Below are 288,358 nucleotides of genomic sequence, written 5' to 3'. Positions count from 1 at the left end.
AATTCACCTTATCATACGCTTTGGCAATATCTAATTACATGATCATTCCTGCCTGCATTTTGCTGGTTAGCATGTGAACCACCTCATGGGCTTGAATAATATTATTTAAAATTTGTCTACCCTCCTCATAACTTGATTGTTCCTCTGACACTAAAGAAGGAAGTATAGGTTTGAGTCTGTTAGCCACTAACTTAGATATTATCTTGTAAACCACATTACATAAAGCTATGGGTCTGTACTTATCTGCAGTTTGAGCTGAGTCCTGTTTGGGGATCAGGGAAATGAAGGAGGTGTTGAGGGCTTTCAGAATAGTTTTGTTTCTCCTGGAATCCTCCACAACATTCAAAATATCCTGTTTGACTATATTCCAACAAGCTTTAAAAAAATCCACATTGAAACCATCCAGGCCTGGTGCTTTGCCATTCTGCATATCTTTGAGAACCTCGCTGACCTCCTCTTCAGTTACTGGTCTATTTAGGTTAAAATTGTCCTCTCTAGACACCAGCTTAGGGATATGACTTGTAATTTCCTTGATGGATTGTTCCCTGTCTGAATTGTTTTCCCGAGTGATGCCTCAGAAATGCTGAACCAACACAGCTTCAATATCCTTATGAGTGATCTGAAGCTCCCCCTCCTCATCCTTTATCGTAGAGATTCTGTTGTATGCTCTATTAGCCATAGTGGATCTGTGGAAAAATCTTGTATTACGCTCTCCTTCTTTGAGCCATTGCACTCTAGACTTTTGCCTCCAAAATATTTCCTCTTGTTTGCATAAATTCTCCCATTCTTGATGGTGTTTATCAGCCTGATCACTTTTGACTTTGTCAAAGCCATCTTTGATCAGTGCCTGGTTGAGTTCCTGAATTTTGATTTCCACTGATTTTTTGTCCACGAAAATGTTGCCAAAATCCTTCTTGTTCCATTCTTTGAGCCTGAACTTAATGTGCTTTAGTCTTTTATGAAGGAGGAACATTTTTTATCCCTGGAATTGCACGTCTTCTGACCACCATTTTTCAATGTTACTGATGAAATCCGAGTGGGAGAGCCAGATATTCTCAAATCTGAAGGTTATATTCCTGGGAGAATCTATACCCTTGATTTCCAATTGAATCAGCCAGTGATCTGAGCCTCCAAAGGGAAGAACTCTTGTTGTTATTTCTTTATCTATAAGCATAAGCTCCTCTGATATCATAAAGCTATCTAACTTAGAGGTTACTTGTGCCTCACCTCCTCTTTTGTTGTTCCAAGTAAAAAGGCCATTGCTCATTTCTGAGTCAACCAGTTTCATATTATATGTGAATGATTGGAACGCTAAGGAGTCTTTGCTTAGCGCTCTGGTACCTCCTTTTTTTCTGAAAGAGATTTGATCATGTTAAAATCCCCTCCCATGATCCAAGGAATTCCATCCTATCTGTTCCTGAGATCCATAAGGGAGTCTAGCAATCTGAGTTTATCATCTATTCTTTGAGGGCCATAAACATTTGTGACCAGGAAGGTATCTGAAACCCCCACTGGTTGAATAACCATTGATAAATAATTTCTAGATGCCTCTACATCTATTATGCTGACTTTTTGGGGGTTCCATAGAGTGAGAATGCCCCCCGCTATGTTCTCTGCTTTAACTTCTAGAAACTCAAATCTATTGAGCCATTTTCTATGGATTTGTTTTAATTTCTTAATGGAGCATTTCGTTTCCTGGATGAAGATCATATCCGGCATTGCTTGTTTCATTCTATAACTAAGCATTCTCTGTTTTCTTTTACTACTTAGACCTCTGATATTCCAAGATGTGAACTTTATTATTAAAGGTTTGTAAAGGTGTAGCTGGTTAGGTCTTTCATCTTACCCGAATCTATCATTAGCTTTCCACACTCCATCAAGAGCTCATTCTGCGTTTTCCTGCCCCTCTTCTTTCCTGGATTTCTAGTAGCTAATCCTGGAGTTGATTTCATTGTTTTCACACCTCTGTACTCCTGCTTGTCAATGGTTTTTCCTTTATCAAACCCCCTTTCCTGAGTTTTCCATAAAAACAATTGTTGTATTCTATTGCATTCTTCTTGAGGTAATGAATCTATCCCTCCCATGGTTCCCTGCATCAAGAACCCTTCCAGATCTATGTGTTCCTTATCTAGAATTTCCTAAAGTTCATGGTCCTCCAGATCTATTTCACTCTGGGTCATTTCCTGATCCATCTCCAATTCTATTTCACTCGTCATAGTCTCTTTCTTATAACCAATATCTTGTGTTGGGTTGTAATCTTCTTCCTTCTCCTTTTTAATAGGTCCTTCCTCCATAGATTGGTCTTCTTTCGTAATTTCTTCATTCTCTTCTAGTGCTTGAAACTTATTCTGACTGACCTTTTGCCCCTCATTATGTTGTTGCTTTGGTCCTTTTTTACCTCCTTTTCCTCTACTTGCCACTTTCTGAAAGCTCTATGTGTCCTTCATTGTATTAGGTTTGCTCTTGTTGTCTGCTTTAGTAAGAGGTCAGTCTCTGAATAGGTGTCCCTATTCATGGCATCTACAGCATTTGAACGGGATATGCTCATAGTCCACTGTTTGTACCCATCCCTCATAAAAAAACTTCCAAGATAACTTCATCCGGAAGAGCTCTTGATAGATCCATTTCCACATAAATCCTTGCAAAGGAAGTATATTTTCCCCTTCTTGTGGCTTCCGAAGCTTTGACAAAATGACCTAGTTTATTGCCTATGGTAGCAAGTGATTCAGTTTGCCAGTAATCAAGAGGTAGAGAATAGAGCCTTACCCAGACTGGTACCAAAGTGAAAGTCTCCCGCTCTGGAACAAATTTCATCATCCAAGGCCACATGTAGAGGCCAGCTGCTGCATAAAAGTAGGGTCCTCCTTTGAATATTTTGTCTTTGTCTTCGATATTTGTGAACACCAAGGTGAAGAATCCCTTTGACCCAAGATGAAGATTGATGCTTCCTTTAGGTTTCCAGTGATACTTGATCCACATTTGTAAAGCCTTTTCAGTGGGCCATAATCCCATGAATTTATAGATAATAGCGTAAGTCCCCATGTGTTCCCTATGCACCTGTAGAGCAGGATCATTTAACACTACTCTAGGAGTGATCTCTGTTTTGGGTCTGCAAGGTCCCTTTTGTTTTTTTTCCCTTGTTCCCTGGCTTTTGTCTTCTTCCTCCTTGTCCTTTGTGCTACTGTTTTCCTTGGTTTTGGCCCCATCTGTCTCCTTTTCATTATTTCTTTTTCCTTCCTCCATAGTTCCTCTGACATTACCCAGTGGTGTCTTACCTTTGCTGGCAACGGCATCCTTGTAGGAGGGAGTGGAGCTCCCTCCTCTGCGGCCCTCCATTAGGATCAAGCTCTGTAACTCTCAGAAACCCTAGCTACGCGCTCCGTCATTCTTTATACTATGCGTCTTAATCTTGTATCCTACTACAGAAATAGATATTGCAATAGACAAAACGAAAGCAATAGAAACCAACAAAGTAATAAAATAAAATAGGTAGTTTTGGGCACGTTTAATTAACTGTGTATAATATTTCTTCTTCTTTTTTGTGTTTTTTGTTTTTGAATTTATTTCAATTCAATGCTCATGACTAGGCAAAAGTAAATTGAGTCTACATCATTGTTAATCGAAGATATCAATAAAAATATAACTCGAAGGATTTTTCATTGTGTTGTCTTGGTTACATATCAAAGATTTTTGGACAAAGCAAACAAGACAAAAGCAAAACTCTATGTAGACTTGACAGATAAGAAAGTGGAAATGACAATAACATTGCTTGTGCCATCACAGTGAATCAAACAATATGAGTCAAAACTTATTGCAAATGTTGGTGTTTCTATTATAGATTTCGAAATAGTTTTAGTAGTGTAGAAAACATTTGTCCTATTTGTGTAGAGTACCGATTCTTTCCAAATATGACGATTGCAAATGTGTTGCTTAATGAGGATGTGTTTCCAATTGGCACAATCACTTATATTGCAGATTTGCTGCTTAATGAGGACATGTTTCCAATTGGCACAATCACTTCTATTGCAATTTTGGTATCGCACACAACAATGCAAGATGTATTGGAAATCAAAGACGCCAATGCAGAACAAGACAAGGTAGCAGTAAGCTTTGATTTGTTTGAATGTTTTATTGTTACAAAGTTATGAACCATCTATTTTTTTCTCCAAAAAAACAAATTTCATTCAAATAAAAATGAAGTTACATATGCATCGGTATGTATACCCCAATGTTCATAAAAAGTTATTGTCCATCTGTTATATGATTTTCATGTATTATTTTACAAATGTTGCATATGTAACAGGTTCAAGTACATGATAAACTTGTTTCGGCATGTGTTTCAATTCAAAGAGAATTGCAACAAAACATTTTTTGTTGATCTTGCTAAAAAATATAGTTAGAAAACAAGAAATATTTTTCCGAACTTCACAATCGATGTTCATATGTCCATTGAAAATAGAAAAGAAAGCCAAAAATCTAAGAAAATTTCTTTCCTCGTCGAGTGGAATATGCACGGTAAACTATATTATATTGTTTATATAGACATAGATAAAGAACAAGAAATAAAAATACATTTGATTTCATGTTACTAAGACTTTGTTTTCTATATCAATTTTACAGTACTTCCAAGGATACCTGACAACGATTAGTGCATATACGAATCCATTCGAGATTGTATGTGTGAAATGCAATAGTCCAATTACAAGTGTTAGAACTATGAATAAAACTATGCTTTATTGCACCACTTGCAAGCAGGACTCTCACTTCCTTTATTTCCATTAGTTAAACTACATCATACATGCAAATGACAAGACTAAAATACAATGTATTCTGAGGGGCGTGGAATTGGAAAAAGTATTACCTACACTAAAAAAAATTCCTATGAGCAATATTGTGCAGACAAATCAAATGTTATTGAAATTTTGTCCAATTTCGAGACACATGGCACATTTACAATAAACCATCAAAACATAGTTATACGTATACAATGATGATTTTATTTGTTTACATTGTCAAGAAATATGGTAACGACATAGTTATCATTGCTTTCATTATCAAGCATCCTAACATTGCCTTAAAGTTTCTGGTTCAGGAATTGCATTTTTGTCGAACAACTCTTTCATTTTACTCAATGATTGGGATCTGATTTCACATTGTCAATCAATATACTATACTTATGAGAACAATATTAGCAATGCAATCATTAGAGAAAACAAGGTGATTGCTTCTACTAATGCAAATGCTAGTATGACATTGTACAAGAACGTATTTCAATGAACTATTTTGTTCAGGCTCTATGTTTTGTACTATGCTATGTCGTGTTTGCTTTCTTGTAGTCTTGTTTCTTACATTGTTTTATTGATTTATCAAATTTGCAAGTTCTATAACTAGTCAGAGAATATTGCAAGTTGGTTACGCGATAGTTTGCAGCTTGGTTAATCATTTTCTAGTGACATTGTTATTAATTAATGGAATTTACAATCACAATTTTCTTTGTTTACAGTGTCGACCAATCCAATATTATTTCTATTGAAAAAGTTATTTCATGCAAGATTTAAACAAATATCTAAATAAATCATTGTCATATAGAGTTTAAATGAATTTATAAATCGAATAAGCAAGATTACGATATAACTTATAAAATATGTTGCATCTATACATATATCTATAACCTAGAATAGTCTAACATGTTTTCTTTATTTACTTGTGTCGATAATATTACAATACATAGCCTTTAGCATATACTGAATTTCAAAATTGGTTAAGCAAATAGCAAAAATTGGTAACGATTTCTTTACTAATTAACCATTTTTTATGGACATTAGCACATTTAGTGATTATGATACCAGAATGGAGATCTGATTACTTTGTTCAAGTTTTGCAAGGACTCTTCTGACAATGTTCTTACAACTTGTAGTCCATCTTCGAGTCACTTGAGCACTTGTTGAAGCTCTAGTATTTTATCCACTAGCATTAAAATATCTCGACTAAGCATTAAGATATATTGCCTCTCTGCACATGCATCTTCCTATATGCTTCTTACATTGTTTCTTTGGGCCATTTCTTCATGTTTAGTAACAAATTCAAAAAACAATAGACAAATTATAAAGCAAAACCTAAAAACACTTAATAGTTTCAGAACAACAAAGCAAGTCAATTGCTTATAACTTATTAACGAGTCTAGAACAAAATGAACATTGGCGAATTGCTATGACAAGAAACAGGCGTACATATAACATGTCAAAGGCAATAAGTCATCTAAATCGTGAATTGACATCTAAGTTCGAAAACGACATTTAACTACTATTAATTTTAATGATATTCATTAACCAGTGATTGTCATCAATATGGATATTACTGATTTGATTGATCTTTAATGAGAATATATTGTTACGAAATATGTTACTTTAAATCATTTACATTTTACTTAAATTCCAACTTGACATAGTCCAATTGATATGATTATGTTTCATGATTGATATCGAGATACCATTTTATTAATATCCTAAACCGCATTCTATTTTGATTAACTAAAGATCTTCTGCCAATAAATAGAAGTATTTTCCATATTTATTTGTTGAACCAATGTATATTCAACATATTTACTATGTAAAATTACCTTGTTATCAACCAACTTTAACTTTGTGAAATATGAATGGTTTCAAATCTTAGATGTCAATTCGTGACTTAGATGCCTTCTTGCCTTTGTCGCATTATCCAAATATTAAATGGACTTTGTTCAATGAAGTGAATCAGGTAACAGTTTATAACTTTGTTTGGTTTTTGTCATTTTGTGTTTAGCTAAAAACTAGCATTCCAAAACTATTATAAGCTTTCCTACACGATAAATGCTTTGATTGTAAAATCTCCACTTTAACAACCTAACAAAACTTTTAGGATCATTACATTGCCAAAAACCATTATGCTTTAAACATCACCAGAAAGTTATGACTGAATAGCACCATCCATTTCCATGTTGCACTTTCATATAAGCACAACATAATAGAAATGAGTCTCAAACTATTTAGTCAAGAAATAACCTTCGAAATAGATTCAATCTACCATCGAAGAAACAAAATCAGGTCCATTCACATAACTATCACTTGGCCTCCAACCGAATTTCTAATATGTAAACCGTACTTCATCCACACATCCTATGTTTACAACTAAACTTTTTGACTTGTCACATGTAGATACAAACTACTGATCACTAGCGCCAAAACCAACAACATCTCTAACTAAAGTCGCTCTTTTAAAAGCACTATGTATTCTTCAATTCACAAAATAAATATCGAAGGAAGTATTTTATAATATCGATAGATACGATTTTATTGATATGTTTGAAATCAACAATCATTACATAATGCATCATAGTAGATGATATTAAACGCTTCATGGATACCGCAATTGCATATCAATTTGTTGAATAGATATTAATATGACCACTAAGAATTAATTAATTCTTCAATTCTAACTATGATTGCCATGTTTTCACATCTTTGTAAACATTACCATCTCGACATAACTTTTTCATAACACTTGTCCTTTCTCACATTCTTTAGTACTAAATGCTTCCAACAATTTGTACGTTGCCTGTTATCATTACAATAATTACGTAATAAAATATCTTAAAACACTAATGTTAAACTGCACATAAATAACGAGTACAATACATGATATTAAATTTGATAGATTGAAATTGGTATTGTATGTTGGCTATGAAGTGCAAAGAAGTTGATTGTGTGACGTTGTATGTTAGTTTTGAACTTTTTTGCACTCACTCTCCGCATTGAAACAAATCTTCGCACTCACGCACATGTTCTGAAAATAAATCTACAGTGCACTGTGTGGTAGCGCGGGAAAAACACTATTCTCTACACTTCCGCAGAAAGCCTTCATTATGTAGAGAATTTTGTGTAAAAAGAATTTATTGTATGGAGAGATTTCATTGTACGAAGTTTTTTTCCCACACCATAAACTTCATCATGTGCCACACTTGCTAATAAACTTCGTGACTTATCACTCTATGCTTACAAAGTCACTTCAGCAATCTAAATATACCATCGATCTAACTTTCCTTGATTTTAAGCCTCTATTTTCTCCATTGATGCAATCTCAATCCACAACTACCAAATAGTCAATAAAATCAAAGGCGATTGTGAAAACTGCGCACAATGTCAACACGACAAGTATGTTCCATTACAAGAAGCTTACTTACTATGGAATAGCATAACGAGAAATGATGATAGATTGATTAATGTGTAGGTTTAATTATTCTACTCCAATGACATACCAGTCAATGTTTATCCTAAAATAAGGGGTTAGTTCCAATCAAAGAAAATCGTTTCACACCAAGTGTGAATGGGAAAAGCCTAGTAACACAACAATCGTAGCTTTTTCATCTCGCCAAAAGGAACTCTATAACTTAAATTCGTAATTCGTACAACGTCAAAGCATAATTAGTACATCTCCCTAACTTCACAAAGATAACCATAAACAAATCTTACAATGTGTATGCAAAGATTTTTGTGGTCCATAAACTTACACCTTTGCAACACTTGCTGATAATGCCATTAATGTTGACTACCAAATAATTAAGATAATCGAAGACGATAGGTGTAACTTTGAATTACTACTATTATGTTTCCTTGTACAAAGCATTCCTTATGCAAAGCTTTTACAATGCGGAGGATGGGGATTATGCCGGACAACGGGGGTGCAAAGGAGAAATTAATTTTAAAACTATTTTCCATTAATAGTTTTAAAGATTTAGCTACATGTGTGATATGTGTGAGAAAACATAAGGTGCAAAAGGAGCATAACTTTAGTTCATAATCTAATGATATTTCACATTTTCCTATTACATAAAAGTACATCTTTCATTATGAGAGCACAACTTTTAATCAATTAATTAACAAACCCTTTAGTGTGAAGTGAGGAAGCCCGCACAATGAAAGCTTGAAAGCTTCTTCTACACAATGCACTTCCTCTGGACTCAAAACATATGCATAATTTCACAAAAATAACCATAAACAAAGCTTAGAATGCTTATGCGAAGAGTTTTGCGCGAAAAGATTTCATTGTGGAGAGCTTTCATTGTAGAGGAATTTATCTACACTCCACAAAACCTTTACTCAATTAACTAGTGATATTCAAAATATAGAGAGATGCATTATTTATAATTAAAATATTACCAATAATATCATATGAGTCCACCGCTTGCCTCGGTGTGCGTTATTGCGAACAACACATGGATTATTTAATACTAAAATATTAGCAATACAAGTCTTTAGTGCATAGTGTAGAGAATTGCACAATGAAAGCTTGAAATCTTATTTTGCACTTTTGCACATGTGCCTAATTTAAAAAAGATAACCATAAGCAAAACTTCTGCTCAATGGTGCGAGAATTCATGCAGTTGCAAGTTCTTTGCATAGGCCTAAGAGGAGGGGGTGCAAAGGGGCTAAACAAATCTCCAAATAATATTATTATGTTATTTTGTTGGGTCCCTATAATACTAGTGATTACCCCATTACTATTGTAGTTGTATCCCTTATTAATGTTGTTGTGCCCCTATTGTCCCCATATTGTTATTACTGTGCCCCATAGAATCCCTCTATTGTTATTTTTGTGGCTTTATATTATTATTGTGACTCCTTAAACTCCTATATATAGAAAGGAGGTTTTGTCATTTGAATCATCCAAGAATTGTTCATTTATGTAATGTAAAGGAGGTTGCCCCCTCGAAGAGGCTAAATTCTAAGGCGTTGATCTATCTTTTCTATCTTTTTTTGAGTTGGTTTCATAACATTTGGTATCAGAGCATTGGATTCTAGGTTTCGCTGCTCCAAATAGGGCATCATGGAATTTTCGCTATAACTTTTTTTCTGCGATGTTTCAGAAACTAAAAAAAAAACCCCATTTGAGAAGAAATCATGTTGAACCTAGGGTCCGAATTTCAGAACTTTTCGCGCTATATTTGCGGAGATATGATCCGAGGAAGTTGGTATTTTTGTAGACTCCCGAATTACATTCCAAATAGGGGACTTGGGAAAAATCGTCATAACTTTCTCTCTGAGCATCAGATTGAAATTTCGTAAGAAGGTACAGAAAGAGGACGGACTGTAGTTTCTTGTATATATTTTTCAGAGCCAAAGGTTGAAATAGTGACTCGTGGCACGTTGTACAAGTTCGCTCTACTGAACTAGTCTATAATCAGGTCACTGTGGGAGATTTCGCATAACTCTTCCTTGGAGAATCCAATTTGGATCAGACTGGTGGCATTGGAAAGAGGACATAGAGGGCTACTACAGGTCGTAATTTCAGAACTGGATGATCTGAAATTACAAAGATACATTAGAGGCAATATCGAGCTCCTACAAAGTGAAAAAAGGTGTGTAGATTTTTTCAAATTTTTGCGTTGAGAGGGATCAAATAACTTGGGGTGAAAAACTTCTTTTTGGAGTGTAGAATGAGGAAAGGTTTGCACCTCGAGTGCATGATAGATCTAGAGTGAGATGGATCTTTCAAAAATTAATATTGGATTTAATGATGTTTTTTACAACTTTGACGTGGAAATATTTGTCTTTGAATATTTTAATATATCCATAGGATATGGTTTTTCATTTTAAAGATTTATTTACAAATATTTAATTAAAATAAATATTAAAATATTTTGGAGCAAGATTTTACATTCTTTATGTTGAAATGTATTGTAGTCTTTTTATCTATATGGTTATTTTCAAATTTTTTTTTTGGGCCAACATTAATTCTTTTACTTTTTTTATTTTTTTATTGAAGACTTGACATACTTGCACATCACCCTCATACTGGGTTGTAGAACGCACCTCTCGGTGCAATGATAATGAAAAATAAATTGATGAATATTTATGAATACATTTGCACCAAATAAGGTGTTCAAGCACAAGTCTAGATGTTCCGTGGGGATTATGAAGGCAATCTGTCTAAGCCTCATGTTCCTACCAACATTTTAGGCTAGGAACAAAACCCATGAACCAGAATTATGGGATGGAAAGGCCATGATTTCAAATTGTAGATAATCGTGAATTATAGTTCATGGGTTCATTTCATGCATGATTTGAATGCAAGGTGTGAATGTAATTTTTTCCTGTGAAAGAGATTAAAATGTTTCAAGATAATCATTTCCTTAACCAATAAACTTAACCCAAAGGGTGCATGATGGAGAAAAAGGTTTGCCACAGGTAACCTCCAAAATGGTTGCATGAGCAAAACACTTGAGAGATTTTACCACCAAGTGATGGAGCTGTGACAACATGTAAAGCATGATCATGAGAAGAAGCCTTATGGAGAAAGAAGAAAGGTTAGGTTTAGGTGCAGTATTGCAACGATATACAATACTTTGGATTAGAACATGGAGCACAATTTCATAATGCAAGCCATCTCTCTATGATAAATTGTTCACAACACAAATAACTATTAGTTCACATCAATTAGAATGAAAGAAATGGAGGTGCCAAGGACTACATAGAGAAGAATAAAATATGCATTCATAGTCTATGTGTTGAGAACAAGGTGAAAAAGGGAGTTTGTGATGAAAAACTACAAAGGTCTTAAAACAACCGTCAATTTGGTCCCATATTTTAGTTTTGGTAGTGGACAAATAAACATTTATAATGACATGGTTATTGTCTAATTGGTACTTGTGAATAATGTTTTTTCTATTTTTTGGATTTTGCATGTAATTCACTTACCATTCATTATTTTACCTCTGACAAGCATATCATACATTTAGTGTAGAGGAAATTATGGTTTATAAGCTATCTTAGATTTTTTCATATGAACATAGAAAGAGACGGAGGTGAAAGAACAAATGTGTACAACATCTGATGTAGGGAACGAGAAGTTTATGAAGAATTTGTTATTGAATGGGCATATGTACAAAGAGTGGTTTTGGACATGTATATTCATAACCTGGAGAACAAGCCAGAAACCAGAAGTTTGTGATTACAAACTGCAAAAGTATTGAAATTGTTGTCAATCTAGTCCCACATTCTATTTTTGGCACTGGACAAATATAAACTTATATAGTGATTGATCTATTGTCTAATCGGTTTTTATGAGCAATGTTTTCTTGTTTTTTGCCTTTTGCATGTCATTCACTTATTATGGTATCGGGCACACAGACCAAATTTATTGCAAAGGTAACTATGGTTTATAAGTTGTATTAAGTATCTTATACAAACATGGAAGGAAAGATAGATGAAGGAACAAATGTGCACAACTTCTCATGTAGGAAACATGAAGAATCTATTGTTGAATGGGCATCTGTCCAAATAATGGTTTTGGACATGATTGTTGTTGTTTCTTAGATAATATAAGTCAATGGAAGGAAGTATGTACTTCTACATAAAAATTTGTAATATTTGGCTCTCTTCAAATGCAGTGAAGAAATATTTGTTTTGTAGGCAAACTTAGTGGCCAAGGCATCTAATTTATCAACCACTAACAATAGAAAGATCATGCATGTTATTGCACAATCACTAGCATGTTGGTGAACCCCATTTTAATTAGTTATTGAGTTGAAGGAAATCGAGGATCACCTGTTGAATGCCCTATGATTAAACTGAAGATGCCTCTTGCAACAAGTATCATAGGATATTGCTTTATTCTCCTCTTTCTCCAATATTTCTTACCCTAATACCATTCCATTCTCTTCTCTCTAGAATATGAAACAATAAGCCTAACAATGACAATGTTATATGCAATATTTTTCCTTTTCAAAGAGCTTGTAGGTTCTAAGAGAAAAGTGGGCTCTCAATTATTAAAACATAATACCGTTTCCTTGTGAGTGACTCTACTAATTATCATAATCTATATGGATGGATACTTTTCTCTTATGTTCACTAGTAGTGATATAATAAAACCAACCTAAATCTATCTTAACTTGAGATCTACTAAACACAAAGAGGGATCAAATATTTTTTACTGTAAAAAGAGTTTGCATCTCAAGAGATTTGATACCTCTCAATGCATGGTAGATCGGGATTTAAAATGGATCTAGGCTAGTTTAATTATTAGTTATAAATATAGATTATTAATTTTATGTCCTTTATTTTATTTTATTTTTTAATTTAATTTAATTTTAGTTTTGTTTTATTTTGACCAAGTCAAAATGTTAAACAGGAAATTACATTACATCTCTACCATACTCAACTAGAGAGAGTCTCCCAACACAAAGCAATTATCACTTTCTAAATAAAGGGTTTGTCCTCTTAGTATTTTATCCCACTTAAATAATTAATATGGTGTTGTGTTTCTAGGTAAGTCTTTAAGTAGTGTTTGAGAAAGTACGTCTTAAGTAACCTTTGAGTTCAAGAAGGATCTCTTTGATGTGTTGACTATAAAGAGAAATGGTAACTCCATAATAGACAATATATATATACATATATATATATATATATATATATATATATATATATATATATAGATATATATTAAGTAATGACTCATATCAGTGAGTTTGGTTACATTGGGTCCATTTGATGCATATGTACAAAGAGTGGTTTTGGACATGTATATTCATAACTTGGAGAACAAGCCAGAATTATGAGAATTATGAGATGGATAGGCCATGAATTCAAACTGTAGATAATCATGAATTATGGTTCATGGGTGAATTAAATATAAATATAATTATTAATTTTATGTCCTTTATTTTATTTTATTTTTTTAATTTAATTTAATTTTAGTTTTGTTTTATTTTGACCAAGTCAAAACATTAAACAGGACATTACATTACATCTCTACCATACTCGACTAGAGAGAGTCTCCCAACACAAAGAAAACATCACTTTCTAAATAAAATGTTTGTCCTCCTAGTATTTTATCCCACTTAAATAATTCATATGGTGTTGTGTTTCCATGCAAGTCTTTAAGTAGGATTTGACTAGTTAGCCTTGAGTAACCTTTGAGTTCAAGAAGGATCTCTTTGATGTTGACTATAAAGAGAAACAATAACTCCATAGTAGACAAAGTATCTCTTTTAAAAAAAAGTAAAGTAATGACTCATATCAATGAGTTTGGTTATAGTGGGTCCATTTGATGCTCTTTCACATGTACCAACAGTGCTTACAGAGACAATGATTTCTTTCACATGTACCACTAGTGCTTGCAGAGACAATGATTTATTTTTTGCATCACATAATATCAACAGTGTTCATGTCATCATGTTCCTCTTATTGCCATGTTGTTTACTGTCATTGTTGTCACACAGGTATCTTCTCAAACATTGTTTGGACATCAATAATGGTGACTCTCAATGAAAATGCAAGGAGATGACAGAAGTAAATGGACATAAATTCTAGTAGACTGGAGCAGATTGTCTTTTGAGACACTAGCAAAAGTGTGGATGCAAAAAGAGCATTGCAAGAAGACTAAAAGCAACACATTCTTACTCAAAGATAATAACAGAGGAAATTGAGGGAAGCAAAGAGAACCACAAGGAGATAGAGACCATTGGTGGGAAATAGACCCACTTCGTTCCATTCAAAGAACCATGAGCATCATAACCACAATTTAGTGATATGTTAGAGCACATTTTTTGTGTGGAACAATGTCATATACATTGCATCACAACAAAAACATGAAAATAAATGCACATTATGTATAATATGATCAACTAGATGTACAATATTTTTTGGTGTCTTTATGAAAATTACTAAATGTATGATCAATAACTAGATGTATGCACAATATTTTGGTGGGAAATAGACCCATTTCGTTCCATTCAAAGAAACATGAGAAGCATAAACACAGTTCAATGATATGTTAGAGCACATTTATGAGTAGAACAATGCCATGTACATTGCATCAAAACAAAAATGTGAAGAGAAACACATACAATATGATCAACTAGATATACAATATTTTTTCCCTCTCTATTTTTGGGTGTCTTTTTGAAAATTACTGTGTGAAAACTTTAGAATATGCTTGCTTCTTGATGTAAACATTGATTTCAAAGAAAGTTTCATGTGAGAAAGCATAGTGAGCAAAACATACACCTTATCGTGGGAAGCTAAACTCAAGGAACTACAAGTTACACAAGCATGGCAAGAGGAAATATTTTGGTCACAAAAATTAAGAATAACTAGGTGGCTTTAGATAAAAGATAGTAACACCATTTTCTCAAGTAATACAATGAACAAAGGTAGCTGGACAAAATTTGAATAAACAACAATACAATAATATTTGGAAATATATTGCTTAATAACATATAAAACCATTGTCACAATAAAAAATGTAACTCAAACAACTTTGGTTCCAAATATAGGCCAAACATAGGACTGCATTAAACTAATAGGTATTGGACTACCAATGGGACCCGCGTGCAAACAAATGAATGGCCTGTAGGAAAGATAGTGTCGGTTAGAAATAGATTATAAGTATCCACTACAACATTATATGGAATTTCCTCGCTAAGATGTAGGGACCAGAGAGTAGAACAAATCCCATTTCATTCTCATTTCTACATCCACTAGCAGGAGTATACTTAGTAGCAGACCCACACCAATAATAAGAAAAGCAGCAAGCAATACAGTCCTCCATTTTTCTCTTGTTTCTCATACCGTTTAGGACTATTAGGAACTAACAAAGTGCACATATACTAGGTTTTAACATATATTTGCATACTTGTTGAATTATCACACTACGCACAACTGAACAACATTCTCTGGGCATCAAAATATGCAAAACTGAATGAATTCTCCAGGTGCAATTTATATCATCGCAAATGCTCTATGAAATTATACATATATAACAAACTATAGGGTACTATAACAAATAGGTTAGGCATACCAAGTGTGCTAACTTCAATTCAGAAACATGTAGTGCCTCCACTATTTTCGTGGAAGCTCTAGGTACACAACCTTTTGAAAGAGCCTCCCTATTGGATCCTGGTAGATACATGTTTGAGCCAATGCCTAATCCATAGTGAAGGGTTCCATCAATCTCAATCACATATATACTACGTGTAAACCCATGAAGAATACACTCAAGTTCTGGCAGCTCATCCAATAAAGATTATGCAAGTGCTCTAGGACGGGTTTGTAACTTGAATTTTAGTTTTAATAATGTTTTTCAATCCAATAAAGTTGAATCCTGAGAATCAAATGCACCACCCAATCTAGAAAAGACTTTTTCTTGCACTTCTTCATTTGCAAGTAAACCAATCGAGAATCATTGTTATATAATCTAATCATAAACTTCCATTTTTGTCCTACATGTTGCACTTACTAGAATTAACTGTGGTGCAATGAAATAGAGTTGGAAGGAAACAAAAACTAGACATTTTAACATCTTGTAAACTTATTGTCTTGTATTTTTCATCTTTCATCATCATTTATCTATGTCAATAATAACCCTCGTCCTCTATTATACCATTTTGAGATCTATTATTGCATGTCAAAGGTTTAGGACTCAGTTTCAGAAGTTCTATCAATGACCTCATGTGTGATACCATAAGGACTTTACTAGACACAATATATTAGCACCAATATATCCTCATAATATACCTAGACAACAACTGAAACTGAAGCCAATCAAAATTTAAATCATGGCAAGCATGACTTGTCAAATAATTTAAACTTAAGTTACATTGGCAATAGAGAAGTCTATTTTTCCTAAAATCAAATCAATCCACCATTGTCACTGAGGCTTTTATTCCATGTGCATGTAATGAGTCCAAAACACTCAAATGATAGTCAAATTATTATTTTTTAAATTGCTTCAAAAAATATGCCTTAAGGAGTTGCCCAACAAAGAGTGGATTGCATTAAACTAATAGGTATTAGACTACTAATGGACCCGCGTGCAAGCAAATGAATGGCCTATAGGAAAGATAGTGTCAGTTAGAGATAGATTACACGTATCCATTAAAGAATTATATGGAATGTCCTTGCTAAGATGAAGGGACTAGAGAGAATACCAAAGCCTGTTTCATTTTCATTTCAAGATCCAGTAGTAAGAGTATACCTAGTAGTAGACCCTCGTCAATGACAGGACAAGCAACAAGCAATACAGTCTTCCATCTTTTTCTTCTTTCTCATAGCGTTTAAGAATGTTAGGAACTAACAAAGTGCAAATGTACTAGGTTTTAACATATATTTGTATACTTGTTGAATTATCACAATATGCACAACTGAACAACATTCTCTAGGTTTGAAAATATGAAAAACTAAATAAATTCTCCATGTACAATTTATATCATCCTACATGCTCTATGACATTATACATATATAACAAACTGCAGGGTACTGGAACAAATGGGCTAAGCATAACAAGAATGCTCCAATGTAACTTCAAGTTGGCAACATGTAGTACTTCCTCTATTTCGTGGGAGCTCTGGATACATAGCCTTTTGAAAGAGCCTCCTTATTGGATTTTGGTAGCGACATGTTTGCGCCAATGCATAATACATAATGAAGGGTTCCATCAATCTCAACCACATATATACTTTGTATAAACCCATGAAGACTACACTCAAGTTATGGTAGTTCATCCAATAAAGATTTTGCAAGTGCCCTAGGATGGGTCTATAATCTAAATTTTAGTTTTAATAATGCTTTGCAATCCAATAAAGTTGAATCCTTAGAATCAAATGCATCACCCGATCTAGAAAAGACATTTTCCTGCACTTCTTCATCTGCAAGTAAACTAGTGGAGAATCATTTTTAGATAATCTAATCATAAGCTTCCATTTTTGTCCCACATGTTGCACTTGTTATAATTAAATGTGGTGCACTGAAATAGAGTTGGAAAGGAAGCAAAAATTGAACATTTTAACCTCTTGTAAACTTATTATCTTGTATTTTTCATCTTTTCATCGTCATTTATCTATGTCAATACTAACCCTCGTCCTCTATTATACCATTTTGATATCTATTATTGCATGTTGAAGGTTTAGGACTCGATTTCAGAAGTTCTATCAATGACCTCATGTGTGATACCATCTGGAATTTACTAGAGACAATATGTTGGCACCAATATATCCTCATAATATACCTAGAAAATAGCAGAAATTGAAGCCAATCAAAATTTTAATCATGGAAAAAATGACTAGTCAAATAGGTTAAATTGCATAGGCAATAGAGAAGTCTATTTTCCCTAAAATCAAATCAATTTACCAATGTCGCATGAGGCTTATATTCCATGTAAATGTAATGACTCCAAAACACTAAAAGGATAATCAATTTTATTTATTTTAAACTGCTTCAAGAAACATGCCCCGAGGAGCTACCCAACAAAGAGTGGGTTGCAATACTCTAATAGGTATTAGACTACTAGTGGGACCCTTGTACAAACAAATGAATTGTCTGTAAGAAATATAGTGTCGGTTAGAGATAGATTCTACGTATTCACTACAACATTATATGGAATGTCCTTGCTAAGATGAAGGGACCAGAGAGTAGAACAAAGCTCATTTCATTTTCATTTCTAGATCCACTAGCAGGAGTATACCTAGTAGTAAACACACACCAATGATAAGACAAGAAACAAGCCATACAATCCTCCATTTTTTGCTTGTTGCTCATAGAGTTTAGGACTATTAGGAACTAACATAGCGCACATATGCTAGGTTTTAACATATATTTCCATACTTGTTGAATTATCACACTACACACAGTTGAACAACATTCTCTAGGCATCAAAATATGCAACCCTGAATAAATTCTCCATGTGCAATTTATATCATCTCACATGATCTATTACATTATACATATATAACAAACTGCAGGGTAATAGAACAAATAGGATAAGCATACAAAGCATGCTTCGGTGTAAGTTCAAGTTGGCAACATGTAGTGCCTCCTCTATTTTCATGGAAGCTCTGGATACAAAACCATTTGAAATAGCCTCCATATTGGATCCTAGTAGGAACATGTTTGAGCCAATGCCTAATCCATAGTGAAGGGTTCCATCAATCCCAACCACATATATACTATGTGTAAACCCATGAAGATTGCACTCAAGTTCTGGCAACTCATCCAATAAAGATTATGCATGTGCTCTAGGATGGGTTTGTAATCCGAATTATAGTTTTAATAATGCTTTTCAATCCAATAAAGTTGAATCCTAAGAATCAAATTCACCATCCGGTCTAGAAAATACTTTTTTCCTACACTTCGTCATCTGCAAGTAAACCAATTTAGAATCATTGTTAAACAATCTAATCATAAACTTCCATTTTTGTCCCACATGCTGCACTTACTAGAATTAACTGTGGTGCACTGAAATAGAGTTGGAAAGGAAAAAAAAACTGAACATTTTAACCTCTTGTAAACTTATCATCTTGTATTTTTCATCTTTGCATCATGATTTAACTATGTCAATACTAACCCTCCTTTCAGTCCTCTATTATACCATTTTGAGATATATTATTGCATTCCGAAGGTTTAGGACTTAGATTTAGAGGTTCTATCAATGACCTCATGTGTGATACCATCTGTACTTTACTAGAGACAATATATTGGCACCAGTATATCCTCATAATATACCTAGACAACAATAAAGTGAAACCAATCAAAATTTAAATAATGGAAAACATGACTTGTCAAATAATTTAATCAAAAAAGCACCATAGATTAAGTTGAATAGAGAAATCTATTTTTGCTAAAATCAAATCAATCCACCAGTGTTGCATGAGGCTTATATTCCATGTGCACGTAATGACTCCAAAGCACTGCTTCAAGAAACACGCCCTGAGGAGCTGCCCAACAAAGAGTGAGTTGCATTAAACTAATAGGTATTAGACTACTAATGGGACCTGCATGCAAATAAATGAATGGCCCATGGGAAATATAGTGCAAGTTAGAGATAGATTATATGTATCCAATATAGCATTATATGGAATGTCTTCGCTAAGATTAAGGGACCAAAAAGTAGAACAAAGCCCATTTCATTTTCATTTCTAGATCCACTAACAGGAGTATACCTAGTAGCAGACCCATGCTAATGACAATACAAGAAGCAAGCAATACAATCGTCCATTTTTTGCTTGTTTCTCATAGCGTTTAGGAATGTTAGGAACTAACAAAGTACACATATACTAGGTTTTAACATATATTTGCATACTTATTGAATTATCACACTACACATAGCTGAACAACATTCTCTGGGCATCAAAATATGCAGAACTGAATAAATTCTCCATGTGCAATTTATATCATCTCACATCTCTATGAAATTATACATATATAACAAACTACAAGGTACTAGAACAAATAGGTTAAGCATGCCAAGAATGCTTTGGTGTAACTTCAAGTCAGCGACGTTTAGTGCCTCATCTATTTTCGTGGAAGCTCTAGATATACAACCTTTTGAAAGAGCCTCCCTATTGGATCCTGGTAGATACATGTTCGAGCCAAAGCCTAATCCATAGTGAAGGGTTCCATCAATCTCAACCACATATATACTTTGTGTAAACCCATGAAGACTACACTCAAGTTCTAGTAGCTCATCCAATAAAGATTCTACAAGTGCTCTAGGATGGGTTTGTAATCTGAATTTTAGTTTTAATAATTCTTTACAATCCGAAAAAGTTGAATCCTCGGAATCAAATGCACCACCCAATCTAGAAACTTTTTTTCCTGCACTTCTTCATCTGCAAGTAAACCAGTGGAGAACCATTGTTAGACAATCTAATCATAAACTTCCTTTTTTGTCACCCTTGTTGCACTTACTATAATTAATTGTGGTGCAATGAAACAGAGTTAGAAAGGAAACAAAAATTGAACATGTTAACCTATTGTAAACTTAACATCTTGTATTTTTCATCTTTGTGTCATCATTTATCTATGTCAATACTAACCCTCCTTTGAGTCCTCTATTATAACATTTTGAGATCTATTATTGGATGGCGAATATTTAGGACTCAGATTTAGAAGTTTTATCAATGACCTCATGTGTGACACCATCCAGACTTACTAGAGACGATACATTGGCACCATTATATCATCATAATATACCTAGACAATAGTAGAAAGTGAAGCCAATCAAAATTTGAATCATAGCAAACATGACTTGTCTAATAATTTAAACAAAAAACCACCATAGGTTAAGTTGCATAGGCAATAGATAAGTCTATTATCCCTAAAATCAAATCAATCCACCAATGTTGCATGAGACTTATATTCCATGTGCATGTAATGACTCAAAAACACTAAAAGGATAGTCAAATTTATCTTTTTTAAACTGCTTCAAGAAACATGCCCCGAGGAGCTTCCCTGCAAAGAGTGGGTTGCATTGAACTGATAGGTATTGGACTACTAGTGGGACCCACGTGCAAACAAATGAATGGCCTGTAGGAAATATATTGTCGGTTATATATTGATTCTAAATATCCATTATAACTTTATATGGAATGTCCTCACTAAGATGAAGGGACCAAAGAGCAGAACAAATCCCATTTCATTTTCATTTCTAGATCCAATAGCAAGAGTATACCTAGTAGCATGACAAGCAACAAGCAATGCAATCGTCCATTTTTTTTATTATTGCTCATAGTATTTAGGACTATTAGGAACTAACATAGCACACATATACTAGGTTTTAACATATATTTGCATACTTGTTGAATTATCACACCAAGCACAGCTAAACAACATTCTCTTGGCATCAAAATATGCAGAACTAAATAAATTCTCCATGTGCAATTTATATAAGGTACTAGAACAGATAGGTTAAGCATATCAAGCATGCTTCGGTGTAACTTCAAGTCGACAACATGTAGTTCCTCCTCTATTTTCGTGGAAGCTTTAGATACACAACCCTTTGGAAGAGACTCCCTATTAGATCCTGGTAGATCCATGTTTGAGCCAATACGTAATCCATAGTGAAGGGTTCCATCAATCTCAACCACATATATATTGTGTGTATACCCGTGAACACTGCACTCGAGTTCCGGAAGCTCAACCAATAAAGATTCTGCAAGTGCTCTAGGGTGGGTCTGTAATATGAATTTTAGTTTTAATAGTGCTTTGCAATCCAATAAAGTTGAATCCTGAAAATCAAATGCACCATCCGATCTAGAAAATACTTTTTCTTGCACTTCTTCATTTGTAAGTAAACCATTGAAGAATCATTGTTAGACAATTTAATCATAAACTTCCATTTTTGTCCCACGTGTTGCACTTACCATAATTAATTGTGGTGCATTGAAATAAAGCTAGAAAGGAAACAAAATTTGAACATTTTAACCTCTTGTAAACTTATCATCTTGTATTTTTCATCTTTATGTCATCATTTATCTATGTTAATAATAACCCTCCTCTCAGTCCTCTATTATACCATTTTGAGATCTATTATTGCATGCCAAAGGTTTAGGACTCAGATTCAAAAGTTCTATCAATGACCTCATGTGTGATACCATTTGGACTTTACTAGAGACAATATATTGGCACCAGTATATCCTCATAATATACCTGGACAATAGCAAAAAGTGAAGCCAATCAAAATTTGAATCATGGAAAACATGACTTGTCAAATAATTTAAACAAAAAAGCACCATAGGTTAAGTTACATAGGCAATAGAGAAGTCTATTTCCCTGAAATCAAATCAATCTGCCAGTGTCGCATGAGGCTTGTATTCCATGTGCATGTAATGACTCCAAAACACTGAAAGGATAGTCAAATTTATTTATTTTTAAACTGCTTTTAGAAACATGCCCCGAGGAGCTTCCCTACAAAGAGTGAACTTTCCTCAGGTTAGATGCGAGGTCCATGTTGTCATTATTTAACCAAAATTGTAGGGAAGAAAATATTAGCCATCCTTTGAAACTCATACACTAGATGACGACCTAACACTCCATTGATCTCACCAATGAACTAATGCCCCATATGCTAGGATAACCATGGTTGAAATTTTATAAAACTAGATCAAAGATATGCTCGTGAGATTAAAAAACATGCATACTAACACATTGGAAGTTGTTCAAACTCTAAGGACTTATCCAGTGGCTGCCACTGAAAATGCCAACCATCAATATCAAAACCATGGAAGGAGAGCATGATTGTCTTTCACATAAAAATAAAGGTATGGAAAACATAGACATCAGTCACTTGAAACAAAATTTAACCTTACTTGAGGATATCGATAGAATATAAATGGAAAATGGGTCAATTTGCTTCTCCAATAGCAACAAGGTTTTTCAAGAACAACTTGCATTGAAAGAAGGAAATGTATAGATTAAGGACTTGTAAAGATTTCTTTTAGAAAAATATGAACAAATTGCTTTGTTGGAGAGATCAATTTTGGAGAAGAACTCAACAATGTCAGCTTTTCATAGGCAGAATGATGGATTGTTGCAGATAGTACATGTTGTCAGAGATTGTACAAAGAGGGGAGAAACTGAACATCAGGTAGTGCTTAATGATCTTGTGGGAAGATTAGATACAAGAAGTTCTCTGGATTTATCCTTGCCTCAGTACAAATGTTATGGGGAAAAGCTGATATCAGAAAATCAGATTTCTAGTTCTCATTAAGAGCTAGGACTATTGAAATTTGAGATGTTAGCAAAAACTTTGAGTAGGAATTCCAATGCCATTTGTTTGCCATATTTTCATGCAGAAGGGAATAAGAAGACATAATCAATGTTCAGAGAAACATTTGGGCAATGGAGGAAAATTCTACCATTAATGGGACAACAAAGATTGTTGAAGACCATGTTACTAAAGACCCATATCTATCAGACAATTTATCTGTAGAGATTGCAGATATTATTCTAGAGTCAACATTGAAAAGCGCGTCAAAAGAGAAACTAATGTCTCGTTATATAAGGGTGGTGACTACTTTGAGAAGAGATAAAGAGTTACTTTTGTCTGAAAAACATAAGAGATTTACAGGCTTAAGAGGCAATGCTTGAGAGAAAGATGCAATCGTAGAGAGATAGTTGCACTCAAAATAAAGCTTGGTTATACGACTAAAAAATTGGATGAATTTATTAAGGGGAATGGACAATTGGTTGTGTCAAGAAGATTTTCAGATTAGGAGTCTGCCATTACTTCTGAGTTGGATGATGAATTGCAAGATAACAATAAAAGTATGTTGGAGCTTATTGCATGGGAAGAAAAGGAATACAAAGAGTTATTTGATAGGATAGGATCATAATAGTCATCAAGAGAATGTTACTTATTGGTGCAGATAGAAGATTTGGAAAATGAGAAGGAAGATATCAAACCAACAAACAAGAATGAAATAGATATACTGATTATTTGTTTGAATGGACTATCAAGGACCAAACTATGTCCTTAAATTTGGCCATTAAAGAATCTGTAGAGCTGAGGGAGAAAAAGAATATGCTTGAAGATATTATTTGGGACAAAGACAGGACTTTGAGTTTAGCTCTAAAGGAAAAAGAAAATTATAAGCAACAAATTAGTTTGAGGGAGAAACTGCTAGAAGAGAAGGAAAATGAATTTAAAAAGCAACAAGTTTTGTTACACCAATCCCTAAAATAATGGCAAGAGTTGAAAGAACAAAACAGTATGCTTGAGACTCTAACATAGCAAAAAGAGAGAACCTTGAATTTATTGACAAAAGGAACAGGGGGAGATGAAGAAGTAAGTTGTTTTGTTGGAGGAAGTTGTGCAAGAAAGTAAAAATTGTACAAGGGCAACCTCAAATGATTTGGAAGGAGCAGGGAAGGAGAAAATTATGCTTGAGGAAACTATTAGAGAGAATAAAAGAACATTAGATCAAGTTATGAATGAGGAAGAAAAGAGAATGGAAATTGAGGAATTAATTGCAGAGCAAGATATTGCCTTGACATTCGCTCAAAAAGAAATTGAAAATCAAACAAATGAAAAAGTTCTACTCAAAGAATGTCTTGAACATAAGGAAGTATCACTTGAGTGGGAATTGATGCAGATAAAGGAAAAAGAGAAACAAAAAGATTTCTTTGATGCAAAGGTGCCAAAGCTTAAGGATTGCATCATAGACTTAGAAATGAATCAAAAGCGTAGTGAAATGAAATTAACAAGGTATATTAGGAATGTCATGGATGCATCTTTGAAGTTTGAAGAAATGACATTGGAAAAACTCCATCACAACTTCCTAAGGTAATGAAATTTGACTGTCAACATTTCTCAAATCATCAATTTTCCTATCGTCACTTGAAACATGACAACATTCATGGCAACTGAAGTTTGAGTCATCGCTTTACCAAAGTACATATTTATCGTCTATTTGTAGGACATGTTCACTTGCATTAAAAGAAAAGTCTATTTATAATTTTATAACATTTTACTAGCAAATAAGATTATAGTTTTTCTTTTTAGATCAAGATTCTTGAAGTAAATTGTCCATGTTGATCAATATTTTATGACCCAAAAATATTTACACAAGTTGGATTTTCTACATATGGCCAGTATTATGGGTTGCTAAAGTGGTTATTGGTGTTTAATCTGGTCTTTGTAGATTGCATGAATTTGTTTTTATGCAAATTAGTGGACACTACAACTAATTGTTGAATGTGATGGTTGTGTAAGATTAGAGTATGATTATTCTTCCCTTCATTGTCTTGAAGATAAATGTCAGATTGTTCTCTTATCAAGAGTTAAATTAGTTAAGGTTATTTGCATTAGCATTGGTTAATGTTCTTTCTCAAGTTGAAAGAAGTCGAGCAACAACTTGTCATGCTTAGTGGGCTAGTTAATTCATTTGCGGCAAGGGAGTCACATTATATAAAAATGTGTGACAGAAGATATTGCAATCTCCATAAAGCTAAGGAAGAGGTAATAAGAGTTCTATTATCTCTATCATCTTTTGAATATAATGATAATAATTACCTCAACTAGTTACTTTTTTTTTCTTCACTTTGAAATGTATTAACTAATGTAGCAACTTGGTAAGGTTTCTCTAATTTTGCGTGCCTTTTGTCCATCTTTCATTATTCTTTGGTTTCTCAAAACATTAATTTGAGTACAAAAACTACATATATATATTGATATGGCTTAGCAATTGATGGGTTTGCTATGCACGTGTACTTACAATTTACACTGAGACTTAACTTGTATTTAGTGTTCCATTGGGATGTGGCTCCCTTGCTTCCCATGCTTCAACTGAATAGATAGAACACACCTTGATTTCAATTTTCAACATCTTTAGAAATGCCTTTAATCCACCAAATCCATCCAATTACCCCCCAGTTCATTGCTTACCATTCATATTAACAGGAAGTGGTAAACTCTATTGCACACATTTCAAATACTAGAAACCAGTTCGCTAGCTACTCCAATTACAAGGGGTCTGCCTTGAGAAATGTCTACCCATGCACTCCATTTTGCCAAATGGGAGGAACATTTCCCCAATGTGTAGACTATGTTTCCCAAAAAAGGGGTTGTCTGAGCAACCCCCCAGGAAAGGGGGACACTTGGGTGCTCACTTCCTCTGTCCCCCACCAATTTTTTGCCCAACAACCCTTTAAGACAAAACAAGGATAGGGGATTGAGCTTTAAGGAGTTCGTGATCTTGGTACTTAATGGTAATATTAAATTCTTAAAGTAAAAGTTGACATTCTCCTTTATCTTACCTTTTCTATCATAGGTAAGATAAAGGAGAATGTCAAATTTTACTTAAATTTTTAACATTGCCATTAATTGTTTCCAGATGTTTGAGAGTGGTTCCAACGTGATTGGTCTTTAATGGAGAGTATAGTTTTACATTCAATTCAGAGTTAATCAAACTTAACATTTTTCAGGATTTTAGGACTGGAAGGATTATAGCATCTCCAGTGGATTCTAGCATACATGAAGGTATGGAATTGGCATTAGCCAAGACCACTAAGCTATGGGATTTTTCATCATGTAATCATGTACAAGAATTAATATAGAGTCTAGACATGGGTCTCCCTCTAAGTTATCATTTATGTATCATTCTTATTTTCTTGCAAGATAATGTGTTATTTAAAAGAAAACTATATATCTATTTTTTATATATTACATTTTTCCCATATACCCATTTTGAAGGGGTTCATGTTTTGAAAACTTGTACACATTTTCGCATTTCATGCAACTTGGTTGGAACCACTCTCAAAATGTTGGAACAAGTGATGGTTAAAAATTTAAGTAAAATATGGCACTCTACTTTGACTTTTTAGGATGACATTCTCCTTTATCTTGTCTCTCCTATCATTTTGCATTAGGAATTTATTATTAGCAATAATGACCAGTGTAACAAACTCCTTAGAGCTAAATGCTCTATTTTTGTTTTGTTTTTAAAGGATCCTTGGTGTGATAGGGTGATATTTTCCTATGGATCCCACGCCCCTTATGGGAACTTGGGTGGGCTCATAGAATTCCAAAAAATCACCTTGAACATCACTAGAAATTGTCAAAATGCCTTGGAAATGTGGTAGATTGTTTTATATGAAATTTCCAAATCTAGAAATGTTGTACAATATGGACAATAATGTTTCTAGGGTCTTTCCTACCATTTTAGTATTTCTAAGCATTTTGGGTGCTGGAATGTTGCTTGGGTAGGCATTTCCTGCAATATAGATTCGTATGTAACTTATGCCAGGAGTATGGGCACTTTATCAAAGACTGTTAGGAGAAAAACCATTGAATTAACCCATCCCCCATATTGAAGAAGGAAGTGGCTTCAAAATGGTGTCAAAGTAACAATAAATAAATAAGTACTCCAAAAGTCCATGAGAACAAGAACATTAGCCCCATAAAATCTCAAAACAAGTACAAGGTTGTGAATATTGATGAATAGACAAGCTAGGGTGATCCCTTTTAAGGCATGGTGAGGACAAATCCTCATATTGATCCAATCATATTGGAAACATAGGATAATGAAGAAGGGAAATCCTCGCTAGTCATTTAGACCCTTCATAGAATGAATATGTTCATCCCACGCATGGGGGGTGCTCTAAAAATACAATTGTCTCCAACTCTCCCTCAAAAGAATGGAACGTCCCTCGTTTGACTTCATCTGGTCCTATAAAATTTGTTTGGTAATGGTATCCTTTGTGACCAAATGAATATGAAGGCAACAAAAAACAAGATGGAAATGGGGAAATGATGAAAGGGAGTTGGAAGCAACAAAAGTGAAGCTGTCAAAAAACAAAAAAATAATAAAACAAGATTTTGATATTCGAAATATAGGGAATACATCTCATAAAATAGGACAGACATCTCATGGAATTGTAGGTAGTTGGCTAGCCTAGAAAAAAAGGAGAATTCTAAAAGCATTTATAAAATAGGAGAAGTCAGTGATAGTTCTTCTACAAAAAATCAAGTCACTTAAGTCTTAGTAGGAAAAATATAGAAACAATATGGAAATGACCCAAATGGATCATACAGGAAGCTAAAGGGTTTTTGGAAAGTCTTGCCATCCTTCGGGATCCTAGTATCATTACTATAGAAAATCATTAAATATCTGATTACAGACTCGGGTGGAACAACTCATATTGATCACCATTTTTAGATCATCAATGCTTGGGTGGTAAAAAATATCATGGAAAAAAGAATTTCCATCTCTCTCGAAGAATTCATATCAAGTTTTTTCCCAATTAACAAATTTATTACTAGAGAATTTAATTTGTTTTTGATAAAAAAGGAAAAGAAAGGAAGGAACATCAACAGGTTCCCTTGAGGGAAGATGGTGAAAGGTATAATGCATGGTTGGGGTTTGAAGATGTAAACTCTAAACATGGTGTAGAAATTTTGGATCTCTGAAATTTCCAGCTCATAAGAGGTTACAGATCTACATCACAGAGATTTCAACCCTATTGATGAATCTTATTTCTTTGGAACACCTGCAAGGAACTTCAAATTTTCCACAACACTTCACTTCCAAGCAATCTTAATGTGTAGACACCATAAATACATCAAACTTAGATCTATTCAACACCCCTAAGGGTTAGATCTAATTAACAACACAAAACTGGAATCTATAGTGACATGAAACAATAATAAAACAACCATATACCAAATCTAAAATTATAAAATGGCTTGCTAAATTAACAAAAAAAATAGCCTAGGTTGCCCATTAAATCAACCCAAAAACTAAGACATAAACAATAGAACTCATATTTCAAATTAGTTGTATAACATTAGTTTGTGACAATAATCAATTTACTTCTCATTTACAATAATGAAGATTATAGTACAACACCTTTGTGCATCACAAGCTGGTACACATATGTCCTTTCAACTTATCCCAAGAAACGACTCTTAAGGTTTGGGAATCATGCCCAATCACAACAAACCCTAACCAACAATATGTTAACCAAGCAAGGTGTCTCGCTAAGCTCTACAAGCTAACCCTCGTAGCTTGAAAATAAATCAAAATCACATTCACTGATTTACTCCAGCATAAGCAGACAACATATTGTGACTTTGATTGTTATTCAGGGACAGAAAACTGCACTAAACCTTGAAGAAAAGTGCACAAGATATGTTGTTCAAATTCTTGAGCCGATACTCTGCAATTTCGCAACAGAACCAAACATGGCCCATTTTATTCTGATTCCAAAGAGCCCAATTCCTCTGCACTATCACATAAGTCATTCTCCAGGGAAAAGCATGCAATAACTAAAAAAAATGACTTTAATTGAATGATTAATGTGAGATCAACTGTGTTTATTACTCAAAGAAACAAAAACAGACAATGATTGTCAATGGTATCCATAAGGTTCAAATTCCCCAAAAACATGTTTCACCTTTTGGGTTTTGTCTGTACCCACCAACTGTTTCTTGGATGAAGGGATCTTCCTAAAATGTTGTAAATTGGATGCATTGTAATATTGTCAAATTAGGGCAGGGCACTTGGAAAATCTGATAAAAAATATATACAAATAAAAAGGGCAAATGACAAACCAAATGATAACACAATTCAATCAATTATTACTACTAAACGCAATTCAAGAGAAAAACATGTACACAGGGTTCATAGCTAGAACTACTAAGTGTGAACTGGTTGCTAGTATTGAAGCCAAAAACAATATCATAATAATATGAAATGCATTTGCATGTGCATGTTGTATAGGTATTTTTTGTGCAAAGACGCGGATGGTGTTTTGAACACATGGTAGATAGAAGAAAATAAATGTGAAAACAAAAACAAAAGTTACTCACCACTTCACAACCATCACATTGAATCATGAAATGGTCTTGATTATAAGGTTGTTCGCATTTATAGAATCTGAAAGAGAAAGATGAAAATAAAAAATTTGGCCTCCAAGGGTTTTGAAACTAAAAGAAGAAGAAGAATGAAGTAGAGTGTTACACAGTAATTTATCACTGCCTTCCTGTCAGTCACCCTGCTGTGCCCAGAATTCACAATCACTAAGTGCTTGATCCCTGAACTGGCTTAAAAACCCATTTTTCCAAAGTTTGGTTCATCAGCGCGTCTGTTCCTAAAATAACCGCGATGACAGGCGCCTTCCAGTGTATTCTGTGCGCTGCCATCGCGGAAGAACATCACTTTTCCGCGATGGTCCACAGCGCGCCTTTCCCGTGTTCTTCCGCGCTGACGTGGCTTCTTCAGTTATTGATATGCGCTGCCAGCGCGACAGTTTCCCTATAATCCGCGCTGATCCAGTTTGGGCGAATTTGTTCAAACAACCTGCCTTCCAGATCTCTCCAGGCTTGGTTGTTAGCTTTGTGAATGTCGACTCCCTTCTATGGCATGTCTGTTCGACCCTTTCCAACAACTCCCCTTGAAGATAAGCTCATCCTTCCACCTTTTTAGGAGACTCCTTCTCCTATATAAGCTTCCACCATTACCATGAGCAGAGGGTTTTTGGATAGTTAGACTTAGCTTGGAATAGCTTGGATTGTACAGAGCTTGTAGTGCTCAGATTGCTGCTATAGGTTTGGTGTGTTAGGTGTGGAAGTGATTGATTGCTTAGGGAAGGTTGTTTGTGACATTTGTGTGAGAGAGAGAGAGTTGTTTGTCTTGGGAGAACCATCCTCAAAGGTGAATGCTTGAGATACATGCTGACTGATCCCTCCTGAGAAGATTACCGACGTCAGAACATTTGGTTGTACTCTTCTCTATTCTGATTAATAATAGATGACTGCTATTATTGTTCCATTCTCGTTTGTCTATGCAATGGGTAAATATGAATTATGTCTTTTCTGACTGACATATGGTTACTTTTACTAGATTTCACGCTTGCGTTTGCTTTCCCTTCGTGTGTGCAGGTATCTATTCGCGGAGATCGCGGACGATTGTGACCAGCTGAAGGGAAGGAGCGAAGGCAACATCTCTTCGTCAAACGACAGCGCAGGAATCCAAGTAGGTGCTCTTTACTTCTTGTTTAATTGTAACTAGGAACATGCGTGGCAGCATTGTGTGATTGTTGCTAGACCCTTGCTGGGCTAGTAGGGATCGCCTCTATCCGTAAAGGGGATTTACCTCTCCAACAATTTGGCGACTCCGCTGGGGAACAGCCTTTTTGTCTCTTGAGTCCGCTTTTGTGTTTGGCTTTGATTGATCTCTTTTCGAGTTTTTGGGATTGTCTTTTTTGCTTATGAACTTTCTGGGCGTTTCTGGGAAGCATCTTTATTGTTTAAAAGCTCTTGCATTTGGTTTGGGAATTTTTTAGTTTGGCCTTGCTTGTTTTTTGCGCTCAGCGCGTTTTAATTCCAAACAGTCGCGCTGACATCGCGTTCCTGTTCTTTGGTTTTCTTTCCATCGCGCCTGTACGTCTAACAGTCGCGCTGACCTCGTTCTCAGAGACAGCGCGCTTTATTCGTGTTCTTCCGCACTGACATCGCGCCCCCGCTTCTTTGTGGTTTCGGTCATCGCGTCTGTGTGCTTTATATCCGCGCTGACCTCGTTTTTCCGAGACAGGGCGCTTTATTCCTGTCCTTCCGCGCTGACGTCGCAAAGTTGCTGAAGGCCTCCCCCTGTCAGCGCCAAGTTGCTGAAGGCTACCCGCGCTGAGCCTGAAAAACTCATTTTTGACCAAATTGGCCTCCTGAACCTCTTGCTGTGACTTTCCTTTCTTCTCTCCACCTGTCTATCGAATTGTTTTTCACTGTCTGGACTTTGAACTGTTTGATTACGGAGCTTAGCTTCATAGGGTTTCGTTTTGCTCAGTTTTGAGTTTGCAAATACCTTCCCTTTTTGCTTTCGCTGCTTGGTTCGTGTTCCCACCATCACTTTTGCAATTGCTGGATTGTGTTGTGTCTCTAGTTGACTGGTTGTGACTTTCGTCCTTCGGGTGTTTGCCTTTTTCTATTGATTTCGCGCTCCAACTCTAGGGCATCTAGAGGTTGCGTGTGTGTCAAGCTTACCGTAGGGAGCTTGTTTGTTTGTTCGACCAGCCAAGTTCAGATCTGTTCATGCACTTGTTCAGTGATTGTTGGAGTGCTTTGGATTGTGTTTCCAAGTGGTTTCTTTTCGCTTCCTCCTTGCTTGCAATCCTTGCTTGTCTTACAGAGCTTAGATTACATAGCTCGTGCAGACCTTTGTTTTCCTTTGATTTGGAAGCTTTGGTTGAATGTTTAGGGAACTTTGTGTGCTTTCATTAAGTAGTTTACTTGGTGTTCCGGTTCCTCCAAATTATTTTAGATGCTTTGTGTCACTGAAAGAAAATCAAACTAGTAGCTTTGCCTTTGAAAATTGAAAAGGAAAAGAACATTTCATTGATTTGCATCTTCAAAAGAAAAGTTTCATTTCCTCGCTTTAGTTGCATTAAGTTGCTTGTTTGCTTGTACTTGTTTTGTTTGATAGAAAATTTCTTGCCCTCTCGTAGCTAGAATTCATCGAATAAAACGGAATTCTTTGGCATATAGATTGCATCTAGGTAATTGTGAGCGAACATACGATAGAGCTTGAAATCGAAACTTAATCTCAAGATCAACTATAAAATGAACCAAATGAATCTAAAAACGCATTGGAACTAAACGCAAATATTTAGCGGTCTAGGTTAGAGACGTGTTCCGGCGTCTTAAAACATAGTCACTGTTGTTTCACATTAGGTTGGGTGATTCCTCATTCTGTGACTCGATAGTGGTCTAATACGGACTGCGCTCCCACGTACCGTCGAGTATATAGGGAGACCCCACTAGGCTTTTATCCTTTATCCATAGGAAGCCGAGTCGGCCGCCCTACGATTCGCAATGCAGTGAACACAGCATTCACGAATATTGACCACCCGTACCCTAAAAAGTATTTTGTGGTTTTGCGAAAAGTTTGGCACACCCTCTACCTAGAATTCCAGAGCAGTCACTTTTGATCCTTTTCGGACTCCCTAAACGAAAAGGTGCCTGTGAGCGTCTTGTCACTTCGTGCTCATTAAACATTCGAAGGAGACTGGAGTCATCTTTTGTCCTTTTCTCGACTCCTGAAATATGAAAAGGTCAAGTTTGGTTCTTGCGTCTTAAAATTAATTTGGCCACGATAACATCACCCAGTTAAATCTTGTGCGCGTTAGCTTGAGTAGGTTTCGTTTTCGTTTGCTATGGCAACTTTTCCGGGATTCACTAACCCAGGTTCCCCCTCTGATGGGAATCCAGGACAATTCCCTCCTCTTGGGAATGTTGGTGCTCCGTATATGGCGACGTTGTCCCTACCAGGGTTAACTGTTGGGTTGCCTGTGTGGTTGTTTTCAACCTCTTTGGTCTCTACCGTATCGGCTGTTAGTCCATCAGTCCCTCCACCTGAACAACATCATGTTGATCCTAAGGTGGATCTCTCCCCTTCGACGCCTACTTCTACGTCGTCCTCTTGTACTTCGCCTGGTGAAATTCTCGATGTGAGTAACCAGGTGGCTAAGAAGAAGAAGAGGAAGACCAAGAAGAAGAAGTCCCCTCAGGGAGAGCCTACACACACAGTCCCCCTCTCAAGTCCAGCTATCCACTCCAGTACACCTGAAGTCGGGTCACCTTCTGCTCCTCCGCGGAAGGTTAAGTTCCCTTGTCGATTATGCAGGGAGGACCATCTGCTTCGTGATTGTCCTGGAATTCCCAGGGTATTAGAAGTTTGGTCCCATGATCCGGCCCACCCTTCATCGTCCACTAATGATCATGGCGATGCTACCTCATCAGTTGGGAATGGTAAGGAGAAAGGGAAGTTTCGAATCCCCTGTCGACTTTGTGAAGGCAAACATCCCCTTCACCTTTGTCCACTCATGGATAAAGCCTCTGCTGTGTTGGAAAGTCTTGCTGCTCCTCCGAATCCATTTCCCGCTGGTTATCAACGTCTTTCCACAGCTGTAGATCGCGCCCCTGTTGACAAAGAGATCGCTTCAGATTCCCCTTTTGTCCAGGCCCCTCTTTCCGAACCTGGCTGTTCCCAGCCTTTTCCAGACCCGCCGTTGGTCGGAAAGGGTGTTGATTCGAGTTCACCTCCTCTCAACCACTCTATTTCGGAAGAGCAAAATTCTCATGTTCTTCTCGTCTCCTCAGTTTCTCCTGAGCTTGATAAAGGTTCTCCTGAAACCTCTTCGGAGAATTTAGATTTGGTTCTTTCCAAGTAGGGGGGCAACCATATGGTTCCCCCACCAAGTAGTTCGGTCATTTCCTTTGATTGGAGTCGTCTGACTGCCCCTCCCCTTCCGTCCCATGTGCCTTTCTGGGTCACCGCCTATGCTTGCAATAAGGCACTGCCCGGCACTGTGTTAGACGAAGGAGCATCGGTTAGTCTCATGCCCGTTACTACTTGGCGAGCTTTGGGTTCCCCATCGCTTGTACCTGTCGCACCGCATCTCACCGCATTTGACGGAGGAACGAGTCAGCCATTAGGGATCCTCCCGAAGTTTCCTATTACTTTGGGGGGCAAGACTGTCTATATAGACGTCTCAGTTACCCAAGGTTCTTTAGACTTCAGTCTTCTCCTTGGTCGTGATTATGTGTATGCCATGGGAGCCCTTGTTTCTTCACTTTTCCGTGTGGTCTGCTTTCCACACGACGGAAGAATCGTGACATTCGATCAGTTATCGTTCGTTCGTCCACAAGCCCCTCCCGTGCATTCGTCTTTCCCTCCTGGTTTTCATCCACAAGTTGCATCTGCCTCGCCGCAAATCAACTACGTGGCCACCCACCCCGTGCCCGTACCCAGTGATGACACCATCGTGCATAGTGTCCTGGGGGCATTAGGTCCTGATTTCCAAGATGTTGGCCTCCCCCTCGGAGCCACTTTCTTGGGGGCCTCCACTTCCCGTTCATTATGATGAAGTCTGTTTGGAGCACAGTTCCTTGTCTTGTGTCAAGCTCGCTAAAAAATGAAACACGGCGTTCTGAGGATAGTTCTTTTACCTGTGTCAACCTCGTTAAAACAATGAAACATAAGCTCGTGCAATTCGAGCGCAATAAGCATTTTGTCAACCTTCAACCTATTTTCAATGGCTTGAAGCTTGGGGGGCATGTACCTCAAATTGAGACACGATGCTGGGGGCATGCCCGTTCCTTTCCCATCAAGCATAGTTTGCATGTATATACGTGCCTTTAAGCTTGCATCAAAAATAAAATCCATTGTTCAAAGCATAGTTTGCATACGTGATTATCATGTGTGTTTTCAAGCTTTCATAAAAATAAAATATGTGCATATTTCATGATGGGTCGTTTGTTATGCAAACAGATGCATCAGATCACATGTGTGTCGAACAGTCGCATAGCATAGAAAACACATCATCATATGTAAAAGATCCATCTAAGAATAAGCATACGTAAAACATTTCAAGCATAGTTTGCATGTGTGTGCTTTTAAGCTTGCATTAAAAATATAAAATCCGTGGGTCAAGTGTCATGCAAATTCATACATAAGATCACAAATTGTACTGAATAAACGCATAACATAAAGAACACATCATCACATGTAACAATGACCCATCCAAAAATCGGTATGTATATATATATATATATCGTATGGCGCACTAAGGCGCTCAAAAATAGAAGTGCATGTCCAAAAATCTCAATACATCTGAGTCATATGTCTCAAAATAGCAGTGGAAATAAAACCTAGACAACTAGTCAGCTGGATGGTGCTCTCTGTAGTACACAGCTGCTCGTGCCACCCGCCTCAGAAGGCGGTGCACCCTGGGTTCCACCCCCACTGTGTTAATCTGATGCTCTACGGGGACCTCCTCGACCCCCTGGTAGTCAGGCACCCCCTCCAGCAACCCCTCAAGGTTGCGAGCCACAGTCTCTGACGCGTTACCCCCTGGAGGGGCTAAGGCCAAAACCCCGGCTCCCTGGCCCTCTCTCCGTGCCGTGGCAGCCAGGCCAATCGGTCTAGTAGGCCCCACATCTACATGACAAGACATTTATTAGGACATGTACATAAAAAATTAAAAAACATTGCAAAACTCAAAGACAAAAGTGTCATACCTGCATCGTCCCACTGTTCACCTGGAGGCAGCACTAAATTAGGATCATTGCGGAAATCCATCCCCGCATATGGCCAATCCTGCACGAAGATCTCCTGCTGATCCAGCCAGTCTCTGAAAAATGCCCCCCAGCTATGTGGCCGGCCGCCACCCCCACGTGGCATGATACGAGCCCATCGTGAGGCCCTCGTCTCTCGAGGATCCCTGGGGGCATCCACAGCCATCGACTGCAGCCGCATGGCTGGCACTCGCTCCAGAATGAGCGGGACCAAGATCGATCCATAGCCGAACTGCTTCGTCTCCCCGCGACGGCAGTTGCTCAATTGCCTCTTCATGTTGTTGGACACTGCCGTGCACCAATCAAACACTGTAGGCTCGAGGCATTCGAGAGCTAGTAGGAGATGGGTCTTGGAAGCCTCATGGTTCGCCATGCTACCCGCTGCCCGGGTCACCATGAACAGGATGGTGCGTAACACTATGTCTCTCACTGAGGGGATCGAGCACTTCCCGCTCCGCGTTTTCACTGCCCCCGGGCAAACCTGAGCCATCAGATCATCCAGAGTACCACCGCTAGGTCGCTGCCCCTCCAAGATGGGCCTCGCACCTCGGCGCGACAACCCAGTCAAGAAAAAGATGTCCATGTGGTCGAACTCAATGTCGTGACCACGGATGGTGAATTTCTGGTCCACCGGGTTCCATGCTCTAATCAGCAGCTCCAGAAGATCATGCTGAGCTCTCAAGCGCGGCGTGAGGAAGAATTTCATGAAACCGCAAGCCCGCATGGCGTTGCAGCAATTCACATCTCCCCAAGCAGCTACATCTTCCACATCGTGAACTCTCTCTTGCCATTGGAAGGCCATGATGTCCTGCACAAACCATAAAAACAAGTTAGAAGTGCTGGCATGTAAAAATTCACGTTCATTTTCAAAAACAAAAATTTTTTCGCGCCAGCGCGGCTGTTTTAGAAACAGCCGCGCTGACAATGGCAGCCCTTTGTAAAAATTCAAGGTCAGCACGGAAGAACACGGCTTTTCCGCGCTGACCCGAAGTTGGCTATGTTTGTTCTTTTTCGGTCAGCGTGACCCCGTGGGCGATATCCGCGCTGACCGAGGGCGCATCCATGCAATAAAAAAATTCCCAATTGGGCCAATTCGACCGATAAAAACCTACTAAAATGAACCAGAATGCAGGGCAAGGGAACGAGAACCTACCTGGAAGAAGCGGATCGAAAAATGGTCTCCGTACGGGCTGGAAATCGCTCCGTCAACTTTTTGGCTCCTCCACGTCCTTCACGTTCCAGAATAGTAAAATGGTAAAAATGACTTATTACTCCCCCCTATTTATAGTAAAAACTCCTAAATTGCCATATTTTTGGGTTTTTACCATTTTTAACCATAACTCTAGCCCTGATTTTGTTTAAAGCATGTTTTAATATGTTTTTACGTATATCGAATGGATTTATGCGGGTAGTGCCCTTGTGCAGGTACAGGTATAGCAGCTTGGTCATGCCGGTCCACCATTCATGTGATCCCCAAAAAGTGTCGTCTCTAAGCTCTTTTCCGACGTTAAACAAGAGAAGATAGCCGAGCTTCCTTTCGGCTCGTTAAAAGGAATGAAAGGCGGTCGTTTTTAAGCTCTTTTTCCGGCCGTTGAACCAAAAAAGATTGCCGGGCGTTTGTCGTTTCGCGCTCGATATCGGCTCTAAAACGACGTGTTTTCGACCGCTTTTTTACTTTTTCAGGTCGGAGACACTATTCATGAAAAGTACTCCTCGGTTGTAACGACCGGGCGGTTCTTTCGAGCATAGTTTTATACTTTTTCGGGCTCGAGAGACACAACTGTACGAAAAAGGACCCCCCTGGAGTTTCCTTTTCCGCATTCTTTTCAGACTCTCGAAACAAGAAAAGAAGCCGAGTTTCCCCTTTGTCAGGCTCGTTAAACACTCAATGACATCGAATATTGTCAACATGACACACATCAAGCATATGTTACCCCCGTCAAGCTTGTCATCCAAAAATAATCGGTGCACCTGCCTGCAAAGGTGGGGAAAATGGAACTATGATTACAGTCGTCTCGGCAGTACGTCGCTCTTGAACATGGCACTCCGCTGTTTCGTGTCTGGGTGGGGTCATCTCATCTCGTTTTCACTAGCCTCCATGGGTTTGGGATATCCTTTTTGACCTCTCATCTGTTCATTGCCGTTACCATCATTATCCGCTGCTCATTTGATGTCAAGTACTGCCAAACCCGTTACAGTGCCGTTATATGTTCAAGAGAAGTTGTCCTCTGCCACAGTGCAACCTCGTTCGCTATCTCATCACAAACTATTATACCTCTGTCTCGTGTCGATGATGTGGGAATCATCATGGCCCACCTTCGATCAAGGTCCTTTCTCGTCGACCCCGGCTCATTATCCGAGAAAGTGACTTAGAGACTCCTTCCAGGTGCCTTGGAGCCTGCATGCCTCAATGGCAGGTTCTTCGTGTTCGACGCAAGGTTCACATCATTGACCTTCGATCGAATGATTCCGTGGGTGTTCGACACCAACTCATTGATTCACACGCCACGGATTGTACCTATAGTACCTTGAGGGCCATTGTCATTATTGGTGGTACCTCTCGCGTCTGTTAACAGTTTTCATCATTGACTGGTAATCAGACGATGTTCAGGCATGTTCGACTTCAACCCATGTATTCACATGCTTGGACTTGTACTCTATTCGGGTCGAGATGGAGCGCAAGACCCTGGATCCTTGCTCACTATGGTCCAGGTTGCGATTTTGTGGACGATCATTACATGACTCATTGATGGATGGCTGCGCCCATACCTGAGTCTTCATGGATGGCTGCGACCATACCTTATCATTATTATGGTCTCTTTAGCTGGGTGGCTGCGTCCATACCACAGACCATTCTCGCATGTCTTTTGGATGGCTGCGCCCATGCCTAGACTGCATGTATTTGATTGTCAGAGATTTTCGGTACTTCTTGGTGGTGTTCCAGTTCGGCGTGTGTTGTAAAGCATTTCACCCCTCCCACTCTCTCGGTCTTCATGCTTTAGGGGGCATCTGTTACACAGTAATTTATCACTGCCTTCCTGTCAGTCACCCTGCTGTGCCCAGAATTCACAATCACTAAGTGCTTGATCCCTGAACTGGCTTAAAAACCCATTTTTCCAAAGTTTTGTTCATCAGCGCGTCTGTTCCTAAAATAACCGCGATGACAGGCGCCTTCCAGTGTATTCTGTGCGCTGCCATCGCGGAAGAACATCACTTTTCCGCGATGGTCCACAGCGCGCCTTTCCCGTGTTCTTCCGCGCTGACGTGGCTTCTTCAGTTATTGATATGCGCTGCCAGCGCGACAGTTTCCCTATAATCCGCGCTGATCCAGTTTGGGCGAATTTGTTCAAACAACCTGCCTTCCAGATCTCTCCAGGCTTGGTTGTTAGCTTTGTGAATGTCGACTCCCTTCTATGGCATGTTTGTTCGACCCTTTCCAACAACTCCCCTTGAAGATAAGCTCATCCTTCCACCTTTTTAGGAGACTCCTTCTCCTATATAAGCTTCCACCATTACCATGAGCAGAGGGTTTTTGGATAGTTAGACTTAGCTTGGAATAGCTTGGATTGTACAGAGCTTGTAGTGCTCAGATTGCTGCTATAGGTTTGGTGTGTTAGGTGTGGAAGTGATTGATTGCTTAGGGAAGGTTGTTTGTGACATTTGTGTGAGAGAGAGAGAGTTGTTTGTCTTGGGAGAACCATCCTCAAAGGTGAATGCTTGAGATACATGCTGACTGATCCCTCCTGAGAAGATTACCGACGTCAGAACATTTGGTTGTACTCTTCTCTATTCTGATTAATAATAGATGACTGCTATTATTGTTCCATTCTCGTTTGTCTATGCAATGGGTAAATATGAATTATGTCTTTTCTGACTGACATATGGTTACTTTTACTAGATTTCACGCTTGCGTTTGCTTTCCCTTCGTGTGTGCAGGTATCTATTCGCGGAGATCGCGGACGATTGTGACCAGCTGAAGGGAAGGAGCGAAGGCAACATCTCTTCGTCAAACGACAGCGCAGGAATCCAAGTAGGTGCTCTTTACTTCTTGTTTAATTGTAACTAGGAACATGCGTGGCAGCATTGTGTGATTGTTGCTAGACCCTTGCTGGGCTAGTAGGGATCGCCTCTATCCGTAAAGGGGATTTACCTCTCCAACATAGAGCAAAAGGGAGGTAAAGGTCAAAACATAAATAAAGAAATAAAAGAAGCATTCACAACCTTAAATCCAAGTCCATGACAGATGAGGACTATGAACCACAACATATCCAAATCCACACAATTACCCTAACTAGGGTTCACATACTTATAAATGAATTATGTTTCTTATTATTTATGGTCTTTATACTCTTGAAGTTGTCAATTTTGAATCTGCTATGACTTCCTTGAGCCACCACAATTCTTTTCCTACTGCCAGATTACATTCATTCTATTGGAGGATCCAAGTTGCAGAACAATTTTGGATTTCAGTGAATGTTCTCACTAGCCTGTTTAGGGGTTCTCTTCCACAACTCAAATATAACCACGCTCGATGGTTTTCAGCCATAGTCAAGAACCAAATATAACTAGGCTCAATGGTTTTCAACCACAATCAAGAGCTAAACTTTGGCAACATTGAAACCCTCCTTGCTATGAATAAGTCTTGCTTCATAAAACTAGGGTTTGGCTATCCCAGAACTCGACATCACAAATGGTATTGTAACTTCGCTGCATGAGGTCTCCAATAGGTTTGGCTTCCTCAAGATGAAACCCTCATTGATTTTCTTAACCCATTTTCCTAATAACAAAGAGGAAAATGTTGCGCTTTCATACTCCATGATATTCCGCGTGTTTTTTTTTTCCGCCTACCCCGCTTTTTTTGGCTTCCGCTTGGCCAATATATTGAATAAATAAACCTTATAATACCTATATTATTATATAACATATAAAAGCCCTTTCTCCCTTATTATATAGTTAATATATTATTTTATGTTTTCTTCATTTTTTATGCCCCAATATGAATGCACGTGATATGGTATTGCTTTGCTAATGAAGTCCCCGTGATGGAGAGATGCATTATTTATAATTAAAATATTACCAATAATATAGTATGGATCCACCACTTGCCTCAGTTATTGCAAACAACAAATATGGATTATTTAATACTAAAATATTTGCAATAAAAGCCTTTAGTGTAGAGTGTGGCGATCCGCACATGAAAACTTGAAAGCTTCCTCCACATAATGGACTTCCACACTTCTGCACATGTGCCTAATTTCAGAAAGATAACCATAAACAAAGCTTCTGCTCAATGATGGGAGAATTGATGCAGTTACAGGTTCTTTGCATAGGCTCGGGCAAGGAGGGGGTGGGGGGGCTGAACAAACATGCAATTAATATTATTATGTTTCCTTCTGCAACTATGTGTGGGAGAACGATCCGGGACTTTCAGAAAATTCAGATTTTCATTGTAAAGAATTTTGTTTGCGCTTTGCACAACCTTTACTCAATTGACTAATGATATTCAGAAATACAAAGATATGCATTATTTATAATTAAATATTACCAATAAATCGTATGGGTTTATCGCCTGCCTCAGTGTTATTTCAAAAAAAAAATATGGATTATGTAATACTAAAATATTAGCAATAAAATCCTTTAAAGCGGAGTGTAGAGATTTGCACAATGAAAGCTTGAAAGCTTCCTCCTTTCTTCACACTTCTACACATGTGCCTAATTTCAGAAAGATAACCATAAACAAAGTTTCTGCTGAATGATGCGAGAATTGATGTGTTGCAGGTTATTTGCATAGGCCTGGAGGGGGTGGGGGGGGGGGTGCGGGCCTGAACAAATCTCCAATTAATTTTATTATGTTTCCTTGTGCCGCTATCAATGGGAGAATGATCTAGGACTTTCAGAACAATTCATATTTTCATTGTATATAATTTTGTCCAAACTTTGCACAATCTTTACTCAATTGACTAGTGATATTCAAAAATAAAGAGATATGCATTATTTATAATTAAAATATTACCAATAATATCGTATAGGTCGGTTCTCCCGCACATACGTTGTCCTCCACGCAATAAAAACTCCGCACATGGAAACATAATAATATTAATTCGAAATTCAAATCTAGAAGCATGATTTTCAAAGCATTAAAATATTAATACTAACTTAGACTTTCAAAATAGCACAAATGCATATGTGTGGGACTATGAAAGAAATCCATTATGCGGAAGAAGATCTCAAGCTTTCATTGTACGAATCTCTGCACTCTGCACAATCAAAGCTTCCTCTACACAATGGACTTCTTATGCACTTGCGCACATGTGCTTAATTTTACAAACCTAACCATAAACAAAGCTTTTGCTCAATGATGCGAGATATTCGCAAATACAGGGATATGCATTATTTATAATTAAAATATTACCAATAATATCATATGAGTCTATCGCTTGCCTCAGTGTTATTGTGAATAACAAATATACTAAAATATTTGCAATAAAAATATGTAGTGCGAAGTATGAATATCTACACAATGAAAACTTCCTCTGCATAATGGACTTCCTCCACACTTCCACAAATGTGCCTAATTTCACAAAGAGATATGTCTTTGTTTCTCTAGTTGGAAAAAGAGAAACACATTCTTATATTATAATTACTTTAGCATAAATGCAGATCAGGTGTGTATCAAAACTTCTATGAGCATGTAAACGTCTGCCATTGGGACTATCTAACGCTAGTCTTGCATATACAAAAATACAAAGATATGTATTATTTCTAATTAAAATATTACCAATAATATCATATGCATCCACTGCTTGCCTTGTTGTTATTGCGAACAACAAATATGGATTACTTAATACTAAAACATTAGCAATAAAAGCCTTTAGTGCAAAGTGTGGTATGGATTGTTCTTTGCATAGGCCTGGATAGGGGGCAAGAGGTTGGGGGAAGGGGTGGCTGAACAAATCTTCAATTAATATTATTATGTTTCCTTGTAGAACTATGTGTGGGAGAACAATCTCGGACTTTCAAAACTGTTTGGATTTGAGAAACGGGAAACCATACAGGGCAATCAACATTTTGCCTTTGTTTCTCCAGTTGGAAAAAGAGAATCACATTGTCGTATTATAATTACTTTAGTATAAAAGCAGTTCAGGTGTGTATCAAAACTTCTATGAGCATGTAAATGCCTACCCTTGGGATTATCTGACATCGGTCCTGCATATACAAATATGGTATTTTTAGCAATTCCCTGTCCCACACGCCATACTTCCGCTCATATTTGAAAGCGTTATGTTGTCATTTCCAAGCAAGACAACCTATCTCTGACCCCAACTGTAACAATGATTATTTAATAATGTTAAATCTAATGTCTGTTATATATAGGATGTTTTTTAATTAAAATATTAAATATACATTTATTATTATTATTATTTAAGAACGTGTTTCACAAGGAATGGTTCTTGCCCACGACATTTGGGACCCACATCAATTAGTAACAACTTCGAATGTTAATGACTGACCGAAAGGCATTATTGAGTACGAAAGTCATTGTGGAGAGGAAGCGTATGCGGAGGAAGTTGTGTTGAGGTGGTTGTGCACGTGCAGAGAAAAATGCATGTGCGGAGAGCTTTCAATGTATGGAAAGCTTTGTGTGGGGAGAGTCAATTAATTAGCGGTAGAAGCAATCAAAGCTTCCTTCGCACAATGGAATTTCTCCACACTTGCGCACATGTGCCTAATCTCACAAACCTAACCATAAAAAAAAGCTTTTGCTCAATGATGCGAGATATTCACAGATACAGAGATATGCATGATTTATAATTTAAATATTACCAATAATATCGTATGGGTCCACCGCTTGCCTCAGTGTTATTGCAAATAACAAAGATACTAAAATATAACAATAAAAACATGTAGTCCAAAGTGCGGAGATCTGCACAATGAAAAATTCCTCCGCACTTCCACACATGTTCCTAATTTCACAAAGATAACCATAAACAAATAAGAAATACAAAGATATGCCTCTGTTTCTCTAGTTGGAAAAAGAGAATCATGTCTCATATTATAATTACTTTAATATAAAAGCAAATGAGGCATGTATAGAAACTTATATGAACATGTAAACGCCTGCCCTTGGGACTATTTAACGTCGGTCTTGCAGATACAAAAAATGGAGATATACATTATTTATAATATAAATATTACCAATAATATTGTATGCATCCACTGCTTGCCTCGATGTTATTGTGAACAAGAAATATGGATTATTTAATACTAAAATATTAGCAATAAAAGCCTCTAGTGCGAAGTGTGGTATGAGTTTTCTTTGCATAGGCCCAGGCAAGGGGGGGGGGATGAATAAATCTTCAATTAATATTATTATGTTTCCTCATGCTTTATGTGCGGGAGAACAACCCGGGACTTTCAGAACAATTCAGATTTGTGAAACGAGAAACAATACCGGCCAACCGACATTTTGCCTCTGTTTCTCCAATTGGAAAAAGAGAATCAAGTTCTCGTATTATAATTAGTTTTGTATAAAAACATATCAGGCATGTATCAAAACTTCTATGAGCATGTAAACACCTGCCCTTGGGACTATCTGATGTCTATCCTACATATATAAATATGGTATTTTTAGCGATTCCTTGTTCAACAAACCATCCTTCTGCACATATTTGGAAGCGTTATGTTGTCATTTCCAAGCAAGACAACCCACCTTTGACCCAATTGTAACAATGATTATTTAATAATGTTAAATCTAATGACTATTATATATAGCATGTTTTTTTATTAAAATAATAAATATACATTTTTTTTTAAAATTATTATTAGGAACATATTTCGCAAGGAATGATTCTTGCCCACGACATCTGGGACCCACATCGATTAGTAACATCTTCGAATGTCAATGACTGACCTAAATACATTATTGAGTACAAAAGTAGTTGTGCGTGTGCGGAGGTGGTTGTTTGAAGGAAGCGTGTGCGGAGAACAAATACATGTGATGATAACTTTTAGTGTGCCGAAAGCTTTGTGTGGGGAGAATAAATTAATTAGCGGTAGAGGTAGGGTCTATGTTGTATCACAATTATTAATCTTGTTTTTTTTAGTTTATCAGTGAAATTTGATAAAGAGCTAGGATTTTTCTTTATTATTAATTATTTTTTTAAAATCATAATTTTTTGAATATTCAAAAAACAAAGATAATTTTTTTATACTTACTACTTTTTTCATTTTTAATATATTGGGAAAATCTATTATAACATAGTTGTGAAACCAACCATGGAGACAACCATTATTCACTACTATCTGCAAATACAAGTTGACTCATCACCATTATCCAAGAAAAACCACGCCACTTGGAACTACCTGTTGGTGGTCCATAAGGGGGGCAAAATTTCACTCTCGCTAAATGCCTCTAAGTCTTGGCCCATTAACTTTTTTTCTTATGTTCGAAGAAGCTGAGCTCTTACCACCCCTCTCATTTGTATAATATTTTTAATAATAATTTTTGATAAACATATATTAAACTATATATTATAATTTTTTTCATGAGAAATTTTTTATATCTCATATAAAAAATAAAAAATAAAAATGATTTCTTAATGATTGCGACTCGATTTGAGTGGAGTTTAGTCCCTACTATGTCTTATGTTCAAACTTAATGGAGAGAAATTAAGAATGAAAACTATTTTTGAGAAATTAAACTATCCCAAAATCAATCTAATTAAAAAAAAAATAAAATCCATTTACACTTACTACTTTTTAATATAATCTCATACACATATATATATATTCAACATTTCAAGCTCCACAGCTTTAAACATCAAATGTTTATTATCACCATCACTAAACCACATTCATTTTATCTTTTATTTTTAATAAATCAAAACACATCAAACTTCCACCGATTCCACACTCTTCGCCCTTATTAACACAAATGGAAAAAAATAAATACAATGGTCTTCGCCCTTCTTAACACCAAGGAAAATGAAAATAAAATAAAATACAAAACTCTTTAATATAAATTACCACACTCTTCACCCTTCTTGACACCAATGCAAAAAAATATGAAAAAACATTTGTGAAACACGTTATTATTATTATTCTTCAAATCCATTGCTTTGTGGTTAATATCTCAAGGTTTCAGATCTATATTAGCTTTTTTGGAAAGAACTATTTAGCACAGACTTCTTCCAGCGTTTGGAACGTTGTCTACTATAGTCTGAAACGTTTTGAGCCTCCTGAAGCATCTTTCAGAGGTTTTCTGAACGTGTTTTTAAGTTCATGAAATTTGTTGAGCTTCTGATCAATCTGATCTCTCAGGGGAGAGGCCTTGATTAATTTACTATTGTGAGCACTGCTTTCTCTGTGTTGGGGCGCTGGGGTTTATGGGTATTCACAAGATTATTCTATGTAGTTATCCCTTGTGATAAGTATTTTGTGCAGCCATGCTAGCTTCTGGCTCCTAATTTCAATTACCATTGCGAGTTTTGGAGTGATGGTGAACTTTTGACACCTGGTTTGGATCGGGCTTTTGCCAGTGGGGATCTATCTACCCAATGGCAAATCTGTCCCATTGCCTATGTGGGCAGTCCTGGGTGCCCCCTCCGCCTGCGATTCTGCATCGTTCAACCAAGGATTCCAGTGTTAAATTGCGGGCAAATTTTGTTGTAATTCAAAAACAGAGGTTGCTTCGAAGACCCTTTTGCACTGTTAGCTGGTGGCAGAAAGATGGTTCTCCTCCCAAAATAAGACAGGTAGACTGGCAGACCCTCTTCTTTTTAAAATTTAAATAAATTTTGTTTTGGCAACTTTACAAACATTGGCATATCTTCAAAAGAATTGCAATGGGGGCATTTGGTGTCAAAATAAGGTTGTTAAACCAGTAACTGGAAGGCTCAGGTCTTGTGAAGTGCAATGGGGCATTTGGTTTAATAATAAGTTTGTTCATTCAGTGACTGTAGGGCTCAGGTCTTGTTCTTGTAGCATGTTTTTCGAGGTGGGTAGCAAAATTGAGGTTGCTATTTTTTATTTTTATTTTTAGATTTAAATTTAATTTTAATAAGTTTTATCCATTCTTAGATCCCTCGCCAAGTGGCCTCACCGCAAAGAACAGACTTCCGTTGGCTCAGGTGCCAAGTTTGAGGAATAAATATTACAACAGGGAGTTGCACCCGACTTGATCCTTTAGAAACTCATGCCATATGGGTGAGGCTGAACCTTTGCTTGACACTTTTGTTGGTCTCACCTGTGAACGAATGCCCCATTCACTATATCAATTGCTGTTAGAATTTGGTGTCCGGAACCCTTTTTTTTTTTTTTTTTCTCTGATAATACATCATCTGTAACGATGTTCTTCTCTATGATGTTATGTACCAAGCACAGTAACAAAAAGCACATTTTGTTGGATTTTTTTTCCTTGCTGAATAATATAAGGTATCCTATCTCCACGAACTTAACATTCTTATTATGGCTTGGCAGAAATGGCGATTTTTCTGGTGCAATAAACGTGACCCAGCCACCTCCATTACTGATGCCAAGAGCCTTTCACAAGATTCGCACAAAAGCAGTACTGCTTCGTCACACTTAGATTTGGAATGGATTCGAAATCTACGAAAGGCAAGTTCCCAACTTTTGTTTTTCATAGAGTTCTCCCGATACTATGTTTTCTTCATTTTATATTCGAAAGGGAGAAAGGTAATACATACAATGTCATCAGCTGGCTGTCCAAAACGAAAGTTCTTCTACAGATTGTGCACAACATAAAACATGGCTAAGGACTGTTAGACTAACAGAAACAACTTTAAAATACTGGAAAACCAAAACCAGTCTCATGACTATAGTGCAATCAACAAAACAAAACTCACGTGTTCATCCAAAATGCTAGCTTACCACAACCCACTGGGTGTAGAGCAGATGGTGAGAGGGTGTTCTATTAAGGCACTTCATGCTGTAAAAGTCACCGGTTCGAAACTCCGTGGGCAAAAATCTAGCCATGCTAAGGGTGCGATCCCCGGGTGATTTTGACGGCTTAGATGCCCCTGGGTTGCGGCTACTCAAGCCACAGGTTAGTCGTGCCAGTCATCTCGGGACTCACATAAACTAACAAACAAAAAAAATGCTAACTTACCAGTGCAAGAAGGTTTGAAATGTAAACAGATTAGAAGGAACAGCCCACGTTAGCATTTTGATCAACGTTCTATTCTGCATTTGGTTCTCTAATGTTGCGTTCACATTCTTTCACTGGTTGTCATCTGGGACTGGTTTTTGCTTTAGCTGGGAGGGGGGAAGGCACCAAGTTGGTTCTTGCTAGTAGCGACTTTTCAGCTGTTGGGGACCATCCAGTATGCATTTGCTGGATTGGCCAGCCATCATCATGTCAAATGATTCTGATTTCGAGCTGGCCAAAACTCAGGTCTAAACATAACTTGGTGCGTGTTAGTCATTTAAGTCCCACGCTCTCACTGTGGGATGTCCATACCAATCCCTTCTGAAACTGTCAAATTGTTCAATGCCTCAAGAATCGAGATCGGTTTAAATGTACTTAATTTCACACTTCCAATGCCGGTTCAGATTCATTCCAGATATTCTTGTAAAGAAGAATCTCCGTGTCCCTGTCCTCAAGTTTATTTGCAAAGTCTTCTCTAAAGCTTTCAACGAGGTTCTGCAGTTCAGTATGTATTCTTGGCTTTTTCTCCTAACCTATGCCGAATGGCAATGTATTTCTATCGTTTTGGAACCAGTCCCTTGTCAATTGACAGATTTTTTTGTGAATTTGAGTACGTTTGGAGTTTCTTTCTCAATACCTATGCCTCTAGATGTTGATTATATGAAAGACGGTAGATCCCTTTGAACCTTGCATTTCAAAATATGTAGAAGTAATTTAATTATAATAGCTTTTCAACTGACTTGGAAACTTTTGGAGAGTTTGCCCAAGCTGCCACTAGAATGACTTCTGTCAAGCAGTGAAGCAGAATTCCCAGTTCTATGCACACGATACTCTGAGAGATCCTACATGAATTGGCAAACTTGAATGCCAGCCTCTCTTGTTTTGTCTAACTCTGACGAGTAACTAGCAATCTGCAGCAGACAAGAATTCTCAAAACTTCCCACAAGCAAGTAGCAATCTACCCCAAACTTCAAATAATGCGACTCATGTTTGTTTGCTCTGGATTTGTTGAATGGTAGTTAGTATCTACAGCACAGACTCGTGGGTGTTGTATCAGTTCTCCAACTTCTTCACTATGGTGAGATAAACTACTAATTTCGGAATTGACTTGAATCTGGTTTAAATTGGTCCAATGTAGACGTTTTTGTTGAATAACCTGAACCGTTCTGTGTAGCATGGTTACCAGAACCAGATGAACCAGACATGCATAGGCATTTTTAGAGTGATTTGTGGGTTTCTGGTTGGAGCAGGTCAACTAAACCAGTTTTGTTTGGGATCTGAACTGTTTGGTTTAGGACAAAACCAGCTGGTTTGACTGGTTATGTACCGATGCAGCCCCACCTCCAAAAAAAGTGAAAGATGAAAAAAAAACAAAAAACAAAAATGCCACAACTACCATAATACCCAATTTTCATCTATTCACTGATGCCCTCCTTTATCTTGGATGGACTTTTCCTGGATTATCTTGCAGTCACTTCCACTGCCACAAGATGGATGGACTTATCCTGGATTGTCTTGCAGCCTCTTCGCCACAGGGTACAAACATTGGTGTTGGACCAGGGGTCTTGAGTCAAGATTCTGAGCATGCCCATGTGGAGAATGTAGAGGATCTAGATTTGGATAATTATGTTGTGTGATTGGAATGAAGACTGTAGGATGATTATTGTAGTATCCCAAGGGGATTTTTCTGCCCTTAGGGTTTCAAACATGGAAAAATATTGCACTAATGTCACAAGAATCCTTACAACTTTCCACAATGATGATTAAAAAATGCAGTAGTGAGAAGTACCATCCACATAATGCATCAATTGTAACTAAACTATAGATAAACATAATTAAAAATTCAGTAACCTTTATTGGTTCCACAACCGTTTACTAGGGCTGTTACACCCTGACAGTATTGATCCTTTTAGTACTGATAATGTAGTCACAAGTTAATGCTACCCAATTCAGCAGTTGCTACTATTACCCTACAGCACCATAAATCATCAACTTCAATTAACAACTGATCCCACACAACTTTAATCAATTCACAGAATAATTGGCTAAGAATTCTGTTATACTGGTGTTGCCCTAACTGGGCTGGGTATCTTGCTGCCCTGACAGACTTCCTTTCGAGACCCACTTGCTTGTTGTTCACTGCTCTGATCAGACTCCTCTGCTCTGACTGGCCTGCTATTCCAAATCCGAAGCTGAGGTATGATGATGAGCCTGTTTATGATTCACTGCCAGAATCGGGACCTGCAGCCCTGCCTGTGGCCCTTGGGCCCTAGATGAGGGTTTCTCAGGAGTAGGCCTCTGCTGATCCTTGAAGACTGAGTCTATTGACTAATGAATTAACCAAAGTACTCCTTCCCTGCTAACCTGAACATAAGCCGAGCTGCTACAAGAGAAATAAGTTGTAACATGACAGAAAAGGAGTCTAGCTAGGGTGGGATCACCTTGACCGAAACTAGACAGGAGATTAGCTAGGGTGGGATCACCTCCACTGAAACTAATCAAGAAGGGGTTTTAAAATCCTCAGAGCCTCAGTCTCAAGAAAAACAGAGACAATTCAATTCCAAATCGATGATCCAAAATGATTCCAACTCTCTTTTATTTATAGATTTTCTCATGGGGTTTCCTCCTCCTTAACCTAATGTGTGGGGTTCATGTGCAACCCTCAATTTGGGCTTTTTTCCCCCAACTACCCCAAAATTTACCCAATGTTGCCCCAAAACAATGGATAATGGGTTTCTCCCTTTATCAACTATATCGTATGGGGTTGGATAGGCTAATTTGTCCTCCCTTGGGCATTTATTCCATAGGGAACATTACAGTCCCCCCCTTCCCAACATTGCTTGTCCTCAAGCAATTGCATGTTCGGGTGCTGCATAATTTTCCCTTTCATCAAACTTATCACCCATACATATCCTACATGGCTTTCATCACTTTCAGTTCTACCAGTGCAATGTCTGTCAGCTTCATTGCCCTCATTTCCTAGTTTGCCCTCGGATGTTCATGCTCATCTTCTATGTCTTCTAGATTGGCTGTAGGCTCAGATTTGAGCTCACAGGAGACAGAACTATCAATAATGCTTTCATTCTTCAAATCTTCAAGCTTCACGGATACTTCAGGAGGTGAGATTACTATATGATTTCCCTTCTGATTTTTGCTGGAGTACCAAATTCTAAGCCGTTCTTCTACACCTGCCCCTAGAAGACAACTTTTCCAGATCTTGTGCATCTCCATAAAGTTATTCACCATATTATTGTGATAATTCTTCAATGAATAGTAATGCAACTTCCTTTGCAAGTACAGCGATCTTTCCATGTAACGAGATACTTTAGGGGGGCACAACCCACTTTTAAGTCTATCAAAGAACTTTTCCAGAGGACTGATAAAATTCCTTTTTTCTTCTCCAAGCAGTTGCTTAAGAGTTAGGTGGAATGTTTGCTGGTCCATGTTAGGAAGGTATGTTGTAATATTGTACCTATCCTCCTCCGTCTAACAAATATTCCATGTTTCCAAAGACAAAATTTGCTTCAAGTCTGGTAAGTCAAGGAGTTCATAAGGAACTGAACATGTCTGATCTCCACCCGTACATAACTCAACTCCAATTTCTGTAATGTCTGAATCATCTGTAGTGTCGGATTTTGGCCCAGAAGTCTCTTGATATGGAGGGATTTGATGTTCAACATTGGTGGGTGAACTTGAATGAGTTTGGGAGTGGCCGCCATTTCTGGATACCTTCAGATAACCTTCTAAACTAGCCATTTGAATTTGAAGTTCTTGATCAACCACTTGGCCTGGAGTCTGAAGAATACTTGTGCCTTCAATTCCAACTTCCTCATGCTTCTTGTCTACACCACTCGCACCACTAGATATAGTTTCACCTTTAGGACTTTCCTGCTCTTGAGATGTTGCAGCTCTTCTGTTCAACTCTCCCAATTTTGCAAGAGCCCTTCTGTTCAACTATTTCAATTTTGCAAAAGTTTTTGCCTTCTGCTTTTCCGTTTTCTCTTCTTATTCTTTCTGTAGCTGTTTTGCATGTTGTGCCACAATTTCCTTTATCCTCACACGCAGGGCCTCATAATCCATATCTCTTGTAGTATCCAGCTGATTATTACTGTGCTTAAGTAGATGAATGTTATCCCTCAACTTAAGGGTTTTTTGTTGGGCATTAATTGACCCTGCTTGTTGATCAAGTGCTTTGGGTGATGTCATCTTGGCATTTGCCTTTGGAGTCAACAGAAGTGTTGCCCTGACTTGCATAGGTTTTTCATCAACGGCCAGACTAGATATTCCATATTGAACAAAAGGAGAAGGCTGCCCTATTTGACCAATAGTCATCTAAGGCATTGCCTGAAGAGTGCCAAATGGCTTGGTTCCATGTTGTGATGTAGTGACCAGAAGCTGATTTATCAATTGTTGGTTCTGCTGCATTTAAGCAGCTATAGTTTGCCTGGTTTTTTCCCATGTTTGCTTTTGCCAATCCTCCATTGAAACCTTCCCTGAAGATCTTGGTTAGTGGCATTAACCCAATTTCTCACAGGTTAGCAGGGTGAGCCAGCTCTGATGCTACTGTAGTATCCCGGGGATTTTTCCGCCCTTAGGGTTTCAAGCATGGAAAAATATTGCACTAATGTCACAAGAGTCCTTACAACTTTCCACAATGATGATTAAAAAATGCAGTAGTGAGAAGTACCATCCACATACTGCATCAATTGTAACTAAGCTATAGATAAACATAATTAAAAATTCAGTAACCTTTATTGGTTCCACAACCGTTTACTAGTGTTGTTACACCCTGACAGTATTGATCCTTTTAGTACTGATAATGTAGTCACAAGTTAATCCTAGCCAATTCAGCAGTTGCTACTATTACCCTACAACAACATAAATCATCAACTTCAGTTAACAACTGATCCCATACAACTTTAATCAACTCACAAAATAATTGGCTAAGAATTCTGTTACACTGGTGTTGCTCTAACTGGGCTAGGTATATGGCTGCCCTGACAGACTTCCTTTCCATACCCGCTTGCTTATTGTTCACTGCTATGATCTGACTCCTTTGCCCGGACTGGTCCGCTGTTCCAAATCCGAAGCTGAGGTTTGATGGTGACCCTGTTTATGATTCGTTGCCAAAATCAGGACCTTAGGCCCTCTGCCCCGCGGCCCTGTGGCCAATAGTCTGCAGCCCTCGGACCGTAGATGTGTCTTGCTGCCTCAGAACTTGCTGTCAGCTTTAAGGGAGATTCGAGAGGGTTTCTCAGGAATAGGCCTCCGCTGATCCTTGAAGACTGAGTCTGTTGACTAATGAATTAACCACATAACTCCTTACCTACTAACCAGAACATAAACTGAGCTTCTACAAGAGAAATAAGTTGTAATAGGACAGAAAAATAGTTTAGCCAGGGTGGGATCACCTCCACCGGAACTAGACAGGGGATTAGCTAGGGTGGGATCACCTCCACCAAAACTAATCAAGAAGGGCTCTTAAAACCCTCAGAGCCTCAAGCTCAAGAAAAATAGAGGCAATTCAATTCCAAATCGATGATCCAAACTCATTCCAACTATCCTTTATTTATAGATTTCTCATGGGGTTTTCTCCTCCTTGATCTAATGTGAGGGCTTCATGTGCAATCCCCAATTTGGGCTTTTTTCCATAGCTACTTCAAAATTTTTTAACCAATGTTGCCTCAAAACATTAGATAATGGGTTTCCCCCTTTATCAGTGACTATATCCTATAGGGTTGGATAGGCTAATTTGTCCTCCGTTGGGCAATTAATCCATAGGGAACATTGCAATTATGTTTGGACTCTAGCAGCCATTCAGAGCCTCAATGCTTTATGTATTTTGGTTCAGATATGTATTGCACTTGGTGCCATTTTGCTATGTTCACCCATAGGTGCTATATACATGAGAACCTTTGCATATTTGGTGTCTAATGGTTTGGATTTACATTTGTGTACATGAATATATTTTTTTATCAAAATCATAATTTATGTATTTTTTAGTTGACCAGCTTTTTCACCCTTTTTCTTTGTAAAAAATCAGACGATGGTAAACAGATTCTGCACCCAGGAATTTAACGTAAAACCTTAGATAGCTAGAACTGAACACCAATCAAAATTAAAGCTACAAAATACACTAACCTACAAACACATACTGCTGATATTATGAACAACAAACATGAAAAAAGATGAACTCTTAAAACAACTTCAATGGTTTTATATTAAATCTGGAAACATTAAACTAAATGCAATAGCTCAAAAACAAAATCTCTTGAACCACCGTAATGGTGTGCCCTACTTCTTAATAGACTAAGAAGAAGAAAAGGTACAATGAATATCGAAACATGCTCAATGATGCCGTAACTAAAATGTTCAAACCCTAACCCTAACCCTAACCCTAATGTGCCTTTCTTGCATGGGTAGATGGGCCAAGTGAAGTATGCTTTTACCAGAGATGAATTGAGGCATGCAAGCATTCCTCCTATCAAGAAATATAGCTTGAGCAAAAGCTTCTTGCATAGGTTAGGTGTGAACGTGCGAGAAGTAGTTCAAGACAACTTATAGTAACCGCTTAGTAAAAGTGGGAAATAATATCATTTTATAATTTCACTTAAATACATACAAGTGAAAGTGTTGGGCATGGAATCCCCCCACAACATGTTTTTGGGGCTCAAAGCCCAAGTTTTGGTTAAAGGTTTTGTAAGACTTCGCGAATTGCGGGCACGGAGCGCGAAAAATATGATTGAGTCATAGGGTAGTCTGCCCTAAGTTATGTAAAATAGTATGATGTAATGTCAGCCTACCCATGGTCTGTGGACCATGGGATTGTATAAATAGAGCGAGGCTCTAAATTGTAAGAGCAAAAGATAGAGAGAGTAGAATAGGAATGGTTCATGGATAGAAGAAGAGTCTAAGCATACTGGGTCGTAGTAGTAGAAAGAGGCTTTGCAGCTGAGTGCGCAAAGGCCTAGTAGAGTCTGCCGCTGAGTGCGCAGACCCCTGCAGCTGAGTGCAGAGGGAAGGAAGACTTAATAAAGATAAGGTTGATTCTAAATACTGTGTATCTGGGTTTCCTCTTACTTTTATGCATTTATACTGTTTGATGATTGCACGCACTTATATGAATGTTGAATGATAAATAAGAATCTAAGTTGCACGAAACGGGGAAACGGGGAAGCGAAACGAAACGCGGAAGCGAAACGAAACGCGACCTCCCCAAATTTTGGAAACGGGGAAACGCGAATATATATATATATATATATATATATATATATATATATCTATATATATATATATATATATATATATATATATATATATATATATATAACTATAACTTTAGAAATGGTTGGACAGATATGAGGCGCAGACTTTTACTATGGTACTGGGGTTAGCACTGCTTCTTTTATAACTTTAGAAATGGTTTCTAGAACAGCTTAGGAACCCTAAAAAAATTTAAAAACTAATTAGAAAAAAAAATAAAATTTAAAAACAAGTCATTTTTTTGGGGAAACGGGGCCCGTAGGGCCTGGAAACGCGTTTCCGGCCGTACGGTACGCGGAAACGCGTTTCCGTTTCGTTTCCGGCCGGAAACGGACCCTGTACCTGCGTTTCCTGCAACTTAGATAAGAATACTGGGCTCACACAGATAAGTTAAGTACTATAATAATACTGCAGTAAGTATAAGGAATCAGGGCAATGCTCTCTTCACGCTACAAACAGGGCTGCGCGGAGGCAGCTTCATGGTTGCAAGGGATAGATAGCTGCGCGAAGCAGCACGTGCGAAGGGTCGAACCGAAAATCATCAAGACATCCCTAGGGTGCGGAAACCTGGTTCTAGCACCCTCCCATACGACTTCGGGTGAGATCTCAGTCCGTGCTCCGCGGACTGTTGTCGAAAGGGCCAATAATACCGAGATTTGTTTGGCTAAATCACCTCCGAACCTGAGTCAGGCCCCAACAAGCCAACAAAAAGTTAAATTTCCTATATTCTCATAGTCTTAGTGTTGAAAATGTAACTAGTATTGGTATTCATAATTGTTGTATGGCTCATGACATGATGAAATTTATATGTATTTGTAAAAGAAGAAAAAGAAAAATTATTGTAAAGATAAAATGAAAATTATTTTTTGATGTCCTATTTATTATGTTTCTAGGTCTAAGCACCCATTGAGTGCTTCTAGGGTTGTGTCATGTGTCAGTCCTTGTCATCATGTAATAGACCTGTTAAAATTGGCAACTAGGGCCAAATTCCACTTTGGACAGCTCATTTGATGGAGATAATTATTGCATTAAATTCCTCTTTTCGAGAAGACCAAAATCGACCTAAAGATCATCAAATTTGGTCAAGGAGAAATGTGTTTTCGAATTAAAACCCTCACATGTGCAAATTGACAAGGTCAGCTTGGGATAAAATAATCTAGTGGAACCCTTCTCCATCTTCTATAAAAGGAAGAGTCCTCCAACCTTATTTCACACACCTAAAAAGTATTTTTTCTTCTCTTGGGTAATACTTCTGAGGCAGCCACAGATTGGAGAAGCTTGGAGGATGAATTGTTTGGGTCAGTTCTTTGGTGAATTTGTCTTCCACAGGTCCGAGTTAGGAGCAGGCTGCTAGCCGCAGGCTTAAGGACTATGCTGGGTGGTGGTTTGGTATGATCCTTGGGTGAGGAACTCTCCAACAGCCGTCCGCATTCTTTGTGTGGAGACACAGGTGGGCCGCAGGTCTGGTTGACTTGGAATAAGAGGGCTGAGAGGCAATTCTGGGCTACAGAATAGGCCGTAGGCCTGTTTCTCCTGCTCAGGTAGGTGGATGACATGCTGGAGGGCTAATTACTAGCCTATGTTGGCAGCGAAGAGGAACAGAAATAATTGAAGGCAAAACCACAGTGATTAAAGAGGGCTACAGCAGGCTGATAGCAAACCCTAACCAGTGATCAGAATAGCAGATTGGTTGGGTCATTGTCTTCTCTAAGGTCCATGTTATTAAATTGTCAATTGGCAAGTCATTCTTATTGTACTCTCTCTCTCTGCTGAACATTTGATATTAATAATAAGAAGAATTGATAAAGGGTTTTCCCCATGTTGGGGTTTTTCCCTGGCTTGAGCCATATTCTGGTGTTCTCTTGTCTTGGCTTGTCTTTTGCTTCGATTGTTTATGTTCTTTCTTAAGTCACTATCAATGTGATAATGATTCATGTGATTGCTAATAGAAATGAAAAGGACTAACAAATGGGCTAATATGGAATTTGAAGTACCTGTCTTAAGCGAAGAATATGTTAACCTAAAATTAACATGGTGTCAGAGCTAAGGTGAGGACAAGCCCAAGCAAGAGAAAATGCAATCACTAAGATGGATTCATCACATCAAAAGATAGAAGCATACCCAGGACTGAGCTCCTCGTGACATTAAGCCAAATTCTAGGCATGATCACTATGATCACTATGTCCAAGCCAAAAACCTAATCAGACAGTTCATTACAGTAGTTCTGTGCTCATTTTGGAGGACAAATTCACACCTTTTTCTTCTCTATGAAATCTTTCGGACCTGTGGAAACAACGCTTAATCTTCATGGAGGTTGGAAATAGTTATGGGCATATCTTCATGGGTTATGGTTTTGGTAGGGTTTCATTGGTTTTTCTCAAGCTCATGTTGCATGCAGCTCTGAGGGAATTTGTATGATTTCAACTGTGAATTTCGGTCCCCTCTTTGAAGCTGATCTTAAGGTTGACCATGTGGCTTGAGGAGAACTTCTGTTTATTTTTAAAGCACTTTTGTTTGGTTTCGCTGGAAATTAAGGTGACAGTCTTTAAGGTGGATATGAAGGGTGTTTTGAAGACTATCCTCTAGTTTCATTTCTATTTTTGAACATCTGCGTTGGATCTTTGATGAGGGCTGTCATATTCTATTCAAGACCTATACCTTTGTATAGTTCGTTGATATTTCTGAGTATAAGGATTGATCTATGTGACCTTGATTACCCTCCGAGGCATAAGTTATCCTTTGCGGCATACATTCTGAGCAATCTTTCAGATCAAAGAAGCAATTCTGGGTGAAATCTAAAGTCTGTACAGTAACCAAATTACACTAACTCCCACGGCAGTCTTTAGGGGATATATATACACTCATACATCTGTCACAGTTTAGAGCCAACCTTTGTACAAAAGTCTGTGAAGGGACTAGGGAGAAAGGAAGATGTTTTGATTGCTTGATATTTGGCTTTTACGCAATAATACCTTTCTGCTTGATGCTATCTCTGAGGTCTTGTGTGGCCTTTCTCTGCAGCAAACTAAGCTTGATTTGAGGAACTCAAACTCTAACGTTGATATAATCCTGGCAGTGTTTGATTTGATGACTCTTTTATGATTAAAGCTTTAAGCAATTTCAGGCCTATTGGTGTTCTTCAAGCCCTAACCTGTGATGATATCTCGGCACATTGTTTGGATCTCAAAGTTCTCTTCAAAACAGTTGTCTACCTTATAATTTTCTGTTTGATATGAAAGAGTCTTGGGCTATGCTTAAGGTCTGATCTGTTAGGGTTTTAAGGCAGCCCAAATTCTGTAATAAGGGTTCAATACATTTATTTGAAGTTTAAGTTTGAGCACATGGAACAATAGCTTTTGTAAGGGTTTTTATTTTTAATTAACTAGAGTTTTGCAGCATCTCATCTCTTGTACGATGCCTTACCGTAACCCTTACTTCAACAGTGACAGAGTTTATCATATTATGGTGTATGGCTCTTGGTTGACAGACCTATTTGGCCTCCTCTCTTTCCTGGAATCTGGAATAATTCAAAGCTCAGGTTGAAATGAAACATCTCTTGGAGTGAATTCGAAAGGCAAGGATATCAACTTGTTAAACAGAGAGTCCATTTGCAGCATATCAGTGACAACAGATTCAGGGAAGTTTTCTGAAGTTAATCAGTGACTAAAATTCAGGTTGAAAATTGGCTGCTTGAAGAGTTGTCATGGCAATATGATCACTTGTGTTGATAAGTAGTAAAGGTTCCCTTCTTGTCGTTGTTTGTATCACTGATACACGTCATCAGCAGAATGTCACAGTGAACTTGACAGAGGCCGTAACATTCAGATTAGGGTCAGATCTTGCTTCACAGTTTGAACATGAACAGGGAAATGTAGCTAGGGGTTTGTTATTACAGGACTTATATTAATATAATTATTTCAAGAACAGTGCTGAGAAGCCTTGTTAACAGAACAATGCTTGTATGGACCATGATGATTACCTATTGATAAGTAATTGACAGTGTTGATATTTTGGGGTAATGCTAGGGTCTTCCTGAAAGCATGAAGACCTGTAGTTATCAAGGATAGAACCCTGTGCAGTAAAGACACTTGGTTATACGCAATATCAGTCCTACTATGTGTGGCACTACCCTATGTATGACATCTCAGCACATGCAGCTCACCATCATTTATGTTCCAGCATTATGCATATTATCGTTACATGTAGTAGTAGTCATATGTTGCAGACCCAATAAATCGATGACTGTGTTATAGTCTTGTTCATAAACAAAGTTGTGAACAAGGCAGATGTAAACCTCGATAGTCTATCTTTTGAAAAATCAACTACTATGAAGAAGCTACAAAATAAATTGCAACACCTTTTGACTTTGACAAGGGATACAACACACTTGAAGCTTTTGAAGTTCAGCTAAGAAAATAAGTGCATGACACTGTTGAAATAATCATGAGAGGATTTCTTCTCTTGATTAAAGAATAACCATGATGATTCTGCAGTCTTCTTTGACCTGAAGCTTCCTAGAAATTTGCTCTTGCAGTTGCCTCGTGGAAAGTCTCATCTCTTGCATGAGAAGCTAATGATTGAAAGCTAGATGATCACGTGAAACAAGGCTTCAGAGGGAGCTATAGAATCTTTGGCACTATGACCCGATGACTCTTGCCCAATGTTTAATGATAAAGGCAATGACTCTGATATATCCTTGTTACTTGAAAGTCTGCATGGAAGCTGGATGATTATGTTTGATGACTTTGGCACATGGGCCTAAGGAGCTCTTTTAGCAAGGTCACTTTCCCTATATTCAGAGGAAGTTATGGTCAAGCCGTGTTAATTGAAGATGCAGCTATTGATGATATCTGATTGATGACCCTCTTGTTTATCAATGTAAGAGGGAGTTGAGCTAGCCTTGATGAACTAGTCCATGCACTTAAAGATCTGATGAAGAAACTTCTGGTCTACATATGCATATCTTGTGGGATCTCCGGTGTTCTAGATAAATACCCTATCTGTCATATGCCTCGTTATGAAGACCTTGAGTTGATCTATGGATGAGCCTCACATATTGGATAACTGCTTATTGAGATATCTCTATGATTCTATGATCTATAATTTGAGGTACACTGTTGAAATGTAAGATTCCATGAATATTCTGATGCTGGCTCGGTTGGCAGTATGATGGATGGAAAGAGCACATCTAGTGCTATATCTCTTGATTCGGTTGCTCTGAAAGCACTATTGAAGCTGAATCTTTATAGCAACAAGTATGGCTTATTATGAAGAAAGTTGGTTGAGGAAGCTCTGCAGTAAGCTATTTAAGCATGTACTGATAACCATCGTTGTATATTGCAATATTCTTGAGTGGGATTCATTTTTCAGAGAATCAATGTTCCACGAGAACTCCAAGTATTGGGTACCACTTTACTTTGATATGGTACATTAGAGAGCTACCAAGCTCCATCATTGTTGGCCGAATGACCAGATTATTGTCATGACCTCTTGGTAAAGTCAAGATTATCTTGAAAGAGAGGTTGGGAGTCGTGGAAGAGTCGTGGAAATCACGCTCGAGTTGGACATTGAGCTCTGAGCATTCCTAGGGGCTTGAAGTACCTCTTGGAGATATGAGCAACCATAGGGTGAGTGGTTCACCTTCCCCTATAGGTGCGTTATGTACAGGGTGAGTGGTTCACCTTCCCCTATAATTGATGGCACTTGTATGTAGGGTGAGTGGTTCACCTTTTCCTACTATTGATGACATATGCATAGGATGAGTGGTTCACCTTCTCCTATGGCATATGAGTAGGATGCGTGGTTCACCTTCTCCTGCGGATACCCTAGTGAGATATGCATATAGGCATTTGTTGGTTGTCACATGTGAACATGTCGGTGGGACGTGGTTCATCTTTTCCCCACATGTAGGATGCACCTTTCCCTACGTTCGGTGGTTGACATGTCGATGGGATGTCGTTCATCCTTTCCCCATGTGTAGGATCTTTCCTGTTGGAATTTCTAAGTCTAACAGTTAGAAACCCTCCATGCACTTTGCTGATTTATTCCTACCTACTTGTCTTGTAAATTAACAAGTTATTTACCATGTAAATACTGAAAATAAATACTTGTGCATGCTCAACACATTACAGATCATCAACTGAAGGAAACTAAAACAAGCACACAAATGACATTGTTATTTTTGGACTAATGTCCTTGGAGAAACCCAATGCGGGAAAACCGGTGCAACTATCTGAGGGTTTGATTTATTAAGCAGCTCTAGAATACAATCTAGATGCCAACCCCGACTCACTAAACAGAGAAAAATCTCGGCAGTAGCACCTCTCAATCTGAGACAGATGTTCCAGCTGAAACCCCAAATAAACACTCCGACAGCTCCTCAACTTCGATTTGCCCCACGAAAAACCACAGCATCAGCCTCTAGGGACTGCGTTAGCCTCTTCTGCCCTCTGCGTCAGCTTTCTCGACAGTTCCGACTTCTGCCCTCTGCGTCAGCTTTCCCGACAGTTTCGACAGTTCTGGCGTTTGCCCTCTGCGTCAGCTTTCCCGGTAGTTTTGGTAGTTTCGGCTGTTCCGGCTCTTGCCCTCTGCGTCAACTTTCCCGGCTGTTTCGGTAGTTCTGGCTTTTGCCCTCTGCGTCAACTTTCCAGTTGTGCAGTTCTGGCTTCTGCCCTCTGTGTCAGCTTTCCTGGTTGCTGCACTGATCCTCCTGACACTATCTCTGCCACTCTGCTTTTGTATTCACTGCCCCTCAGCTGCAACTCTGATCACTCTCTCAACTTTCTTAGCAAACTCAGCCCCAGAAAGTCGAAATCTTGATCTCTTGGTGTCTTCTCCAAGTGACCCCTCAAGCCTCCTCTTATACTTCTCTCGTTGACAAATCAACGGCTGAGATTAAGTCCCTACTCAACGGCTAAGATTAGATCTGGCTTGATCCATGACTTTTGGACCATTCTAACATAGTTTTATATTAATTCACATTAATATTCTAATTTCCCTAAGTTTAGACTTAGGGACTCCATTAAAAATATTAATTATTTTAATATCTCCCAAACTGTTTAGAATCTTCCCAAACCCTTTCTGGGTATTGGAAATCTCATGTGCCCTTAGCCTCTCCACCAAATTTCGTGGCTATAGCACATCCGATGCTACCCCAAATCAACACTCCCTCTTAGCGAGGACTGTGCTCTAGCAATACTCCTTATTGAGTATTACTCTGATCATCCGACATCGGTCCCTGATGCTAGGCTTGTTGCCCATCATCTGTATTGCTGCATCTCATACTACCACCCATAGCTCTGCCATTGCCACTGCTGCATCTGTATGACAGCTTCCTCTGCATCCGTGCTGCTGCCCATGGCCCTGCCATTGCCACTACTGCGTCTGCATTGCATCCCCTCTCATCATGCTGCATCGTGCTGCCCATAGCACCGCCACTGCTAAATACTGCACTGCAACTCAATTACTGAGAAGTAAGTAACTGATCTCCCAACTCTGACATCTTTGTCAGGCTAGAGACACTCTCGATGCTGAAGCTCCCTTTGTCGCTGACAAGTGCTCCCTCTTTGACCTCTGTGCTACTGCAACAACTCCTTGCATCTATCACCGTTGCACACCTCTCTGTGCCATCCTGCACTGGTGCAACACTCCTGTGCCTTTCGCACTGTTGCAGCATGCTAGCCTCGCGCTGTCCTGGGAATCTTGCACTGTATCTCTCTCTGCCGCTTCATCCTCATTCGTCTCTACTGACATCCGCCAGTCCTGCTACTCCTCTTCGGGGCTCCCGTAGCCAGGTATAATCCAAGAGGTTGGGTACCTTGAGAATCCTGCCCCTCATCGCCTGTAGTCTGTCTGACTACAGCTCGATGTCTCCCCACTTTCGCTCAAGTGGCGTGTGAGCACTCATGGCACAGTCATCATCTGTCTCCTCTGTCGACTCCTTCGAGTCTCTATACTTCCCACCTGGAAGTTCTCGGTTCGACTCTTGCTGAGTCTCTCCACTTCCCATCTGGAAGTTCTCGGTTCGAATCTTGCTGAGTCTCTCTACTTCCAGTTTGGAAGTTCTCGGTTCGACTCCTGCTGAGTCTCTCTACTTCCTGTTTGGAAGTTCTCTTCTGGACTCCCTCTGAGTCTCGATTTTCCTCCTGGAAATCCTTCTGCCCATGTCAAGATGCCCCCCACTTTGATCGTATGTGCAGCCGCACCACTGATCTGGATTTCTCGGCTAGAAACCCTTGGTAGCAACTCCCTCCTCCTTGGCCTTGCCCTGTTAGGTACTGTTCTGACAACAATATCCCACCAGCTCCACTCTGCAACTTACCCACAGCCTCCTAAACCCCAGCAGCCTGAAGGTGAGAGCTCCTAGGCTCTACGCAGTCCTGACATGGACAAACTAGCTTCCTCAACCAACTGCGTCAGCCCTTCTGGCCTCTGCGTGAGCCTATCTTTGCCTCCCTCAACCAGTGCGCAACCTCTTGTTGGCTTGAACTTGATGATGCAGGCATTGCGTCACCCCTCCCTTGCTGCTTTGCTGCTAGAAACAACGTCTGTCACTCAGGACAGCTGTTTTCTGCTGCTACTGTTCTGCTCTGCTGATGTCCTCAGTTCTCCTATGATCTGCAACCACGCTCTGATCATCAACTTGTTGGACACCTAATCCTAAAGGGTTAGTGTGGAAGCCGAAAAGACTAAGCAGTCCAAGAGACCTTGGGATCTGAAACCCAAGAGTCACAACATTGTATTATAAATGTATATCTGATGTTAATAAAAAAATGAACTCACTGTTTTATCTTTCACATTGTCTTGCTATCCATGTGTGTTTAACATGGTATCAGAGCCGCTTGTTTTTCTGTGGCCTTTTTATGTGCATGTCAGTGCTGCACCTCTGCCCATAATCTTGTAATAGTAAAACTGGCCTGGTAGATCTGCAAACTCAAATATATTATCAGTGCTGCCATTCTTCTGATGTGAGCAGTCCTGGCCCTCTGCCATATTCTTTTCCAGCGCTGTACGTTAAAATCCCTTTGTCCAAGCCGTTCTGAGACGTCTGTCTTCCATATTCTATTTATGAGACCTGCGAGCTCTGCCAATTTGTTGACATTAATTATTGCCACCGCTCTGCTCCATTGAACCGTTTGCAGCTTGTCCCAACGAATTTGCAACCGACCTCTCCAATTACTTTGAAAAGCGTTGAAGATTGGATTGTCTTACTGGACTGTTGCGTTCCCATACGCCGCGTTTTGCTATCCCTCACCTGGTAGCAACGCTCCATACACTGTACTTTCTCTCTGGAGGGGCAACCACTTTGATCTTAACAGCTGAGTTGGACGTAGAGCGGTGAGTTCCTTGGCAAGACGGTCGGCAAAGCCAGGGAACATGGTTGTGCCTCCGCTCAGGACTACGTTTCCATACAAATCCCTTCTGATGTCAACGTCACAATTTCTAATAGAGCTGTAAATGGATTCATGAATGCCGGGAGCTTCCATCCCAATGATGCTTGGGTTGAATAGCACCTCGGGACACCTGAATCTTTCTTCTCCAATTGTGATTACTTGCCCATCTGGGAGCTCGTAGGATCTCTCCAAAATGGAACACTCGCTTGCAGTGAGCATTTCCTCTTCCAAGTCCATGGCAACATATGCCAGCTTCTCTTTGATGTCTCTCACAATTTCTTGCTCTGCAGAGGTTGTGAATGAGTAGCCTCTCTCCATCAACAGCTTGGTCATTGCATCTGTCAGATCCCTGCCTGCCAAGTCCAGCCTGTAAATGGCGTGTGGAAGAGCGTAGCCTTCATAGATTGGGACAATATGTGTCACTCCGTCTCCAGAATCCAACACAATTCCGTCACTGTGCCCGATCCATTGTCGCAAACAATTGCCGGAACATCTTCTAATTCTGCCATTTTCGAAAGAATCCGCAGCACAGTTCTTCGTACCTTCTTTGCTTTCTAATATACTGTAGTCAAGACTAATCATGCTGTGTTTGTCATTATACTTGCATCTCGGATTGTAATATTTTATCGTTTTCTTAGCCTCTGGCTACCTTCTCACTGCGGAATTGGATATGCGTTCAAATTTCTTAATGAATTGAGCCACCACATTCGTAACAACTGCATGAACGGGCATTGTCCCTAAGTTCATTCTCTGAGGCATTCCACTTGTATTCTTAACACGCATAAAAGTGGCAGCTCCATCATTTGGAATAGTAATTGAATGTCTATGATCAAGTCTTGGACTGGTATCCAGATCTGCATACCTCTACTGCAAGCTGCAAGGACACAAGAAGAGTGAAGATATATAAGGCTGCTTACGGGCCCTGTTCTCCGAAGCCTCTACGTATTACACAAGAAGAGTGAAGATATATAAGGCTGCTTACGGGCCCTGTTCTCCGAAGCCTCTACGTAGTTCACAGGAAGCATTTCTCTTTGGTCCTATGCGAAAGGTAATTTATGCACTGCAAGTTCTGTGACTGCATCAGATACAGGTTTGGAAGAGTCAAAGGAGAGTGGTGTGATAATTAATGATAGGCAGATTACGGTTGAATCTCGTGAAGATGGAAAGATCCATGTTTTATGATTTTTGGGTGTAGGTAAGAGTAGATGTGACAGGTAAAGATACACAGAAGACATTTGATCATATTCTTAAGACATTAGCTAGTGAGGCAGGACCTGTTCCTGGTTTTCGAAGACAAAAAGGAGGTTCCACCATTCGTTCTATTAAAGACTCTTGGGAAATCCAGAGTTAGGAAATTTGTAATTCAAGAAATAATTAGTTCAACTGTAGCTGACTATGTTAAGAAGGAAAATTTGAAAGTGAAAAGCGATTTAACCACGAAGGAATCTGCAGAAGAATTAGATGCGACATTCGAACCAGGAAAGGAATTAAAATTTCATATAACATTAGAGCTTGAAGAAGAGCAATCTCAAAAGGAGCTTCAAGAAGAGGAGTCTCAAAAGGAGCTTGAGAAAGAGTCACAAAGTCAACCTGAAAGCTAGTTGAAAGTTACACCAGAAGCATCCTATGAACAAAATGTTTTTTCTTGATGTTAGTCTTCTTCTACGAAGCTTTTATTTGGCCAAAAATTTTTGCTAGTTGTGTGGCTGTATATTCCTCTCATTAGCTCATACTGAAGTGTTGATATACGTTGAAGAGTGAAGGAGTATTTGAAGGATCCAAGCAAGTTTGCAGTTGCTGCTGCCCTAATTGTGGCATTGTACTTAAAACTCATTATAGTGCATTGTTTCCTTGATTCAACTGCTTCATAAAGATTTTGGTGAGCTGATTGTAATCTTTTATGCTGCACACTGATCATTTGCTGACATTTATAAAGGATATTGCTGTGTATTGTGAGTAGATATATTTTTCTGCATTAAGATAGATGGCCAGAATCAGTGAAGTATTAGAGTTCATGAAAACTCTTATACAATCTACTGTTGATGACACATTAAAAATCAGCAAAGGATCTCTCTCAGAAATTCAGACATGCTTATATAATGCCCAGGAAAAGATTGATTTTTTGCAGCTTGAATCACAGCTACGGCAAGAAGAGCTACATAGACATCATTCTGAACCTGTTTTTGTTCAGAACGTTGAGACAACCACCCATCAGCAGCATGTTAATAATGGTACAGTTCATTCAAATAAAGCAGCAGCTGTACATGCAGATGCAGAAACTCAGTCTGCACTTCCCAAGCCCATCATCAGACCTTGGGAATGGCTTGTCCACAACAAGCACATAACTGGACTTGGATATGACAAGGACTTGTCCTTTCATATTCCAGACTATGCCAAGCCCATTCAGTTTCAGAGTGCTGGATTCATTCATGACAGTTCACCTGCTCCTCATGACAGTTCAGCTTCAGCTGTTCCAGACTCTGCCCCTCTTCCACAGCAACAACAACAACAACAATAACAGATCGTTAAATGCCAACACTGTGATCGAGTTGGCCATCTGAAAGATCACTGTTTTGATCTTCATCCATGTAAGCACTGTCATAAAACCAACCATTCTTCACACAGATGCTTCAAAAACAAACGTCCTGCAAGAACAAAGATTCATCTTGGATGGATCGCTTCTTGGCAATGGGCATCAACAGCCAAGAAGATATTCCAAACGCATGTCAGAACTTGTTCTAGAGTATTGAACAGTCTTGCAGTTGAGTTTTCTCCATCTTCTCACCTTGTACCTGACAGGGGGGGAAATGATGGTCATCTACAAGCTTCAAAGTCACATCAAGCGAGCCTGAGCCACAACCTGCCACACCAGTTTGAGAGTTGTAGCCAGAGACAAAGATGCCTGAACATGCCTTCAGTTGGCAATCTCGGACACTTCCTCTAGCAGAAGACTCCAGCTTCTTGCCAGTTTTGGAAGAGTTCCAGGAATCGCAGAGTTGTTGGTCATCCTTAAACCATCACAGATTAAGAACACTTCCTCTAGCAGAAGACACCAGCTTCTTGCCAGTTTTGGAAGAGTTCCGGGAACTGCACTAAGCGTTCCAGTGTTGGTGGTCATCCTTAAACCACCGCCCTTTATACCAACATTTCATAGAGCACATTCAGCCTAGTGCTGCCATGCATTTTTGCACATTTTGTATTACAGCTCTCTTCTTGCACTCATACATAACCCTTCAAATTAAGGGGGGGAATGTTGGACACCTAATCCTAAAGGGTTAGTGTGGAAGCCGAAAAGACTAAGCAATCCAAGAGACCTTGGGATTTGAAACCCAAGAGTCACAACATTGTATTATAAATGTATATCTGATGTTAATAAAAAAATGAACTCACTGTTTTATCTTTCACATTGTCTTGCTATCCATGTGTGTTTAACACAACTGAAGGAAACAGAAACAAGCACACAAATGACACCGTTATTTTTGGACTAATGTCCCCGGAAAAACCCAATTCGGGAAAACCGGTGCAACTATCTGAGGGTTTGATTTATTAAGTAGTTTCATAATACAATCTGGGTGCCAAATCCGGCTCACCCAACAGAGAAAAATCTCGGTAGTAGCACCTCTCAATCTGAGACAAATGTTTCGGCTGAAACCCCAGATAAACACTCTGGCAGCTCCTCAGCTCCAATCTACCCCACGAAAAACCCCAACATCAACCTCTAGGGACTGCGTCAGCCTCTTCTGCCCTCTGCGTCAGCTTTCCCGGCAGTTCCCGCTTCTACCCTCTACGTTAGCTTTCCCGGCTGTTCCGGCAGTTCCTGGTAGTTTTGGGCTCTGCCCTCTGCGACAGCTTTCCCGGCTGCTGTGTTGATCCTCCTGGCACTATCTCTGCCTCTCTGCTTCTGTATTCACTGCCCCTCAACTGCAACTCTGATCACACTCTCAACTTTCTCAGCAAACCCAGCCCCAGAAAGTCAAAATCTTGATCTCTTGGTGTCTTCTCCAAGTGACCCTCAAGCCTCTTCTTATACTTTTCTCGTTGACAAATCAACGGCCAAGATTAAGTCCTTAATCAACGACTAAGATTAGATCTGGCTTGATCCATGACTTTTGGACCATTCTGACATAGTTTTATATTAATTCACATTAATATTTTACTCCATTAAAAATATCAATTATTTTAATATCTCCCAAACTATTTAGAATCCTGCCCAAACCCTTTCTAGGTATTGGAGATCTCATGTGCCTTAGCCTCTCCACCAAATTTCGTTGCTAGAGCACATTTGATGCTACCCCAAATCAACATTTCCTACAATTGTCGATTGGCATGCATGTAGGACGTGGTTCATCCTTTCCCTTCTCTCGGTGGTTTGCATGCATGTAGGATGTGGTTTATCCTTTTCCTATGATGGTTGTGACATGTGATTGTAGGATGTGGTTTATCCTTTCCTTACGTGTGGTTGTGAGTAGGATGTGATTTATTCTTTCCTTGCTGTAACCCTAGCATCATCCTACTCATGTAGTCCAAGACACATGGGAAGTACCTCTCATTTGGCCAATGAGTTGGAACAAGTGGATAGGGACCAAAGCACTACTGATGGATGCATCATGTACTACCGTACTCCCTATGTCTAGGATGCTGATGTTCAACCAACTTGATCACTTGGGATCAAGTTCGATTGGGGTTCGACCCTGGTTATGTGGACTGACTTTTGTTAGTGGAGTGTGGCAAGGTCTTGTGACTCACTCTCAGTCAATTCTTCTTCATTATCTATATTAGTGTTCAACAGAGTTGAGACGATATGCAGAGATGGTTCATGGCGTCAAGATGGCATGATGATCGATGGAATGGTTGAAGGTTTGGCAGGTGGAATTTTCCCTAGTTGAGAGGGAGTGTTAAAATTGGAAATTAGGGCCAAATTCCACTTTGGACAACTGGTTATGTGGATTGAATTTTGTCAGTGGAGAGTGGCAACGTCTTGTGATTCACTCTCGGTCGATTCTTCTTCATTATCTTTATCAATGTTCAACAGAGTTGAGACGAGATGTAGAGATGGTTCATGGTGTCAGGATGGCATGATGATCGATGGCAATGGCTGAAGGTTTGGCAGGTGGAATTTTCCCTAGTTGAGAGGGAGTGTTAAAATTGGCAACTAGGGCCAAATTCCACTTTGGACAACTCATTTGATGGAGATAAGTATTGCATTAAATTCCTCTTTTCGAGAAGACCAAAATCGACCTAAAGAACCAGGGTTGCGGGGCAGCGCCCCCCCCGCGCCCCACCTCCGAATTCGTGCTCTGGTCAGGAGCGCGCTTCCGAAATTTCTCCTGAAGAGGGAGCGATTTCGGGAACGTTTAGTCTTTTTTGCAGTACCATTCCAAATGCAATTTTTTTTCAAAGAAACAAATATTTTTGAGTGGGGCAACCTAATGATCAAGCCTATGGCCCTAGTATTGATATGCGATTCATGGCAATGTTAAATTCTTAAAGTAATGTTAATTTTCATTTTCATCCTTTTACCTAAATTTTTAACATTACCATGAAATGACTCGGGATGTTTGAGAGTGGTTCCGACCCCATTGGATTTCATATGGAGAAAGTAGAATTTTAGATCTCATTCAAAATCCAACAGACTTATCAGTTTTCAGGATTGGGGCGATTGCAATGTTTCCATTGGATTTTGTCATGTATTAGGGTATGGAACTCGTATTTAATCAAGAGCACCAATCCCTCTATGTACCTTGATGTTAGTGACATTGGTTGTCGAACTCCTCTATCATGACCCTCCTAAAAATGTAAGCATCACTCAAACAAAATCTTGACTTGACGTGCTATGCTTTTTCTATCTTATGTTAATGCTTAGAGGGCGATATTAATGATAAAGATCCTTATTTTGTAACAACACTAAAAAATTAGACATTTCTCGTGGCGGCAAGAGGCCCAAGCATTAGCAATAGATAATAGATTTACTTGTCTTTTCTAGTTTCTAGTAGTATTTATAACTATTGACTTTTTCATATTTGTTATGATATTTTTTGTAAACAATATATGACAATTTAAGTTTGAAGTTTGAAGTTGGCAATTATAACTCATTAGTAATGAATTATGAATATGATGCTTCGTGAAAGTTGAAAGTTGTTTCATTTCATTTCATTTCATGTTAGATATTATTTGTTGTAATGGTTACACTTAGCTTACAAGTACAACTTTTGTGAATATTGATGATAAATGTTATATATTGAATTCTGAAAGCTTGAAACTTTAAGATTGATGAATCATGAGACTCAATATGTTGTATGTTACTATGTTACTAACTCGTGGACGTGGTTGATGAAGATTATAACTTCTAGATGATTGTTGTTATATGGTTCAATCTATGTTTTTTTTTAATGTTTTTTATAACTAATTCATCATTCTACATGATTTTGTTGAATGCATCAATATATATATATATATATAATCGCTCCCTGAATCGCTCCCAAACCGGGAGCTTTTGAAAATGTTGCTCCGGCTCTCGCTTTTGCACCCCGTTTTCGCTCCCCCTCCCAAGTAACCTTGTAAAGAACAACAAATTTGGTCAAGGAGAAATGTGTTTTCGAATTAAAACCCTCACATGTGCAATTGACAAGGTCGGCTTGGGATACAATAATCTAGTGGAAACCTTCTCCATATTCTATAAAAGGAAGAGTCCTCCAACCTTATTTCACACATCCAAAAAATATTTTTTCTTCTCTTGGGTAATACTTATGAGGCAACCGCAAATTGGAGAAGCTTGGAGGAAGAATTGTTTGGGTTAGTTCTTTAGTGAATTTATCTTCCATAAGTCCGAGTTAGGAGTAGGTTGCTAGCCACAGGCTTAAGTACTATTTTGGGTGATGGTTTGGTATGATCTTTGGGTGAGGAACTCTCCAACAACTAGCCACATTCTTTATGTGGAACCACAGGTGGGCCGCAGGTTTGATTGACTTGGAATAAGAGGGTTGAGAGGCAATTTTGGGTTACAGAATAGGCCGCAAGCTTGTTTCCCATGCTCAGGTAGGTGGATGACATGTTGGAGGGCTAACTAATAGCCTATGTTGGCAACAAAGAGTAATATAAATGATTGAAGGCAAAACCGTAGTGATTAAGGAGGTCTGGAAGTGGAGAAAAGAGGGTTGCGACAGGTTGATAGAAAACCCTAACCAATGATCATAATCGCAGATTGGTTGGGTCATCGTCTTGTTTAAAGGCCATGTTATTATATCATCAATTGGCAAGTCATTCTTATTGTACTCTCTCTCTCTGCTGAACATTTGATATTAATAATAAGAAGAATTGATAAAGGGCTTTCCCCATGTTGGGGTTTTTCCCTGGCTTGAGCCCTATCCTTGTGTTCTCTTGTCTTGGCTTGTCTTTTGCTTTGATTGTTTATGTTCTTTCTTAAATTACTATCAATGTGTCAATGATTCATGTGATTGTTAATGGAAACGAAAAGGATTAACAAATGGGCTAATATGGAATTTGAAGTAACTGTCCTAAGCAAATAACATGTTAACCTAAAATTAACAAGACCCTTATTGGGCATTTTGTATCAAAGAAGAAAAATTATTTTATGTAATTTGGTCATGTAAAGGTCCACCACCAAGTTGGCCTCATTGAAGAGATTCGACCACACCAAAAGACTATATATAAGTAGTGCATTCGACCTATTGTGCATCCATCCAAGTGAAGTTCGATCTGCAATTGCAAGGAAGTGCGAAGGCAAGAAAGAAAGGTGAAAAAGGCTCGAAGAAGGAAGAAAAACCCTAACGAAGAATGGAGGAACCCTAACCAAGGAGGGAAGCTCATTTCTCTCTTGTTTTCCCTCACACGTGCGAGACTCTTGAGTTGCAAGAGGGTCGAAGGTTGCAAATCTATAGTAGAGGCCGAAATTATGATGTAGGAAGCTGAAATATGAAGTTTGACTTAAACATGAAGGAAGTTGACTTGTGTTGATTTTTGGAGATCTTAACTAGAGTTTGACTAGTCATCTTGGGAGGCTAACTTGGTGGATTGGAAGAGGTCTTATTGTTGGTTAAAAGGTCTTGGCTGTCTCATTTGATTTGGTTCTTGAAGAAAAGAAGAGAATTTTTGTGTTTTCCCCTAGAAGAGGGGTTTTGCCTTCGCTGAGAGCCTAGATACTATGTCTCTTGTTGTCTTGATCATCATGCTTTTGGTTTTTGATAGTTGCTTGATGATAAGAATGTTAGAAAATCTGAAAGGCAGAAAGATTTTCTTATGTTGATAATTACTTGTGATATTCTTGTAGTTTTATTATCTTCTCTTTATGTTCTTCTTTTATCTTAGTTTCATCAAGCAATCATCGAAACAAAATATGAAGATCAACGACACCAGATGTAGGCACTCTGCCTGGGCTAAAACCCCTCTCTAGGGGAAAACCCAATCAAACTCTTCCACTAATCAAGTTGAGATAAACCAAGACCTTAGACCTGACCAAAAGACCTTCCCCCTCCACCAAGTTAGCCTTCCAGTATGATTCAACAAACTTCAGTAGTCTCTTCTTGTCTAGCAGCTACAGCCCAACAACAACCCATAATTTCGACCCCCAACTACTCTAGAATTTTGGCCCAACAACAATCCTGAATTTTGACCGTGTGAGACAAGGAGAGAGAATATTTGACTTCCTTTTGCTTGACAAAACCTTCCTTCTTCTTCGCTAGGGTTTTCTTCCTCTTCCTTGAACTTCACACCTTTTTCTACCTCCAACAATTGCAGATCGAACTTCTTGAGTTGATGCTCCAAATGAGGTCAAATTGCTTCCTTTATATAGTGTTTGTGTGATGTCGAATTCCCTTGATGAGGCCGACTTGGTGGAGGAGGTCTAAATGACCTATTTTGCATAAAAATAAATTTCTTTCTTGATTGATAGAGCCCAAGAAGGGTCTTTTACATTATGACTTGGATAAGGACACTTGACATAAACGCTAGAAGCTTACAATGGAGGCTTTTGCCTATTAACCATTGACCCAAACATGAAAACCATACTTTAATAAGTCAATTTCTTTATTTTGACAAATACATTACATCATGCCTCAAATATAATTATGAAGACCGACACTAGTTACATTCTTCAACACTTCTTAACTAGGGATGTATTCATAATTACATATATACAAAGTTACATGGAAGATCTCAAAGTGATATACTCTATGAAGAGTCACAACACTCGCAGTGCTACAGATTAGATACCTGACTAGGGTACTCTAATTGGGTGGGACTAAGGTGTGTTCCAAGCTTCAACCTCAATGAGTACCATTAGGCTTCCACTCTAACACCAACCCAGGGATAGGTGCGTATCCAAGGTCAGAGCCATATGATCAACACCACCCTCCCTACTTCGAGATCTAGACATCAACACATAGGCTGACTAGATCTCCTCCCAAGCATCTTGTTGCCGCAAGATGCTTCATCTCTCCTTATCAACTAAATTAGTCATATACCCACCACTCTAACCATGCTTCAAACATTCAATCTTTTTACAGAGAGATCTTGCACAATCACAACCCCAATTAGTAATAAACTTTTCAAGTATATATACAAGTAAACGCAAACCGTCAAGATCCTCAATCATTCTGATGCTACTCATATCATCATCAAGTTATCTAAATACAACTTGTCAGAAGCTTTCTTCTTCTTTCACTTTTTCAGTAGCACCAAATACAACTTCAATTTTTCTCAAGTCCTTTTCATGAACATGTATCTGTAGTTCTTTTATTCATTCTTCAGTTTCATTCTTTCTTCAAGGTACTCATTATGACTGTCATAATATGCCCTCCCTCTCAACTAGGGAGATGTACCTTTTCTAAGCTCCCTCTCAACTTAGGGAGAACAACAACATCATACATACTTCATTCTTTCTCATGTCATCAAGGTCATCTTGATCATCATCATTCTTATAGCTTCCTTCATCTTTCTTATCATTATTATCGTCTTCAATTACGTACATTTTCAACATCTTGAAGATTATGTACTTGCAATACTTTAATAACAAGTACAACCAAGTACAATAATATAGAAGCATGACATTAACTATATCAAAATTGTATCATTACAATGGAAGCATCAAATACCTAAACCTAGTTAGGTTCATATTCAACAAGGGTTACATTTTACATACTATACTTCAATATCTTGCTAGGGTTTTGTCATAAACCCTAGACTCCATCTTGGAGACATAAAGCCTTAGATATCAGTAACTCAATCAAAATATCAAACCAGACATTGTACTATATATTTAAGGTTTCAACAATATGCTTTTAGAATTGCATGATAGACTCTACTGGGGTTTTTTGAAAACCCTAGGTTTTATCATCAAAGCTAAATCATATCATTAATAATATCATCATGTCCTAGAATATCAATCTCTACTAGGGTTTTGTTATAAACCTTAGATTTCACAAACTGAAACATGAGTATCAACAATCAAGTTAGCATACTTGCATATACATATCTAGGATGCATTTCATACATAGTTTTAAAAACCGTAACTGGTGACCAGACTGGTCCACCTAATAAACCAGGTTTCAAACCGGAACCGGTCAAACGAGACTAGTCAGATCTCAATGAACTGGTCTTTAAAAAAATACATGAAATAATTAGTTTTTAATAAAAAACTATTTTTAAGATTTAAAACCATGATTCCAAACCAATAGAGACAAAATATGCAAGGTTTGCTCATCTATATACCATGTAAAGGTGAATATATCAAAATGGCGTTGATTGCAATACATATCAACAACAAAATACATAATCAATGAGGTTCTAAATGGCCTCTAGAGTCTGAAAACAATGCTCTAAGCTATGGGGCCATTGACCTACTACAAGTCTATATATCAATGATCAACAACATGATCACTCTTCATCATGATCAAACTCATCACCACTACTAGACAAGGGATCATCAACATGAGCTACATAAATAATATGGCTCATAGCTTGAAGACTCCTAAAACTCCTCTACAATTTTAGTAGTAGTAGTAGTAGTAACAAACATAGACATCAAACCTACAAATCACTGATCAACATGGTCACTCATGAAACTCATCATTGATTCAATGCTACTAGAAATGGGATCATCAACAAGAGATACATAAACATCATCTAGCTCAAAGTCTTCAAACTTGGATTGCTCAACCTTATAACATGATAGAAATTGAAAAAGTTTAACATGCCTAACCAATGATTTTGGTTTGAGTGAAGGGTTCATCTCCTCAACCTTATAATGTGGTAGAAAAAGATTAGCATGCCTAACCAATTGTTTTCCTTTGAGTGAAGGGTACATTTTTGTTAAGGCCATGGTAAAGGAGTTCAACAATCAATACCACCAATATCAACAAATTTCAACAATCAATGCCACCAACATCAAGGTTCTTAAAGGACTTCATGCTCTTGATCAAATGTCAATCTCATACCCTCACGCATGATAGAATCAAATGAAAACATTGCAAACCCCGAAACCTGAAATTCCTAAAAACCATTAAGTTTGCTGAATTTTGAGTGAAATCTAAAATTCTTGTTTCTCCATATGAAATCCAGTGAGGTTGAAACCACTCTCAAACATCTTGAGTCATTTCATGGTAATGATAAAATTTAAGTAAAAGGATGCAAATGAAAAATAAAGGAAATGTCTGATTTTTGTGATTTTTGGGCAAAGTCAGCCCTTAAACTGGATTTTTTGCTTGGTTTGACCCGGTTGTCTAATGAACCGATCGGTTTGACCGGTTTCCGATTCATGTCGACGTATTTTTAAAACTATGATTTCACATCAATATCTACTTAGTAAATCCAAGACACAAACATCAATACATCAACGTTAGATATACAACAATTTTGATCAGACCAAGGTTTCAATCATGCAAAAGAATATACACCTAGGATTTCTTTCCAAGGATTTTACTATAATTAGTGCAAGGGTTTTGTTCATAAACCTTAATTCACCAAATCCTAAAAATATAGGGTTTCATTATATAACTTGGACATTAACAATAAACCCAAAAGGACTAGGGTTTTTATCATGACATTATCAAAACCCTAAACTTCAAAAGAATAGGATTTCATCATATGTTCTAGACTTTATTAACAAACCCTAAGAAGACTAGGGTTTCATAATCAACATTGACATACTCTTAGCATCAAGAGGCCAGGGCTTTACAGTGAATCCCCAACAAGGATGATCAAGTATAACGAGGGTAGATTTAATCTAATGATTAATCACCCTAACACGAATCTATATGATTCAAAACCCTAGACATAAAGATGTTAGTAATGTAAAGCAAATTTCAAAAGAGAATGATCATACCTTTTGTATGGAGAGAACCTTGTAACAAAACTTGTAGTCTAAGATATACCTTGAGTTGTTCTTTAACAAACCTTGTAGGGCACCAATTCTTGAATGGCTTCCTTCGCAACAGAATTTCTTCCATGCTTCGAGTCTATCCTTTGAAGTTTCCTCCATAAATTTTATGTATTCAACAAGCTTTTCCTACCAAGGAAAATATAAAGAAAGGTTATTAGTATATAATACAAATAAATCTCGAAGTGAGGAGGAAACTAAACATGAAAGATGAAACAGAGAACAATATACTTATATTTTTGGTAGAGTTGTGAAGGCTCCCTCCAAATCTAGTCTTTTTGAGGGATACCTACAACTTAAACAATCCAAAAGTTCTAACAAGATATATTAGATCTATGAATCCTAAAAATAAAAAACGTAAAACATTACAAAACTTAGAATAGTAGATTTAGAAGGATATGTGAGAGAAGACTCAATAGGATGTCTTTGAGTTTGGATTCTTCAGTCTTGTTCCTTTTGGGTGGAGCTTCATCGACAACATTTGCATGTTCTTTCTCTCTCTCTCCCTCTCTTATTCCTTGGATTTTCAGGACAATGACTTTTGTAATGGCCCGTCCTATGACAATTGAAGCATTCAATCTTGGATAGGTCAACTTTCTTCTTAGGTTCTTTAAGCTTCTTGAATACACCCTTCTTCGTGTGTTGAGCAGTGTAGGCATTTGCAATGTTGTCTTCTTCATCCTCCTTCTTGTTATTTTCTAATGAGATGTGTGCTTCTTCTTCACTGCATGCATTCCACATTTGTTCAAGGGTAGGTGTGTCTTTCCCACTGCGAATTCCTAATGCAAAAGAGCTCCAAGATTTCGGTAGACTTAGAAGTGCAACAATCACAAGTTATTTCTCAAGTACAATTTCATCAATTGCTTGGAGTTCATCTCTTATTCTAGAGATCTTTACAAAATATGATGACACAATATTGTCTTTTGTCATCTTTATTGTCCTTAGTTCATTCTTGAGGCTAGCTATTTGACCAATATTCTTGATGGTGAACAACTTGGAGAGGGCTTCATACATTTCTTGAGCGGAATCTATATTGGATATGTATGGGATTATATTGTCCTTTACTCCATCTACTATCAGATTCATGGCCAAGATGTCGGTTTCCCTAAACTTTTCCTTTTTTGCATCATCTGTAAGTTTCTTAACTTTTCCTTGAAGGAGATCCAAAACTTTATGCTTAGCGAGAATAAGATCTATCCTCTTCTTCCATGCCTTGTAGTTGGAGGCTCCTTCTAGCTTGTTTTTTGTCTTCATTGAGGTTGTCATAGTCTTTATAGATAGAAGGCTTCTCTTCTTATATGATCCCTTTCTTTAATGACTTTCTTTTGTTCCTTCCTCCTGTTGAAGCTGCTACAACACCACCCAAAATTTCTTTGGCATATCCAAAATTTTGGGTACCCCAATGCTCGCCCCAGGCTACTAGGGTTTCGATAAAGCTTTAAACCAAGTACTCTCCCCTTGATCCTTTCGATCAAACCTTGTTGATGCACCCACTCACGCTTCATACCTTGCATCCGCACATCATGTTTTATCTCAGATATAGACCTTAAGATTGCATTAGGGTTTTGAAGGTCAATAGCTTCATTGATGTGTTAAGAGTCTCCCATGATTTTGAAACACATCTCTGCATGATATTCAATTTGGCTTTCCTTACAACTGACAATATTAGGGTTTGGGAGAAACCCTAGATTATCAAAAGAATGATCCCCTCCTAGTTGTTACCTAATTCACATGCCTCTAGGGGCACATATTCATTGGCATTGCAGGGCATCATGGTGAGAGTCACTGCAGATCATTTTCCTCAGATTCTTGGCGGATCCTTCACCTTAGCATGTGCATTAGGGTTTGCGAGAATTATGTATTCCCCTTGCATCTTGGTAACCCTAAAGGCATGTGATTGCGGGCCCAAACCTGCTTTGAATGAATCCTCACTCTCCAAAATGTGTCTTCACTTCGAGGCACTCACATTATAATTGCCTCATCACCTCGGGAAACACATGATGTCGAAGTTCCTTACAAGAAGTAGGCCCATACCTCTGATGATTGTCAATCCCCGATGAGCCTCTCTATCACTTGTCTCAGTTAAAGTTTGATGGTGAGGATGGAATGTCCTTGACCAAGCACATTTTTGATTTCCTTAAGTTTTGCGAATCTTACGAGATCGACGATGAAGAGTTTGCTTGTGTGCTCTTCTTCCTCACCCTTGAAGGTCACGTCAAGCGATGGTGCCGCACATTGCCAACAACTTCAATCCATTCGTTCGATCAACTCATCGGTAAGCTCCGACAAGCGTTTCACAGGTATGATTTTCAAGATATGTTTAGAAAGGTAAATGAATTTAGGATGAGACCTGAAGAATCTTTAGAGGATTTTGCTTTTAGATTTGTACATCTTTTTTTTTGAATTTCCTGAAAGAGATGTCGAGTGGGTGTATTTGAGTGAAAATTTTCAACGGTTTCGTTTCTTTGCGACATCTTCAATTTGAAACCAATCCCGATTCTCACGAGTATCATGATAATTTGTGTCCAGGTTTTACCCCTAATCTTGTGTTGCCTGTCTCTCTGAATCTGGAACAACCTCAAGCCTCCGAGGAGGAGATTACTGCTTGTGGGATTTCTCATCCTCCTCCTGATTTGTTACATAATAAGATTTTGGCTGTAAATGGTTCAGATGATGAAAAGTGCTTTCTGGGAAATGAATCGAATGGTCTTGATTCCAAAGCTCTCGTACATCCTTTTGATCTTGAATCTGAAAATTATGTTGATATAACATCTCTTCCTGCTGATGGAACCAAGATCGAGTCCATTGAACATATGTCTCACTATATTCCTGGATCTCATTCACCTGTCAGCAATGGCTTGGGTCTTATCTCACATCAAGTTGGTTGTCCTATCAAATCCAAAGACCATGACATGCATGCAAATCCATTTCTCCCTCTAGCTGACACTAATGTGCAAGATGTGAGTCCTGGCCTGATTGGTGCCCCTTCATCTTACCCTTTTCATCCAGGGTACCCTGATTTATTTCAACAGTTTCTACAAATCATTCACATATTTATCCTACTCGTGTTGATTGCAATCATGTACATGGGGGTGATGTTTCACAGTCACAGTATGAGGATCTTGAATCTCTTGTTCCTGATCTCTTCCACCCGCAGTATTTAACAGGTGAAGAAGAAGGCTTTACATCTTGACCAAGTCAAGATGGTTCTCTCACTGCTTCCTCTTCACTTTCAATCCAAGAAGAGCCCTATGTGCCAGATACCAAACCTAATCGAACCAGTGGCTTCAATGGTTGTCATTCTATCAAAGACATATTCACCCATACCTCTGATGATTGTCATTCGTATCCACCTATTGATCTTACGAAGCCACCAGAATTTGATGATGCACCTTGTGAAGGTTTAGGGACTCATCAGGAAGTTGAGGCACTTCAGCTTCCGCTGATGGTTATGTCAGGTTCTCACGTTCCTGATGAGACCCTTGAACCAAGTCAAATTAGGGTTTTTTTACATCACTCTCCTCTTAGTGTCATCTTGCTGGATGCAAGCTCATCTCAGAAATCCTTTGATTCGAGTAAGGTTTCTCCGAACACATCTTTCCACCCCCTATCAGCCAACATGCATCAACCTCTATACCCTAATTTGTTTGCTGAAGGGAGTACTCTGGCCATTGTCTCAAATCTTTTTGACTGTTGCCCAACCAGTACAGTTTGTCAACGTATACAATCAGATGATGTCTTACAATCTCCTATATGGGAAGGTGCTAATCGCCTAACCTCTCCTCTGCTTGAGACTCTTCCAGTTGATTCAATTCATTCTTGGGAATCTAAAGAATCTGATATGTTGAACTGCCAATCTATCAATATTCAGACATCTGATCCAATCAACAATATTTTCACTGATAGTTGTCTTGTCACAACTAATGATAACCATATGCATTCACCTACCAATCTTGCGAAACTACCGATATTTGATGGCTTGTCGTTTGAAGGTTCAGAGATTTGTCAGGACGATGAGGCACTTCAGCTTCCACTGATGGTTATGTCAAGTCCTCACGCCCTTGACGAAATCTATGGACAACTTCAAACTAGGGTTTTTGAAATTAGGGTTTCTGCGCTTGAATCCTCAGGTATCTCAGTTACACCTGGCAGAAACCCCTCTTTTCAGAGTCATCAAGTTGATCATCCTATGTATCATGATAGGGTTGCTGATTGGATTGAAGGATCTTATTTGGCGGATTCCTCTGCTAGCATGCAGCATCTTGCCTCACTTACATTGGATTTAGGGTTAAGCATGAATGGATGTATGTCATGGCTGGATGACTATAAATTCCATGCTTGTGATTCTGTTTACCAGGATAGGGTTGTAGTTTGCCTTGAATGGTCTTTTTTGGCACATTTTCCTGTAAGTAGACATGTCTTTCTTGTTGTTGTGCATGTTTCATAGGTGAGCATTTTGGATTTTGATCGATTCGTTTTACATATTCTAATCGCTGTCATCTTTGTTTTTGTATGTCGGGAATTGCTGCGGTGGTTGCATTGGAAGTTTGATTTCACATAACCCGACCTCCTCTCAGATTAAATTAGGGTTTTAGGGTTTAGACTAGTTAGGGTTTAGGTTTTGCTTATTATTTTGCTAATAAGGGTTTGTTTATCAAAGTTTGCTTATTAGGGTTTCTCTGTCAAAGTTTGCTTACTATCGTTTGCTTCTATATGCTTTGTTGTGTTAGCTTTATCATAGGAACTTAGTTGTTGTATAACATTTGGAATTTAAGCATGCACTTATCATTTGCATTGAAATATCTACACATGCATTGCACTGTAATTCGCTGATTTCTTCCACACATTTGCATAACACAACATTGAATTGCACCATAAGCCTTACTCGCTGCATTACATCATGCATTTATCTTCTCGCTTGGCATTCACTCGCCTTAACCTAGCCTGGCTTTTCCCTCTATGTTGCACGCCACCGCATGAGCCTTCACGAACTTGAAGCCTTCGAACCTTTGGCACTGTGACTAGCTTTCTCGTACCTGTTTGCACATGCTCAAACCCTAAAGGAAGGTTGCTTGGGCTCCTCGCACATATTGAAACCCTAAAGAGTTCCCCTGGTCACCTTGCCCTAGCATTGAAACCCTAGCCCTAATGATTGTGCGTAGTTGTGGTGGTTACTCCAGTAGGTAGCTTCTGTTGCAAGCAATCATCAAAGTTACATCCTGGATATCTCTCCTACGAGTCTCACTTATTAACAAGGAAGATAAGAACAAATTGTTCGTGGGGAACCCTAACCAGTTTGAATGACTTGTACCCTAACCTGAACCTTGTGCTCAACATGGTCTTGAGTATTTCAATGACTTGTTTTCGTTGTTCACTTGTTAACTGGAGATGAGATGTGGTAGCTTGGCATGAGGGCAAACATATATCAGGATATCTCTTAGTTTCTGTCAAACAAGAAACAACCTATCTTGCTCGTAAAATAAGTCGGGATCCCTCATCCGCCCTGGCGCAATGAATGCCCAATAATAAGTGCAAATGCACACATGAAAGAAAATGAAATTAAATAAAGGGAAAAGGATCGAGAAAGGCTTTCTGCGCAGAGAGGTAATACGACAACTTTGCTGGGGTACTGACCAGGCTCGTTGCCGGCGGAGCAACATCTGTGATTTCTTGAAGTGACTTCGCCGGGGTACTGTCCAGGCCTGCTGGCAGTGGAGCAACACAAAAAACTTATTTAAAAAAATTCTGAATACAATAAGTCCTCTGCCTCGTTCTTTGCATCATCATCAACCACTGGCATGTGGAAACTTCTAATTGGGTGTTTACTAACTAGCAAGACCTAGCTGAGACACAAAGGGAAGGCATATCTGCAAAGGTCGAGGCAACACAAGAGGTACCCATAACAATTGTTCAATATTCCCTTGCATCATTATCCAGACTCAAACTATTACAGGGATGTTGATAGAGATACTGGATTCTACCAGTGCTTCGCCAATTGTTGTAGTCGCTACAACACCACCCACAATTTCTTGGGCATATCCAAAATTTTGGGTACCCCACTGCTCACACTAGGCTACTAGGGTTTTGATAAGGCCTTCAACCGATTACTCTCCCCGTGACCCTTCCTATCAAACCTTGTTGATGCACCCACTCACGCTTCATACATTGCATCCGCACATCATGTTTTATCTCAGATATAGACCTTAGGATCGCATTAGGGTTTTGAAGGTCAATAGCTTCATTGATGTGTTAAGAGTCTCCCATGATTTTGAAACTCATCTTTGCATGATATGCATCGCGATCAGTAGATGCCCTATATTTGGACAAGCATGCATTCAATTTGGCTTTCCTTACAATTGACAATATTAGGGTTTGGGAGAAACCCTAGATTGTCAAAAGAGTGATCCCCTCCTTGTTGTTACCTAATTCACATGCCTCTAGGGGCGCATTTTCATCGGCATCGCAGGGCATCATGGTGAGATTTTCCCCAGATTCTTGGCGAATCCTTCACCTTAACATGTGCATTAGGGTTTGCGAGAATTATGTATTCCCCTTGCATCTTGGTAACCCTAAAGGCATGTGATTACGGGCCCAACCCTGCTTTGAATTAATCCTCACTCTCCATAATGTGTCTTCACTTTGAGGCACTCACATTATAATTGCCTCATCACCTCGGGAAACACATGATGTCAAAGTTCCTTACAACAAGTAGGCCCATTAGAGTGCCCAAATGTTGAGTTGGTTTCAAATTCAATCATCTCTTATTCTACACATAGAATTGATTTATAATTGTATTATCACCTCAAACCGTCTTAAATGGGTTGCTTTTAGTGTTTTAATTATTTATTCCATTTTTCTTTGCAGGAATTTAAATGGAGTTGCTTTGGACACACATCGAATGAAGAAGGATAAAATTGAACAATATGCTGAAAGACACCACTTATGGAGGAAAGACTACCTAATAATATAAAATATCCACTTCATGAGGCCTTGTGAAGAACAACATGCCACAGTCCAATGCATATTCTTGGTACATGACATGGTGGGTATTTACTTTAAAGGAACATGATTCATGTTTTTGTGTTCTAAAGGGAACCATCGCCAGGAATAAGTCAAGGCCACGTGGCCACCATAAAACCAACACGTGCTCCATAGTGAAGCATGAAATGTAAATTGTAAAGGGCGTTGGTGGGTTATGGTTGTGACAAGAGAACGAGTAGTGCTTGTCTTTGGGTTTATTTAAAGGCGAAAGACACTTTCAAAATTCATCTTTGAACAAGCTCTTCAAAGGGAACTCAAAGCCTTGACGAACATTCGTTATAATGGTGGTATATATATTTATAACCCAAAAGGATACCAAAGAGCGCTACCTCATTCTTTCTTTGGTAGTCACATTATGGAGAGCTGCTTTTCACGACAATCACGTTTTCCTTGACATCAGGAACGTGTAAGATCGACCCATAGAATACTCATGCTCCAAGTCCATTTTGCAATGCATACACAAACACTGTGAGCTGGCACACACATCACAGGTTAGGAAAACATAGGTGACATTGTGAAAACCCATACAATAGCTACGCAGAAATCATGTTGATGATTGTTTTGGCAGAGGCATTACCTTGGGCAGACGTGTATCTAAATGTCAGTGACCGCTTACCATGCATGCAAAGGAAGTGGTATTCTTGTTCTGCGGGCATATGTTCACGATAATAATGATAATTTGGGCATGTGATATGAATGGTTCGCCGTTATTAATCGCAGGGGGTCACAATGGTATAGTTTGGGTATGTGATAGCGCAATTGGAAAGGCCCATACACGTTTCATTTGGCCAATCCACACGCCTCTGGAACTTACAAACTTGAATGTGCACACTGATATTTGCTGGAGCTGGGGGACATCGCTATGAAGTTCTTAGTGTAGATCTTTATTGCAAATCCAGGATGCATTCATCACTGCTATATAGCAATACGACCGAGCCTCCCTTATCCCTCTCCCAGGAAGTCGCATCATCGCCCAGGTCGCAAATGTCGCGATTGTGAACCTCAAGTTAGCCTCCAGGGAATGCGACCTTTCCAATCTGCGACTATGCGACCTCCAGTGAGTCACATCTTAACCTAGGTCGCTGGGTCGCTCCTCAAGTCAGCCTCCAAGGATTGCAACCTCTCTGATCTGCGACTGTGCGACCTCCAGGAAGTCGCACTTCCACCTAGGTCGCTGGGTTGCACGTCAAACAAGCCTCCAGAGTTGCGACTTTTACGAAGTGTGACCATGCGACTTTCGCCAGTCAAAGTTCCTCTCCGTGGCACCCCAAGTTGCAGCATCCCTCTCAAGTCGCAGGATCGCATACACTGGTTAAAGAAGGCGTAGGCAAGAGGAATGTGGTTCTTGACAATTGCCCTAGAGACAATCATACAATGTGGTCATGCATACACCCTATGGTACTAGCCTAGATAAGGCACTGTGCCAAACATGTTGAAAAATGTGGCGGTCTTCTAGTATTGTCACATACTGTAACACTAGTTGTGAACTCATCTCTGAATTATGGCTCAACATCATCTGATATGGACTATGTGCCGAAACAACATTGTGTCACAAAAGAGACTATGCAAGGGTCCAAATTGGTGTTTCATTCTTAGTCATTATTTTAATCTTGCTGGTATTTTTCTTTGACTGCCAATATGTATGTGGATAATATAATTTGTTTGCTTGCAGATCACGGGAGAAAGCAAGAATGTGACCTAGAAGAAGGGAGCTAGGGTTTCCGCAAAAGCCACACAATTAGGGTTTCAATGAAGAACACAACAACAAGAGGTGATTGGATGTAAGCAAGGCACAATGACAGGCCATCCAACAATGCAAGCTTTTGCACTGTCACAACAATGTCGACAGCAATGGACCAACCCCAGGGTTTCTTGAAACTCCTCTTTTCTCCTCACATTCTCTCTTCTATCAATGTACAAATGTTCTCATCATAATATTAGTGTTATTGAGATCAATTCAGCATACACCAAGCAATAGGCATGAGAGAGCAATACGTAAGCTCAAGAGTCATGAGGGTAGCTGAAAGGTCATGAGGGGAGGCCAAGGGTCACGACAGGTGAATAGTCACCTCATCTCCATAAATGTGCCCTCATGCCTCATTAGAAGGGGGACTTTAGCACTTGAGTTGAGGCTAGGATTAGATAGCTAGTTTATGCTTGAGAGCTAGAGCCACTTAGCTCTTGGCAGTTAGTAGAGTGGAGTTGCAGTAAGGCTAGGGTTTTGTATTGGGCAATGGTATGAGCAGCCCATGTTCCACTATTGGGTTTTGACCAATTACAAGATATGTACTTGAAGTTGCAGCAACATTAATAATATGTTCTTCATCTTTGGCATTGATTCCCATGCTTACTCATGGTGGTTGTATTGGCTCTCTGATACTTCACTATATTTGTATGTGTGCTTTCATATGTGCAATATGTTATGAATTGATTCATAGTTGTGGCATGTATGTTTTGCTTTCGAATCCGTGTTTACTTAGTTCTTGCCATGTCAGTGATCTATTGTGAATTGTTTTGCAATTAACTTCTGACATGTTTCCATTTATTGTATGTCTGATTGGGTTTTAGCTCACTGATCCCTCTCATGGCATACCTCTTCTTATTGCTGCTAAGACTTGTTTGTACCTATTTCTGCAATATGTCAATCTTGGGTTGATTTTGTTTCACTGTCTGGGCATTTCGCCCTTGTCCCCATTCTAACACCTTCTCATTTGATAATCAAGAGCAGAAACATTCATGGTGGCAACTGGGCAAAGGTTTAATTGTGACTTCACACCAGGGAGACCCCCTCGTTGTTGGCGTTAAATTTCAGCTCATCAACACATTCTTAACTCTTCATTCAATTGATGACCTTCAAGCTGCCTTTTCCTTCCTTCTTCAGCTTAGCTCTGATACCATGTTAGAAAATCAGAAAGGCAGAAGTATTTTCTTATGTTGATAATTACTTGTGATATTCTTGTAGTTTAATTATCTTCACTTTATGTTCTTCTTTTATCTTAGTTTCATCAAGCAATCATCAAAACAAAACATGAAGATCAACGACACTAGATGTAGGCACTGAGCCAGGGCTAAAACCCCTCTCTAGGGAAAACCCAGTCAAACTCTTCCACTAATCAAATTGAGATAGACCAAGACCTAGACTTGCCAAAAGACCTTCCTCCTGCACCAAGTCAGCCTTCCAATTTGATTCAACAAACTTCAGTAGTATCTTGTCCAGTAGCTACAACCCAACAACAACCTAGAATTTCGACCCCCAGCTACTCCAGAATTTCAGCCCAACAACAATCCAAAATTTTGACCGTGTGAGACAAGGAGAGAGAAAATTCGACTTCCTTTTGCTTGACAAAACCTTCCTTCTTCTTCGCTAGGGTTTTCTTCCTCTTCCTTTAACTTCGCACCTTTTTCCGCCTCCAACAACTGCAGATTGAACTTCTTGAGTTGATGCTCCAAATGAGGTCGAATTGCTTCCTTTATATAGTGTTTGTGTGAGGTCGAATTCCCTTGATGAGGCCGACTTGTCCTTCTTTGAGGCTGACTTGGTGGAGGAGGCCTAAATGACCTATTTTACATAAAAATAAATTTCTTTTTTGATCGATAGAGCCTAAGAAGGGTCTTTTACATTATGACATGGCCAATGACACTTGACATAAGCCCTAAAAGCCTACAATGAAGACCTTGACCTATTAACCATTGACCCAAGCATGAAACCCATGCTTTAATAAGTCAATTTCTTTTATAATAAAATCTCTTTTTCTTTCTTTTGACAAATACATTACATCACGACTCAAATACAATTATGAAGACCGACACTAGTTACATTCTTCAACAAAGAAGATAAAGGAAGACATAAAAGAAGCTATTAAGAAATCAAATACATCACAAGTAATTATCAAGATAATAATTTTTTTTTGCCTTTCTGATTTTCTAACATGTTATCAGGGCTAAGGTGAAGAAGAAGGAAAAAGGCAGCTTGAATATCAATATCTCTCATCATTTTAAGGAAGGATTCAAAGGAGAAGTGAAATCTTATCTATTGAACCTTTTTGAAGATCCATTAAAGGACTCCATTTGCTGGAAGGAAGGAAGTATTGAAAGATCTTATAGAAGTCTCGAAAGATAATAAGCTAAATTTACAAGGATATCTAGACTCCTTCATAAGAGTAACATTGACAAGTTTACCTATGGCCTCATTAATGAAATCCGAAAATAAGCTTCAACGAGCTTCTAACTTTAGAGCATGGAAGACAAGGATGGACCTCATCCTTGCAAGACTTAGTACAAGGAAAGTCAAAGAACCAACTGATGATACTATAAAGGAGAAGTCAAAGTACCAACATTATAGCTATGAGCCTAATTGTGGATGGAGTTAAAGACAACTTGATTCCCTACATATCCATACTAGATACTTCAAAGAAAATGTATGATGCTCTCTCCAAGTTATTTACAATCAAGAATATTGGACAAGTGGCAAGTCTAAAGAATGAACTACAAACTATCAAAATGACCAAGGATGATACAGTGTCCTCCTACTTTGTAAGAATTGCCTGTATAAGAGATGAACTACAAGTAATTGATGAAATAATCCCTGATAAGGAACTTGTGATTGCTGCCCTTCTAGGACTACCAAAGTCTTGGAATGCCTTTGTAGTTGGAAAAATTCTCCCTCCTTTGAAGAAATGTGGTTTGCCTGTACTCAAGAAGAAGCTCGTCTTTCCTTGATAGGAGGTAAGCAAGAAGATGAAGAAAATACCTCAAATGCCTATTCTGCCCATTTCAAGAAGAAAGGAGGAAATAAGAAATTTAAAGGGTCAAAGAAAAATCATGGGAAGATTGACCTTTCTAAAATAGAATGCTATCATTGTCACAAGATGGGACATTATAAGAATCAATGCCCTGATAATCCTAAGAACAAGAAGAGAGAAAGAGATCAAGCTACAATTGCCACTGATGAAGCTCCACCAAAGAAGAACAAAACTGAGAACTTTGAGGTCAAAGACTTATTCTATTAAGTCTTTAGGGATGTTATCCCTTGTATATCCTTTGATTATAATATAGGTTATTATTTTAGGTCTTGTAGAGTTTCTATTATGTTTGACTCTAGGATTAATCTTTCTTTTGATTCCTAGAGTTTATAGATCTAATATGCTTTGTTAGAAAATTCTTGAGTTGTTGAAGAAATCCCTCACAATGACTAGATTGATGCAAGATCAAGAGGGAGCTTCCACCTTTTCACAAAAAGATAAGTATCTTGTTCTTCATTTCCTTTACATTATTGTTGATCTCCTCTACATATCTAGCTTTATTTTTGTTGCTTGATTATAATCCTTTCCCTTGTATTTTCCTTGGAAGAAAGATTTGCAGGTATATTCTAAAAGAAAGGATTGTAGCTGGATTTAGAGGGAGCCTTCAAAGGGAGACTTGTAAGAAGCCTTGTTGCAGAGGGAGTCCTTCAAAAGAAAGCCCTACAAGTTTTGTAATAGTAGCAACTCAAGGTATGTATAAGGTTACAAAAATTTGTAGCATATCTCCATCATAAAAGAAGGTATAATCATTTTTAAGAATTTTCTTTATATTACTGATTCTCTCTTTTCTAGGGCTTTGTTATAGAATCATAAAGATGATTAAATAGTTAGGGTGACTAATGGTATCTAGGGCATATTATAAGACCCTAGTTTTTTAGGGTTTGATAAAAATATTTAGGGTTTATGGCAAAACCCTTTTAGAATTTGATATAAGATTCTAGGGCATGAAAGTGTAACCCTAGGTGCAAATGCTTCCAATAGGGTTGAAACCTCAACATGATTTAGTTATTGGATATCTAAGGTTTAATATTAAAGTTTTGATTATATTATCTAAGGTTTGTGACAAAACCCTAGCAAAGGTTGTTGTAAGAATTTAGGGCATTGCTTCCGCTATGATTGTGACCCTAACTAGGTTTAGGTTTTTGAATATCTAAAGTTTAAATTCAAAGTTTTGATAGCCTTAGATGATAACGCTAGATCGATAAAGTTAACTTCATTCTCTTCTATATTTGTGCATGGTTGTAATTGTTTTTGAGATTTGCAGGCACATAGTTTGCAAGAGGTTGTAAAGAGGTATGCCTACCTCATACTTGATGATGACTTTATGATGATGTTGAGCATGATGGAAAAATGGAGTTGCAAGAACCTTGATGACATTGTTGATTGGGAGATGACCTCGCTGCCATATGAAGACAAAAGTTTTGGAAGGTCGAAGTTCTCCGATCATATAATGATGCAAGAGAAAGAGCCTATGTAGCTGAAAAGAATGAAGTTATTGATGATGGAATTATCCCCTAGTTAAGAAGGAGCTTGGATAAAGAAAAATATATCCGCCATAGTTGAGAAGGAGGACATGATGTATAGTAAAGACTATGAAGAAAAGAATAAGGTTAGAGAATGGCTAAAGCATTATTGTTGGTTGTTCTTGTTTGATGAGTGTTGAACAAAGTCTCTGTTGTTTTAAGAAGTGCTGAGGTTGAATCTGGTGCTGCTTGAGAAGGTTAGAAAAGGAAGCTTTCGTCGAGACTTGTTTAGATATTGTGATGACCTAAGCAACATCAAAATGGTTGTAGACCCTAGATTTTATGCTAGGATATTGATAGTAAGTACCAATATATTGGAAGTTTGATACTAGTTGGGGTCGTGGAGCTATTGTATATTTTGGTGAATGAACGAATCGTTGATGTGTTGATCTCTCCCTGAGAAGTTTGAATATTTGATAAACATGCTTGGATTGGTGAATATCTCTGATTTGGTTGAAAGGGAGAGATGAGTACCTTAGGCTGCGTGCCCATATGATGGTACTTGGGAGGACATCTTGGCCTAGTTGGTATTGAGATCTCAGTTATAATTTGGCCTTGATGATGTCTAGATCCTTGTGTGGGAGGGTATCTTGGTCTTGATGATTTGGAGCTTCGTTTTAGTGATGATATCTTGACCTTGATGATACCTAGATCCTTGTGAGGGTTGGTGCCTTGGCATGGAGGCCGATATGGTATCTATATCCTTTTGAATTGATACTAGGGTTGTAGCTTGATGGCACCTATAGTGGCAAGTTGCCTTGATGACACCTTAGTCCTTGTTAAGTTGGTATCTTGGCATGTAGCCTTGATGACACCTGGATTGATGCCTTGGTAGTGTTCGGCCTTGATGGTATCTAACATTGTATATGCTGTTGCACTCTTCTTGGAACACTTCAAATTGGGGTCATCCTTGTACCGGTTGAAAAATTATGAATACATTCCTTAGTTAAGAGGGAGTGTTGAAAATGTAACTAGTATCGGTCTTCATAATTGTTGTCTAGCTCATGACATGATGAAATTTATATGTACTTGTAAAAAGAAGAAAAAGAAAAATCATTGTAAAGATAAAAGAAAATTATTTTTTTATAAGCATGGGTTTCATGCTCTATTTATTATGTTTCTAGCTCTAAGCATCCATTGAGTGCTTCTAGGGTTGTGTGATGTGTCATAGTCCTTGTCATCATGTAATAGACCCTTATTGGGCATTTTGTATCAAAGAAGAAAAAACATTTTATGTAATTTGGTCATGTAAACCACCACCACCAAGTCAGCCTCATTGAAGGGATTCGACCACACCAAAAGAATATATATAAGCAGTGCATTTGACCTATTGTGCATCCATCCAAGTGAAGTTCGATCTGCAATTACAAGGAAGTGCGAAGGCAGGGAAAGGAGGTGAAAAAGGCTTGAAGAAGGAAGAAAAACCCTAGCGAAGAAAGGAGGAACCCTAGTGAAGGAGAGAAGCTCATTTTTCTCTTGTTTTCCCTCACACGTGCGAGACTTCTAAGTTGCAGGAGGGCCTAAGGTTGTAGGTCTGCAGTAGAGGCCAAAATTCTGATGCAGGAAGGCGAAGTATGAAGTTTGACTAAATTTGAAGGAAGTTGACTTGGGTTGAATTTTGGAGATCTTAACTAGAGTTTGACAAGTCATATGGGGAGGTTGACTTGGTGGATTGGAGGAGGTCTTATTGTTGGTCAAAAGGTCTTGGTTGTCTCATTTGATTTGGTTTTTGAAGAAGAGAAGATAAGTTTTGGGTTTTTCCATAGAAGAGGGGTTTTGCCCTGGCTGAGAGCCTACATACTGTGTCACTTGTTGTCTTGATCTTCACGCTTTTGGTTTTTGATAGTTGCTTGATGATAAGAAGATAAAAGACGACATAAAAGAAGCTAATAAGAAATCAAATACATCACAAGTAATTATCAAGATAAGAAAATATTTCTGCCTTTTTGTTTTTCTAACACTTAGAAATTTAAATGAAATACTCTAGAGATTCTAGAATATTATTGAATTTGATTTGTTCTAATCTTAGCCATACATCTCATTGTTGAGATAAGGTGGTTGCTAAGATTAAGGTGATTAGCTGTTAATATTTCAAAGATTAGTTGCTAAGACTTGGGAAATTAGTTGCTAGGATTGAGGAGATTAGTTATCTCTCCCAAAGAATAAATAGGATAAGATGAAGGAAGTTGAAACACACATTTTTGTACACCAAGAGGACTCAAGAGATCAAGAGATATTATTTGAGCAAATTTAGAGCACAAGAGAGGGGCTAAGGTTGAGAAGCAACCAAAAGCAAGCAGATTCTCAACTGTCCAACAGGCATATTCATCTTAGTAAGTGCAGATTTGATTTTTGTGTATATTGTACAACTGTTAGTTTGATAGCTTGCGGAAGTTTCCTTGTAAGCTTGGAATATTTAAATGAAAAGTTGATTTGAGGCTGTAATTATTGGTGTATTGTGTTTATGTTTTTGTTGTTCATTTTTAGCTATAGGTGTGATTGTTTCATTTCCATAAATATTTATTTTTGTTATTAAATAAATTGAGATCTGATTTATTTAATTAAGAGAAACGTAGGACAACAATCATCTAGGGCTTAAAAATCTACATGGTACCAGAGTGAGGTTTTTGATTAAGATCCTCAAGGGTTTACAATAGTGGTTCAATTGTCATAATCAAGGACCAACGATTAAAGTGTTTCATCTTTGTTGCTTGTTGCACTCTTGTAGGGAATAATTTTCTGGTTTTATTTTCAAATCTAGGAAGTTTGTGCATATGATCTCAGAGATGGCAACAACTAACTTTAGATTTGAGGACATATTGGATAGTGCCTCCAAATTTTTGCCTTTGAAAGTAAGGATGATAATGCTATTGGAACAGAGTGATCTCTGGGATATTGTCAAGGATGTTGTGCCTCCACCTATAGATCTGTAGCAGATGGTAGCACATAAGAAAAGGAAGTGAAGGCCAAGTTGATGTTATTGGATGCCATGAAAGATCAGCTAATTCCTCACATATTTGAGAAGACAACAATGAAGGAGATGTTTGATACCCTTGTTAGCCTCTACTAGAGAAAGAACATTAATAGACAGATGATATTGCGGAGTAATCTTAGATCCATAGAGATGACTAGATTAGACACCGTTACCAGTTACCTGATGAAGACCATGCAGAGCCGTGATCAACTTGCAACAGTTGGAGAGAAGGTTACAGGTGCAAAGTTGGTGAACATGGCACTGAATGGATTCCCAAATTTATGGGAACCATTTGTCAAAGGTATCGGGGCTCGAGAGAACCTTCCTAACTTCAAGATGCTGTGGGATGACTATATATAAGAGGAAACTTGGATGGAGTCAAAGGCCAACCCTAATTGGTCAAACCAAGAAGGGCAGAGGTAAAGGATACAACAAGGGTTAGGGAAAGAGTGAGGAGTTAGCATCACAACTAGGGAAGGAATTGAGTAAAACCAATTGATTCATTTGTCATAAATTTGGACATTGTGCAACATAGTGTTTAGAGAAGAAGAAAGGCAAACAATAATAGAAGTAGGTAATAACCTCAACAAAAACTCAGATGAGCTAGTTTGCTACCAAGTATGAGAAAGATTTGGTTGTCATAGAATGTGGATTGAGATTGACCACCAAATTGATTGATCTGAAAGGATTTGTTGGTTGTGTCATCTCCGAGAGATTGAGACCAAGGACTGTTTCATCTTCCATTGCCTTATTTATTATGAGATTTGTGGGAGATTTTATTGCTTGTTTAGAGGGATCTAGACTCTATCTAGTTTCATTCGAAACCTAAACTATAGATGTCTTACCCTCTACATACAGGAGGCCCTTAGACTTTGTACCCACATTCTTTAGCCCGCTCCTAGACCTTATCGTGTTCAGTGGATTACTTCCTTGTTTGTGGTGCTCTTGTCAGTAAGGGTCACTAAGAGACATATTGATCTTAGCATTGCCTCTGACAAGAGATCAATGTAGGCTCGAGGGACCATTCCCCTTCCCTAGAGACCTCAACGACATTACCGGGCCAAATCCCTTACCAACATGAAAATGAGATCACCTAGACATTAGCAAGGCTTACTTCTTCTAGGTAATCTTCCCCTAGCTTTTCCTCAAGGCACCATTCTATTTTGAGTTTCTTCCAGTCAACCTCAGATGTTAGGGGAGAGAGATCTAGTGGTCCATGACCTTGTCCATGGTGCTCTCCATTTGTATATCTCCCTTTCAACATGGTCCCCTCATATGGAGTCAAGGGTTCTCTAGGTTTTAGCATATAGAGCTCATGTCTTACATTCCTTCGTGTTCTTTATATAGGAGACATTTTGTTTCTCTTGCTCTGTATCAACATCATTGTACTCAACAATCCCATTGACTATCTTTGTGGTCATTTGTTGGACGTTAATATAATTATTTGATCTTATCTTGTCAACGAGTATGGTTTCAAGGAATGCATGGTATGTGGACAATGGAGCATCTAGGCACATGCCATCAACTCAAAAGTTATTTTCAAACCTAATAGAGTAGTACTTGAGAGTCGAGATTGAACTTTTTGATAATGCCAAGTACCCAGTAGTAGGACTTGGTACCATCCCTTTCCATCTCTAATCAGGTTAACTCTTTAGACTTTGATAATGTCTTGTTTGTTCTAGGTCTCAAGAAAAATTTGCTTTCAATTTCATTTATGGAGGTTAAGGGTTATGTAGGAGAGTTCAAGAATTGACAGGTCCTTATCAGGTCAAAGGAGTCTAACCCAAAAATAGTATAGGTGATAGGGAAGGCAACTTGTACAAGTTACGGGATACACATGTTTGAACCCTAGTTCATAACATAGGCAACTTGTACGAGTTATGGCACAAGAGGATGTGGCACCTGCATTATAGAGCATTGCCTATTCTGAGTTTGATAGTTAGAGGTTTTCCAGAATTTAGCATTGAGCAATAGGAAGTATGTAGAGGGTGCATGCTTGACAAACCTTCTTAAGTAATGAGCACAGGTCTAAGGAGATTCTAGACTTAATTCATTCGGATGTTTGTGGACCGATGTCAGTAGCATCAATTATAAGGAGCATGTACTATGTTTCATTTATAGATGATTTCTCTCACAAAATGTTGATTTATTTCTTAAAGACCAAGGATGAGGTCTTTAGTAGGTTTCAAGAGTTCAAAGCTCTTGTTGAGAACAAAACATGAAAGAAGATCAAGGCTTTAAGATCGACTAGTGGGGGCGAATACATCTCCAAAAAGTTTGATGATTTCTACAATAAAGTAGGAATCAAGAGGGCACTGTCAATTTCGTTCAACCCACAACAAAATGGGGTTGTTAAGCGAAAGAATTGATCCATCATAGGGGCTTCTATGGCCATGATCCATGACTAGGACTTGTCCATTTTTCTTTGGGTAGAAGCATGCAACACAACAATCTACATCTAGAACAAGTGTCCTCATAGGGTCTTGGGGGTCAAGACACTAGAGGAGGTATTCATTGGTGTGAAGCTAGACGTGAATCATATATGCATCTTTGGTTGTCTAGTTTATATCCATGTATCGGTATAAAAGAGGACCTAGTTGGAGCCCTCCAGTAGGAGGGTTTATTTGTGGGACAGTATGACACTTCAAAATCCTATAAGGTCTTTATTCTAGACAAGAGGAAGACAATAGTGAGTAGAGATGTAAAGTTTGAGGAGGATTTTGCATCTAGGAAGTCGCATGAGCCCATTCTAGTGATAGAGGATGAGTAGGAAGCTCAGAACGTTGATCTAGGGTCAGTAAAGATACTAACAACTTCCAATTTAGGACAACAACCTTTAGGTGAGGAGGAGGAGACATTAGCCCCTTCTATTTTTGTTAGGAGACCTCGATGGTTCACATAGACATTGAGGGATGCTCAGGAGTATGTTGGGGCTCCTAAGAGCACATTTAGGGAGAACATGCCTCCAAAGAAGTTTCCTACTTACGTGGCATTGATGAGCAACATCATTGATTTTGAACCTTCCAGTTTTCAAGAGGCAATAGACCAACATGTATGGAAGGATGTGATAGTGGAGTACACCTTTGTTATGAAGAATGATGTTTGGGAGATAGTGTCAAGACTAAAGGGGACATATTGTTAAGGCTAGAGGGGAGGCTAGTAGTAACTTCTAATTGACTCTAAAAATTCAAGCATGTTGTAGATGGAACCATCGTGAAGTTCAAGGCAAGGTCTATGGCCATAAGGTTCTCTAAGAAAGAGGGAGTGGACTATGGGGAGACTTTTTCTCCAGTCGCTAGGTACAATTACATTAGAGTTGTTATGCCTATTGTCTCAGTAATGAGACGGAGGATACATCATATGGATGCCAAGATAACTTTTCTTTCTGGGATCATTGAGGAAGAAGTATACATAGAGCAACCTCAAGCCTTTGAGGTAATGGGAAGGAGTCTCATGTTTGCAGGTCTAAGAAACCCTTGTACAGACTCAAGCATGCTTTGAGATCGGGGTATTCTAGGGTTGATGGATATTTGCTGAGTATAGGCTTCACCAAAAGTGAAGCAAATTCTAACTTATATTATATATTTGTTGGGATTGATCTTATTATTTTGGTGTTATATGTAGATGAATTGCTTCTTACAAGTGTAGAGAAGCTCATTTTAGGGTGCAAAGTAGATATGGTAGTTGACTTTGAGATGAAATGCATTGACATAATGGATTACTTCTTGGGTATGAAGGTTTGGTAGAAACTATGGGAGATGTTCCTTAGGCAGGGTAAGTATGCAATTGAGATTTTGAGGAGATTTAGGATGGAGGATTTCAAACCTATGGTCACACCCATTATCACTAATTTGAAGGTGCCAACTTCAGATTTAGAATTGGTGGATCTCTTGTTGTACATGCAGTTGATAGGTTCATTGATGTATTTAGTCAACATCAAAACATATATATGTTTTGTAGTGGAGTCAATTCATGGTGGACTTGACGCAGGAGCATTGGGTAGGAACAAAACATGTGCTCATATATTTTAGGGGCATAATGGAGTATGGTTTGAAATATCTTGGAGATGGTGAAGTGAAGTTGTAGGGGTATATATACTTATATTGGGTAGGTAGTGCAGTAGACAGGAAGTGCACTTTAGGGTGTTGCTTTAGTTTTGGATCAACAATGATATCCTTGTTCATCAAGAAGTAGACTTCTGTGGCACTTAAGCTCAATAGAGGCGGATTATATGGTAGGTAGTATAGTGAGTTGTGAGATTGTCTAGTCCCTCCAGTTACTTGCAAATTTATTTGAGTGGGAGTTGGATCCCACAATGATTTACGCTTATAATCAAACTTGTATCAAACTCTTTGAGAATCCAATGTTTGAAGACAAGTCAGCACATTGAGATCATGTATCACTTTATTCACAATAGAATTTAGAAAGGAGCAATGAAGCTCTAGTATATTCCCACTGATCAATGAATTGTTGATATTCTAACTAAGCTCTTTGCAAAAGGTGTTAATTCTTCACAACGTTCTATGTTGTTATAATAACTTAAAACAATTTCATCCAATTTTATTCACCCCAGTAACAATCAAGAAATTATAAATAGAAGTAAACAGTGAATGCACAATAGAAGATAGCAAACACAATGAGACACAAAGATTTAAGTTAGAGACTAGGGCAAAACCCCACAAGGGGGGAACCCATAATCAATTCTCCTTCTTCGTAGATATTCATCAAATATTCAGCTGAGATACAATCCAATAGTACATCCATAAACTAATCAAAGTCAAACTTTAGCTTTCCCAAGTCCACCAAGACAAATCCAATCAAATGAGAGACAAAGAGTCAAATATGGTCAACACATATTCTTGTGGAAAATAGTCAAATTTTAGTTAACGAACCCTGCAATTTTCAGTCAACTGTCATAGTCAAACCCTGCAGTCAACGCAGGTCAACGAGCCAAAATTAGGGCAAAACTTCGGTCAAAGATATCACATAATCTTCAGTCTCTTTCTCAGTCAAAGGTTCAATCAACCTGATCCAAAACGATCCTACAATCTTCGGTCAAATGAGAGAGATTTGACTGTAGTGAAAGTCTAGTCAAACAGTGTGGTTAACCTCAGTGAATGGCCCAGAAAAATAGAGATAAAGCTACGGTCAACAGAGTCAAAGATTCTGGAATATTCAAAATCCCAAATCAGACAAAAACTTGGTCAAAGCTCCTCAGCCAATAGTCCTGTAATTCGGTCAAAATCATAGGGTTGACATGTGGTCAACGTGCCCAAAAATAGATTGAAATCTCAGTCAAATAAAGTCAAATAATCCCTGCAATTTTCGGTCTCCAAACATAGTCAAACTCTCGGTCAATAGAAGTCAAATCAGCCCAAGTCTGTAATGACCCATTTCGATCTATAAGCAAAAGAGTATTAGCATGCATACGATGTATGCATATGATAGCTACATATGCACACATCACATGCCTTGCACTAGTATACTTATTAAATAATTAGGAAAAATGTTTAAATGAATGAAAAGGGACTAAATACCTAAATTATTGAGAAGAGAGATATTACCTAAAATCCGACACTCAAAATATACATATTAAATACTTATAAGGTGGTTAAATAAAATTTACAATTCCAATCCTTCTAAAATAAATATTGATCATTCTAGATTTTAAAGTTATAAGTTAATTATTGTTAATATATATAGGTACATAAATATATATTTATAAGTTAAAGTTTCTAAATTAAAATAATAAACATTTGATATATAAATATATATAACTATTGATTATTTTATTATAATTAAATTTTATAAAAAGTTAAAAATTATTAAAGTTTAAAACATGTCAACATATCAAGATACGTATCCTCACCTCCCTTTACACGTAAATCTTATATCTACCAAATAAAATCTGATGAGGGCGGTGGAAGAAGGCGGTGATCGCCTAGGAAAGGTACTTATCCCAAGCACGCAAAGGCAAGAAGGGAGGGGTTTTTTGGGAAAGAAAGACTGGAAGGAGAATGGGAGATCTGAATTAGAGCCGAAGATTCGATTATTCTTGAAGATTTTAGGCACGAGGGACCAAAATACTCCAATTGAGAAGTATTTTGGAGCTGAGTACCAAGGCTGTGCTCAACTTGGCTGGGAGGATTTGGTCATTTGGTATCAGGAGCAATTTAGGCTACATCAACAGGGAATCAACGTCAAACTCGGAAACTAGGTATGTATATGTGAATTAAATTGATAATTTATGCCAGGGTTGTAATTAGTAAATCCTATAGAAATTAGTGGTTTAAATTGTGTTTGATCTTTAAAAAGTCAACACAGGTCAAAAGAGAAAAGAAATGCTGGTCAACGCAGATAAGAAAAGGGTCCTTGCTCCTTCGCACGTGTGAGAAGACTTCCAATTTCAGATCGTACTCGTGTGATGTGATGCTCCAAATGACCTCCAACGATAGGTTATTTATATGCATCTTAGGAGGGGTCTTTTTCCACTTAAGGTTGACTTGTCCTTCACTGGGCCGACTTGGTCAAAGTGAAATATGATTTTTCTTAATGATTTGTCAATGGAAATTTGGACCATAGCTGCCCAATTCTCAACACTCCCTCTCAGCTAGGGAGGAATTTCTGGCTGCACCATAAGTCTCATCGCGGATTACATGTCTCAACATAAGAGGAGCTCATCTCTTCTCATCTCATCTCATCTCATAGAAGAAGAATGATCGACAATCAATGATAGGGGAGATCGATTTACCACAACCAAGTCCATGACAGTCACATTTGACCTTGGTAAAGATCACACACCCTACTGGTCTCCCGGTCAACCTCTGTGACTTGAAGGAGTATATTTCATCTTACCTGAACAATGATGTCTCGATCCATACAAGAAGAAAAGTGATCCACATTGACAATAGGGGAGATCGATTTACCACAACCAAGTCCATGGCAATCATAATTGACCTTGGTAAAGATCACACACACCCTATGTCCACTGGCTGACACTCACCCAACTTGATCCTCAGTGATCAAATGAAAACACCTGCATCCAATACTTAGGGAGATCAATTTACCCTAACCAAGTCCATGGCAGTCGCATTTGACTTTGATAAAGATCACACACACCTAAGTCTCCTCAGCCACTAGCTAGATGGGTGGCAATCCCGATAAGCTTAACCATCTCAATATGGCCCTTGGTCAATTAAGACATGAAGTTGACTTGCGGGTAGGATGCATACTGGGATGTGTAGTCAACTAAGTCCATTGCTTCAATTAGTACCCTATCACCCAGGAGCCTCGCTGCTCATTCCCCCTCACCAAGTCCATGGCTAGTCAAAAGACTGGGGGAAGAGCATATGCTCAGTGTTCTCAATCAACAATGTTCCCTCTTAGGGAGGAATACATTCTCTTGCACTCCAAGATGCTCTCTGAAGAATAAGAACTTTGCTTTCAACAAGGGCTTGGTGAGAATGTCTGCAACCTCCTCATCAGTCGAGATGTGTTGGAGCCTCACTGCTCCTCTCTGTACCATATCTATGATTTAGTGATGCTTGATCTCGATGTGCTTCAACCTGTCATGGAATATTAGATTGTTTTAAAGTCTGATCCCACTTTGATTGTCATAGTATATCATGGTCGTATCCGACGCATGATCAAATAGCTCTACAAATAGCTTCCACAACCACATTGCCTCACAACTAGCCATACTAGCTGCAATATACTCTACCTTGGCTATACTGAGAGCGACAAATTTTCGCTTCCTGCTCATCCAGGAAATCATGGCAGATCCTAAGCTAAAACAACACCCTGATGTGCTTTTCTTATCAGTAATGCTCCCAACCCAATCTGTATCTATATATCCATGTAGTCTCAACTCATCATCGGAGGCATATCTCAGTCCATAATTGATCGTCCCATGTAGATATCTTAACACATGTTTTGCGGCCACCTAGTGAGCATGTAAAGATTCCACCATGAACTGACTCAAGGTGTTAATATCAAAACATATATCTGGTCTTGTGTTGACCAAAAACATTAGAGCCCCAATCAGCTGCCGTTACAAGGATCCGCTAGATCTGGTCCTGCAGCTTCACCACATAACTTCTTGAAGTTTGCCTCCATCAGTGTGGCCATAGATTTGCAATCCACCATCCCAAATCTCTCCAAGAGTTTGACAACATATTTTCCTTGGCTAAGGAAAATCTCTCCAGGTCTCTGCCACACCTCTAAGCCCAAGAAATAGTGCATCAACCCAAGATCTTTCATCTCAAATTTGGAGGCAAGCTCCCTCTTACACTGGATGATCAGAGGCTTTGCTCCTGTCAAGAATAAGTCATTAACATATAAAACCAAAATCAAAGGCATAACTTGGACAACCTTAAAGTAGAGGTTCAGATTTGCATTGCTCTGTTGAATCCAACAACCTTAAAGTAGAGGTTCAAATTCGCATTGCTCTGTTGAATCCAACAACCTTAAAGTAGAGGTTCAGATTCGCATTGCTCTGTTGAATCCAAGCTTCATTAGGTACCCATCGATCCAAGCATACCAAGCCTTGGGGGCTTGCTTCAATCCATAGAGGGCTTTCTTAGGTACCCATCGATCCAAGCATACCAAGCCTTGGGGGCTTGCTTCAATCCATAGAGGGCTTTCTTCAATCTACAAACATTGATTTCCCTGTCGTGTTCCTCAAAGCCTTGCGGTTGTTCCAGGTGCACTTTTTCCTCAAGTATGCCATGAAGAAAGGTTGTCTTCACATCCATTTGAGACTCCAATCTTGATGCGCAACAAGAGCAATAATAGATCGGATGGTAGTGTATGAGGCAATAGGAGCAAATATCTCATCATAATCTTCTCCCTCTTCCTGGGAGAATCCTCTAGCCACGAACCTCACTTTGAACTTTTCAATGCTACCATCAACTGCATGATTCTTTGCATTTTGTAATGTATCACGAAGCCATAAAGGTCTCTTCCTAGAAGAGGAAGGATCACAAGGAGGAGGAACTAAAGGATCCAAAGGTGCCGTAGGCTCATCTGCAAGGTCAGGGTTTGGCAAGGATGGCTTTTCATCTACATCCATAGTATCATCTCCTCTCTCGGTGCTGGCAGGGACAGGAGAGTCCCTTGCTTTTCCAAGAGCAACATCTTCATCAAAGGTCACATCTCGATTGAACACAATGTTCCTCTAACCTGTGAAAAATTCTTCAGGAGTCTTGTCTCCCAAGACTTGATGAGCAAGAGATGTCACCAGCATGAACCCACAAAGGTCAGAATGAATGAGTTGAAGGATCTCTTTAGATCTGTTGCCACTATAGGGGAATGGTCCCTTGACATTCTTTCTACTGGCACATCGCTGACATACACCTTCATGATCAACCTGAATCCTGGGAATTCTAGAAACCATCCTGCTCAAGTTTGGCAAAGCCTTGTAATGAAGGTGATCAAATCTTCAATGCCAAAGCTCACCCTGATTTAGTGGTATCATGGACCAATGCTTGAATTGGTCATTTGCAAACTTTGTATAGGCCTTCATTTCTGACACCAAGTGTGAAGGCTGCCCTCAAGTTAGATTTTCTTGGTCAAGCAAGGACTTTTCCATTAATGAATGCAACTCTAAATCCTTTGTATTCCATGGCAGAAATGGAGACAAGATTCTTCTTCAAGCTCGACACATACAACACATCTTGCAGATGAAGGGTTTCACGAGTATTCAAATGAAAGGAAACAAGGCCAGACCATTTGATAGGATGAGTAGAATTATCTCCAAGTATAATTTTCAAATTAGACTCCCTCTCAACCAAATTTGAGAGGACTTCACGATACCCAGTAAAATGTCTAGATGCCCCACTATCCACCAACCAACTGTCAATGCTATCTGAAGATGAGCAGAATGAGCAGTAACAAGATAATATTCAGATTTAGTACTAGCAACATTATCATCATACCTTGTGTTCTTGGACCTCTTTTGAGGGTGCTGAGTCTCTTCAACACTTGCATGGGCAACATGACCTCCTCTTCTCCTTCTATTGTTGAAGTTGTTATTGTTGCCATTGTTGTTGCTGTTGGGCCTCAGAGTATTTATTCTTTCAGGACAATCTTGGGCTATGTGGCCAAATCTGTCATATTTATAGTATTTGACTTTGGACAAGTCCCTTCTATTATTGTTGAATGTTGGTGCTGGCTTCTTTGAATTCCATTTGGAAGGTCTTCCTTTCCCTTTTCCTTTCTTGGCATTGGCTGCAAAGGCTGTAGGTTCTCCCTCTTCTTGTCTTTGAATTCTTCCTTTGGAAATGAGCTTGGATTCTTCTTGAGTGCAATTTCCCAAAAGTTCATCAAATGAAGGGAGCTCTTTTCTGCAACTAATGCTTGTAATGAATGTCTCCCAAGACATGGGGAGTCCTCCAAGGGTCATCTGCACAAGCTCTCTATCAGGTATGACTTCTCTAATGGAAAGAAGCTGATCTCTTATTTGAGAGATCCTCATGAAGTAGGCTGTTATAGATTTTGACTTGGACATCTTGATGTCACAGAGTTGACTCTTCGAAGAGATGACTTTGCTGAGATTGTTGATGTCGTACATCCCAATCAATTTCTTATACATTTCTTTTGACTTCTTCAACTTGGACACATAAGTAATGAGATGGTCTCTAAGAGAATCAATGATGATCTTCTTGGCCTTGATCTCACCCTTCTTGTACTTGGATTTGACACTGGCATTGGCATTCTCAGGAGGTTCAACTACTTGGCCTTGCACATACTCCATCACATCATTCTCTTCAAGGGTAAGATCCAATCTAGCCCTCCATGTTGCAAAGTTGGAGGCATCATTCAACTTCTCTTCAATCTTGAAGTAGGAGGAAGTCATCTTGCCCAAGAAAGTTGATCACCAATCAACAAGAGAAGTGTCTCAAAGGGGTGTTCTCTGGTCTCCAATGGCTAATCTTCACCTCAACTCTGATACCATGTTAATTTTTCACAGTGTTCTATGTTGTTATAATCACTTAAAACAATTTCATCCAATTTCATTCACCCTAGTAACAATTAAGCAATTATAGATAAAACAATAAACAATAAATGCATAATAGAAGATAGCCAAGCACAATGAGACACAAAGATTTAGGTTAGAGACCAGGGCAAAACCCCACAAGGGGGAAAACCTAGAATCATTTCTTCTTCTTCTTAGATATTCATCAAATGTTTAGCTGAGATACAATCCAATAGTACATCCATAAACCAGTCAAAGTCTACCAAGACAAATCCAATCAAATGAGAGAGAAAGAGTTCAATCTGGTCAACACATATGCCTGTGGAAGACAGTCAAATTTCAGTCAACGAACCCTGCAATTTTCGGTTAATTGTCATAGTCAAACCCTGCGGTCAATACAGGTCAATGAGCCCGAATTAGGGTAGAACTTTGGTCAAAGATATCACAAAATATTCGGCCTCTTTCTTAGTTAAAGATTTAGTCAAATTGGTCCAAAACTATCCTACAATCCTCGGTCAAAAGAGAGATTTTGCTGCGGTCAAAGTCCAGTCAATGGCCTAGAAAAACAAAGATAAAGCTATGGTCAACAGAGTCAGATTCTGGAATATTTGGCCTCCCAAATCAAATAGAAACTCTATCAAAGCTCCTCAGTCAACAATCATATAATTAGGCCAAAGTCACAGAGTTCAAGATGTGGTCAACGTGCCCAGAAAATCAAAGAATCCTTGCAATTTTCGGCCCCCAAATGTAGTCAAACTCTCGGTCAACAGAAGTCAAATTAGCCCAAGTCAACACAGGTCAAAAGAGAGAAAAGTGCTGGTCAAAGTAGATAAGAAAAGGGTCCTTGCTCCTTTGCATATGTGAGAAGACTCTTTCAATTTCAGATCGAACTCATGTGATGTAATGCTCCAAATGACCTCCAACGATAGGCTATTTATATGCATCTTAGGAGGGGTCTTTTTCCACTTGAGGCCGACTTGGTCAAAGTGATAAATATGTTTTTTCTTAATGATTTTCCAATGGAAATTTAGACCATAGTTGCCCAATTTTCAACAAAAGGGAAGTTTGAAGCATTTCAGAGATAAATTTGGATAGGTGTAAACCTCCTTCCTCGTTAAGAGGGAGTGTTGAGAAATATAGTCGGAGTAGGAGCTTCTTGCATAGGTTAGGTGTTAATGTGTGAGAAGTATTTCGAAACAATTTCTAGTGACCACTTGGTAAAAGTGGGAAATAATACCATCTTGTAAGTAAACGTGTGAGTTAGGTTGTGTGATATTACTTAATACCATCTTGTAATTTCACTTAAATAAATACAAGTGAAAGTCAAATTTCCCATATTCTCATAGTCTTAGAATCTAAATGAGATATTCTAGAGATTCTAGAATATTAGTGAATTAGATTTGTTCTCATCTTAGCCATACTCATTGTTGAGATAAGGTGGTTGCTAGGAATAAGGGATTAGTTGCTAATATTTGAGAGATTAGTTGCTAAACTTTGGCAAATTAGTTGTTAGGATTGAGGAGATTAGTTATCTATCTCAAAGCATAAATAAGACAAGATGAAAGAAGTTGAAATACACATTTTTGTACACCAAGAAGACTCAAGAGATCAAGAGAGATTAGTTGAGCAGATTTAGAGCATGAGAGGAGCCGAGGTCGAGAAGGAAGCCAAAGCAAGCAGATTCATCTTAGTAATTGCAAATCTGATTTGTGTGTTAATTTTCCACTCTCCTACGCTGTTACAATCACTGTTGATAATATCGGCGATATATCGGCGATATTCGGAAATATCGCGATATTTTCGGCAAAACGATATATCGCCGAGAAAATATCGCGATATTTTCTGTTTTGAAAATATCGCGATATTTTCAAAATATCGGCAAAATATCGTGATATTTTGAAAATATCGGCAAAATATCGGCTATATTTAAAAATTTGAAAAAATTATTTTTTATGCTTGCCGATATTTTGCCGATATTTTCGCCGATATTGCCGATAAGATATTTTTTGGACCCTCGCCGATATTTTGCCGATACCGATATTATCAACAGTGGTTACAATCACTTTAGCCCAATTCTTAACTTCAATTAGCAATCAATTCAATATTCTAGTAATAAATAAAAATTGTAGATAGAATAATATATGCAATGTACAATAAAAGACAATCAGAAGCAATGACAAGATACACAAGAATTGGTCAAAGACCAGAGAAAAACCCCACAAGGGAGAAAACCCTTTCAAATTCTTCTTTTATTAGATTGTCATAAAATGTTTAGCAAAGAGAGTATAATGATCCAATTCATCAATGAGTCAAAGTCAATCCTTTGACTACCCAACAAAGTCAACCAACCAATATCAAATGATGAGCCAATAATTAAATTTGCCCCAAGTCAAATCTAGTCAAAGTCAAGGTCTGCGATTCTGTCAAAGTCAACAACAACCAAATGTGCCCTAATCAGTCATAAGTCAATGGTCAAAACTGTCCTCCAAGAGCTCGACCAAGAGTGAAAAGATTCGGCCTCCAATGTTGGTCAAACCTTAGTCAAAACAGTCCCAAAAATCATGGTCAAACTTGGTCAATGGAGAGAGAAGTTTTGTGGTCAAAGTCTGAGGTCAGCTGCAGTCAACATGCCTGAAAAACCTCGGTCTTTGTGCCAATAAATGCGACCTTCCAAAACAAGTCCAAAGCTGGTCAAACCAAGTCAAAGAGTGCCAAAACAAAGTTGGTCAACGTTGGTCAAAGTCTCCCAAACAAAAGTATAACTCGGTCAACGGAAAAGAAAGACTTCCTCCTTCACACGTGTGAAGAAAACCTTGCAATATTTCAGATGTACGAACCAATAGAAGAATAGAGAGATGATTGATGTGATGTCTCCAAATGAGGTGCCTTACTTGAATTTATAGGCGTTGGAAGAGGGCTAATTTGTCTTCTAGGCCGACTTGGACTTTTGTGTCGTTGTGGGCTTTTACTTTAAAAATTAATTTTTCCTTAATCGAATTAAATTCTTCCAAGGGCAATTTGAGGCTACTTTGGATGAGGAAGATTGTTTAATGGAGGGAATTTGTCCCTGAGCTGCCAAATTAACCCTCCCTCTCAGCTAGGGAGAAATTTCCGACTATATGACTCATCTTAAATATCTTGTCATCGTCAAGTCAAATGTTGTCTATGCTAATCTCTGTTGAACACTCTTGAATCTAAAAGAAGAAGAATCTGACATCATAAGGGAGCTCAAGCTACTACCCTCCATCCAATGACAATAGAGATCCATATACCAGGCAAGAATTACATCCTTGTTGTTGTCTAATCAACAAGCTAGATACAACTTGCCGTAGAAGGTAATGATCACATCCATCCTAATGTCTAGTGACAATGGGCGAGATCCATCTACCAAGCAAGGATCACATCCATCCCAGTGTCTGTTGATCTTCCCACTTTGATCGTCAAGAGTGAAGTGGTAGAACACCTGCATCCTAATCACTTGAGCGAGATACCACTTGCTATGCAAGGATCACAACCATCTCAACTGATCCCAACCCATTGGCCAGATGGGGAGGAACAATCATAGCAAGCTTAGCTTGTGGATAGGATGCATACTGTGGTACACTCTGTGAATCATGATAGGCAGAGATACCCAACTTGTCGTAAGTGACAAGGATCACATGCACCCTATGGTGACAATAGGCGAGATAATACTTACCACAAAGGGTAAGGATCACAACCATCCTATTGTCTAGAGATCCCTCAACCCCAGTAGATACCACTTGCTATGCAAGGATCACAACCATCTCAACTCATCCCAACCCATTGGCCAGATGGGGAGGAACAATCTCGGCAAGTCTAGCTCGTGGATAGGATGCATACTGTGGTATAATCTGTCAATCATGATAGGCAGAGATACCCAACTTGTCGTAAATGACAAGGATCACATGCACCCTATGGTGACAATAGGCGAGATAATACTTACCACAAAGGGTAAGGATCACAACCATCCTATTGTCTAGAGATCCCTCAACCCCAGGAGCTTTCAAGCTCAATTCCTCTCCTGTGAGCTCAAATAGGGGGGAAGAGCATAGCTCAATGTCCTCGATCAACTGGGACCCTTACTCAGGAGGGTCACATCCATCTGTCCAAGCTTCTCTTTGAAGACCAAGAACTTCCCTTCCTGCAAAGCCTTGGTGAGTATGTTTGCTATATGCTCATCAACTGATATATGATGGAGTCTCACTGCTCCTCTCTACACCATGTCTCGAATATAGTGATACCTGATCTCGATATGGTTGGACTTGTCATGAAATACAAAATTCTTTGCCAAACGGATCCCACTCTTTTTGTCGCAATATATCACGATTGTATCTAGGACCTTCTCAAACAACTCTCGAAAGAGCTTTTTCAAACAGACTGCCTCACAACTAGCCATGCTAGCAGCAATGTACTCTGCCTCGGCCGTGCTTAAAGCTATGGACTTTTGTTTCCTGCTCATCCAAGATATCATAGTAGACCCCAAGCTAAGGCAACACCTTGATGTGCTCTACCTGTCAATAATGTTTCCATCCCAATCCGCATCGCTGTACCCATGAAGTTGTACATCACCGACAGTGTATCTCGAACCAAGATTGGTTGTCCCATGCAAGTATCTTAGAATGCGTTTGGCAACAACCCAATGTGCATGAAGGGGCTTATTCATGAATTGACTCAAAGTGTTGACTACAAAGCATATGTCTGGACAGGTGTTCACAAGGAACATCAATGCACCAATCAACTGTCGATACTCAGAGGGGTTCGCCACGTCAGGTCCAACAATGTCTCCACATAACTTCGTAAAGTTCAACTCTATTGGTGTGGCCAGGGACTTGGATTATGCCATTCCAAATCTTTCCAATAACTTCACGACATATTTTCCTTGAGAAAGGAAAATCTCTTCGGGTCTCTGCCAAACCTCTAGTCCTAGGAAGTAATGCATCATACCAAGATCCTTCATCTCGGACTCAGAGGCCAACTCCCTCTTACACTTGAGCATCAGGGGCTCAACTACCTGTCAAGAATAGATCACCAACATGTAGAACTAAAATCAAAGGCATACCTTGGACCACTTTGAAGTAGAGGTTAGGGTCAATTTTGCTTCTCGTGAATCCAAGCTTCACCAGGTAATTGTCAATACGGGCATAACAGGGTTTGGGGGCTAGCTTCAAGCCATATAATGCCTTCTTTAACTTGCAAACACGAGTCTTTGTTACTTTTGAGTTAACACGTTCTTTGCTTAGGCCAATTACTTCATTAGCCTATAATTAACTCCATTAATCCATTAGCAATCACATTAACCATTAACTTATGACAGTAATTGATGAAAGAGCATTCAACATAAATACAAAAGACAAGCCAAGATAGGAGTGTTGGAAAATGTAACTAGGTTCGGTCTTCATTAAATGTATTTGAGTTATCATGTAATGTACTTGTCAAAAGAATAAAGAAAAGAATTATTATTATTATTATTATTATGACTTATTAAAGCATGGGTTTCATGCTTGGGTCATCTTGTTTTAGGTCAAAGTCCCCATTGAGGACTTCTAGGATTTATTACGAGTTAATAGAGTCATTGTACTTTTAAAGACACCCTTCTTGGGATTTTGAATCATGTAAAAAGGTTAAGTATTGAGTCAAATATGAATTATGTTGCCTCCACACCAAGTTGACCTCAAAGAGGGCTATTCGACATAATCAAAGGACTAGAAATGAAGCAGTTCAAATTCCATTTGAAACACTCACTAAACACTCTAGTTCGATATCTCTTGAAGCTGGAAAAAGTGCGAAATAGAGGAAGGAAGAAAAGGAAGTGCGAGTTTGGTCTAGGAGAAGGAAAGGAGGAAGATCGAAATTTTGGTGCATCTATCTCTCTCTCTCTCGTGCCTTGGTTTGGAAGATTGAAGTTCTCTTGTTGATGCCGTAGCTAGTTGCCGTATGTTGCTGCTGCCAGATCAAAGTATAGGTCAAAGTTGCTGGGGCTGTTGCCTCAGGAAGTTGTATTGGGCCAAGATCGAAGTTCCTATGTGAAGATCGAAGTCTTTCAGTGAAGATCAAAGTCTCCAGAGCAAGGTCGAAGCTGCTGGGTTGAAGAAAGTGTTGTTACTGCTGCTACTGCTACCAGGTCAAGTAGGATAATCTACAAGAGAAGAGGAAGGTTGACTTGGTGTGGAGGAAAGTTTGTGTCAAGGTCTAGAGTTTTGGAATATCTTCGGTAAACTATTGAAGGAAGAATTACTAATTGGGTTTTCCCTTGGAGAGGGGTTTTTCCCTGGCTGTGAGCCTATATCTAGTGTCCATTGTTTTATGTGCTGTTGCTTTGGTAATAAGAATTCAAGAACATCACAAGTAATTATCAAGTATAAGAAAATCTTTCTACCTTTCTGATTTTCGAACATGGTATCAGAGCTTTGGTGAAGAAAGAAGAAAAAGGCAGTCTCAAGCACTTGATCAAGGAATCATTCAAAATGATTATTCAAGGGAAGAAGTCTACTATCTTTAAAGACAATGTCTAACACAATCAAGGGAGAAAACAAACTTGAAAGAGCCTCTAACTACAGGTCTTGGAAGAAGAGGATTGACCTCATCCTTGAACAAAACAAGGTTCGAGACTTGGTCAAAGGAAAAGTAAAGAAGCCTACAGATGACTCTAGTGATGCTGATAAAGTGAAGTTCAAAGAATTAGAATTAGTTGCCATGACCCTAATGGTAGAAGGAATAAAGGACAATCTTGTCCTGTTTATAGCGAGCATTAATCATGCTCAAGAAATGTATGAGACTATCAAAGTTATTCACTATTAAGAACATTGGTCAAGTAGCAAGCTTGAAGAATGAACTAAGGACCACAAAGATGACTAAAGAAGATACAATGACCTCCTTCTTTGTGAAGATAACAAGAATCAGAGATGATCTTTTGGCCATTGATGAAATTGTTCCAGACAAAGGACTTGTGATCACTGCTCTATTATGATTGCCACCTTCTTGGGGTGCATTTGCTGCAGGACTTAACAATTGGAAGGAAGCTCCTACTTTCGAAGAACTATGGACTACCTGCAGTCAAGAAGATTTAAGGATCTCACTAGTTGCTAATCCTGAAGGAGTTTCAAATACCTACGTTGCTCAACACAAAGAAAAGAAATCGAAGGGACCAAGAAAGAAAGTAGACATGTCCAAAGTAGAATGCTATCAATGTCATAACGAGGGTCCCTACAGGAGTGACTGTCCCGACAATCCAAGAAATAAGAAGAGAGAAAGAGATCATGCTAACATTGCTGAAGAAGAAGAACCAAATAAAGCCATGCCCGAAGAATCTGACATAAGGAACTTACACTACTAAGTCCTTTGCTTTTAGTCTTAGATATCTTATTTTATATTTTTGATGTTTAGGGTTTATAGGTTTTTAACATGTTTTTTTGGAAAAGACATTTTCTTTTGTTTTTAGGTATCCCTCAAGCTTTGGAGGGAGCCCCCAACATCTCCCAAAGATAAGTATCTAATTTCCTTTCAATTTATGGGTTCATGTACTTATTTAAGTTTTGATTATATTAAATACGAATCACCATTCTCCCTCTATTGTCTTGACTAGGAAAACATCTGCTATATCCTCAAGGAATATGACAGAGGACTTCCCAAGACAAGGTTTGTCAAGGAACAAAGGTATGTATTAAAACTACAAAACATTGATTTCTTCATAATAAACATTTATTCATTTGATTTTCTATTACTAACTTCGTTCTGTCCAGATATATTGAATCATAATGATTCTTGTCTTGGGTGATTCATCACGTGATAAATCTACCCCCCCCTCATATTCTTAATTGACTTTATAGAACCCTAGACAGGTTCTCTGGAAAACCCTAACATAAGTGTATGATAATGCTAATGCTTGAAACCCTAAAATTGCTTAGGGTTATTAGGAAATGCTATTTGAAGTTTTTATTGATGATGTCATGTCTGGGGTTTTGGTATGATCATGAAAACCCTAACTTGTTAGGGTTGAAATGATGTTATCTAAAATCCCACCTCCTTTGAAGTTTTGGTATAGTAGGATTTGCTTTTCTATGTTATGAAACCCTAGATCTTTAGGGTTTGGTTGGGTCTATAAGCAAAACCCTTGTTATGTATTTAGAGTCATAGGAATGAAACCCTAGGTATGTGTCCATTTGGTTGAAACCCTAGCTTGTTCTAGGTCGGTATATGTCTAACATTTTAATATTGCCTGACATATGTTATACTTATGATTGATGATGAATTCCTAGATATGTGTGTTGACCTAACTATTGGTCATAAGTCTTAGGGTTTAATATAAGCCCTTGACTGAGTTTGATATTCTAGGATAATGCTTGGAAATTTGGGGTTTTGCAGCTAAACCCTAGTAATAGTTTAAATTCTCTAGTATATGACAAACTGAAATTTACGGATCTGTGTAGTGATCGCTGAGAAAATGTAGATGGAAATCTAGGGCTTACATCAACCCTTAGTAAATGCTAGTCATGATGTTGATGACACTCTGATTGGTTTTAATTGTTGAAGCTCATGTATAAAATCTAGGATATGAAAACCTAGTGAGGAATCTAACGTATGAATTCTGAAAGTTGTTAGATTCATTGATTTGATTTGTTTCTAGGGTTTGCTATATGAAAGAACTTGTCATGTCATTAAAAGAATATTGAGACCCTAGATATAATGAGTTTGATATCTTGATGAGCCGTGGATGTGATTTAGGGTTTGTAACAAAACCTGGGCAAGAAGTTGAAGTATTGAAGTATAGTCTCTTGCTGACTAAGTTTGTAAAGTCTAATGCTTTCGTTATTGTAAGAATTTTGATATGGCTATGGATAACTTCATGCTTCTATAGTTTTGGTTGTACTTGCTATCCAAGTTGGACATGTATACAATCTTCAAGATGGTGAAGATGTTCGTAAAATAAAGTTGACATGTTAAGCATGATGTGAATAGTGAGGGCAATATGAATGGAAGCCATGTAAGATTCTCCGATGTCGAAAAGAAGAAGCTGATCTCCCTAGATTAAGAGGGAGCCTGGATAGAGAAATTCTCCCTGGTTGAGAGGGAGAGCATAGCTATGATTGGAGAATGAAGGATATGTTGCTGCATGTGAAATAGGAAAGGGAAGTGTATGATTGAGAAATCTTCTGTCAAAGATTTGGTTGATAGTCCTATTACGTTGACAAGTAACCTCTGTTGTCTAGAAGATCCCGAAGGTTTGTATTTGATTATGTACATGGGAAAGCATATTGTTGATTGGGGTTGTGGTTGTACTGGTAAATCTCTCGAAGGATTTGATAGCACGCTGGTTACCGATTAGTTTGATCGAGAGAGATTTGTTGTCCTTGATTTGCTGGATCAAGGAGTGCTTAGACTTTGTGAGTGAAGCATTGCTTGGGAGGACATTTGGCCGACACATTGTGTTGATGTCTAGGTCCCGAAGTTGGAAAGGTGGTGTTGGTTATAGAGCTCTGTTTTTGATACACACCTGGATCCTTGGGTTGATGGTTAGTAAGTAAGCCTGATGGTACCTAGAGAGGCTGAAAGCTTGAGTCCATCTTACTCACACTTGGATAGATTGTCCTGGTCAGGAATCTAGTCCATGGCATTGCGGTGTGTAAATTGTTGAGAGACCAATGGATAGATTGCCCTGGTCAGGAATCTAGTCCATGGCATTCCGGTGCCTAAAGTTCTTCATTGCTCATATAGTTGAGATCTTCCTTGTACTTGTATGTGATTAATACCTCCCCAATTAAGAGGGAGTGTTGGAAAATGTAACTAGGTTCGGCCTTTATTAAATGTTTTTGAGTCATCATGTAATGTACTTGTCAAAAGAATAAATAAAAGAATTATTATTATTATGACTTATTAAAGCATGGGTTTCATGCTTGGGTCATCTTGTTTTAGGTCAAAGTCCCCATTGAGGACTTCTAGGATTTATTATGAGTTAATAGAGTCATTGTACTTTTAAAGAGACCCTTCTTGGGATTTTGAATCATGTAAAAAGGTTAAGTATTGAGTCAAATATGAATTATGTTGCCTCCACACCAAGTTGGCCTTAAGATGATCAAGTCGGCCTCAAAGAGGGCTATTCGACTTCACCAAAGGACTATAAATGAAGCAGTACGAATTCCATTTGAAGCACTCACTAAACACTCTTGTTCGATATCTCTTGAAGATGGAAAAAGTGCGAAATAGGAAGGAAGAAAAGGAAGTGCGAGTTTGGTCTGGGAGAAGGAAAGGAGGAAGATCAAAATTTTGGTGCTTCTATCTCTCTCTCGTGCCCTGGTTTGGAAGATCGAAGTTCTCTTGTTGATGCTATAGCCAGTTACCGTATGTTGTTGCTACCGGATCAAATTATAGGTCAAATTTGTTGGTGTTGGATTGTTAAAATTGGCAACTAGGGCCAAATTACACCTTATTACAGCTCATATGATGGAGATGATTATTGCATTGGATTTTTCTATTTGACTTTGATCTGGAGGGAAGAATTCCGATTTTTGGAGGCTGCATTGATTGGCACGATTTTCAAGGTGTTGGGTCAGTTTGACCTAGTTGACTTCAACATTGAATTTTTGATTTGACCGTAAAAATTATAGTAGGGTTTGATTGGGTTGACCGAACTATTTTTGGGTTGACTTTGACTCTCTTGGAAGGTAGAATTATTCAACTGTTGATTGAGCTGCTTGGAGGACATTTTGGGGCTACTTTGACCACCGTTGACTTTCTAGTAATTGACTGCTGTTGTCTGCTGATTTGGTAGGACTGTTTTGGGCATGCAATTATGATATTTGTACACTCTCTCTCTTTGTTGAACTATTGAAGAATAATAGGAAGATTTGATCAAAGGGTTTCCCTGCATTGGGGTTTGTCCCTGGCATCCGCCACATCTTGTGTCCTCGTCTTGGCTTGTCTTCTGCACATGTTTTTATGTTATATCTGCATTTACTATCAATGTGTTTAAGTTAATGTGATTGGTACTGAATATAATTGGAAATTGTCATTGGGTTGATAAGGAACATTGAAGTAAATTGTGCTAAAGCATAGAACATACCATTGTTATCTAAAATTAACATGGTATCAGAGCTCAGGTGAAGACAAAGCCCAAGTAAGAGTGAAGCAAAATAATCACTAAGGGAAGCTGTTGGACAAGGACTTGGAACTAGTCCCAATGACGACTACATCTTACTTCAAATCCGAGGACAAACTTAAGGACAAATCCGACTATCATGCATGGAAGATGTCTCTAGATTTGACATTGGAAGAAAATGATGCTATGGACTATGTCAAAGGAAGAGTAGTGGAGCCTCCTTCAAATGCATCTGCAACTGCACAAACAAAGTACAAGAAAGGTGAGGTTAAAGCTAAGAAAATTATTGTTGATTCTATTCACAAGCCTTTGGTTGCCTATATTTTTGATTTGGAAACATCTAAGGAGATGTATGACAAGCTGGTTGGGATGTTCAAAGTAAATAATGCAAATCAAGTTCTCTTTCTCAAGAACAAGTTGAAAGACATCAAGATGGATAGAGGAGAATCCATCCAATCCTACTTCATGAGGATTACCGAGATCAAGAATGATATCCTATCTATTGGAGAAGTCATTGGTGACAGGGAGTTCACTCTTATTACACTTGGAGGCCTTACAAGAGAATGGGATGTGTTCAACACTACCATCCTCAACAATGACAAGATTCCGAGATTTGATGAATTGTTGGCTAGATGCACTCAAGAAGAAATAAGGATGATGGAAAGAGACAAGCCCTCAAATGGAAACAATCCTACCACATTGTCCATTCATTCTAAGAGGAGGAACAACGCTGGTCCAAGGAGTCAAGGTCAAGGGTTCAAGCCAGGATTCAAAGAAGGAAGGAAAGGAAGATGCTTCAATTGTAACAGGTTTGGCCACTTCGCTAGAGTGTCCTCACAAGAAGGATACTCCAAGAGATGATGACAACAATAACAACAACTTCAAGGGAAATGGAAATCAAAGGAACAACAAGTTCAATAACAAAGGAAAGAGGAATGCTCCCGTTGCTCGAAATGGAAATGGTCATCCTCCCAAGAAGTCGAGAAACTCCAGGTATGAAGAAGTTAATGTTGTAAAGCAAAAATAATTTTATCTTATTTTTGCCCTCACCACCGCCTCTCCTCCGGATACATTGGATCATTGGTTGATTGATAGTGGTGCCTCAAGGCACTTCACTGGGTACAAAGAAGCTCTCTCAAACTTGGTTGAAAAGAAGACGAATATGGAGATTATACTTGGGGATAATGCCACTTATCTCGTGAAAGGAATTGGGACTGCTACTTATCACCTAAATTAAGGTCAAACCCTCCACTTACAAGAACTCTTATATGTACCTGATTTGAAAAAGAACTTGGTCTCTATTTTTGTAGTGGAGGATAAAGGTTTCAAGGTGACATTTATTGATGGGAAGGTCCGTGTTTGGAAAAGGAACCCAATAGATGCATTCACTCTTGGATTCAGGGTTGAAGGTCTCTATCAAGTTGGAGGAAGTCCGTTGGGAGCAATAACTTGTGATACTTCTCTTCAATCCGAATTATGGCACTGGAGATTTGCTCACCTTCATTTCAAAGCCTTATCCAATGTAAGGAAGATGGTCACAGGTATGCCCGAATTCAACTTAAATCATGAAGGTGTTTGTTAGGGATGTGACATAGGAAAACATTCAAGGGTTCCATTCCCCTCAAGTGAATCTCAAACCACCGATATTCTTCAATCGGTCCATTTTGATCTATCAGGTATGTTGCCCGTGACATCTTTGGGTGGATATTTGTACTATGCTATTTTTGTGGATGACTTCTCTTGCAAAACATGGAACTATTTTGTAAAGAAGAAGGATGAAGTGTTCAAATGGTTCCACTCTTTCAAAGCCTTGGTCAAGAATCAAACAAGGAAGAAAATCAAAATATTGAGGACTGATAATGGGACCGAATATGAGTCAAATGAATTCAAAGACTATTGTAGAGAAGCTGTCATTAAGAGGGAGACGACTACCGCATATAATCCTAAACAAAATGGTGTTGCCCAAAGGAAGAATTGTACTATCATAGAATCAACTCGTGCCATGCTTCATGACCAAGGTCTACCGAAGTTCTTATGGGGAGAAGCTGCCAACACCACTATGTATGTCCAAAACCGATGCCCATATCAAGCTTTGGACTTCAAGACACCAAGTTTTCAGCGGTAAGAAACCTGATGTTTCTCATTTTAGAATTTTTGGTTGTCCCGTATATTTTCATGTGCCGAAAGAGAAGAAACAAACTAGATGCATCTAGGAAAAAAGGAACGTTTGTGGGCTACAATGAAATTTCGAAGGCATATAGAATCTATGTGTCTGGTCAAAGGGAAGTGGAATTAAGTCATGATGTCACTTTCGATGAGGATTCTGCTCTTAGAAAGATCCGAGATTTTCGTATCCCTAGGAAGGACAATGATGATGCTGATGCAAAAAAGCAGAATGAACCTCCGTCTGATGAACCAATGCCCAATGTTGAAGGTCCGATGGATCCCATTGATCCACCTCCTAGTGAGCCCTCTACTTCAAGAAAAAGACCTTTGTGGCTCAAATATACTCTTGAAGATGCTGAGAAACATATTGCACCGAGGGGGACATTTTGTGAAAGCAAGAAGCCGAATAGGTACCAAGGGTACTTAGCTGCCATGAGTACCATTGTACAATCTGAGCCTTGCACATTCGAAGAAGCCGTGAAGCAACAAGTTTGGAAGGATGCGATGAATGAGGAGTATGAGTCGATCATGAAGAATGATGTCTGGGATGTGGTTCCTAGACCCAAGGACAAGTTTGTGGTCACTTCAAAATGGCTCTACAAGATCAAACATGGAGTTGATGGGAGTGCTGAAAAGTTCAAGGCCAGATTTGTAGCTCGAGGCTTCTCTCAAAAGGGAGTAGACTATGATGAGATATTTGCACCGGTTGCCCGATATACCACCATCCGTTCGATTATAGCCCTTGCTGCCTCGCAAGGATGGAGCCTACACCAGATGGATGTCAAAACTGCCTTCTTGCATGGTTCACTTAAAGAGGAAGTCTATGTGGAACAACCTGATGGGTTTGAGGTTCAAGATCGTGAGACACATGTATGCAGGTTGAAGAAAGCCCTCTATGGGTTGAAGCAAACCTGAAGCAAGCCCCTAGGGCTTGGTATGAGAGGATCGACAACTATCTTATGAAGCTGGGATTTACAAGGAGTGATGCTTACCCAAACGTATATTTCAAGGTTAAAAAGGATAGACCTCTCATTCTTGTCCTTTATGTGGATGATCTCTTTCTGACAGGTAATGACCCTCTCATTCATCAATGCAAGAGGGAGTTGGCTTCCGAGTTCGAGATGAAGGACCTAGGACTGATGCATTATTTCCTAGGGTTGGAGGTTTGGAAAAAGCTAGGTGAGATTTTCCTTACTCAAGGAAAATACATTGTGAAGCTACTTGAGAGATGTGGAATGGAGGACCACAAGTCCGTGACTACTGTGATGGAACTCAACTTCAAGAAGCTATGTGGAAGTGCTGCTGGGCCCGGATTAGCAAATGCTACCGAGTATCGTCAACTTGTGGGAGCCTTGATGTTCTTGGTCAACTCCCGTCCTGACATATATTTCGCTGTGAATATGTTGAGTCAATATATGGTCGAGCCTCATCACATTCACTAGATTGCTGCTAAGAATCTCTTGATATATCTTCGGGGTACAATCCACTATGGATTGAGATACACTGTCGGGAACTTGAGGCTTCATGGATATTCAGATGCTGACTGGGCTGGCAGTGTGGTGGATCGTAAGAGCACGTCTAGGTGCTGCTTCTCTTTGGGGTTTGCTTCAATATCTTGGATGAGCAGGAAGCAGAAATCGGTTGCTTTAAGCACCACCGAAGCCGAATACATTGTTGTGAGTATGGCCTATTGTGAAGCAGTTTGGTTGAGGAAGCTCTTCAGTGAGCTGTTTGAGCACATGCTAGATACCACCGTGATCTTCTACGATAACCAGAGTGGGATTCGCCTATCAGAGAATCCTGTGTTCCACGACCGCTCCAAACACATTGATATCAGGTACCACTTTATCTAGGATATGGTACAACGGGGAGCAATAAGCCTCCAACACATCAGGATAGATGAGCTGGCCGCAAACATTCTCACAAAGCCTTTGGGGAAGGTCAAATTCTTTAACCTTCCGGGACAGACTTGGAGTCGTGGAACGACCCTCCTATGAGGGTCTCGTATGAGTTGGACACAAAGCTCTGGGAGCTCTTGGGGGTTTGGGGTACTTCTTCGAGCTATGAGCGACCATAGGGTGAGTGGTTCACCTTCCCCTAGCCAGACACATGCATGTAGGGTGAGTGGTTTACCTTCCCCTACGATTGACATATGCAAGGATAGTCGTTCACCTTCTCCTATGGCATATGAGTAGGATGAGTGGTTCACCTTCTCCTGTTGATGCCCCGACACTCATCCTACCCATAGAGTCCGGGCCTCATGGGAAGTACCTCTCTTCTAGCAAATGAGTTGGGAAAAGATGGTTAGGGACCATAGCACTACCGATGGACACATCGTGTACTGCCGTACTCCCTATGACTAGGATGCATGGTGTCCAACAACTTGATCTAGGATCAAGGACTGACTTTTTTCAGTGGAGAGTGGTATGATCTTATGACTCACTCTTGATCACTTCTTCATTATTACTTCATGGTTCAGCAGAGCAGAGTAGGGCAGTGATGACAAGGATGGTACATGATGACATGATGGCATTATGTTAGATGGATTGGCAGGTGGAATTCTCCTTAGTTGAGAGGGAGTGTTAAAATTGGCAACTAGGGCCAAATTCCACCTTAGGACAACTCATATGATGGAGATGATTATTGCATTAGATTCCTCTTTTCGAGAGGTCCAATTTTGATATAAAGATCATCTCATTCTGACAAGTAGAAATGGAATTTTGAATTTATTCTTTCTCATGGACAAATTGTCAAGGTCAGCCTCAGTCAAATGTAGGCTCATGAAGCCCAATGGATGTGTCTCCTCACCCTCAACGAAGTGTATAAATAGGAGTGACCTCTCTCTCATTTGGACATCATCTCAACACATCACATCATCATCTCTCTCCTCTCTTGATTGGTTCATACAACTCAAGGACAACCTCTCTCTTCTTTGCACGTGTGGCAGGAGGCCGAATTTCTGGACTGTTTTGGAGGCCAAAATTTTCAAGGAACAGGGCAGCGTTGACCAACGTTGACTTGGGCTGTTTGACCATGCTTTGACTTTGATCTGGAGGGCAGAATACCGATTTCTGGAGGTCGTATTGATTGGCATGGTTTTCAAGGTGTTTGGTATAGTTTGATTGAGTTTAATTCAACGTTGACTTTATGATTTGACTGTAGAAATTACAGCAGGGTTTGATTGGGTTAACTGAACTATTTTTGGGTTGACTTTGAGTCTCTTGGAAGGCCAAATTCTTTTGCTGTTGACCGAGCTGCTTGGAGGACATTTTGGGGCTGCTTTGACTATCGTTGACTTTCTGGTTAAGGTTGCATTGACTACTGATTTGGTAGGACTGTTTTGGGCATGTAATTATGATATTTGTACGCTCTCTCTTTGTTGAACTATTGAAGAATAATAAGAAGATTTGATTAAAGGGTTTTTCCACATTGGGGTTTGTCCTTGGCATTTGCCACATCTTGTGTCCTCTTCTCTTGGCTTGTCTTCTGCACATGTTTTTATGTTCTATTTGCATTTACTATCAATGTGTTTAAGTTAATACGATTGCTACTGAATATAATTGGAAATCGTCATTGGGCTGATAAGGAACATTGAAGTAAATTGTGCTAAAGCATAGAACATAACATTGTTATCTAAAATTAACATGGGTGCTGTTGCCTCAGGAAGTTGTATTGGGCCAAGATCGAAGTTCCTATGTGAAGATTGAAGTCTCCAGAGCAAGGTCGAAGCTGTTGGGTTGAAGAAAGCGCTGCTATTGCTGCTAGGTCAAGTAGGATCATTTGCAAGAGAAGAGGAAGGTTGACTTGGTGTGGATGAAAGTTTGTGTCAAGGTCTAGAGTCTTGGAATATCTTCGGAAAACTATTGAAGGAAGAATTACTGAATGGGTTTTCCCTTAGAGAGGGGGTTTGCCCTAGCTGTGAGCCTATATTTGGTGTCCATTGTTTTATGTGCTATTGCTTTGGTAATTGCTTGATGAACTAAAAGAAAGAAGATATAAAGAAATCTAATAAGAATTTAAGAACATCACAAGTAATTATCAAGTATAAGAAAATCTTTCTGCCTTTTTGATTTTCTAACAAGGAGAACATAAGGATATGGTTCAAGCTAGGGAAAAACCCTTGAACAATTCTTCTTGTAATCAATATCAAATGTTCAACAGAGAGAGAGAGAGTACAATAATTTAAAGTCAGAATGACTTGCCAATTTACGACCCTTAGACAAAAGAAGGGCTTGATCAAAACTGTAATTCTGGCACCCTCTACATGCTTCATCTCTGTAATTCAGATCACAGGTTAGGGCACAAGTGCGGTCTGCTACAACACCCTTCTATTGACTGCGGCTTCCATCAACCAGTCCTTCCAACTATACGCTGCCCATTAACCTTCTTCTAGGCTACAAATACGAACCACACAACCTCCATATCATGCATTCCAGACTGCGACATCCTAGTTGTAGCTTCTCGATCTTCATAATAGGGTGTTCAAGACCTGCGACCCGACTGAAGGTGACTCAAGCTATTGCGGCCAACTTCTAGAAGAGATTCACCATGAGGATCATGCCCAAACTATAATTAGATCAACCCTTATGCAAGGTGGTAGCCTCGGTTCCAAATTTAGACTTGTAAGAAACAAGAAAATACTCCAAAACGCAGAATGTAGATGTGCCAACCTTCGGTGCCATAACTTCATCAATTTCGGCAAGGCTTCATAATGTAGACGTGCCAACCTTCGGTGCCATAACTCACTTTGATGATTGGTGTTGTGGACCATTGCTGGCAGAGGTTTTCCATTGACTCTATAGAGTCCTTCAACTCTAGATCCCAGGGTAAAAGCATCCCTCATACGAGATTCCATAGGCCAGGTGAGAACTTTTCCTCTTATGAACGCTACTCTCATCCCTTTGTCTTCCAAGGTAGAAATAAATACCAAGTTCTTCTTTAGTCTTGGAATGTTCATCAGATCATGAAGAACGGATTCCCCAGAGTCCAAATGAAATTTAATAGAACCAAAACCCTTAACAGGATGAGTAGTGTTGTCCCCAAGAATGATTTTCAAATTTGTCTCCCTCTCAACCAGGTTTGAGAGGACTTCCCGATATCCAGAGAAATGTCTAGAAGCCCCACTATCTACCAGCCAACTATCATACGAATCCGGAGGGGAAGAACTAGAAAGGGCAGAAATAAGAATATATCCAGATTTACTAGCAGCTGCATTATTTTCATACCTGGAGTTCCTTGACTTCTTTTGAGGACGATGTCCTTCTTCACGATCATCTAGAGCATCTCTTCTTCTATCATCTCCTCCTCTTCGATCATCTCTTCTTCTTTGATCATCTCCTCTTCTTCTATTATTGAACCTGCTATTGTTGAAGCCACGATTATTGTTGTACCTTGACCTTGAAACATTCCTCTTTTCCCGACAATCTTGAGCATAGTGGCCAAACCTGTGACAATTATAACATAAAATCCTTGACATATCCCTGTCTCTTCTTGATCTTCTATTCCCTGGATGCTGGAGCAGGCTTTCTTGAATTAGATGAACCTCCTCTACCTTTCCTTTCCTTGTCTTGAGCAACAAAAGAAAATGGCTCTCTCTATTCATGTTGTTGAATCCTTCCTATGGATATCATACTGGTTTCCTCAAGTGCATTTTCCAACATGCTCATTAAATGTTGGAAATTGATTATTGTTGCTAATAGTAGTGATGAAAGTTTCCCAGATAGGATGAAGACCTTGTAGAGTGACGATTACCAACTCCCTCTCAGATATAGGCTCACCAAAAATTTGCAATTGATCCCTACATATTCCCCCTTGTTCATCTTTAATTCATTGAGTTTATTCTTCATGGAGAGGATGTGGTTCAAGTTGTTGTCTTGATATATCCCAACCAACTTATTATAAATGTCCTTGGACTTCCTCAAGCTACCAACATAAACAAGTAAATGATGTTGCAAACCATCAATGAGAATTTTCTTAGCTTTGATCTCACCTTTCTTGTACTTGGACTTGGTGGCAATAGGAGCATTTTTCAGAGGCTCGGGAACTTTTCCTTCCACATATTCCAGGACATCATTTTCATCCAATATCACTTCCAACCTGATCTTCCAAGCTGCAAAATTTGAAGAGTCACCCAACTTCTCAGAATCCTTGAAGAAAGAGGTAGTCATCTTGATCAAATTAGATGGGCTCCTTTAGCTTCTTCCAAAGATGATTGCTTTAGTCTCTTGTCTCTTTTGGGCTTGTCTTCACCTTGGCTCTAAAACCATGTTAATTTTCCATTGTTCTATGTTGTTACAATCACTTTAGCCCAATTCTTAACTTCAATTAGCAACTTATTCAATCTTCTAGAAATAATAACAATTGTTGATAGAACAATAAATGCAATGTACAATGTAAGACAATCAGAAGCCATGACAAGAGACACAAGAATTGGTCAAAGACCAAGGAAAAACCCCACAAGGGGGAAAATGCTTTCAAATTCTTATTCGTATTAGATTGTCATAAAATGTTCAACAAAGAGAGTACAATGATCCAATTTATCAATGAGTCAAAGTCAATCCTTTGACTATCCAACAAAGTCAACCAACCAATATCAAATGATAAGCCAATAGTCAAATTTGTCCCAAGTCAAATCTAGTCAAAGTCAAGATCTGCAATTCTATCAAAGTCAACAATAGTCAAATGTGCCCTAACTAGTCACAAGTCAACATTCAAAACTTCCCTCCAAGAGTTCGGTCAACAGTCAAAAGATTCAGCCTCTAATGCTAGTCAAACATCAGTCAAAACAGTCCCAAAAATCACGGTCAAACCTGGTCAACAAGAGAGAAGGTCTACGGTCAAACCAATGCTCAACTGCAGTCAACATGCCCAAAAAAACTCGGCCTTTGTGCCAATAAATGCGGCCTTCCAAAATAGGTCCAAAATTAGTAAAATCAAGTCAAAGAGTGCCAAAACAAAGCTGGTCAATGTTGGTCAAAGTCTCCCAAACAAAAGTATAACTCGGTCAACAGAAGAGAAAGAATTCTTCCTTCACACGTGTGAAGAGAACCTTGCACTATTTCAGATGTACGAACCAATAGAAGAAGAGAGAGATGCTTGATGTGATGTCTCCAAATGAGGTGCCTTGACTTGTATTTATAGGCATTGGAGGAGGGCTAATTTGTCTTCTAGGCCGACCTGGACTTTTGTGTCATTGTGGGTTTTCACTTTAAAAAATATTTTTTCCTTAACTGAATTAAATTCTTCCAAGGGCAATTTGAGGCTACTTTGGATGAGGAAGATTGTTCAATGGAGGGAATTTTCCCCTGAGCTGCCAAATTAACATTGTGTATACCATACAACTGCTAGTTTGATAGCTTGTGGAGGTTTCCCTATAAGCTTGGAATATTTAAATGAAAAGTTGATTTGAGGGTGTAATTATTGGTGTATTGTGTTTATGCTTATGTTGTTCATATGTAGTTCTAGGTGTGATTATTGCATGTGTAGAAAGATTTATTTTTGTTATTGAATAAGTTCAGATTTGCAGCGTGCTTTATCTTGTAGAGCCACCTGAAACTCACAATAGACCTCCCCTATGGTCTTGGCGTTATGTTCCAAACATCATTCTTCATGATGGAGGTGTACCCCTCCAGCATGATATCTTGTCATACCTACTGGTCCGCTGCCCCTTAAGCGTTGGATGGCTTGGAATTTAGAATGTTGCTCATCAATGCCATATAGTCTGAGAACTTCTTTGGAGGTCTACTTTCTCTGAATGTGCTCTTAGGAGTCTCAACATTCTCTTGAGCATCCCACAATGTTTCACTGAACCATCGAGGTCTCTTCGCAAAAGTAGAAGGGGCTTTTTCTCCCCCTCTTTACCTGAAGGTTGTTTTCCTTGGAAATCATTGGTGACCCCGATTCAATCTTCAAAGCTTCCTACTACTCCTCTATCATAGGTCTAGACTCTCCTTAGACATATGCTCACTTCTTAGGAAAGCAACCTTGGCATGCTTGCTAAGTGTGCACCTTTTTCATACACCATGTTTCTCAATACTAAACTCTACAAGACTTGTGACTATCTCCCTCAAAATAGGCAATGACTTGTGATGTAGGTGCTCCATCATCTTGTGCCACAACTTGCACAAGCTGTCACTGTTATGCATCAAGGCTCTAATAGGTTCACCTTGCAACCTGTACAATTTAACTTCTCTAACACACATTACCTATGCTGTATTTGGGCTAGATTCCTTTAGTCTGATGAAAACTCGCTGGTTCTTGAACTCCAATAAAAGCTCTTATCTTCCATAATTGAAATTGAGAGCAAATTCTTTCCAAGACCCAGAGGAAACAAAATATTGTCAAAATCTAAAAGATTACTTCACTCAAGCTGGAGAGGAATAGTACCAATTTTTGCTATTGGGTAGTTGACATCATCCTCAAGCTCAACTTGTACCCATGAGTCTTGATTCTTCACACGATAACATAGTTTCTAATATGATGTCATATGTCGAGATGCCTAGCTACCTACATGTTGAAAATGTAGCGAGTAAAGGTCTTCTGGATTGTGCCTTAGCTAGTGAAGAGTTCGAAGTGTCCTTCTCCCAGTATGATTGCGTGCTCATGAGTTAGACTTTAGTTAGGATGAGTTATTTCCAATTTACTGGAAAAATCATCAAGTTAGCATGCGTAGAGTTGGAGCTTCAGTTAAGTGGAGTCCTCACTAGTTTGACTATAGAACGAGGTGGTAGTTACAAGTTTAGTTAGAGCAAGTTAGTCTTTAGTCTTGATTGAAGGAAGAATGAGTTAGTTTCTAGTGTGGATTAGAGAGAGAATGAGCTAAGAACTACATTGTTGATTGGAGAAAGGACCAAAAGCTCATTCAACCATAAGCTCTGATACCATGTTGAAATTCGTTTGCAAGCTAGAATTTCTGATCTTGATAATTACTTGTGAGAGAATTATAGTTCTTTTAGCATTTCCTTATTTTTCATCAAACAATTATACTTTAGCAATTTACTCATTCAAGTATAAGAAAAACATAGAGCACAGTGCACAAGAGACAAGAGACAATTTTACATTGGGAAAACCCAACAATCCTTTCCTTATAGAATCATTGTCAATAGGAGAGAAATCCAAGTCATAGACAAACTGACCAATATAGAGGCAAGTCACCCAAGTGCCAAGTCAGCCCTCCACCAAGCCTTTGCAAGCCATGGAAACAACCTCAGGAACATCGCTTCTTTCCTCGGAGATGGGGCCTTAAAACTTGTATAACCAGAGAGAGAACTTGCATAATCAGAGAGAGAAAGGAACTTCGTATAGCCAGAGAAAAATCTCCGCGAAACTTCACATCAAAGCCTCAAACATCTCCAAATTTCTTCTTCACAGATGATGTGTGAATTGGTTTCCAAATGGTGGACTAATAATGCCAATATATAGTGGTTTCTTCATCCGAAAAGGTGCCTCTAAATGCTGAGCTGACCTGTCTTTTGGAGGGCTGACTTGTTCAACTTGTGGACAAAAAAATCAATTTTCCTTCTTTTTAAATGTCCAAATGGGACATGATAAAAATAATTTTCTTGACTCAAATAAATTATTTTTGACTTTACAAAATCATAATGATAAAATATAAATTATGAAGACCGAACCTAGTTACAATTTCAACAAGAAGAACTCTCAGTTAGCTCTCAAATCAAAACCTGACTTCTAAAATAGTACTGGGCCTCCTTGCATGTTCGAATTGGGTCTATTAAGAAGAGGAAGAAGGCACAAGAATTGATAAGTTTTGTGGACAAGATTTGTGAGACAAGACAATTCACGAGTTTGTGAGAGCATCTTTGACTTTGGAGAGTGTAGAGCTTGTGTCAAAAGAAATAGGAGATCACAAGTGCGCTAGAATTTAGGAGATTGATTGTGTGCAATTTTGAGGAGCTAGAGTCCTAAGAAATAAGAGGCAGGAAGTGGGCAAGGAAATAGGAGGATTTGTGCTAAGAAATAGGAGCCAAACTTGCGCTAGGAAATAGGGGATTTGCGCAAGGAAATAGTGTTGCCAAGTGCGCAAGGAAGGAGGAGCAGGATCAAGCAAGAGGCAAGGAAATTCAAGGAGACAACTAGGGAACAATTGCGTGCTAGAGGACCAAGATCAAGGCAAGCCGAGATCAATTGTATTAGTTGAGAGTTGTGAGAAGTAGAATGATTTCTTAGGGAGACAAATTGCTTTGTAATAGATCCAATTGCTCAAGAAAAATCAATAAAATACCACATCAAGGAAGCAAGTTTTCCCTATTGGTTTTCCTGAGAAAACAATTGTGTCAATTTGTGTGCATGTGTTTCTATCTCTAGTTTTTTATTTCACTGCTTATAAATTGTTAAGAAACTCCGTATCTTGGTGAAAGAAAAATTGGTTTCAGTGTTTGGTTGCCTAGTTTTCAGTTATTCATCTAAGTAGTAGTTTCATGGAAATTTAACACTACATACCATGCATGTCTTGGAATTGTGTTGGTAGAAAGGTAAGATACCAATAAGAAGTCCTTCTTGAACTTTGTAGCAAATTTATTCATTTGAGTTTTTTTAGAGGTTTCTATTTTCTTTTGATATTGCTCCCCTTTACACATTGCCCACAAAAATAACATTGTGTTGTTACTAAAGTCACATTGAACTTGAGCTTCCATAGGTTGCTTAGGAGGTACGCCTATTAAAAAACTAGAAATAACAATTTTCCGCTTTATGGTACGATTTTATGAACTATATGAGTGCCATATGACCTTGCTATATGAATTTCATATGGTTGTTCGAGCAGTTGTATGGACCTTTGTACAACCATATGGATGAACGAACATGTTTTGGACCACTATATGGAACTGTGTGCTACTCGAAAACACCTATTTCATGGTAGCCTATACTCTCTCTCTTTGTCTTAGTGGTTCAACTGCTCAAGTGTGTATGAAAACCTCTACCTTGACTTGTGTTTGTACTTTTAGCTAAGACCAAAACCCTAATCTATTTTTGAATTTACTCTAAGTCATGCATGCGTGAGATACATTTTTTTAGACTTAACAACTAAATATAAGGCTTTCACTTTTTTACTAAAATGAATTAGAAAATGGGATTACTCTTCCAAAAGTGTAATTACTTTCGGAAAATATCTCGAACTACTTCTCGTATGTTCACAATGAACTTGTGTGGAATTTCCTAAGTTATAATTCTCAACACTCCATCATTATAAGCCTCTCCCTGAACATATCAAACTTCCCTTTGCTAGGGGTTTGGTCAATATATCTACAACCCATTGATTTGTAGGAATTTATTAAAGAACTTGTTACCCACCAAAAGTGGGCAACCCTAGGAGAGCTTTTATCTTATTCATCTTCTTCTAGTCGACAACTAGCAGCTTGTGCTAGCCACTTTGTAGCCGATGCGATGTGCCACTTTATCTCTGCCACTTGCATTAGTTGTATGTTTCCTCGCCCATTTGTCAAGAGCATATGTTAGAAAGTGGGCAATCCGACTCAAAAAGTTTGTTTTTCATTGTGCGATCAGGTGCTGATGCTTGGTTTTCATTTGGACACTTTGGGCATGGATTATTGGGTTACTTGGAAGAAGGAAGGGCTTTGACCATGTTTTTTCTCCCTCACCTTAAATGGGGGGGGGGGAATCTTCAGTCCTAGTCCTGTGGGATCTCTCCTATTGGCCTATGGCTTTAGGAAGGGCACTACTTGGGAAACTCTTATTTTGGTTGCGTGGTCCTGTATTCCCATTGCATGATTTTCACCCTCCTCCACACGTTGTAAGCCCTATTCCACCATTTCCTTTCTCTGGGTCCATAAGGTACTGGCACACCCCCTCCCCATGTCCACATATCTAGGTCAGGCATGGAAACGTTGCCCCAGAGGTTAATGCAACTAAAATAAAGTTAAAATCATATCATTGCCATAAGCAAAAACAAAAAAACAAAATCATAAAATGCAAAATATGGTCGGGACATTAAATATAGCACGTGGGCAAAAGCAGAGCATGAGCTCTCCCCTGTATCGTTATGGCTATCACCCCGATTCCTAGCGCCACTTGTTGCCCCATCACATCATTAAAGGAACCCATGCATGTCCCAACCCCTGGTGGGCAATGCACTGCCCGACCTTTAAGGGGGTGATAATTGCTTTACATTAGTGTTGATAATTTCGACGATTTTTCGTGAAATATCGCAATACTTTCTGGCAAACAATATCTCTATTGGAAAATATCATGATATTTTCTCTTTTGAAAATATCGTGCGATTTTCAAAATATCGCTGATATATTGCGCGACAATGCAAAAAATCGTCGGGCGCGTGGGGGCCGAGCTACCAAAGTGTTTTTTGTGGTTTTTTTTGTCATTTTGCTTTGTTGGTCTTGGGGAAGGAAGGGGAAGAGCTTTGTGGTGGTATTCAAGAAGGGATTGAGGATCTAACAATCATTATCATCACCAACCAAAAATATTTTGTATATCAAAGATTCAAAATCAATGAGACAAACTTCATTTCTTCCATTAACAAATATGTTCTTAAAAACCCCTATGTCAATGATTTTTCTCATAGATTTAGGGTTATGTTTGCTTGCCTCTTTTCCTGCCAACATTTTGCTTCTTTGTTTTTTTTCCATTTGCCATGATTTTCATGTCCATGAGCCAATGCAAGGGTTTTCTCCATGTTTGGACAACAAGCTTCATTTTTTTAAAACTTTCTTATGCACCCTCTTATTGCCATTTTTCATTGCAAGTAATGTAGTAAAAAAAATATTTTTTAAAATGAGGTGGCTGTAATTTTTTGTGTATGGAGGTTTAATGCCAATTTTTCGTTTTTTTTGGTCTCTAGGTTTGAATTAATCCACTACAAATATGCGAAAGCCCTTGGACCCATTTTGGGAGTATGCGAACCTGATGGTGGGACAAATCAACAGTGTTCCATGGGGTTGCGTCCCCCCACCTGGGGGTCGAGTTTCCTAGCTCCCTCGCGCTCCGGGGACTTGGGGACGTTTCCCCACGCTCCCAAAAATAAGGTACGCGAGGAAACTTGAAAGGGGTCGTTTCCTCCATTTTTGGGGTCATTTCCTCCAATTGGGGTCGTTTCCTAGGTGAAAGGGGTCTATAGGGGTCATTTCCCTAGAAAAAATTAGCAATTTGTTTTTATGAAACAAAAAAATGTAATTTCTAATATTTGTTGACCGACCAGGAAGGGTTTACATTATGTTCATTTCACATTTCATTTTCTGTTTGCTCCTTCGTTGAACTGAACATTGCCGCCATCGCCAAGCAGCCTTCTATCTGCTCCTTCGTTGAACGGAACGTTGCCGCTCATGTATCAGACTTGACTTTTATATTATTCAATATTCAATGTTCATAGTTGGAATTGGAACATCAATATGGTTTAAAGTTTAAAGTTTAAAACTTTAAAAATTTATAATTTATTTTCATTGTGCATTGTTAGTAAGTTAGCAGACCAGTAGTTACACTGTACAGTTACAAAATTACAGGTATGATGTATGATTATAATTTATATGAAAATGATATCAATGATCATGCTTTTGTTTTCAATTTGTTTCAGTTATATGATTCATCGATTTATATTTTATATTTATAAGTTTTTAAGACCCTGACGTCCCCCCACGTTTCCTAAAAATTGGTGGGGAGATTTTGCATAGGCTGCTCCTGCGTATCCCCACTCCCTCGCGTCCTCGTCCCCGAAACTTGGTGGAACATTGCAAATCAAGCATATCTAACATGCAAATTATGTGGGGACAAGATGACAAGAAGGGTTATGCGATTGAAATACCATCTGGCCAGACTCCCAGAACATGATGTTGGGCTTTGTTCGGAGTCTAGTACGGAGCTTATACAAAAAGCTCTTGAAGCAATTGATGAAAAAGATAGAAAGAAAGAAGAGGCAGAAAGAAACAAGGTTGAACGTGGAGGCAAATCTTTTGGGATATCTTTTTCCGATTTTGAGGCTGAGGGTAGTGGGAGGGGCTCCATAGCGACATCTGCTAGTGCTAGTGTTACTAGGAGTGGGAGGTCATCCTTTTTTGATCCATGAATTGGACATGGAGCGCGTTGTCGCACAGAATGTCCAGGCACCGCGACAATGGCTCAGATCGGGGGTTGTCACCTTGATCCCCAATCTCTCTGTTTAAATTGTCTCCCTACAACAGACTAAGGGGGGTGGACCCTACAGAAATGGAATGAAGGAGGACTAGTTGGGAACCAACCAGTCCGGGAGACACAGTTGAGCGACCAAATACTTGTTTAGATCTAGCAAGACTTAAATGATTCGATTTATACAATTGATACCAGTGCCTTGTGGAGTCAACTATCTTGCTAAGAAATTTAGGACCAAGTACATGATGGACAACTGCTGCTAAGGAAAATGTTATTATGATGAAAAGAGATGCAAGATGCGATTAGCAAAGGGATGAGTGAGTAGTCTTGAGGTAAGATCGTTTAAGACTCAAGTACTTAGTATTGATTAACTTTATGACAAGAGTACTTAATGAAATGAAGAGACAATCTTATACAAGACAAAGTGCCAAATATCTCAAGTGCCAATAAGATACACAAGATATATGCTCTTAAAGAAAGATCACTAATACGCCAAAAAATTATAATAACCACAAGCCAATAATGATATTAATGTCAAGAAAGAGAACTAGAGCATTTATCCAATTTATGCTTCAATGACAATTACTTGAAAATTCCAAAACTACTTAAGAGATATTCAAATAGCCCAAGTTTTCTATTAGATCCAAATCGAATGCAAGCCTTTTCAATGATACTTAGCTCAATAGATTTCAAAATATTTACCATTCACCAAACAAGAAAACCTTTGGGCAATTTAAAATATTAGACTTATCTGTTCCAAGTGTGTGAAATGAATTTCCTTTAGGCAATGAGTTTGTGTGTATGTGATTCGAAAACTCAGAAAATAAGAGTTTAAACTTGGATTTTATTGCCAATAATTGTACCAAAAATCTGTTGACCTGAACTTATGCAAATAGTCATCCAAAAGTGTAGGTTTTAACCCCATACAGAAATTACATGCATATGAATTCTAAAAACAGAAAATAAACAATGGCGAGAACATAATACATAAAACAAATATACATAGATCTAGAACTGTAGTTTGAAAGAACTGCAGTTGGGCAGAATCCTTGAGGAAGTCCACCTCTTGGATCAATACCTTGCTACAGGAGTCCAGGTCGGAAGTAGCAGGATGGAGTAGTGTCAGTTGGTGTAGAGGAGTGGCAGAGTGACAGTTGCAGTAGCTAGGAGTGCCAGAGACTGAGCAGCGCAGAGGCTTCAGAGGATTAGCGCATAGACTAGCAGCAGTCAGAACTCTAGCAACAGATGCATCATACTGAACAACTGTTCAATAATTTTGGATGCTTTTCCGTTGCTGATGCAGTAGTAGCAACAGTTGGAGAAGGTTGCAGTGTAGATGTAGTGTAGGCAGTGGCAGTGCCGACAACGGCACAGATGCACAACTTATGAGGGTTGCAGTACAGATGCAATGTTGGCAGTGGCAGGGTCAGTAGCAATACAGATGCAACATTTACGCAGTAGTTGGTGGGCAACAATGTCAGACATCAACAACGCAGAGGGAGATGTTACAGAGAAGGGTGATGCTTCAACAGGTTGCATTACTAGAGCACATTCCTCGCTAATAGGGAGTGTTGATTTTTGGTAGCATCAGTTGTGCTCTAAGCCTCAAAATTTGCAGGGAGGCTTGGACACATGTATTTCAAAATACCTAGAAATCGTTTTGGGAAATTCCACCCGGAATCAGTTTTATTAAAATAATTAATTATTTTTAATGGGCGCCTACGTCTAAATTTAGGAAATTAAAATAATTAAAGGGTATTAATCAAACTGTGGGTGAAACTTCTAGAAGAAGACAAGGACCAAGCCAAGATGATTTGAGCCATTGATTAGAATCTAATCTGGGCTGTTGGTTCTCAATAGAAGGATTATAAGAGGAGGCTTGATGGGCATTTGGAAAACGCATCGAGTGGGAGATCAGAGATTGAATTTCTGAAGAGAGCTTCACAACAGTTGCTGGAGAGAAGCTCGAAGTGATTTCTTACAGTGAGGGGCAGGGATGGTTCCAGTCGGAGATTTTTCCTGATCCAGGAATACTCAACAGAGGAGGCAGAGAGAGATCTGGGCAGCATACGCTGATGCAGAGGCAACGCAGAGCCTTGGGGAGATTCGTATTTTTGTTGGAGAGGTCGAGTTCTAAAGCCGGAAGTCGGGGTGTAAGACTGGGAGGACAAATTCGAAGTCTCAGAGGCAAATCAATCAATAGAAGGGGTGACGCTGTCCCTAGAAGCTGTGACGTTGGGCCTACACAGTGACTGTGTAGAGGCAGAAAGGGACAAGCCATTCTGTGGTTGGATCAATCGGGATTGCCAATGATAGTGTGAGGTATTTCTCACTAATCCTCTGTCAGTCATATTCTCTGTATTGGATAGCCAGCAAGGCATCTAGAGAAGGTATTCAGAAAACTACTGCTTAATAATACAAATCCTCAGTTGCTGCATCGGTTTTCCCGCATTGAGTTTTTCCGGGGACATTTGTCCAAAAATAATTGTGTAATGTGTTGTGTATTTCTTTCTTTCTTAGTTATTTGTTTCCGCATATAATTTTAATTGGTGAAGTCTACAGTGTATTAGTTTCGATATTTGCTGTAGGAAGCAGTAAATAATTTGTTCAGTAATTAACAAATTGAAGGAACTTAATCAATTGCTGTAGTAGAAATTTGGACTTCCAAATTTTCAAATGGGCGAGGAAACATATGACTGATGCAGGTGGCGGAGATATGAACGACACGTTGTCATAGGCTACTAGTGGCTCTCAGGGGTTGCTGGCTGCCAATTAGAAGAGATCACGGGAGAGAAATTTCTCCTATAGGGTCACCCACTTTGGGTGGGTAATAGGCTGCAAGGCCACAGGCAAGCCTAAAGAAGGCCGAGGGTCTTGCAAAGTCTGGACAGAGGTCAGGCCAAAGGCTAGAAAGAGTGCCATGGGTCTGGGAGGCTGTACAAAAGCAACAGGAAATCCTAACCAATGTCTGAGGTGGCTGGTTGAAGAGAAAAGAAGGTCTGATGCAGTGGACAGAGGTCTGTCAACTAGAGAAGAACCCTAACAATGGATTGTTAGGATACTACAACAAGCAGATAGAAGACTTCAGGAAAGCCTTTTGCAAAGGACAACAACAACAAAGGTCAGTGGGTTAAAGGTACAATCCCTGGTGAGTTGTCTCGCTGGTTGTGTTTTTTGTAGGCAAAGGACAACTATTTTATTGTATCTTGGGTAGATGAGAGCCTAAGTCATAAGGCCTCAGCCCAAGGTTACTGGTCAAAGGATTGACCTGTATTTTGTCATTGTATTGGGGAGTCTAAAGGGCCATGATCCCTGGTACGGGAGCCCTGAGGTTGTCTTATTAAAGGACTTGTAAGAAACATGTTTGGGCAATAAATATTGTGTACTATATTTATCTCATCACTGTTATATTTCTGCTGTGCAAAGTTCTTCAAAGTTGGGCACTACTAGTGTGTTTATGTTCCTAGCTAAGGCATAGACTAGGCCTATGGTGCGTGGAGATTCTAACAAAAAAATTAATTAAAAGGTCTCTTACTTCAAGAATTTATTATTACAATTAACTACTAGGGTATGTATCTGATTAGATGAATCATGGGAAATGAAAACAATAGATTTTCCCTTGTTTGCGTGATGGAAAATAGCCATAGTGTCCTCACAGCTCAATCCCTAACTTGCATCTAACAAACTAGATTGTTGCTTGGAATAATATTAACATCAGCTTCATAAACATTGTTTAGAGTAGCGATCTTAGCTCTCAAAGTTCAATTTTTTGCATAAATTTCAGCAAAGGCTGATTTGTGGCATGCATAGCAGTCCCTATTAACCTTGCATATTCAAGCACTCTCCTCTTGGATTATTACCACTTTAACTCCATTTAGATCATATATGGATTGGCACTTGGCTTTGGGGTTTACACCTTAATACTCTTTTTCCACACTGCTCACTTTCCATTACACTACTACCATTTGTTTTACTTAGGCTAACTGTTGACAAAATTACCTTGAGCCTCAGTTCTATAGCCATAGTAATCATATTTTAGGAAAGCCTCCCCATGGGTTGGAGAACCAGGTAAAATTGTGAGGAAGTGCTACTGTGGTGATAGTGGGTAGCCTTCTTAGGTGTGCAAACTAATCCCTTGATGCTTAGGACTTTACATCATTTCGGGGTGCTATATTTTGTTGTAACAGAATTTATTGGTTCTTTTCAAGGATGTTGCAAAATGGAGTATTGCAAATCATGCATCGTTGCATTTATGTAACAACAAAGTTAGCTGCTTCTTTGGATCACCCAATAAATAAGTAGACACTTTTTTTATGCATATCCTATTTCCATTTTTCTCGTTAGTATCTACTGTCAGAATTCTAATGAAACCTGCAAGGATGTGCATCTATTGTAGAAAAGTTGCTGAGTTCAGAACCTGTTTAATGTGTAGATTCAGTAATGGTGCTTTCTCTGTACAGGTAGATTTCCTGAATGCAATTCTTGGGTTCTCAAAGAGTCATGAACCTTGGACAGTACCATGGACGGGAGGAACCATCATACAGGTTTGTTCTTTATGCTTAATTTTCATTGCTTTGTGCCGTCAGTCATTTTAACGTGTGCAATGCATGTATATGAAGTGTGGGAAAGAAAACAGGGTAGAATAATTATAGTCAAATGGTGTTAGATTACTGTATGAGTCTTGTGTTCAGCAGAGGATTACATGTGGTAGATTGATGGAAGTAAAGGAGTTGTTGAAGGATTTGAGAGTACCTTAATGGAATTGCTGTCTTCTTGTTTTCTATCCTTTTTTTTAAAATTATTTCAGCAGGGATTAGAGGCCAGTGGGTTAAAGGCTCAACGTCTCACTACTGTTCTTTTTTGTTTGCCTTTTGTATTCCCATAATCTGCATTTGTCTTGTGCATTTTAATATTCTGTGCAAGGACCAGCAATTTAATGGTTATGCTTACTGTTCTGTAAAATGTGTTAATAATCCTAATTCATTTGACATACAGGTTATGTTTCTTTGGTTCTTTTCCTTTTGGCTTGTTGGATCCTGGATAATTCCATTTGTGGCTCACACCGCTGGTTTTCGCAAAGACTATATGACATACAGAGGTCAAGCTATGTACAGTCTTGTGATAGATATTGCGGAGGGAGCTGTTGGACTGGCAATATTGTACCGATGCTTAGCTCGTTTCCACCCTCTTCCAAATAATTGGTTTCGTATCAGCTGGAAAGGAAATTGGCATATAGATGCTTGCTTGGGTTGCTTGATGTTCCCCTTGGTGAACATGTTATCACAAATTAATCTAGACTTGCTGCCATTTCCATCTCCCATTACAGCCTCCCACGTAGAGAAGTCAATAATGGCTCGAGATCCAGTTGCCATGCTTCTTTATGCCATAGTTGTCTCAATCTGTGCACCTATCTGGGAAGAGGTGATATTCCGGGGATTCCTTTTGCCCTCTCTAACACGCTATATGCCCATCTGGAGCTCTGTACTTGTTAGTGCTATTGCATTTGCATTAGCTCACTTTAGCATGCAACGTTTACTTCCCCTTACATTCTTGGGCCTTGTCATGGGTATTGTTTTTGTACGCTCACGCAATCTTCTTGCATCAATGCTCTTGCATAGTTTGTGGAATGGATTTGTATTCCTGGACTTATTGAGATGACGTCCCTGCAATTTGTAGTTCACATTTGTGACTGTGCAGTGTATATAGCAAACATTAAATGGCCAATGCAAAACATTTTGGCAAAAAAATATTATTTTATCAGAAGGGCACTCTAATACTTTCATTAGAGGTCTTAACTATTTTTACTGTAAGCTGTGGGAGTAGCAATGTTAACCAAAATTGGTGATTACTTGAGTGAGAGGTTGCCTGAATATCCTTGGTGCCTTTAATTTTTTTTAATTAAACAAATAATATTTACAAAGAGCAGAAACATTATATGGTATATCCAAGGGGTGGAGGAGAAAAACATATCAAAACTTTTTCCTTACCTCTGCTAAAGCTGAGATAAATTCAGAATAGGCTAAAGCATATAAACCCCTGACATCCTATATTAGGAGATAGCACTTAGCTTGCTGGTTACATATCTCTTCCTGCCAAATTCTACAGAGTGAAGAACAGAGCTATCCTCATTGGCAAAAATACACTTACATCTTAGTTTCCTGATAGAGAACAAAGCAGCATTTTTGAGGCAATTCCGCAATCCCATAAATGCTGAAAGAACTAACTGTTTGGAATCACCTAACAGGGTTTCCCTTGAAGGAAAATCCCTTGACACATGAAGAAACCTGCATCTGAACCTGCTGCCAACAACCTATGGCTATCTGGCATTTCCACAAAGTGTGCTTCAGAGATTCTGTTTATCACAAACTGACACTGAGCATCCATGAAATCACTTTCCACTAGATGAGGTTTTGTTGGCAGTCCTGGTAGATGACCGGCCAAGCAAAATCTCAGGATCTGAAGATGTCCTTCCAGCATTGGAGATGGGGGCCAAAGGGTGTTTCTGATGAAATAAGGAGTAAAGTTTATTCATATCATAGTTATGGTTGGGTTATCAATAGGGTCTTGCATTTGGATATTCATCTTAAACGATTCCTCAAGAGGGATAAACTTTTGGATTTCCTAGATGGGCAGTCTGTCTAGAGTAAAGAGAGTTTTTTAATGAACTAACACCCTCCAAACCATCCATGATCTGGGGTTCAAATGCCTTTCCTGGTGATCCTGCGAGCTTGATGCCGAGCATTCTCTTCAGTACATTGGCCTTGATCCTTTCAGCTCTATATTGGATGCTAAGTCCCATCTACAACTACTACCCATCCAGTTTCAACTCACATACTTGGAAACAACCTTCAAGCAGACAACATGCTCTTTGGGATAGAAGATCCTCTGACCTAAAATATGTGGAAAAGAGAACGTCACATAAGACGAAGTTACCTTGGATTCTGTGAACTTTCTTAGCCTGTAAAATCGTGTATCTCAATAAAACTTGCCAAAGCGCTGGACACTCCAAGCACCTCAGAATCCATTTTGCTGCTCACATTTTTTGCTGAGACACCACCAATCAATCCCAAGCTATCCTTGAAAAAATACTGACATCCCGTATGATCAGCGACAACTTTTGGTCTCCACCATATTTGGACCGTGGGAATGTCCTCAAAATCTTTTTCTGTCCATTAAAATAAGTCTGACTTTGGCAACTAACAAGATTACATAGTAAATATTTAGGGATCTGGACTTGTGTAATTATTCGATATTTGGCGATCCTTTTTGGTACAGATCTTGGTCCAGCATGTGGGAATGGTTTCTTTACTGGCAATTCAAGGATTTTCCTCTGGCAGGTAAGTTGACAGTCATTGCTTTTCCATGGTAAAATGTTTGATTTGGTAGGCTGTCTCTTATTATTTAATTCTGTAACTTTCCAAAGCCTACTAGGAGAGAACTTCAAATATGATGTTCAAAATTTTTGCTAAAATTTTATGGTAACAAATAAATCATAATTTTGACATTCATCTTTGTTTAATTTAGCTAAACATTGGTCCCTGATGTGGCTATCAGGAGTGTCATAATGTTACGTATATTTCAAGGCATGAATAAGGAGTTGATAGGATAAGGGGGAGTTTTGTTTACCTTTTTAATTTTACAGTCATGGAGGCATGGCCATTTTAGATCTTGTAAATTTTTTACAACATAACATTGCCATTGCAGTCTGCACTGTCTGTATCACAGCACTCTAGAATGTAAGAATGGAAATAATACAATATGAAGGCCTAGTGCTAGTCTTAAAGAGAGCGTGTTCCTATATTTAGTGTTAATGGCAAAATTTTTCGAATGGGTGAATTATCCGAGGTTCAAATATTTATACTCCACGTTTTTTATATTCTTTGGCATCAAATATTTCCATAAATCTTTTGTATCTCTGTAATTTGCCAATACAGTTTTAAGAGATAAGACCATAAACTTATATTTTGCTCTAGAATGTATTTTTATTCTTTGGCATCCAATATTTCCATAAATCTTTTGTATCTCTGTAATTTGCCAATATAGTTTTAAGAGATAAGACCATAAACTTATATTTTGCTCTAGAATCTCTGCCACGCTGCTTGACATTTGACCATAATAATTAGAATCATTTGCCATGTTTGACTTTTCTGTTATGAATAAAAATATATAAATAAGGTAAAACAATAATAATAATAAATAATAATTAATTAGTAACTAGTTAATGAAAATGTATGTCCCAAATAACATAATGGTTAGTGAAGAGGTACCTGCCTACGGTATATAAGGAGGCCCTCACCCTCATTGTAATCATTTAGTTTCATATCAATTTTTTATGTAATATTTAATATACAATTATTTTTTCTACAATGGATGTGTTTGTCTTCGAAGTATTTTAAAGATTTCCGCTTCGTATACGAACTTTGTTCTTTATATTGGTATCAGATCCATGTTGGCAGATCCCGGCCTTTGGGCATCAAATTATTGTCACAACTAAAGTGTTTCGTTACACAAGTTGGAGTTTTTCCATTTTCGGTCAGACCCTTGGCCACTTTAAAAAAATAAAATAAAAATTGAAGGAGAACATTCATATATAGAAAAAGGTTTTATATTATTGATAAAATGTGCATGATAAAGTCAAAAGAGAATCTTTCCAAATATCTTTAAAACTGTACGTAAGAGAATGAAGAGTAGATAATATTATCATGATCATTCATTAAGTGGTTTACAAGCTCATCGTTTTAGTAAACTATGTAATTGCCCATGGTATTTTCAAATACAAAATCTCTTTATGAATGGTAAGTTTTGCTTTTTACGTGGAGAAAATTCACCGAGTCAAAGACACATAAGTGGATATATATTTTATATTATACTCCAAAGAGGTGAAAAATAACCACGTTTCACTAGGGTTGCAACTTTTCAAAAAGAAAAACAAAACGATTATAAATATATGTAGAAAAAAAATTTCTATTAAAAAAAGAAAAAAAAAAGAAAGCTAAAAAAGAAAAAGAAAGTTAATTTTTTTTTTAGAGTTTAAGAAAAAAAAACTAATTGTGGAGAATTAAAAAAATTGTATATATATTAAAAATGAAAATAAAATAATAATAATTACCAAGGAAGGTTATCAAGTCAAGAAAAATGGAGCCTAATTCGAAAATAAAGGATGAAAGATTCTCCTATAAAAGTATTCTAATTGTAGAATTTACATTATTTACATTAAAGGGGTGTATCAAAGGGAAATAAATTAGTATCGCTACTAATCAAAACATCAAAGGTAATTACATCAATATTAATTTGACAAATCAACTATTAGTTCTAGAGCCAAATATAGGTGAATGAGAAGGTATTTTTGGCAAAAAAGAATATGAAATTAATGATTTACAAGTGACAATTGATCATTATGAGTACATATTTCAATTCTGTGTCGTAACTATGCTTGACAAAGAGGTTGACATAATTCTCGGTCAACCTTGGTTCAGGGAATTAGGGATGTTCTTGTTGAACAAAGAAAACAAATTCTTATTCCTTTACAAGAAGAAGATGGTCATGTTTCAGTTCATGATAACGAAATCAGAATTGATAATGTTTTCATCAAAAGATCTTAAGGATATTTCGAAATTAATGTTTCAATAGAATCCAAAGACGGTGGCAAAGAAGCAAAGAGAGATTGAAGAAATCATATCCAACAAAAACAACAAAAATTCATGTTTGAAGGAGCATAATTAGAAACTACTTACACAAGTGAGAAAATGTAAAGCTAAGAAACACCATTTAGAACAGGAGAAAGAAAATTCTGACAAGAAACTCAACGAAAGTCTATCAGGAAAATAAGATAAAAGTTTACGCTTAAAGAACATTAACCAAAGGTTATTAGAACAAATCAAGTGTTTAAAAGATGAGAAGCTTGAAGACCAAAATAAAGACGATTCAGAAAATGACGAACTTTCACGTCTAAAGAATCATAACCAAGCCCTATTTATGCAAATTAAGAAGCTTAAAAATGACAAAAAATCACTAAATGCCAAGTTAGAACAACTTCAAGGAGAAGTATTGAAGCCTCCAGTCGTTTTGGTCCAAGTTGAAGATAATTGAATAAATATTGATCCACTTTATATCACAACTCAAGAGGATAAAAAACCAAAAGAAGTTAAAACATATTCAGAAGTTGCAGTTCAAATGATGAACATTCTAAATGATGATGCCAACTCAACAACAACACCATTTAAAGGAAATCAGGGAACTGCCACTAACATGATAAGGGAAAATCGAACCAATAAAATTTCTCATCGACATCCATACCATAAGAGCAGACAACTAAGTTAGTCTATATATTTGAATAATTTAGAACAAAAACAACAGATTTATGTTTCAAGGAATACTGAAGTTTGCAGAATCCAACCCTATGATAACAATTCATTACAAAATTCCAGTGATCAGAAGATTCCACAGAGGGTTAATTTAGGATGCTCTGATCCATTCTTAGTTCGACAATTTTGTTTATCACTCAGAGCATCATATTGTCTAGTATCAACAAAGATGAAAGTTCATAGATGAGAATGTTGGCATTATGGTTCAGGTGTTGTCCTTAATGGCAACCCATTCAGGTGGTAGATCACTGTTCTTCATGTCAGCAGCAAAGATTGATGATCAACTCTTAATTTATTGAAAAATTTAAGAAGGACGCAGATACACCTTTCAGAAAGTGCGTACCCGCAGGTAATCCATGCATAGACCGCGTCCAGGGACGCAGTCCAGCCGTTCAGAAGGTGCGTCCAACCAGTGCACACTTTTTAAGGCAGAGAAAAGCACACGTGGGGGTTTCTTGTGATTTACTCCCGGTATCTAGCCGACGGTATTGTGTTTTTAAGGTGTCGGCTCGTGGTATTGTTCCTTGATTTGAGGAGGAGCTTGCCTATATAAAACAAAGGAGATCATTTGGTTTGAGCATGTTTTTGGTTGAACATCTTATGAGGGCTAGATCTGGTCTAGATCTAAACAAGGCGAATCTGATGGACCGAGATCTCTTCGACTCTTGCTCGGATCTGTAGATCTGACTGTTTGGGTTATTTCTAAAGTCTTGAAATCATCTATGCCCGGAGGGACGCAGGTGCAGTAAGGGTTCAGGTGCGCCGGGACGCAGGAGCGAAGCGTTTCAGGTGCGTCCGGGACGCAGGAGCGAAGCGTTTCAGGTGCGTCCGGGACGCAGGCTAGCAGTTGAACAGGATGCGTCCGGGACGCAGGTGAGCAGTTGAACAGGGTGCGTCCAGGGACTCAGGTCAGCAGTTGAGCAGGGTGAGTCCGGGATTCAGGCTAGCAGTTGAGCAGGGTGAGTCCGGACTCAGGCTAGCAGTTGAGCAGGGTGCTTCCTTCTCTTAAAATCTTTGTCTATCATTGTTGTGTTCTGGGTTTGGTCCTATTATTGTTGATCTGGTTACTACAGTTGATTGGGTAATTCTCTTACACTTGATGCTTATGGATCTAGTTTGAAAATTTATGAAAAGTGGTCCTTGTATGAAAAGAAGTAGGGGGTTGTAGCTCCCTTCCAGGAGAAACTGGAAAACGAGAGAGAGTTGTAGCTCTCTGAAGGTTGCAGCCTGCGTACTGGTAAAGGACTGCACTAGTACAAATCCATTGTAAAAGAAGTTTCTAATTTGAAAGAAGATAGAGACATATTGCAGCAGGTGGTTTTTTCCCCACATTGGGTTTCCACCTTACATCTTGTGTTCTTTGGTGTGACTATCTGTTTTCTTTTGTTCATGCTCATTATTTTATGGTACTGACATGCAAAATAATTCAAAGAACAAATGAAGAAGATTTATTAAAAGAATTATATAATACTGATTCACCCCCCCCCCTCTCAGTATTATTTCCAATAGAGAAGATATTCGAAACGAGAAAAGAGATCAAGCCCTTTCATCATTAAGCTTTGAGAACAAATCTTTTTGAAGAGGAAGACAATGTGTGAATAAATATATATAAAATAATACAAATAATATAAAACAATAATAATAATAATAAATAACGATTAATTAGTAACTAGTTAATGAAATGTATGTTTTTAAGGACATAATTGTTGGTAAAGAGGTACCTATGATAAAAATTCATTACAAAATTGCAGAATCCAACCATATGATAACAATTCATTACAAAATTCCAGTGATCGGAAGATTCCATAGAGGGTTAATCTAGGATGGTCTGATCCATTCTTAGTTCGACAATTTTGTTTATCACTTAGAGCATCATATTGTCTTGTATCAACGAAGATGAAAGTTCATAGATGAGAAGATATTCGAAATGAGAAAAGAGATCAAGCCCTTTCATCAGTAAGCTTTGAGGACAAATATTTTTGAAGAGGAAGACAATGTATGAATAATTATATATAAAATAATATAAATAACGTAAAACAATAATAATAATAAATAACGATTAATTAGTAACTAGTTAATGAAAATGTATGTTCCTAAAGCCATAATTGTTGGTGAAGATGATTACAATAATTATCAATAATCTTCTCTAGCACAAGAGACTCAATAACGAAGTCTGAAACATTATAGAGTCAATTATTAATGGATCTGCCAACTTTGTCAAAAGTCGGGATCCAGATATTGTGGGGGCACTGGTAGGTACAATCAATATAATCATACATTTTTTCCAAATTAAGAAAAAGCCTACAAAAGTCAGGCCTATTGGCCCAACCTCTCTAAATATAATATCAAGACTCTGACGTGCAACAACATCATTATATGCAGACAAAACTTGACAACCTAAATTAGCTTGTTGATGGTCCATAAGGGAGTAGACTCACTCCTGTTAGATGCTTTTGGGTTTTCAGTTGTTAACCTATTTTCTTATGTTTGAGGAAGAGGAGCTATTAGCCAATCAAGACAGTTTTAGGTCATACCTATTCCCTTTTTGTTGAGGAAGACAAGCTTGTAGCTAATTAGAGGCAACTTTTGGTCATTTTCTAGGACTAAAAGGCACTTTCAACCTAGATAGTATGTGCCATAAGGCTAATGCCCCTTGTGGTCATTGTTGAGATTAAGTCTAGTGGGGTCATGTGCTTTCTAGTAGCATTTAACCTTAATCTGGTTGCTGTAAAATCTGGCACCTTAGTGCAAAGTCTCATCAAGCAACTTAGTTTGAGTGCAAAAATGGAAGTGCTACCACTATCAACTCAACAAAAACTCCTCTTATTTTGTGATAGACACAATTCAACACAAGGGGGGCTTCCCTTGTAAATCTTGGGAATCAAGTAACCAAATTTAGCTTAGGCTAAATGCCCCTTGTTTCCATTCATATTAGCAGCGTTGGCAAGGTCTAGTCAAGGTGCTAAGTAGTGAATACACAGGAGATGGACCCATTTACCTCCTAGTGCAATTTCCTCTCACTTTAGGCCGAATCATACAATGGCACAGGGAATATCCCAATCTACACACTGTTGGAAAATCGATTAGGGCAACATTTAATTTACTTTTCCTTTCACGGAATTTACTTGTGATATTATGTTCTTGTTCTTAATTATGATTATGTTCTTATCATCAAATAAATGCCAAAATAAGATCACAACCATAAACAATGAACATAAGATATTGGCTCAAAGCTAGGGAAAAGCCCTCCAAGGGGAAAACCCAAAAGAACTTCTCTTCTTATAGAATCAATTTCAAAGGAGACCTCCAAGACCAAACCCTGGACCAAGGCTACCGCCAAGAACCAAGTCAACTGCCCAAAGTTCCTTCTTCAATGCAAGATAAGGCCTTCCAAGAGTAGCAAGACAATATTCCTTCAAAGCAAGGCTCTTTTAGCCTTTTGTTTCTCCAAGCAAAGTTGTTGGGTCCCTATAATAGTAGTGATTACCCCATTACTATTGTATTTATACCCCTTATTTATATTGTTGTGCCCCTATTACCCCCATATTGTTATTTTTGTGCCCCATAGAATCCCTCTATTGTTGTTTTTGTGGCTTTATATTATTATTGTTAGGTCGGTTGGATTATATTGTGACTCCTTAGACTCCTATATATAGAAAGGAGGTTTTGTCATTTGTATCATCCAAGAATTGTTCATTTATGTAATGTAAAGGAGGTTGCCCCCTCGAAGAGGCTGAATTCTAAGGCGTTGATCTATCTTTTCTTGAGTTGGTTTCATAACATTTGGTATCAGAGCTTTGGATTCTAGGGTTTCGCTGCTCCAAACAGGTCATCGTGGCATTTTCGCTATAACTTTTTTTTCTGTGACGTTTCAGAAGTCGCAAAAAAAAACCATTTGAGAAGAAATCGCGTTGAACCTTGGGTCCAAATTTCAGAGCTTTTTGCGCGATATTTGCGGAGATATGATCTGAGGAAGTTGGTCTTTTTGCAGACTCCTGAATTACATTCAAAATAGGTGACCTGAGGAAAATCGTCATAACTTTCTCTCTGGGAATCAGATTGAAATTTAGTAAGAAGGTACAAAAAGAGGACAAACTATAGTTTCTTGTATATCTTTTTCAGAGCCAAAGATCGAAAATTGTACACGTGGCACTTCATACAAGTTCGCTCCTCTGAAAAGGTCTATAATCAGGTCATCTTGGGAGATTGTGCATAACTCTTTCTTGGAGAATCCAATTTGGATCAGACTGGTGGCATTGGAAAGAGGACACAGAGAGCTACTACAGGTCACAAATTCAGAACTAGATGATTGGAAAGTACAGAGATACATCAGAGGCAATATCAAGCTCCTACAAAGTGAAAAAGGTGTGTAATTTTTTTAAATTTTTTTGCTTAAGTTTGGTTTGAAAATTTATTTTGAAGGAATTCAAAGGGCATAGTAGAGCATTATTATCGGTAACTGATGCCCCGAGGAAAGAAAATGAAAACACCTAGTAAGGAACCTGAAAGCTCTAGCATGACTCATGAAGAAGAGGAAGAAATGCTACATGATATATCAAAATTACAAGAACAAGTGCAACAAATGTCACTCTCACAAAAGTTAACAGAAGCTAAGATAAATGGCATGGAAGCTAATATGAATGACATGGAAGCTAAGATGGACAATTTGAAGATAGATTTGAACACAAATTTGAAGACAGACATGGTAGATTTGAAGACAAATTCGACAAATTTTCTATAAGAAATACTTACTAATGGTGAAAAGGTAGTAAAGGAAACTCATGATGAGAAGAAAAGAAATGTTAATCATGATTCCATAGACGCTAATGTTGGATCGAAGAATCACCATATTCCAAAAATCGATATGAGGAAGTTTGATGGCAAGGATCCCGCCACATGGATATTACAGATGGAGCAATTCTTCGATCTCAATAATGTGCAAAACGCACAAAAGGTACGTATGGCAACTGTATATTTGGAACCAAATCAGTTTGTATGGTATCAATGGCTTTGTTCTCGTAAACAATTTATCACTTGGGCAATTTTTACGGAAGAATTGATAGCACATTATGAGGATACAAAAAGCAACACTTTTTTTAGCCAATTGATAAGTCTCAAACAAAAGGGTTCAATAATGGAGCACATTGAGGAGTTCCAAAAATTGAACATAAGGGTAAAAGATATTCCAGAGGAGCATAGGATTGATGTGTTCATAGGGTCTTTAAAGGATAATATCCAACATGATGTTCGCCTTTGGGAACCTGATTCATTAGAGAAGGCATTCAGGTTAGCAAGAAAAATGGAAAGCAAAATTATGGCAACTAGGAAGCATACCATTCACAACTATAAAGACGGAAGTGTTGTTGCCCCTAGTCTTCCACAACCTACAAGGTTGACACCACAACAATTGGAAGAAAAAAGAGCAAAAGGGCTTTGTTACAATTGTGATAGCAAATACACAAAAGGTCATAAGTGTGCTGAGAAGAAATTATTCTACATAGATTGTGAAGAGGAAGAAGAAAAGGAGCAAGAAAGGTCAAAAGAAGAGGATATACTCCAGGAACAAAGCCTAGATGAAGAACAAATAAATCCGACCATATCTTGTAATGCATTGGCGGGAATTACCACTCCTCAAACCATCAAGATAGAAGGACAAATCAAGAAGAAAAAGGTAATAGTGTTGATTGATTCAGGAAGCACCCACAATTTTATTCATTGTAGGGTAGCAAAAGAATTGAATTGCTTCCTATATCCAGCACCAGAGTGTCAAGTGATGATTGCAAATGGAGGAACAATAAATTGCTCTGGAAAGTGCCATAATATCAAGCTATCCATGGGAGAATATGTATTGACTAGCCCAATGCTTTCCATTCCAATGGGAGGTGCTGATGTTGTACTAGGAGTCCAATGGCTACAATCCTTGGGTACAATAGCTTTTAATTTTCAAGAACTTTTCATCAAATTTTCTATGGAAGGAAAGGAAGTTGAATTAAGGGGTATTGCAGGGAAACCAGGAAAGATAATCAGCTCTAATGGCATGACAAAGCTTCTAAAAAAGGAGCAAAGAGGTGTAATTGCACAATTATGTTCGCTAGATGTTTCCACATTGGAATCATCTATTTCTCCAGATCTCCAAAAAGTCCTGGACAATCATTCCAAGGTATTTGAGACTCCCAAAGGTCTCCCACCTATGCGTGATCATGATCATGCTATTCATCTGATTCCAGGAAGTGTTCCTCCAAACATCAGGCCGTACAGATATCCCTATGTCCAAAAAAGTGAAATTGAACGTATGGTTGCAGAAATGCTAGAGGCTGGTATAATTCAACCGAGTCAAAGTTCTTTCTCAGCTCCAGTAGTATTGGTGCACAAGAAGGATGGATCATGGCGCATGTGTCCGGATTATAGGGAGCTCAACAAGCTCACTATTAAAGATAAGTTCCCCATTCCTGTCATTGATGAATTACTGGATGAATTGCATGGATCAATTTACTTCACCAAGTTGGATCTTCGTTCGGGATATCATCAAATCAGAATGAAGATTGAAGACATTCCGAAAACGGCATTTAGAACTCATGAGGGTCATTATGAATTTTTGGTCATGCCTTTTGGCCTTACCAATGCACCTTCAACATTTCAAGGTTTGATGAATTCAATTTTCAAACCATTCCTTAGAAAATTTGTGTTAGTATTTTTTGATGATATACTAATCTACAGCAAGTCTTGGAAGGATCATGTTGAACATGTTGACAGGGTGCTACAACTATTGGAGGAGAAACAATTATATGCAAAAAGATCCAAATGTTTCTTTGGAGTCCAGGAGGTGGAATATTTGGGTCATATTGTATCTCATGAAGGAGTTAAGGTAGACCCTAGCAAAATTAAAGCCATTAAGGAATGGAAAATCCCCACATCCATAAAGCATCTGCGAGGATTTCTTGGGTTGACAGGGTATTATCGCAAGTTTGTTAAGAATTATGGGAGAATAGCAGCACCTCTAACAACATTATTGAAGAAAGATTCATTTTCATGGACTCCGGAAGCAACAAAGGCCTTTGAACATCTTAAAGAGGCAATGTGCCAAGCACCGGTCTTAGCTACACCGGACTTCACAAAAACCTTTATTGTGGAATGTGATGCTTCAGGAAATGGAATTGGTGCTGTTCTAATGCAAGATGAAAGACCCATTGCTTTTGAAAGTCGTCCAATCAAGGGAAAGTTTTTAAGCAAAGCTATTTATGAGAAGGAAATGTTGGCAATACTCCATGCACTTAAGAAATGGCGACCCTACCTAATGGGAAGACACTTCAAGGTAAAAACGGATCATGATAGCCTTAAATACTTTTTAGAACAAAGATTATCCTCTGAAGAGCAACAAAAGTGGGTCACAAAGATGTTGGGTTATGACTTTGAAATCATCTACAAAAAAGGGAAGCAAAATGTGGTGGCAGATGCACTCTCAAGAAAGGATGAGGATGTGGAAGCATTGTTGTGTGCCATTTCTATTATCCAACCAGATTGGATAAACGAAGCAAGGGAGGAATGGAAGAATGACGAAGAAGTGTGGGCACTTATTCGAAAGCTACAACAAGATTCCAGTACTTCTGATACATTTAGCTGGAAAAATGATTCGTTATGGTACAAAGATCGCTTATACCTCTGTAAGAATTCCCAGCTAAAACAAAAGATTCTTATGGAATTGCACACTTCTCCCTTAGGAGGGCACTCAGGATTTTTAAAAACTTACCACAGGGTTAAGAAGGAATTTTTTTGGGATGGCCTTAAATCAGATATTCAAAAGTTTGTGGCGGAATGTTTGGTTTGCCAACAAAATAAAGTTGAAACAATTAAGACACCGGGTCTATTACAACCTTTATCCATTCCAAGCCAACGTTGGGAGGAGGTTTCAATGGATTTTATCACAGGTTTACCCAAGTCTGAGGGAAAGAGTGTCATCATGGTGGTAGTTGACAGACTTACCAAGTATGCACACTTTTGTGCATTATCACATCCATTTAAAGCCAGTACAGTTTCTACTGCATTTATGGAAACAGTTCAAAAGCTACATGGAAACCCAAAGATTATTGTAAGTGACAGAGATCCCATTTTCACTGGAAATTTTTGGACAGAATTATTTTCTTGTCTTGGTACTCAGTTAGCTCATAGCTCATCTTATCATCCTCAATCTGATGGGCAAACTGAGATAGTAAACAAATGTTTGGAAGGATATCTTCGTTGCTTTGTATCTGATAAACAGACACAATGGGTCAAATGGTTGCCTCTGGCTGAATGGTGGTATAACACTTCCTTTCATACAGCAACAAAAATGACCCCATTTATGGCACTTTATGGGTATCAACCACCATCCATCACATCATATTTAAGAGAAAATTCTAAGGTTCAGGCAGTGGAACATCACATCGAACATCAACAACAAGTCCTCCAACTCTTAAAGGATAACCTCGTGTTGGCACAAAATAGAATGAAACAACAGGCAGATCAACATCGCAGTGAAAGAAGTTTTGATGTAGGTGATTGGGTATTCCTACCATATAAGCAAATGTCCCTAAAGCAAGCTAAGAAGGATAATAAATTATCACCAAAGTATTATGGTCCGTACAAGGTGTTGCAAAAGATTGGTACTATGGCATACAAATTGGAGCTTCCTGCAGCTTCTCGATTGCACCCAGTTTTCCATGTTTCATGTTTAAAGAAGGTTATAGGCGACAAGCTCCCAATTCAAACAATATTGCCAGAACTTGACGAGGAAGGAAAAATTATATTGGAACCGGAAGCAGTCACAGAAACAAGAACTCGACAGCTACGAAATCGATCAATTTCAGAGTATCTTATCAAGTGGAAGAACTTATCCGCTGAAGATTCCACATGGGAGGATGAGAATTTTATGCAGAAGTATCCAGAACTACTCAAGCGTTGAGGACAACACTTTTTTGAAGGAGAGGGGCATGTTGGGTCCCTATAATACTAGTGATTACCCCATTACTATTGTATTTATACCCCTTATTTATATTGTTGTGCCCCTATTACCCCCATATTGTTATTTCTGTGCCCCATAGAATCCCTCTATTGTTATTTTTGTGGCTTTATATTATTATTGTTAGGTCGGCTGGATTATATTGTGACTCCTTAGACTCCTATATATAGAAATGAGGTTTTGTCATTTGTATCATCCAAGAATTGTTCATTTATGTAATGTAAAGGAGGTTGCCCCCTCGAAGAGGCTAAATTCTAAGGCGTTGATCTATCTTTTCTATCTTTTCTTGAGCTGGTTTCATAACAAAAGTCTACAACTTATCCTGCGATTTTCGAACCTGAAGTGCATCCAAAACACCTGAGCTTCTTGCACGTGTGAGAAAAACCATGCAAATTCAGACCTTCAATTTCTTCAAGGGCTTCTCCCTTCCTTCACTAGCCTTCTCTTTCTTTCCTAGGACCCTCGCATTACTTAACTTCAGACCGAACCCAAGATGTATGTGTTTTGATGTGTGTAGCAATAGGTCAAATGCTCTCCTTTTATAACCTTCCTTAGGGCTCAAATATCCCTCACAAGGTTGACTTCATGTATGCTGGTCGACTTGGTTCTTAGGAGCCTTCTAGACATTTCCATATACAAAATAATTTTCCTTTCCTTGATACAAGTGCCCGAAAGGGTCTTTTACAATATAACAATGACTCTTTGACTCATGTAAGCCCTCGGAGACCTATTGACAAATAATTTGAGTATGAAACCCATGCTCCAAAAAATAATTTACTTTTTAATTCTTTACATCATTTTCTTTCTCCAAATAAGATTTACATCATTACATGAGTCAAATGACAATTATGAAGACCGAAACTAGTTACATTCTTCAACACTCCCTCTTAACTAGGGAGGTATTCATAATTTTCCAACTGGTACAAGGACAATACTCCCTTTGAAAAGTTCTCATAAGAAGAGTCAGATTGATAAGCCAACTATAAGTATCAACATTATGATCAACCAACACTGTCTTTGAGGCCTAACTAGACAATCTCTACTTCATTCAAGAGCATTATGCTGGGAGGCTTTACATGTGATACCACACTACCTCTACAAGGCAGATACCCCATCTGGATGTCCACAAAGTGTGCCCTTTCAGGACTATTCTTGTCATGGATTCTTGGGGATGAATCCTAAAAAAGCATCGGTCCCTTTGCCCACTCTTATCTTGGATCCTTGTCACTTCCTCAAAGAGTGTTGGTCCCTTTCCTTTCTTGGATGTTCTATTCTCAAGGAAACCACAGATTCTTATCCAATCCTTTACCATTCTCTCTCCAAGGCCTTCACTTAGACTTACAACTATTAGTCCTAGTCAAGTGCTTGACACACGAAGTAGAAAATGCACATGTGATGTCCAACATCACTCCCTCTCAATTAGAGACGATATCCCTATTCTCCTTTTAACTTGAGAATAGATCATTGCTCCTATTCAAGGAGACTCCTTTACTTCCCCTCAATTTTAGAGGTGATTCCTGACTTCCTTTCTAATTGGGAAGTCATATCCACAAGATTTCTAGCTTGTCTTCATAAGAGTATTAGTTTCCAATTCTTCATAGCTGTCTGGCTCCCTCTTTTCTTTGCATCTCATTGTATCGAGCTTGCTTTCTTTCGAGGTATCATGGAGCCATATTCTTCAATATTGTGATAGGTTCCAAGTCATTAATTTTGTACATCACTCTCAACTTGTCAATTTCATTGAAGGCATTGTATTGAGCCTTCCCAAGTTTCCAGCTGATCATAAATTCCACAAGAAAGTGATCTCCTTCCACCTTCAAGTTATCTTTTCGCACTACTACCTTTCAATCCCAAGATGAGTGTTTTCACAGTTTCCAGGTACCATATATTGAGCTCCCCTCAATATTCTTAATACATTCCATTCATACAGTTGAACTTACCTCAATTGTCATTCTACAACATTCTTTTGTTAGCAAGACAATATATTAACCAGATAACAAACAATAAATAGTAACATCAGACTTACGTCATTGTGACAACATCTTCAAGGTCCATCTCCATACGATTCTTCCTTCATGCATCAGAGCGCCCAAGGATCAAACTTGATTACCAAGTTACCATTTTCTTATGGAGATTATACTTGATGTTGATCATTAGTTAATATATTCTAGCAAAAAATTCTTAGCACTCTATCCATTCTAGAGCGAGTTAAATTCATCTACTTAGCATCATATAATTAAATGAAAGATTCACTATGCATGTGACCAACCTTTTTTCCAAGACTATATGAATCCTACGCAAAGGTTACTTTTAAACATGAATTCCTAACATTTCACACAATCATCTAGTTATATGTATTTCACAATGAGCCTGCAACTCGACCAACTACATTCCTTCCTACTTTTTAGAGTGTTGTTTCCATATGATACAGAATATATATTGGTCTTGTCAAAATGAATTTTTCATGAGCCTTCCAAGATGATGACTCTTATAGGATCATGATGATCCTCCTTATCAAAATGACTTCCTCTAACATAGTGTTAAAAAATGTATGGATGAAGGACTAGATGATTTCTACTAAGCAGTTCAAACAAGTATACTTTTAAATATGCTACTATCACATGCTTCTATCTATGATGCCATACTAAAGCAAGATTCCAAAATGATACATGCTTACTCCTTTGATGACCTTGATAACATCAGTTTCTGCAGGGTCCTTACAATTCCCTCCCTCCATCATGCTTATCATCACCAAGCATAAGGATTGCTTTGCTTATCCATCCTTCTCATTTTTCTTCCTTTGTTATGTACCCACAACATTCACCGACAAGCACAACCAAGAAAAATACAAGGGAATGATAATGACCCAGGGTTTCATGGCTTTCATAGATGGTATTCTCCTAGGATTCTTAGACATAAACCCTAAATTCTTTTGACATTTATCATAGAAACATCATCCTAGGGGTTTTGATATCATATCTTAAATTTCAATTCCACCCTCTCTCAAGATTAACGTATACCCTATCTACAAAACCTAAAATTGAAGAGTTAGGGTTTCTATGAGGGAACAAGTAGATTAGGGTTAGGGTTTTCACATAGACTAGGGTTTCAAGTTTCATCTAGGGTTCCTATATACCAAAAATTGCAAAGTTCATGAACCCATAGATTCCAGTTATACAAAACATGTTACAAAACCCCAATCACTTTATCGATCCATTCTTTAAACTAAACAAATATATATACCTTAAGGACTATGTACCTTTGTCTTCCATGATCACTTGGAAGCTGCTACAAGACCTTCTTCAAGGTCTCAAAATCTTGATCAAAGCATGATTACTTTCGTTTTTGTCACAATATTTCCATCAACATTTCCTTCAAGATTCAACATTACCTTAAATGATCGCAAGATACTTGATGCTAATTCAAGATGCCAAGCTGTTTCTTCTTTTGTTTTATGCTTAGGGTACACTGTAATTACCATTACAGTCCTTCTAACTCATGCTTATCCTTCTTAAAGTAATTGCAAATGACTTCTTTTAATTTGTTTGTTTTAACAATAGGTTTAGTACTTATTTCTCATATCTATATATATATATATGTATATATATATATATATATATATATATATATATATATATATATATATATATCTATATATTGATACTCCTGAAGCCTTTTTTGAAACTTCAAACCTCAAACTAAGGCTTCCATTACAACTCCTTGCTTCAAAGACTCTTCTTACTTCGGTGCCTTCAACAATAGATTCAAACTTGTGCTATTACTTTGCAACCTCAAACCTTTGGATAGGGATTTTTGTTAACACTATAGTAGTCTTGATACTAGGATTGAAAATAGTTTTATTTAGTGCAACTTCCCTTATTCTTTAAGATAACCTCTTTTCGAGCCCAATAGTCCTGATCTGAATTTGATTTAAGGCTTTATGACCCCTTCAAATAGTCCACTAGAAGACCCATGATCTTTCTACAAACTTCGCAATAAATGAGACTCGATCTTGCCACCGAGTCTTCCAGAAACATTTTCCAAGCCTTCGCTCTTATTACAGGGATATACCTTTCATCAAATTGTGCTTAACTTTTTCAAGTGACTCTCTTTTGACCTTATTTTAAGGCTACGGTTTCGATGTCAAGTTTTGATATGATCTAGAGTGAAAACAATGATGAAAACATGCCTATTCTAGGCCAGAAACATGGTGACCTTATCTCAGAGAATTTCGACCCTCAAAGATATTACAAATAATCCTTACTTCTTGTCTTGAAAACTCTTCAAACTACAATGGTCTTCCAACTGCCTATGATAATGACCTTAGCTCTGATACCATGTTGGAAAATCAATTAGGGAAACATTTAATTTACTTTTCCTTTCATGGCATTTACTTGTGATATTATGTTCTTTTTCTTAATTATGATTATGTTATTAACATCAAATAAATGCCAAAACAAGAAGATCACATCCATACACAATGAACACAAGATATAGGCTCCAAGCCAGGGAAAAACCCCTCCAAGGGGAAAATCCAAAATAATTTCTCTTCTTATAGAATCAACTTCAAAGGAGACTTCCAAGACCAAACCCTAGACCAAGGCTACCACCAAGAACCAAGTCAACCACCCAAACTTTCTTCTTCAATGCAAGATAAGGTCTTCCAAGAGTAGCGAGACAATGTTCCTTCAAAGCAAGGCTCTTCTAGCCTTTTGTTTCTCCAAGCGAAGTTTGCAACTTATCCTGCAATTTTCAGACCTGAAGTGCATCCAGAAACCCTAGGTTTCTTGCATGTGTGAGAAAAAACATGCAAATTCAGACCTTCGATTTCTTCAAGGGCTTCTCCCTTCCTTCGCTAGCCTTCTCTTTCTTTCCTAGGACCCTCACATTCCTTAACTTCATACCAAACCTAAGATGTATGTGTGTTGATGTGTGTAGCAATAGGTCAAATGATCTTCCTTTTATAGCCTTTCTTAGGGCTCAAATATCCCTCACAAGGCTGACTTCATGTAGGCTGGCCAACTTGGTTCTTAGGAGCCTTCTAGACATTTCCATATACAAAATAATTTTCCTTTCCTTGATACAAGTGCCCAAAAGGGTCTTTTACAATATAATAATGACTCTTTGATTAATGTAAACCCTAGGAGACCTATTGAAAAGTAATTTGAGCATGAAACCCATGCTCCAAAATATATTTTTCTTTTTAATGCTTTACATCATTTTCTTTCTCCAAATAAGATTTACATCATTACATGAGTCAAATGACAATTATGAAGACTAGAACTAGTTCCATTCTTCAACACACACTTCACCAACCGACCTAAGAGACCAATACTTAGAAACACTAAGTATGATGAATGTTAGGATTTAGTTGAAACAAAATTCTAAGTTTGTTATATGATTTATAACTGTAGAAAATACAAACCAACATGCAAACTCACTCAAAACAACTAATAAGTAGTAACCTCTAATGCTTGAGAGCGAGGGAAAGGTACAAATAGCAAGTGAGATGACTCATCTTCGATTATCACTTGACTTATAACTTGGTTTATACATGCTTTTTTTTTTTTCTGCCCTATACTTCCAGATCTACAAAATTGACAGAAAACACAGAAATACTTAATTTGGAGTGTCCTTGAAGCAACCCAAAAATGTGGAAACAGAATAGGGTGATAGATCCTTGGGTGCTTGAACTTGGGTGTTGAAATATGAGTGAAAATACAATCCAACTATGAATAAATGCAAACAATTGACAAGTTACAACAATTTGATCTAAACTTGCATGAAATGGGGGTCCAATCTCCCTAATGTAAAAAATGAAAAGTGCCCTAATCAAGATATTTTTTTTGTAGCACCTAGGTAAATTTCAAATACTTTCAAATATTGATAAAATGAAACAAAATCACTTTGGAAATACAACTAGGGCTTTAGGGGGTTAGAATCAACATCACACGAAATCCCCTAGGCAAGGAACCTCACTAATCCTTGAGAATCTATTGATGTACATAAATTTCAGAATGGTGAAGAGTCAAGATGCCTTTAAACCCTCAAAATTATGTTAGATGAACTTTGAAAGCATAAAACAAGAAGGAAGTTTTTTACCTAGGGTCTCTAGATCATCAATACGGCACAAATCTCAAGAATTTTTTCTAGATTCAAAATATAATCCATCATCTTTTTTCTACGCAATAAATGAAAGACATTCCATGGTTTAATTGTTTTTGATTGTTATATTTTTGTATTTTTAGGGGTTCAACAATATAAATAAACAAAAGACAAGAACAACAATTTTGTAAGAAATGGTTGGTTGTTGGATTAGGATTTAGGTGCCTTATCTCCACTAGGGCTTTTGGGATCAAGATGAAAGCCATTCTTAAGTTGGTTATGCAATGATTGTGTATCAGGGAATATAGGTAGAACCCTAGAAGTTAAAATTACTTATGAAACCAAGTCCTGCGAGAAGGGATTCTTCTAAGGGGGAAACCTTCAACCATAAGATCAACTATGGAATGAAATAAAATAAAATCTTTGTTGAGTGTTAAAAATAGCAACAAGAAAATCCTAATTTTTCCTTGAATTAAATTAGGATTAAATTGTAATTCTATTCTCATAGAAACTTGTAACAATTAACTAAGTTAAGATGACTTAGTTGGATCAATAAATTTGAGTTGGGAGTTTATCTAGAGTCATGTAGAGTGATCCCTAAATTTTCAGGGCCCAGGTTGAGTTCTTATTGAGTTATAATTATTTAATTCAGTTTAACCGAGTTAAATTCAATTAAACCAGTTGTAACTGTTGGAGGAACTAGTGTGTGGTCAAGTGAATTAAATTGGATTTAATTCACATGCAATGATCAATCAGATAACTGATAATTCACTCATATATAACTCATACAGGTCAGTTTTGAAAAAGACCCAGTTGAGATTAGAGTCCAGGGACAATGTACTATCAGTTGTAAAATCATCTAAATTAAATTGATGGTGCATGCAATCAGAGGAAGGCTTATGGATGGATTGTGCAGTTATGAGTGAGGAATTTCCTAATTCAATATGGGCTAATTCCGAAGGGAATAATGCAAGGAAGTAGAATCTTTGCAGGAAGCATATTTGGCTTAGTATTGGCTTGAGCTGGTTTGTAAAGCAGTGAGATAAATTGTACTTGTGCAGAGATTGTTCGGGTTGAACAAGCATTGTATTTTTGATCAGGTGCTCAGTGTTTAGCTCAAAAGTCAAAGTTATTAGAATGGCTTGAAACCTGAATGATCACGTCCGTCTTGGAGAAATGATCCTAACGCAACTCGTTTCGTCAAAAACTGAGTTCGTATGAGAAAGTTATTGTGTTCTGATTGCTTTGCTAAACATGATAAATTTGCAAAAAAAATGCCCAGTCACTGCATAGTCAACAATCCATACAGCTGATGTGGTAGGTGACTAGGCATGGTCAACGCTGGTCAATGGCAAATCAGGGATGGACAAGTGGCAAAGTTTGGTTGGGTTGTACAGGTGATGTGTTGGCGTGTTTCTATTGGTTTAATTATGGACCAATGGAAGAATGCCACATGGCAAGCCCAGAGGCCGCCACTTGGAACCTCCCAAAGGTCGGGTTGGAGGTCTATACAATGGAAATTTTTTTTATGGTTGGAGGTCGGGTCGACCCCGCGGCCTCCGGCCTACCGTCCCCGCGACATTACCAACTCCTCCGCACCATGTTTCTTAACCAATGAGTTCACGGTTTGTATTTAAAGACAAGCAGTTTTGAGGTTGGCGGTTAGGGGAGGGCCAACCCGCAGGCCAACTCTCCCCCATGTGAACATAATATTACAAACCACAAACAATTCGGGTTAACCCGACGACTCCGACAAACCGTTACCGTGACGGTTAGCAGTCTCCACATGTGAACGATATCACTATAACATCAAACTGTCAACACTCCGACGGCTCTGCTCCAACGGTTAATGTGATATTAATATCGCATGTGAACAACCCATTAAAACCACCAGATATAATGGTTATGGTTAACACTAATCACGGATTCATGTTAACTAATCCAGGTTTATATTAATTAAGCGTAGTTTAACAACCAGTTAACCCTCAATTTAATATGGCGGAGGTTTTTGCGGTGCCCCCAAATTCGGGCCTGCCTCCAAATTTAGTGCGCTAACTGGAGTCATTCCAGATTTAGCGGAGCTTTTCTAGGAAAAGATTGTTTGAGTCATAGGGAAGTCAATTTTCGACCAAATTGAGCTCAGAAAGAGGTGTTCTTGGCTAATTTGGACATTATGAACACATTGGTGAAAGTATTAGTAGCCATAGAGCTTTGTAAAACAACATTTTTCCACATGAGCTAATATAGAGGCCCAAACCATGGAAGCTAGACCAAGGAGAAGTAGCCTAGGAGGGGTGAACTCCTTCATCAAAACACTGTGTTAAAGTGTCTCTTTGATGGTTTGCTATACTTTGAATGTATTATGTTCAATATTTGTTTTTGAAGTTATTTTGCTCATGAATGTCATTTTAAACTTAAGGAAATTTACCTGATTGTGTGCACAAACAACTAAGGAAACCCCAATACAAGAAGCAATAAGCAAGCACATGTTTAGAAATATGTAATTGTTATTAGCACAACAAAACTAATCATACAAAAATAGATCAAGTTGGTATCAGAGCAAAGGTTGAATTGCTTGATTGCTTGAGTTTGTGCAATTAGGGTTTTAATGGTTGCAAAATTGTGATGCTTACAAGGTTAAAGTTGCAGAAAGGAGAAGGGAAGCTATTGGTTGCAACTCCTGAGGTAATGCCCAAAAGAAGGAGAGCCACAAGGCCACAATCTCCACCACCCAAAGTTCCAATTCCAGCTGCACTTGAAACTCCTCAAGTTTTTCCTTCAACTGAGATTGAAGAGGTACAAGCAGTACCAATTTCTGAGCCTGAATCCATAGCCATTATGTCTGGAGAAAGAGAGCTTGAAGGTCCTTCTTCAGAAGAGGAAGAATTCAAGAAATATTTCTTCACTTTAACTGAGATGGTTAAAGTCCTCTATGAAGAGAGGAACACTAGAATGGTTGGAGAGAGTTCTAAACCTCCACATGGAGAAGGAAGCTCAGAGGATAAAAAAGATGAGAAGAAGGATTCCAAAGGGAATGGTGGAAAGCCACCTCCATCTCCACCATCCTCATCATCTTCATCATCTCACACAACATCATCTTCCACTACCACCACTGAAACTGCCCATACTCATTCAAAATCCCCAAAAGGAAAGACTCCATTACTTAAATTGGACAAAAAATTTGAACTTTCCATGTACAATGGAGAGGTGAATGTAGAAAAATTGGACAACTAGATTCGACAGTTAGAGGTATACTGCAGAATTCAGAACCTTCAAGAAGACAACATAAAATTCCAGTTGGCTTCATTGAGGCTAGTAGCTGCACTAGTTTGGTGGGAAGCAAAGGCACAAGAGGAAATGAGAATCCATGGTAAGATATCCATTACTTAGGTTGAATTTGTTTCTGCAATTAAAAGACAATTTTATCCTTTAGCATATATGCAAAAGTCCATTATGTGTTGGTAAAATTTTAGGTAGCTTAAAGGCCAAACAATCCAAGATTATACATAGGAGTTTAGAAAAATGACTTTGTTGTTAGGAGTTAATTTGAATTGCCAAGATACACTACTGAAATATATTGGGGGTTTACATTCCTATCTGAAACATACTATTCTTACGTTCAATCCAAACAATTTAGATTAGGTATGTGTGTAAGCCACACACCTTGAAACTAGAGGAAAGAACATTAAGGAAGAGGGTAGTAAGAGGAAGCCATTCAAGGGCAAGGAGAAAGAGAAGGGAGGAAAATGGAAGGGAAATAAGAATGCAAGTGTGAATAAAGAAGGGGAGAAAATCACATGCATACACTATTCCAAAGAGGGGCATGATGAAGCCCACTGTTGGAAATTGCATCTCAAATTAAGGCCTAAGAAACAAAACAACAAGGGAAAACAAAAGATGACTGCTACCACACAACATGACCTTGGTTCAGATTCTGGTGATGAGACCAAGATTTCAGCCATGGTTACAAAAGGAAAAGACACTGTTGCAAGAACTAGTTCATCACATAATCAAAACAACACTCCAAATGAAGAGTCAAGAATAGAGTTGTTTCATGTAAGAGTGATTTCAAATCATACAAAGATTGATGCATTATTTGATAGTGGGTCAAAATCAAACTTGATTTTAGAAGACTTGGTTAAAAAAATAAACCTTGAAATTGTACGTCATCATAAGCCATATCCATTGGGTTGGATAGTTAGTAATGCAAACTTACAGGTTACAAGGAAGTGTTTATTCAAGTTCGCCATTACTAAAAATTTCATTGATGAAGTTGAGTTAGATGTAGTTCCACTTGACATCTCGAGAATAATTTTGGGTAGTCCTTATTTGTATGATAGGAAAGTAGTATTTTATCACCATGACAAAAAATACATATTGCTCAACAATGGGGTGGAGTACATAGTGAGAGCCCATCGCAAAAAACTAAACATTTCTTTGGTTAATGCAGGGCAGATGAAGAGACTAGTAAATGCAAGTAAAAATTTTGTGCTTCTCATGATCAAGAAAAATAATGATATTGATTATGAATCTTTTGAAAGTTGTGATGATAAATTGAAATCTTATTTTTTTGATGTGGTAAGCAAGCGTGACGAGATGTTTCAGGAACCAAAGGGGTTACCTCCCAAGAGGGGAATTCAGCATGAGATTCAGTTGCAACAAGATGTTCCACTTCCGAACATTGACATGTATCACATGTCTATTATGGAGAGCTTGGAAATCAAAAAGCAAATTCAAGAATTGCTGAACAAAGGTATCATACACCCATCTACTTTGCTATGTGGTTCGTCCATTGTCTTGGTGCCAAAGAACGATGGAACTTGGTGCATGTGTGTGGATTTCTGTGCACTGAACAAAATCACGGTAAAGAATCATTATACACTCCCAAGAATTGATGATTTGCTTGATCAGTTGAGGTATGCAAAGTATTTCACTAAGTTAGATTTATGAAGTGGTTATCATCAAGTTAGGATAGTTGAAGAAGACATTTGGAAAACTGCATTTAAAACTAAACAAGGATTGTTTGAGTGGCTTGTTATGCCTTTTGGTCTTACAAATGCTCCAACTACCTTCATGAGGGTAATGAGTGATGTATTGAGACCATTTCTAGATGATTTTGTCATTGTCTACTTAGATGATATCCTCATCTTCAACAATTCAATATATGAACATGCCATGCGTGTAAACAAACTACTTGATGTCTTGAGAAAAGAACAATTGTTTTTATATATGTCGAAGTGTGAATTTGGCAAGACTTCTTGTTAAAATTTGCAACTAGGGAAAAACTCCATGTGGGTCATCTTATTCATGGCTGATAATATTTTTATTAGACTCCTCTCGTCGAGAGGTGTAGGATTAATCTAAATATCATCTGATTCCGATAAGTATTTATGGAGATATGAATTTATTTTGATTATGGAATAATTATCAAGCCTACCTACAACTCATGTAGGATTAGAAGCCCAACAGTCGCATCTATTCAATTATCATCAGATGTGTATAAATACAGGAGGAATTTTCCTCATTTGGACTCACTCAACTCATCACTTCTCTCTCTCTCTCTAGCGCAGTAAAAGAGGCTCTTCTCTCCTGCGCAGTTGGTGACTCTTCTCTCACACATGTGGAAGGAAGCTGCTAAACCTGAAGCTGCAACTGTAGATCCAAAGTTTGACTAGCATTGACCATTAGATCTCCTCCTCTGAATTGCACTGTAGGTCCATCTGAACCTCCTCTGAAGGCCACAATTTTTGGTGAAGGAATCAAGCTGATCCGACGGTCAGTTTGCAAGATATCGACTGCCCTAGTTTTGATGATGAAGCCGCTAATGCTGATGCTGCTGATCTAGGGTTTTCTATTGCTGATATAAATCAGATTTTTGTACTATTTCTCTCTGCTGAATTATTGAAGATAAAAGAAGTTTTGATCAAAGGGTTTCCCCATATTGGGGTTTGTCTCTGGCTAGTCGCCACATCTTGTGTCTCTTGTCTTGGCTTGTTTTCAATTGATCGTTTAATGTTCTATCTGCACTTTACTTATGCACATGTGATTGCTAATCTGTGAATAATACTAAGAAAGAGAAGTAAATTGCTCTAAGCATAGAACATACCATAAGTTAACATGGTATCAGAGCTGAGGTGAAGACAAAGCTTGAGCAAGAGCAAGAGCAATCACCGTAGAGAAGATTGGGAAGGATATCCTAAAAGAACTATGGGGTCCTCAAGACTCTTCCCTGCCGAAGACAAGCTCTGTGAGAAAGCAGACTATCACAGATGGAAGATGTCTATCGATCTAACCTTAGAAGATCAAGGAGTGTTGGACCATGTGAGAGGCAATATTGTTGAGCCTCCATCAAATGCACCCGCTGCTGCAAGGAACAAATGGAAAACTGGCAAAGTCAAAACAAAGAAGATCATCCGGGACTCTATCAACAAGCGCTTGGTGGCCTACATCTTCGATCTGAACACCTCCAAGGAAATCTATGATAGACTGGTGAGTTTATTTAAAGTTAATGATGCAAATCAAGTTCTGTTTCTTAGAAATAAGCTGAAGGAAATTAAGAAGCGCAAAGATGAGAGTATGCAAGCATACTTCTTAAGGATCACCGGGATCAGGAACGGTCTCCTATCTATGGAGAGACTATTACTGATAGGGAAATGGCACTCACGACTCTTGGAGGATTACCATCCGAATGGTATGTGTTCAGGACTACTCTTCTAAACAATAACGTAATTCTTGGTTTCGAGGAATTAATGGCTAAATGCATTCAAGAAGAAACAAGAGTAGAAGAGCAAGAAATGACCATGCCTAAAGGTCCTCCTACTGCCTTTTCTTCTCGTGCTAAGAAAAGAAATAACTCCGGGACTAAATAAAAAAGAAAGGCTGGACCTAAGGGTGGAAGAAAAGGATGATGTTACATTTACGGCAAACCAGGTCACTATGCGAAGGAGTTCCCTGATAGAAAGATCTCACACCGGGACGATGATCAAAATTCCTCTCATGGCAATCAAAGGAATGGGAAATCTAATACCAAAGGTAAAAGGAGTGCTGGTAATCAAGGTAGAGGACAAGCATTCAATAAGGCAAAAAAATAAAAATAAAAATTCCAGGTATGAATCCAATATTGTTGAAAATAAGCAGGATGAATATTATTTACCAGCTGCTCTATCTACCTCTGCTCCTTTAGAGTGAATGGGAACTTGGCTCATTGATAGTGGTGCATCAAGGCACTTCATTGGTTACACAGAAGTTCTCCATAATCTAATAGAGAAGGAAACTAACTTGGAAATTGTCCTTGAAGATAATATGAAATATCCTATGAAAGGTGTAGGCAATGTCTCTCTTAAATTGAATCAAGGAAATACGATCCACTTACAGGATGTATTATATGTACCTGACCTCAAGAAGAACCTGGTGTCCATCTCAACAATGGAAGACAAAGGCTACAAGGTGACCTTCAGTGATGGCAAGGTACGTATATGGAAAAATAATGTTAAATATGCCTTCACTCTTGGATTTCGAGTTGATTCATTATATCAAGTCGATGGAAGTCCGCTAGGTGTCATGTCTTGTGACACATCTATTCAGTCTGAACTTTGGCATCGAAGGTTTTCCCACCTTCATTATAAAGCTCTACCCAATGTAAGACAAATGGTAACAGGGATGCCCGAATTCAGAGTAGAGAAAGAAGTTTTATGTCCGGGATGTGCTGAAGGAAAGCTCAAAAGGGGACCATTCCCCTCAAGCCAAAGCAAGACCTCCAATATATTACAACTGGTTCACTCAGACATATCTGGTATGATGTCTGTGAAGTCCTTGGGAGGATATTTATATGATCTTACTTTTACAGATGACTATTCTCAAAAGACTTGGATATACTTCTTGAAAAGGAAGGATGAAGTGTTCTCTTGGTTTCGAAACTTCAAAGTCGTGATCAAGAATCAAACCCAAAATAAGATCAAGATCTTAAGGACTGATAATGGGATTGAATATTAGTCTAACAAGTTTCATGAATTTTGTAAAGAGGCTGACATCAAGAGGGAGACTACTACACCATATACTCCTGAACAGAAGGATGTGGCGGAAAGGAAGAATCGTACGATTGTGGAAGCTGTTCGTGCCATGCTCCATGATCAAAGACTTCCAAAGTTTCTATGGGCCGAAGCTGCAAACACCACCGTATATGTACAAAATGCCCTCATCAAGCATTGGGTTCCAAGACTCCTGATGAAATGTTCACCGGTAAGAAACCTGATGTATCTCATTTTAGAATTTTTGGAAGCCCTGTATATTTTCATGTGCCGAAAAAGAAAAGGAATAAATCTGGAAAGAAAGGAATCTTCGTGGGCATACTAAGGGTTATAGAATCTGTGTAGCCGGTCAAATGGAAGTCGTGATTAGTCATGATGTCACCTTTGAACAAGATATGGCCCTCAACAAGGTGAACAATCTTCCTACAGTAAGGAGCTCTCAAGAAGCTGACATCAGTGAACCACAAGAAAAAGAGTATGACGAGACATTTGTACCTGTTTCCAGATATACCACCATCCGCTCGATCATAGCCCTTGCCGCTTCACAAGGATGGAACCTACATCAGATGGATGTCAAGACCGCGTTCTTGCATGGTTTGAACAAAGAAGAGGTCTACGTGGAGCAACCCGAAGGATTTGAGATTTATGATCGAAAATCTCATGTATGAAGGTTGAATAAGGCTCTCTATGGGTTGAAGCAAGCACCCCGAGCATGGTATGAGAGGATCAATAACTACTTGATGAAGTTGGGATTCACTAGGAGTGAAGCCGATCCTAACCATTACTTTAGGGTTGAAGATGACAAACCTCTCATACTGGTGCTGTATGTGGATGACCTCTTTCTAACAGGTGCAGACCCTCTCATTCACAAATGTAAGAGGGAGTTGGCTTATGAATTTGAAATGAAGGACCTAGAACTGATGCACTATTTCCTAGGACTTGAAGTCTGGCAGAAGCCAAGGGAAATTTTCTTGTCTCAAGGAAAATATGTGGTGAAGATATTGGAAATATTCGGTATGGTGGACTGCAAGCCTGTGACTATCTCAAGGATATTAACTTTCAGAAGTTATATGGTAGTGATGTCGGACCAGATTTGAAAAATGCCTTTGAGTTTCATAAACTCATTCACGCTGATGTTCTTGGTGAACCTCCATCTAGACATATGATTTGCAGTGAGCATGATGAGCTCATATTTGGTTGAGCCTCACTGGATTGATGCCAAGAATCTTCTGAGATGTCTTCAGGGTACAATCTCTAATGGATTGAGATACACTGCCGAAAATATGAAACTGCATGATTATTCAAATGCTGAGTGAGCAGGCAGTGTGGAGAGCACTTCTCAGTGCTGGTTCTCTTTGAAATCTGCCTCAATCTCCTGGATGAGCAGGAATTAGAAGTCAATGGCTCTGAGTACCGCCAAGGCAGAATACATTACTACTAGCATGGCTTCCTGTGAGGCTGTTTGGTTGTGGAAGCTCTTCAGTGAGTTTTTTGTACACATGATGAATACCACTGTGATTCTTTGTGACAACCAGAGGTGGGATTCGATTATAGAGGAATCCTGTATTAGATGATTGCTCCAGCAGATAAACATCAAGTGCTACTTTATCTGGGATGTGGTAAATCGATGAGCAAGGAGGCTCCATCGCATTGAGACTGATGCACATGTCGCTGACATTTCGACAAAGCCCCGGGGAAAGATCAAATCTGTGATTTTCCCGAATGACTTGGAGTCGTCGAGAGACCCTTGTAAAAGGGTCCTGCATGTTGCATACATTGAGCTTTGGGAGCTTTGGGGGCTTGCGGTTCTTACTAGAGCAACATACGACCACATGGTGACTCACTCTCCCCTGGTGGTGCGCACTGAGACAAGATGATTCGCTCTCTTGTGGGACAGGATGACTCGCTCTCCTGTGGGACAGGATGATTCGCTCTCCTGTGGACATGATGATTTGCTCTCTTGTGGGACATGATGATTCACTCTCCTGTGGACAAGATGATTTGCTCTCCTATGGACAAGATGATCCGCTCTCTTGTAGGACAGGATGACTCGCTCTCCTGTGGGACAGGATGATTCGCTCTCCTGTGGACAGGATGATTTGCTCTCCTGTGGAAAAGATGATTCACTCTCTTGTGGGACAGGATGATTCGCTTTCCTGTGGATAGGATGATTCGCTCTCCTGAGGACAAGATGATTCGCTCTCTTGTGGACAAGATGATTCGCTCTCTTGTGGGATAGGATGATTCGCTCTCCTATGAACAAGATGATTCGCTCTCCTGTGGACAAGATGATTCTCTCTCTTGTGGGACAGGATGATTCGCTCTCCTGTGGACAAGATGATTCGCTCTCTTGTGGACAAGATGATTCGCTCTCTTGTGAGACAAGATGATTCACTCTCTTGTGGGACAGGATGATTCGCTCTCCTATGGACAGGATGATTCGCTCTCCTGTGGACAAGATGATTTTCTCTCTTGTGTAGCAGGATGATTAGTTCTCTTGTGAGGTCTGGATGATGTGTTCTCCATGACAAAATGTAGCAGGATGATTTGTTCTCCTGTGAGGTCTGGATGATGTGTTCTCCATGACAATTGTAGCAGGATGATTAGTTCTCCTGTGAGGACGGGATTGATTAAGTTCTCCTGTCGAGGCATCCTACCCATGTAGTCAGGGACTCATGGGAAGTACCTCTCATCTGATCAATGAGCAGGGAAATGAAGTTAGGGACCATAGTAGTATCGATGGATGCATCGCTGTAGCTACCGTACTCCCTACGCTAGGATGACCTTAATTGATCTGGGATCAATGATATTGGTCTGGGACCAGTGGTAGGAGTGGTACCTACTATGACGCTAACTTCGGGTCGGTTGAGACTGGTCTGGGACCAATGGTACGCACTTTGAGATTGACTTTGAGTCAGTGGAGGATGATACTGGTCTGGGACTAGTGGTAGGAGTTGTACTCACTATGACACTGACTTCGAGTTGGTTGAGATTGGTCTAGGACCAGTGGTACATACTCTGAGACTGACTTTGAGTCAGTATGATGCATCCTCCATCATTTCTTCTTCTTCATAATTCGGACAAAAGCAGAGCAGAACAGAAAAAAGCAGAGCAGAGTAGAACATAACAAAGCAGAGCAGAGCAGAACAGAGCAAAGCAGTGCAAATCAGTACAGGGCAGAATAGAACAGAGTAGAATAGGACATATCAGTACATGGCAGAACAAGACAAAACAGAACAAGCATAATAGAGTAGAGCAGGGCAAGGGTCAAGCTGTACCGGGCAGTGCATTTGATGGATGAATAGTAGCGACCGATAGACAGCTTGCAGATGGAGTTCTCCCTAGTTGAGAGGGAGTGTTAAAATTGGAAACTAGGGCCAAACTCCATGTGGGTCATCTTATTCATGGCTGATAATATTTTTATTAAACTCCTCTTGTCAAGAGGTGTAGGATTGATCTAAAGATCATCCGATTCTGATAAGTATTTATGGAGATATGAATTTATTTTGATTATGGAATAATTATCAAGCCTACCTACAACTCATGTAGGCTCAGAAGCCCAACAGTCACATCTATTAAATTATCATCAGATGTGTATAAATATAGGAGGAATTTTCCTCATTTGGACTCACTCAACTCATCACTTCTCTCTCTCTCTCCAACACAGTAAAAGAGGCTCTTCTCTCTTGCGCAGTTGGTGACTCTTCTCTCACACGTGTGGAAGGAAGCTGCTAAACCTGAAGCTGCAACTGCAGATCCAAAGTTTGACCAATGTTGACCGTCAGATCTCCTCCTATGAACTGTGCTGTAGGTCCATCTGAACCTCCTCTGAAGGCCGCATTTTTTGGTGAAGGAATCAAGCCGATCCGACGGTCGGTTTGCAAGATATCAACTGCCCTAGTTTTGATGATGAAGCCACTAATGCTGATGCTGCTGATCTAGGGTTTGCTATTGTTGAAATAAATCAGATTTTTGTACTATTTCTCTCTGCTGAATTATTGAAGATAAAAGAAGATCTGATCAAAGGGTTTCCCCATATTGGGGTTTGTCCCTGGCTAGCTGCCACTTCTTGTGTCTCTTGTCTTGGCTTGTTTTCAGTTGATCGTTTAATGTTCTATCTGCACTTTACTTATGCACATGTGATTGCTAATCTGTGAATAATAATAAGAAAGAGAAGTAAATTGCTCTATGCATATAACATACCATAAATTAACACTTCTTTGGTGTATTTGGGACACATTGTTGGAGGAGGTGAGTTGAAGATCGAACCCTGCAAGGTTGAGGTCATTCTGAATTGCCCCAAGCCCAACATAGTTACAGAGGTAAGAAGATTTTTAGGGGCAGCACAATATTGGAGAAAGTTTATTGCTAATTTTTCTTCCATTGCAGCTCCATTACATGCATTGATAAGTGTGAATAAAGTCTTCCATTGGGGAGATGTACAACATAAAGCATTTGATGCTTTGAATCAAAATATAAGCTCAGCACCGGTATTGGCACTTCCGAATCTTAGACAACCATTCCAGATTCAAATGGATGCAAGCAATTATGCCATGGGAGCAGTTCTATTGTAGCATGGTAAGCCCATTTCATTTCATTCTGAAATATTTAATGGAACTGTAACTAACTATCCCACATATGACAAAGAACTTTATGCATTGGTACAAAGTGTTAAGAAATGGAAGCACTATTTGATGGGGAAGGAGACCATCATCCATACCGACCATCAACCATTGCAGTATTTACATTCACAGTTAAAGTTGCAGTAGTCACGACATTTCAAATGGATGGGTTTTCTACAAAAATTTCATTTGGTTATCAGGTATAAAAAGGGAATATACAATAAGGTAGCTGATATGCCTTCAAAGCCTATTGTAAATTCATCTGTTATACTCATGCATAATTCTGTTTTGCATGAAAGTTACATAGAACAATATGCAAATGATAGTGACTTTCAAGAAGTATATGCAAGCTTGAGTCAAGAAAATCAAATTGAAGAGTTGGATTATCATGTACATAACAATTTGTTGTATCACTTGGGAATGTTTTGTATTCCACAGGGAGAAAGAAACAATATCATAAGGGAGGCACACACTTCATTGATTTCTAGACACTTTGGTGTAGGCAAGACAATAACGAATCTTCATAGGTATTGTTATTGGCCACGCATGTTGGATAATGTTTGTCATTTCATAGGAGGATGTTATTTATGTGCTACAAGTAAACCTAGCTATAGGAAACTTGGTTTATACACTCCACTTTCGGTACCTTCACGTCCATGGGAGAGTATCTCAATGGATTTTGTAGGAGGTCTTCCATTGTCAAGGAAAGGTCATGATTACTTGTATGTAGTTGTAGACATGTTCAACAAGATGTGCATACTAACACCATGTAAAAAGTAAATTACAACTGAACAAACAACTCATCTTTTCTTCCAAAACATTTGGGTTCATTTTGGTCTTCCTACTTCTATTGTAAGTGTTCGAGATTCTCGATTTGTTGGGAATTTAGGTCAAATTTGTGGGGCATGATGGACACAAAGTTAAAGAAGAGTACTGCCTTTCATCCACAAACAGACGGAGAAATTGAGGTGGTCAATCGAATAGTTATTCATCTTCTTAGAGGATATTGCAAGAAACATCCTTAGTTGTGGGATGAACAATTGCATTACATACAACATGTATACAATAGAGCAAATCATTCTTCAACAAATACATCGCCATTTGAGGCATGTAATGGGTACTTGCCAAGATCACCTTTGGACTTCATCTTTGAGAAAGATGTAGCCATTGATGGTCACAGTGACATTGATAAGGCAAGGAAGTTCATAGAGCAAATTCAGTTGATACATCATACAATGCAAGAACAACTTGAGAAAAGCCAAAGAAGCTACAAGGTAAGGCATGAAAAACACCAGGTTGATCATAAATTTCAAGTTGGCGACAAGGTTTGGTTATATATTAGCAAAGAGAGACTTCAAGGGGAAGGTGAAAATCTTAAACCAATCCGTTATGGTCCTTTTAAAATTCTGGAAAATATTGGTAATAATGCATTTAAGCTTGATTTGTCTCCTTATATGCAAATATAATCTGTTGTTAATGTTGAGAATTTGATATTGTTTGAAGCTCCTTTGTTTGATGATCAAGGAGAGCATGTTCATCTGCCATCAATAGATGATTTTTCACCAGAATATCTTGATGAACTTCAGCAGGATCTCATACTTGACAAAAGAACCAAGACTTCAAAGAGAGGGGATGTCGAATACCTTAGAGTGGGACTCAAGGGACAAAAGCTTTCTCAAGCCAAATGGTTGTAGACCGAGAAGGTGAGGGAGATGTACCCTCACCTACTGAATAATTGATAGTATGTTTTGGGGTCCAAAAGGATTCTAGTGGGGAGGAATGATCAGGTGCTCAGTGTTTAGCTCAAAAATCAAAGTTCTCAGAATGAATCAAAACCTGAACACCCACGTCCGTCTCGAAAAACAATCCTAACGCAACTCGTTTCGTCGAAAACTGAGTTCATATAAGAAAGTTATTGTGTTTTGTTCACTTTGCTAGACAGGCGAAATTTGCAAAAAAAATGGCCAGTCATTGCACAATGAGTAGTCCATACTACTGACTGGCAGTGACTAGGCATGGTCAACGCTGGTCAATGGAGAATCAGGGATGGACAAGTGGCAATGTTTTGTTGGGTTGTACAGGTGATGTGTTGCCATGTTTCTATTGGTTTAATTATGGACCAATGGAAGAATGACACATGGCAAGCTTAGAGGCTGCCACGTGGCACCTCCCAAAGGTCTGGTTGGAGGTCTATACAGTGGAACAAAATTATGGTTGGAGGTTGGGTCGAACCCGTGACCTCTGGCTTACCATCCCTCCGACATTTCCAAATCCTCTACACCATGTTTCTTAACCAATGAGTTCATGGTTTATATTTAAAGACAAGTGGTTTGGATGTTGGCTGTTAAGGGAGGGCCAGCCCGCAGGCTAGCCCTCCCCCATGTGAATGCAATATTCAAACCACAAATATTTGCGTTAACCCGACAGCTCAGACAAACTATTACCGCGATGGTTAGCAGTCTCCACATGTGAACGCTATCACTGTAACATCAAACTGTCAACACTCCGATGGCTTCGCTCCAACGGTTAATGCGATATTAATATCGCATGTGAACAACCCATTAAAACAACCAGATATAGCGTTATGGTTAACATTGATAGCATATTTATGTTAACTAATCCAGGTTTATATTAATTAAGCACAGTTTAACAACTAGTTAACCCTCAGTTTAATCTGGTGAAGGTTTTGGCGATGCCCCCAAATTCGGACCTGCCTCCAAATTTAGCGCGCTAACTGGAGTCATTCCATATTTAGCAGAGATTTTCTAGGAAAAGACTGTACGAGTCATAGGGAAGTCAATTTTCAACCAAATTGAGCTCAGAAAGAGGTGTTCTTGGCTAATTTGGACATTCTAAACACATTGGTGTAGGTATCAGGAGCCATAGAGCTTTGTAAAACAACATTTTTCCACATTGAGCTAATATAGAGGCCCAAATCATGGAAGCTGGACCAAGGAGATATAGCCTTGGAGGGGTGAACTCCTTCATCAAAACACTGTGTTAAAGTGTCTCTTTGATGGTTTGCTGTAATTTGAATATTTTTTGTTCAATATTTGTTTTTGAAGCTATTTTGCTCATGAATGTCATTTTAAACTTAAGGAAATTTACCTGATTGTATGCACAAACTACTGAGGAAACCCCAGTACAAGAAGCAATAAGCAAGCACCTGTTTTGAAATATGTAATTGCTATTAGCACAACAAAACAAATCATACAAAAACAGATCAATTTTCTTCTCAGATCTTATGGTTAATGCAATATACATATAGTAGGGGTTTTTAGCCGAGGCTTTCCCTAGAAAATTATTGTGTTATGTGTGATTGAAATTCTTCCTTTTCTGCTTCGTGATTTCATAGATGAATTTTTGTTTCCACTGATGAGTAGACTAGATTCAAGTCAATTGTTTTAGCATATCACAATCTGTAGTTTGAATCTACAATAAAATTCTACATTGAGGAACTTTAGGGTATGACACCAACAAAGAATTGAGAGATTTCCCCTAGTCGTCTCCTTTTAAGTGACAAAGTTTCCCTTCAAATGGATCAATCTTGATAGCATTATAGTAATATTGAATTAATCACAAATTTACTTTGAAAGATATGCAACATAGCCAATAAACATAAACTATAAAGTCGACACCAAAGCTTCATAAAAATAATTTCATTTTGGAAAAATGATATCAATAATTTACAATGATTTGGGAGGAGAGTGAGCTCTCTATTTATAGACGAGGCTTTCAACATATCTCCCAATTTTTATCCTTAGTAACAATTAAGAAACTGCAAGAAAGATTGAGTTTTCATCCACAAAAGGCTCGGAGGCTATGTCATTACAAATAATTAGCTTTACATTGCTTCAAACCCTCATAAGAAAGGTGATTAAGTCTTCCAAAGGAGGTAACACCTTTAAAAATAATTCTAATAAAAACTCAAATAATGCTTCTTAATCTTCAAAATATGTCTCAAATTAAGGCCCATGCATATAGCACAAGTCAAGGAACTTCCATGAAGCATGGGAGTGAATTTCCAAGTCCAAAATTGGGTCAAAACCCCCCAAAAATAAAGTGATGTCAAAAATAAAATAATGAATGATTTGGCTTGAGCATGCAACGTTCCCTTGAAATATGGTTTGAGTTGAATTGGAGGAAAATTAGGTGTCCTTAGGAGACCCAACACTCTCCTTAAGATGCTCATTGTTCCTTGATCTTAACCTTTGACGTCCCAATGTCTAGGAAAAGGTGAACGCCTCCTTGCTTTTGGTCCAATCATTGTTTTCTTTGTGATTTACAACTGAGTTTGCATCTGTTTGAATTGGCCTTGGTCCATTGGAGTGACATTGACTTGAAGTGACCCTTCCTTTTCTCATAAGATGTTTCACATTCTTTTACCCCTCATGGCTGCCGCAAGAGAAATCGACCCCCCTTTAATGAATAACTAATGCTTATAATGGTGTTTCGAGACGAGCATTTTAAATTTTTTGACTTAGAGAGGATTTGGACCTCCTCCTTGCCTTGGAGAATGTGGGATGTTGCCTTGGGGGAGAGAAAATGCATCATGAACTGTGAGACTTTCATGAAAAACAATGGCCATGGCCATGGCCAAAGAGGTGTGCATACATAAGAGAAATTGTCTTGTTAGTACACATTCCGACATTGCTTGTAAATAATAATATCTTTCAAAAATTTGCAATAGAAATCAATGAAACATTTAGGAAAATATACTCTTATGTCACTAGTGAATATCCCTATCTATTTGGGTTGTTTGACGGATTAGTGACCAAACAAGTTTGTAAAATAATTAACGTTTTAATAAGTGGAATGATCTCGAGAAATCAACATTTTGTATGGAAAATAAATATGTAGAAAACGTATTTAAATGGCATATTTTTTGTTGAAAATAGCCCAGAAACTTTTATTAAATCTCATAAGATACCATTGAGACAATGAACAAACCTAAAGAGATAGAATAGATCATAGTCAAGCCTTATTCTACAAAGGCAAAAAGGCTCACTGCACGAAGATGACTATTGCAGAACCATAAAAATGATATTTAGACACAATAAAATAAAAGTTAGAAGAGTGAAGAAATAAGGAATAATGGAGACGAGAGTAATGCTGTTGCGTGTTGAAGACAATGCTGGAGTTAAGATGGATCTATGTTGATTCTTAATAATATTATTTATGTTTATATTGAATTTGAAGACATTAATACATCATATTATGACCCTTGGTTTTATATTATTCCAAGCGGTCTCCTAGACTCCTCATGACTATTCATTTTCACTAGTGGCTTTTCACCTTCCACATAAGTGAATATTCCAAATTTACATAATCCTTAATGATTATGTTTCCAACCTTCCATCTCATAATTTGAAGGGGTGTATATGAGTCCAAAGAAAGAGTTGAAATATAGAGGTGGAGAGAAACCAATGGTTGTATGCGCTCTCTAAATTTAGTGGTTTAAGGAAGACCATAAACTGAATGGGGTAGCAGAAACTAAAGTCTTCTACTGGTGGTGGTTTAAGGAAGATCACAAATCAAAAGGGTAGCATAATCTGAAATATACTACTGGTGGTGGTTTAAGGTTGACCACTAACTCTGGAACTTGGCTTGAAGCAGTTCTTGGAACATTTTTGAATATGGCTAGACACTGATGTATTCTGCAAAATGGAGGTCCCTAATGATGGTTTAAAGATGACCTAAAGCTATTGACATGGTGGTTTGAAGATGACCTCAAGCTGTTGACATGGTGGTTTGAAGATGACCACAAACTATTGTATAACATAAATAATAAGTCTTCTTATAAGTGGTGTTTTTTGGAGGACCAAAAACCAAATTGTGCTCATGGATCATGAGTCTGTCTATACTGACAACTTTGACTCTAGCTCCATGCACTGGCTGTTGGCTTTGATTCTGGATGTGGCTTAAGCTCACTTGATATGACTTCAAAACTAGTATCTAGCTATCAATTTCCACCTTGTGAGATATGTGAAGATGATAATCTCTTCATTGCAATATGTATCGATACAAAATAATGAATTGTACAAGATGGCTGATATATCTTCTTGGCTATTGAAGAACATTGCCGAGAAGTGATCCATTTAGTGTGAATCTTTGCGCTTGCATGGTTCTTGTGATTGGAACATCTAATTAAATGATGATTATGATTTCTACTATGCTCACAAGTGTTGAAGAATGTAAATAGTGTTAGTCTTTATAATTGAATTTGAGTCATGTATCTTTCCAAAGAAAGAAAAGATAAATTATTTATAAAAATAAAATTTATTGACTTATTAAAGCATGGATTTCATGCTTGGGTCAATGGTATAAAGGTCAAAGCACCCATTGAGTGCTATAGGATTTTTTTGTTTAAGTCAAAGTCAAATTTATTATGTAAGAAACCCTTCTTGGGTTCATGGAAAGAAATCTATTTTTCATATCAAACCCTCCATCCATCAAGTCGGCCTCAATCTAGTTTCAACCTCAAGTTACAAGTCAGATCCTCCTAATTATTCATGTCGACCTCATTTATAGTCAGAAACAACTATAAATACCCATGTGAGCTCGAACCAACTGAGATAGAGGACAAAAGTTTAGATATATAAAACATGTCAGCAAAGTTAGGATTATCTACAGGATCAAAGTAATGGGTGATTACAGGATTGAGGCACTAAGTGATTGCAGGACCGAGGCACTAAGTTATTGCAGGAATGAAGCATGACATAAATACAAGACCAAGGAATGACAAGATTGCAGGACTGAAACATGGCATGAATACATAACTGAGGCATAACAAGACCACAAGATCAAAGCATAACATGACTATAGGACCAAAGCCTATTATGATCATAGGACCCAAATAAGGTATGACTACAAGATTAAAGTATGATATGACTACAAAATCGAAACATGATGTGTCACTTAGGAACAAGGTTGACTTGATGGATGGAAGGTGTCCTTGGTCTAGGTAATAAGGGTCTTGGTCATCTCAACTTGATTTGAATCTACTGAAGGAAGAGTTCTTGACTGGGTTTTCCCCTGCATAGGGGTTTTGCCTTAGCTGAGTGCACACATCTAGTGTCTCATTGTTTTTATGTTTTTGCTAGCTATTTCATGAATAATGAAATAATAACTATAAGAAGAAGAAGAATAATTTAATTAAGAAAACACAAGCATCTATCAAAAGAAAAGAGAAATCAATATCTGATCTTATTGCCCTAGATTTCTCAACATGGTATTAGAGATTGGTTCATTTACTAAAGGGAAGAAAGGAGAGCACAAGGTATAAAAGTCACGACAAAGAAATTTGGTCCTAGGAAGAAGAAAATCTAAAATTTGAGCAATGTAAAAGAGATCCTAGACTACACTTTTTGACATAGGAATAGAAACTAAGTACTAAATAAGAGCCCTATTTTGGAGAACTGTGAGGTTAGATACGTATCCCTCTCAAAATACAAGCATCCTAATAGGAAAAGAAAAACATTGATATAAGCATATAAAGCTTGTGAATATAATGTATAATACTTACAGTTAAGAAAAATCATATTAGTGAGGATTCAAGAATAATTACAATCATCAACTACAAGAATATTTACAAGCTTGAGTAGTCACATAAGAAGACCAAGGCCTGTGCATTGAAAGGCTTGCAAAACAAATTATTTAAAGAGGCTTGTCTACAATTCTTGTCCAAACAAAGAAGAAGAACCTAAGAACCAAAAATAATAGTCATCTTTGAGCACATCCAAAGTTTGGAAAATACCCTATCTTGAAGCTTCCTCAATGTTTGACAACCTCATTACCTATAGAATTAAAGAAAAAGGAATTCAATGCTTGAAGAACTAGATCGAAGAAATTAAGTAAGTTTGTTACTGCTCCTTATCTAACAAATGTGTATGCAATGTATCATCGAAAAAAGTTATGTAAGTTTTGAGGTATGCATAACTTGCTTACTTTTTGAAGTTGTTTACTAGTATGTTTCTAGGAATGACAAATCCTCATTAAAGTTTGATAATATCTTGAATAGTACGTATGATAGTCACTCTCTCATTTACATGTTCTTAGAAACTTGATCTCATAATGGTCAAGGGATAGTCCATAATATATAATGATCCTTGAAAATAGTAAATTAAAGGTGTCTAGATTTTGTAGCTAAAAACTCTCTCTAAATTCTAGATAACCATTACACAATTGTACTTGCATATTTTTGTTGCATTTGTCAAGAAACATTGCGGGGACTTAAATATAGATGTGATCATGTTTAAAGAAGGAGTTATTTCATTAAGGATAACCTACCAGGTTTGTAAAATGAGTAGCTCAAGGTATGTATAAATATTTATAATAAAATTATCTTCATATTACAAATTAAGGTCATTTTGAAAATTCGTTACTAACCTTTTCATGTTTAGGTTTTTTGAATCATAAGAGATTCTTAGGGAGATTAATCGTTAGATTGAATGTACCCTAGTTATATTTTATTTTTTATTTTTTGTGAAACCTTAACCCTTAGGGTTAACTGTAAAATCCTAGGCTTTTTGTGTTTAGCGTATTTTGAAACCATAGTCCTCTTAGGGTTGTTAATAAAGTCTAGAACCAATGATGAATTTCTCTGTTTATGGTTTTGGTATTGTTATGGCAAAAACCCTTGTGCTTTAGGGTTTGCTATTATTGTCCAAGTTGTAAACTGAAACCTTAGATCGCTAAGATTTTTGATAAGTTAGGGTTTTCTATTTATAAGTCAAAACTCTATATTTTTAGGGTTTGGTAAATTAAGGTTTATAATAAAAACCCTTGTTATAGCTAAAATGAGATCCTAGGAATGAAACCCTAGGTATGTATTCTTCCACATAATCAAAACCCTAACTTGATTAAAATTGATGTATATCTAACTTTGATGTATTGATGATTGTGTCTTGGGTTTACCTAGTAGGTAATATGCACATTGAATATGTATGCTAACATAATTGTTACTCATGCTTTAGTTTGTGAAATCTAGGGTTTTTAACAAAACCCTAATAGAGATTGATATTGTTTTGTGATTTTCATAGAATCTAGGGTTTGCTACTAACCCTAGTAAATTTTGACATAAAAGCATATTGTTGAAATCTTAGATGAATAGTAGGATTATTATTTGATTGAATTTTTGAGGCTTTGGGAATCGAAGATGAAGTCTAAAGTTTATGACAAAACCCTAGCAAGAAGTTAAAGTTTAGTATGTAAAAGAATGTAACCTTTGTTGATTATAAACCTAACTAGGTTTAGGTATCTGATGTCTAAAGTTTGAATGTTTTGATGTTTCCATTATAATAATATGACTTTGATATAGTTAAACTTCATGTTTGTATTTTGGTTGTACTTGCTATTAAAGGTTTTGCAGGTACATGATCTTCAAAATGTTGAAGATATTTGTAATTGAAGATATATGATAGTAATGATGAGCATGATGAAGGAATCTATAAATGATGATGATCAAGATGACCTTGATTCCATAAGAAAGAATGAAGCATTGAGAGGTTGAAGTTTCTTCAATGTTATAAAAGGAAGGAAGCTATTGATCTCCCCAAGTTAAGAGGGAGCCTGGATAGAAGAAAAGGTATATCTCCCCAGTTGAGAGGGAGGGCATATTGTGACAATCATAATCTCAAAGTAAGAATGAAACTACAAATGAATGTTCATGAAAAGGACTTGAGAAGTGTTGAGACTGTAGTTAGTGTTGCTGAAGAAGTGAAAGAAGAAGAAAACTTCTGACAAGTTGTAGTTGGACAACTTGATGACGATATAAGAAACATTAGGATGATTTCAGACCCCAAAGGTTTGTGTTTAATTTTATATATATTTGAAAGTTTATTACTGATTGGGGTTGTGTAGGTACAAGTAAATCTCTCCATAATAAGGTTGAACACTTTGGAAGCATGCTTGGATAAAATGGATATATATGATTTATTTTATTAGGGAGATATGAAGCATCTAATGAAAAGATGCTTGGGAGGACATCTGGCCGACGTATGTGTTGATGTCTAGATCCCGAAGAGGGAGGGTGGCGTTGGTCATGGAGCTTCGACCTTGGATACACACCTAGATCCCTGGGTTGGTGGTAGATCTTAAAAGCCTAATGGTACCTAGACTGGCTAAAGCTTGAGTCCCCTTAGTCCCACCCAGATAGAATACCCTGGTCAAGTATCTAGTCTGCAACACTGAGTGTGCTAGAACTCTTCGTAGTTCATATCATTTTGAGATCTTCCATGTACTTGTATATGCATGTAATTATGAATATGCCCCTAGTTAAGAGGGAGTGTTGAGAATGTAACTAATGTCGATCTTCATAATTGAAATCAAGTCATGTATCTATCCAAAGAAAGAAAAGATAAATTATTTATAAAAATAAGTTTTATTTACTTATTAAATCATGGGTTTCATGCTTGGGTCAATGGTCAATAGGTCAAAGCACCCACTGAGTGCTCTAGGATTTTTTGTTTAAGTCAAAGTCAAATTTATTATGTAAGCAACCCTTCTCGGGTTCATGGAAAGAAATTTATTTTGTCATATACAACCCTCCATCCATTAAGTCAACCTCAAGTTACAAGTCCACTCCTCTTAATTATTCATGTCAGCCTCATTTACTGTCAGAAACAACTATAAATACCCATGTGAACTCGACCCAACTGAGAGAAAAAATAGAAGTTCAGATATATAATAGAGGTCAACGAAGTTAGGATTATCTACAAGATCGAAGTAATGGGTGATTACAGGATCGAGGCACTAAGTGATTGCAAGATCAAGGCACTGAGTTATTGCAAGACCAAAGCATGACATAAATACAAGACCAAGGCATGACAAGATTGCATGACCAAAACATGGCATGAATACATACCTGAGGCATAACAAGACTGCAGGATCAAAGCACAACATGAATACAAGACCAAATCTTATTATGATCACATGACCAAAATAAGGTATGAATACATGACTAAAGTATGATATGATTGCAAAATCGAAGCATGATGTGTCACTTAGGAACAAGGTTGATTTGACGGATGGAAGGTGTCCTTCGTCTAGGTAATAATGGTCTTGGTCATCTCAAATTGATTTGAATCTACTTAAGGAAGAGTTCTTGATTGGGTTTTCCCCTCCATAGGGGTCTTTCCTTGGCTGAGTGCCTACATCTAGTGTCTCCTTGTTTTTGTGTTTGGTAGCTGTTTGATGAACAAAGAAATAATAACTATAAGAAGAAGAAGAAGAAGAAGAATTTAATTAAGAAATCACAAGCATCTATGAAAAGAAAAGAGAAATTAATATCTGATCTCATTGCCCTATATTTCTCAACGACAAGGTTGAAGATCATAACATTGATTTTTCATGTGGCTAACTTGGTGACAATGTTGGCATTGGAGAATTTGATGTGGAAGTGGAGCAAGTGAAGATGAAATTTCTTGAAGGAACCCAACAATCTAAAACTAGATTAGTTTGCAATAGTTTGGAATGTGAAAGGTCACTTCCTTTTTATATCCATGACCAATTCTATGCTTTGCTGTTTATAACTTCTTCCCAAGGTATGATGATGAGCCTGGGAAGTGCAACCTAAACTTTTGTATCTACATATGAATCTTCTCCTGTCATGGAGTCATTGATTTTATCAAGTGATGGTTGCTGGTAGTAATCAATCTTAAAAACATAATTGTTCTTAACAAGAACTAGTTCAGAATGTTGATTCCTTTGCTATAGTTCATCTTGATGGAGTTGTGTTTCGAGCTAGAGAAACTCAATCTTTTCATGTGAAAATTGTAAACAAGTTAGAATTTAGGTGAGAGCGCCTTTGCCAATTTTTATTATATGATCAAAAATAGGGTGTATCAGAGCATTTAGTAACTTTAATAGTTCATCAATTCGAGCCATTTTTCTGTTGATATTGCAACAAGATGATGGAGCTTAGTGAAAAGAGTCGCCTTCACTAAGTGGGCCCGCAGGCTATTTTTGGCACAAGTCTATTTTTAGACTATGTCTATTTTTAGACATATGGATCATGTCTATGGATTGCAGGTTGCTGTTTATGGATGATTGGTCAAGTTGGGAAAAATAGATGGACTTCTATTTTTGATCACAGTGTGAGTGATCAAAGTCTATTTTTAGACTGGCTGTCAAAAATAGAAAAGTCAAATATTATTATCTCATAATAATATTTGGACTATAAACTTGATCTTATTCTCTTGGAGCACTTCAGTTTGAGCTACAGAGGTGGCACATGCAGCTGTTAGAAGGAATTACGCTTTTCTTATGAGTCAGTTGAGTTGTTGCACGCATGACTTCAATTAGAACTCAATCAGTTGAGTTTGGTGGAGTTGATTGTGGAGTTGATGGATTTGTGTTCAGTTTGACTTGGTTAAACTAGTTGTAATTAGTCTAACTGCAAATAGACTAATGATGAGTTGTTAAACTAATTATTAACTCATGATGCAACTAATGAATACATCATTTAACTCAGTTGCATGTCAGTGCATGTTCAGTTCAGCAGGGACAGGTGTTAGAGAATCAGATTGCTATCAGTTGTGACTATAATTGTGCACCAGATCTTGCACAGTCAAGGGATTGAGTATGCCAATGAGTTTGCTCACGTATTTGCACAGTATTGTAGCCTCTTCTCACGTCCAACAAAGTGTGAGTGATTCTTTGGAGGTCAAATACGAGTTTGGTAAGCCATTCTCATCAGTTCTTGAGCAGTGGAGGCAGGCAAGCAGTGGAATAGATTTGGAGATCAGATCTGAGCTGTATTGTGTGTAACAGGTGGATCTGGTACTGGATTGCTTGTGATAAGCATTGTACTTTGTAATGTTACATGTTCTCAATCATTAATATACAGATAGTTGGGGTTTTTAGCGAGATGCTTTCCCCGGGTTACATACTGTGTTAATGTGTGAATGCTCTTGATGTTTTATTGTTATTGATGCTGCTATATTGATGATCAACGTAGAGGAGCTTATGTATTGTGTATGTATTCCGCAATAGTACATGATCAGGATAATGTCTGTTGAATATGTGTTAAATTATTCAAAATTTCTACATGGTATCAGAGCTGTTGATCATCAGATCTACTATTCAGGAAGTGTTTACATTCTATTTCTTCAGGCAGAGTCTGTAATCGGGCCAGGTAGCCTCTGGATTCATCCTTCCTTTGGAAGGTGAGATATCCAATGAATGCCCATATAGTCAATCTCTGTACGAGAAATATTGTGTTCTCACGAATCTTAGATCCGAGGCGGTTGAGTTGGTTGCTGGTGGAATTCGAATTTGCAGCAGTGTTTTCTTGGTGACAACACAACAATGTCTTTCAATGGATTGCGATTGGAGTATGCTCTTGAGGGCAGCTCAAACTATATTGCATGGAAGGACAGGATGGAGGTAGTATTGGATGATAACGGGCTGAAGGAGTTCATAGATACGGATATCCCAAAGCCTACTGATGCTACTCAAGTTGATGCTTGGCAAAAGAAGACCGCAAAATGTCGAAGGATTCTGTTGGAGGGCGTGAAGGATCACATTGTGTCCAGCCTCCATGGAAAGGCTACTCCATATTTGATGTGGAAATCATTAACATAATTATTCCAAAGCAAGAGAGATCAGAGGAAGCTGGCGCTCAAAGATAACCTCAGAAACATCAAATGCGAGAAGGGTGACAGTATTCCCAAGTATCTCACGAAGTTCACTCAGTGTTGAGATGAGCTGGGAAGTGTGGGGGTTACTGTCGATGATGAGGACTTGGTGAGCTTGGCTCTCCTTGGTCTTCCGAAGAGTTGGCATTCCTATCAGGACTCTGTCAATGGTCGGGAGAAATTGCCAGGATGGGAAAGACTATGGTCAGATCTTGTGCAGGAGGAGATCAGGCGGAGTACCAGGGACGGATCTTCGTCAAAGGGAGCTAATGAAGAGAATTGTGCTTTGGCTGCCAAAGCAAAGAAAGGGAAGAGCAAGAAAGCTTCTCAGTCTGGTGCGAAAGGCAAGAAGCATGATATGTCCAAGGTGAAGTGTTTTCACTGTCACCAGCACAGACACTATGCCACAAATTGTCCGCAAAAGAATAAGAACAAGCAAGCTGGTGGATCTGCAGGGGGAGAGGCCTTAGCTTCTCAGTTTGAGCTTGATTTTTCATTGATCGCATGCTTGGTTTCAAGTGTGATGGGATCGGTGTGGTTCTTGGACAGTGGTGCGTCTTTTCACATGACGGGAGATAGAGATTTGTTCTCTGATCTGGAGGACAAAGATCTTGGAGTGCACATCGAGATGGGCGATGATGGTAGATACAGTGCGACCGGTATCGGTACCATTTCCTTTGAGAGGGAGTCTGGTAAACCCTTTGTATTGAAGGAAGTCATGCATGTTCCAGGATTGAAGAAGAATCTCATCTCAGTGGCAATGTTAGAAGACAAGGGGTATGATGTTGTTTTCAGCGAGGGAAAGGCCTTCCTGCGCAGCAAGACAACCGGTGAGACCCGGAAGATAGGGGTTCGAGTGAGGAATCTTTATCAGTTGCATGTAGATGGATGCGCAACAATGGCAGGCAAGGCAGAAGGATTGGTGAGCCGGGATGATGGCGAGTTTTGGCACAGGAGATTGGGTCACCTTCACCATGGAGCCTTGAAGATACTGCTACAGATCACTACAGGGCTTCCTAAAGGCACACTTGCACAGTCAGATTAGTGCAAGGGGTGTACTTTGGGGAAGTTTGTGAAAGCCACCTTTCACGAGAAGGATAGTCGCGCCACGACGATCCTTGAGAGAATTCACACAGACATGTGCGGACCTTTCTCAGTTGCTTCGACAACAAAACATAGGTATTATGTGATTTTTGTTGATGATTTCTCTCGTAAGTGCTGGATCTTCTTCATGCAGAAGAAGAGCGAGACATATTCAAAGTTCTGTGAATTCAAAGCACTGGTCGAGAAGGAGTCGGGGAAGAAGGTGAAGGCTCTTAGGAGCGATAATGGTGGTGAATACATCTCGGACGAGTTCAAGGATTTTTGCAAGGCAGAAGGGATTCGTAGAGAGCTCATAGCTCCCCATAACCCACATCAGAACGGGGTAGCTGAGCGGAAGAACAGAACGATCGTGGGTGCTGCACGGGAAATGTTGCATGATCAGGGCCTACCCCTTCACTTGTGGGCAGAAGCATGCAATACAACAGTTTATGTGCAGAACCGTTGTCCTCATAGGATACTTGGCATGAGTACACCCGAGGAGGCTTATTCTGGTAAGAAGCCTGATCTTTCTCATTTGAGGATTTTTGGTGCTAACGTTTACATGCATGTGACGAAGGATGCCAGGAAGAAGTTGGAGCCGACCGCAGAGGTTGGGATATTTTTGGGGTACACTGATACGCCCCACAGCTATCGTGTGTATTTGCCAGACAGTGAAAAAACTGTTATGCGACGGGATATAAAATTTCAGGAGGAGAAAGCCATGAAGTGTTCGCTTGAGAGGGAGCTACACTTGCATGCAGATGAGGAGCTATTAGTTCCTAAGGATGAGCTTCAGGATGTGGATCAGCCACAGGATGAGGTTCATGGAGTGGACGAGTCCACTCATGTAGCGCCAACCATCAGAGGGCGAAAGCGCTTGACAGAAGCTGAGCGACTGGCTCAAGATGCAGAGAAAGTTGTAGGACCACCTACAACCCAACGCAGGCAGAGACAGTCACCTGATCGGTACACTGGATACATGGCTCTTATGAGCAAGTGTGTTGTGACTGAGCCATCCTCTTTCGAGGAAGCTGTGGAGGATCCCGCATGGGTAGACGCCATGGTGGAAGAGTATGATTCTATTGTCAGAAACAGTGCATGGGAGATTGTTCCTAGACCGGAAGGGAAATCAGTGGTGGGTTCGAGATGGATCTACAAAGTTAAGCAGGCAGCTGACGGGAGTGTGGAGAAGTACAAGGCAAGATTTGTTGCCCGAGGCTTTTCACAGATTGAGGGGATCGATTATGAGGAGACCTTTGCACCTGTCGCAAGGTATTCTTCCATACGGACGAGTCTTGCTCTCTCAGCGCAGATGGGATGGCACATTCATCAGATGGATGTGAAGACTGCGTTCCTCAACGGAGTCATTGAGGAAGAGGTGTACATTGAGCAAGCCGAAGGCTTTGAGGTCTTCAGCAGCGAGTCGCATGTGTGCAAGCTCAAGAGAGCGCCGTATGGGTTGAAGCAAGCACCACGTGCTTGGTACACACGGATAGACAACTATTTCACAGGACTTGGATTCTCCAAGAGCGAGGCGGATCCTAACCTATACCAAATTGTGGTGGAGGGTAAGTTGCTTATCATTGTACTGTATATAGATGATTTGATTCTAACGGGTGATGAGCTGTTGATACTGTCATGCAAGAAGGATCTTGCTACAGAGTTTGAGATGAAGGATTTGGGCCTCCTTCACTATTTCCTAGGATTGGAAATATGGCAGCATAGTGGTGGACTGTTTGTTTCTCAGGGCAAGTATGCTCGGGAGATACTGGAGAAGTTCAACATGCATGGCTGCAAGCCTGTTGATACTCCTCTTCCTGGAGGTTGGAGGAAGGAGGATGCCACTTCGGGAGAAGAAGTGGATGCCACTGTTTATCGACAGTTGGTGGGGTTGCTGATGTATTTGGTCAATACACGACCCGATATATGCTATGCAGTTAACCAGCTTTCACAAGCTATGGTTAAGCCTACCAAGCTCTTCTGGAAGGCGGGCAAGCATGTATTGCGCTACTTGAGAGGCACATCAGGATATGGTTTGTGGTACAGACAGGAGGATGAGGTGAAGCTATGTGGCTTCACAGATGCAGATTGGGCAGGGAGCCCAACAGACAGAAAGAGCACATCAGGAGGGGTCTTCAGTATTGGATCGACAACAGTTTCTTGGTACAGAAGGAAGCAGAGATCCGTGGCACTCAGTTCAGCCGAGGCCGAGTATATGGCAGCAAGTTTGGCTGCATGCGAGGCTATATGGATGAGGAAGATCTTGGTTGGTTTGTTCGGTTCTCATTTGGATCCTACTGTGATTTACTGTGATAACAAGATTTGCATTAAACTCTCGGCTAATCCTGTATCTCATGATAGATCTAAAAATATTGACATCAGGTACCATCATATCAGAGATTGTGTGCATCGGAGGATCATGTTGCTTTCATACATTCCAACGGAGGATCAGGATGCTGATATTCTGACGAAGGCTCTCACCAGGAGCAAATTTGAGTACCACCGAGGCAGGATAGGGGTTGCTGATAATCCATATCTTGTCGAGAGGGAGTGTTGAGATTGCAACAAGATGATGGAGCTTAGTGAAAAGAGTCGCCTTCACTAAGTGGGCCCGCAGGATATTTTTGGCGCAAGTCTATTTTTAGACTATGTCTATTTTTAGACATATGGATCATGTCTATGGATTGCAGGTTGCTGTTTATGGATGATTGGTCAAGTTGGGAAAAATAGATGGAATTCCATTTTTGATCACAGTGTGAGTGATCAAAGTCTATTTTTAGACTGGCTGTCAAAAATAGAAAAGTCAAATATTATTATCTCATAATAATATTTGGACTATAAACTTGATCTTATTCTCTTGGAGCACTTCAGTTTGAGCTACAGAGGTGGCACATGCAGCTGTCAGAAGGAAATACGCTTTTCTTATGAGTCAGTTGAGTTGTTGCATGCATGACTTCAGTTAGAACTCAATCAGTTGAGTTTGGTGGAGTTGATTGTGGAGTTGATGGAGTTGTGTTTAGTTTGACTTGGTTAAACTAGTTGTAATTAGTCTAACTGCAAATAGACTAATGATGAGTTGTTAAACTAATTATTAACTCATGATGCAACTAATGAATACATCAGTTAACTCAGTTGCATGTCAGTGCATGTTCAGTTCAGCAGGGACAGGTGTTAGAGAATCAGATTGCTATCAGTTGTGACTATAGTTGTGCACCAGATCTTGCACAATCAAGGGATTGAGTATGCCAATGAGTTTGCTCACATATTTTCCCAGTATTGTAGCCTCTGCTCACGTCCAAAAAAGTGTGAGTGATTCTTTGGAGGTCAAATACGAGTTTGGTAAGCCATTCTCATCAGTTCTTGAGCAGGTATCGAGCAGTGGAGGCATGCAAGCAGTGGAATAGATTTGGAGATCCGATCTGAGCTGTATTGTGTGTAACAGGTGGAGCTGGTACTGGATTGCTTGTGATAAGCATTGTACTTTGTAATGTTACATGTTCTCAATCATTAATATATAGATAGTTGGGGTTTTTAGCGAGATGCTTTCCCCGGGTTACATACTGTTAATGTGTGAATGCTCTTGATGTTTTATTATTATTGATGCTGCTATATTGATGATCAACGTAGAGGAGCTTATGTATTGTGTATGTATTCCGCAATTGTACATGATCAGGATAATCTCTGTTGAATATGTGTTAAATTATTCAAAATTTCTATATTTTCAACAATTCAATCCTAACAAATAAAGGGTGTCATATTCTACTAGAAATGCACTTGTTTACAATTCAAAAAGTAAACTTACAAAATGAATATTTGCAGGTTATGATTATTAAAAAATATCCTATGAAAATACCACCAAAACTCTCAAGTTGAATCAATTCATTTTTCATCCTTGGCAGAGAACAAGAGACTCACAAACTTCCCTTTAGATTTCCCTCACACAAATTCTCTCACGACTTCAACAAAGCAATCAAGATTTCAATTTCATATCACTTCTCCCTTGGAAACAAGGCTCTGAAAGGGGAGAACATGGCATAGGAGTATCCCCCTCTCATTTTTAATCTTTCTTCAACGCTTTAGAGTTATAGGAGCAAACACTGTGATGCATTGATTGGATGATATTCTTGAAGCAATGGCAAGTTGCCATTATGCATTGAATAGAAGTAATCAAAAAATTTGTGGGTACCAAATAATACAAGATTGCTAGGCAAATTGGGGAATGAAACCATAAACGTGAAACACGTTACATAGGGTGCCAAATAATACATGATTGTTAAGTAAATTGGGGAAAGAAACCATACAAGGGAAACAAGTTGCATTCTTACTCCTGATAATCCTTTTCAAGTAATATTTTAGGTTAATGATAAATCAAAGAACACTATCTAAAATATCAATAAAACACAATGTAGTAAATGTGAAGCACATGGTACTTTAAAACCCAATGTGCTATAGAGAGATTCCAATTACTTGACTAGTAAATTAACATTGAAGAAAACCATAATTCGGTACAAGGAAACTCACTATTTTGCAAGTAACTGAATGTGAGCCTTGTTAAATTTACCAAACTTTGAAGATCACCATATTTCCCACCCAGAATCATGGACGCATCAGGGCTTTATGGCAATTCACAATGCCATGGATTTATCCCATCTATCCCCACTCAAAATGAATATCATCCAACCTAAAAATCATGAAATTGGATTTTCAACCAACTGAAGATTTGTATAGATACAAACTCGAGATAAGATAAATTTTTTGCATGGACATTGAAGTCGTGCAAACAAGAAACTGAGCCTGTGGACCTTAGGACGTAAGAGGCCTTTCTTAGGAAGGAACATTGACTCCCTCGAAATTATTCTTTCAGTCTTCCATATCAACAAATTTTTGATCTCCTAAGCAACCTTTTAGCTCCAGAACCAATTTAATAACAACATATGTCACAAAGTCTAGAATTTTGGAAGAGTTTTTAGCATCAATTTTTTAGTTCAAAAACTATGAATCAATAATTGAAGAGCCCACAATATCAGAGTTTCTCATGAAATCCAATTCTTTAATCGTCTCATCAAAATGAATCATCGTTAAGCACAACCATGTATTCAAAGTACAAATGGAGTATTGTAATTGAAATGTATATAGGCCACCACCACACAAGCATTAGGTCACCACAAGGGCGTTGGATATGAGTTTTCCCTTGTTAAAAATACCTTCAATTCACGAGGTCTTCTACAGTTTCTATACCAACTTATGTTAAATTTAATAACCTAATAGCTATTTATTTTAATAGACTTGTGATGGATTCGACTTGTGAAGGCCAGAACAGAGAAATATAGGTATTACATGCTCACATAAGAGGTAGATGTGGCAGACTTCTGAGCAAAACCTACAACATTTTGATACCACTATTAAAACACAAAAAAATAGAGAACATATAAATAAAGTGTTTGATCTACTATCATTCATATGATACATTAATACATAATACATAAGATATGTTAGAACCATTAATCCATCCCATTTTTCATAACAGATGCACACATGAATATTCCAAATTTACATAATCCATGAGAATTACAATTTCAACCAAATATATATAAAGGGAAATACCCACATCAGAAAATAGTATTTTTTTAACCTGGCATAAGAATTCATTAAGTGGGTGAAAGATTCCTTAAAATAGTTATCAAAAGAGCACGAAGAAAAGTCCAAAAAATATTATTAAAGTGTGAAATAGTTAAATACGAAAAAGAATATCTACTTTTACCCATGGGTGAAGAGTTAAATATGAAAGTTATGTGCATTTTTATTGGCTTAACTTTGAAACCCATATTAAATTTTTAAATTATTAAAAATATTAAAAATGAGATTTTATAAATGAAGTTTTCTTATAAAAATCAACTATGGTTCTAACATTGTGAAAAATTCAAAACATTATTTTATTGAAAAGATGTTAACCTTTATTATTAAAGTGTGAAGAGTTAAATACGAAAAATATGTCTATTTTTATTGATTTAACATTGAAACCTAAATTAAATTATAAAAAATATTTAGAATGAGATTTTATAAAGTGAAGTTTTCTTAAAAAAATAATTATTATACTGAAAATATGTTAACATTTTTATGGGGTTATATAATTAAAAAAATACATTAGCATAATTAAATGTGGAGTATAATTGAAAAGATAAATTTCAGCAACTATTATATTTTAATTTAAAATTATATTTATGTTAAACAAATATGTTAGATATAGTAATTATTTTTAGGTTATATAGTAAAAAAATACATTAGCACAATTAAATGTGAAGTATAATTGAAAAGATAAACTTCAACAACTATTATGTTTTAATTTAAAAATATATTTATGTTAAAAAATGTGTTAGATATAGTAATTATTTTTATGGATTTATATAATAAAAAAATACATTAGCACAATTAAATGTTGAGTATAATTGAAAAGATAAATTTCAGCAACTATTATATTTTAATTTAAAATTATATTTATGCTAAAGAAATGTGTTAGATATAGTTCTAGGTTTAATTAGATGGAAATATTGATTTCTTTAGTCTTAAACACATAGAATACATATTTTATATTTTCCTATAAGAAAATAAGATAACATTGTAGACCTTTACAATGGATTCATACTCATAAGCTCCCAATCATGAGACCTAAAAGATGTATCAAATGTGATCTCTCATAATAAGTAGAAGTCACAAGAAAAGATGTAAATATAACTTAATTTTCGTTCCATTGTTTTTATTAACTCTAACTAACTTTTATATGTTATTTTATTTTTATACATATAATTATACACTTATTATAAGAATAGGTCCTGTATATAACTTATTCCCTTTTAATACTAGCTAACTGATAATTTTTAATTAACAAACAATACCCTTTTTAACTAACCTTAAACACCATTTAAATTATTTTATATATTTTTATTGGTAACCTAATATAACTAATTTTCCATTAAATTGTAATAATTTTGACTCTGGTCCTAAAGTCAAAAGTAGCCGTTAGTCGTGATAGCCGTTGGAGGCTCTGCTCAAACTATTTAACATGCTAAGTTGGATCTGTCTCTTCAACTTGTCCTGACGATGAACCACACTAGTTGGTTCGAAACGCGTCGGCAAATGATTTATCTTGTGATTTACGCCGAAGAATTTCTCTTAAACTTGATATGGATCACAGAAGCCTCAATTCAAAAATTGTAGTTAATGAAGATGATGAAATTTCTCACCCTAGAGATCATAGTCAAAGTTTCATCATACAAATCAAGAAGATAAAAAATGAAGAAAAGATGCACTAGGAAAAATTAGAACAACTTATCAACAAATATTCATTAATTGACAAAAAAACAATGGTTGATCCAATTGAAGTAGTGATATCTTTAGATGTCGAAGTATAATGAATTGCTATACAAGCTTGAACAAATTTAAGTCTCTACTAACAAAATCTCAATGATGAACAAATCTACAAAAGTGTACGAAAAATATATAATACTATAGGTGGATTAAGAAACTTTAAAATTATGATAAGGAAAGACCATTTTACAAGGACCACTTATTGATGCTCAAATCACATGAGATGAAAATTTAACCAATCATTATATCAACATTTCTTTAAGCAGTGGAAATATTTGACCGATATTTTGAAGGAGATCAATCCTAGTGCATTTTGGTCTCAAAATAACAATCATTCATGTAATCACAATCCAAAAAGTTTTATCTAAGAACCCAATAAACACAATTCCATTGTGTCAAATTACGGTGGATTGACTCTTCAATAATATGATAATTTTGTTTCGTGCTTCAAAGATCATACTATTGTATTTATTCAACTATTACATGATCAAGAATAGAGTATCATGTGAAAGTATTACAAACAAGAACAAATATATAACTTTTTTATGCTTTGAGGACAAAACATCCTTGGAGGAAGTAATGTAATAAACATAAAGAACATATAATAATAGTAATAATAATTAGAAAATTGATGGACATCACGTATTCACCTTCAGTTGATGTATATAAGTATACTGCCACTAGGCTCATTGTAATATTAACTCATTCATTCATTATCAACGATACATATTTAAATCTTATATGGACTTTTTTATATGTTGGATGTTTTCTAGTGTATGAACCATTCTTCATTACATCCTCCAAGTCAACAATGTCATTTTCTACATCTCTCATCACATCCAATTTTATAGAAGAAATATTTGATAGATCACCAATGAGATGCATTGGAAGAATTGGATTGTGAAATGTGTCATTTTTGGGAAGAGGAAAATTGCAATGAATAACTTGTTTATCTACAAGAATGATGTGAACTATCTTGGGCTTTGAGATGACATCTTTGTAGGGGTCTTGGGGAGGTAGAATGGTTCTTTGGTGTTGGGTGTATACCCCCTCGAGGTCTCATGGATTGGCATATGGATACAATGATGCTATCAAATTGCCGCTTGGTTTCCTTGTTACAAAAGATCATTGGGAATAAATACATGATCATTTGGAGGTATTTTTCAATGAGGGGTCTACTTGTAGAACTTGAGTTCATGAGCCTCCCTCATGAACAAGGTTACACATATTTATTTGGATACTGAAAGGTGTTGGAAAGGGAGTTCTATAGTCCTTAAAAAGAAAGTTGAATCACCCTCTAATCTCGTATTACAAGGGACAATGAAATATGTGTTAGAATTTTGGGTAGCTCGGAAGATATTTCCTAGAGGGAAAACCCACCTAAAAGAATTGGTTGGGAAATTTACCCAAAGGTGAAGTTTTGGACCCAAAGATGTGGGTTTAGGACCTAAAGAAATAAATTATTCAAAGGGTTGAGAGGTGAAAAACCTAAGATATCGAGGTTTCCGACCCAAAAGAAAAGGATAAATAGAGGATGAGCCAAAGGAGAGGCTCATCATGTGCAAGAGATATGTGACTTCTCTTGTGCAAGTTTTCCATAGAGGAGGGCCGAGTTCTGTCCATGAAAGAGGTTGAGGATTTCTATTGAAGCATGATTGTGTTCCTTCTATGCAGTGAACGTAAGGAAAGGAGTATCCATGGTTGATAATGGCCACAACAAAGATTAGGATCCTAGTCGTAGCATGCAACGATGTGTATTGTAGCATGAAAGGGCCTACCTTAGATGTGAAAGACCTAATCCGAGGCAGCTTTAAGGAGCTGAGACCTACATGACTTAGATCTGTAGGCTGAGGTTTAGATCAAGGTGTCGAGTTTGTGGGCTAGGCTGAGAGCTTATAAGGCTATAGGCAGGAGGCTGTGAATAGGAGGGATGCTGAGGGATGGAAAAAATGGTTTGAGGAAAAAATATAAGTGGTCGTAGGGTGGTTAGAACACCTAGTATGGCCAGACATTTCAAGGATTGGAGGAGCCAAGGCTCGTATAAGGAAATTCGAGGGATAGATCTGATGCTTAAGTATGTAGTAGAGGCCTATATTAGTTTATACTTAGATTTAGGAGGCTTAGTTAAGGAAAATCTTAAGTATAATAATGAGAGGTAAGACTGTTACGGAAGCCATGGATTTGCGGTGGACAAAGGAGAGTCTATGGCTCTGATAAAGGGTGGTTGAAGTGCCTAGATTGGCTAAGTAGAACATAAGGAGTAGATCAAGGGTAGTTTGGTGAAGGTTGAGATACGACTGAATTGAGGTTTATAGGTTGGCCATAGTTTGGTAGTAAGTGATCTCTATATATTTAAGAAGCCTGTTCATTAAAGGAGTTATGAATAATGAGCTTTAAGGCTAAGCATTATTGATGAAGTCTATTCACAAATGAATTTGTGAACAACATGTATTGATTGCTAGTTATGTAGTCTTGTTGAAGGACTAATAGACTGTGAGTTTTTGAAGTGATTTGAATGCTGATATGTAATGTATTTGATGGGATAAACACATTATGAGTGGATGGGTTTGACAAAGATATGAAAGGATTCAGGTCAGTGGATAAAGAGGACTAAACATGATGAAGTAGAAGGACCTATAAATTAAGTAAGTCAGGTTATTTATCTCTATGTTTTGTGGGTAGATTGAGGATTAAATGGATCTAACCTCAAGCCCTAATCTTTTGTATGCTATGTATATTAGTTTTACTAGTGATTTGAAGGGCCATGATCCCTGGTACAAGAGCCCCATGATTGTTTTATTTATGGACTAATAAAAAACTGAGCTTTGGGTTCAATATGTCTCTATACTTTATTGATTTCACTACTATAGATTTCCGTTGTACAAAGTGCTTGTAAGTTGGGGATTCCTAGTCTGTTTGTGTGCCTAGTTAGCCATAGAATGGATCTAGGGCCTATGGAGAATTAAAAAATATGAAATTATTCTTAGTCTTTGTCTCTTAGAGATGGAAAACCCAAATATATAGATAAATCTATTCAAAATAAGTAATACTGGATTCATGGTGAATTTTGATAACTTACTGGGTTACATTTCTCTAAGGATGTAGCCTCTTGAAGACATGAAGAACGGTAATGAAATACTCACTATGGAGATTAATACAAGGCCATTAGATATGAAGTGCTATATAATCATATAATATGCTAAAATATCTACGGTAACACGAGGACGTAAATAAGATAATAGCTATTCATGCAAGGATGTGGAGAAACTATAAGTGATCAAATTAAGATAATAGTAGTACATTCCTTGAAAATACACATGAAATGAAGTTGAAAATGAAAGAAAATATATTTTAGTATAGTATAAAACCACCTCGTAAGGAACATAAACCTATTATTAGATTGAGATGATGGAAACATAAGTATAAAAAGAATTTTTTCTTAATAAATGACGGAAAGTTTTTGAGTTTGATTCCTAAAATTGTAGTGCATATTTTGATAAAGTTACCTGATATAATAAAGGAAAAGGAGGAACTTGTAAATTTTATAACAAAGATAACAAATGTTAATCCTCATAACTATGACAATTTAGAATGAGGATATGAACATAAAAGATTACTAGATAGATATTTAAGGCGAGTAAGTGGAAGTCTCACAAATAAGGATAAGAAATCAATAAGGTGTAGCCTATCTAGAACATGATGTAAGATTTTGGATTAGGAAATTGTCATGATGAATTTATTTATCACTTTGATGGTATCTCATGCATGTATAATCTTGTGGAAAATAATTACGAAATTGCAGGAGTATTTTGATATAAGAGCATGGTAAGGATCACTGTAAGGTTTAAATAAGGACAATTCCTATTGAAAATAAATTATTGTTAATCAACCAATGAATATGAAAGTTATTTAAGGAACTATAGAAAGTATGGTGACATTAGACAAAAGATGTAATAAATCCATGAGTTCCTATAGGATGGGAATGAAGAAGACAAAAAAAAATTTGTGAAATTTTCATAAGTAGAAAATAGGGGAGAACCCCTAGCATAAATTATAGTTAAATGATAATGATAGTTGAGTAAGGTGCCCAATTGGAATAAAAAAAATTGGAATTGTTAGGATTAAATAACTTAGGTAAATATTTGAAGACTCCCTTGATATTTACACCTAATGGATAACATTTATGTTCTATGCAAGCGCTATATATCTTAGAGAAAATGTTATGAAACCAGCTCACAAAAGATAGAAAAGATAGATCAAAGACTTCAAAATAAGCCTCTTCAAGGGGAAAACTTCCTTTACATTACACAAATGAAAAAATCTTGGCTGATACAAATGACAAGACCTCCTTTCTATATATAGGAGTCTAAGGGGTACCAATACAATCTGAGCCTACATAACAATAATATTGTAGGGGCACAACAATAACAATAGTGGGCTTATATGGGGCATAATAATAACAACATGGGGACTATATGGGCACAATAATACAATAAGGGGGTTGCATTAATAACAATAAGGGGTTACACTAGTAGTATAGGGACCTAACATGCCCCTCTCCTTCAAAAGGTGTTGTCCTCAATGCTTGAGTAGTTATGGATGCTTATGTATAAAATTCTCATCCTCCCATGTGGAATCTTCAGCGGGTAAGTTCTTCCACTTGATGGGATACTCTAAAATTGATTGATTCTATCGCTGTCGATTTCTTGTTTTTGTGACTACTTCCAGTTCCAATATGATTTTTGCTTCCCTATCAAGTTCTGGAAATATTGTTTGAACCGAGATCTTCTCACCTATAACCTTCTTTAAGCATGAAACATGGAAAAATGGGTGCACTCAGGAAGATGAAAGAAGCTCCAATTTGTATGCCATAGTACAAATCTTTTGTAACACCTTGTACGAACCATAATACTTTGGTGATAATTTATTATCCTTATTATATTGCTTGAGGGACATTTTTTGTATGGTTGTAGTCATAGAAATACCCAGTCACCTACACCAAAACTTCCTTCGCTGCGATGTTGATCTGCTTGTTGTTTCATTCTATTCTACGCCAAAGTGAGGTTATCCGTTAAGAGTTTAAGAACTTGTTGTTCATGCTCAATGTGATCTTCCACTGCTTACACCTTAGAATTTTCTTTTAAAGATGATGTGATGGAAGGTGGATGATATCCATAAAGTGCCATAAATGGGGTCATTTTTGCTGCAGTATGGAAGGAAGTGTTATACCACAATTCAGCCAGAGGCAACCACTTGACCCATTGTGTCTGTTTATCAGATACAAAGCAATGAAGATATCCTTCCAATTTTTTTTTCACTATCTCAGTTTTCCCATCAGATTGAGGATGATAAGATGAGCTATGAGCTAACTGAGTACCCAAATATTCCACCTCTTGTACTCCAAAGAAACATTTGGAGCTTTTTCCATATAATTGTTTCTGCTCCAATAGTTTGAGCACCCTGTCAACATGTTCAACATGATCCTTCCAAGACTTGTTGTAGATTAGAATATCATCAAAAAATACTAACACAAATTTTCTAAGGAAGGGTTTGAAAATGGAATTCATCAAACCTTGAAATGTAGAAGGTGCATTGGTAAGGCCAAAATGTATGACAAAAAATTCATAATGCCCCTCATGAGTTATAAATGTTGTTTTTGGAATGTCTTCAGTCTTCATTCTGATTTGATGATATCCTGAACGAAGATCCAACTTGGTGAAGTAAATTGCTTCATGTAATTAATCCAATAATTCATCAATGGCAGGAATGGGAAATTTATCTTTAATAGTAAGCTTGTTGAGCTCCCTATAACTGGACACATGCACCATGATCCATCCTTCTTGTGTACCAATACCAATGGAGCAGAGAAAGAACTTTGACTAGGTTGAATTATACCAACCTCTAGCATTTCTGCAACCATATATTCATTTCACTCTTTTGGGCATATGGATATCTGTAAGGCATGATCTTTGGGAGAACAGTTCCTAGAATCAAATGAATAGCATGATCATGATCAAAAATAGGTGGGAGGCCTTTGAGAGTCTCAAATACCTTGGAATGATTGTCCAAAATGTTTTGGAGATCTGGAGAAATAGATGATTTCGATGTGGGAACCTCTAGTGAACATAATTGTGCAATTACGCCCCGTTGTTCTTTATTTAGAAGATTTGTCATGCTATTAGAGCTGATTATCTTTCTTGGTTTCCCTTCGATACCCCTTAATTCAACTTCCTTTCCTTCCCAAAAAAATTTCAAGAAAAGTTCTTGAAAATTAAAAGCTATCGTACCCAAAGATTGTAGCCATTGGACTCCTAGTACAACATCTGCACCACCCATTGGAATGGAAAGAATTTGACTATTCAAGACATATTCTCCCATGTATAGCTTGATATTATGGCACTTTCCAGAGCAATTTATGGTTCCTCCATTTGCAACCATTACTTTACACTCTGGTGCTGGATATAGGAAGCAATTCAAGTCCTTGGCTATCTTACAATGCATAAAATTATTGGTACTACCCGAATAAATTAACATTATTATTTTTTTCTTCTTGATATGCCCTTCTATCTTGAGAGTTTGAGGAGTGGTAATTCCTGGCAATGGATTACAAGATATGGTCAAATTCCTTTCTTCTTTATTTGGGATTGGTTCCTAGTGTATATCCTCTTGTTTTGACATTTCTTGTTCCTTTTCTCGCTCCTCTTCCCCATCTATGTAAATTAATTTCTTCTCGGCACACTTATGACCTTTAGTGTATTTTCTATCACAATTTTAACAAAGCCATTTTATCTTTTTTCTTCCATTTTTTGTGGTGTGAACCTTTTAGGTGGTGAAAGGCTAGGAGAAACAACACTTCCATATTTATAGTTATGAGTGGTAGGCTTCCTTATTGCCATAATTTTGCTTTACAGTTTTCTTGCCAACCCGAATGCCTTCTCTAATGAATCAAGTTCCCAAAGGCGAACCTCATGTTGGATGTTATCATTTAAATTCCCTATGAACACATCAATCCTATGCTCCTCTGGAATATTTTTTTTCCTTATATTCAATTTTTGGAAGTCCTCAATGTGCTCTGCCATTGAACCCTTTTGTTTGAGATTTATCAATTGGCTAAAGAAGGTATTTCTCTTTGTATCCTCATAATGTGCTATCATTTCCTCCGTGAAAATTGACCAGGTGACAAGTGGTTTACGAGAAAAAAGCCCTTTATACCATAAAAATTGATTCAGTTCTAAATATAAAGATGCAATACGTACCTTTTGTAACAGTTACACATCATGTAGATCAAAATATTTCTCCATCTGTAGTATCCATGTTATGGGATCCTTGCCATCAAACTTCCTCATATAGATCTTTGGAATATGGTGGATATTCAATCCAATGTTAGATTCTATGAAATCATGATTAACATTTATTTTTTTCTCATCATGAGTTTCCTCTACTACCTTTTCATCATTATGATACCTTTCTTGTAGCAACTTTGTCCCACCTTCCTTCAAATCTTCCATGCCTTTCTTCAAATATGCTTCCCTACCATCGATATTAGCTTCCATGACACATATAAACTATTTATCTTAGCTTCGATCACATTCTTAAAATCATCCATCCAATTTTGCATACTAGGTGTTTCTATTTTATTGATTCGAGTAAGTCATTTTCTTGCTTTTAGCAGCTCGATCCTGAATATGTCTTATCTTTGAAATTTCAGATCTCCAAGGTTTAAAATTATGACCTGCAGTAGCCCTCTGTATCCTATTTCCAATGCCACTAGTCTGATCGAAATTGGATTCTTCAAGAAAGAGTTATGCCTAATCTCCCAAGATGACCTAATTATATAATTTTTCAGTAGAGCTAAATTGTACGAAGTGCCACATGTCACTGTTTCGACCTTAGGATCTGAAACCAATAAAAATAACACTACAGTCCATCCTCTTTCTATAACTTTTTAATAAATTTCAATCTGATGCTCAGAGAGAAAGTTATGATGATTTTCCCTAGGTCTTTTGTTTGGGATGTAATTCGGGAGCATGCAAAAACCCTAAATGTCTTGGACCATATCTCCAAAAATATAGATAAAAAAGATATGAAATTTGGGCCAGAGCTTCATTAATATTTAGGCTCAAATGGGTTTTCATTTTAGAGTCCAAACCTTCGTAAAAAACAAATTATAGTGAAAATTTCACGATAACCTGTTTGTGATGGAATTATGGAGCTTGCAAAAACCCTAAATTTCTTAGATCATATCTCAGGAAATATAGTGAGACAAGATCTGAAATTTAGACCCTAGGTTCAGAACGATTTTGGATCAAATTTGTTTTGTTTTTAGCTTCTGAAACATTGCAGAAAAAACATTATAGCGAAAATGCCACGATGACCTGTTTGGAGCAGCAAAACCCTAGAATCCAAAGCTCTGATACCAAATGTTATGGGACCAGCTCACAAAAGATAGAAAAGATAGATCAACGACTTCAAAATAAGCCTCTTCAAGGGGGAAACATCCTTTACATTACACAAATGAACAATTCTTGACTGATACAAATGACAAGACCTCCTTTCTATATATAGTAGTCTATGGAGTCCCAATACAATCAGAACCTACATAAAAATAATATTTTAGGGGCACGACAATAAAAATAGTGAGCTTCTATGGGGCATAATAATAACAACATTGGGACTATATGGGCACAATAATATAATAGGGGGGTTGCACTAATAATAATAAGGGGTTACACTAGTAGTATAGGGACCTGATTTAGTCTATAATTCGAAAGTCGGTTCTTTTATTTGGTGCAATGACAACTATTATGAGGCTCCATCTTGTAGATGATTAATTTTGTTGGTTTCTTTTGAGGCTCTATCTATTTCTTTTTGGAATATTATTTATACCATAACTAGTCCTTTTGTTCTTGCAGTCCAAGATTCATAATATATTGGTCTACTTGTGTCTTGATTGACTGATTAGATGGTATAGTAACTCTTTGAGCCTTGTTCTTCTTCATAACTATTACTTTGTAAATATCCTTGATTCAATATAATGAATAATAGGACATCGTTTAAAAAATAGCTTATATAATGCTATGTTTCTTTAAATTTTCCTGTATCATTATATAATATTTATGTTATACTACTAATTAAACATTTTAGTTAAATTCTAGTGGATAATCTAGTGGTTATTCATATACCTAATTAAAACTGTAAGAATTAAGTAATTATGTAGATAGACATATTTATTTCAAAACATTACTCACAGAATTTTAATTTTTTAATAAATAAATGCTTGAAATTTCACCTCCAACAAATATTCTTCGTTACATAACCAAATAAATGGATGTTATTGACTTATGAACCTACTATTAAGCATTATCGAATAATTTAATATTTTTTATTTTTCCATCCACTTGCCTCCATATTCCATTGGCTTGCCTCGCCATCCCATAGTGTGGCCACATTACAAATTCAATTCACTTGTCGTTTTATATAAAAATTTCCTCCTCCATATTCCATCCTCTCCCCTTGCCATCACCTAGCAGGCCATGTTACAGATCGATTCATTAGTAATTTCCCATAACAATTTCATGGTGATTAAGACATTAACCGATTTTGATTCATTGGCACGAGTGGAAGCACTAGCTGGGAGCGAAGTGGAGGTATCGAACTTAACCACTTGATTTTTGGTAGGTAGAGTAGGCACGTTAGGAATTCAATTCACTTGTCATTTTTAATAACAATTGCCTCCTCCATATTCCATTCGCTCGCCTCGCCATCACCTAGCGTGGCCACGTTATAGATTCAATTCACTTTTCATTTTGCATAACAATTTTCATGACATTAACAAAAAGTGTAAATATAGGCCAATATTTCTTGGAAAGCCAAAATTCTTATTGCTCAATTAAGGATTGATTCTCATCAACTCCATTTTGAAACAGGGCGCTGGAAAAGGGCAAAAGAAGTGTGGGAGGAAAGAGTATGTATTTTTTGTTATTATGGAAAAGTGGAAATAGAAAAGAATTTCATTTTAGAATGCGAGGCCTTCAAAGACAACAGGGAAATTTATGCAGATATTCTGGCAGCTAGCTCTTGGGATAATCTATTTAGTGAGGGGTTTTTCAAGAAGATGGGAGCATTTATTGTGAGGCTTCATAGGAAAAGGGTCGAATACATCAACCAGATGAAGAATCTATTTTTCCCATAGGCTATCTTTAGCCTTGTGGACGTTAAAATAATTTATATTTCTTTCTTTCTTTCTTGTCATTGGCACGAGTGAGAGCACTAGACGACATCTTTAAGTTTCTCCATTAAATTTTCCTTTCATGAAAAAGCTCGAGCTTAAGAATTTTTTGTTTTTGTTGCAATTTTCAAACAATGTGGGAAAATTTGTAGACTACATTGGTTAAATGATCTTCATTGAGATATTAAGCGATGAAATATTTCCCCTGAGGAAGAGGAACTTATTGTTAGATTACACTATGTTTTTGGCAATGGGTATGCGAGTGATTTGTTTTTCAATTTAAGGACGTTTGCTAATCTTATTTAGAATGTTCACATAAGAATTCAAACAAATTTCATACAATGATTTTGAAGGACCATTAATACCAAATGGTATTTTGCAGATGGATGTTGATAGCAGGGCAACTCCTTGGTCGAACAAACAATGAAATAAATAATTACTAGAATACTCAGTTAAGAAAGGGGGTCCAAATGGGTGAATTCGAGCCCAAATTTCAAAATCCATATAAAGAAAGAGCCATTCCTTCTCCCTCAAAATACGATAAAGGAGTCATTATACTTTCAAAGTCTACCCTTGAAAACAAGGGTACACAAACATTGTGGAAAGGCAATAGTAGATGGAGACAATCTTTATAGATAGAGTTATGACCGTGTTCAAAATACCCATGATAGTATTAATCAAGAAGAAGGCTTGAAAGAAACAATTGATCATGCTATGGAAATATATACCTTCAAATCATGGTGCCAATTATTGTTGGAGGATTGAATGAGAGATTATTAGTATGACTGATTGAAAACGATTAATGGCCTTCAACTAAATAACATAATACACACCATCAATGGAACAAATGATCATCACTAACCCCACTCCCCTTCCCTCAGTCAAAACATAATATTGCAGGAAAATCCTTCTTCTTCTTCTTATTATAATTTGATGCAGCAGGGATCCCCATATTTTAGAGATTTAATTTCCTCATATTTTGCTAGTTTCTTAGATTTTGGCAAGAAGTCTATCCTTCTTCTATATATTACAGTAAGTCATGTTATTAGGTAGTGAACTAAGAATAGATTTTGGTTTGATAAAACACGTAATGGCTGTACCCATTCTACATCTCATAAAGGAATAGTTGTAACAATAAAATAGGTTAACCTTTACAATCCGTTCTAAGATTTTGGCAAGAAGTCTATCCTTCTATATATTACAGTAAATCATGTTATTAGGCAGTGCATTGAGAATATAGTTTGGTTCTCATAAAGGAATAGTTGTAACAATAAAATATGTTAACCTTTACAATCAGTTCTAAGATTTTGGCAAGAAGTCTATCCTTCTTCTATATATTACAGTAAGTCATGTTATTAGGAAGTGCACTGAGAATAGAGTTTGGTTCGATAAAACACGTAATGGATGTACCCATTCTACATCTCATAAAGGAATAGTTGTAACAATAAAATAGGTTAACCTTTACAATTGGTTCTTCTTGTAAATGGTTTTATGTTATATATGGATATATCTTGTAAATATTTTATGCTACCCAAGCTTTCTCAAGTAACGTATTATCTCACTTGAAGTGACAAAGTAAGGAGCATATTTATAGATCCATTGAAAATTTTGAACTTTTAAAAATGTGCATATAATGATTCATCACACTTTTTTACAAAATTGTGAATGGGGGACAACAATCAGGGACGTATACTTGCTAGGACTTCATCATTTAGATTGGCGAAGACCATGTGTTTTGGTTACTTAATGCTCAAACTTAGACTTATATATGGAAGCTATTTTACTTCATTATTTTAAAGTATAAAAAACATCCACAAAACTAAATTTGTTTCTAAATACAAAGGAGATGTATCATCACTCATTTAACAAGCCATGGAAGTAAGATGATCAGGATGTGATTTTATGTGTAGAGGTACAACCTATGTAACAGATCTATTAATAAACAGATCCATACTCAGGACAAAATATCACATACGCAAAAGCAATGGTTTGGGTATGTTACAGGTCTATTTGGGCACATCACTCCTGACATTCAGATCAATGCTTTTAGGGCTCATCAAACCCTAATTCAATTGTTACATGCCCTAGAGAAGTCAACTCATTGAATGACTCCTTCTATGAAAGTTTCATGGTCTGAAGCCCTCCTGAAATGCCTGCTAGCCCAAGCCTTGAGACAGTGCATTGCAGAGAAGGCAGGCCCACTGTGATCTGCACTGCAGTGCACTTAGGCCCTCTTTAGCCTACGCTGGGCGAGATTGAGCAAAATTTGCATAGGGTTCTGGGAATATTCCTTCATTCTAGATGATTCTAGAAGGTTCCCATCTCTTATCTCCTCCTATGAGCTCGAAATTGGATAGGCTAAGGATCCATTAACCTCTTATCCTCTTGCTCCATGGAAACTAACTCCAAGATTGGAAAGCCATTCAATACCCTCATTTATAACAAAACCACCCCCATTTCCTATAAATTGAGCACTCATCATAGTGATCAAGGGGGATAGAATCTGAAGTTTGTAAGGAAATTCTATTGGTTTGAGGATTGAGTTTATGTTAAGCAATGTTATGTTGCTGGAGTTGTGTGCTTTTGGTGTGGCGAGGGTTGAACTGAAGCTGGAGGAGTGGCACAAAATCGAGCTGTATTGGGTGATACTCTTCTTTCTACATTAATAAAGAGCTTATTCCTTTTCTCATATGATTGTTCATATCTGTGATCATTATGTGTTTCAATGTCTTCGATTCCATTGTTTTATAGTAGATATATCATGTATGCTTTGATCATTTCTTGTTTCTATTTCTCTTGATGCAGGTATCTTTTGAGCGGATTTAATTCAAGTGGGAGCGACAGGAGCGATTCAAAAGAGATCTAGGAAGCGAAAGACTACACATAAGTTCCTCTATCTCATCTATCTTCTATTAGAAAATGTTAAACTACTTTCTTTCTGTTGTTCTAGGTGTAGTCACCCATCTAGGGAAAATGTGTTTATCCGTAGATGAAAATTCCATATAACAGGGTACCATCCCCATCCATTTCTAGGTATAGGGAAGATCATTAACTCAATGAGTGAGAAATACTGACCTCTACATAATTGACCACTCAACATAAATATGCTTGGATATATTAATAAATAGAAGTCATACTCAGGATTACAACTCACATACACATGAGTGGTGGTTTGGGGTCCCATCCCCTGCATACTTAGTATTATACTATGCTTGGGATATTCTTATATAATAGTGTAACCAATCATACATATTACGTTATTAGAAAAGAGCATTATTAAATTATGGAACTATAATATGTTAATAAAAATAATAATGAGACTTGCAGAAAGGTAATAAAATCAAGGTTTAGTAGTTCACCAGGGTCTTGAATAGGTGGTGATTAGGTGCTCTATTAAGGAACTTCTTGATGAAAGTTACCGGTTCAATTCCTTGTCCTGATCGAGGTGATATATTGAACATGATAAAGATGTAGTCTTACCAAACTTAAAAAAAAAGTCAAAGTTTAGTAAAAAATATTACTAACTAATTTTAAACAAACTCACAACAAGCTGTGAATAAAATCAAAGTTGAGTAGACAAAAAATATTAATAAACTAATAAATGTTGAGGAAAACAAATCATTAATAAATAACATAATTTATTTAATTAAAAATAGTTAAAAAAACAAAATATGATATAAGAATGATAAATGACTCATATAAATAGATTGAAAAAACATAACTCTTGGAAAAATTCAATAAAATATGATAGAGAAACCATGGATGACATGAATGAGATTTATTTTTCATTAATTTATATTTTCTTTTAAAAAATTAATATTTTTTAAAACATTTTTCAAATCAGTTGGCTTACCATAATTTTGCACGCTAATTAAAATTCTTTTTTTTATAATTTATTTATTTATTTTTATTTTAATTTTCAGATGAAAAAAGCGATATATTCATTCATATATAGTAATTACATATTCTTCATAGCTAAGTATCCCAAATAGCAACGCTTTAGAGATAGTATGTTGGTGCATTTCTGCTATCATGCATTCATACAATTGTATCCCAATAACCAGTCCGAGTAGCAAAAACTGATCTTACAATTGTGGATATCAGATAGTTCAAAAATAGTAACAACATGTGTAGCTGATAATAGGCAATAATATAGCATATCTGAAATTTCGTAACTATTAAATCAAAAAGGAAATAACAGAAGGGATCTATGTGATATCAAAAAAGAATTATTAGGATTAGTAAGTTATCCTGGAAATGGCATAATCCCGGCCTCGAACCAAGTCTCGCCCATCTTGATCTCTATGTGAAGACCATCCAGATTGTTTATGATGCCTTTTTTGGAGAGACAGTCTGCTTCAATGTTGAAATCCCTGCTAATGTGTTGAATGGAGGAGTGTTGAAGTGAACTCTAGAGTGTCGTGATTTGTTGTAACCAGCCTTGAATGGAGGATTTGCAGATGATAGCCTTGCTCCAAACATAGTCTATGATGACCTTTGAGTCACCATAGATGTGGACAGATTGAATATCTAGAAAATGAACAAACCTGAGAAGTCCCCATAACTCCATAGCTTCAGCCTTTGTATTGGTGCCTCTACCCGCCCCCCAATGAACATGATATGTCAGCTCAGATGAAAAGAGGAGAATGAATCCGCATCCACATATGTTGCGTTGTGATGCGCCATCGAAGAACCCAGCAGGGTAAATGATCTCAGGGCCAGTGTTGGATTTAGTGAATATACCAACTTGTAATTCAACAAAGATTTTTCTTCTAATTCTTTCCAACACCAGAGCACAGTTTTCTCAATAGTCGTTGAAGATAATATTGTTCCTCCATCTCCAGATCTCCCAAAGGAAAATAGGAGGTATATAGCGCCATGAACTGTGTTGTTTACTCCACCATTCAAGACAGTCAGTTATGCAAGTGAACTGCGGGAGTTGGAGTCCATATGTGGCATCCAGGTTTTGCCAGAATATAGAAACCACAGGACACTTGATGAACATATGCCAATTATCCTCTTCTGCATTCCTGCATAGAACACAATACCCAGGTCCGAACCAGTTTATTTTTTGAAGGTTTTCCCATGTCAAAGTTTTGTTTCTCTAGACTAACAAGAGAAATAGAGTGTTTTTTGTAGGAATGTTAGAGTTCCATAATTTTTAAAACTAGCTAACCTCAGGTTGATTGTCATCCAAACAACAAAGATTTAGATAGGCATCCGCCACCATAATGTTGTTTGCCTTCATCTTGCCGTGCCATGTGATCAAGTCACTTTCTGAGTCCCTGCGGATCCCAGTCAGCTGAAGTTACATGTAGACCTTTTCCCACTCCACAACATTCTGTCCATATAGACCCATCTCCGTAGAATGATTCCAAATAGGGAAAATGCTATGCCAAGTCATAATGACTTGTTGCCAAAAGAAAACGCCTGAGTCATTAAGACCCTAAATGAGAGGATCCGAGATAGTGTCACTATCCTCCAGTCCTCAGATGCAATCCCGACCAATAGCTATGTGGTGTCTTGTGCCTAATCACCATGTAAGCAGTGAAAGAAATAGATGACAAATCTTAACAAAAATGTGCTAGACCGCAAGGCTGGAGTTACAGCCAATACAACCCTTACGCATCCAGACCTTAAAATCAATACCTTTCAAATATTTATGATTTATAATTTGACTCCATGTACCAACTCCAAAGATCCCACACCATAATGATTTGAGCAGAAGAGCATGACCAAATCACTTCAAATGCAAGATGCCCCAGCCTCCCAGTCGCTTCGGCATAGAGATATGTTCCAGTTTTGTGAGATGATATTTGTGCTTCTGCCGCATGCTGGACCAGATGAAATGAGAAATGATCCCATTTAATTTCTTGATGATGGAGATGGGCAGGTGGAATAAGTGTGCCCAATACACACCCATTTGAGTTATCACAGCCTGCGTAAGAGTGAAGCGCCCTCCCATAGAAAGACATCTGAATTCCCAGCCCGATATTTTCCGATAAAATCGGTCAACAAGCCACTGCCAGTCTAAGGCCCTATAGTTACAAGGCTTAATATGGAAACCAAGGTATTTCAACCCACCAGACATGTACTCAGAAGCAATCCCAAATAAATTAGAAATATAATCAGTAATATTCAAATCATCTTGATCATGTACAATAGCTAATTTACTTTGGTTCATATTTAAGCCAGTAGCATTACCAAATTTAGTGAAAGTGTGAAAAAGGTGTAGCCAAGCAAACCTGTTGAGGATCCCCATGATGAGCATGTCATCAACAAAGAAGTTGTGAGAAATCCGAATATTTCTGTCGATGTGGAGAGGTTGAAAATTTCCTTCAGCAACAACATTAGATATGTGAAGACTCAGACCATCTAAAGCCAGAATAAAAAGGAGGGGTGAAAGTGAACAACCCTGTCGAAGACCCCTCCCAGCCTTAAAATATGTCATCGGGTATCCATTTATGATCACCACGAATTGTACATTTGATACACAAGCCATGGTCCACTCAGCAACCAAGGACTGAATACCCACCTTATGGAGGACCAATCACAAATACACCCAATCCAGATAATCAAATGCTTTTTTAAGGTCCACCTTCATAATTGCAGCACTTAATTTCTTTGTATGGATGGAATGTAGACATTCCTAAGCGATTGCAATGACATCATGTATCTGTCGATTTTTAAGAAAACCAAATTGTTGTGGGGTGATGAACGAGGAGAGAGTGGGTCTCAAACGGTTTGCAATGGTCTTGGAGATAATTTTATAAACAAGATTACAAAGTGAAATGGGGCGGAAATCAGAGAAGGAATGCGTAAGAGGCTTCTTTGGAATCAAAGAAATATAGGTGGAGTTAAGGAGGGGATGAAAATATCGTAGAATCCGAGATTCCTCAACCAAGTTTATCAGATCAGCCTGAAAGAGGTAAAAAAAGTGAGTGAACAGTTCGACAGTCCAACCATCAGGGCCGGGGTTTTTGTCACCTTTGAAGGATTTTAGTACCTCAAGTATTTCCACCACAGAGACTGGTTTGTATAGGGAATGATTCACATCATCATCAAACATGTTGGGGTAGTGTTATATTCCCCAAATTTGATCCTCCGGGCAGTCCAATGTTCTTCGGCCGTAGGCTTGTTGAAAGAAAGAGGAGGCGACCCGACTAATTTCCTTTTGAGTTTGGCATTTGATACCTTCTGAGTCATAGATCTCCCATATGGAATTGGTATGATGCCTGAAATGAGCATATCTGTGGAAGAACTTTGTGTTCCGGTCACCATCCTGGATCCAAATAACTCTACTCTTTAATCTCCATGTGGTATCCTTAATGAGAAGCAGTGCTTGCCTTCTAATTTCCAATGCCTGAATGCAACATCAAATGTCGTTCGGGAGTGAGTGGCCTGATAAGAGTGGGTGGATCTCCAGAAGTTCCTTATTAATAGCTGCAAGTTCTCTGTTCAAGTGTCGCTTCTTGCTTATCTCCCACTGCTTGGTCTCCTGCCGCAAGATCCCCAATTTATCAATAAAGGACCTCATATGGGAGGGATGTCGATTCACTTCTCTGCGCAAAAATTCCATTACAAGATCAAAATAAGTGGGATATTCCAACCAAATCCGATTAAACTTGAAGGGAAAGCTGCCACGGAATTCATCCCTACACCAGTGGAGAGCGATGGGGCGATGGTCAGATATGTGGCAGCTGATAATATCATATGAGACCATCCCAAGTCGCTCAATGATCTATTCATGAAGGAGGAAGCGGTCTAGTCGCTTAGCAATGTAACTCTCACCCAACTGTCCATTATCCCAAGTGGGAATGATAGTGGAGGGACAAATATCCACCAAGTTATGATCCATGATAGTAGAATTAAGTCTGTGTGCCATGGCATCAGCTCTTTTGGTGCAACACCAGATCTCATGCGTGTCAAAAGTATAATTTAGATCACCCACCAAACAAGAGAAGATAGGTCAAGTAACTCTGACTCAACCAGATGCTGCCATAAAAGCTCTCGATCATGGTATGGGGCATATACATTTAGTATATGAATGCAGCCCAAGAGACCACGAATGTGTCCGACAGGGAGAATCCCAACAAAATAGGAAAAAACCCGGACCCTGACCCATCTGGGGCCCTAGATAGAAATCAAACTACTCAAGAGACCTTGTGCATCTGTGGCGGCTAGTGCCAGTCCGGTAGCATTCTCCGAAAGTAACCAATCACTTGGGGAGCAGTGTGCATTGTTTCTTGTAGAAGAATAATATAGGGGCGAATGGAAGAAAAGAGATCCTTTAGGGCCAGAAATTTAGGGGCGGCCCCTAGTCCCCTCATATTGAGAGAAAGAATAAAGGTCATGTTTGTCCTTGAGTGGGCTTCTGTGCTCCAAGGGCCCGAGTAGGGATAGAATCAACAATGGGAACATCAATAAGGGCATGATATTCCGTAGGAATGAAGGATGGTGGGGGAGATGGACGTCCATGGAAGTGCCTGCTGTCTCGTGGCTTTTTGCGTCTGAAAATGATGTTACCAACAGATGTAGGGCTAATGTGAGGGGAAGAGGGACCAGGCGGTTTGTGGATGGTGAGTGACCAGAGGTCCAAGGTTTTCTTCTGGAGAAGGAAATATAGATCACTTTCCACGAAATTTGTGGGGGAATTTAGAGGTGAATGTGGTGATACAGAAGTTGGGTTGGGAGAGGGGCTAGAAGCCAGGGAGGAGGGTATGATGTGAGATGGATACTTTGCCGAAATATACATAATGTGAGTGGAGGAGAGAGGGTCATGGAGCATCGGATGTGGCGGAGCATTAGGTTGAGGTGAAAAACATTCACATGAAGAGCGAATATATGAAGCAATCCCATGTAATGTGGCATCAACGGAAGGGGGGTCCAAACCTTCAGAGATTGAGGAGGAAGGAATGTGAATTTGTGCAGATTCTAATAGAAAAACAACAGATGATGGAACGGTTGGCCATAAGAAGAGGGTAAAGAAATACCTGTATGCTATGGAGAGCCAGTGCCGCGCAATGGAGTCTCAGATCCCCTATGTGACGAAGCATCAACGAATATATCTTTGGCCTGTTTCGAGATACCCTGTTGAGGGCGTCGAGTTGCCATAGGTCTGGGCCCCCAACGCTGAGGACAATGGGCCAGAAGGTGTCCTGTGCGATGACAATTCAGACAACGGAAAGGGACGCCCCAAAAGTCCAGTCGCTGAACCAATTTAGTGTCACTCTAGCTAAGTGCAATGTGGTTTGGAAAGACCCCTTGTAATTCTTTACAATGAGAATCCATGCCACCCTTTTTTCAGGCACCCCAAGACACTGAGGATCCACATATATGAACCTCCCATGCTTCCCATAATTTGGCGTCGGAATAAAATATTTTTATATAAATCTTATTAAAAATATTTCTTTATTTGGGAAAAAATGGATAATATTGGTTGAACATTAATATATTATGATTGAGGAGCATTTGTTTCTATCTTTACATATTCATTTAGAGGTTAAAGCGATTTTGTCTTTTTTTTTTTTAATAATTTTTTTTAATGAAAGAGGAATAGTTACATTATATAAATAATAATTTATTTTATTAATAACATTAAATAAACATATATAAATGAAAATAAATTATTATTTTAATTAAATTAATATTATGTAAATGAAAATAAATTAATATTTTAATTAAATAAATATAATAATATAAATTTAGGGTTTACAATAGTATAGTTTAAAATTTAAGGTTTTATAATATTAGGGTTTTTTTATAATATTAAGGTTTATTATATATATATATATATATATATATAAAACACATAGTCAATTATATTAGTGAAACATAGAAAAACATAATCAAATAAAGTCAACCATTAGTCAAATACATTTAACTATAATGGTCAATTAATGTCTCTATAGTCAACTATGGTCAATAGTGAGAAAATATGGTCAATCAAGGTCAACATTGTCAACCATGGTCAACCAAGTCCATCCAACATCAACATAATTAGAATGGTCAACCAAGATCGTCCATAATCAACTATGGTCAAGCATGGTGAACACTGATAGACCATACTCAATATTGTCACCAATACTCAACGATGTTCATATAAATATTAATGTTAACAAAGTTGAATAATAATAATAATAACATTATGATGCTGTAATGGCATTGAAATCTATCCAACATTGCAATGTGACAAACATTGTCGCAATGTTACATTAAATTGCAGTTTATCCAACGAAGCAATGTGACATTAAAAAATTAGCCAAGAACATTTACGAATATGGTTGAATATTCTTGACTATATTTGATAGTCAACACTCTTCAACTTTGGTCAAACATAATCACTATTATTATTATTGATGAATATTAATAGTCAAACATAGTAAAAAAAGTCAACCTTTATAGTCAATGTTTAAATAATTGATGATAATATTCAACTTTGGTCAAACACAATCTCTTATTAATATTCATAATAAAACATGTGGCGTTAGAATGGTACATAAATCTATCCAACATCGCATTGTGACATTACAAAATTAGTCAACCACAATTACTAATGTGGTTGACTATATTTGACTGTGTGTGGACTATGTTTGATAGTCAATACTCTTCAAATTTAGTCAAATATAATTTCCTATTATTATTATTATTGATTAATATCAATAGTCAAACATAGTTAACCAAATTAGTTAACAATGTCAAACAAAGTCAACCTTTATAGTCATTATTTAAATTTTTGACCATGATCAAACTTTGTCACAATATGACAATCTTTGTCGCAATGTTACATTACATTCCAATTTTTCCAACGTCGCATTGTCACATTACAAAATTAGTCAACCACATTTACTACTGTGGTTGACTATGTTTGATTATGTTTGACAGTCAACACACTTCAACTTCGGTCAAACATAAGAAACTATTAATATTATTGATTAATATTAATAATCAAACATAGTTGATCCATAAACCACCATGGATATTCCGCTGGATAGTTAGTCATAATAGATCTAATGAAAATATATTTAAAATTTGAAATTCTACACTATTAAAGTTTTATTTCCTTTTAGATTTTTAGAATATTCTTAATAGTGTATGCATGAGAGTTAAAATTATGCAGAAAATAAATAATGACAAAATAAAAGCTCACAAACACATCTCACACATAATATGACATGAGAAACCATTTTGGTAGAAAAACCCAGCTAGAAGTTGAGGTCGCTCTACTCTCTTTCTCTGAATGGAAATATGGCTATGAGTACAAAGAAGTATGGCTTGTGGCCCATGGGCTACTACAATGCTCAAATCCTCTGTGTGTGCTCTACCTCCTATCCATCTTGGCTATTTTTTCTCATATATGGAACACATACACTTGAAAGAATGGAACCCCTTTTCCTCCTAGTGGCTCAGTTATAACACAACTTGATATCCAACTAGTGGTTAGGTTTGCCTACCTTAACTCTTAACTAGAATTGCAATATAGACTCTTCTAGAGTATTATTCATCATAATCATGTGACTATCCCATTTTCCATGAATAATGGGGGTTTACATGGCATCCTCTCGAATTATGGTGATGAAAACATGAAGCTCAACTTATGAGTGACATAACTTTCACATACAGACTCTGATTGACGTGATTCTTACACCGTTGGAAAGGTCTCTGTGTGTAGAATAATAAAAAAAAGGTTCGATGTTAAAATCATAAATTTTACCCCTAAAAAATGGCATTTGATGCCTCAAATTGTTCCCATAAGGTTTCAAACATGATTTTTCCAAATTGGGTCCTGCCGGTATAAATCGTCTTATTGAGTCCTCCACTTTTTCCACTATGAAAGCATCAAGATGGATGATAAACATTATAATGATCCAATATAGATCATAAATCCCCATTTTTGTAGGATTTTTGTCCCCAAAAGCTTCTACTGGATGAGGTGAGGAAAATTTTCCTTCACCTTCTCTCTAATGTACCATTTAGCTTTGCTTGGAAGTTGTCCTTTCAACCTAGTCTGCCAAGGGTTACATTACCCCTGTCTTATAGTTTTGGACCTCTTTTATGAAACTATATCTTTTTTCAACTATGCATGAGAATTTGGTGCCAAATACTCCATAGAAGGTAAGACCTTTTCCTCTTCCTAATCTAGCATGGAGGGCCCATATAGTTTTAGATTCTCTACATTCACAACTAAGTAAATGCACATATATGGCGGTAAATTGAGTTGATAGGAATTATCGCCCAACTTTTCCAGTATCTAGAAGGGACCATACCTTAGATACTTCATTTTCTTACAAGGCCCTTGTAGCCTCTCCTTGTTCAGCTGTTGCCATACTTTGTTTCCTAGCTTGAACAATTTCTCTATACTATGATGATCATGCTTGGCCTTATATTTTTCTTGTGACTTAAGCAGTGTCTCTTGTACTTGTATATGGATCTTCTTGATCTTCTCTATAAAATTTTCAGTCCTAAAGGCATCCCTTGTAATATCTTCGCTCACTCGTCCTTTCTTCCCATATGCAATGTCCAAAGATGAAAGTTTCAAATGGAGACTTTCCTATAGAAGTGTGGACTGCTCTGTTGTAAGAATCTTGTATATATACCATATTTTTGTCCCAAGTATTTAGATAATTTTGGTTGTATCCCCTCAAAAGATGCACCAAAATCTTGTTGACTACTTTTTTTTTCCCATTTTGTTGAGAATAGCAACAAGAAATGCTAAAAATAGAATCCAGAATATTCCAATTTTAATTTGTCCTTGAATTAAAATTGAGAATTAAAATTCAAATTTAGTCTGACCAGCTGCTTGAAAAATAATTAATTAATTCATTATGGATTAATTAGTTAGAGAAATTCAAGCTAGAAGTCTTTGTAAAGTCATGCAATAGTTATCCCTTAAATTAAGGAGATTATCCCTTAATTAAGGAGATAAGGTTGAGTTGTATTTGAGTTGTAATTAGTTAGATCAGTTAACTGAGTTATGTCCAATTAAATTAGTTCCAAACAGTTTGAGGAACTAATTGTGAGTTTAATTAGTTAATGCATGCATGCATCAAACTAGTGTACTCCAGATAACTGAATATTCTCTCATAAATAACTCATGCATGTATATTTTGAGAAAGAACCAGTTGAGATTAAAGACATGGACAGTGTACTATCAGTTGCATGAGTTTTCCTATAAAGGAAACTCATCCATGCAGAAGGAATAAGGTTCCTTGAGGATTGCGTAGTTTTACAGGGTGTGAGATCAATGTGAATGATCAGTGTTACACTTGGTAACAGTAGGATCACCCAGGAGAAACAACACAAGGAAATAGGAGCTTGGAGGGCTGAGAAGAAGGTTTGTGAGAAGCCTTATTAGCCTATGAGCATCCAGGAGGATTGTACTGAGAGATGGCTAGATGTGAGAGCTAAAGCTTTGTGTAATCTTGATGTATTTCCACCTTTTATGATAATACAGATAGTGGGGTTTTTAACTGAGGCTTTCCCCGAGTATTCTTATGTGTTTCATGTGCATTGATTCTTCTTCTTGTTATATGTGTTCAGCTTGATCTTTCTCAAATCTATTAAGCTTCCACAAGTTTGATTGTAGAAGTAGATTAAATTATTTTTCTTTAGTTATATTGCATTATCAGGTTAATATACAGTAAGAATTTCTACATGGTATCATAGCTAGCTGGTCTATAGAGAAATTTCTACATAGATCTCAAAGGTAGATTTGTAGAGAATTTGTAGGAAATTCTACATGGTATCAGAGTCAATTTTATAGGAGTTGAGTTTATTGGAGCTGTGAACAATATACGGAGAAGATAATTTGAAGTTTGAAGTTTGGGGTCGCAGGTGCAAATCGAATTCATATCATACTTCAAGTTGAGATGGGACATTATGCGACTAATTTCCCATCGGAGAAGTCCATGAAGGGATCCTCGGTAGGATCGGAAGGTGAGGCATTAGCCTCTTAGTTCAAAATGGACTGTACCCTCATTGCATGCAGGTATCAACGATGATGGGTTATGGTTGGTTTCTTGACAGTGGAGCCTCATTCCACTTGATCGACGATAAAAGTTTATTCAGTGCCTTGGAGGAGAAAGACCTCAATATGCGCATAGAGATGGGTGACGATGGAAGGTATAGTGTTTCAGGAGTGGGCATGGTTACTTTTTAGAGGGAGCATGGAGCTCTTATCACCTTGACAGATGTAAAGTATGTGCCTGGACTGAAGAAGAACTTGGTATCGGCCGTAGTGTTGGAGGAAAAAGGCTACGATGTTGTCTTCAGTAAAGGAAAGGTATTCCTTAGATACATCGGGACGAGACAGGTGAAACAGATCGGTTCACGAGTTAAGAACCTGTATGCTCTTGAGGTTCAAGATGCATGGAAAGCCTTGAGGAGCAAGGAAAATGTTAGAGACTTGATGGTTGAGAGGGAGAGTAAATTACCTCTCAACATGAAGTCCTAGAAGAAGTCTCAGACAATTGTGGAGGAGCCACAATTGGAGATGTTGAGAGGAGACCGAGTGGAGGCATCCACTCATGCAGAGACCTCCAGTAGGGGGGAATTTTGAGCCAAGTGGGCAGAGGGATCACATGCAACCATACCTCTAGGTGTGAGGTGGGGCGATGTGAAGTGATAGTCTCAAGAAGGCTGAAATTGGGTAGGGTCCATTGAGAGGTTTTATCTCATGGACCGTACCTTGCTACGGGAGCCCAAAGTACATAGTAGTGGGAGGAATTAGTGGGATTGATGCAGCCAAAGATTAAAGTGACAGAGGCTAGAGTAGTCAGATAATGAAGAGTGCAGAGAAGGATTGACAACAGTGAAAAAAGGTAGAGCCAGCAAAAGCACAAAGTTTTTGGTTGATAGAGGCAATAGCAGTCAGAGACTTTGATGAAAGATGCATCATACTGATTTAGGTTGGATGTTTTCTCATTTCTGGAGTTGCTGGAGAAACAACACTAGAGATAAGTGTTGCATGCATAACATTCCAAAGGTTCACGATTGGGATCAAGTTGAATTCCTTTCTTGTTGAGAGGGAGTGTTGAGAATAGCAATAAGAAATGCTAAAAATAGAAGCCAGAATATTCCAATTTTAGTTTGTCCTTGAATTAAAATTCGAATTTAGTCTCACTAGTTGCTTGAAAAATAATTAATTAATTCATTGTGGATTAACTAGTTGGAGAAATTCAAGCTAAAAGTATTTGTGAAGTCATGCAACAATTATCCATTAAATTAAGGAGATTATCCCTTAATTAAGGAGATAAGGTTTAGTTGTATTTGAGTTGTAATTAGTTAGCTCAGTTAATTGAGCTATGTCTAGTTAAATTAGTTCCACACAGTTTGAAGAACTAATTGTGAGTTCAATCAGTTAATTCATGCATGCATCAAACTAGTGTACTCCAGATAACTAAAGATTCTCTCATAAATAACTCATGCATGTCTATTCTGAGAAAGACCCAGTTGAGATTAAAGACAGGGACAGTGTACTATCAGTTGCATGAGTTTTCCTATAAAGGAAACTCATCCATGCAGAAGGAATAAGGTTCCTTGAGGATAGCACAGTTTTACAGGGTGTGAGATCAATGTGAGTGATCAGTGTTACACTTGGTAACAGTAGAATCACCCAGGAGAAACTACGCAAGGAAATAGGAGGCTTGGAGGGCTGAGGAGAAAGTTTTCGAGAATCATTGTTAGCCTGTGAGCATCTAGGAGGATTGTACTAAGAGATGGCTAGCTGTGAGAGCTAAAGCTTTGTGTAATCTTGATGTATTTCCACCTTGTATGATAATATAGATAGTGGGGTTTTTAGCTGAGGCTTTCCCCTGAGTATTCTTATGTGTTTCATGTGCATTGATTCTTCTTCCTGTTATATGTGTTCAACTTGATCTTGCTCAAATCTGTTAAGCTTCCGCAAGTTTGATTGTAGAAGTAGATTAAAGTATTTTTCTTTAGTTATATTGCATTATCAGGTTAATCTACAGTAATAATTTCTACATGGTATCAGAGCTAGCTAATCTATAGAGAAATTTCTACACATTTATCTGTGGATGGAATGTGATAAATATCTTCAACTTCATGTCCATATTCTCCCAAAATGTATTCCAAAATTCACTGAGAAATATTGTGTCCCCGTATAAAATGATGATCCTTGGTATCCCAAAGTGAACCCAAACCTATCCAAAGAACAAGTTTGTTGCTTCTTGCCCACTAATAGTTTTAAACAGGGCATCAGAACACACATCTTGAAAAAATTTTCAACTACCATGAACAAGTAGTCATATCTCTTTTTGGTTGTTGGTAAACCTCCCACAAATTCCATGGAAATACTTTCCCAAGGATGAGTGGGTACATGTAAGGGATGCGTTGTAGCAGCTGCAACACCCTCCAAAATTTTGGCCCACATTCAATTTCGGAGCCTATTTTGAGAGTTTTACTTGATGACTACACGCACTCAAGTTCACTCTGTGAGCTCGTGTGAGTCTTTGCACCCACCTTGCTTGATCATTCCATCGACAAATTTTGCATGTTGATGTCAATGTCATGCTTGTGATCATGTTCTAGTCATATACAAGGTCTTTGCTTCGTGTGTACATGTTGTGTTCAGTATGTAAACATCAGCACGCTCACACATAGAGTCATATACGCTGTCGCGTAAGCGTCGTCATTGTCAACCAATGATCAATCAAAAGTGTCGCGCTTATCGCTCACACCATCGGTCAGTCATGTTGAGCATGTGTGTCTGGATGGTTTGAGTCGTCTCGTCATCAAGTCATGTAAGTGTGTGTTTGCAAGTTCACGTATGCATCTTTTCACTCACTCACACACTTAGTTGTTTTGCTGAAGTTCTGACGACCAGATCAACCTTTGATAGTCGAACCTTTTCCCTGCCATCGACTCGATTGACAGTCACCCAGAATAGTGCAGAAGCACCAAGTAAGTTATTTCAAGCTGCACTACCCGCAAGCTGATCAATCAACCTTCATGTTGGTCAATCAGAGAATTTGACCCGGCAGTCACCTCGAGACCGATTCCCCTAAAAAATTGTGCAAAGGATGCAGACCTTGGCCACTCCATTAACTGAGAAAACTGTGAAGCCAGTTTGGACAAACACCTAGTGCTCATCCCTGTTTCCCTCAGAAAATTTTGCAGTTTTTTCAGCCATCCCACCAGTCAGCCGACTGACTGCTCACCCGGAAAACTATGCAGATTTCATGAGCAAGCTCTCTCCTACCTAATAGCCCGCTTAGCTCAGAAACTGTGTAGAGGTGATCAACAGGCCAACCTTCTAGCATCAACACAGTTTTTCCGGCCAACAACTCCCAACAGCCGAATGCCAGTTCCCTCCAGGAATTGCGAAGTTTTTGCTGCCAAGGTCCCAACAGCTGAATTCCGACCCCTCCAGGAATTGCACAGTTTTTGATGCCAAGTTCCAAGAAGATGACTACCAATTCCCTCAAGGAATTGCACAGTTTTTGTTGCCATGGTCTCGACAGTCAGCTGCCAGTTCCCTCCAGGAATTGCGCAGTTTTGGCTACCAGGCTCCCGCTGCCCGCTCCTTCCAAAAACTGCGCAGATTTTGTCTGCCCAACCTTCTCGCAGCGTGGACTGCTCCTCCGAAAAATTGTGCAGTTTTTTCCTCTAGCTGAGCTAGACTCCGCAGACAGTCACTGTTGATCTGGATTTCCCATCACCATCTCCTAGTAACTTTTGCGTAGTTTTCACTAGCAGTTCCTGGAGCCTCCATTCCAGCTCGAAGCTCGCATCCTTGCTCGAAGCTCGCATCCTTGTCTTCTCTCTTGGTCACCTGCATCTGGAACGATCATGCATCATGGTAGACTAGGAGGTTTATGGATTTGATGTCATCTTGTCATGAGTGACTGCAGATATAGGTACACAAACAAACATGGCACGACGACAGATGAGATGAACAAAGGGAGTACATGTAGAAGGACATGTTTGCCAATGGATAAACAAACGATACATGCAAAGAGATATGCTCGCGAATGGATGATCATGCAAAGATGTGTTCACAGACTGACAGACTAGATAACATGCGATTATGTGTTCACACACAGATGGATGGACAAACATGCAATTTTCACGAACGGACGAACTTGTCAAGCATGCCAACATACAATAAAGGAGAAACCTGTGAATGTAACATCAAGCGAACCCAACAACCATCAAAGACTCTGCGCATTTTGCCATGTGGAGGTGAAGTTGTGACACATCATGAGGAAATCCATCACCCAACAACACTACAGCTTGACATGCACACCAACAACAACACAGATGTACCAACACTGTTATGTCGAGTCTCATGATGGGTCATGTCGTACACATCTCTACTGTGGGCCATACTGTTAATCAATGTAATGTAACGTGGAAGTCCAAGAGACCGACTTGTCATATGAAGAGCCATGTAAAGTTGAAAGGTCATGGAAGTAAAACAATCATGAGGGAAGTCAAACATCCACAAGGGCCAGGTTCACCCTTGGCTATAAATACCCCCTCATTTGTACATGCAAAGGAATTTTCACCTTGGCTCCTCCCACATATCCTTGAGAGTATGTAATATTTTATTTGAGGAGTAAGTAGTGGCTCCAACACCCTGCCCACGGGGTTAGTGATGTATGGTGTAACGATGTGTCTTGGAACTTTCACTTAATTCAGAAGCCTACTAATAGGCCATCACGTTTTCACATGTGTTGTAATTGTTGTAAGACTAATCTTGAACACTTGTAATGCATGTTTCTTTAACTTGTGTTTAACACTTGAACTAATTCAATTGTTTTAATACATATATATTAATGAAAATGTGTTGTATGAGCTGTTAATGATGTCCTGCCCATGTTGGTTACCTCCCCAGATATTAGACAAACCTTTCACGTAAACTTGCTAAAATTACCGCCGCACTTGCGTAGACTCCTCCCCTATGTGTTGTACGTGTTATCTTTCCTTGTGTGTTGTGACTGCCACATTCATGTGGACTACTCCTTCAAAAGCTATACACGTCCTATTGTGTGGTGTGTTATTAACATAGTTGGGGCTTCCTCCCATCTGACTTGGGACTCACTCCCACCCTCTCTCTCTATGGTGAAAGAACCATTGACACAAGTAACACTAGTAATCACTAGGCACATGAACCTCACTACTCGAAGACAAAGCATACCACTCTCCTGTGCTGACAAGCAAGAGTTGAGGCAAATCTTTAAGATAATGGAAACTGGTCCATCATACCGGATGGGACTCCCACACCAAATGGTGTGAGGTCTAGTTAGGAATTCATACCGGGGTGATCCACTGAATGTTGGCGGGTCCAACACCATCAACATTTCTAATGCTAGAAGGAGGGCATCCAATTGTTTATGGCTGAATGTCATCTCACACTCACTCATCAACCATCTAGTCAAGGCAGTAACTCACACTCTCTCTCACCTACACACGAATTTTCAGTTGGTTACTTCTCACCTCCCATGACTGAACACGAAATTCCATATCATCACCTTCACTTCGTCTGTCCCCTCACCCATCAATTCCCGAAAGTAGTCAGAATGATCCCAGGCATACAAAATCTTCCATACACATCAAGGAAGCCAAAAGCCACTCCTATATGGGTTGTTGTATCATCAGTGGAAGAAGTAGTTCTTGCCACACTTGAAGGTCTGGCAAAAGCTATTGAAGACGAGGAGGTACATTCAGTCTTTTTACAAGGGGAATGAGACACCCTCGTAATCTTGGGTTCAGACTCTGGTACAGGAGATGGAGGAGGCAGAGGCGGAGATGAACCAATAGTCTTGGAACTGGAACCATTAGATTCTAAAGGAGAGGAGGAGGAAAAATAAGAAGAAGAGATCACTGACCAAAATATGGAATGGATGACTCAGGGACCATTGGCTCTCCTGGGTTCTTTGCACAATATGACAAAGCAAGTGGCGAGAATGAACATCAAGTTCAACCCTGATAGCACAATGAAGGAAACAGACCATTTGGACAACTTCTACCTACAGTTGCAGACCCTTGAGGTACAGTATGACGACGTAGCATGTAGATTGTTTCCATGTACCTTGAACGGTCACACAACTGCATGGTATCACAGTATTCCAGCCAACTTCATACAGATTTGGGGTGTGTTCAAACACATGTTTCTTGAAAAATTTGCTAATGACAAGACCCTAGCCATGTTACTCAAAGAATTGGGAAGACTGAAGATGGAGGGGAAAGAAAGGGTAAAAGACTTCAATTAGAGGTTTACATGCATAGTGAATAAGTTTGCAGCGTACACCAAACCTCATGAATCCATCACTATTGATTACTACACGTGTGCACTGTCGACCAACATTGCGCAGTTCGTCAAGTGAGCTGCAAAACCAACACTATTGGAAAACTGCAAAGAGGCTATTGCTATTGAGAAAGACCTGCATGTGATTGGAGTCATCAAGGATGATGAACTAGAAAATGACTCCAAATACGCGAGCAGAATGTCCTAGGCGATGGTGAGCAAAGGTAGAGACAAGGAAACAAATGATATTGAAACCCTCACTCGCCTCATCAAGAACTTGACAACAAAAGTGTCTGAGCTTAAACAATGGAAAATAGACACATCTGCAAGCAACCATCCACCCAGACAGAGACAAGGAAGCATGTCATCAGGCAGCAACTGATTCACTTCAAAAACTGTGCAGAGCTCTATGTTCCACCTTGATCAGTGTGAAAATTTTGAATTCTGTTCATTCCACGAAGAACATCACCTAGAGAACTCTTGTTCAGACTAGAAGCGAGTCGTAAGCTCTGTATGCAACCATACATTTGACGCAGAAAAAAATATGTAGGAGAAACCAGAAGACATAATAATGACAAATATAATGCACACGATGAAGCATCAAGTTTTGGGCATGTGGTGAACACGTATCAGTGCTTGCAGGCAACGCTGAAGACAAACACCGAGAAAAAACCCCCAAAGCGAAATGACTGTTAAAATATTAGGAGTAAAGGGGCTCCCCTTGTAGTTGGGTAAGCACGAGAAAAGATGAGAATGCTATTGAGGAAGGTTGATCTGCCAGCCGCCCCAAAGCAGAAAACACATAACAAGTCTGGGAAGACAACCACTAAGAAGAGTACGTCCATGAGAAGAAAACTGCAGAACACTCCACCGAACAACACGAACATCAGTCTTATCCTAGACACCTTGGTGAGACAACCACCTTTGGACTACAACATTATGGATGACATGAAGAAAACTCACACGAACATCAGTTTGTTCAAGTTAGCTAAGATCCAGAGTTAGCGAGACATCCTGCTGTACCAATGGGACATGCAACGATGGACAACACAACCTCTACTAGCAAGGGAGCTAGCACACCTCCTGGATCACTTTCCTGTTAGAAAATTATATATTACGGAGCAATGGAACACATAAAATATTGCAGAAATATAAGCACAAAAAACGCACAAAACAAGAGAGACACAGATATACGTGGTTCACCCAGTTTGGGCTACGTCCACCCCGAACAACCAGTCCTTCCTTTCTATTATCTAGCAAAATGAAGAGACACAACCTACAACAAATCCGCTGTAATATCCTCTGTTTTCTCTCACAGTCTCACCTCTCTGTTTCTCGCTCACAGAATACACATCTATCACACATTCTCAAATACAATACCCTCATACAAAGAGAGGGGTTGCCTTCTAGGGCAAAAAACCCTAAACTAAACATAAGTTCTACCGTCAGATCATCTGCCTAATGAACGGCCCAGATTGACTAGAAATTACTATACTTTTACAAGGCAATTTTACAGCTGTTTTTAATATACTTTTACTATATTGCCACCCCCCCCTGGACCCCCCCTGCAGTGAATATTTTACGGGCGGTGTTGCCGCCCCCATTTCGAACTGGGGTCCTATGTGGCAATACCTTTGAATATAGAAGATAATCAGGCTCCACACCCAACAATCTCCCACTTGGAGACTGATTGTATTAACTCCACCGCTGCTCCATTTGCTGGACAATGACTCCTCTTTGGACCTGGCTGTTTCTCATCTTCATCGTCATCCTTGAAGACCAACTGAAACTGAGCATATTCTCAGTTTCTCCCCGGTTACAACTTTTGTTAGCATATCTGCAGGATTCTGGCTCGTGTGTATCTTTTCCAGCTTCAACTCTCCATCTTCCAACACTGATCGTATGAAATGGTACTTGAGCTGTATGTGTTTAGTCCTGGAATGAAATGTTGAGTTCTTTGCAAGATGAATGGCACTTTGGCTATCACTGTATAACGTGCCCATGTCATGCTCGTTACCCAATTCACCCATAAACCTTTGTAACCAAATCATTTCTTTACTAGCCTCTGTAGCAACAACATACTCTGCTTCTGTTGTTGAAAGTGCAACAACACTTTGGATTTTTGAAACCCAACTGATAGTTGTTCCTCCAACAGTAAATACATATCTTGTAGTGCTCCTCCTATTATCTTTGTCACCTACCATATCTGCATCAACATATCCTTGTAGGCAGATGTTTGAACCACCAAAGCATAATGCTTGATTTGTGGTACCTTTCAAATATCTGAGAATCCATTTCACTGCCATCCAATGTTCCTTTCCTGGATTGTTCATGTACCTGCTTACAACTCCCACTGCATGTGCAATATCAGACCTTGTGCAGACCATTGCATATATTAAGCTTCCAACTGCTGATGCATATGGAACTTTAGACATATAATCCATGTCTTCTTGGGTCTTTGGGCACATTTCCTTGCTAAGTTTGAAATGGCTAGCAAAAGGTGTACTAACTGGTTTTGCATTGTGCATGTTAAATCTTTTCAACACCTTTTGTATGTACTCATTCTGAGACAATGTTAATTTATGATTTTTTCTGTCTCTAGTTATTCTCATACCAAGGATTTGTTTTGCAGCTCCCAAATCCTTCATTGCAAATGAATTTGCCAATTTTCTTTTGAGCACATTTATTTCCTGCATGTTAGATCCTGCAACAAGCATGTCATCTACATACAGTAACAATATAATATAGCTACCATCATTTTGCTTTTTCAAATAAACACAATGATCAGAGTGACATCTAGTATAACCTTGTTCAGACATAAACTTGTCAAATTTTAGATACCACTGCCTTGGAGCCTGTTTTAAGCCATACAAGCTCTTCTTCAACCTGCACAGTAGTTTCTCCTTCCCTTTCACCTCATATCCTTGTGGCTGCTGCATATATATATCTTCCTCCAAATCCCCATGGAGAAAGGCTGTCTTTACATCTAATTGCTCAAGATGTAAATCTTCAGCTGCTACAAGACTTAAAATAGTTCTGATTGAAGTCATTTTAACAACAGAAGAAAATATTTCATCAAAATCAATACCTTTCTTCTGTGCAAACCCCTTCACCACAAGTCTAGCTTTATACCTCTGTTTTCCTCCATCTTCTTCCTTCAGCCTGTAAACCCATTTATTCTTCAATGTAGTTTTTCCTACAGGCAACCTGACTAAATCTCAAGTCTAGTTATGCATTAAGGAGTACATCTCTTCTTCCATGGTTACCTCCCACTTCTTCCTGCTTTCAACCTACATTGCTTCTTCATAACATTCGGGTTCACCGGAATCAGTCAACAATAAATAATATAATGAAGGAGAGTATCGTTCAGGGGGTCTACTTATCCTGGTAGATCTTCTAACACCACTTTCAGGTGTTTGGGGTGCCTGTTGTTGTTGTGGTGGTTTTTGTTGTTGTGGTTGTTGATTATTATTATTTTTAGGCACCTTTATTTTTTCAGTGATTTCATCAAGAACTGCGTATTCCTTGTTTTCCTTTTCCTGTTTCTTTTCCTGCAACTGATTCTTATACAAGACCTTTTCATTGAATATTACATCTCTGCTCCTAATGATTTTGTGATTTTCGTAATCATATAAGCGATAACCAAAATCATTAACACCATATCCAATAAAGGTACATTTCTTTGACTTTGCCTCAAGCTTTGTTCTATTTTCTTTATCAATATGGACAAAGGCCTCACAACCAAAAGGATTTAAAATGGAGTAGTTTACCTTTTTACCTGTCCATGCTTCCTTTGGAACACCACCATCCAAGGAACTTGAAGGCCCTCTGTTTATTAGATAAACAGCAATATCTACAACATCTGCCCAAAACTGTAAAGGCAATCTTGCATGCAATCTCATGCACCTTGCACGCTCCATGATTGTTCTGTTCATCCTTTCTGACACACCATTTTCTTGTGGTGTTCTTGGAACTGTCTTCTCTCTGCGAATTCCATGCTCTGAACAGTCCCTATCAAACTCTTTGCTGCAATATTCACCTCCATTGTCTGATCTAAGACACTTCAATTTCTTTCATGTCTCAATCTCAACCAAAGCTTTCCATTTCTTGAAAGTATCAAATACATCAGATTTATTCTTACTACAATACATCCAAGTTTTTCTAGTTGCGTCATCAATAAAAGTAACATAATAACGAGAGCCACCGAGAGATGATACCTGAGCAGGCCCCCATACGTCTGTATGCACAAGCTCTAATTTTTCGTTCTTCTTTTCTTTCCCAACTCTGAGAAATCTGACTCTCTTCTGTTTTCCATAAATGTAGTTCTCACAGAAGTCCAAATCAACATTCTTCAAACCCGGCAACAAATTCCTTGAGTGAAGAATCTTCATCCCCTTTTCACTCATGTGTCTGTAGAAATTTTGAATAGTATGACACATATTCACAGAGATTATCCTGATTATACACTTATAAGCGGAACATGCATAATACATAACCTCCTCTACGTTGATCATCAATTTACAGAAGCAGAAACATTCACAGGCACACATAGAAGCATCAATCAAACTCATTAACACAGTATGTATCCCGGGGAAAGCATCTCGCTAAAAACCCCACACTATTTGTATATTATATTGATTGAATCATGTAACATTACAAAGTACAATGCTTATCACAAGCAATCCAGTACCAACTCCACCTGTTACACACAATACAGCTCAGATCTGATCTCCAAATCTCCCCCGCTGCTTGCCTGCCTCCACAGCTCAATACCTGCTCAAGAACTGATGAGAATGGCTTCCCAAACTCGTATTTCACCTCAAAATAATCACTCACACTTTTTTGGACGTGAGCAAAGGCTACAATACTGGGAAAATACGTGAGCAAACTCATTGGCATACTCAATCCCTTGATTGTGCAAGATCTGGTGCACAACTATAGTCACAACTGATAGCAATCTGATTCTCTACCACCTGTCCCTGTTGAACTGAACATGCACTGACATGAAACTGAGTTAACTGATGTATTCTATAGTTGCATTATGAGTTAATAACTTGTGAATTAATTAATAACTAATTCACCCAACTCATCTCTAGTCTATTGATTAGTTAGACTAAATACAACTAGTTTAACAAAGCTACACTGAACACAACTCCATCAACTGCACCTCCAGTCCACTAAACTCAACTCACTTGAGTTCTAACTGAAGTCATGCATGCAACAACTCAAATGACTCATAATCAAAGTGTATTTCCTTCTGACAGCTGCACGTGCCACCTCTGTAGCTCAAACTGAAGTGCTCCAAGAGAATAAGATCAAGTTTATAGTCCAAATATTATTATGAGACAATAATATTTGACTTTTCTATTTTTGACAGCCAGTCTAAAAATAGACTTTGATCACTCACACTGTGATCACTTACACTTTCATAAAAAATAGAAGTCCATCTATTTTTCCCAACTTGACCAATCATCCATAAACAACAACCTGCAATCCATAGACATGATCCATATGTCTAAAAATAGACATAGTCTAAAAATAGACTTGCGCCAAAAATAGCCTGCGGGCCCACTTAGTGAAGGTGACTCTTTTCAGTAAGCTCCATAATCTTGTTGCAATCTCAACAAGAATTTCTTGTTGCACACTTTTCAACACTCCCTCTCAACAAGAAAGGCTTCCTCTCAAACCCGATCCTGTAACTCTGGAATGTTCTCCATGCAACACATATGGCCGGTCCACTTGCTCTGTCATCAAAGTCTCTGACTGCTATTGCCTCTGTCAACTAAAACTCTGCATCTCTGTGCTCTTCAGTATCTGACTGCTCTAGCCTCTGTCACTTTGATCTCTGACTGCATCTGTGCTGCTGCTAGTTCTATCTCCCAGCATTGCATCCGCACTGCACCTCCCAACTGACCTCCCTGTTGGGATAGAAACATCCTTTGATGCTGAAGCTCTACCTGCTGCTGACAAGTGCTCCCTCTCTGACATCTGCGCTACTGCAACATCTCCATGCATCTCGCACCATTGCACACCTCTCTGTGCCACCTAGCACTGTGCAAAACACTTGTGCCTCTCGCATTGCTACAGCCTGCTAGCTATGCGCTGTCCTGGGATTCCCTGCACTGTCGCTCTCTCTGCCGCTCCATCCACATCTGTCTCTACCCAATCAGTCAGTTCCTGCTACTACACATCGAGGCTCCCGTAGCAAGGTCTCATCCAAGAGGTTGGGTACCTCAAGGATCCTGCCCCTCCTCCTTGGGAAAATCAATCCACATCACCCCATCTCCTACCTGGAGGTATGCCTGCATGTGATCCTTCAGCCCATCTGGCTTGAAGTTTCCCCCTACTGGAGGTCTCTGGATGAGTAGATGTCTCTACTCTATCTCCTCTCAGCTTCCCCTATTGTGGCTCCTCCACAACCTCCTGAAGCTGCTGCACCAATCGTGGCTCCTCCACAATCGTCTGAGACTTCTTCTGGCTCTGCATGTTGAGAGGTAATATACGTTCCCTCTCAACCACCAAGTCTCCATCAGTTGCCTCATTGCTCAAGGCTTTGCATGCATCTTGAACCTCAAGAGCATACAGGTTCTTGACCCGTGAACCAATCTGCTTCACCTGTCTGGTGATGATGTGTCTAAGGAAAACCTTTCCCTTACTAAAGACTACATCATAGCCTCTGTCTTCCAGCATCGCGATCAACACCAAGTTTCTCTTCAGTCCTGGTACATACTTGACATCGGTCAAGGTAAGGCGAGCTCCATGCTCCCTCTGAAAAATAACCGTGCCAACACCTGAGACACTATACTTCTCATCATTACCCATCCCTATGAGTATCTAGAGATCTTTCTCCTCCAAAGTACTGAACAAACTTTTGTCACCGGTCATGTGGAAAGAAGCTCCACTGTCAAGAAACCAACCACTTCCCACCATGGATGAAACCGTGCATGCGAAGAGTGTGAAGTCCAACTCAAACTATGAAGCAAGTGAGGCTGCCTCACCTTCAGATCCTTCCCCGGATCCCTTCTTGGACTTCTTTGGGCAATTAGTAGCATAATGACCCAACTCATGACAACGAAAGCATCTCACCTTCACCTTGTCAACCTTCTTCCCATCATTGGAAGAACTGGATTCAGAAAGAGAAACCTTCCCCTTCCCCTTCTTCGCCTTACTCGCTAAGGCACAGTTCTCCTCATCCTACATGGATGAAGAACCGTCTCTGGTGCTCCGTCTAATCTCCTCTTGCACAAGATCCGACCAAAGTCTCTCCCATCCTGGCAGTTTCTCCCTTCCATTCACCGAGTCCTGGTAGCTATGCCAACTCTTAGGAAGGTCAAGGAGTGCTGGACTCACCATCCTCATCTGATAGTCACCCCACACTTCCCAGCTCATCCCGGCATTGGGTGAACTTTGTGAGATACTGGGGCATATTGTCTCCATTCTCACACTGAATGTTTCTGAGTTTTATCCTTGAGCGCCATTCCACAGCTCAAAAAGCTCAACCGCTTCCGATCTAGAATTCGTGAGAACAAATTATTTCTTGTACAGAGATCGACTGTATGGGAATTCACCGAATATCTCACCTTCCAAAAGAAGGATGAATCCAGAGGCTACCTGGCCCGATCACAGACTCTGTCTGAAGAAATAAAATGTAAACACTTCCTGAATAGTAGATCTGATGATCAATCCTTGCTTGATATCCTGTAAAAATCTCTTCTACAAATCAAGTAGCTCTGATACCATGTAGAAACTTTTTCTACAAATCATCTAGCTCTGATACCATGTAGAAATTTTGAATAGTATGACACATATTCACAGAGATTATCCCGATTATACACTTATAAGCGGAACATGCATAATACATAACCTCCTCTACGTTGATCATCAATTTACAGAAGTAGAAACATTCACAGGCACACATAGAAGCATCAATCAAACTCATTAACACAGTATGTATCCCGGGGAAAGCATCTTGCTAAAAACCCCACACTATCTGTATATTATATTGATTGAATCATGTAACATTACAAAGTACAATGCTTATCACAAGCAATCCAGTACTAACTCCACCTGTTACACACAATACAACTCAAATTTGATCTCCAAATCTCCCTCGCTGCTTGCCTGCCTCCACAACTCAATACCTGCTCAAGAACTGATGAGAATGGCTTCCCAAAATCGTATTTCACCTCAAAATAATCACTCACACTTTGTTGGATGTGAGAAAAGGCTACAATACTGGGCAAATACGTGAGCAAACTCATTGGCTTACTCAATCCCTTGATTGTGCAAGATCTGGTGCACAACTATAGTCACAACTGATAGCAATCTGATTCTCTACCACCTGTCCCTGTTGAACTGAACATGCACTGACATACAACTGAGTTAACTGATGTATTCTATAGTTGCATTATGAGTTAATAACTTGTGAATTAATTAATAAATAATTCACCCAACTCATCTCTAGTCTATTGATTAGTTAGACTAAATACAACTAGTTTAACAAAGCTAAACTGAACACAACTCCATCAACTGCACCTCCAGTCCACTAGACTCAACTCACTTGAGTTCTAACTGAAGTCATGCATGCAACAACTCAACTGACTCATAAGAAAAGCGTATTTCCTTCTGACAGCTGCATGTGCCACCTCTGTAGCTCAAACTGAAGTGCTCCAAGAGAATAAGATCAAGTTTATAGTCCAAATATTATTATGAGACAATAATATTTGACTTTTCTATTTTTGACAGCCAGTCTAAAAATAGACTTTGATCACTCACACCGTGATCACTCACACTTTCATCAAAAATAAAAGTCCATCTATTTTTCCCAACTTGACCAATCATCCATAAACAACAACCTACAATCCATAGACATGATCCATATGTCTAAAAATAGACTTGCGCCAAAAATAGCCTGCGGGCCCACTTAGTGAAGGTGACTCTTTTCACTAAGCTCCATCATCTTGTTGCAATCTCAACAAGCATTTCTTGTTGCACACTTTTCAACAGTGTCCGAGCCTATGATGCCATAATGCTGCATCTGCTCCTTTGGAAGTTAAAGCATTAACAGAGTTAGAAATACCATTGCATAAATACAATGTACCAACCTTTTCGCCTTTTGCTATTACCAGGGCTCCTTTAGTGACCTTCCAAGCTTTATCCGTGAAAGTTGTCACACAACCTTCACCGCCTAACTGCCCTGTTGAAATTAGTTTTTTATTTAGATCTGGAACATGCCTTACCTCCTTTAATAGCCATTGGTTTCCATTCTGATATTTTACAAGAACCTTACCCATTCCAACGATTTTACAGGGTTTATCATCACCCAGACGAACTTGTCCAAAATCTCCTTAAACATAGTCATGAAAGTATTTCTTATCAGGTGTGGCATGGAATGAAGCCCCTGAATCTACCACCCAGGAATCAGTAATATTTTCGAAAGAAAGAATCAAAGCATCTTGTAACACCTCACCTGTCACATTTGATTCATGATTGTTTTCTTGCTGTGCATCTCCTTCTTTTCCCTTCCGAGATCTACAGTCTTTCTTTAGGTGTCCTTTCTTTCCACATTTCAAGCACACTATCCCCGATCTGGACTTGGATCTGCCTTTCCTTGATTTACTGCGATATCCTGAGCTCTTTCCTCTTTCCATTTTTCTTCCTCTAGACTCCGCACTCAAAGCATTTCCCGATGTCTCACCGGAGCTTTTTCGTCACATTTCCTCGCTAAGGATAGCACCGACAACATCATCAAACTTTAAAGTACTAGATCCAGAAATGGAGTTACTAATGACCATTACCAAACCATTCCAACTTTCTGGTAATGAGCACAAGAATAACAGAGCTCTAACTTCATCATCAAATTTTACCCCTATAGAACTTAATGTTGAGTCTTGAAAATGTCATTCATTTCCATTACACTTTCACTATTATGTCCATTATATCACTTCCATTTCACCTCCATTTCACTACTATGTCACCACATTCATCCCACTTTCATTATCATTGGGCCACCTTTATGTTTTTCCAATCTTTATTATTTCTAAGCCTTTTAAGTGAATTTGTGGTTAAACATTAGAAAATAATGTGCATATGCTTATACCTAACAAATGGGTTGAGATTGTTGACATGTGTAGGTTGAAAGGAGGCTTCTAGAAGTCCCTTATGTGGCACCCCAAGGCCAAATTCGAATTTGAGAGGAAAGAATCATGGGATCATGAGGATATGTGTCACATCTCCTAATTGTATTGTAACTCTAAAAAGGCATGTGTCTTATCAGTTCCTATTTTGATTAGGACTCTAGAGGTAGAGGGAGAGATTCATGGACTATCATTAATGAGATGGCTCTCATCTTTTTGTATAAATAGGAGATCTCTCTCCTTCATTTGCTAGTCTTCCCTTTTAGTCTTTTCTTAGTCCTTTTAGCTTGTTAGTCCCATGGCTTTTGAAAGCTTTTGTACTTTGTACTTTTGAAGAAATTGAATAAAGCTTTGATGTTCTCAACATGGAAGGAGATGTGAAGTAGATGTCATGGAGCATATTAGGATGTAAGTAGAGTAGATTTCATTTTGTAAATATTGCTTTGTAGAATGTAAGGTATATTATATTTTTCATTCATGCAATTTTAATTCATGCAAGTGTGTTTAATTTTGCTTTGATTTCATGACTAATGGCATATGTGATCATCTTGTCTATGTTGCTGACCTTTATTTTTCTAGTTTGATTTTCATTAGTATCATCTCTTTAACTTGCACTTTACTTTCTGCTCTTAGATATCAAGTTGTTCATCTATTGATGGTTCTTTTTCCATAATCAAATAACTTTATTGGAGCCAAAATATCACTTAGTACAACTTGGTTTAGTTTGCTTTAAGACTCACATTGCTGACTTGTTCATAACTAGCTGAAAGGAAAAAAGGTTAAGAAAAGGTTAAAGTAGTGTGATTTGTCTCCTTTATGTAGTGTCACTTAGATTTCACATTTCATTTTCATTTTAAATCAACAACGACGATACTGGGCCGATGTCATTAGTCCTTTATTTGATGTCTTTATTTTCCTTTAAGCATTTGATTTCATAGGTGGTAGGGGGCCCCTGCCTTGTATAGTTGTCACTTTAATTTCTTGTATTTCCTTTTCTGATTTTCATGTATATTAATGTACAGTTTGAATTACTGCATTTTATTTTCTTTTTAACATGTATATTATTGTACATAAATTGCTTTCAAGTTGATTGTACATTAGTGATGCACATAGCCTTTTAATGAACTAATGACGTGATAGAATCATCTTGTCCTTTTGCTGAAGCAGCAAGGATACTGGGTCTCATAGTCATTCTCTCATTATTTGATTATTGCATTTTATTTTGATTGAACTAGTTGCATTAAAACACTTTAGAAAACCAACAAGAACAAAACCCCAAAAACAACATAAACTATAAAACAACGAAGTAAGAGAAAGGTTAACTAAGCACATATAGTGCACCACACTTCATCAGTTTACGATCCCCGGATTGATAATTTATGTAGAGCAATTTAAGACGTTAAATTGACTAGACACTTAACTGACTTATAACTGTATTAAAATCATTTAAATGGTTTGCAGCAGATCCACCTTCCGACATATTCATATTTAATAACCGTTTCATAAGCAATACCTTGTTTGAGGCCGAGGGTTTTTCATATAGTTTCGACAACATCTACATCAAACTCTCTGTCGTGGTTTCCTTCGAAATGTTGAAGGCGATTGACGCAACAAGGCACAACCGTATTGTTCCGAGTGCCTTTCTATCGAGAAGGTTCCATTCTTCGCCTTTCATACCCGTCGACCTCTTTGTTTTTCCGCCCAATGGTAGGTATAGATCTTTCTGATACAGATAATCTTCCATATGCATCTTCCACAACGAGAAGTTTTGGCCGTTAAATTTCTCGACCCTAAACTTACCATCTTCCGCCATTGCTCCCACTCGAACCAGGAACCCTTCTTTCCTGCGAGTTTATTAGTCAAATAGACCTTCGGCTCTGATACCAATTGTTAGAAAATTATATATTACGGAGCAATGGAACACATAAAATATTGCAGAAATATAAACACAGAAAACACACAAAACAAGAGAGACACAGATATACGTGGTTCACCCAGTTTGGGCTACGTCCACCTCGAACAGCCAGTCCTTCCTTTCTATTATCCAGCAAAATGAAGAGACACAACCTACAGCAAATCCGCTGTAATATCCTCTGTTTTCTCTCATAGTCTCACCTCTCTGTTTCTCGCTCACATAATACACATCTATCACACAACCTCAAATACAATACCCTCATACAAAGAGAGAGGTTGCCTTCTAGGGAAAAAAACCCTAAACTAAACATAAGTTCTACCGTCATATCATCCGCCTAATGAACGGCCCAGATTGACTAGAAATTACTATATTTTTACAAGGCAATTTTACAGCTGTTTTTAGCTTCGGGGGCGCTGCAGCGAATATTTTATAGGCGGCGTTGCCGCCCCCATTTCGAAATGGGGTCCTATGTGGCGATACCTTTGAATATAGAAGATAATCAGGCTCCACACCCAACATTTCCACTGTGCTAAAAAGACTCTGGATGGAAGAAGAAAACTCAAGTTTCCCTCCATTCTTGCTCTCATTTGAAGTTTTCAACTGTAATGCTCATAACTGCTTGGTTGATTTTGGCACGACAACCAACATCATGCCGCTCTACATTGCTAAAATGTTTAATGCACAATGGAGCAAGACATTCGAGCAAATAATCCAAGTTGATCGAACATTTGTACTAGCCATTGGAAAAACAAGGAACAACAGGACCCACAGTTCCACCATGATGCAAAAACTGATCAAATGGGAACTGAACAAGATCCAAAGTTCATTAATCTTGGAACATGTTGCACACAGCAAGAGCGGCAAGCCTTTGTCCACCTGTTCAAACAATACCGAGATGTGTTCCTGTGGATGTATGATGATCTGAAAACTTATGACGCTTGGATAATCCAACACATTATCCCGATTAAATAAGGGGTCAAGCCATGTCAACGGAAGCTGAGAAAAGTACATCCATCACTTGAACCCCTCATACAGAAAGAACTCAGCAAGATGTTGGATGCACGGATCATATACAAAGTTCGTCATTCCACGTGGGTTTCAAACCTTGTTCATGTACACAAGAAGTATGGGGAAATCCACTTGTGCGCTTATTTCCAGAACGTGAACCGTGCCTTACACAAAGACAACTACCTTGTTCCGTTTATGTACTACATTCTGCAAACAATATCTGGGGGACAAATGTTTTCCCTACTAGATGGTTTTTCAGGATACAATCAGGTTCTATAAGAAGAACCTGACAGACTTAAGACTACCTTCCATACCAAGTGGGGCACGTTCGCTTACAGACGAATGCCATTTGGACTTATGAATGCAGGCACAACCTTTCAGCATGCCATGGACATCGCTTTTCATGGAATCATCGAATAGAGCATAATGGTATACCTCAACGATGTGATTGTGTTCTCAAGAAGACATGAGGACCACATACGCCATATGAAGAAAATTTTTGAGCGATGCCGGAAATACGGGAATTACTTGAATCCGAAAAGAGCGTATTCACATTGTCTGAGGGGAACCTTCTCGGAAAAATTGTTTCCAAAAGTGGGATCAAGGTTGATCCAAACTAGGTCTAGACTATTACACAGATCCCTCACCCAGCCAGCAAGAAAGCCATGCCGTCCTTTTTGGGCAAGATAAACTTCCTTTGGAAGTTCATCTTGGATTATGTGAAGATAGTCAAGCCCATGCAAGACATGATCAAGAAAGATGCGGTCTACAGCTGGGGCAAGAGGGAAAAGTATGCATTCACCCATATCAAGAAGGCTATTTTAGAAGCACTTGCACTCTACAACCCAGACTTCAAGAAGGATTTACTGCTATACACCTTCACCTCTGATAATTCGCTCGCTGTAGTACTCACTCAGAAGGACGAGATGAATGATGAGTGATGAACGTCCCATATCCTTCATGAGTGCAAGTATGCAAGGAAAAGAACTCAACTACCCCACCATTGACAAGAAATCATATGCAGTCTACAAGGCGGTGAAACACTTCAGGCCTACTTGCTGAAGAACAACTGCATAGTCTACGTCCCTCACCTGGTAGTTTGCACATTTCTTGTACAACAAGAACTGGGTGAACGACGTGCAAACTGGATGAAAGGCTTGCAAGAGTATGATCTTGAAATCAAGCCAGTTCACATGGTCAAAGGACATGGGCTCTGCAGACTTGCAACAGAAGCAGTACACACATCAGAGGGTGAAGAAGAGTTCATTGGCTGGGAGAAGGAAGTTGAGATGTATGATATAGGGTGAGTGACACCCACTGAAGATGGAACCTCTTGGTATGCATATGTGCACCAGTACATTAAGCACAAAACCCTACCCTCTCACTTTTCCATCAGATAGAAGAGGGAATTGTGCCTCAAATCTTTATCATATCAGTTGGTGCATGAAGTGCTTTACAGAAAGCACAAAAATGGAGTTTTGCTCAAGTGCCTGGAGGCACATGAATCAGAGAAGGTATTACAAGATCTGCATGACGGACCCGCTGGGGGTCACTTTGCAGGAAACACCACTGCACACAAAGTTATGCAAGCTAGTTTCTACTGGCCCACATTATTCAAGGATGCACATGCTTATGCCCACAAGTGCCTGGTCTGTCAACGATGCACCAACAAAACACGAAGGTCAGCAGCCCCACTGCACCCTGTTGCAGTGACTGAACCATTCCAACAATGGGGCCTAGACATCATTAGGGATATTTTCCCACATTCGTAAAAAAAACACCGCTACATTCTGACAGAAATTGATTACTTCACGTGGTGGATATAAGCAATTCCACTCAAACAAGTGAACGACCAGGAGATCATCAACTTCCTCCAGCAGAACATCATCTCACGCTTCGATGTTCCATTATCACTTATTTTTGATAATGCAACATACTTTTCATCTTTAAAGCTTTATGATTTTGCATTACAAAATGGTATTGTGCTGAAACACTCATCTAACTACTACCCGCAGGGAAACGATCTCGCAGAATCCACGAACAAAAACCTTATCTGCATAATAAAAAATACCATTTTCTCTGAGCAGTGCAACTGGTATACTGCCCTAACGAATGCATTATGGGTTGACCGCGTAACACCCAAACCCTCTCTGAATACCTCACCATACTTCCTAGTCTATGGTAAAGAAGCCATCCTTCCACCCAATATCTACTTGCTTGCACTTCAGCTATCCCAAGAATCCCAAGGCAAGCCTTGCTAGCTAGTTCAGCATAGGATGGATACACTCCACAAGCTTCAGGAAGAAAGGATGAAAGCAAAAGAAAAATTTACACTCCACCATAACCATATCAAGAGATGGTTCGATAAGAAGTCTGCAGGGAAAGCTAACTTCAGTGTTGGTGACTTGGTTCTGAAATGGGATAAATCCCATGAAGACAAAGGCAAGCATATGAAGTTCCAGTCCCTATGGATTGGTCCATACATAGTCCATGAGAAGATTGGCCCACACACATACCATCTGCAATCACTTGATGGGAGGGTTGACAACCTTCCTATCAACGAACAAGATCTCAAGCACTACTTCCAATAGGCCAGGCCGCGCCCCGCGCCATGTACATAGTCTGCTTGCTGCTTGTTGTTTTCATTTTGTTTTCTTTGCTTACTATTTTTGTTTTCGTTTGTTTGAGTTGCTTAATACCTTGCTATTTTTGTTTTCCGGAAATAAGTGTTGCCATCTACTGAGTTCTGGCTTTTGAATGAGTATGTGGCTGAGATATGAAGAGACTTGTGACACTGCAGCACTTGGCCAGTCTTGTGTCCATCTTCTCTATGCTTGGTTATAACCTTCGGCCGATGAAGTCTTGATGGAAAATACGGGTTGTCTGCAAGGGGATCTTTAGTCCAACCATGATCATGTGTCCACACTGGGAAGCCCCACGCCTATACTCAATGTTTTTCTTTGTGTGTTCAAGCTCATCCAACTAGTAGAAACAGAGAAGGGAAAAATCTAAATGAGAAAACCTATGTTAGAGGTCTTACATGCTTCTCTGAAGGAACAACCTCTTCTACTCTCAATAAGTCGGTATCCCTCTTCCACCCCAAAAATAAGTAAGTGCCTATGCACAGTCCTCTTGAAAAAATACAAAGACAAAAGAAGAGAAAGGCTTCCTACGCAGAGAGGTGAAGAATGCAACTCCACCGGGGACCTGACGAGGCTCATTGGCAGTGTAGCAATGCATGTGTTCCTGCGTAACTCTACTGGGGTATTGACCAGGCCTGCTGGTAGTGGAGCAACACCAGCGATGAAAAATTATACTATGAAAATCTTCAACTCACGAGCTAAACTACCCTTCCTGATTTTGAAACACTGCAATCAAGCTGAAATTTTGTTGTGTTTGATTGAGTTGGAAAAAGGTGAACCATGTATGTCCATGGGGTAAGTGGGGAAGCCGAAGTAACCCACAAAATGATTCAATCCTCCACAAAATACCAAGGCCCTGTGCTGTCAATGAACCAAAATAAAGAAGCTGGAGTTCTACTAGTGTGTCGCCAAGTGTTGTAGCGGCTACAACACCCTCCAAAATTTTGGTCCACATCTAATTTCAGAGCCTCCTTTGAGAGTTTTACTTGATGACTACATGCACTCAGGTTCACTCCGTGAGCTTGTGTGAGTCTTTCACCCACCTTGCTTGATCATGCCATCAACAAATTTTGCATGTTGATGTCAATGTCATGCTTGTGATCATGTTCTGGTCATACAAAAGGTCTTCGCTTCATGTGTACATGTTGTGTTCTTTATGTAAACATTTGTTGCACTCACACAAATAATCATATACACTATCACACAAGCGTTTTCACGGTAGACCAACGATCAATCACAAGCGTTGCGCTTATTTCTCACACCATTAGTCAGTCATGTTGAGCATGTGTGTCTGGATGGTTTGAATCGTCTCGTCGTCAAGTCATGTAAGTGTATGTTTGCAAGTTCATGTATGCATCTTTTCACTTGCTCACACACTTATTCATTTTGCTGAAGTTCTGACGACCAAATCACCCTCTGACAACCTGACCTTTTCCTTGCCATCGACTCAATCAACAATCACCCAGATAGGGCAAAAGCACCAAGTAAGCTATTTCAAGTTGCACTACCTGCAACCTGATTAATCAACCTTCATGCGGGTCAACTGGAGAATTTGACCGGGAAGTCACCTCGGGACTGATTCCCCTAAAAAATTGCGCAGAGGCTACAGACCTTGACCTCTCCGCTAACTAATAAAATTGCGAAGACAGGCTAGAAAAACAGCCAGTGCCCGTCCCTATCTCCCTCAAAAAATTACCCAGTTTTTCCAGCCATCCCACTAGTCAATTGACCAGCTGCTCACCTGGAAAACTGCATAGATTTCATGAGAAAGCCCTCTCCTTCCCAGCAGCCCGCTCAACTAAGAAACTGCGTAGAGGTGATCAACATGCCAGCCTTCTAGCATCAGCATAGTTTTTCCTGCTAGCAGCTCCCACCAGCTGACTGCCAGTTCCCTCCAGAAATTGTGCAACTTTTAAAGCCAAGGTCCCAGCAGATCAGTGCCGGTCCCCTCCAGGAATTGCATAGTTTTTGCTGCTAAGGTCCCAATAGCTAATTGCTAGTTCCTTCTAGGAATTCCGTAGTTTTTACTGCTAAGGTCATGACAGCCAGCTGGCAGTCCCCTCCAAGAATTGCGCAGTTTTGGTTGTCAGGATCCCACTGCCCGCTCCTTCCAAAAACTACACAGATTTTGTCTGTCTAGCCTTCCCGTAGCCCATACTGCTCCTCCCAAAAATTGTGCAGGTTTTTCCTCCAGCTGAGCCAGACCTTGTCAATAGTCACTGTCGATTTGGATTGCCCGTCACCATCTCCCAGTGACTTTTGCGCATTTTTCACCAGCAGTTCCCAGAGGCTCCATCCCAACTTGAAGCTCACAACCTTGTCTTCTCTCTCAATCGTCTGCATCCAAAATGATCATGCATCATGGTCGACTAGGAGGTTTATGGATTTGATGTTTTCTCGTCATGAGTGACTGCAGATACAGGTACACAAACAAACATGGAGCGAAGATGGATGGGATGAACAAAATGAGTACATGTAGAAGGACATGTTCACCAACAGATGAAAAAATGATGCATGCAAAGAGATATGCTTGCAAACAGACGATCATGAAAATATGTGTTCATGAATGGATGGACGAGTGAACATGCGAGTATGTGTTCGCACACAAATGAACAGATGAACATGCACTTTTGGCAAATGAACGAACCTGTCAAGCATGCCAACATACAATAAAGGAGCATCATGCAAATGCAACATCAAGTGAAGCCAACGACCATCAAAGAATCTGTGCACTTTTCCATGCGGAGGTGAAGCTGTGACACATCATGAGGACATCCATCACCCATCAACACTGCAACTCGACATGCACACCAACAACAAAATGTAACAACACTTTCATGTCGAGTCTCATCATGAGTCATGTTGTCCACATATCTACTATGGGCCATAATTTTAGTCAATCTAATTTAACATGGAAATCCAAGAGACCCAATTGTCATATGAAGAGTCATGTAAGTCAAAAGGTCATGGAAGTCAAATAGTCATGAGGGAAGTCAAACAACCACAAGGGTCAGTTTCACCCTTGGCGATAAATACCCCCTCATTTGTACATGCAAAGGACTTTTCACCTTGGCTCCTCCCATATAGCCTTGTGAGTCTATAATATTTTGTTTGAGGAGTAAGTAGTGGCTCCAACGCCTCGCCCATGGGGTTAGTGATGTATAGTGTAACGATGTGTCTTGGAACTTTTACTTAATTCAGAAGTCTGCTAACAAGCAATCACATTTTAACACGTGTTGTAACTATTGTAAGACTAATCTTGAACACTTGTAATGCATGTTTCTAAAACCTATGTTTAACACTTGAACTCATTCAATTGTTGTAATACATATATATTAATGAAAATGTGTTTTATGAGTTGTTAATGTTGTCCTACCTGTGTTGGTTACCTCCCCACACATCATACAGACCTTTCGTGTAAACTTGCTAAAACGACCATTGCACTCGTGCAGACTCCTCTACTATGTGTTATACGTGTTATCATTCCTTGTGTGTTGTGAGTGCCGCATCCGTGTGGACTACTCCTATGGAAGTTGTGCATGTCCTGTTGTGTTGTGTGATCCTAACAGAGTTGGGGATTCCTCCCATCTGACTTGGGACTCACTCCCACCCTCTCCCTCTACAGTGAAAGAACCATTGACACAAGTAACACTATCAATCACCAGGCACGTGAAGCTCACTACTCGAAGACAAAGAATACCACTCTCCTGTGCTGACAAGCAAGAGCTAAGGCAAATATTTAAGATAATGGAAACCAGGCCATCATACCAGATGGGACTCCCACACCAAACAGTGTGAGGTTTAGTTGTGACTTCATACCAGGGTGATCCCCTGAATGTTGGCAGGTCCAATATCGTCAACATGATGATATAGACCCCGTTTCCTAGTTGCTAGGCTTTCTGGTACAATAAAGCACACATTCTCTTATGAATCTAGCTATTTGTTCTTGCATCTTGGGCCAATACACATACCTATGCAAGTTGGCTATGGTATTCTATACACCAAATTTCCCTACAACCTTGTAGGTTTGAGCCTCTTTAATCATCTACAATTGCTCACCTTTAGGAACAAATAACTTATCCAACATGTAGGGTAACTCATATTGGAGATGGTAGTCAATAGCACTATCATCATTATGCAAATGACTATGAATCTGCAACTGCTGAAACACCTCGTTGAATTCCTCATCCTTTGAATATGCCTCTCTATATGCATCATGGGTGAATGGATCTATGTGCATAAGATTCCCCAAAATTGTGATATTTGATGTGGGTGGCATTGAAATCATATCGACCAACTTTTTTTTGCTTCCCTTCTTGTACTTAATCACTAAATGAAACTACTGTAGAAACCGCATCCATTTGTAATTCCTAGTCTACTGTAGCTTACTATGGGCCTGCAAGTAATGTAGCGGCTGGTGATTTATGTGGATTACTGTATCCTTTCCCATTAGATAGTGTTTCCACTTATTCACAGCTTGCATGAGGGCATAGAGCTCCTTATTGTAGGTAGGGTAGTTAAGTATAAATGCCCCATGAAATATTTTAGAATGGTAGCATATATGCCTTCCTACTTCAATACCACTCCCATAGGATACCCACTCACATCTATCTCCACTTAAAAGGGCTGTTGCAAGTTTGGTAATGCTAGAAATAGTGCTTAAATTATCTTATTCTTTAGCTCCTCGAAATCCCTTTACTGATCCTTTCCCCACTGGAAACTCTTTCCACTTGCTATTATGGCATGGAGTGATGCTGTGAGTGCTAAAAATGAGGCTCTGAGTTTCCTCAGGTACTATACTACCCCAATGAAACTCCTAAACTAAGAAAAAATAGTAGGTGTTGAAGAATCTAGGTCATTTCATGGCTTAGTAATTCTTCTTAAAATTATTGATAACATTTGTGTTGTCTTTCTCTTCTTATCTTCGTTATGTTAGTGTGTTATTCAAACAATTATCAAAATAGAAGATCAACAATAGAATAAGTACACAATATGTTGGCTTCAAGCTAGGGAAAAACCTCTCCTCTTGAGAGTAAAACCCTTGAATCTCTTCTTATAAATGTTTAGTGGATGAATACCAAGACCCTTCTAAAAACTTTGACTAAAGATTACCTTCAATATGTTTGTCACTATCCATTTCACTATTTGGTCTTCGTTTCATAGTCTCTTGTCTTTATGACACTGCACTACTTCATGTTTCGGCCTCCTTATACATTTTCCTTCTTATCACAATCCACTGCTTCTTAGATACCATAGTTCTTCACTTTATCTTGAATGATGCAGTCTTTGAGACAATGTGTTGAGTTATATGCTATACTAGCAATGATAAAAGATAGATCATCTGAGCTTCATCGAGAGATAGAATTCACAGTGAGATAGATGACTTCTCTGAGAGATAGATTATGTTCTGAGCTTCACCGAGAGATAGAACAATATCCAAGCTTCACCGAGAGATAGACCAATATTCGAGTTTCACTGAGAGACAAACCTCATCGAGAGGAAGGTATGTCACTCTGGGTCATTGTGTTCTTCTTCAGAGATGATCCGAAGTTCTCTATTTGTGATGCCAATTCATGCGTTATATATATGGGTCAATGTTGACATACATTAGGCTGACATGTGAGCTATAAGCTGGGCCGACTTATCAAGGAGATTACTGTTTTTTATTTATTCGACTTGCAAGGGATAATGAAACTTGTTTATTGAAGCATATATCTTTGACATGTCTTCAATAATAATTATGTTAAGGAACAGAATCCTAAAGACATCAAGAAACCCATCTTCCTCATGAAACCCATGATGCAAGGAATAATAAATGTTTCTTTTCTTTACATAATATTATATTTACAAGTCATAATGAAAACTGAACCTAGTTACATTTTATTCAACACTCCCTCTTAACTAGGGATGTATTCATTAAATGGTACAAGGCTATTCATCACTAAAGAGATCTCATAAAAAGAGTTAGACTAATAATCCATATGTATAGCATCATGATAACCAACATGGTCAAATAGCAAGGCCTTGACTGACAACTCTATCTCTTAATAGATCAGAGCACAATGTTGGTGAGACCAATGATTATATACACCTTCATCATTGTATCTCAAGGTACATACCCACCCAGGTGTTCACTGAGTATGAACTTCTAGGACTATTCTTATCTTGGGTCCCCAACCCTCAAAGAATATCAGTGCTCTTGCCTACTCTTATATTGGATGCCCTACACATCCTCAAAGAGTATTAGATGCCAGACGATTTCTCAATCCTCCATATTTTCTTCAAAATGAAGACAAGGATGATGTGTTTATCTCTCCCTCTCAACTAGGGAAGATATGTCAACCAATCCAAGATTATTTCGGAAATACATAAGATTTTTATTGGGTATATACTTTGTCAGAATGTATGTAGTTTGATCATCGGTGGGGATATACTCAAAATTTAGCACACCATCCTGTACCAACAGTTAGCTACCTATACCAATAGGTTTCATATTTCATGATTGGCTATGAAAGGTCCAAATATGCTCTGCTTGGATGATTCAAAGATCACATATTTCCAATAGAATCCAATCTGTGCTTATAGCTTGGTATGGACTTAAATTTTGATGGATGTTCCAACAGTCTAATCTGGATCATTCCATGGTTTAAATTTTCAGTTGTAGAATAGAGAAAGGAGTCTGTCCAAACTGTTTAATCTTGGCAGACAGGTAGTTCAAGTAGAGAAGGAAAGGCTCCCAACAGCTTAATCTGGGACCTTGGAAGAAATAAGGGTAGAAGTAGATAGAAAAAACAAGAGAAAAAGACAGAGAAAAGAAAAGGCAGGTAAGGGTCTGCAAGTCCAAGAGCACCCTCCAAGAAGAAATAAAAAATGCTAGGCAAGAAGCTGGGTAAGTAGTTGGGGTTGCAGAAAGGTTATCTTTACCATTGCAGGTGTGTTACTTTGTTTACCAAGGCAAAGTCAATCAATTGAGAAGGTATTCTTCTTCATCAAGTTGCAGCAAGAATGAAGCATGCCTAACCTCCCTTCTTCCCCTTTTCATGTCATTTACTAACATTCCCTTCTGAGTTGAGATTTATGGAACTAATTGTGGTGTTATGATTGATTTCTAATCTTTAGAAGCCACATTTCTTGTGTAAAAATCTTTTCATTTTGATCTACTCTTTAAGCTAAGTGTTTCACAAAAAAGCTTAGTATTTTCTCCCTTCATCCCCCCCCCTCATCCATATTAACTCTAACTCTACTACATAAATCCCCTATATCACCTTTCCCCTACTAGTATTAACACCATGGTGTATAAACCCCAAATTTTGTATAAATATCCCTCCCCTTGGCATTATAGCCATATGTTCTCTGAAAAAGGAATCAAAATGACATCTGGTCACTTTGATGAACCTATACCTCCTCTCACCCCCTTGTTTCAAGTCATTCCACTCATCAAGCCATCATTTGCAAAGAAAAACCCTATAAAACACCCCTTCCTACCCGTCAAACCCTTGGAAATTATGAGAAAAAACCAAAAAACCCACTTTCGCCGCTTAAATCAAAGTTGGTGCATATATGTGATTTTCCAAATACATTGAAAAACCTCGTAAAAACCCATACCCTAAGGTTTTCCGACGGGCACTGCTTTCAAAAACAAATATTATATTATACCCGCCCGCATCCGTATCCACCGATCACATCATCCTCCCGTCCACCGTCGGATCAGACCCATGGGATCCGACGACCCTCATTAATATCGGAGTGGCCCCCACGACAGGAATTTAGCGCCCGAGAAAATGACGAAGGGATACGTCATGACTCGGCCACGTGTCACCCTCTAGGGTCTCTCGAAGCGGCCTCTGACAAAACCGGGGCCATATCCTAACCGCCCCGAGAGACCGTAACCGCTACGGTACTTAACCGTAACCGGTGTGACTCACCGCCCGGTTTGCTGGTCCCGCGTCAGTATTCTCGTCCGCCCCTGTGCCAACGTGTCTGCCACAGCATCATCCCCGTGAACCAATAGTGGCCCGCCACACTCACCCGATGACGTCATGCTGACGTCATCTGAGCCCGACCCCACCCTATGACGTCATGCTGACGACATCCGAGAAAACGCGCCAAAATGCCTAAAGTCCATATTTAGGCCGATTTTTGCGTTTTTTCGTACTTTTGCTACCAGAACTGTTGCTTTTTCTGCATGTTTGTTACGTCCAAATTACACCACCTTTGTTGAAGCCAACCTAGAGACGTGCGGCGCGCCAGTTCCACAGTCATTCGTGACCATTGCCTGCTCTTAACCAGGTATTCTCCATTAAAAACCTTCATATACCTACTCTGTTGTGATTTCCCTTGAAAGAAGCTCAAGCGACCTGAAACTCTCAAAATTCACCGGTGAAACTTGATGCCTAGCCCCCATTTACCACTGCAAGCTCGAAAACCACCAGCTGAGCCTTGATTTCCCAAGTTCTTATAAAAAGCTGTGAACTGCTCACGCAATCGTGAGACAGTTGGTCAATTCATTAAAAAACTGCCATAGAAGACAAAGTGAGACCAAACATTGGTCTTATTCATAATTCAGACAATATTTCAATTGCTGTATGCCCTCTTCACCCTCTGATCCCTGAAATTCACATTTTTTGCAAGTAAATACTTTAGTACTGTTCTGCCTACTTCAAACAGTTCACCTACAAAACAGAAACTTGATAGACCATGGAAACTCCAATTGCACTGAACATCAAGCCTCTCAATTCCCCTCATAGGGAGTTGGAATGGAAAGCCTTGGGAGATATGGATTATCAAATGTTAGACTGGTTTCCATTAGGCTCCAAATACAATATTCAGATGCTAAATGAGTTGAAAGCCCAACACCTTAGTGGAGCTGATATCCTAGGGATTTGGGATTCAAACTTGCCCATCTACAACCTCCCCCAGATAAATTCTATGCCAGAATTGATCCATAGATGCCAGGAGTGCTATGATCCATGCCAAAGAGCTGTCCTCAGCCCTACAGGCTCAATTCTGTTCCATATCACCCCAGAAAGCATAAATGAGATGCTGCATTTCCACACAGCAAAACCATTGACCCCCCTCCACATGCAGAACTTGATAAAGAAGGGGAATAAGTTGTCAAATGACCAAGTCATCAAAATCAACCAGCTGTTTGTACAATCAGGCTCTGAAGCCATCAGAACTCCTCCTATTGGATATCATTACTTGAATGAATTGGGCAGAATGCTAGTGGATTTGATCAGCTATGTCCTAGGGTTCAAGGGAATGGAGGATGTGGATGAAATCATAATGGCAATGCTGTCTATATTCTCTCCTGGAAATCCTCCAGTTGTACATTATGATTATGCCACATATATTGCAGATAGGATCCATGACTAGCTGATGGATCTGCAGAGGGAAAGACTATTCAGATATACTTCATTCATTTACCATCTATTCTTGTTTAATCAACCAGGCAGCTTCTCCATTCCCCTGAAACAAGTTAATGCCCAGGGGAATCCAAGATCAGTTGTGTTTTGGACATCTGTCTTTCATTGCACCTCTGTGTCACCATACACATACTGTGAGTTTATAGACTTATTCATACATCCAGCTATGACATTATTGTGTGGAGTTCCCCCTCCAAGATTAACTGATGACATGAGGAGAATTCTCCATCTGAACAAAACCTACAGCATTGGTAATTGGTACTTTTACCAAAACCACACAGTCATCAGAGTATATGGCTGTGAGTTGAAGCCTTTTAGGCTGCCAAGGTATGTCCCCATGAGGCTTTTTGCCCTTGAATACTTCAGGCAATTTGGGAATGCCGACTACCTCCACTTCCAAAGCAAGAACAAGAAGGCACAGTTGAAGGTAAGGAGCCAGCTGGGCCCTTTCCTATACAACAGAAAAGAGGAGGGGTGGAAAGAGGCAAATAGTATCCTAGAGGCCCTCAAACTGCAAACTAGCTTTGAATGGATACCCTATGACCCCAATCACTTTGTTTCCCTAAGGAGGATAAGATACAAATTGGGTACCCATTCTCACATAAGGCAGCCTGAGATTGAGTAGTATGCCAATGCATTAACCTGGGAAGAGGGCACCTTAGAAGAGGAAATCACTAGTGAAGAGCTACTAGAAAGAGAGGCCAGAAATATTCAAAAGGAAACTGACTTAGAAACTTGTGGACAGGTCCCCCTTTCATACAAAAGACAACTTGGAGCAGCTTCCTCAGCTTCAACAACACATCAGCAAGCTGCCATGAAAACTCCACAGGCAACCAGCAAAGGCAAAGAAAAGCAGGTGGAACAGCCACCTCCTATGACCGAAGAAGAAATGGAAACACTAATGCAGCAACAAGAGGAAATGGAGCAGCAGGGAGAAGGGCAGCAGCAAGAAGAACAACAGCAACCGGAAGAAAAAATGCAGGAACAGCCTGTCCAGCAAGAGCAAATAGTGGAAGCCCCTAAATCCACTGAACACACTGTGCCTCCAAGGCAAGAAACTTCAGTTGAGGCATCAATCCTCCAAACTCCACAAAAGGAGGATACAAGCAGGAAAAGGGACAGAGAGACTCCCATTACAACATCAGCATCTCATGGGGAGAAAAGACAGAGAATGAACCCCTTCTCAGAGGAAGAAATGCCAATAGGACAGTCCTTTGGCATACCCAGCAGGGAAGCATCAGCAAGCTCCTTTCAACAGGAGCAGGATAGAGCAATGGGAGGAGAAGTCAGTTCCTCCAATCAGCAAAGGGAAGGTGGAACCAGCATTAAGTAGCAATTCATAGATATTAAGAGGAGAAATGAGCCCATCAAGATACAGCTATATAACCATCTGTTGAACATGGCTCCCACCAATCAACAAAGACTCATGTCTGCATATGATGTACAGGAAGGCAAAATGATCATGAGTCATTTTATGCCAACAACAGTGCAGCCTCAATTTGCCTCTGACTACTTGAGGACTAACTTGGAAGTCCTTGCCAAGGATATCCACCCAATGGATAAGATAGAACTGCATAAGCAAACGGGTGAGATGGTCTATGCTTCCTTGGCAGACCACACGTTGGACAACTACAGGCTACAAAATAGCCTTAACAATACAGCCTCTCAGCTAGAATTGGAGAGAGCATCATCCCAGGTAAAGGACAACAGAATAAGGTCCTTAGAGGACATCATCATAGAGATGGGGCATGATCCCAAAGATATCAAGGGCATACAAGAGATATTAAAATTGAGGGATGCAGACATGGCAGCCTTGAGGAGAAAGATCAAACTCCCAGCCACAATCCACCCTCAAACAGATGATGTTGCCCAGCAAAGACATGATCAACAGGCCACAACCTTGTTGATATCTCTATATAAGCAGCTGATCCAAACTCAGGAAAAGCTGGGAGAATCGGAGGCTGCAAAAACAGCACTACAGGCAGCCTTAAAACAGAGAGAAGAAGGGCAGACCTCTCAGGCTCCTCCTCAAATCATAAACCTTGAGGAAGCTGCCCCAGCTACTGTTCCTCCTCCCCAACAAACTGATCAAGCTGCACCACCTACTTCAGCACCTCCACCAACGGAACAGGCCCCTAGCTTGGACATGCAAAAGCTAAAAAATGAAATTCAAGCCCTGGAAGCTCAAATGGCAGAACTGAATGAGACCAGGGATAAATTGGCCAAGGTAAATGACAGGTATGACAAATCCAAACAAGCTGTGGCAGAGAAGGGCAGGGAGGTGAAAGCCCTCAAAGACAGGATAAAAGAGCTAGAAAATGAGCTCAAATTAGACAAAGTTATAGCTGGGCTTAAGGCAATGCTATGGGCCAACATTGGCCAGTCTATTACTGACCAATGGCAGTATATAGAGACAATCCATGAGCAGGTAGAGCTCATCCCAAAAGCACAAGCTGAAATTCACAAGTCAAGGGCTGCTCTAGGCAACATGCCTGAAGTTGCCACTAGGATGATCAATGTGCTGAACAATAGAACAAGTACTCAGCTGGAAAACATGGGAATTCCCAATAGAACTGAGGCCATTCAGTTGATCAAAAGGGTTCTCACACTGAGAAATTTGGTGCAGACATTGGAGAGAAGAACCCAAGACATGCAGACCGAGGTAAAAAGATTCATGGATAAATTCCCGGCGCTGCAAAACAGAGGACTCCCTAGCTTACTGAACAACGCAGGGAGACTGCTCATTCATGAGCAGTATGCCAAGAGAGTGAATGCATTTGCCACAAATGAAATCCATGAGAAGCCCAGCAGCTCAGAAGAAACAGGGCCAGCTACAGGACAGACTGTCTACAACAAGGTAGAAAATCTATTTTTTATAATGAATGAGATCAATCACCTGTTTGATGTGGCACCCAATTTTTACAAATATACAGAGGCAGAGGAGACTATGGATGCAATTCTCAGGCATCAACTCCCTACACAAGACTGGTGGGCAAATACAATACAGAAAATTTTGTAAACAGTGAGCCATTCACCAAATTTTGTTTTTAAAAATATCAGTTGTTATACAAAGCACAAATTAACAACATCAGCATGCATCAAAGATTAAAGCTGAGCCAACTCAGCAAAAATTTTGGCCAACACAGCAAGAATAGGAAAACACAGCTGGCAGAGCCGAGAAGATACAGCGCAGCAAAAAGTAAAGACACATTATTCAGCGTTAAAGCAAAGCGGTTCAACCGACTCAATGACCTCCAAAGGTCAAATTATCCTCTGACAGACTTAAAGAGCATTTATGCTGCATTCAAAGTTGTAATAACTTCTTTTCTACTTTCTGTACGAAGTTATGAAGATATTTTCTCTCTCAGATGACTCAATGCCTGAGATATTTTGTATAAGCATTCCTATAAAGTCCCCTTCGCATGAGCTTGCAAGGGTTGTTGTTGATTTCTCCTGAAGAAGTTCTTATGCTGTAATCCTTTCATAAGTTTAATAAAGAAAGTGATGGAATTTCTCGGATTTCTGAAGTGTTGAATGCGTTCTAGTGTCTGTTGAAAATTGCTGGATTCCTGTGTATGAAACAATACAATAAGTGCTTGTAACTCTCTCTGTTATGTATTTTTGATTTGTTAAAATCCATATATGTTTCTAATTTTGAATATTTAGCAACAAGGAAAAAGGATATCTTTCAGGATTTATTCAAAGAATACCCTGAGTTCAATCTGTGTTGTTAATGAATGTTTTCTTCAGCTGTAATCTTGATAAGTGTAATTCTTAATTGCTGCACTTTCAGAATACATCTTTCACAGTAACCTTTGTCACAGGAATTCAAGTTTGCTCCTGTGCAACGTGTTTCACTTTCACCTCACCAGCTTAATAGAAAATTCTTAGTTGCTTTCTGTTGGCTGACACGCCTCACTATTCAAGTTAAATTTGTTTGTCTGAGATACACAATAGGCCCTGCAGTTTGAACACAACCAATCCTGCATTTCAGAACATTTCACAACTCCAGACTCCATTGCCCAATGATATATTACTCTCTAAACACTACATCTTAAGCCCTGAAAGAAATCCTTCAACCAAAACATAAAACAGACCTGAACTTATAGCTAGCCTAAAAACATCATCATAACAGAGACAAATCATAAAGAGAGAGCCCTCTCTGATTGCAGTTTGGCTAGAAGCTGTGATCCAAAGATTGGTTAGTGGTTACCCCGGCCATATTCCCTTGGGAGTCATAGGGAGCAACCTGGGTGTTAACATAAATGGCGACTCCACTGGGGACTGCTTGAGATTTTTTCAATTACTATATATTTTCCATAGCTACTATCAAGCCTGAAATCAGTCAAGAGGCCTTTAATCTGTTTCTGTATCGCATTAACAGCTTTAGGGAGGAGCTTGTTTAGGGAATCTTCATCTTAGCTCTGAGAATATATAGCCATTCCAAAATCTTCATCCAGTCCTTTCAGATATAAAAATTTCCTACAAAATCCTAAAAAACAGTTAGAAACTGGCTCCTAAGAAAAATCCACGGCATACTAGGGCAAACCCTGACCCTAATCCACCTATCATTGTTGATAACCCAAATACCATCCCAAGAAACATTAGGAGGCAGCAAAAGCAGGAGCAACCTGCTGATTTAACCTCAGATTCAGATCATCCTAGCCTTATCTCTACCCCATGCAAGGTTCTCTTCCGGTCTACCCCTAGTTCCCCTAGCTCACCATCCACATCTCAAAGTCCTCCTCTTACATCTTCATCCACTGCACATATCCCCTTAAACAACACTCTAGGTTCACCCCTACTTGTTACCCCTGTGATACCCACTGTTCCTATTATCCCAGTTGCCCCTGTTAATCCTCTAAATCCTGTAAATATGGCTAACAGATATGCACCCTTGCAGATACCAGCTAATGCTGCAGCTCTACCCCAAGATTACCAAACCAAAATTTCATATTTTGACTCCAATGGCCCTCTGACAGCTGCTCAGCATGCTAAGAGGATGCAAGACCATTTTGAGACCTATGAAATAGATGATGACAGTGTCAGAATGAGGATGTTTGTGCAAAGCCTAACTGGGGATGTAAGAACTTGGTTTAGATCCCTGAATGCAAACTCCATTACAACTCCTGATGAACTGTATCAAGCCTTTACTAGTAGGTGGGAGAAGAAGAAAGAACCTCTGCACATACTTGGGGAATATGACACTATCAAAAGAGGTCCCCAAGAGACTGTTTTGGAGTATTGTGCAAGATTCAACAATGTATATAACTCAATTCCACAAAATTTAAGGCCTCCTCCTGATCTAGCCTTGTACAAATTCCCTGATGGTTTTGACCCTGACATGGCCTATCAATTGAAGGAAAGAGATGCTCAATCCCTTGAAGAGGCCCAAAGGGTTGCTGTCACAGTGGAAGCCAACCTAATTGCCAAACGAAACAGGGCAAGGTTGGAAAAGAGGATTGTTTTCAAAGAGGAACCCTCTGCCTTTGATCAAAAGCTTGATGCCATACTAAATGGAATGAAAAGATTAGGTGATAGAGTGGAATCGGTTGAAAGAAAATCATCATGGGAAGCACCACAAAACAACCCTCCTAGGAATCCAAATTTTAGGAGAACTCAAAACCCAGGTATTGGCAAAACCAGTGCTGATCAAGACATAAGACCCCCTTTCCAAGAAAATTATGCAGAAACTTCCACTTCAGCAGAGCCCAATGAAGATCCTGAGATTAATTTAATGGGTCTAGATGGTGAAAGTCAAGTTTTCTTAACACAAGAAGATCATGAGGATGATGAAATCAAACTGTTCCAAACTAAATCAGGTGAATCCTTTGACTTCAAACAAGGATATGACACTGCTGTTTATGAAGTCCATAAATAATACAAGCTGAGGAGTAGAACTGTGATTGTTAACCATTCTGAAAAGAAAAAGGATAATCAGCAGCCTGAAAGAGTTATAGTCACAGAACCTAATGACAAAATAAATTCACCTACAAAAGAAGTGATTGTTGAAGAGATCACTGAACCACTGTCCTTAAGACAGCAGCCTATGGCTACTTCATCTTCTCATCCTAATTTAAATGTTACTCCTCAAGAGATGAGTAAAAAGGATAAGTCCCAAAGTCAAGATAAAAATCAAGAAGGAGATTTAATGAACAAAGAAAGGACTGTCACCTATAACCCCAAGGCCCAATCTGAAAAACCTTTTGATCTAGAAACGGAAATTGGCAAATTAAAGATAGCAATCCCGCTTTCAGAACTAGCCAAGCATGACATCTATAAACTACAGATCAAGAAGTCCCTTCAACTCACTAGCAACAAAGATGATGTCAATGTGTTGGATGACACCCCAGAGCTCTTGTTTGGCCCAGAAGTGGATGGAAAAACGGTAGTAACAGGGGTATTACCTTTCTATGTCAGTTTACATATTCATGACAAAATATTACATAATGCAATGTTTGACTCAGGTGCCTCTCACAATCTCATGCCAAAAGCAGTCATGGAGAGATTGAATTTAGACATAACAAGACCATATAAGGATCTATTTTCTTTTGACTCCAGCCAAGTCAAGTGTTTAGGTCTCATAAAAGACTTATGTGTCTCTGGTTCAATACCCAAACAAGACAATCCTAATGGATGTGGTAGTTGCTGATATCCCACCTAAGTATGGGATGCTGTTATCAAGATCATGGGGAGCTAAACTCCAAGGTTCCCTACAATTAGACATGTCATATGCTACCATCTTTGTTTTTGGGCAACCAAAAAGACTGTACAGAGAAACACTAATGAAATAAATGGTCAGCAGTGAAGAAAAGCCTCAAAACTTTCCCATATATGCTATCTATTCAGACATAGACTCATACATTCTCTTCAATGACACCGCAATTCCCTCAAAAGGTGAGGTTGAAACCAAGATATTCATACAAGAGGAAGATTCAGATGAAAGTATTACCACCCATGAAACAACAGTCAATCAAACACTAGATGTTGCTGCTGCCCTAGTTGTCAAGAACATCCAATCAAACGATGAGACTGCCCTAGAAGACAAGCTAGAGAAAAAACCACAACTGCTGCTCACATGGCCAGCCCATGAACAGATCATCAAATCTCCTTCCCAACAGGATATTCTATGGTTCCTTGAATTTGATGGCTCAGTTAACAAATTAGGGGCAGGGGCTGGAATTTGGGTACACAATAAAGAAAATAGTCATGCAGAAGGCAGAGCCTATAGATTGACTTTCAGATGTACTAATAACATGGCAGAATATGAAGCTCTTTTACTAGGACTCAAGTTGGTAAAGTTCTTGCAAGCTGCCAGGGTTTCAATCATGGGTGATTCAGATTTAGTTATCCAACAAGTGAAGGGAAACTTTGTCACCAATGACAAAAGACTAAGGACTTATAGGTCTGCTGTTGCTGAGGTACTAAACTTTTTCTCTGAATTCCAAATTACTAAAATTCCCAGAACCCACAATCTACATGCTCATAGTTTAGCCACCTTTGCAAGTACCTGCAAGTTGCCCTTTGAGCCCCACCATTGTTTTACAGCTGAGGTAAAACACAGACCCTCCATTCCAAACAATATCAATGATTGGCAAGTATTTGAGGATGACAAGCAAATAAATCATTTTTTAACTATGCAGCAAGAATTTGCAGGACTAAATATTGACACTGATACAGCAAGTCAATCACAAATACTTGAGTCAGCAAGTCAATCACAAATACTTGAGTCAGCAAGTCAATCACAAATACTTGAGACAGCAAGTCAATCACAAATATTTGATGGAGCAAGTCCATCACAAATACAGTTTCAACAGATTGCTCACCCAATATCACCTAGAACAGCAAAACAAATACTAAATCCAACTATTTTCAACATAGACAACATTCAACAAATTCAATCAATCAATGGTGAGGAGGTGGCCAATGCTGAAACTGAAATCATCGAGCTGAAAGACAATTTTCTACCAACAGGCCTAACCCCACTAGAAGACATCTTTGACTCAAATGATATTCCCAGAAAACCAAAAATGCAGCCCTTAAATACAGCCATTGAAGAATGCAACATAGGTACAATTGATAAACCCAAAATAATCAAATTGTCTGCTTCTTTACCTCCTGACCAAAAGCCTAAATACATTGACCTCTTTAAAGAGTTCCAGGATGTCTTTGCATGGAGTTATGAGGACCTAAAATCCTATGACACCTCTGTAATCCAGCACACTATCCCTCTCAAGCCTGATCAAAAGCCCTTTAAACAAAAACTGAGGAGAATCAATCCTATGCTTCTCCCAGCAATGGAACAAGAGGTACAAAAAATGTTCAAGGCAGGCATCATAGCACCAATCAGATTCTCTGAATGGATCTCCAACCTAGTCCCTACAAGAAAGAAGACTGGTGAAATTAGGCTGTGTGTGGATTTGAGGAATCTGAACCAAGTGTCCCTTAAAGACAATTACCCCTTACCCAAGATGGATCACATTTTGCAGAGAGTAGTGGGGGCTTCCAGAATTTCTCTACTTGATGGATTCTCAGGTTTCAACCAGATCTTAGTTCACCCTGATGATCAGGACAAAACAGCATTTACAACCCCATGGGGAACTTTCAAATACGTAAAGATGCCTTTTGGATTGAAAAATGCAGGGGCAACTTTTCAAAGAGCCATGGATATTGCCTTTGCCAAGGAGATTCATGACTTTCTAGTCATTTATCTAGATGACCTTACACCTTTCTCAAAATCAGACCAAGAACATATAAAACATTTGAGACAGATCTTCCTAAAATGCAGAAAATATGGAATCTCCTTGAATCCCAAGAAATCCCTCTTTGGTTTAGAGGAAGGCAAGCTGTTGGGCCACATCATTTCTAAAGATGGCATAAGAATTGACCCAGATAGGATACAGGCTATCCTACAAATGCCCCACCCAAGAAATGTCAAAGAGTTGCAAGTATTCTTGGGAAAAATCAATTTCTTAAGAAGGTTTATCCCAAATTTAGCAGAACTAATCAGATTATTAAATAACATGCTAAAGAAAGATTCAAAAGTAAAATGGACAGTTGAAGCCAATCAAGCCTTTGAAAGTATAAAATTGGCCCTTACCCAAACCCCAGTGTTGACCAATCCTCAGTTTGACAGAGAATTTATCATTTTCTCTTTTGCCTCCCAGCATACTATTGCTGCTGTTTTATTGCAAAAAGATGACCAAGGAAATGAGAAGCCAATTTCCTCCCAGCATACTATTGCTGCTGTTTTATTGCAAAAAGATGACCAAGGAAATGAGAAGCCAATTGCTTTCTTTAGCAAAGCTCTTAGAGATGCACCTTTAAAGTATCAAATCATGGAAAAGCAAGCTTATGCTTTAGTCAAAGCCATTAAAGAATTTAGGATTTATATCCTTTATTCCCATGTTAAAGCATATGTGCCAAGTCCTATTGTCAAAGACATTCTCACCCAAGAGAATTTAGAGGGCAGAAGAGGAAAATGGATTGCCAGCATCTTGGAATTTGACATTGAGATGAAACCTACAAAACTAATAAAAGGGCAAGGCTTGGCCAAATTAATGACAGAAACAAATTTCCAAGCCTTAGACATTAACCAGCTGGACAATGAACCGGAGCTGGCGACTCCAAAGATCAATGTAGCCTTTGAACAATCCCCCTGGTATTCTGATATCTGCTATGTGTTACAAAACCTGTGTGGTCCCCCAGGACTGTCCAGAACTAAGTGTAGATTCTTAAAAATGAAAACCTCAAGATTTTGTGTGATGGATGGCAATTTTCTTTGGAACAACCATGAAGGTATATTGCTGCACTGTTTAATTGAAAATGAAGCTGACAATATCATAAAAGAATTTCATGCAGGAGACTGTGGTGGGCACTTGTATTGGAAGTCCACTGTGGACAAGATACTAAGGGCTGGATATTACTGGCCCACCATGTTCTCTGATGTCAAGAAATTCATCACCTCATGTCATAAATGTCAAGTGTTTAAGGGAAAGAGACAGTTGCTGCCACTTCCTTTAAAGCCTATTGCAATAGAGAGACCTTTTCAACAATGGGGATTGGACTTCATTGGGGAAATTCATCCCTCATCTTCAGGCCAACACAGATGGATCTTAACAGCCACAGACTACTTCACTAAGTGGATTGAAGCTGCTCCATGCAAACAAGCAAATGACTCAATAATTATTCAGTTCTTGGAGAACAATATATTGGCTAGATTTGGCTGTCCTGACAAAATAATAACAGACAATGCTGCTGCTTTCAGATCCAAAAAGATGGTGAACTTCTGCCATAAATTTCACATCACTCTGGGCCATTCCACTGCCTACTATCCCCAAGGAAATGGCCTTGCCGAGTCATCAAATAAAAGTCTGGTAAACATCATAAAGAAAGTACTTGAAGAGAATAAAAAGAATTGGCATAAGAAACTAGTCAATGCCTTATGGGCAGATAGACTAACAACCAAAAGATCAATTGGGACCAGCCCATATGAGTTGGTTTATGGATTAGAGGCCAAGTTCCCCTCATCATTAGGAGTGCATGTTATGAAGCTTCTTCAAGAAAGCCAAGCTGAACCAAATGATATGCAAAGAAGAATCAATCAAGTCATATGTCTGCAGCAAACCAGAGATCAAGTTTTCAGCAGAGTGCAAGTTCTACAAGAAAAATTAAAGAAGGCTTTTGACAGAAGAACTAAGGCAGAAGATTTCAGTGTGGGAGACAAAGTCCTCAAGTGGGATGCAAGAAGAGAAGACAAAGGAAAACATGGAAAATTTGATTCCTTATGGAGAGGACCATTTGCTGTCCAGGCAGTGCAAGGTAACAATACTTATTTCCTGAAAAGCCTTAATGAAACTGACTTGGATGAAGGTCCTGTGAATGGCAGGATGCTGAAGCATTATTTTGACTATTACCCATGAGTACAGCCTGAGGTTCCCTTGTATATATGCAGATGTATATATTATTTTCTGTTTAGATTGTAAAAATGCATTTTTTCAAGTTTATTGACTGCCAGCAAAAGGTAAATAGAATCAGAGGTCTACCAAGAAGAGAAGCACACAATTTTGGCACTTCAAAGCAGCAAACTACAAAATTGGCAAGAGCAGTCAAGGAGCAAGGCAATCTGACCTGCTGTTCTTGGTCTTTCAAATGAAACACCATCCCCATGTGGAGCCACTGTTAGCTACCTATACCAATAGGTTTCATATTTCATGATTGGCTATGAAAGGTCCAAATATGCTCTGCTTTGATGATTCAAAGATCACATATTTCCAAGAGAATCCAATCTGTGCTTATAGCTTGGTATGGACTTAAATTTTGATGGATGTTCCAACAGTCTAATCTGGATCATTCCATGGTTTAAATTTTCAGTTGTAGAATAGAGAAAGGAGTCTGTCCAAACTGTTTAATCTTGGCAGACAGGTAGTTCAGGTAGAGAAGGAAAGGCTCCCAACAGCTTAATCTGGGACCTTGGAAGAAATAAGGGTAGAAGTAGATAGAAAAAACAAGAGAAAAAGACAGAGAAAAGAAAAGGCAGGTAAGGGTCTGCAAGTCCAAGAGCACCCTCAAAGAAGAAATAAAAAATGCTAGGCAAGAAGCTGGGTAAGTAGTTGGGGTTGCAGAAAGGTTATCTTTACCATTGCAGGTGTGTTACTTTGTTTACCAAGGCAAAGTCAATCAATTGAGAAGGTATTCTTCTTCATCAAGTTGCAGCAAGCATGAAGCATGTCTAACCTCCCTTCTTCCCCTTTTCATGTCATTTACTAACATTCCCTTCTGAGTTGAGATTTATGGAACTAATTGTGGTGTTATGATTGATTTCTAATCTTTAGAAGCCACATTTCTTGTGTAAAAACCTTTTCATTTTGATCTACTCTTTAAGCTAAGTGTTTCACAAAAAAGCTTAGTATTTTCTCCCTTCATCCCCCCCCTCATCCATATTAACTCTAACTCTACTACATAAATCCCCTATATCACCTTTCCCCTACTAGTATTAACACCATGGTGTATAAACCCCAAATTTTGTATAAATATCCCTCCCCTTGGCATTATAGCCATATGTTCTCTGAAAAAGGAATCAAAATGACATCTGGTCACTTTGATGAACCTATACCTCCTCTCACCCCCTTGTTTCAAGTCATTCCACTCATCAAGCCATCATTTGCAAAGAAAAACCCTATAAACACCCCTTCCTACCCCTCAAACCCTTGGAAATTATGAGAAAAAACCAAAAAACCCACTTTCGCCGCTTAAATCAAAGTTGGCGCATATATGTGATTTTCCAAATACATTGAAAAACCTCGTAAAAACCCATACCCTAAGGTTTTCCGCCGGGCACTGCTTTCAAAAACAAATATTATATTATACCCGCCCGCATCCGTATCCACCGATCACATCATCCTCCCGTCCACCGTCGGATCAGACCCATGGGATCCGACGGCCCTCATTAATATCGGAGCGGCCCCCACGACAGGCATTTAGCGCCCGAGAAAATGACGAAGGGATACGTCATGGCGCGGCCACGCGTCACCCTCTAGGGTCTCTCGGAGCGGCCTCTGACAAAACCGGGGCCGTATCCTAACCGCCCCGAGAGACCGTAACCGCTACGGTACTTAACCGTAACCGCTGTGACTCACCGCCCGGTTTGCTGGTCCCGCGTCAGTACTCTCGTCCGCCCCTGTGCCAGCGTGTCTGCCACCGCATCATCCCCGTGAACCAATAGTGGCCCGCCACCTCACCCGATGACGTCATGCTGACGTCATCTGAGCCCGACCCCACCCTATGATGTCATGCTGACGTCATCCGAGAAAACGCGCCAAAATGCCTAAAGTCCATATTTAGGCCGATTTTTGCGTTTTTTCGTACTTTTGCTACCAGAACTGTTGCTTTTTCTGCATGTTTGTTACGTCCAAATTACACCACCTTTGTTGAAGCCAACCTGGAGACGTGCGGCGCGCCAGTTCCACAGTCATCCGTGACCATTGCCTGCTCTTAACCAGGTATTCTCCATTAAAAACCTTCATATACCTACTCTGTTGTGATTTCCCTCGAAAGAGCTCAAGCGACCTGAAACTCTCAAAATTCACCGGTGAAACTTGATGCCTAGCCCCCATTTACCACTGCAAGCTCGAAAACCACCAGCTGAGCCTTGATTTCCCGAGTTCTTATAAAAAGCTGTGAACTGCTCACGCAATCGTGAGACAGTTGGTCAATTCATTAAAAAACTGCCACAGAAGACAAAGTGAGACCAGACATTGGTCTTATTCATAATTCAGACAGTATTTCAATTGCTGTATGCCCTCTTCACCCTCTGGTCCCTGAAATTCACATTTTTTGCAAGTAAATACTTCAGTACTGTTCTGCCTACTTCAAACAGTTCACCTACAAAACAGAAGCTTGATAGACCATGGAAACTCCAATTGCACTGAACATCAAGCCTCTCAATGCCCCTCATAGGGAGTTGGAATGGAAAGCCCTGGGAGATATGGATTATCAAATGTTAGACTGGTTTCCATTAGGCTCCAAATACAATATTCAGATGCTAAATGAGTTGAAAGCCCAGCACCTTAGTGGAGCTGATATCCTAGGGATTTGGGATTCAAACTTGCCCATCTACAACCTCCCCCAGGTAAATTCTATGCCAGAATTGATCCACAGATGCCAGGAGTGCTATGATCCATGCCAAAGAGCTGTCCTCAGCCCTACAGGCTCAATTCTATTCCATATCACCCCAGAAAGCATAAATGAGATGCTGAATTTCCACACAGCAAAACCATTGACCCCCCTCCACATGCAGAACTTGATAAAGAAGGGGAATAAGTTGTCAAATGACCAAGTCATCAAAATCAACCAGCTGTTTGTAAAATCAGGGTTTGAAGCCATCAGAACTCCTCCTATTGGATATCATTACTTGAATGAATTGAGCAGAATGCTAGTGGATTTGATCAGCTATGTCCTAGGGTTCAAGGGAATGGAGGATGTGGATGAAATCATAATGGCAATGCTGTCTATATTCTCTCCTGGAAAGCCTCCAGCTATACATTATGATTATGTCACATATATTGCAGATAGGATCCATGACTAGCTGATGGATCTGCAGAGGGAAAGACTGTTCAGGTATACTTCATTCATTTACCATCTATTCTTGTTTAATCAACCAGGCAGCTTCTCCATTCCCCTGAAACAAGTTAATGCCCAGGGGAATCCAAGATCAGTTGTGTTTTGGACCTCTGTCTTTCATTGCACCTCTGTGTCACCATACACATACTGTGAGTTTATAGACTTATTCATACATCCAGCTATGACATTATTGTGTGGAGTTCCCCCTCTAAGATTAACTGATGACATGAGGAGAATTCTCCATCTGAACAAAACCTACAGCATTGGTAATTGGTACTTTTACCAAAACCACACAGTCATCAGAGTATATGGCTGTGAGTTGAAGCCTTTTAGGCTGCCAAGGTATGTCCCCATGAGGCTTTTTGCCCTTGAATACTTCAGACAATTTGGGAATGCCGACTACCTCCACTTCCAAAGCAAGAACAAGAAGGCACAGTTGAAGGTAAGGAGCCAGCTGGGCCCTTTCCTATACAACAGAAAAGAGGAGGGGTGGAAAGAGGCAAACAGTATCCTAGAGGCCCTCAAACTGCAAACTAGCTTTGAATGGATACCCTATGACCCCAATCACTTTGTTTCCCTCAGGAGGATAAGATACAAATTGGGTACCTATTCTCACATAAGGCAGCCTGAGATTGAGCAGTATGCCAATGCATTAACCTGGGAAGAGGGCACCTTAGAAGAGGAAATCACTAGTGAAGAGCTGCTAGAAAGAGAGGCCAGAAATATTCAAAAGGAAACTGACTTAGAAACTTGTGGACAGGTCCCCCTTTCATACAAAAGACAACTTGGAGCAGCTTCCTCAGCTTCAACAACACATCAGCAAGCTGCCATGAATACTCCACAGGCAACCAGCAAAGGCAAAGAAAAGCAGGTGGAACAACCACCTCCTATGACCGAAGAACAAATGGAAACACTAATGCAGCAACAAGAGGAAATGGAGCAGCAGGGAGAAGGGCAGCAGCAAGAAGAACAGCAGCAACCGGAAGAACAAAGGCAGGAACAGCCTGTCCAGCAAGAGCAAACAGTGGAAGCCCCTAAATCCACTGAACACACTGTGCCTCCAAGGCAAGAAACTTCAGCTGAGGCATCAATCCTCCAAACTCCACAAAAGGAGGATACAAGCAGGAAAAGGGACAGAGAGACTCCCATTACAACATCAGCATCTCATGGGGAGAAAAGACAGAGAATGAACCCCTTCTCAGAGGAAGAAATGCCAATAGGACAGTCCTTTGGCATACCCAACAGGGAAGCATCAGCAAGCTCCTTTCAACAGGAGCAGGATAGAGCAATGGGAGGAGAAGTCAGTTCCTCCAATCAGCAAAGGGAAGGTGGACCCAGCATTAAGCAGCAATTCATAGATATTAAGAGGAGAAATGAGCCCATCAAGATACAGCTATATAACCATCTGCTGAACATGGCTCCCACCAATCAACAAAGACTCATGTCTGCATATGATGTGCAGGAAGGCAAAATGATCATGAGTCATTTTATGCCAACAGCAGTGCAGCCTCAATCTGCCTCTGACTACTTGAGGACTAACCTGGAAGTCCTTGCCAAGGATATCCACCCAATGGATAAGATAGAACTGCATAAGCAAACGGGTGAGATGGTCTATGCTTCCTTGGCAGACCAAACGTTGGACAACTACAGGCTACAAAATAGCCTTAACAATACAGCCTCTCAGCTAGAATTGGAGAGAGCATCATCCCAGGCAAAGGACAACAGAATAAGGTCCTTAGAGGACATCATCATAGAGATGGGGCATGATCCCAAAGATATCAAGGGCATACAAGAGATATTAAAATTGAGGGATGCAGACATGGCAGCCTTGAGGAGAAAGATCAAACTCCCAGCCACAATCCACCCTCAAACAGATGATGTTGCCCAGCAAAGACATGATCAACAGGCCACAACCTTGTTGATATCTCTATATAAGCAGCTGATCCAAACTCAGGAAAAGCTGGGAGAATCGGAGGCTGCAAAAACAACACTACAGGCAGCCTTAAAACAAAGAGAAGAAGGGCAGACCTCTCAGGCTCCTCCTCAAATCATAAACCTTGAGGAAGCTGCCCTAGCTACTGTTCCTCCTCCCCAACAAACTGATCAAGATGCACCACCTACTTCAGCACCTCCACCAACGGAACAGGCCCCTAGCTTGGACATGTAAAAGCTAGAAAATGAAATTCAAGCCCTGGAAGCTCAAATGGAAGAACTGAATGAGACCAGGGATAAATTGGCCAAGGTAAATGACAGGTATGACAAATCCAAACAAGCTGTGGCAGAGAAGGGCAGGGAGGTGAAAGCCCTCAAAGACAGGATAAAAGAGCTAGAAAATGAGCTCACATTAGACAAAGTTATAGCTGGGCTTAAGGCAATGCTATGGGCCAACATTGGCCAGTCTATTACTGACCATTGGCAGTATATAGAGACAATCCATGAGCAGGTAGAGCTCATCCCAAATGCACAAGTTGAAATTCACAAGTCAAGGGCTGCTCTAGGCAACATGCCTGAAGTTGCCACTACGATGATCAATGTGCTGAACAATAGAACAAGTACTCAACTGGCAAACATGGGAATTCCCAATAGAACTGAGGCCATTCAGTTGATCAAAAGGGTTCTCACACTGAGAAATTTGGTGCAGACATTGGAGAGAAGAACCCAAGACATGCAGACCGAGGTAAAAAGATTCATGGATAAATTCCTGGTGCTGCAAAACAGAGGACTCCCTAGCTTACTGAAAAGCGCAGGGAGACTGCTCATTCATGAGCAATATGCCAAGAGAGTGAATGCATTTGCCACAAATGAAATCCATGAGAAGCCTAGCAGCTCAGAAGAAATAGGGCCAGCTACAGGACAGACTGTCTACAACAAGGTAGAAAATCTATTTTTTATAATGAATGAGATCAATCACCTGTTTGATGTGGCACCCAATTTTTACAAATATACAGAGGCATAGGAGACTATGGATGCAATTCTAAGGCATCAACTCCCTACACAAGACTGGTGGGCAAATACAATACAGAAAATTTTGTAAACAGTGAGCCATTCACCAAATTTTGTTTTCTAAAAAAATCAGTTGTTATACAAAGCACAAATTAACAACATCAGCATGCATCAAATATTAAAGCTGAGCCAACACAGCAAGAATAGGAAAACACAGCTGGCAGAGCTGAGAAGATACAGTGCAGCAAAAAATAAAGACACATTATTCAGCATTAAAGCAAAGCGGTTCAACCGACTCAATGACCTCCAAAGGTCAAATTATCCTCTGACAGACTTAAAGAGCATTTATGCTGCATTCAAAGTTGTAATAACTTCTTTTCTACTTTCTGTACGAAGTTATGAAGATATTTTCTCTCTCAGATGACTCAATGCCTGAGATATTTTGTATAAGCATTCCTATAAAGTCCCCTTCGCATGAGCTTGCAAGGGTTGTTGTTGATTTCTCCTGAAGAAGTTCTTATGCTGTAATCCTTTCAGAAGTTTAATAAAGAAAGTGATGGAATTTCTCGGATTTCTGAAGTGTTGAATGCGTTCTGGTGTCTGTTGAAAACTGCTGGATTCCTGTGTATTACACAATACAATAAGTGCCTGTAACTCTCTCTGTTATGTATTTTTGATTTGTTAAAATCCATATATGTTTCTAATTTTGAATATTTAGCAACAAGGAAAAAGGATAACTTTCAGGATTTATTCAATGAATACCCTGAGTTCAATCTGTGTTGTTAATGAATGTTTTCTTCAGCTGTAATCTTGATAAGTGTAATTCTTAATTGCTGCACTTTCAGAATACATCTTTCACAGTAACCTTTGTCACAGGAATTCAAGTTTGCTCCTGTGCAACGTGTTTCACTTTCACCTCACCAGCTTAATAGAAAATTCTTAGTTGCTTTTTGTTGGCTGACACGCCTCACTATTCAAGTTAAATTTGTTTGTCTGAGATACACAATAGGCCCTGCAGTTTGAACACCACCAATCCTGCATTTCAGAACATTTCACAACTCCAGACTCCATTGCCCAATGATATATTACTCTCTAAACACTACATATTAAGCCCTGAAATAAATCCTTCAACCAAAACATAAAACAGACCTGAACTTATAGCTAGCCTAAAAACATCATCATAACAGAGACAAATCATAAAGAGAGAGCCCTCTCTGATTGCAGTTTGGCTAGAAACTGTGATCCAAAGATTGGTTAGTGGTTACCCCGGCCGTATTCCCTTGGGAGTCAAAGGGAACAACCTGGGTGTTAACACCAACTTTCGAATGTAGTGGTATTTTTTGTTTATGTGATTCATTTTCCCATGAAATACTGGGTCCTCAAATAGTCTTATATAACTTTTATTATCACGATGTATGATGGTAGGGTCCAATGGTCATGCAAACAAATAAGATAACATCTTTCTCAACCAGACCGCTTCCCTGCTTACTTCATAGGCTGCAACGTACTTGACTTCAACACTACTTAAGGCCACTATCTCTTGCTTTTTGCTCATCCAAGAGACCATAGAGGATCCTAGGTTAAAACATCCTCCTGTAGTGCTTCTTCCATCCTTCTCGCTTCCACCCTAGTCGGAATCAGTGAATCCTTCTAGATTTACACTTCTTCCCTTTTCATATTTCAGGAAATAGTGGATGGTTCCTTGTAGATATCTTAATATGTGTTTTGCAGCTATCCAATGATCATGTCTCAATTCTATTTGAAATTGGTTGAGAATGTTTACTGCAAAACATATATCTGGCCGAGTATTTACTAGATACATCAGAGATCCTACTAGTTGTCTATACTTGGTAGGATTTACTGGATTGGATTCAGAGTTTCTTAACATCTTCAAGTTTGTGATCATCAGAGTAACCATGGGTTTGCATTCCATCATATCAATTTTCTCTAGTATTTCGATGACATACTTCCCTTGTCCTAGGTAGATTTCATTTGGCTCTTACCAAACTTCTAGACCTAAATAGTAGTGCATGAGTCTTAAATCCTTCATGTCAAATTCTGTTGCCAAGAATTTATTACATTCTTGAATTCTTTCTTCGATCCCAGTGATTAGAATATCGTCTACATATAGAAGCATGATGTCAGGTTCATCATTTTCTATTTTGATGTAAAGGTTTAGATCTGTAGTACTTTTCTTGAAACCCAATATTTGCAAGTATTCATCCATTTTGGCATACCATGCCCTAGGAGCTTGCTTGAGGCCATAGAGTGCCTTCTTTAATATTCAAACGTAAGTCTTCCTTTCCTTTAATTCATATCCCAATGGTTGTTTGATGTAGACTTCTTCATCTATGGTGCCATTCAAAAATGATGTTTTGACATCCATTTGATGCACCTTCCATCTCATGGATGCTACCAGAGATATCAGAGATCACATTGTGGTGTGACTTGCTGTGGGAGAAAAGGTTTCTTCATAGTCAATGCCTTCTTCCAGAGAGAATCCTTGAGCCACGAATCTTACCTTGAGTTTTTCAATGCTTCCATTGAGAACGTGCTTGATTTTGTACAACCATTTGGAGGTTACCATTGACTTGTGTTGTCTAGGAAAATCCTCTCTATAGACAGAGACGATCCCTCTAGCCCAATGAATGGGACTCAAAACCTACATGACAATCTACAAGGACACTTTCCTAAATTACAATCAAAATGAGAGAAGAGGAAAATTACCTACCTCGTTCTGATGATATGATGCACTCCTTTGTTGAAGACCTCGAATCGCTTGCACCTCAGGTTCATCTCTACTTCTCATAGCAATTGAATACCTGCATAAGAGATCGAAGACACAACAAAGCATACAAGTACAACAAGCATAATTGAAAGTAGTCCACTTAACATATCAAGGAGCATTAAGATAAATGATGCATTAACACAAACATTTATGGAAAGTGAACCAACAATTGTATATATTAATGAAATAAAGGAGGAAGCATACAACCAAGCCTTGATGTCAATAAGCTCTCCTTGAGTGAATGTCCAAGTCCAAGCTCAAGCTCTCCAAGCACTCCTTCTCCAAGGAAAATGAGTAGCATGTAGGCACTATCTCAGCATAAGGGTGAAAATAGCCAAAGACCAACCATTTGGGAACTGGAGAGGATGAATATTTATGTAGGGAAAGGGAGTTAGGATCTCTCCAAAGATATGAGAATGCCCTCATCTCAAGGAGGTAGCTCATAGGGATAAGATCAAAGGGAAATATTGGGAGAATTCGACAAAATCCACACTGAACAACCTCCATCTCGTCATACTAGAAGCCTCTAGATTAGAAAGCTTCTTTTCCTCTTTAAGAAAACTTTCCTTTTAGGGATCAATGCGAGTATCCAAGAAAAAAGCGCACTGGTATCGCAAGGCTAGTATAGTGCAACTAGCGATCAACACAATTTTCCAGTGTCAGGGTCACGTTGATCCTGGAATTAGGGTTTTAGAGCTCACTTCTTTAGGGAAGGATCAAGGCATGTTTCTGTCAATGTTTCAGGGAGGATCTGAGCTACATATCAGGATGGGTACACTGCATTATTTCCATGTGTTGGGAGCTTTGGCGTATGACACAGGGAAGTGTAGGAGGTATGAAAAAATACTGTGTAACACTTGTCATCTCTTCTTGGGACAATTTCCCAAACTTCATTCATCGTGATAGATTGGTACTACTCATTCATTACATCTTTCCATTCTTAATGTTTGGCTGCTCCTCCAAAGGTAGAAGGTTCTTCTTCAATGAGCTTTGATATGTACGTTGCATATCTTGAGTATCTTTTTGGTTTCTTTCTTTCCCTGAAAGTTTGATTTGCCATGTGACCTTCTGCTTCTTGAAGAGTGGATGTTAACCAGTAAGGTCTTTTCCTTCCTTCAGGGATGGTGATAGGTTCACTGGGACCTTCTTCTTCATGGTGAGAGATTTCTTCTTCATTAGAAGCTTCCTCTTCAAACATAGGGAGATCATCTTCATCATAATCAGATGGGAGATCCTTGGATTTATTGAAGGCAATGGTTTCATCAAAGATTGCATCTCTGCTTACTTCTATTTTTTGTCCTTCCTTTATGTAGATTATGTAGGCTTTGGAAGAGTTGCTATATCCAACAAAGATTCCCTTCTTGCTTGTAGGATATAGCTTCTTCCTTTTGTCCTTGGGAATGTGGATATATACTGGACATCCAAATATTCAGAGATGATCAATATTAGGCTTATTTCCAGTAAAGACTTCTTCAGGAGTTATATTTCCAAGAGACCTATGAGGACTTCTATTTTGAATATATACTGTAGTTTTAGTTGCTTCTCCCCATAAGAATTTTGGTAGATCTTGATCATGGAGCATAGCCTTGACACTTTCTTCTATAGCTCTATTCTTTCTTTCAACTACTCCATTTTGTTTAAGATTATAGGGAACAATGATCTCCCTCTTAATCCCAACCTATTTACAAAAAGAAATAAGTTCTTTGGAAGTATATTCACCTCCATTATCTAATCTCAAGATCTTTATCTTTCTTTTTGTAAGATTTTCTACCTCTGTCTTGAATTCTTGAAATTTTGTGAATACTTCATCCTTTGTTTTAAGTAGATAAACCCAAGTTTTCCTTGAATGATCATTGATGAATGCAACATAGTATAGATGACCTCCAAGAGATTTGGAAATAGGCCCACATACATCAGAGTGAATGAGATCAAGAATCTCTTGAGCTCTAGATGTGCTGTTAGCAAATGGTTTCTTTATACTCTTTCCCAGGACAACCTTTGCAGACTCCTTCATGTTCTTCTTTAAGATTTGGAATCCCATTTACAATGGAATTTAGGGTTGGTAGAATTTTGTAATGGAGATGGACCAATATTCTATGCCATAATTCACACGGGCTTATCCTGATGTGAAAAAGTGCTTGATTTTGAGGAGATGAGAATTTGTATAGTCTGCCTTCTCTAACTCCAATGACTCTAGATTTTTGAATGCTCGAATCTTTGGCCCAAACTACTACTTTACCATCAATAAAAGAAACTCTATATCCTTTTTCTTCTAGAGATGAAACTGAAATTAGATTTTTGTACAAACCTGGAACATATAATATGTTGTTGAGATGAAGGTTACCTCCACCTTCCAACACAATTGATGTTGATCCAATTCCTTTGACGGGATAACTCTTGTTGTCACCAAGCTCCATTGAGTATGAATATTTGCCTTTAGACAAGGTCTTAAGTTTCTTATGATACCCAGTCATATGCCTTGAAGCTCCGCTGTGTATTAACCATATGTTTTCATCTTGGAATGTTCCGGAGAGAGATGAGAACAATTCTTCATTTCTTAAGTCTTATGGATCTTAGGAAGAGAATAATTTACTCCATACTGTTTTAAAGTATTGCTTGATTAGTCCAACTAAATATGAGCACTTCTTTACCAACTTTCTATGATATAGTTGATCTCCTTCATGCCCTCTTTGAACCATAGCTCTGATACCATGTTGAATAATCTAAGGAAATTCATGGCTTAGTGATTTTTCTTAAACTTATTGATAATGTTTGTGTTGTCTTTCTCTTCTTATATTCGTTATGTTAGTGTGTTCTTCTAAAAATTATCAAAATAGAATATCAACAATAGAACAAGTACAAAATATGTTGGCTTCAAGCCAGGGAAAAACCTCTCCTCTTGAGAGTAAAACCCTTGAATCTATTCTTATAGATGTTTAGTGGATGAATACCAATACCCTTAACAAAACTTTGACTAAATATTACCTTCAATCTGCTTGTCACTATCCCTTACACTATTCGATATTCATTTCACATTCTCTTGTCTTTATGACACTGCACTCCTTCATGTTTCAACCTACTTATACATTCACCTTCTTATCACAGTCCACTACTTCTTGGCTACCACGTTCTTCACTTTATCTTGAATGACACAGTATTTGAGATAGTGTGTTGAGTTCTCTGCTATACTGGCAATGATAGGACAATCTTATACCGAGAGAAGATAGATCATCCGAGATTCACCGAGAGACAAACTTCACAGTGAGATAGATGACTTCTTCGAGAGATAGACTATGTTCTGAGCTTTACTGAGAGATAGACCAATATCCGAGCTTCACCGAGAGACAGACCAGTATTCGAGTTTCACCGAGAGACAAACTTCATCGAGAGGAAGGTATGTCACTGTGGTTCACTGTGTTCTTCTTTGCTTACTTCTTCAGAGATGATCCAAAGTTCTACCTTTGTGATGCCACTTCATGCGTTATATATATGGGTCAGCGTTGACATACAATAGGCCGACATGTGAGCCATAATCTGGGCCGACTTATCAATGATATTACTGTTTTTCATTTAGCCGACTTGCAAGGGATAATGACACTTGTTTATTGAAGCATAGATATTTGAGATGAATTCAATAATACTTATGTTAAGAGACAAAATCATAAAGACATCAAGAATATGTCTTTGACCAATGGTAAACCCATATTTCTCATGAAACCCATGATGCGAGGAATAATAAATGTTTCTTTTCTTTACATAATATTATATTTACAAATCATAATGAAAACCGAACCTAGATATATTTTCTTCAACAATAGGCACTGGCCATTTCATGATGGCCTCCATCTTGGTAGGATCCATCTTCACCTCTCCTTCACCTATTACAAACCCCAAATAAACCAAATACTGTTGTACAAACTCACACTTCTCAAGATTTTCTAGCAGCTAGTGCTTCTTTAATGTCTATAGCACCTATGTCAAATGTGAGATGTGCTCTTCTCAAGTAGCACTATATACAAGTATATCATCCAAATAGACAATAACAAATGAATCTATAAAAGGGCATAGTACATCATTCATTAATCTCATAAATGTAGCTGGTGCATTACATAGGCCAAATGGTATGACTAACCACTCATAGAAACCTTTCCTGGTGATTCAAATCTCTTCAACTACCAAAATTATCCAAGATATTCTACTTCTATGATGTTTTCAGAATTGCATATGAAAGAGTATAGGAAAACACATGTGCATATTTTAAAGAATATGAAACATAATGACAACCATAAAATCATGGAAACATAACATTGATAATGGAGTTCACCTAGTGTGGGTTACGTCTCCAGGCCCGTTGTCAAGAGAGTGGAGGATGCTTCATTAATTGCTGCAAATGATGATGATGTACATGGCATGTTCTTTATCATTACAAGGAAAAATACCATAAACTTGAGTGGCGTGTCTCTCCACGAGACGTTCTCCCTATAGGAACTCTCACTCAAATGGGATCTCCTTCAACATGATAAGCTAATTAAATCTCACATAACGTGGCAACAAGTATACCTAAACATAATGTTAATAAGGGACATCAAAAATAAAGACATCATCTCAACAAATCAAGAAGCATAATTTCATCATATACCTCCACTTTCGAAGATGGACAAAAATGAAAAGCTCAACTGTAGAAATGGATTGCACCACTAAATTCTTGGTGATGAGTGGTGTAAAATCAACTGTAAACTTTTCCAATTCTAAGACCATCAAATTTTGGACCCTCAGGAATCTTGAACATTCCCTCACAGATTCCTCCCTGAAAATGACTGGAAAATCTGTTGCTTGGATGAAGATTGTGAGTACACCTTCTCCTTGTGAAATTTGAGAAAAATGACTATAAATTCGGCATCATTCCGACACTGGAAACAATTAGCCTCCAAGGGAATCTAAAGATTCCACAAGATTCTACAAAGAGTCTTAGCTGCTGGACTCCTACATTTCCGCTACTCAAATGGAGATTCTGACTGCATGGTTGGACTCCTGGTGAGAAAACATGCACAAATGACTATCCACATGTCAAATTTTGTCACTGGCACCTCTGATCCTCAAGGGAATCTTTTTAGCATCTTGAGCTTCTCAGGTTCATGTTCCACATCTTTGCCTGGGCAAGGTTATTCTCTCCGGATTCTGACCTCTGCTGGTCCGTTCTCCCCCGTTCAACTGGTGAAATTGAGTTTATATATAAAATCCTTGCAGACTTTACAATGTGGCACCGTTGGCACATTGGTTAGGGCGATATGGTAGAGGCGGGGAGGTCGGGGGTTCAAACCCCACCCACCCCCACCTTGGCATATAAATTTTGCGCATATATATATTTTGAAGGAGGTAGTTACAATTTTTTTAGAGGGCGGTTATATGTTGTAGCCAATGGTTATGGTCCAAGTGGCGCATTGTATGATTTGACTTATAATCATACATTTTTTGTTTTGTTTTCGAATACCATATGTTATAACAATACACTCCTTTTAACATATTTGTTGATGTGTTATGAAATTTGTTTAATATGGAATGACCATATTTTAATATAAACTATTTTTTAATGATTTGTCTTATATGGGTTTATCTTTTTTAGGGAATTTTTAATATATATATATATATATTTTGTGTTTTTGCAGGTGCAATAGGCCAATAAAAGGGTGCCATGTGTAAGGGTCTGGTAGGGCAACACTTGAATGCCACATACGCTTGTGGGTCCCACCTACTGATTTGGATGTCATGTGGCACACTGTGAGCCCCAATTTTTCCTTGTCTTACCAAACTTTAAAGAGCCATAAGTTAGTCACACAGACTCAGATTTGAGTGACGTATGTGCCATTGGAATTGTAATGATGAGCAATACAACTTCGTATTCGTTTGGCTAAAATCTGAGGACTTTCTATTTTTGAGCTATTCTTAGGCCCCTTTGACTTCTCAGTATGCCTAGAGCCACCTAGATCATTCCTCCCCACTGAGGAGATTTTGTTCCTCCAAAAGCATGAACATAATCTGCAACTGTTGTGTTACATTGTCTGCACCACAAGTGTTGTGATAGGTCACCTTTCCTTCTTCTTCACCTTTGTCCTTCAGAGCCATAAGTAATGAGTCAACACCTGCATCCTCTGTAAACCTATAGTACATCTTTGCAAATTACATGTTCAATTCCCAACCATGACCCAAGCATCCCCATACTTTCCAAGAGTTTGAAAGGCACAAACTTTGGTCAAGTTTACATCATAATAGAAATCAACACCCCAGCTATCAATAAAGGGCCAAAACATCATTGTTGCTTTAATAAGCTATGGAAAACACATAATCACTTTTACACTTAAACCGTAACACATGATTTACAAAATGAGGCCATGATAAGCTATCATGTCTAGTAAAACCATCTCCTACTCAACAAAGTGCACTAATAGGTATGTGGCAGATTTGCTTGTTGAACACCTTCACTGACTGGTTTCTGCACAGGAGTTTTGAGATGCTTCTTTGGATGGAGCCTCCAACATGTGGCTCTTTGGTGACCACCTCTATTGCAATGAATGAAAAAATTATTCTTCCTCCAGACCTGCTTAACCTTTTCATTCCCTGATGTGGAGAAGGCCTTTCATGCCTCATCCTGTTTCTTGCTGCCATTCTCTTCCAGAACTCAACAATCACGTGGTTATGCAAACCACAATAAATACATGTGTTTCTATGCTATGATTTAGGTTCATCATTAACATACTTGTACTCAAGATGGAATTTAGAATACTAAGACTATTTATACCTCTCTTGACTGTCTCTGGTGAAATTCTAGAGATGAGAGCTTTCCTTAGCTCTTCCTCTGCAATGTGCACTGTCATGGGGGGATTGTGATGTGTTCCCATAATTCTCTTTCCTCGATGGTTTAAACAATGTCTTGGAAGTTTCTGACACCTTTGAGCATTCTCCTTTAGTGTATCCCAAACCTACGAATCGAGGTTTCTCTACCACCCCGAATGGCTGAGTCATGCCTTGGCCATTAACACAAAGTCCTCCTCCTTTATACCCATCTTGGTAAGGAGTCTCATGCCAGTTCCTGAAATGGGTACCTCCATGTTTCCAACAAAAATAGTGTCATGTGAAAATGAAACTGAAGAATGATCAACACTATTTACCTCAACTGTTGATTCTAAAATAGGTAATGATGGTTTCACTAAGACTTCGTTGCGTTTCAATTTTTCCAAGGCTTCTTCTGTGGCTTGTAACTGAAGCTGCCATATCTGCTTCTCCTCTTTCTCTTTTCGTAGGAGTCTCCTCAATTCAAAATTCTATGCTTGAAGAATTTGACTCATCTCCTCATCTAAATGATGAGAAGACAATGAAGAAGATGAATGTACACTCGAGGGGGTAGATGGAGCATCGTCCTATGCTCTTTCTTTCTCCTGTTCCTCTCTTGCCATTTTATCCTCATAAGCTGCATACATCATGTCTACCATTTTTGACATCCCGAGGAAGGTCTCGTACATATCACTGTCATCCTCCATTTTCCTTCTTGTTGCACGTTCAGTTATTCACACTCGCAATTCACATTAGCGAGAAGACTTATTTGATACCAGACTTGATTCGGATCTCTTCAACTACAAGAATTATCCAAGACCTTTTACTTCTAATATGTTAGAAGAATTTCATATGAAAGAGTATAGAACAACCACATGTGCATACTTTAAAGAAGATGAAACATAACGACAACCATCAAATCAAGGACACATAACATTGATAATGGAGTTCACCTAGTGTGGGTTACATCTCCGGGCTTGGTATAAAGAGAGTGGAGGCCGCTTCATTAATTGCTGCAAATGATGATGATGTACATGGCATGTTCTTTGTCATTACAAGGAAAAATACCCTTGACTTGAGTGGCATGTCCTCCACGAGATGTTATCCCTACAAGAACTCTCACTCAAATGGGATTTCCTTCAACATGACAAGCTAATGAAATCTCACATAATGTGGCGACAAGTATCCCTCAACATAATGTTAATCAAGGACCTCAACAATAAAGACATCACCTCAGCAAATCAAGAACAAATACATGGCATAATTGCGTCATATACCTCCACTTTCAAACATGGATGAAAAATGCAAAGCTCAGTTGCTGAAATGGATTACACCACTGAATTCCTAGCGATGAGTGGTGTAAAATCGATTGTAAACTCGTCCGATCCCGAAAACTTCAAATTTTGGACCCTCAGTAATCTTGAAGATTCCCTAAAGATTCCTTCCTTAAGATGATTGGAAAATTCGCTGCTCAGATGAAGATTCTGAGCACACCATTGCGCTCCCTGTGAATCTATGAGAAAAATGACTATAAATTTGGCATCATTTCGACACTGGAAAAAATCATTCACTAAGGGAATATAAAAATTCCACAAGATTCTCTAAAGTTTCTTAGCTGCTAGACACCTGCATTTCCACTGCTTAGATGGAGATTCTAACTACACAATTGGACTCCTGGCAAGAAAATGTGCAAAAATGTCTATCCACATGTCAAATTCTGTCACTGGCATCTTTGGCCCTCAAGGAAATCTTTCTAGCATCTTGAGCTTCTCAGGTTCATGGTTCGACATATCTGCCTGGGAAAGGTTCCACCCTCCCGGTTTCGGCCTCTGCTGGTCTGTTCTCACCCAGGCAAATGGCGGAATTGAATTTATATATAAAATCCCGACATAATTTATTATGTGCTGCCGTTGGCATATTGGTTAGGGTGGTAGGGTAGAGGTGGGGAGGTTGGGGGTTCAAATCCCACTGACTGCCACCTTGGCATCTAAATTTTGGGCATATATATATTTTGAAAGCAACGGTTATGATTTTTTTGGAGGGTGGTTATATGTTGTAGACAATGGTTATGGTCCAAGTGGCATGTTGTATGGTTTTATTTATAACCACACACTTTAATTTTTTTGAATACCATATGTTATAATAATACACCTTTTAACATATTCCTTGATGTGTTATGAAATTTGTTTAATATGGAATGACCATATTTTAATATAAAGTATTTTTTAATGATTTGTCTTATATCGGTTTTGTTTTTTTTATGGAAATTTTAATATATATATTTTTGTCTTTTTGCAGGTGCAAGAGGCCAATGAAAGGGTGCCATGTATCAGGTTCCAGTAAGGCAACACTTGAATGCCACATAAGCTTGTGGGTCCCACCTATTGATTGGGATGCCATGTGGCACATTGTGGGTCCCGCTTTTTCCTGTCTTGTCAAACTTTAAAGAGCCATAAGTCAGTCATACAGACTTAGATTTGAGTGCTGTAAGTCCCACCAGAATCATAATGAAGAGCAATAAAACTTAGTATTGGTTTGGATACAATATGAGGACTTTCATTTTTGAGCTATTCTATGCCCCCTTGGACTTCTGAGCTTGTATAGAGCCACCTACATCACCTGGTTTTGAAGGTGGTATTCCTGATATCTAATTCTTTGACTTGAACCTGATGATATCCAGACTTTAATTCCAGCTTGGTGAAGTATTTTGCTTGCTGTAACTGATCCATCAGATCATCTATCCTAGGCAAGGGGTACCTGTTCTTGAGCATGGTTTTGTTCAACGCCTTGTAATCTATTCACATCTACCAATTCTCATCGTTCTTTGGCACAATGATGATGGATGACCCAAACGGTGATGTAATAGGTCGAATGACTCCCTCTTCCAACAACTACTACAACTATTTCCTCGCTTCACTTTATTCTATAACAATCTACCTGTACAACCCAATGTTTGGCAATGGGGAGTGCGAAAATAGTTGGATATCATGCTCCACTTCCCTCTTAGGTGGTAACCCTTTAGGCACTCAGAAAAAATCCCTATATAATAGTAATAACTCTTGAAATTGTTTTTTATGTTTCTTAGTACACCCCTCCATAGATGCCTTGCTTCTTATTAACTCTTCCCTAGACTAATTTTCTCTTAAAAACAATAAAACATACTTCTTGTTGGAACTGATCAATTTCTTGGCTTGGTTGGCACTTACCAATGAAAATTTTGACTTGCCTCTATGTGCATTGATGGTAAACAATTTTCCGTCCTTGATGAGCCGATACATGTTGTCTCTCTGCATGAATATTTCATCTCACATGTACATGTAGGGACTCCCAAACACGACTCCAAATACATCAAGGGGAACCACATTTAGTTCTACTTCATCAATAAAATCAACATTGATGACAAATCTAATTTTGCACTATTTTGTTATCTTCATATTTGCATCCTTATTTACCCATCTCAGTGGATATGGGCTTGGATGATCAAGAACTTCCAAGCCCAACTTCTTGACCAGCTCTAATACAATGAGATTCGCCTACAATCATGAGTTAAACAGAGTATCAATCTTGGTCTTCTTGACCTATATATTTATATGGAAGAGTTTAGTCATTTCTTTCTCTTCCTCTTGTTGAAGGCTACTCAAATTCACCTCCTTTTTCACTGGCGTACAAATGATCTTCTCATCGACGTCCAAGATGCTTTCAACTTGATTGCTCGTATAAATTTCCATGATATTCTTCTTCTTATTGTCTTTCTTTTTGTTCTTCAGGGTTAGCTCTGTAGGCAACTTCCAACACTCCTCCTTTGTATGGTCGTCAATGTTGTAGTGGTTGCTAAGATATTTGCATGGTTGGGCTATGTCTACCATCTTTTAATCATTTTCCCCTTTCTGCTACTTCTTCCCCTCCTATGAAGCATCATGTCTCTCCTTCTGGTTCAATCCAACCGATTCCACTTTCTTCAAACCTATGTTCTCTGGTAACTCTAATTGTACACAAGCCTCATCCATTAATTTGGCCTTGAATCACATTGGATACTCCTGTAGATAGAAATGTAGACCCCCCAAAAGCTTGAGGAGTACATATGGGTTATTTTAGGAGATACCCAACATTATGGCCATGTTACAGAGCCATTTGGGAAGATCAAATCTGAACATTCATATTAGTGATTTAGGACTCATCAAACCCTAAAATAAGTTGTGTCATGCCCTAAACAAGTCAACCCTTTGAATGCCTCCTTCCCAGGCAGTTTCAAGACTTGAAGACATCCAGAAATTGCCTCTAGAGGGACCAGCATAGGTAAGCCTTTATAAAGGTGCACTGCAGAGTAGCTAAGTCTACTGCCAAGGTGCTCTGTGGAGCACTTAGGCTTCCTTTCACCTGTGCTAGGTGAGAATGAGTGAAATTCACATAGGGTTTGGGAATATTCTTATCTTGTTGAGTCATCTAGAAGTTTCCCTGTCTTATCAACTCCTATGAGTTCGAAAATGGATGAGGAATGAGTTAAGGATCATCCTATCCTCTCATCCCTTCCTCCATGGAACTAATTCTAAGTATGGAAGGCCATTCAATGTCACCATTAATGACAAAACCTCTTTCATCTTCCTATAAATTGACCACTCATCTAAGTGATCAGGGGCTGGATTATGTTGAATTGTAAGGAGATAATGCTGCTATGAGACTTGACTTTGGAGCAAATGATGTGATGCCACAAGCTTGTCTTGCTTTTGACGTGATGTGGATGGAATCCAAGCTGGAGGAATGACTTTGAATCAGACACTGATGGTTGTAATTCCTTCTATCAAATAAAGTGTTTGAACCTTTTTCCATATTTTTGTTCTTTCATAATGATTATATGTACGAATTGCTTCTGATTCCTTTCATTTATATTCAATGGATCGTATGCTTTGATCGGTTTTCATCTTATGTTGTGTTGACAGGGTAATTTTCAAGCGGTTTAAGTACGGTAAGGAGCGATGGAATCAATACAAGGGAGACGAGAGGAAAGCGGAACTACATGTGGGCCTTCTATCCTCTCTTCTTATCCATTGCTTATAGGGAAAGTCTACAACACTTTAAACTATTGTTCTAGGCACAACTACTTGTCTAGTGAATTAATATTTATCCGTAGATGCTAAATTCTCCAAAACAGGCCATATTTTTGAACTTCGTGGTGTACTCTTGCACGCTTTTCCCTGACTTTTGCCTAAAGTAGTGCCACTAGATCCACTGGTTCTCTATGTACCCAATAGGGTAAAACATTGACTTAATGATGGATTCGAAGTCCTCCCACTTAGTCATTGGAGGATATCTTTCCAACCTCAAGGTATCCATTTGGATTTCCCACCAAGTTAGGGAATTTCCCTCTAATTTCAACCTCAGAAATAAAATCTTCTATTCTTCCTCAATTTAATGGACCCTAAAATAAAATTCCAATTACTACAACTAGTGATTTAGCTTCAGAGCGTCGATCTCACCATGATATTTCCTACTATCGACCTTCACTTCCATTTAAAAAAAAAGGTTCTAAATGATTCACAACACTTCCACTAGATTGATCTTTTCCGAGTTATTTCTTCAATTGTTTCTTTGTTTCTCCCTGATATCTTGATCCCCCTTCTAATTTATCCTATGCATTATAACCCCCATATAATTTGAATATTCCAAGCTTATTTCTCATGGCTATCATAAGGAAATTTAAATTACAATTTATATCTGCAACTTGTTGTTCCAGCCACAAAAACCTCTCCTTTGTAGGATCACAAGGGTTATTCATAGATTCATCGGCATGATTAGGGTTTTATGACTTTCGACCCAACTAATCTAGATCTACTAAAATTCTTGTAGGTTTTAACCACGTACATAAATTACCTGCATACAAATTCTAAAACACAGAAAATAAATAAAGCGAGAGCATAACACATAAAACACATATACACAGAGATTTCCCCTGGATCCCAAAACTGGGACTACCAGCTTGATTTTTCATTATGTTCCTTTCAATGTTATAATACATATTTATAAATGGCGTAGCATCCAATACCATGGACCGAAAACCATCGCGTCCAAAACCATGGACCGAAAACCATCGCGTCCAAAACCATGTGCAAAAATCATGCACAAAACCATAGGTAGGTCCGCCCAACCTAAAGTGGGGTTACCTGCACCCCTCAAACCCCCTGTGACCCCCCCCCCCCCCCCCCCCCGCACTACGCAATCAACAAAATGAAGGGGGGGGGGCTCTGCCCCCTACTAACCCCCCGGTTAACTACGTGGGCTAGTCGTGGAAAGAATATAACACAACCCAACATTCTCCCACTTGTTGTTTTCTTTCCACAGGGGGCCACAAGAGAGCTTAGTCATTTATCCAACCCTGCAATGCCCATTGTTTCTCTACACCAAGAGAACTTCTGAGAGCTCATAGATTTTGTCAATGCATTTGCATTATTCTTCAAAGTGTCCACCTTTACCAGAAACACCTTTTTGTCTTCTATCATATCCCTCACAAAGTGATACTGAACATCAATGTGCTTTGCATTTGGATGATATGCAGGGTTCTTTGCCAAGAAAATTTCACTTTGGCTGTCACAGTCTATCCTTATAGCTCCATGTACTAACCCCATACTTGAACACAATCTCTGCAACCAAACTGCTTCCTTGCTTGCATGAGTGGCTGCCATGTATTCTGCCTCTATAGTTGATAGTGCCACTACAGATTGTTTCTTCACCGGTTTACTATCATACATATTAAACCTCTGCAATATTGTCTTGACATACTTCCTCTGGTTTAACCATAGCTTCCTCTTTGTCCTATCTCTTTTAATTTCCATGCCCAAAATATAGTTTGCAGCACCAAGATCTTTCAGGTCGAATTTGGAGGACAAATGGGTCTTCAAATCTTGGATAATTTCTTTGTCATTTCCAACCAACAACATATCATCCACATATAAGAACAAATAAATAACACAGTCACCAATTAATTTAAAATATACATAGTGATCTGCTTTGCTTCTGGTGAAGCCAAGTCCCTATATAAATGTATCAAATTTCTGATACCACATCCTTGGTGACTGTTTTAACCCATACAAAGACTTCTTTAACTTGTATACCAGTTCTTTCTTACCCTTTACCGCAAAACCTTCAGGTTTCTTCATGTAGATCTCCTCTTCTAGATCCCCGTGAAGAAATGCTGTCTTCACATCCATCTATTCTACCTCAAAATCAAAAGCAGCAGCAACAGATAGAAGTAATCTAATAGAAGCTAACTTGGCAACAGGAGAAAAAATAATCAACAAAATCAATTCCCGACACCTGGGAATAACCTTTTACTACCAACCGAACTTTGTATTTCTCCACCTTTCCTTCTGCATTTGTCTTCTTCTTGAACACCCATTTTCTGCCAATGGGTTTCCTTCCAGCCGACAACTCCACCAGATCCCAAGCCTCATTTTTGCGTAAAGATTCCATTTCATCAACCATGGCCTCTTTCTAGAGTTTTCCATCCTCTGAATCTACTACTTCCTTCACAGTTTTGGGATCATCGTCAGTAATAGATAAAGCAAAATTTGAACAGAAAGAAGATGGACTATACCTTTCTGGTTGCCTTCTTTCTCGAATTGATCTTCTCACACCCGAAGTTTGTAGCTCTTCATCTTCTGATTCCTCCTCTGTTGTAAAGTCTGATTCTTCCTCCTTAAGTTCAAACTCTATCTTCTCAGGTTCCTTTGGTTGCACTTCATGTTTAATAACATCTTTTACCTCTCTGAAAACCACATCTCGGCTATACACAACCTTCCTTGTTACTGGGTTCCAAAGCTTATAACCCTTTAAAACATCCTTATACCCATTAAAGATGCACTTTTCAGATTTTCTATCCAACTTGGTTTGTTTCTCCTTTGGAACATGTACATATGCATCACATCCAAATACCCTCAGATGTGAAAGAGAAGGTTTCTTACCAGTCCATACCTCTTGTGGAGTCTTATCCTCCAATGCTGATGAAGGTGATATGTTGACTAGGTAACATGCAGTCTCCACTGCCTCTACCCAGAATTCTTGTCCTAACCCGACACCACTGAGCATGCTTCTTTCCCTTTCCATCAACGTCTTGTTCATTCTTTCTACAACTCCATTTTGCTGAGGTGTATATGGAGTAGTCTTCTGCCGTGCTACACCACACTTCTTACAGAATTCTTCAAATTCCTTACTGCAAAACTCTCCATTGTTATCTGTTCTCAACACCTTTATCTTCTTCTCTGTTTGGCTTTCTACCAGAGCCTTAAATTCTTTGAACCTGTCAAAGGCTTCAGATTTCTTCTTAAGGAAATATATCCATGTATTCCTTGAGAAGTCATCTATAAATGATACATAGTACACAGACTTACCCAGTGATGGAACCTTCACAGGTCCAAACAAATCACTATGCACAAGATCTAATATATGTTTCACCCTCTTACCACTAGAGGGGAAACTCACCCGATTCTGCTTCCCATATACAATTTTTTCACAGAAATCAAAATCCAGAGAGCTATTACTCATACCTTATACCATACCTTTACCATGAAGTATTTGAAGGCCCTTGTCTCCAATATGTCCAAGCCTTTGATGCCACAACATAGTCTTCTCTCCAGAGACCACTAGATTTTCTGCTCCACTTTAAGGAACCATAGAACTATTGCACCCATCAATAACAGTGCTACCTTGTAGCTTGTACAGAGTTCCAATCCGAACTCCCCGCATCAATACTAGTGCTCCCCAAACCATTTTGCAGGTATCCTTCTCAAACACTATTTTTACACCTGCATCATCCAACTTGCTTACAGAAATCAGATTTCTGGTCAATGCAGGAATATGCAGAACACCCGGAAGTGTTCTAACCCTTCCACCTTGCAAATTCAACTTTACTTTTCCACAACCAACGATTCTAGCCTTCCTTTCATCCCCCAAGAGGACATCACCACCATCATATTTCTCTTACTTGCATAACCACTCTCTATGGGTAGTGAAGTGAAAGGATTCACTTGAGTCAATCAAAAATGCCTCATGATCTACATGTGTACTTGAGGAAGCCAAGTACACATCCCCATCTTCATCTAAGGTGGTTTTCGCCTATGCAGAAGGAGCATCATCAGATCCATTTCCTTTATTAGGAGCTTTAGATTTACAATCCTTTTTGTAGTGCCCTTCCTTTCCGCAGTTCCAGCACACCACCTTTACAGGTTTTCCTAGAGATTTAGATCTCCCTCTAGATTTAGATCTCCCACTCGATGACTTATTTTTGTTCCTGTTCTGGGACCGTCCTCGTACAAACAAGACATCACCATTCTGGCTCTCCATATTTTTCTGTCTCATCTCCTCCGTCAGCAAGGATGAGACTATTTCATCAAACTGCAAGGCAGTTGCATTGCTACCTATTGTAATAACCAGACTATCCCATGAATCTGGTAGAGAACACAACAAACTGATGCACTTTTCTTCATCTAAAATTTTAATATCAACATATAATAACTGACTTACCACAGTATTAAATGCGTTCAGATGTTCTGTCACCAAGTCTCCATATTTCATCCTCAGGTTATACAACTTTTTTCGTAGGAACAGTTTATTCACCAGAGACTTAGATTGGTACAAAGTCCCTAACATGTCCCACAAAGCCTTCGCCGTAGCTTCCCCTGATACATTCAACAATACTGAATCTGAGACACACAATTGTAATGTGATCTTAGCCTTCTGATCCAACTTCTTCCATTCTTTATCAGACACTCCCGTTGGTTTAGTACCTGGATCTACCACGACTCACTCATCTTTATCCACCAACAGATCCTCCATCTTGAGTTTCCATAACTCAAAAATCTGACCATTAAATTTCTTGATCTCTATCTTTCCACTGCTCACCATCCTCTTTCACCACCAGAATCGATCCCGTAGATCTCCCACTGAATAGGGTCTACCATAGGCCCGAGCGAAACCCCTCAGCAACAAAGGCATCCCCTTGAAGCCAAAACAACTCTGATACCAATTGTAGGTTTTAATCCCGTATAGAAATTACCTGCATACAAATTCTAAAACATAGAAAATAAATAATGCGAGAGCATAACACATAAAACACATATACACAGAGATTTCCCCTGGATCCCAAAACTGGGACTACCAGCATGATTTTTCATTATGTTCCTTTCAATGTTACAATACATATTTATACATGCCGAAGCATCCAATACCATGGACCGAAAACCATCGCGTCCAAAACCATAGGTAGGTCCGCCCAACCTAATATAGGGTCCAAAAACAAAATTTTTTGGGGTGCTGCCCCAGACCCCATAGAGTGGGGTTACCTACACCCCTCAAACCCCTTGTGACCCCCCTCCCCACTATGCAATCGACGCAACAAAGGGGGGGTTCTGCCCCCCTTCTAACCCCTCGGTTAACTACGTGGGCTAGTCATGGAAAGAATATAACACAACCCAACAATTCTCCATAATATACCCAAAGAAACCTACTCTAATACCAATATGATCTATAAACTAGTGTGAATATTCTACTAGACAATTCGTCATAACAAATATAATAAAATTATATGTTAAATCTAAAAATGTACACTGTTACAGTTTTATTTCCTTTTAGATCTGCAGATTAATGTAATAATGTATGTGTGCAAATTAAAATTACACAAAAAATAGAGAACGACAAAATAAAATCCCACAAACACATTTGACACACGGTATGACCTAGGAAACCCTTTTGAGAGAAAAACCTAGTTGGAAGGTGAGGTCGCTCTACTCTCTTTCTCTAAATGGAAATATGGCTATGAGTACAAAGACATATGGCCTGTGACCCATGGGATACTACAGTGCAAAAATCCTCTCTTTGGGCTCTAAATCCTATCCCTCTTGGCTATTTTTAATCAACCATGGAACAAATGCACTTGAAAGAATGGCCTGATATCGACCTTCACTTCCATTTTGAAAAAATGGTTGTGATTGATTCACAACAAATGAACTAGGCTGATCTTTTCCAAGTTATTTCTTCATCTGGTTCTTTGTTTCTTCCCGATCTCTTGATCCCCCTTCTAATTTTTGCTATGCATTAGAACCCCCATATTATTTGAATATTCCAAGCTTATTTCTCATGGCTATCATGAGGAAATTTAAATTACAATTTATATTTGCAACTTGTTGTTCTAGCCACAAAAACCTCTCCTTGTAGGATCACGAGGGTTATTCATAGATTCATCGGCATGATTAGGGTTTTATGAATTTCGACCCAACTGATTTGGATCTCCTAAAATTCTCCATAATATACCCAAAGAAACCTACTCTAATACCAATATGATCTATAAACTATCGTGGATATTCTACTAGACAATTCGTCATAACAAATCTGATAAAATTATATGTTAAATCTAAAAATATACACTATTACAATTTTATTTCTTTTTAGATCTGTAGATTAATGTAATAATCTATGTGTGAAAATTAAAATTATACAAAAAATAGAGAACGACAAAATAAAATCCCACAAACACATTTGACACATGATATGACATAGGAAACCCTTTTGAGAGAAAAACCTAGTTGGAAGGTGAGGTCGCTCTACTCTCTTTCTCTAAATGGAAATATGGCTATGAGTACAAAGACATATGGCCTGTGACCCATGGGATACTACAGTGCAAAAATCCTCTCTTTGGGCTCTAAATCCTATCCCTCTTGGCTATTTTTAAGAAACCATGGAACAAATGCACTTGAAAAAATGGCTTGATATCGACCTTCACTTCCATTTTGAAAAAGCGGTTGTGATTGATTCACAACACTTGAACTAGACTGATCTTTTCCGAGTTATTTCTTCAGCTGGTTCTTTGTTTCTTCCCGATCTCTTGATCCCCCTTCTAATTTTTGCTATGCATTAGAACCCCCATATTATTTGAATATTCCAAGCTTATTTCTCATGGCTATCATGAGGAAATTTAAATTACAATTTATATCTGCAACTTGTTGTTCTAGCCACAAAAACCTCTCCTTTGTAGGATCACGAGGGTTATTCATGGATTCATCGGCATGCTTAGGGTTTTATGAATTTTGACCCAACTGATTTGGATCTCCTAAAATTCTCCATAATATAACCAAAGAAACCTACTCTAATACTAATATGATCTATAAACTATTGTGGATATTCTACTAGACAATTCGTCATAACATATCTGATAAAATTATATGTTAAATCTAAAAATATACACTATTACAATTTTATTTCATTTTAGATCTGTAGATTAATGTAATAATGTATGTGTGCAAATTAAAATTATACAAAAAATAGAGAACGACAAAATAAAATCCCACAAACACATTTGACACACGGTATGACCTAGGAAACCCTTTTGAGAGAAAAACCTAGTTGGAAGGTGAGGTCGCTCTACTCTCTTTCTATAAATGGAAATATGGCTATGAGTACAAAGAAGTATGGCCTGTGACCCATGGGCTACTACAGTGCAAAAATCCTCTCTTTGGGCTCTAAATCCTATCCCTCTTGGCTATTTTTAATCAACCATGGAACAAATGCACTTGAAATAATGGCCTGATATCGACCTTCACTTCCATTTTGAAAAAAGGTTGTGATTGATTCAAAACATTTGAACTAGACTGATCTTTTCCGAGTTATTTCTTCCACTAGTTCTTTGTTTCTTTCCAATCTCTTGACCCCCATACTAATTTATCCTATGCATTAGAACCCCCATATTATTTGAATATCCCAAGCTTATTTCTCACATGCCTATCATGAGGAAATTTAAATTACAATTTATATCTGCGACTTGTTGTTCCAACCACAAAAACCCATCCTTTTTAGGATCACGAGGGTTATTCATAGATTCATCGGCATGATTAGGGTTTTATGAATTTCGACCCAACTGATCTGGATCTCCTAAAATTCTCCATAATATACCCAAAGAAACCTACTCTAATACCAATATGATCTATAAACGATTGTGGATATTCTACTAAACAATTTGTCATAACAGATCTGATAAAATTATAAATCAAATCTAAAAATATACACTGTTACAGTTTTATTTCCTTTTAGATCTATAGATTAATGTAACAATGTATGTGTGAAAACTAAAATTATAGAAAAAATAGAGAATGACAAAATAAAATCCATAAACACATTTGATACACGGTATGACCTAGGAAACCCTTTTGAGATAAATACCCAGTTGGAAGGTGAGGTCACTCTACTCTCTTTCTTTGAATGGAAATATGGCCATGAGTACAAATAAGTATGGCCTGTGACCCATGGGCTACTACAGTGCAAAAATATTCTCTTTGGGTTCTAACTCCTATCCCTCTTGGCTATTTTTAATCAACCATGGAACAAATTCACTTGAAAGAATGGAACCCCTTTTCCTCCTAGTGGCTCAGTTATAACACAACCCGCTAACTTACTAGTGGTTCAGTTTGATTACCTTAAATCTTAACCAGATTTACAATATAGAATCTTCTAGAGTATTCTTCATCATAATCACATGGATAACCCTTTTCCATGAATAATGGGGGCTGATGTGGCATCCTTT

At 38.6% G+C, this 288,358-nt stretch overlaps 2 protein-coding genes and 1 pseudogene across 3 annotated transcripts; all 3 read left to right on the top strand.

Moving 5' to 3' along the window:
* The first annotated feature begins 24,688 nt into the window (after positions 1-24,688).
* LOC149159967 (uncharacterized) lies at positions 24,689-26,677 on the top strand. The gene is given in 3 exon segments (XM_089434479.1): positions 24,689-25,108; positions 25,642-25,767; positions 26,642-26,677. Coding segments are annotated over 3 exon segments (582 nt in total).
* Positions 26,678-46,440: 19,763 nt separating this feature from the next.
* On the top strand, positions 46,441-138,146 carry LOC149159966 (uncharacterized). 2 transcript variants are annotated; one of them, XM_089436595.1, is made up of 4 exons: positions 46,441-47,132; positions 47,857-47,998; positions 136,758-136,837; positions 137,289-138,146. In XM_089436595.1, the coding sequence occupies exons 1-4, from the start codon at positions 46,935-46,937 to the stop codon at positions 137,949-137,951; spliced, it is 1,083 nt and encodes a 360-aa protein (XP_089292721.1). In that variant the 5' UTR covers positions 46,441-46,934; the 3' UTR covers positions 137,952-138,146. The 2 variants fall into 2 exon arrangements, with proteins under 2 accessions (XP_089292721.1, XP_089292720.1); XM_089436594.1 differs by having other exon boundaries at positions 46,442-47,132; positions 47,857-47,994; positions 136,754-136,837.
* Positions 138,147-139,581: 1,435 nt separating this feature from the next.
* LOC149159965 (uncharacterized) lies at positions 139,582-203,772 on the top strand (annotated as a pseudogene).
* The last annotated feature ends 84,586 nt before the right edge of the window (positions 203,773-288,358 follow it).

Source organism: Pinus tabuliformis, chromosome 5_2 (genome assembly GCF_031772625.1).
Source record: "Pinus tabuliformis cultivar Carrire ecotype Pingquan chromosome 5_2, CPIR1, whole genome shotgun sequence".
Taxonomy (NCBI): Eukaryota; Viridiplantae; Streptophyta; class Pinopsida; order Pinales; family Pinaceae; genus Pinus; species Pinus tabuliformis.
Note: the sequence above shows the minus strand (reverse complement) of the source record. Positions and strands in the feature narration are given on the sequence as shown.

Excerpts from the sequence above, each read along its gene's own strand:
- LOC149159966 (XM_089436595.1), top strand. The coding sequence starts at position 46,935 with ATGGCAAATCTGTCCCATTGCCTATGTGGGCAGTCCTGGGTGCCCCCT. Across the intron at positions 47,999-136,757 it reads TCGAAATCTACGAAAGGCAA|ATTTCCTGAATGCAATTCTT; the intron begins GTTCCCAACTTT and ends CTGTACAGGTAG. Across the intron at positions 136,838-137,288 it reads CGGGAGGAACCATCATACAG|GTTATGTTTCTTTGGTTCTT; the intron begins GTTTGTTCTTTA and ends TTTGACATACAG.